Source organism: Triturus cristatus, chromosome 7 (genome assembly GCF_964204655.1).
Source record: "Triturus cristatus chromosome 7, aTriCri1.1, whole genome shotgun sequence".
In the NCBI taxonomy this organism is placed as follows: Eukaryota; Metazoa; Chordata; class Amphibia; order Caudata; family Salamandridae; genus Triturus; species Triturus cristatus.
Window position 1 is genome coordinate 837,891,532 of NC_140590.1, and position 288,358 is coordinate 838,179,889.

Genomic DNA, 288,358 nt, shown 5'->3' on the forward strand with positions numbered 1-288,358 from the left:
GGAACGCCCTGCCTGAGATCCTGATGTTGGGGCCACAGCACCAATCTCCTTACCACAGTTGATTTGACAGGTATGTGAGGCCTGGGACAGTGTAGTTAAGACCGTGCTCAAGAGGGCCCCATACGCACCAAATATGAACATCTGGGTTATACGTCAATTCAAAAATATAGAAAGTTCCATGTCCTAGCATAAATGGAGGGCTGGTGGCTGCGATATGCTTTACCGTAATAACAGGTCTATGACATTGACTGATGCTAAGGAGGTGTTTCAACTCGGAGTGGGCCAATTTTTACAGTTCTCCAAAATAGCGGCGACGGCTCGAGAAATCTGGCCTTTGTTCCCCGAAGCGCCACAGGTATACCAGACACTGGAAGCTCTATTGGCCTTGTCAGGGGCAAGAAACTGATCTCACATATATATAGGGCCCTGAGGGAGGATGTGCCTATGGCTGAACTCGCGGTGCAACAAAAATGGGAGGCAAACTCAGAGACGCCCATAATGGCGAAAAACGGGGAAATCATTCACGAAGGGGTTAAAACAGTCTCTACTAATGTGGGACTGAAGCTGATGCAATATAATTTGATTCATCAGGTGTATCTTACCTCCAGTTGTTTACTCGCTATAAATCCAAAAAAGATCGGCAGACTTACCCCCGCTGTGTGGGACGGGCGACTGATGTCCTGCACATGCTCTTGAGTTGTCCCAAGATTGATGATTACTGGTGTTCGATTGTAGAAAAACTGGGCACCACCACAGGATCATAGGTCAGTGCCTGTTGGGGCTGGTTCCCTTCAGGAAAAAGAAAAAACTGAGCAGAAGGTTCCTAGTTCTGGGACTGAAACTTGCAAGATGTAGGATTGTGATAGGAAAGCTGTCTCCCAGACCACCAAATGTTGAAGACAGGCTGAACGATATGGTGCCACATGAGAAAGACACGTATAGATGCAAAAATAGAGGGCAACATGAGGCCTGGGCGGCAATGCTATACGAGGTACTGACTCCTCCAGATGAGCTACCCCAGTGGATCCTGATTTAGAGAGGGCAACAAACCAGCAGGGGGTAATTGGAGGAGGGACACCTGAGGCCAATATGCTCATCTAAATAATGATGTTAATGAAGATTGTCTGCTCCACTGTTATGCACCAATGGTGAACTGTAGTACTGTTTTTGACTATGCATATGCTGTGACTGAACCTTTGCAGGGTTGGTGTTGTATTTTGAAAATGCCAATAAAATACTATACTTTAAAAAAACAACTATGACCATTTACAATGACTATTTTACTATTATTTGTCAATCATCACCTAGTTGCTATTGACCTAATAAATAATTACACAACAACGAATAGCTTTGTAGCTTGCTTTTCTTTGTATCTCACATACATATGAGTGGTTCAAACCTAAAACATGCATAAACACTGCATAGTTTTGGCAGTGATGTCCTTTGCCCCATTGCAAGCAATCGGTTACTGTGGAGTGCTCGCTAATAAATATGGATCATACTGTCTCTGTCTGGGGTTACTTCATGAGTATATTTCAAAGAAGTCTGACTGTCTCAAAGTAAACTGGCACCCTAGACGACCTTCAGCTTTGCTACCCATCTCATATTATTTGCATCAATGTTCAATAGGTTCCTGAGTGATGCTCTCAGAAGGTGGTGCAACAGGAGGCTGCATATCTGGATGAAGACTAGAAAGAGGAAGCGTTGCATGAGTAGAGCAGCTACGCCGTGGCATCGGAGAGTAACCACTGCTTTGAGGATATGGTTACAAAAGTACTCATATGCACTTGTACATGAGATACCACATCCTGGCCTGAGATTCAAGATCCTTGGCCTTAATAACTGGATTTGTTTCTAGGTCAGAGGCTGTTCTTTAAATCATGAATAGGTACTGCAATGTTAGACTTGTTTTTGCATGTATGTAAGAAACCCACTGGTTACAGCTCATCAAGGAAGTGGGAATGGTAGGCAACTATGTAATTTGTTACAGCTCTAGGAGGACACTCTTGTAGCACAAGTAATCCTTGAGCAAATTTACCAAGGGAGGTGAGGATTTCAATGTGAAGAATGGGGATGGGGTGTTCAAAAGGAGGCTTCCCTGAGAAGCTGGTGGGGGCTGCCTCAGCACCACTTCTTCATTTTTTGAAGGGAAAAGACATGCAATAGATACCCATCCAAACTGATCTTTCAGAACAAAAGGGCATGTTGGGAAAATGTGGCTAAGATAACAAATCACCCGACTATCATGCCACCATTCAATAGAAAGTGCGAAGCCATGCAGGAAAGCACACTAGCACTGCTGAGAGAGCTAGGGGGTTATGAATGAAAGGTATAAGTTATACACAAGCTGATAACAGAAAATTCAGGAAAGGTGCCATCTCTCACCTTCCATCAGTACATTGAATGTAGGCTTGTGGAGGGGGCATGAGGGAGATGGCAGACTTTTCCATCAGCACTTAGCGGCATGCGTGGTTCTCCTTCCTGCTTGGATACGCTCCTCTTGTTGTCGGTTCTCGTCCAGTGTCAATTAATCTAGCGTGGAAGATGAAGCTAATGCAGAGTTATTAGAAACCTCCATTAGGGCGCTCAGAAGCATCCATTAGAGATGCAATCCTGACAGCGAGAGGCTCTCTGCTCCCTGGGCAGGGCACTGCCTGCTGCCTTTTATCATTATAGCCAGCAACAGAATGTGAGTATTTGTGAGTGAGTGAGAAAGTGTGTGTGCATGTGTATGGGGGAGTTGTGTGTAAGCATTCCTGCGTGCATGGGTCTTTACGTCTGTATTTATGATAGAAAATATATCTGTGGCATTACCATGATGGAACTTCCACTTGACCAAGTTCAAATGAGTTCTCCTGGTCCAGTTGCAGCATGTTGGTGTTAGGACATTTAAATGACTCCTCTGCTGGCTCGGCTGAATCCAATTGTGTCTTGGAACACTCTATTGTTCTCCACTGGCATCTATAGTTTCATTTGACATTTTTATTCATACTGTAGGATTTTGTCATTTCTTCTACCTTACATATGTCGCTCAGTGTCAAATGATACACAGGCCTCACTTTTGGAAGACCCCCACACAAAGCTTGTAGCGCATATTGGCAGCAAATGGTGAGGAGAGAAGACATTTCTCAATTTGCATCTGTAATTTGCACCAGTGCATTTCAAAATGATGGGCAAATGATAGTTTGGTGTTTACAAAATGACGGTCAGCTCACCCTATTTAATTTCGGAACAAGAATCACCGTTCCGTTGGTGGAGCTATGTAGATGTAAAGCTTCCACCAATGGCCCGGCGTAGTAGGGTCTGTCGGAGGAGATATATTACAGCCCCAGCCCTGATCAGGGTAGACAGCCTGATACCCTTTCTTCTGTCCCCTACATTCTGTTAAATCCTGGTGTTGGGGGGTTTAGAGGGGGGGCAGAAAGGAACACTCCCGTACCCAGGGAAAAATTCCCTGGGGTGAGACTCATTAGTGTTTGTTTTTAATACCAAACTCCCTCTTTGGGATTTTGTTTTTGAAAAACTAAATATTTGTTAAAGTTTGGTGGAAAGCTGTCGAAACAGACAGTGGCTGTCCACCAAACCTTTTGTACCTTATCAAGACACAGAGATCACCACTGGGGTAGCGGTGACTTCTAAATTTGGTGGCTGAAAGTGGACGTAATGTCCTCTGCTACCAGGAAAGCCAGATCACACTCCACTGAACTCTGAATCTGCCCCTCAGACTTTCCAGCCAAAGCAGCAGTTGGAATGTTCTCAAAATTATGATCTGCTTGGAAAGCTTTCTTGTCATATGGTATTTCCTAATTTTTGTGGGATTGTATTCTTCCTCATGATACTGTTTATCCCTGCTGAATATTTTTCATTTACATTGCAAGTTAATTCCTTTTTAGGTCTCGCACCTAGTGATGCATGGCGCGGCTCTGCTCGTGCAGCGAGAGTCCTTTTGTCCGGGCTTTAGAAACGGACCCTGGAATCGCACACACTAGTGCATGTGCTTTTCTTATTGTGGCCCGCTATTGGCCTTTGCGTGCGTCTTTTTTTAAAAGACTGCATGCAATTGGCCAAAAGCGGGAGCATTGCTCCGCCCACGGCCTATTGGTGTCTATTACGCGCTTTGTGCGCGTAATAGACACCAATAGGCCATGTGGTTTCAATTATCGTGCCCAGACACGGGCGCGATAATTGAAACCATGGCTCGTTTTCTGTTTTCACTAGGTTCAGACTCAACGGAGGGCCTCACATGGTAGTCGTTGAGGTAAAGAGGAGCCGGTGTACCTTGCGAGATTTTTTTACCGGAACTGTTCTCGACTACAACCTGACTGTATTGGATTTAAGCGTCACACGCCGTGATGTCACGCTGCTGTTGCTTAGGAGATCGCTATAATTTCAGTGCGGAAGTTATGAAACCTGAACAACCAAGATATGGTACGGTTCGTCCGTAATGGCAGTAGAAAATGAAGAAAGACTCCAACAGTTCATGAAGGGGTGGGGAAAGAAAGACTACTGTATCAAGGAAACAGTGTCTGCGAGTTGCAAACTGATGTCGTAATTCATTTATTTCGCTTATCTGATCAGCAATGGATGACACTCTGCTGCAGGGCACCTTGAAATCCCTTTGGTAAGTAGCCCCTCGTAAAAGAGATTTTCCTATCAAACTATGCAAACCGTTTTTAGCCAGCAGCCCTCAGCCCCAAAAGTGCTACACTAGAAGTCAATCCTTTCTATTTTATTTGGAAACTCCGTACCCACTACTAGAGACCGTGGAACAAACTGTCCCTTTACGGTTTCCCTGTCCTTTTGCTCTGGGCCCCTGCCTAGCTGTTTTGAATTCTACTCTTTGGCGAGCCTGCCGCTTGTTTACTATGTTGAGAGGTTTGTTCAGTCATGTGTCATTTCCAATCTGGTTTGTATCATAGATAAGGGTTTTTCTTTTTTTCTGTGTTTGAAACGGCCTAGTTTCTGTGACTTAGCATAAGGACAGCATGCTGCCTTCGGGCTGTTTCACTCTACGATGAGGCGCAGTAAACTTGAACTGCAAAAACTGTAAGAGACTCAGCGCAACAACCCGAGTGCGCAAATGCATTCCAGGATGTGCCTACCATCCTTGCAGTCGAGGATGGCAAAACGGCATTTTGGCATTTGGCGTTTTGTCGCCATGGAAGTTCCGTGCCTCTTCACACCATGAGGTGATTCTCAGCCTCACACTCTGTGGAAAATAGGCCTCAGCTAGGCCTACCAGTGCAAGGGGTTCGCCCTTCTCTGCACAGAGTCCTCAGACTATTAGAAAGAAGTTGGCACAGAAACTGAAATAGAAAATACATAGTTTATTAAACCTCAGGAGGTGGAACCACATTCACCCAGCACCCTGTGGTGCTGAATGAAGGTAGCACACAGAGTAGAAGAACCATGGGTCTTTTATACCCACACAGGGGCTCAGGAAAAAGGCGGTGCAAGCATACATGAGAAGAGTTACATACATAGATGGTCATACAGAAATGCACCGTCAACAGTAAAGGAGGAGCTAGCAGTTGCTGACTCTGGTAGAAACAACCTGATAGTTACAGACTAAAAACAGATGCATGGACAGTTAGATATTCCTGCGCATGTGCAGGGTAGCAGAGTCTAAGTATAGCCAGTCCTTTAAACAGAGCACAAGGGAAGACAAAATGGCTGCCTGAAATACAAAATGGATTCCACAAAATGTACAGGATAGCCTCTAAATACCAGATGGATTCTGCTAACGCTAATTTAATCGCAGCCAATTTACGACAGACGACCCTTTTAGCGTTAGCTGAAGACATCTCCCATAATCCAGTAGGAAAAATGAAAAATATGCATATTAATTTTTAATAATTATTAATTTTTTTCATAAATATCCTAATTCATTGCTAGGTGGGCATTTGTCATTCTAAATATTGTTAAGCGGGTATGTATGAGGTATAAACAGAAGTACAAAGGGAACAGAGAATTGGGTCATACAGATAGCAGGAGAGAGTAATTACTATTATCAGAAACAGAATTATTAGCTTTCTAGTCCTAAGCAAATCCTAGAACCATCCAGTAAAAACATTTTCAAGGCTCCTATGCATTTCAGTTACCATCAATTTCAACTTCAAAAACATTTTCGCTAGACTTTTCCAGTGTTTCCTTTATGAGGGCTAGAGTATCTATCATTATACCCAATACAAACATTAAAGCAGTCAGACATATTATTTACAAAAATGATCCTGGATCCAGAGGACCAGGAGAACTACACAGGACCATGAGAATTAGGACGAAGAGCTGCAAAGGGTTGCTCCTCCTCAAAAATGGGACGATCAATGGGGTACATTTTCAACAAAAAGAAAAAGAAGTCCTCGGGAAATTAAAGCCGCTGTACAACCAACCAGAGGGGAGTCTTCTCCCTGTGTCCGTTTGAGCCTCACAGGCAGGCTCTTGTTGTTCCCATGGTGGAGCTGCACAACTCGCAACTCAGGAATCATGGCCTAGTTTCAAGGGAAAAGTTTCTTCTTTCAGGATAGGGCAATCACCCACCAGGGCAAATGCGCTCAGCGATCCTGTCCAGTGTCTCAGGCAGTGCACCAGTTTTCTTCATTTCAATCTAACAGGCACCAGAGACACAGCACCTGTACCCTGAACTCAAGTCCTTCCCTAACTCCTGTATTGCTCTGCTGGCACACTGCTCTTTCGTTGGGGCCATAGATCTTGGCCAACAAAGGTGAAAACTTTACAGCCACTTTAGGACCAGGATTCAGAGGCCTGATGCTAGGATCTCTGAAGCAACCCTTGTTTCAAAGGGGGTTACCTCAAGCAAAAACTTTCTCGCCTTCCTGGTCGGTCTGTGACTCTCGGCTGGGCATCAAAAGCTTGATCCACGATTTCTCCTTTCTGATTTGTGACTCCGTCTTTCGCCCAAGATAGTAGCAGGGGTACTCTCATCACAATGCTTCCGGCCTTCTACCTTCACTGAGGTCCTGGTTGCCAGTAATGCCTGTGCTGGTTACCTTCACTTTGACTTCAAGCTGGACTGGTGCTGACTCCTCAAGCTGGATCTGATGTCCGCGCCCCTCTGGCAATGGTTGTAAAGCAGCAAATATCTATTGGTGGACAGAACAAAAGGTCTTTAGACAAGGCACAGAAATAATCTATCAACAGAGAGGATAGTCTCAGAATACTTCCTAGTCTAAGGACGCCCCATATATTAACAAGGCACCTTGGAACCACTTTCATATATGTGAGAGTAAATAAAACAACAGCCTGAACCTATTGGCAAGTATAAAAGGAACTCTTTAGTGAACTGACAAGAGTAATACGTCACCCAATGCCAAGCAGTCAAGGAAGTCTGTGTTCATTTCTAAAGACCCTCAAGAAAAAGGAAATGTTATACACGTTTACTCCTAAACATTGCATTATTTGTACAGGACTGCAGACACTTCTAAAATGATTTTTCTTAATTAAAGCACCTACATTGTATACTCAGGACCATGCCTCATGTTATAGGAGCAACAGGAAAATCTAACACTGCTAATTTAACAAAGATTCTTATTACATAAAGAACTAAAAACTTCAACATAATGGGTACACGTTCTCCAGTGGAACATCTTGTGACTAACAGACTCCTATAAAACAATATTTTCCTCAAAAATGTTTGCTAAGGATCACATAGACCTCTTCCCTGCATTCTACATTTTCACAATCCAAACTATGCAACATTAGTTCTAGTAAAGACTGTCGGTTTATTTACACAGACTAGCTAATAAAACTAGCAATGCCCTTGCAAAACTGTATGTAGCATGAGAATAACAAACAATAGTGGTGTTGTCACCTGAGAATTTTCAAACAAAAACTACCCACAGCTAGTTCCCCTTAAAGATCAAATAAGGAAGCAGCAATCAAGACTACTCATCCTCTCATAATTCCATCAGAGAGGACGGGTAGTAACATAGCAAAATATATTTATTCGTTTTATTAATGCTAATAATGTTTAAAACAGTATTACTGAATAGCCAATTAAATTCTCCATGGCACAATCCTAACAGAATACCTAAGGACTAATACAGCCCCAAGGGGCCTACTAGTAACCAACGCTCCACGTATCTTTCTGGAGGATGCCACCTTCAGAAAAGACTGGGCTATGATAGCATGGCATTGCACTCGAGACTGGTTAGTCTTAATCATAAAAACAGCCGTCCGACTGTCCGAGGCAATTATGATTGAGATTACCCAGACAGAGACTCAATTTAAAACCACACTCACGGGTTTTAAAAAGCGACTTGATGAACTTAACAAGGACATCAACGAATATAAAGAAAATCTCACACAGAGCAAGGTGAATCAATTTCAGAAAGATCTGAAGAAATTTGAATTTAATAAAATCTATCCCTATGCTGACCCCGCTTTTGTGGCCATACGTAGAACTGAAGCCAACTCCTATGGCACAGATGATGACTCCTCTAACAGCAGTGGTTCTAGTAACAACAGTTTCAGACAAACCAGAAGAGGCAAGCAAAGAGGGAGAACACGCCCCCCTTCTAATCAAGCACCTTGGGCAAACTTTCCCCCACAACAAGGAGTTATGGGCCCACACCCCATGCAATTCCAATATCCATTTAACCCACATCTGGGTTGGAACCCTGGATATGCGTCTCCAATGTACCCTCCTAATCCCTTTATACAGAACCCTTTTTTAGAAAGGGGCCAAAGGGGAAAAGGCCGGCGGAGAGGGTCCAACCAAAGAGTACACTGGGTACAAGACGACCCAGTGGGCAACCACACCCGGAGCAAACAAGCTCAGGAACATTTGGCCGCGGGACCGAGCACCTCGACAGCTTGATCGTCAATCTGTCAAACAAAACACTGACAGATCAAGAGAGATCCATACTGGAAAAGGGACTGGGTTTTGTTCCATCAGCCCGCCCCGATAAATTCCGCCTTCACTGCGAACTTGCAGCTTTCTTCAGGAAGCTGAAACTAAAAGCTTTCTTCGAGGGTCGGACCACAGACGAAGCTGACTTGGACGTAGGGGACACCCCCCTACGCCCACCATCCACCTTTAACCCCCCTCCACATACCATCCCTGTGGAAATCACAACCTTTGAACAAGCTGTGTTTGCTGAAATCGAACATTTAGACATCTCCACTACCTTTAAAAACCTGAGGGCAGATGAATATAGAGCCATTACCTCTCTCCGAGCGGACCCGAATCTCACCATAAAACCTGCAGATAAGGGTGGCGCAGTTGTATTACTGAACACCACCGACTACAACCAAGAGTGCCTCCGATTGTTAAACGATCGTCGGAATTACACACCACTCCTTACTGATCCCTCCGGTGAGCTAAAGGCTCAGATCTTAGGTATTGTTGAAGATGCACAGACACAAGGTGTCATCACTAGGGCTGAAGCACGATTTCTTACTGAAGGCCCGGGTATTATCCCTTATTTCTACACACTTCCAAAAATCCACAAAGAGAGATCCCCTCCCCCAGGACGTCCCATAGTCTCGGGGATCGGCTCTCTTTTGGAACCCCTATCACGCTTCTGTGACCACTTTTTGAAACCCTTGGTCCAAAAATCCACTACTTACCTCAAGGATACTAAGGACCTTCTAAAACTACTCAACAACATCACGTGCTCAGAAAATACCATACTGGTGACATTAGACATAGAAAGCCTATATACGAGCATTCCCCAGGACGAAACCATCAGGGTCCTGAAAGAATCACTTGACTCCACTCCCTGGGAGTATAGAACTACGAAGGAGTTCATAATCCAATGTGCTTCTTTGGCCTTGAAAAAGAACTTTTTCGAATACCAGGGACATCTGTATCTCCAATCCACAGGTACTTCTATGGGGAGTACCTTCGCTCCCAGTGTGGCTGGTTTGTACGTATATGCCTTTGAACAAGAGTTCATCCTCCCTACTTCAAATCCTTATCGTTCTTCCATAGGCTTATGGAAGCGTTACATAGACGATGTGCTATTGATCTGGCATGGTAATAGTAACACCCTCCAGTCTTTCCTCACGTGGATCAATACCCTGAATCCAAACCTGAATTTTACATACACCTTTGACGAGTCTGAAGTTGTATTTCTTGATGTAACGATCACCAAGACACAAGGGTCCTTTCAGACCAGGACCTATTACAAGCCTACTTCGAGGAACAATCTCCTCGAGTTCACTAGTTTGCACCCACGCACCTTGAGGGAGAATTTACCCTATGGACAATTTCTTCGCCTACGACGAAATTGCACCACCTTGAACGATTTCAAGGCCCAATCTCACGACCTAACAACTAAATTGAGAGCTAGAGGGTACCCTTCCCCTCTCCTCTCCAGAAGCTATAAACGTGCGAGAAACCAACCAAGGGATGTTCTCCTAACTGACTATGTAAAAGACACTGCACCTATTCCATTAACATGTGTTACCACCTACAGTACCCTTTCCAACCAATTGAAGAAAACTATCAACAAACATTGGGTTATAATTAACAGCATTAATCGGAACTGGGAAAAACCGCTCTTTTCGTTTAAACGCGCTCAGAGCCTGCGCAATAGTCTTGTACATACACGCCCTTTGATGTTCCCCGAGACCTCACAAAGAACCATAACTGAAGCATGGGGACTCCCCAAGATAACAGGACATTCTCCTTGCTCTGATTGCAGCATATGCCATCTGACCTCACACACTAAAACCCTCAACCTTGAACCCAACAAGGTCTGGACCCAAAGAGGTCATACGAACTGTAACACATCAAATGTGGTTTACCTGATCACATGCCCTTGCGGTCTACGATACGTAGGGATGACAACGAGGAAGGTTAAACTTCGGATATGCGAACACCGGAGCAACATCAGGTGTAAACGTGCTACCACAAAACTGAGTGAACACTTTCTATCCGTCAACCACACAACTAACGACTTAAAATGGACTGTGATCGAAGAGATATCAACAGGCAGAAACATTCCTAAAGCACTCTTTGAAAAGGAGCAGAGATGGGTCTATCGCCTGGGGACCAACCTCCATGGGTTAAATGATAATGTACCTTGGACCAATGTTCTGTAGTCTACCTACGATCAACAGGAGGTGTAGTGGCTACCTGTGATATCCCTATATACTCCTGCGACTAGGAGACTTTAGCTGCAATGACTGAATAATGTCATTTTGTAGAATCTACGTTCCCAGCCATCACGATGCACTACTATTAAATATGATATATCATATATTACATCTAAGACAGTTGGGGTTATATCACCAGCCCCATACCCCCTATGCATAGCTAGGCACCGCTTAAAAACGCGAGTCTGTCGACCGGCCATTTCAAGCATGACCAATATTAGCGCATGCATAACACTTTTCCCTCATCTATTTGGGGTCTGGTCCTAACATCAGGTTCTTTTGCACATTCCTCGTGTGGTCTGTGTTAGCTTGCTTTGTGTCCATTTTAAAACCTGTCAATAAAGCTTTGTGCCTCCTCTCTCTCTCTCTCCCCCTTTGTTTCTATTTTAACGCGTCGTTCAGCACGTTGAATGACTGCTTGTCATTTTCTTTTCCTCACTCCTATTGGATGTCCTCACATCCAATTAGCAACGGAGTTGGGTGAATCTACCCAATCACGTTCAAGCTCTCTTCGTGAGCTCAACCGGGGACTCTCCGACTGTCTTCTTATTCGCACCTCCGGTCCCGGATCTCCACCATCTGGACCCGGCAGCTAGAGGCTGTGTAGGTTGACCACGGGTGCTGAGCAACAAGGGCGTAAGTAATTCATACTGCTCCCCGCCCTAGAAGGTAAGCGGTACCGCTCTTCTCGTTTCGCGTCAATGACCCGGACTTCCTTTTGTCCTTGTTCTTTCCTTTCCACGATGCAGGGTGTGCCAATTTGCTCCCACCCCCCTCCTGGGATCCATGAGGCAATAAACGGATTGGCCTCTCTGTAAGATTTTAACCTAATTCATGCATATTGAGCATCGGGGACAGTTGAATCATTCCCTAGCCCTCCCCATTTCTTCGCATTTGAGTGGCACGCCGCATAGAGTTCACGTGCGTTCCGACATTTGACTATTAATCACAACCGATATGATATCGAGCCTTTGGCTTTACACCGATACTTGGATATACCTAGGTGCACATATCTTCACTTTTTTGCACCTGAGGTAGATCTAGTGGCACTCATTTGTCCTCTGAGCACGACTGTTCTTAACTCATGAGTTTTAGAGCACGATTTTGCGACAAACACTGATAATCCTTCTCATGTTTTGTCTTTCTGTTTGTTTGTCCTTTGTAATGTCAGAATAAACTCGTTCCTCTCCCCATAACAAATTAATATATTTTGGCGGATTTTTTCACTGTAATTAACAAATTTTCACACAAGTAGTCCACGGTAGGGTGAACCTTAGCGCGTTCATACCACCGGGGCTCCGCACATCCACTCTGGTCCTGAAGAATGCCCGACTAACACTCATAGAGGCAGAAACATGTTGACCGCCACGGAATGAACCAGGTCTTCTATTTTTTTGACCCTCATTCCCTTTTATTCTTTTCCAATTAGCAAAATTATTAAAGTTTTATTTTTTGACTCAATTGGAGATTTTAAAATTCACTATCCCCACACAAGAACCCCGCTCCGCAGTAACCTGGCGTTGCAGCACACTGGGATGACATTCGGTCATCCCAGTGGAGCCCGATGATGAAGCATGTCACCAACCAGGTTGGCGAGTGAGGGCTTTTAATACCAAATGGGTATTGCTTCACAGAGGTCTACTTTCTTTTCCTAAACATACCGGTTTGTCTGGAACCTGTGGACCAGTGCTCTTTCGACTAACAGTGCCCTTTCTATTGATTTATGTACACTGGCTTTGTTGATTTTGAATAAACTATTGAGGGGACTAGCCGTGTCAGATCCCTTCCTCTCTTGTTGATTTTTTGGTATTTCACAGACAGTTTAGACAGGCTCGAAAAAAATTAAGAAAAAGAGAGAGAACACATAAATTTGCCTACCCTTAATTTGTAGAGGAGCTAGCCCCCTCTCCCCAGTTTTGACAGTAAGAAACCTGTACCAGGTTTCATTCTGTCAACACTATCAACCCCAATTTGTAGCAACTGGGCATAAACAAACTCTGAGGAGCTAAATAGCACATTTAAGCTAGCCAAAGAATATATTCCTTTAGCAAATGTACTAGTGCAACATGAGGCCGCATGAATTCAAACTGAATCCCATTGCTTCCTGAATTCAACCCTAAAAACATTTATACTATATATATATGGCAGAGCCATTGTCTTTTAAAGAGAGGTCACATATACTATGTTCATTGAGTGCACACAAAAACTTGCTTTTACCAAAAAAAAGGTAAGCAAAAACCTCTTTCTTCCCCTGCCATTTCGTCTTTCAAATGTCAAAATGTCAAAGCACATGTGAAGCCGAGCCCTGCCAGGCTTCTAAATGTAGGAGTTCGGCCTCTAACCTATGCAGCTGTTCCAGCTTGTATGCAAGGTTGTCATGTGGTGCTCCGAAGTCAAAGTGACCCTAGAGACCGAAGGCAGAGCAGCAAAACCCACGCAATTTCAGAGGTAAGCTTAATAACTTCTGCCAGTTTTTGTACATAGGTATATTGAGAATCAGGGTGCTGAGTGCTTGAGCAATATAAATGTCAGCTATGAAGTTTTATGCGTACATATGTGCATTTACTGGAGTCTAAGGCAGTTTAAAAGCTGCTCTGACTGGAGAAATCTCATTTAAATAGTGAATTTTTACTCAATTTCGACTTTGATTTTTAGGGCACTTAAAAATTAATATCCTACAATGTTTTTGCATAATAGTCATCCCCAGAATGTCCTCTACATATCCCAGAGATGTGGCATCAGAAATGTATAATGTATGCCCTTATAAAAATGAGTTTTGTACGCCTGGATAAAGTGACATTTTCACATGTAATTGACCCCCTATTGAGGTATAGCACGGCTTAAATGCAATTTGGATGCTAGGAGGTCACAGTATCATTATTAGGCATTATAAATATTAAAAAACGAATGTAATGCACCTATTTGAAATCACAAAATAATAAAAATATATGTATATATATATATTTTTTTTTAAATAAATCTAATCATTTTGATGAGTCCACAAATGAAAAGCAAGCTGCATCCCTTTGCCTATCATATTGAAACACATTAATTCTTAGCCCTAAGCACAGAAGCTTATCTTGAAACATCTTAAGTCTGCGCCACTTTTAAATGAAGGACATTCATTATTATTTAACATCAAAAACCACTCTTATCCTTATTTTTAAAAAAGGCATTAAGAAAAGAAATCCCTACTGTCAATCTGCCCTCTGTTTATCAAAAATCATGAAACTATATTTCTAACTTTTAAAACAGCAGTCTGAAATGCCGCATTTTACAACGTGTTTGACTTTAACTGTTCTCTGTGGCCGGAGTCCACAGAGAATAGAAATAGTCTTGTTGACACAGCTGTTTGACACGTAAAGGCGTCGAATTCACACGCCTTTCAAGTCAACCTTTCAAGCCAACACAACTCTGTCGTTCTGTATAATGTGAATGCCTTTGAATACCCTATACAAAAGATAAATGCTGTGACATTTTGTATCTGAATTTAGTCTATTGTAAAACACACAATTTTGTTTTTCTCTTTACACAGGTCATCTTAATTTTAACTTTCTAAAGGTAAAACTCTTATCCGATAATCCATGTTAGCTTTGCGCCACAATTTCCACTGAGAAAATTAATTCTCAATTGGAAAATCGTTTTTATATAGGTATATAGCCCTTAAAATTTCAAGCAAGAGCATCATTTTTATTAATGAAACAGTTTTAAAAAAACACAAAAACAGTTTTCTATGGAAAGTCTAACTGGTCTTTGCACAAAATAGGTCCGAGGAAGGCTCCTTGAGTTTCTTTCCTCAGCTGCCCTGTCTCATCAGAGAAGCTAAAAATAGCCCCTCAGCGCAGAACCGGGCCACAGCGAGTGCTCCGGGCCCCCACCTCTCTCCAAGGCTGTCCTGCTGCAAGCATTACACATTTTCATGTCAGTGAAGCTTTCTAAGCAGTGATTTCACCTCCTGGTTCACTCCCCTATTTTTAGCCCCCACCTTACAGGCTGCAAGGTCAAAATCTGCCTTGCACAGCCCTGAAGCTGTCAAAGACAAAAAGCCTTCCTAATTTTATCTAAACTGCAATAATTTGCCCTATGGAAAAATTAATTTTAATATACAATTTCTTTTCAAGGGTCATAAATTTAGGTTCAATTCTCAGATTAGCAGGTTCAGCTTAAATTAGAACCTACAACCCTGTGGACCCAGCACATTGGCTCACTGAACCACCAAGAACACAAAGCTGCATAGGAACAATTTGCAAATTCGAAATACCCACAATTTTTTGCAAGCTAAACTTTTAACCGGTCCCTAATTACTCTTCATTAATACTTTTGTACATTAAGGGTGTCATCAAATCACAGGGGTTGCTCTTTCTATAGCTGCACCCCTCTCAATTTCCTTTTGCGACTTATTGATGGTGATGAGACCAAATTAAATTTACTCCTTAACAATTTCACTTCTCAGAATTCTTTCACAAATTCACAGTCATTCAATCACACGCTTTTTCCAGTGCTAGCAACATCCAAAACACAATATACCACACCATAACATGTAAACACACATTTAACCCACAGATCAACACTTAAGACAGAAACAAAAGACAGCCCAAAGACTGTACTTAAACCAAACCATATGTAAATACTAGTTGCAAGTCATATTCACCAGATTTGGCTGGCAGAACACCAAAAAACCGCTCTGCATCTCATCACTTATAAATGTTACTAAGTGCACAGACCAGGATCCTTTTATGTACATATTTAGTTCCTCGGGGTACTAGTCACCACTTACAAGTATTTTTATTCCATAATGCGCTGTACATTATAGAAGAAAGACCATACTTAATATACATATCCCTATTAGGCATCCCCTCCGGGGGGGCCAGTTGTGCTTCATCAAGATTCAAGGTACCATTCCAAAAGCAACACATCTTTTGAAGTGTGCTAAAGACAGGCATGCCAAAAATAGTGCAGAATATGCAATATTATAATCAAAGTAGCACTTAAGGTACCTTTAGTACGATGTGCCGTTCAAATCAATTCAGTTAGAGAAAATTCTCCTCATTACCTGCCTATGTGAATTGCAAGTCACATATATCAAAACAAACCAAGTTGGCCAACACAAAATATACCATACTCAAAGCCACAGTAAGTGTTACTAAACTACCTTACCAATCACAGGCATCAAAACCAACAGCAAGCGCCGCAGACACTTACCAATCACTTGGTGTCCAGATTCATCCTGCCAAGTTCTAAAATCGACCAAATGGTCACTGCACGGTGAATCAACAGAAGAGATCTCAGCCGAGGACCGGTGCCACCTGGATGGTCAGATCAGAAAGAAAGGAAAAGTCGCCGTGGATGCCAAGACTCTGGTCTTATCGGGCAGTGATCACGTCCAGAGCGAGATTCCAATCCTTCGTCGCGACCAATCCTTTGGGCATCCGAGTCACGGATGAGCCCCAAGTTGAGGCGCCAATTGTGGAAAATAGGCCTCAGCTCGGCCTACCAGTGCAAGGGGTTCGCCCTTCTCTGCACAGAGTCCTCAGACTATTAGAAAGAAGTTGGCACAGAAACTGAAATAGAAAATACATAGTTTATTAAACCTCAGCAGGTGGAACCACATTCACCCAGCACCCTGTGGTGCTGAATGAAGGTAGCACACAGAGTAGAAGAACCATGGGTCTTTTATACCCACACAGGGGCTCAGGAAAAGGGCCGTGCAAGCATACATGAGAAGAGTTACATACATAGATGGTCATACAGAAATGCACCGTCAACAGTAAAGGAGGAGCTAGCAGTTGCTGACTCTGGTAGAAACAACCTGATAGTTACAGACTAAAAACAGATGCATGGACAGTTAGATATTCCTGCGCATGTGCAGGGTAGCAGAGTCTAAGTATAGCCAGTCCTTTAAACAGAGCACAAGGGAAGACAAAATGGCTGCCAGAAATACAAAATGGATTCCACAAAATGTACAGGATAGCCTCTAAATACCAGATGGATTCTGCTAACGCTAATTTAATCGCAGCCAATTTACGACAACTCCACATAATAAATTGCTATTTTTTTTTACTCTGTGCCAGAGACCGATATTGATTAGCGTATTAAACTTTCAACCCACCCTCCTTCTACACAGTCAACACGTATTTTGTTCTAGTTTTCCCAGTGTCTGTTCTTCCCTCCCCCTCGCCACCACCTCCTCCTCCTGCTGCTGCTGCCGGCCTGTCCCCCTGCCTCCCGCCCCTCGCGCTGTGCAAGCCGCAGCTCCAGCGGAAGGCTGGTGCACGGGCAGCTCTGGCCCCTCCACCAAGGAGCTGCCGCCGCTGACCAATGGTGGACGCAGGGGCCTCCCCCTCGCGCCCTGGGCGCGCGCGACCCTGGGCTCACATATCACTTGCCTCCTCTCCCAGGAGCTCGAATATGCTAATTCGGGGCCGCCGCCACTGCTGCAGAGTGTGGTGGTGGCAGGCAGGCAGCAGCGGTGGCTTTACCGCCCTCCAAGTTGTTAGCTTAACCCTTAGGAGCCACCGAGGCACCTCGTTAAGAAGTGCCGGCTACTGTTGTTCCGAGCGTGCCTGGAGCCGCAGCCATCTCTTCTCAGCCCGGACGTTTTATAAAAGTGTGAAAAACACAAACGCTGGGGCAGCCGTGCTCTGTGTGGTAGCCGCCACAATCCTAAAGTGGGATAGTTAAAGGTCAGTTTTAAAGTGCTTGGAAGGATCCCACCAAAGGTACTGACGTTGTACTGACAGGTGGCACCATTGTCATGAAATGTACAGATACTCTACTGAAATGAGCCAGTGCTGCCCTTCCCATTGAAGGTAGGTAGGTACATGTCTGAGCTATCTTATTTTGCAGTGCAGCAGCTCTGGTATCACGTGCCAGTACTGCGTCATGCTTAGCAGGTTTGCGAGAGTCTTGCTAGTTTTTAAAGAACATCAGGTGCATGTACTGTATCACTGAAAGTATAGCTCCTCACAGAGAAGAGCCGAAGTTGGTCAGGTGCACGTACTGTACCACTGGAAGCAGAGCTCCTCAGCCGAGAAGTGCTAAAGATGGCCAGCTGTATGTACTGTACTACTGAAAGTATAGCTCCTCACAGAGAAGTGCCGAGGTTGACTAGGTGCATATTCTGTACCATTGGAAGTATAGCTCCTCGATGGAAAAGTGCCGAAGTTGGTCAGGTACATCTACTGTGGCAATGGAAGCATGGCTCCTCAGTCGAGAAGAGCAAAGGTGGCCAGGTGCATGTCCTGTACCAATTAAAGTATAGCTCCTCAACTGAGAAGTGCTAACTTGAGCATTACGTATGCAGTAACATCCTCGCTAAGAAGCAACATTCGTGTTACCCGTACAACATTGACGAGTATTGCCACTTAAAGTGTGTTTAAAATACACCATTTGTTGAGAAATACTACCGCCATCCCACCCACTGAAAGTACTTCAGCTGTGCTGCACAGCGCCAAGAAGAATGTAACTGCTTTCATAACAAGCATTTGCAATTCAATAGGTCTCGCATTTGCAAGAGTTTCAGCTATTGGCATTATAAATGACAATGTCTTTTATTTATGTCTTTATTTTTAAAACCAATAAATAAAAGGCATTGCTTTTTCCAATGCCAATAGCTTAAACTCTCGCAAATGTGAGACCAATTGCATTGCAATTGCTTGTTTATTATGGTAGTTCTTTATCTAACTGCTAATATTGAGCGACATAAATCATTTTTATCACGAAATTGTATCATAATTGAATTGTGACTCCGTTTTAAAAATATTTTTTGGTACTGTACTCCACTATCTTTAGGTCAGATGAAAGTATAGAAATGTGAAGAAAAAAATAACAGTTAGAAGGCTATGTACATGAAAACTGGGGCTACTAATAAAGGAAGTGAAAAGCATGCAGTATAATTATAGAGATGCCAACTGCGTTGCTTTAAATAGAATAGGCAAAATTTATTCCGGAACAGTGAAATTGAAATATTTGCATAAAAGCAAGGCAGTGTTACATAAAAATGGGAACTAGAAATCTAAACTCGATACAACTCAAATTCAAATTAGAACTTGACGGGTGTTTTCAAGGCGGAAACCATTGTGTGGCTTAGGATAAAACTCAAAGGGCCTGGTATGGGTGTATATTCATACATATTCTCAATTTGCATGCATGCAAACGTAGATCTATATACATAATTGCGGATAGTGTATAGTTGCAAACGTAAAAACGCCTTGGCACTAGTACATTTGCATTTTAATTTTTTTCCTTTTTTCTCCAACAGGAATATATTTTCTCCATTCTGCGCCCATAATAGTCTCACTCTGGAAATTGATTTTACTTCTTCCCTTGACAGGAGCAAATCCCAGACAATTTCCTTGGATCATGGAGAGGTTTGTGAATGCCCGCAAACTCATACGTTTGTAGGAGCCGCAAAACATTCAATGGCATCCCTTCAATTGGAAGAAGACTTACATATGTTAATTTACACTATGCTCGTGTAATATTCCACATGTGTAAATATGCTCAGAAGTCAATGCTGTGAATGCCAAGCCAAGTTGACCTTTAACTTAATAGTGAATCGACCCAAAGAGCAGAAGATAAAGATGACTCCGGGGAGCAATGACCAACAATGCTGAAAGAGAAGAGGCAGGAATCAACAGCAATCCGATAGATGATAAGTTCAGTTCAAGCCATAGAGTGATGATCCCCTCTATTGGGTGGGTCACGTGATTAACTAGGTCTGTATTCACTTTGTGTAACAATTTGTATCACTCTTGGTCATGTTTTGTTTAAAGAGACGTGAGGAATGTCAAGGACTTGGAAGGGAGTCTACTAAATGCTGAAACAAGGGTTATGCTCTAAATCGGGAGCTGAAAGAACAGAGGGCCTGATTTGGAAGGTGGTAGGACCACCACCGTCAGCCATCGGTGGCGGTCCCACCACGATCGGATGCTGCATTACCGCACGCCGCAATATAAAGGCGGGGGGATGGTTGGAGGTCGGAGAGACCGACGGCCACGGATTCGACATTCTAAAGGAGCCTTTTGGACGGAGTGGAATGCCTACAATGGTGGCGATGCCTGCTTAGGGACCGCCATAGGTATAACAATGTCAGTTTCTGCTGGTCCATTTCATGGTGGTTTACCCGCCATGAAAAGGCAGGCAGAAAGGGACTTTGGGGGCCGGTAGTGGGCCCCCTCTCTCCCACTGGCCCTCCAACATGGGCCCTGGGGGGCACCTATGGTGCCTCCTACATATCCCTGCGCCATGTGTGTACAGAGTGTACCTTTTGTACTGGGGTGTGTGCTGCAGCCTGCAGCACATGCTACAATACAAAAGATACACATAACGACCACCTACAAGGCGGTTGCATCGTGATATCAGTTGCAAGACTGCTGACAGCTAGTCTGGCGGTCCTGTTTCTGAAGGGATGGCGGTTGGACATAAGTCTGACCGCCATCCTAATCAGGCACAGAGAGTCTGAAGTGGCAGGTAGTGGGCGCTTGAAGCAGAAACTTGGATTCTGGCCCAAGAGAGAGGCAGGAGACAAGGGTTAGAATCTGAAATAATAGCAGTACAGATACTGGTGTAACTAAGAGGTGGGTGCTCGTAGATGCAGAGGGAATCATGAGAAAATAGGTCGTAGCAGGATTACTTAGTCCATTGGGTGATGGTAACAACTTCCTCTGGTTAAACATGTGTAAACCACTTCTTATAGATTGTGGCTTTTTAGAGCCGGAAAGGATATGTCACCAAAAAAGCAAGTTTTAAATATTATGCTTAAAAAATATTATTGACCAAAATTTCAACAAGTTAATTACACCTCATCTATGTATCTTGATGATAGATAAATGGTCAAGGTACTTAGATGTGGATTTGGAAATAGTTAATCTATACTCACTAATACACTCTTACATATACAGATATTTCAGTTGTCAGTATTGCTAATTTTCTGACAGTCATCCACTGGTAGTGATAGATTATCTCCATAAAGCAACAGGAGGTTGGGGTATAAAATTCTATACCTGGGGAAGCTGGGAAGGGTGATTTGCAGAAATTAGTGTGTTATACAAATAAACATAACTCTTTATCATCATATAATCTCATGGCACTTGCTGTAATCATCTCAAGCAGCATAGTAAAATGTGAGGGCTGGACTGCATGGATACTGCAGGTAGTATTGGCCCACAGCTGTACTCCTAATAGCAACCTATCTCATTAATTCATTCATTAACCTTTATTCCGGTTTAAAAAACCCCCATAAAAGATGCATAATAGCAATTCATACATATTGATTAGCAAAACACTGTTAAAAATACAAAACATTCCATTGGTGTCACCGTAGACAAATGCAGTTACTAAAATAATTACATTTGGAATAATAAAAAACTGGCGATCGATATATCAAATAAAATATGATTAAAATGCTAAGCTTGCCGACCACTTGAATCATTGAAGGGAATATAAAATCCAGATCAGCGACCTATCCCATTTCTTCACTGCCCACGATCAGGCCATGCATTTGCAGTTCTTTTCCTGGAGAGCCAAGCACTCAACAACACCTCTCTCTGTGGCTGTAACTTTGCAGCTTCTGCTGCCTCTGCCACGTGATCCTCTTAACAGCAGCTTCATTCAGGTCCAGCACCATGAAGCTCAGCTTCTTCATTCCCTCAGCCTCATCATCAGTACAAGGACTACAAGAAGAAGCATGCAAGCCACAGTTCACTGTATTTATTTATTCATTTATTTTTATAGTGTTTATATATAGCGTGGACTTGGCCTAAAGGCATTAGCTTAATTTACAAGGGAGCAGGAAGTAAGTTCTGATTAACAAACATCATAAAATGACATCTTAAACATCACTCAAAAAAATAATTAGCATCAGGAAAACAAGATACCAGTAAGGACATTACATGATAATAAACCATCGTAGTAAATCAGCAGCAAGTAACCGAGTGCAGAGAGAACAAAAATGTTATAACAGGAAACACAGGTAAAGTCGACATATAAGGCAATGATCTCCATTTTGACAAAGGTGTCTCTCAAATAGGAGGAGTGTGAGTTCCATTTTGACTGGAAACAGACAAGAGATTTTTCAAGGGGATTATAGGAAAGTGGGATATGCTTTCATGGTTACCCCCACGTTTTGCCTGGTATCAGTGTGTTTCGACTGTAGGCTGCTGGGATCCTGCTAATCAGGACCCTAGAAACTGTGCTCACCCCCTAAATGGCTCTAATAAGTATTTTGGTACATCCACAATTGACTACTTGTGTACCCTCATAAGTCCCCAGTATATAGTGCTGAGGTATCCAGGGCAGTGGTACTCGGGGGGTCTCGCATGGGCTGCAGCATGTATTGAGCCACCAATGGAAGCCCACTTAAATTCTGACTACAGACCTGCCATTGAAGCCTGTGTGAGATGGTGCTTGCACCCCCTCACAGCAGCTATAAGTTTCCTTATATCTGAGGTCACTGCACTTAAAACATATGTCACCCCTATGGTAGGCCCTTCAGTCCTGAGGGCAGGGTGCATGTTTCCAAGTGTGAGGGTGTCTCTGCATAAGCAGGATACACCTACAAACCCCCAGATTCTCCAGGCTTTGTAAGTGCAGTCAGATATTTTAAGGTATATAGCGTACAGCAGTCATTACGAGATGTCTAACTATATAGTGGCCACACCGAACCTGGTCATATTTGGTATCAAACAGGATGGAATCATACCCCAGCACTGAATCCAGTGCTGGAAGTATGATCCCATGTACTGGGGGGGCTCCTTATTGGACCCCCTTGTACTCCCGGTAACAGCATCTCAGGGTCTGCCAGCAAGCTAATGCTATTGACAACCACAGACATGGTTTTGCCCTCCTGCTGCTGAGCTGAGCATGAGCAGGGGAAGGTAGACCAATAGGTTTTACTGTCGCACGGATGTGTGACCACCCCCCAGACAGGACTTAGCATATTGGGCTGTGGTAGGGGTCCTTTCCAGCACCACCAGACAGCATTGAAAGGCACATTTGGTGCCCTCCTTGCATACTCCTTTTTGAGCCGGTTCAGGATCCCTTGATTCCCGCTCTGGCATGAAAATGGATAAAGGACAGGGGAGTATGTCCAGCCCCTACTCTGGGAGGGACCCCAGAGTCATTCCATCCCTTTTTCTAGGGTACTTAGATGCTCCCATGTGGGTGGGTCCTCAGATTTGATGTGGAACAAGACTCACCTCTGAAACCAAAACACTCTTCGACCATCTGCAGACTTGGACTGCACTGGACTTTGACGAGAACCGAGACTGCATGAAGGAAGACTCCTGCTGCTCCTGGCCTCACTGTTCTTCAAGTTTTCTGCCTTTTTCTGTGTCTGTGCTTCTCCCAGGTTCTCCAGAGGACTTGTAGGCATCAAGGACATCAGAAGAAATCGCCCCTGGAGTGAAGGAGTCACTAACCTGCATCTGCAGGCACCACAAAACAGCTTACTGTCCTACTGCTCCTGTCATCCAACAGACTTCCCCCAGCCCAGCTACTGTGCAGCTTCATGGAGGCCTGACCTGTCTTCTCTGCAATTTTGAGGACAGTATGCTTTGTCGGAGCCGCTGGGACCAAACCCCTGTGCACAGGGTCGACTTGCCGTTGGCAAGGCTTGTAGACTATGCACGCCAAAGATCTTTGGGCTACAAGAAGCCCCAGCCTTCAGCACCTTATCCCTTGAAGATCAGCATTCTCATTGCATCCCTTGCACCATGGTCCTCCATCTTTGGTGAGCTGCCGGAGGTCTTCCTGCGACTCCTGTGCCGTTGGCCTGTGAATTCTCTTAAGTGTCTTCCTTTGCTTCAGTGGGCTTGTGGGTTTGCTTGGGGCCTGCTCTGACTCTCCTGCACTTGGTGAGTCATTTGGACCTTGCTGGTTCCAACGTTTGCGTCTTTTCGCTTTTATATACCTGTTGAGGCAATAAAGGCTTGTTGGTGCTCCTGCCGGACACCAACCAGCTAGACCCCGACATCTGACATTGGACAGCTTGTACACAGCTCCTGCTCTTCCTCAGCATCACCTGGACCTCACAGCTGCAGCGACATTGTCAACGTCTTCACTGATGAACCTCCCACCAGCGATAGGCATCGTGCTTCCGTGCTTCCTGGTCACAACCGAGTGGCATATACTCTATCCCCTCTCCTTGCAGGTTCCCCGCTTCAAGAATCCACCATTGGATTCCACTGGACTGCTTCACAGGCTTCTCCAAAGGCATTTTCTCTAAGGTCTTGCATTGTTATCTATGGCAAGTTCTGGGATTACTTCACCCCATGCACCCAGCTTCCCTGTTGCAGGTGACCTGGTTCCCGAGGCATCCAGAGGTGGCTCCCCCATCTGCTTCCTTCAAAAGGGTTTCTTCGGGGTTCTCTGGGAAGGGGCTTTCTTCTTTTAAACTCCAGCTGCAACTTCTCTATTGTCTTCTATAGGGCACGAGGCTGTGTTTTCTCTCTGCACACAGCCTCCGTGGGGTTCCTGGTAATTACCTTGGGTGGTTCCTTTGTCCCCTAGCTCCTCTGAGGCTTCTGGTCCAAGTCCTGTTCTTTCTTGCAGTTCGCATTCCATTTTTATTAGTATATGGTTTGGTCTCCCCCTGGAGACCAGTGTATATTTGCACTACCTACATGATTGTTTTGAAGTATTCTTGTGTGTATTATTGATATCTCCGGGTAGGAGAAATACCAATGTGTTAGTGATTGTGCTGCATGATAAATAGAGGTATTGTTATACACACTGTGTGGTTCTTTTTCATCTAATCTACTCTGTCAATTAAATGTGGTAAAACAAGCTGTTTTACACTCCATCAGGGTAGGCCTGAAAGCTGTTCTCCACAGCTACCACTTTGAGAGCCTAAGGTTATCGATGACCACTAAAATCACCATAAGGGTTGCCTGGATTAGTGCAAGGTGCATCACTGCTTTAAGTGTGCACCATATACTAAGCCAACCTCCTACTGTCTTGATGGGAGGAAGTACATAAGCTGTGTTGTACTACAAGAGAATGCCTGTCTCATGCAGCATTCTTGCCTAAAAGTCAAACGTTCGAGCAGGAGGGACTCAGCATGTGTTGATACCCACTGAGCTCCAGAAACTTTCAGTTTTACTGCGAGGTAAGACAAAGTGTATTTGTGGAAATGCATGTAAGCTTAAATTGGGCTCTTGCATTGATGAGGAGCCATTGCTGAGTGTGAAGAGATGTGATCAAATGTCTTTGGTCTGCACAAAGTGGGAAGCTTTATGGAACACTGCTCTCAGGGCAACCAGGTGTGCTTTGGGGAGACCAGAGAGGAGTGAATTACCACAATTTAGTCTAGAAAGAGCCAGTGCCTTGACCACAGGTTTCCTGTTTTGCTCAGTAATTAACTGTCTGGGGCCCCAGAGCAGCCTTAGTTGGTGGTATGTGCTTCTGGTCATGGCTGAGATTTGCCTATTGAGGTCTAGACGCTGGTCAAGGATAAAGCTCAGTGATTTGGCATTCCCTACAATGACCGGATTGCAGTTCAGGGGGGAGATGTATTCCAGAAACTCTTGAATAAGGAGTTTGGATTTCTGGAGAAATTTGTAGAAAATCAGTGTTAGTAGGACTGAGTTTTTAATGGTTGCTGCTGATCCATTGTTGAAATGTGTTGAGGGTGGAGGAGAAAAAACAGATGTTTGTAGGGGACAATTTCTTCAGGTATTCCTGGGTTTCATCGAAATATTGATGATGAAGAATAACCGAGTTACTCAAAATCTTGACAAAATGAACCAGATATAGATTAAATAGAGCTGGGGAACATTTAGGACCATATTCACAAGGAGCTATCGCCGAGTTAACGGCACTCTATCGCAGCCAAAGTTGCGATAAATCGATCGCCCCATTCACAGGCTGGTGTTAACAGCCCACAGCACCAGTTTACCCGCGATAGCAGCTGCAAAAAACATCGCCACAGAAGACCCCCGCAACTATCGCTAATGAGATGCAGAGTAGGCGTTCCCGTGCCCAAAGCTGTGACAACACCACTCCAGAACATTCACAACGACCAGACAGAACTGTGATAAGAACACAAAACAGGCGACAAGGCGCGTTAGCAGCAGGAAAATTACACCTGCTCTGACCTGGTGCAACGTCGGACCACAGCCTGCACCACAAAAGGGAGACCAGCCCACAGCCACATCGGAAGGGCAACAGATGCCATGGAGCCACCGGTCATGCGGGCCGGACACCCAAGAGGGTCACAACACCCACCGCCACCACCCCAGTACCCCAAAACCCACCCACAACCCCCCCCCGTACACCACAGATGCAGTGCAGACAAAGACAGCGGACCCCCAGGGAATGCACCAGCCGCACAGACCCAACACCTGACAAATGTCATTGCCCACTACAGGCTCAAAAGGACAACCATCCTACGCATCCTGACCAACAACGCCCAACAGGCCGGCGGCACCAACACAGCAGACAACCAACATCCCACCCCATACAATGCTGCTGGCTGTGCTGCACCTGTTGGCCCCTGGTACCTCCCAACCAACACCCGCCACAGTCGGAGGAGTCACACAGCCAACCACATCCAAGTCCCTCACACCTGACCTGGACAATACCATCAGCCTGTCACCCCAGTCCCTATACGTCCAACACAATGAGCAGGATTCGCTGGACACCAAGCAAGGACCATACGCCATAGCTGGATGCACACACGTGTCAGGGACAATCCACAGCACACATGTCATACCTGTGCCTCCTGCCGACACAGCACACAATCACCGCAACAGAAAGCACACGTCTCACATCAATGTGCAGGAAACAACCGAACACCGTGGAACCTCCACCAATCTCGCATCCAAATACCCAGCCACTATGCACGATTCCTCCATCCTCCGATAGTTCATCAGCAAACCAGCGTCCCCAGGATGGCACCAAGGGAAATGCACAGCCCCTTGGCAAGTTCCAAATGAACACCCCACTCACCTCAACTCCACAACGATGCAACTCACAACTCTGGCAATGCACACGTCACAAAATCAAAACCAACATGCCAAACAACATGCCCATCAATGGCATGGCACCTCAGCCACACAATAGCCCAATGTGGGGAAAGGTGGCAACCAGGCATGTGTGAAGGAGGCAGGAGAAGCATGACTGGGAAAGCACACAATGCCAAGAGTGGCGGAGATGTGCTGGACGGACCGCAGTATGCGGAACACACCCATATCCATGGCGACATACACCTCTGGTGTATGGAGTGTAGTGGACAGTGGACGCAACCATGTCACCCCGGCCAGTGGGGGAGTTAGTGGAAATGTTGCCTGTTACGTCCCCCCCGTAAGCATGAGCGGAATGGGATGGCCCGGCGTACTCCAGGCCAGCATACGGGTGTGAATAAAAGGCACGTAGTCCTGGACGTGTTTCACTTCCGGAAAGCCCAGCGTCTCTGCCAGGGCGGCGCCTCTCACCACGCCACGAGACCGATGCCGTCCTCGTGATTGGAGTTGCCTGCCATCCTGTGCACCTGCCGTACCATGGCCCGCTGGACCCCGAACCCGCCAGGCCTGCACCTGCGCAGCCAGGCCACACTGATCACCTGCCGACACCGGCCTGTGTCAAGGAGGGTCCAAGACGTGCCGGTGCAAGCTCTAAGCACCAGTTCCGTGACCTCTGCAGCCTCCGCAGACCCTTGCTGGCCCCCCAAAGCTGGCCCACATTACTCCTTCCACATTCACGTACTACACCGGCATCCTCTTCGGCCCAGTAGGTCCCATATGTGAAACTGTGTCCTGAGTCCTGAATGGTGGAGACCCCAGAGCCAGGGCAGCGGCCACAGCACCAGACCCCCCTGATCAGTGGTGCCACTAACCCTGTTCAACACCAGCTGACGACACGTGGATGAGGGACCAGGATCACCCTGCGGACCAGTAGGTCCCACATCCAGCACCTAGTCGCGAATCACGAATGGCAGAGTCCACACCAGTGGTCGCATGGAGAGGAGTGAGAGGAAGATGTGGCTCAATCCGGACGAAAGCCGGGTCACAGTCACAGATGTGACCGAACACTATCAACAACTGACCTGGTGCCATCAACCCTGTTCATCGCAAGTCTGCATCCCGTGGTGCCACTGAACCTGAACTACGCAGGCCGGTAGGGCCATCCAACCTATGCAGGCGACACTCTGTAAATGGCCCGTGCTGACCGCTGTCTCAGGCCTACACTGCAGTCCATTAGATCACACATGTGGAACTGTGTTTTGGGTAAGATGTGGAGGAATCCACACCATTGGACACTCCTCATCACAGGCGGCATCCCCTAACTGCACTGGTGCAACTAACTCTGTGCGCAATGAGTCATGGGCACCATCTGGTTGGACCCTGGTGGCATCAGAGCCCATGGCCTGGTGGTTTTCTGCATCTTCTTCTGGCTGGACCGGACTTAGCATCCGACATGTGTCTGTTCCATTCATCTCCACCATAGTGACTGTACCAGCGCGGGTCTGTCCTCTGCATCCGGCCCTGGGGGTACACCTTCCACTGTCCATAGAGACACTCCGCGACAAGGCCCTTTGTCATCCCGTGAACCTGCTCTGCACACATGACCCTGCCCCAGTGCACCGCAAGTCAGCGGCCCGTGGTGGCAGGCCCATGCAGGACGATGTGCATCCAGGCCACTAACTCTGTGCAACACAAATCATGGGGCCTTTATGGTTGTATGGTTGTGTCCTTTACGATGTACACTGTTGTAGATTTCTGACTGCACCAGGCAGCCCTTGCCAGCTGGTGTGCACACATCTAACACAGGTGTCACTCGGTAAGTGTACCTGATAATAAATGTGGCCGTGCGCACGTGCCCGTAGCCATTCACACCATCTGAGCAAGTGTGTCCATGTGTTAATTGTGTCAGCTTGATGTGCACGGGCCTTGCAACATCACAGTGTGCTGTCTTCTACGGGCGAAAAAACTAATTACATTGCGCGCGCTGCATTGCCAAATGCGATGCAGCGCGCGTAATGAAATTCATTTTATTTGTTTATTTAGTTACTTAACTCTGTTCAACCGTGTGCCGTAGTTTACTATCCCCCACCTTGCCCCTCCCCATCCCACCCACCGCCCCGCAGCACTCCCTCCACGAGCCACTACTGGGTAGGGGTTAAAATGTTTCATGATATTGAAAAGTAGTTTTATGCAATTTTTAGCCGCATCAACAATGGATTTATTGTGGGTAGAATTAGCCTTGAAGATGTTGGATTGTAGTTTCTCCTGGAAACCCTGAGAATAGTAAGATTGAGTGCAAGATTGCTTGCCTCCGGATTTTATCAAGATGCCTCAGATTACTTGTTTTTAATACTGGTCAGCAATCAGAGTTTTGGGAAATTCCCTTAGAATCTTATGTTTGTAAATTTTTGTGACATATTTTAATAAATTTGGAGAATACATGATTTTAAGGGAATTGACTCCACTTTTAGAGAGGTGTTTTGGTGGGAGAGGGAGTCACAAAAGGGCATCATGATGGCTATCTGGAAGGATCAGAGAAGTAAATCAGGATGCTGTTGAATAGGTAGCCCAAAATTAATCCTAACAGGGTCCAGAAGGTTGAGATTGACTGCGTCGTGGGTCTCCTTAACGTACATTACCAGTGTACCTCTCTCTCAACATTCTTCCATTCTTTTTAGCGATATCCTATTCTTCGGTGGTGTTTCTTGTGTTGCACCCATGCCTCTTGCTCCTGAGTTTAGCTATATTAGATGTAGCAATATTGAACTTGCAGGTGCCACACCCTTACACAGATCATAATGAAACAGCTTTCATGCTAAAATGTATTATTGAATGTGGGGGCATTTGCGGGGTTTTGGGACAATCAAGAGTTTTACCTTTGGCACAGAACAACAATATGCCCATTAGGACAAGACAAAAAGCACTGGCTGTTGAAGCTTTCAATGATGTTCTTTGATCCGCGCCTTAACGATGAAGGGAAATATAAAGCAAATGTGGCGCATGGAAGAAGTTTTATCTCAGCAAGTACACAAGGTCACACTGAAACATGGGTCTTATTTGCATGTGCTCAAACCGCAGGGGCTTATATATTCATTTACAAAGCATTTCTTTAGTTCGAGAAGGTGGTGGATCATTAGGAAGTATGGTCTAAATGAGGGCCTGAGGTATGCCACATGTTTACAAAGTGTGAATACACTGTTAAGCATCAACATCCTCGAGTTTTGCGGTGCTGTACACATGTTTACCAACCATCGCCCGCTGGATTTCAATAGTGCAGCAGGTCCATGAATCGGTTGTATCACCCTCCTATCATTTTTTTGTGTGTTTTTTTTGTTGCATATTTATATAGCGCGAACTCGACCCGAAGGTATTGGAGCGCTTTACATAGCACCGTATTTACAATTACACATTCAGGCACGGGGAGATTAAGTGATTTGCCCAGAATCACATGATGTGGACGCGACCTCGAGGCTCGAACCCTGGTTTCCTGCACCAGAGGCGGCAGCGCAGCCGACGGACCACATGATAGGTCTGTGGTCTGTAGTGTTCCCTTCAAGGTGGGCGTGCGTCATTCTTGGCTTCAATATTCACAATATAGGTGTCCTAATTTCCACCCCCACCCTGGCTCTTCCCTTAACATGCAGCGCGTGTAGCACCCTTGTTTCCTGCTTGTGCCTTTTGTAGTAGAGTAGTCCGCCATTTAGCAGTCTCTGGGACCTCTGCTGCTTTCCATTGCATTGCTATTTTCTACTTAAAAAGAACAAACACAATGTCGATAAACCGATTGAGATGCTTAGCTCCAATGGTCTTAGGACAGAGACCAAGAAAGCAGGACTGGGCTGTGGGTGTCAGTGTATGACCTATTAGTTGTGCAGTGGTGGTCGTTATTTACACCCACATCAGTTGTAGCAGTGGATAGTCCCAAACCATGTGGTAGAAACCCGTGTCTGCAAGCTTGCATCTCAGGCATTCGTGTTCAGATGCAGGAAATATGCGCTTGATGCGCTGAGGGGAAAGATACGAATGATGTGTATAACTGAATTGCATAAAGCGGAATCTGGGATTTCTGGACACCTCCTATACGTGTTGAAGGGTCCTTGTCCAGGCCTTGTCATTGAGTGGTTGAGGAAGAACTCCTTTCCACTGGGCCAGTGCCAACCCCACATCCGCTGGTGCAATAATTGCCAGTGCCACATATAGTGTTAAAATGGCCCAGCATGATCCACCATGTGTGAGAAGGGCATGTGGGTTGGGCGATTGAGATGGTTCCATCTCTCCAGTGCCCCAAGTAGTTCTCTCTATGTGCTAAATGGCATGGCATGGCAAAGTAAAATGTGTCCCACACCCATGGTGTATGGTGTATGTGTCCATTATGTCCAAAAAGGGCATGAGGATTCCCTCATTAAAGATGTCACCCAGAGTTCAATCCCTGCTGTTTTCCATGGCGTCAGATCTTATCGGTTGATCAGCTCTCACTGACCCGGTAATTGGTCCAAATAGCTGCCCGTTCAGCACCCAGAGTCATGTCCAGTCAGTCCAGCACCAATTTGTGGTAAATATTTCATTACCGGTACTATTTTTTTATGCGGTAAAGTCTAGTAAGAATAACTCAGTAAATATAAGAGGCAGAATCCGTGGTATTAGAGGTTCTAAAAGGCTTTATTCCTCTACAAAGGAATTTACAGTTCGAACTGTAGGCTTCAAATTCCATCACCATGAAGGTTCAGGAAGGAAGGCAATACATTATTGACAAGTAATGATATTTATATGAAAAGTATTACATTAAGACAGATGCAAGAGGCGTAACAACTGATAGTACAGATAATGATACACATACGTAATGAAAAAAGGCGTAAACATAGGCGTAACTAAATACGTCATTAAACATGATGTCACAAGTGGGTGGATCCATAAGAGAATCCTGCAATGTCAGCAGAAAATATTTGGCGGAGATGCGCGCGCAGCCGCATGACGTGTGATTGACGTGCAACTAGAGGGTGAAAGGGGCTTGACATTTAGCTCTACATGTGGAGACAGAAGTCTGAGGGGTCATGTCAACCTAATCCCAAATCATATCTAATATCTTATGTTTAAAGAACTGTATTATCCAAAAGGAAAGGTTTCTCGGACAGAATCTATTCTATACTAACTGTTAGTGCGTGTACAAGCGTCTAAGTGTCTACATGAGATGTGAGGGGGCAGGAATCTTCCATGGTAACAGGGGCTATGAATTACTTGCATGAGGACAGTGAGGCCTGGCCCTTTGCACTGTAGCTGGAAGAATGTTTACCTAAACTACTAGACAGGAATGCATCGGATGAGGAGCGGAGCAGATAATCTTGAAGGTGAAATACAGTTTTTGGCAGGCAACAGGCTGGATCAGGCACCGTTAGCCGCGCAGGGAGTAGGACAAAGTTCATGGATACAGATGCAGGCTCGGACTGGAGCTTTCAGAGGCAGAAGGCAGGAAAAGGCTTGATGGCAGAATTCAGGGCCTACTCGCCTGAATCTGTAAAATGTGGAAAGTGAACCACATAAAGTCGGTGGCCTTTCATACTTAGGAATGGAATATCTGACCCATTCATGGCGGATCTGAAAGAGGACATGTTGACGGTGGACGCACATGTATTTGCGTCTTCATAACTGGAACTGGAGGGAACATACATGTACTTATAGCATGCACATGGAGCCGTTGGGGTCTACGATAGGGGACATAACTGATCACAAAATTCATATTTCCTCATTCCCTCCTTGTCCCCTACGGACCCTCAGGAGATATCGATCTTCATCAATCCATCGATCTGTTCATATAGCATCATTTGTTCTTCTTTCTTCTTCCGGGATCTTGAACGAAAACTTGGATGCGGGATACACGATGTGGCACACAGACCACAAATCGCTGGCCCACATTGTAGACATAAGCAGCAACTGAATAATATGAGAAAGCCAATACCTAGGAAGGATAGGATCCTCCATCCCCAGGCTGACAACACGCTCCAGAACCAACCGGACCAAGTCCAGGTGCCTGGACTCTGGTGTATCTGGCTTATAATCTTATGAAGGCGAGTTATGGCTTTATATACTGACGGCGAGTTTTCTGGTATGAAAACACAGCAACTTGATCCGATGACCCTACAAGCTCCGCCCCTATCGGCCAGGATGACGTCAAGGACAAGACGATTTTGAAGCACAACAATCCGCATAGCAGACTGCTCTTCTGTTAAATTGCCTAAGGCGGAAGTAGTCTCGTTCACTACTGTTTCAAGGGTTCTAGTTAATCTACGTATCAGCTTACTATTAGTGACTGTACCTATATAGGGAAAGAAACCTTTATTGAAATCTGTGTATTGCTCCCATGCCGTTTCAGTGTAATCGACAATCGGGAGATCTCTCTGCTGTCTATTGTGTACTAAATGGGTATTTCTGTGATAATCAGGAGGGGCTAGGAAAACAGGTGGCAGAAGGAATGCTATGTAACAGGTACCATCCCAATCTAGAGGTAGACGTATATATGCGGTCTAGGCCACATATGAAGTAAGAATGACGGGAAGCTCTAAATGTAGATTTGCCTTGATCACTGAATTTTATTACAGTGGTGCATTTACTATGGCCCATGTGTATGGAACCATTCTTTCTTACACATAATTCCCCTTTAACTGGGAATACTGACATAGCGGGCAAGATTGGTGTAGCTTCAGATTCAACATTCAGAATCATGAGGTTAAGTGTAAAATTACCTAATCCATATACTTCATTTTCTAGATCAGTTCCTGTTCCTTTGGGAAGTCCCTCCTTGTTAGGGTAGCAGACTTTAAGCAAAACTAGGTTCAGGTTTCCCCATACCCAGTTGTCTTGATAAACTACGGAATTTGAATCTAGGGAATTAATCAAACTAACCCATGCTCCACAGGAGCCATTGTGTGTGAACGGATACGGAAAGAGGGGCAAAACTCCCTTATAGTTCTGATAGGGAGGGAGTCGGCCACATATCCAACAATTTGTAGCATTGCTGGTCTGATGGGAATGATGTAACATACTAATAAAAGTGTTGTTGCGCAGCGCAAATCTATAAGACAACTCATGCGGAGGTAATTCGCTAAAAGAATGTTCAGCAGTAACATTGTAAGCATGCTTAGAAATAGGGTAATACATATTTAGTAATACACTAGAAATGATGATCAGAAGACTTAGAAAAAACAAAATTAATAATGTCACTGTGCAGTGACTACGAAACGATTTACAGTACGCATGTTTTTTAAGCTTTATCTGTCTATTTCTCTCTCTATTTCGGTCTAGAGGATACATGTCAGAGACAAATTCAACCGATTCACCTTGGAGAGGACTTAAACAATCAAATTGTCTGACTTGCTAGACCTTAATTTCAGTTTATAAAGTTCGGTTTTTGTCTGTTCAACCAAGGGGAGCTTTGAGTCTGTCTGTGAGGGAATGCAGGGCTGAGTGTTCACAATGGACGGTAGTCCATAAAATTTCTTGATATGACTCGAGTGCAACCACCCTTTACGTCCCTCGACCTTCACGGCTGTCCTTGTTGTCAGCAAGACGAGTTTGGGCGACTTCCACCTGGGCTCCAGCTGGGTCTTCCGGTCGAAGTTCCTCACAAGAACCAGATCACCTGGAACCACGTCATGGGGCTTCACCTCAGTGTTATCGGGAAAAGCTGCAGCTACCTGTGAACGACAAGATTGTAGTGCAGACATCAAGGAAGCCAGGTAATCTGTCAGCATATTACAGTCAACATCAGTGATTTTGCGAGGTATAGGCGTCCCCCACATATTTGGTGGTCTACCGAAGATCACCTCGTATGGGGATAGCCCTGTTCGAGAATGTGCTACCATTCTCATGTAAAAGAGCGCAACTGGTAAGGCTACTATCCAATCGACACCTTTTTCTCTACATATTTTGGACAATCTGATTTTCAGAGTCTGATTATGGCGCTCCACGAGACCTGCTGCCTCGGGATGTCGGACACAGTGGAATTTCCATTGGTAACCTAATAGAAGTGAAACGTGTTTCATTAGTTCAGATGAGAATGGCTGGCCGTTATCTGAGTATACAACACGTGGCAAACCGAATCGTGGGAAGAATTCTCGAACTAGCTGTTTGGCAGTAGTCGGGGCAGTGTAATCTGAAACCGGGTAGGCTTCTGTCCAACGGGAAAGAGCACAGACAACTACGAGAACATATTTGAATCCTCGACATCGTTCCATCTGGATATAATCCATCTGGAGGACTTCAAAAGCATGATCGGGAGGTTGAAATCCACCCTGCTCTACGGGGATGCTTTTACCTGGATTAAACTGACAACATATCATACAGGTACGTACTTTCTGTTTGGCTGCTGCTCGCAAGTGTTTGTTGAACCAAATGTGTTGAATACTGTCTAGCATAGCTTTTTCTCCTAGGTGCGCTGGACTATGTATTGTGTTAATGATGACTTGAACCATGGAGTCGGGAAGAAACCATATAGATTTTTCCTTCGTCATCCATCCTTGATCCGTTTGGATCCCTCCTAATTCAGTCCATTTCTTTATTTCTTCTGGTGTAGCATGTGTCTGTATGTCAATTACATCAAGGGCGGGATCCTTAACTGTCATGCAATGTGTTGGTGTCAGAACTATTGTCTTTGTCGTGTCAGTTGTGTGAGTCTGGTTCTGAGCAGTCTGTTTAGCTGTTCTGTCAGCTAAGTCGTTACCCTGAGAAATGATATCGGTAACTTTTGTATGGGCTTTGCATTTCATAATCGATATTGCAGTAGGTAAATGAATCGCGTCTAATAGGGCTTGAATGAGGGGTCCGTGTTGGATATGGGCGCCGTGAGAAGTTAAATAGCCTCTCTCTCGCCACAGTACGCCGAAGTCATGGACGACTCCGAATGCATAACGTGAATCTGTGTATATGTTGACTTTCTTATTTTTGGCTTGAATACAGGCTTGTGTCAGAGCGATGAGCTCTGCTGCTTGAGCTGACAAAGTGTTAATACAATTTGTTTCAATGACTTCAGTGTCTGTTGTGACTGCGTAAGCGGCCACTAACTCTCCTGTACTTGTTCTCATACATGAACCATCTACATACAATGTCAAGTCTGGATCTGATAAAGGGATATCTGTCAAGTCTTGTCTGGGTTTCGTCGTGATAGTAATGACTTCAATACAATCATGTGCTAATGGATCTGTTCCATTTACTGGCAAAAGTGTGGCAGGATTTAACGTATTACAACGTCTGATTTCTATGTGTGGCTGAAACAATGTTAATTCATAACCGGTGAGTCTCGCTATAGTCAAGTGTTGTGTTTGTGTGCGGTTCAAGAGAACCTCTACTGCGTGTGGTACTTGTACTGTCAATTGATGTCCTAACACTATGGCATCGCTTTGTCTGATTGCTAAAGCTGTTGCTGCCACTGATTTCAGGCACGCAGGAAGAGCCTGAGCTACTGGATCTAATGTACTAGAGAAATAAGCACATGGTTTGTGTGATCCTGCTTGTTCCTGAGTGTGTACTGACAAGGCAGTACCTTCGCGTTCTGTAACAAAGAGTGTAAAAGGCTTACTGTAACATGGTGTTGCTAAAACAGGTGCTTGACATAAAGCTTTCTTTAAGCTTTCAAAGGCATGTGTATGTTCTTGAGTCCAAGGGAGGACAGTCGATGTGGCTGCCTCCTGTGTTGTCAACTGGATGAGTGGTTTTGCTAGAAATGCATATTGAGGGATCCACTGCCTACAGTATGAAGTGAGACCTATAAAAGCCCGCACCTCCTTTTGTGTCTTGGGTGGTGACATGTTAGCAATTAACTGGATGCGGTCGGGTGTAAGCTGTCTTCCCTCCTTGGACAGCGAGTGCCCAAGGTAAACAACTTGCTGGACACAAAATTGCAGCTTAGAAGGGGACACCTTGTGCCCCTTGTCGGCCAGAAATTTCAAAACCGTCAGTGACGCTTCTTCACATTCAGGTTCGCTTCGGGCGGTGATCAGCAAATCATCAACATATTGAAGCAAGGCAGTGTTAACTGGCATGTGGATACTGTCAAGTTCTCATTTCAGTGCTTGGCTATAGATGCTGGGGCTTTCTGTAAATCCTTGAGGTGCGCGTGTGAATTTAAAACTTCGTCCATTTAAACTGAATCCGAACAGATATTGACTTTCCGGATCTATTGGGATGCTAAAGAAAGCATTATTGAGATCAATTACAGTGAAGAACTTTGCTTCTGAATCAATAGCTGTTAGTAATGAAGAGATATCTGGGACCACAGGATATTGTGGTACAATACATTTATTTAATTCGCGCAGATCAATAACTAATCGATATACTGGTGGTGCTTTTGGATCCGTTCTTTTGAGAATCGGTATTATCGGGGAATTACATACATTGGAGTCGGTTTCCACAACCACTCCTTGTGCAATGAGCTCGTCAATGATTTGCAGTAAAGCCACAACAGCATCTGATGGTAACTTGTATTGTCGCATTCGTGGTAGTACTACTCCTGTTTTTAGTGTGACTCGATATGGTGTAATGTTCATACAACCAACATCAGTTGGGCCTTGTGCCCATAGATGTGTAGGTAAATTCTGCAGCCGGTGATCCATGTCTCTGGACACGTAGTGACCTTTGAAGTCACGTAAAAATAATCGTACTCCTTCCGGAGAACAACATATTATAGCTCCTAGAGCTTTCAATGTTTTTATACCTAACAAGTTTTCTGGACATGATTTAGTAAGCAATAAATCTGTAGTTCGTGTCAATGGACCAACCGTAAGTGGAAGAGGTTGCGACACTTCATTAATGATAGGCTTTCCTGAGAATCCAAGGGAAATATTCTGTGAGCCTGAGAGGGGTGCCCCTGGAACTTCACTGCGTCGTATAGTTGTTCTGCTTGCCCCTGTATCAAGTAAAAACTTTCTGTCTTCCCCTAATAGTTCACTATGCACATAAGGTCCCTCTTGATCGACAGGAACCTCGATAAGGGGTAAGCCAACTTCCCTCTCTAGGCTATTTCATGTGTATCGCTGATAATCGGGATAGTCATTTTGTGCATACTGGTACATCTGTTGCGTTGTTGCTTGTGTGGCAGCAATAGGCTGCGCTTGTGGTGGTGCTACGTTCTGTTGTGGAGCTGCCTGTTGCGGAGCTAGTTGTTGCGGAGCTGACCTATGTTGTGCATGCTGAGGTATTTGTTGTTGATTCTGATCCTGTCTAGGTGGACGTGGTCTTTCCTGGGTTCTACCTGTGGCAATATTATGTTTCAGGACTGGACAATCGTGTATATAATGACCTTGTTGTTTACAATAGTTGCATGTCCCTTTCGTTGGACCTGCGGAATCACCCTTTTTATGACCATCGGCTGGAACTGACTGGGCAACAAGCATTTTCATTTTCGTATCTTTCATACGTCTTTGTTCATGTTCTTGTTCTTCTCTAATTCTATTGTGGTGATATTGTAACATCTGTAACATCTGTGACGGTGTGTTACCTTGCCAGGTACTCTCAAATTTCAATACTCTATTCTTAACTTGCGGCAGGGAATTTTCAACTAATTTTGTCACAAACAGATGTGGATATGACTCGCTACTTGCTTTTATGCCACTATTAATACCAAAACATTTTTCAAATCGGGAATAGAAATCACTAGTGTCTTCATCTTGCTTTTGTTTACAGGCTGAGATTGCACCCCAGTCCTCCTTTTTCGTAGTTAATAAACGTGGCAGTACCTGCACTAGTAATCCTGGTAGTGCTGTAGTCTTTTCCCCAAGCCCTGATCCTGCAGCTCGGGCCTTTTCTTCGTTTTCTAATGCTGTCCAATCTATCTTTTGGTCTCCCACCTCCCATTCCTTTTCTTTGAGTTTCTCGTAAACACCGGCAGGCATTAACACTTTCAATATTTTCATAATGTCGGGGTAAGTATACTCTCCCATGAGTAACATGTCCTTTATCTCACGGTGGAAACCTGCTGGATCCTTGTCATGGCTGGGTACTACTTTCTTCATTTCTAATAATTCAATTTTAGTTATAGGCGTGTACACAAACACGCGTGTAAAGTTATTATCTTCACCTCTGATTGGGTGTACTTCGCGTAACGGATTCTGTCTATCTATGTGATACATTTTTCTTCCCATAGTGGGAATTGGAACGTGTTCTGGGTATGCGAAAACTATATACTGGTTTCGAAATTCTAGAATTTCTTTAATTAAATCAGTACCTGACCCTCTCCATTTATTCGTGAGTAGTTCTGTCAATATGTCAGGTAAGGGTCCAGGATCGGAGTGTTGGCTTTTATATAATATAAGGAGGTGTTGAATCATGTATATACTAGCTAAACGCTGTTCGTCTGGGGCAAGATTCAGAAACGTGTGTGCTAGTGCATCATCACTGTATTTGCTGGGACTGTCAGCCCATTGTACTGCTGACCTGGCTAATTCTTGTTCGTCCATGGAATCGAGCATATGGTACCCCCTTCGATCTCGGAGTAATTTATCAGTGGCTTGGAATAGGTGTTCAGGGGACCTTGTATTTAACATAGGGGTTTGAAAATGTCTATTACATTCTGGACGTATCGGACGTATCGGATCATTAAAGCATCTAGTATTATTATGGGGTCTTCCTCTACCTACGTAAGCTATCGTATCTAATTGTTCTGATTCTTGCTCCTCCTCTCCCTCTGATTCAATTCTGTCTGCTTCTCGTCTTTCTTTATGTATTCGTTCTACTTCCTTGCGGATCTTTCGATACATGGCGATTATACACGCCTGTCTATCATGTTTCTCGTCTGATATGTTCTGACCCCATTTGGCAAGTTTTTGCATGGTATCATGATCTGCCTCAGGCCTGTCTTGGTTCCTGATCACGCAGTTTATGAAAAAACGTAGTAGTTGTCTTTGTACATCCACTTTCTGGTATTCCATAGCTTCGTTAATACTTTCTGGGCCTCGCCCTGTTTGGACAAAGTGATATATATTGTCTAGGTGTTCAACCATTCCTGGTATCGTCATTAAATACAATGTAGCTCGTCTTATACGTAGTGATGATAGTAGCAATCTGTCCTGTTTACCTGGCACTGGATCGTATCTACAATCCACAAGATGTTCTTTAAACATGTCGGATGTCGCTAGTTGGGGTGTACGTTGGAGTGCTAAATCTCTAAGGGTCTGTTTATTTCGCGGCGGTGTGGCCAACATGTCTGTCGTACCTCCTGTAGCACCATCTGAGGTGCTGGGCAGGAAAGGATTTGTTGGATGTAAGATAGAAATTGTAGATGCGGGAAAAACGGTAGAAACGGACGGACCTGTGGGAATGGGCGTAGGAGTTTGTTGTTGCGGGGATACAGACGGATGATCTTGGCGTTGAGCACCATCAGTGGGCGGTGCGTGTGACGGAGCATTAGCATATTCAGGAGCTACATCATCTAAATAGGAAGAAAGGAAAATATCTTTTGCTGTTTTGGGATGTGCTTTTATCGGGAGCAATGGGGGTGTCAAGTTTTTCGGGATTTCCGGGGTGGCCTGAGGTAACCCTTCGGCCAGAAGAGGATACATACCGTTCATAAGGGTATTTCTTTGTCTATCTACTTGTTCTGTTTTTACTCGGGTACCTTCCTCGATTAATAAATTTTCTCGGGTTTTATTCGAATTCTCCCTAACTTTCTCTTCCTGTCTGAGCGCTTTTTCTGTACGTCTATATGATTCTTTACGCCATAATTCAATGGCATCTTTCTGTGACTGTCTGGCTTTCTTTTTCCATAATTCTTCTTCTACTCTCATGATGCAATCTGCATCCCAGGTCCCCGCTGCGGGCCATCTCTGACTCTCTGGTAAATCCTTGGTGTAGTCCACCCATAAATCAAGAAATAATACGGCATCTAGGCCATGTTTATGATACATAAAGTACCCTGGAGTGTCCCTAGGTGGGATGGGAACAGCTTCTTCGAGTACACCTTTTCTGGTTTTGATCTGTCTTAATTTCGAAAAGAGCGGCATTTTTAGACCTTATTACTAGAACACACTTTATACAATAAACACAATAATGAACAATCATTCACACCACAATATGTAGAACGTATTAAAACAATTAACATTTAACAGTTTAACGAACGATAATAACTAATAGAAAACTAGTTACTGACATAATACTGACACTAGATAATACTGAATTATATGCAAGACATACTAGATATACTGCTAAACAGTACAGATACACTGCTAAAACAGTGCAGACCGGATTTGTGTACCCAAACCCGTCTTGACCGGCACAACTTATGTGCACGTTTAAATGCCTCCCCGGCAATGGTACTCACCGGGTAGAGCGGAACTGAAGGCCTCGGAACTGAACTGGACTGGACCGGACTGGACTTGACTCGACTGGATTCGGAACTTCGGAACCTGGTGGGCCTCTGTATACCTCGGATCTTGCTCTCTCAGCTAGGCTCTGGTCGGGATACTTCGCACTTCTCACCGCCTCGTCTGGGTGTTGATCGCAGCCTCAGTCACCCCCGCTCGGCCGGAGGGAGATACAGGAAATCCTGCAGGTACGCGTTTTTGTCCGTTCAGCTGTGGCAGGAGACCGGGCCTGCAACGCACCTCCGGCGCGTGAGATGAGAAAGTGTCCCTATTCGGGCGCCAATTTATGTGGTAAATATTTCATTACCGGTACTATTTTTTTATGCGGTAAAGTCTAGTAAGAATAACTCAGTAAATATAAGAGGCAGAATCCGTGGTATTAGAGGTTCTAAAAGGCTTTATTCCTCTACAAAGGAATTTACAGTTCGAACTGTAGGCTTCAAATTCCATCACCATGAAGGTTCAGGAAGGAAGGCAATACATTATTGACAAGTAATGATATTTATATGAAAAGTATTACATTAAGACAGATGCAAGAGGCGTAACAACTGATAGTACAGATAATGATACACATACGTAATAAAAAAGGCGTAAACATAGGCGTAACTAAATACGTCATTAAACATGATGTCACAAGTGGGTGGATCCATAAGAGAATCCTGCAATGTCAGCAGAAAATATTTGGCAGAGATGCGCGCGCAGCCGCATGACGTGTGATTGACGTGCAACTAGAGGGTGAAAGGGGCTTGACATTTAGCTCTACATGTGGAGACAGAAGTCTGAGGGGTCATGTCAACCTAATCCCAAATCATATCTAATATCTTATGTTTAAAGAACTGTATTATCCAAAAGGAAAGGTTTCTCGGACAGAATCTATTCTATACTAACTGTTAGTGCGTGTACAAGCGTCTAAGTGTCTACATGAGATGCGAGGGGGCAGGAATCTTCCATGGTAACAGGGGCTATGAATTACTTGCATGAGGACAGTGAGGCCTGGCCCTTTGCACTGTAGCTGGAAGAATGTTTACCTAAACTACTAGACAGGAATGCATCGGATGAGGAGCAGGGCAGATAATCTTGAAGGTGAAATACAGTTTTTGGCAGGCAACAGGCTGGATCAGGCACCGTTAGCCGCGCAGGGAGTAGGACAAAGTTCATGGATACAGATGCAGGCTCGGACTGGAGCTTTCAGAGGCAGAAGGCAGGAAAAGGCTTGATGGCAGAATTCAGGGCCTACTCGCCTGAATCTGTAAAATGTGGAAAGTGAACCACATAAAGTCGGTGGCCTTTCATACTTAGGAATGGAATATCTGACCCATTCATGGCGGATCTGAAAGAGGACATGTTGACGGTGGACGCACATGTATTTGCGTCTTCATAACTGGAACTGGAGGGAACATACATGTACTTATAGCATGCACATGGAGCCGTTGGGGTCTACGATAGGGGACATAACTGATCACAAAATTCATATTTCCTCAAATTGCAACTGTGCCACTGCGTAATTTAATTGCAAAGTAGTTGTGCCCATACCACTCATATCTCCTTCGAGTAGTGTTCACTGACATATGTCTAAGGACACACATCGGCAACCCACTCTCCATATAAAAGCCAAGAGGTGGACGTTCAGTTCCCAGAAAAAGCATTTAGGAAGCCAAATTTGCAGTGCAGCAAAGTAATACAACAATCTAGGAAGCACTAGCATCTTGCTATTGCTACTTGACCTAGCAGAGATAGAGGCAGAAAGCACTAGAAAGAGAGGGAGAAACGTACCAATCGCACTGGTCGGTCTACGTTGCCTTCTTTTAGGACCCTGCAGTGTGGTATAATTGGACACCCAAGTATTTAGATGTGTCATAACACCATTTGAGTCTGGGTTCTGGGACAGTGTCTCTGTGGGGCTCAGGAGTCAGAGAGAGATTGGGGTCAGTTTACTCTTAGGCTGCAAATAGTTCAGAAGTCATCCAACAGTCGCATCAAGTCTAGTAAAGAAGTCCTTCCATCGTGGAGAAAGATTAACATATTGTCCGTGTAAAGGGTCACAATGTGGTAGATGTTTATTTCTGGAATCTACAAGGCCTGCACCTGCAGCCAAAGGTGGCAGGCAAGTGACTCCATAGCAATCGCAATGTGCAATGGTGACATTTGACAGCCTTGTCTAGTTCCTCTCAATATTGGGAAGCTGTCCAATATCAATTGTCCCGTTCACGCTCTAGCTGTCCGTTTTGAGTACAATGTTTGAATCCACCCCATAAACCCTGGTCCAAAATCCATGTGTTGCAGTGTTTACAGTAGGAATTCCCAACTTGGCGTAATGAAGGCATTTTTTATGTCAAGAGACACTACAACCATGTTGTATGCCTCTGGAGGCATGTCATGAATGATCCGTAAAAGCCATTGTATATTAAGGAAAGTACAACATCCTGGTATAAATCCAGATTGATCGTCGTAGACCAATATATCTATCAATGGAAGCAATCTGTTTGTGGGTACTTTTGCCAGCATTTGCCGTTGTGGTTGAGTAGGGATAGGGGACGGTCCGATCGTACGCCTAACGGATTGCATCCTGGTTTGGGGGTGACCACTATGAGCGCCTCTTGTTGCGAGTCTGGGAGCTGAACACACGCTCTGGCCTCATGAAACACCTCTAGGGGAAGCTGGGTAAGCATAGAAGAGAATGCAGATGTCTCAAGAAGCAGTGGAGGAACAGCAAAACCACTGAAGACCAAACCACCTACTAGAACACCATGACAGAATACCACCAACTCATTAGATCCGCCAAAAGGACCTTCATCCAGAACAAAATCCTTGCTATCTCCAGGAACTCAAAAGAACTCTTCAGAATCATCCAGGAATTCACCAAACCCCCTTGCGAAGCCACAGACATCACACTCACCCAGGACCTCTGCAACAAGCTCGACTCCTAGTTCCATCTGAAAATAAAGTCCCTCTACGACAACTTCAGCGAACAGACTCCAGGAACCACCCCCTCCCCCAGCAACGACAGCCATCCAACCATTCCCGCCTGGATCCCGGTCTCCACCAAAGATACCATCACGACCATGAAGAGCACTCACTCAGGAGCCCCCATGGACCCCTGCTCGCCACACATCTTCCACAGAGCCCCCGCTATAGCGCCCAAGCTACGACACACCATCAACGCCACCTTCCAATCCGGCACATTCCCTGACAACTGGAAACTTGCAGAAGTCAAGCCCCTCCTCAAAAAATCCTCTGCAAACCCTACGGACCTGAAAAACAACTGATCCATCTCTCTCCTTCCCTTAGCGGCCAAAGTCACTGAGAAGATCGTCAATGCCCACCTGACTAACTTGATCGAGGAAAACGCCATCCTCGACCCTTCTCAATCCGTATTCCACAGCAACCACAGCAACAAGACTACCCTCTTCGCTGCCATAGACGACATCCACAAGCTCCTCGACCATGGCCACAACGCAGCCCTCATCCTGCTAGACCTCTCCGCAGCCTTCGACACCGCCTCCCACCGCACTCTCACAGCCAGACTTCACGACGTTGGCATACAAGGAACTGCCCTCGACGGGCTCAGCCCCTTCCTCACCTACAGAACTCAAAGGATAAGACTCTGGCCCTTCCTCCCCGAACCCACAGAGATAAACTGTGGAGTACCCCAAGGATTGCCGCTCAGTCCCACACTCTTCAACATCTACATGGCCCTCCTCGCCACCATCGTCAGACAGCATGCACTCAGGATAGTATCATACGCCAACGACACCCAGGTCATCCTCTCCCTCACGAAGGAACCCGACGCCATCAGCCTGAGCTTCCAGTAAGGAATGAAAGAAGTCACATCCTGGATGAGCAGCAGCTGTCTGAAGCTCAACTCGGAGAAGATGGAAGTCCTCACCCTCTGACCCACCCCCTCAGCCTGGGACAACACCTGGTGGCCCACTGCCCTCAGCAACCCACCCACCCAACAGACCACTCCCAGAACCTCAGCATCATACTCAACTCCTCCCTCACCATGACCCACCAAATCAAAGCCGTCACCTCCACCTGCTTCAACACCCTCTGCATCCTTCGCAAGAGCTTCAAATGGATCCCCCCGAATCCAGGAAGATCATCACCCACGCACTCATAACAAGCAGACTGGACTACGGAAACGCCCTCTACGCTGGAATCAACAAATCCCTGCTATGCAGACTCCAGACCATCCAGGACACTGCGGCCAGACTGGTCCTCTGCATTCCACAACATGAACAAATCAGGCAACACCTGCAAGACCTACACTGGCTCCCGTCGAGAAGAGAGTAACTTTGAAGCTACTCACCCATGCCTACAAATCCCTCCACAACACCGGACCCAAATACCTCAACGAAAGAGTCTCCTTCCACGTACCCAGGAGAGACCTCTGCTCCGCTGACCGTGCCCTCGCAGAAACCCCACACAGCTGCAGAACCAAAGCGGGTGGAAGAGCCTTTTCCTACATCGCAGCAAAGGCCTGGAACAAGCTACAGATCAACATTAGACGCTCCCCCACTCTGCAAACCTTCAGGAAGAGCCTCAAGACCTGGCTCTTCGGCTGACCTGGAGCTGCAATCCCCCCCAACCCCAGCATCTTGAGACCCTCAGGGGTTAGTAGCGTGGTTCACAATTCGCTAATTGATTGATTGAATGTGGCATAGTATTCAACTGGGAACCTATCCACGCCTGGAGTTTTATTTCTGGCTACTTGAGCTATGGCCACCCTTATCTCTTCCAATCGAATGGGGTCTTCCAGCTCTGCCCTCTGGAGTGCGGAAAGGCGGGATAATGGGGGTCCAGATATAAATCCATGCAATGGGTCAGGGGCATGGGCATTCACAGCTCAGTTCAGGGTGCTGTAGAAAACTCAAAACCCATCATTAACGTCAGCCTGCGTGGAGGCCATTGAGCCATCATCACGTCTGATGGCTCCAATTGGTGTGCGCTGTTGGTCTTCCTTGACCAACCTTGCTAGTAATCTGCCTGATTGGTCACCCTTGACGTGCAGCATGGTCAATCGATCTTTATAGTCGCGTTGACCCAACCTCATCTCTGCTTCCCTATACTGCCTATTTAAGTGTCGGAGGCACTCAATCCCTGTCTCCCGGGCGGCCACTACTCTCTCTAAGGGGTGTAGCTCCCTCTCTATTGTCATTAATTCATCATGAAGTACTCCCCGGATCCCCATGTGGCAGCCGTCCAATGACCATGAACCACAATTTTTTGCACTTCCATTCTATAGCCCTGAGGGAGGTGGATCCCTTGTTGAGGTGAAACTACTGAGTGATCCATGTAGAAAGGCCTTCACTGAAGGGGGAATCCGATAATGCTTCGCCCTGAAGGCCTGCCCCATTGCAAAACTACTTGTAGCAGACTTTGGTCCAAGAGCATACGGTCCGGGTACCCTGATTGGGTAATCCATGAGCCCAGTTGTTAGGTGAAAAGAATCAGATTAAGACTGGTGTGGAGATCGTGAACTGGGGTATAGAATGAGTATTCATGGGTGGTCAGTGTCCCAGCTGCCATTTATCGTGTAAGCGCATCTGCATTAACCAATTCCGGAAGTACTGCATCAACCGTGTACGTGCCGCACCCCACAAGGGAGAATTAGAGCAGTCCTCGATCACATCTGGCACACAGTTGAAGTTCCCACCCCAGAGGCCCGGCAAACGTGGATCGCGAAAGAGTGCAAAATTCTGTGTGATTGGAGTAGGTTGCATAGATCCCCACAAGTGTTAGCTGTGCTCCATCTAAATGTTCCTCCAATACCACATGTCTAACCCCTGCATCTGTGCTGTGATGACCCACCACATACGGGTCCCCTGGTGCGATCCATATCATTACACCACGTGCGAACGCCGAGGAGGTCATAAAGTATACCTCCCTCCGCCATTTGACACAGTCCTTATGATGTTCTGAGGCCGTGAGGTGCACTTCTTGCAGTATGGCGAAATGTGTGTGACGATGTTTACAGTATACGTGGATCCGATAGTGCTTAGCCGGGGTTGCCACGCACACTCCATGGTACTGCATTATACTGTTGGGTAAGGTTATCAGTACGTGTCCCCATGTTGTGTTTCGATAATGTGTGTGCCAACTGCAGGACGTGTGCCCAGGGTCACCTGTACCTCACATGTGTGATGACTCATGAGTAAGTAGCGCATCTCCCTCTCCCACTAGTTTGCTCCACCCAGAGATCGATATGTGTACAAAGGTTTCACAAAAACAAACCCAATAACAACAAACATAACACAGCAATTGTGACCACCCCAGGTCAGGTGGCCTTCATGTCCTCGGGCAAACACCCCTTGACAATAACCATAAAAGCAATAAACTATATGACGGGCAAAACATGTCCCCTTGGGAGTCTCTCTTTGTGGGAGTGCAAGTACCATGGTCCATCTTCCCCATGGCATAGTCCTGATATGCAGGAGGCAGGATCCAGTCCTTACTGGCTTGACAGATTACTCATGAGTGCCCAGTACTCATGAGGTAATTTGTCAAGCCAGTACAGAGTGCAAAAGTTTGCTCACACCGGAACCTTCAATACCTGTGTCACAAGTCATCTGCAGACCATGGGGTGACTTTCTGGGCTTGGAAGACACCAACTGCTGATGACATCAAGCCACTCAAGTCCAAACCAGACTCTGAGGGGCGCTCAGTATGTAACAGAGCAAAGGAGTTTATGCTGAGTTGCGATGTCTCTGACATCACCCGTGCCTACTCCACTGCCACCTGACCTTGGAATGGTTTCGTACTGATGGGCCTTCCCTTGCGTGTCTGGGTTTTTGGCACCAACCACTCCCCAGCGCTCGATTCTGCAGATGGGCCCTCTACCAGACCTTAGCGTGCAGCTAGGTCTACATTTCTTCCGGGGAGGGAAATATATGTTTTTTCTAACTGTCAATTACTCTATGTCTTGCTGGAAATAGAAGCAAGTATTTAAAGTTCAGTTTGAGGAGGCGCTGTGTGACTTTTGTGTAGGAGCTACGGAGTCGCTGAGCTGCCATCATGAAATCAGGGTATGTCATGGCCGCTGCATTTTCATTTTGCCAGAGACCCTTCATACAGAAGTTCTATAGCAATAAGTTACGGTCCGAATAATTAGGAAGTTGCACAATGATGAGACATGGAGGGGAGCCCAGAGGAGGTGGTTTGCCTGGGATTTGATGCACCCTTTCGATGGAAAAGAATTTCGGCACCTTGTCCAGAAGTACTGTCGCCATCAGCCAGTTTTTGAGAAAGAGCTCCGCACTTGGTCCCTCAGATCATTCGGGAAGTCCCAATATGTGGATATTGTTGCACCTAATGCACCCTTCTGAGTTTTCTGCTCTGTGGTGTAAACTGGCCACTTCATGCCCCATCATCTTCAACTGCACATGCACCTGCAACACCTGCACCGTGGATCTCAATGCAATAAGGGTAGATTCCTCTTCATCCACCCGGTCGTCCAGTTTGCAGGGGTTGGCCTGAAGCAAATTTACATCCAATGAGACGGTGTCAATCCGAGCCTCCGGAGAGGTTTTAGTGTCTAGGATGGCCTGTAACACCTTGTCAAACTGGGTAGAATGGTTGCGAAGGGTCGCTTTGAGATGGATCAAAGTGTGCAGGGTACAGTATGTGCGAGCAGAAGATTATGTTGATTCAGCGTTTCCGTGGGGTAGAAGTTTGGTGACCTTTAGCTTTACCATCATGATGACCTTGTAGTGTGACCCTAGAAATAAGGCGGAGAGAGCGGCAGACTTAGCTAGCCACCGGAAGTGTCTGTGACTTACGTTCGCAGGTCTGTGGGGTGAGAGCAGATGGTGGTGCTGCACTTTAGTTCGCCAATATGTATTTCTTGAATATCACCAGGTGTGGTCAAAACTAGCAGTCTCTCGTCTCACATCAGGAAACTCATGGCTTTGGGTAAGGAGTGCCGTGAGCAAGCCTTGAGAACAACACCAGGCACTAGGATCTACAATTCAGGTGCTGGCGAATGGGTCAAGCCAGCGGGGGCAAAGCAAGTATTTCCCCTTGTTCTGGCAGCGCAGTTCGGGTGCTATATAAGCAAAATCATAGTGCGTTGTGTGCCCCCATCATTGGAAATACGCAATCTGTGGATCAAGGCCAGATGTACGACCATAGCATTTTGCGACTTGCAAATTGCGTCAAATTGCGAGTCACAATTTGCGAGTCGCAAAATGCTATGTACAACAGTGTCTGAGACACTGTTTGCGATTCCCAATGGGGTCGCAAATTGCATGTCTCATGAATATTAATGAGCCTGTCACAATTTGCGACCCCATTGGGAATGGCTAGCACTCCCAGGGATGGTGGCCTGCTGGGGTCAGCAGACCAACATGTCTGGGACTGCTTTGCCAATAAAGCAGTTTTTTTTTAATGCAGCCCGTTTTCCTTAAAGGAAAACAAGATGTATCTAAAAAATAAAAATGAAAGTTTTCAGTTTCCTTTTATATGGGCAGGCAGTGGTCCCTGGGGTCACTATCTCTCCTTAAAAAATATTTGCGCATGCATTCCCAAAGGGGAAGGGGTCCTCTGGGGACCCCTTCCCGTTTGCGTGTGCCTTACCACCCTTCTGTGAAGGGTGGTAAACTGCGAGTGTTTTGTGACTGCAATTGCCATCCCAAAACATTCCTACATAGGTTTTGGAGTTGCTATTAGGAAGGGACGCCCTTGGAATGCCCCCTCCTATTAGCGAGTCGCTAACCCTATTTTGCGATTCGCTAATTGATTAGGGACTCACAAAATAGGGTTGATACATTGGCCACACGTTTTTGCGGTTGCAAACGTGCCTAAAACCCCCTAAGACCCTTTAGTTCAGTCGGGTCAGCATCTACTTTTTTTTAGAATGGGCTGTACTAATGTAGTTTTCCAGATTGAGTGATAGGTGCCTGTGTTTAAAGAGGTGTTCCAGATTTGGTTTAGTCATCGGCTGCATGGACTCACCCCAACGCCTCCTGTGGGATGCAGCAGTGATGCACGCAGTGTCCTCTCCTACCCTCGTGCCTGCCGAACACCAGGACTCCAGGCATGTGGTCGATGTTGGTGCCGCAGACCTGTCTAAATCCAGCTGCATTAATCCATCTACCTCACTGCAGTCAGTGCCTACTCGCAGGGCGCTAAGTGGGCCGGGTCTCACCAGTGCTGAGCACCGGCAGTTTTTTAAAAGGGGGCCTCGAAACAGGTCTCTATTGGGCTCTGTTTTGTGCCCTGGCACAGGCGGTTACTTTTTTTTCCGGACTGCAGTGACAGCAGGCACATCGTTGCGCGCGTGCTCCCGCTGCTCACTTCTCACTAGTGGAGAAGTTACAGCATGACGTTATGCTAGGTCAGCATTGTAGGGGAAGGAAAATCCTTTAAAGTGAGTCATTTTCTCTCTGGATTTCCCTTCTGTTTTGAAACTCAGGAGCAGCAACATTGTTGTGGTGTTACCGGGGATTTAAGTGGAAGCTTTGTCAATATTATATACAAGCCATAGTTGCTGCTTATTAATCTTATGCAACTAACAACCATTGACATAGCCAAAAGTCCTGACTTGTTGTAGGTATGATGTTACTTGTTGTATCACATATCTAGATGCAATGACAGAAACACCAAAATACAAGTCGAGCGGCACACTATGCGAAGCACAGATTTTTAGCTTATCTTTGTGTTTTTAAGCCACGCCCTTAATTACATTGGCCACGCCCCTTTGAGAGACCTCACAGTTTTTCCATCCCACTTAAAGCCCTGCCTATTCGGCACCCTCATGGCAAATGGGAAAACAGCAGCTCCTACCTGGGGGTGACTCTGGACTCCAAACTCAGCTGAAGAAACCAAACAGAGAAGACTTGCCAGAAAGCAACAACCAAACTGGTTGCATTGTACCCACTCCTGAGGACCAAGTCAATACCTATTCAGAGCAAGGTGTGGGCAATCACCGCAATAATTCGACCAACAATGACATATACTTCACCAGTTTGGAGTGGCTGCCGCCCGCAGTATCGGAAGGACCTACAGAGACTACAGAGTAAGGCCTTACGGGTTGCAGCAGGTGCTCCTATCTTCACAAGAACAGCAGACCTCCACAGAGACCTAGGCGTTGAGATGTTGGACGACCATCTCCGCAAACTCAACAAGACATTCTACAAAGGATTGGATCAAAAAGAAAACCCACTGATCAGGAAACTTGCTGACATCTCTGTTTACCCATTTGACCACTACCCGCGTCCCATCACAGCACTGACCATCTAAAACTCATCTCCGCCAGAAGGCATCTTGACAAAGACAAGAGTCTGGGATAAAACTTACTGACACTTCTGCAAACCCACTTGACCGCTACCCGCGGCTCATCACAGTGCAAACCTTGTGAATCAACTTCAACTGTGACAAAGTATCACACATCAATAAGAAAATCGAAACAGCGCCTAAAATACTCAAAATGAATGTGGAGTAATGAGACTGCTGCCTCAGTATCCAAAAACTCATCACTGTCAGAAGGCATCTGACAGACGAAGACAAGACTCGCGACACCCTTGGCAAAAGGAATGGAACGATTGATGATGAGACACGCCAGGAGCGCCCGATGACCAGAGCATATCCCAGCAGTGCCAATTAAGATGTAGTGCACCGTGAGTAGAGAGGGTGCTCGTCAAAGGGGTGGGATTGCATCAGTGGGCCTCCGCATCAGATTTCACAGGCGCACACCCTGGTACTCTCGCGTCTTCACTGTGGTTCGTTCCCTGGGAACAACATGGCAGTGCGAGGCCCTGTGATAACCGGGATGCAATAAACAACTGCACCCTCCGCCTGGAGACAACGAACAGTCCTCCTAGGGGGTACACAGGTGGCGGTGACAAAGGGGCCTCCCCTCCTACTCCAGTGGTGGTGACTCTGGGGACTTGTAATGGAAGGCCCTGTCTTCGGCCACACCTCTGATCTCCGTCATGGGCCTCTCAATCTTCCAGACTATGGTGGCGACCCCCCGCTAACCATGTAATCGGCAACCCCCACAGCTAGTACAAGCACAGTGGTCCTGGCCAGTTGAAAGAGGCAGGATGGGTAGGATAAAAGAAGGATTTTATTCGGGTCCGCTGCAGAGCTGACTAAGGTGCGGCCGCCATCTTGGCCACACCCATTCAGGTCTTACACATTTTATCAGTGTGGACTGTACAGGGGAGGGGAGATGTACATGGAGCTAGGATCATGAATTCAGGGTGTGAAAGCAATCTACTTAGAACCTCACACCGGGACAGATGAAACTAATACATGCCCTAGCCTCACATACCACCCAAACTACCAGTTACAAATCCATAGCTGAAGTCATTCACTCTCATTCTTCCAGCTCACACAGTCACCATCCAGTGGCGTAATGCCAAATGATGCGACCCCCTGATGAATGTGATGACGCAACCCCGAGTCTTCCATATCTCACAGATAGTCTTTGCTCTAGAGCTGAATGGGGCTCTCTTAGAAGAGGTTGTAGGGGCCCGTTTTCGCCCCTTTCACCACCTCTAGGACACACCTGTTGCCTGTTGGCTACTCACATCACCAGGGCTTGACGCACGGGTCCTGAGGCGTGCTATGTTTATTTCTGGCTCTCTTACTGGGCATACACAGAGTTCTGTTGGCTCCCTCTCGCTCACCCAGTATCACTCGCAGTCTATAAGGGCACTCTCTCATTTCCTCAGTGAGGGGCTCTAAACGCCGGTGAATAGGCTGTGCTGCCAGCACTGGCCAGGAATCTAATTTAATTCAAAACGTGTGTAATGGTGACAACGTGATCATCAAAACCGCGGCGAGCAGCCTGCCTCGAGCGCCTGCCACAGCGTGCCTCGGCGGCGCTTTCCAGCCTGCGAGGTACTGAATTATGCATCTTTTTGGAAGACTAAGATGTTTTTTTTACTTCTCGTTCACAATCTCTCTTCTCATAGAAATGTTTCCATTCCTAGCAATTTGCAGATCCGAATAGAACGAGGCGCTCTTCTCATAACGTCATGAATGCATTTTTTAAAGGCACGTGGAAGGCCACAAGATGGATGAAAGAGCGTTTTTCTGTTATTTATTTGGAGTTCTGGATGAATGCAAAGTCGCAGGAGGACATTAATAAAAAGATGGCGATCAGCCTAGACCAGCGGTTATTAACCTGTGGTCTGGGGACCCCTTGCGGTATGCGACGCCCACTCAGGGAGTCCGCAACTCCTTAGAAAGTTAAATAATATTAACTGATTAATAAAGTGTGTATAAATAAAGAAGCAAAATGTAAACATTTAATAAATAGGTGGTTTTACTTTCTACATGTACTATTTTATTATCCCTGTTAAGTCAACAGGCAATGATACTGATTGCTGGATGGTGAAATCCAGTTTTGCTAGAAATTTAGTTGGGATTCAGTACTCTTGGAATAAAAAATCCTCAAGTGAGAGAAAGGAGTGGCCTCATGCCAAGAGCTGAGCAATATTAATGTTTATCTTTAGAGGCTCCTGAACTGCACATAGAGGCAAAGTAAACTCTGTTGGTGGAGCTGGCCAGTTTGCCTCCTTGAGCAACACACATGTTCATGTTCCATATCTCACACTGTTACTTTTTTTGTTTTTACTGTATTATGCTAGTCACAACTTCTCAAGTTGACTTGGGCGGTTTTAGCAGACAACCATGCTTACTGTCAGAACTGGTGGCCCTGGAAGTGCATTTGGGGTAGGAAATTGTTGGAATGCCAATATGAGTGACGCTAGTTTGGATTAGGATTCTCAAAGATGTTTACTTTTCAGAATATTATGCTGTTTCTAGGGGACTTTTGGGATAATGATCTGATCTGATATGTTATCTATAAGACACACAGATACCCGAGGGTGTCCTGGTACTAGAGAAGAGGCATCTCTAGTGGGAATAGAACAAGTTTGAGAGTGAATTAATGAGTTCGAACCAATTTACAGAACTTCAATATGTTAGATTGAGAATATAATACAATAGGAAAACTTTTTCAGGTGGAGGCAGTGATGGTGGAAAAAGGTCCTACCACCCATATGAGATTTTTTAAGTTGGGGAACAAGAAAGGAGTGAGAGTGTGCCTGTGTTGACAGAATGTAAAAAACAGCAGACATATCATATATATGAGGGGAAAACAGGGCCTTATAGCTGAGGCATATTCCCTTGAAAGTGATGATCTTAGAAACATGAAGCCAATGTAAAAATTAAAGCAAAGGAGTCGCTCTAGAGAATTTTGTCACTTTAAGAATCAAACGTGCCGCAACATTTTGAATGAGTTTGAAAATATGTGGATGGAGGATATGGGAAGGCCAAAATATAAAGAGTTACAGTAGTCCAACCTGCCCATGATTACGGACTAGACTAAAATCTTCATGGTAGCAAAAAGTAGAAGGAGAGTTATTTTTCTTATAGTCTTGAGCAGGAAAAACATGATGATGTGAGTTTAGAGATGAGCGCCCTAAGTAAAAAGGGCTGTGTCGAAAATCACTTATAAATTACAAGCAGATTCTACTGGCATAGAACAGACACCAAAAGAGGTGGGACACTAACAGAAGGACCAGAGATTCAGGGGCCTATTAACAAGGCGGCGCTATAAAGTTATCGCCGCTTTTGCGGCCGTTTTCGGCCGAAAAGCGGCAATAATTTTATCACCTTATCAGCAAAGACACACTATCGCGTGTTTTCCTGACTTAGCGCCCGTTTCCAGCACGCCTACCTTTGCATTGCTAGTGAGATGCAAAGTAGGCGTGGCTGTGAAACCAACCAGGGAAAATATCGCGAAGGCAGCTTCGCGATATTATCAAGTAAGGGTAGCGATTATTTAAATCACGTTAAGTATGCCTTAACGCAGGAATTTAACGTCTGTTAAATTCCTGTCTAAGGCATACTTAACATGGGGGGTGGATTCTGTGGCTAAGACCACAGGCCCTATCATCTAGGATATCGCCGTTTTCCACCATGGAAATCGGCGATATCCACACTATCTCTGGAATTTTAATCGCCTCGGTGATGCGCGTTGTTGATAATGCATTAACCGGGCGATAAATTCCAGAGATAGCTGGCGATAAATATGCAAGCGCGCTTTGCGATATTTATCGCCGGCCCTTGTTAATATACCCCTCAGTTTGTAAAAATCAAGATCTCCATTTTGTCTGTTTAAACAGAAAGAGTTGGCTTTCATCCAATTTTGATATTTTGTCTGCTGAAGTTGTAGAGGGCCTTTGACTTTAAAGATGACTTGAGTGTTGTCAGAGCATGCAAAAAATGACAAGCCAAAAGACGCTGCAGTATCCGCAAGGGGGTGGCATAGAGATTAAATAGGGTAGAACTAAGGGACACGTCCTGTGGAACACCACAGAAAATAGATGTAAAAGAACAAAAGGAAGCCAAAGAAATGGCTTAAGCATGACTACTTAAAAAAGAAGAAAACTATTTTAGCACATTTCCTCCATACCAACCTTTCTCTTCCTTGTTAGCAAGATGTTATAGAGTTTGTATCAAAAGCAGCAGTGAGGTCAAAGAGAACATGAACAGGCACAGCAGTCCTCGTCCAAAGTGAACGAGTCGCACCTTAATTTTGCATCCTTTTGTACAAAACACATAGAGAATACACATGGAATGTAGGATGGTATCATTCTTTGTGTTCACTTTTGGGTTCAGATGCGTAAATAAGAAAGGCACAAACAATGCACTTCTCTAAAATTATACCCACTCCTGTAACCTGTGATATTCCTCACAGTTCATCCTTATGCCAGTCATCTCCAACATTTTCATATCCCTTCGGAGTTTTGCTGTTGACTAGGATGTCATCATACATGGCATAACACCCAGCACGACCTGAAGATATACCCACCATGATATCAATTATTTGAAGGACTACTTTGCCATGATTTAATTGTGGATGTCAAAGTTCCACCTCAGGTTCAATGCTACTAAGACAGAGGGCGGGCTTGTCGCCAGCAACAGAAATCAGTTTCAATTAAGAAATTGACTTTCAGCAATGGATTTTGAGAGCATCACCCAACAGCTAGCTAACAAGTTAAAATCCTTGGTTTCCAAACAGACATCTGCACCAGCATCAGGCCTTCAAATGTCCACATGAAGGAAAGTACGAAGCAGCGCTAATCTTTGTTCTGCAACATGAAATTCTTTTTCTCAAAACCAGAATTCGAATCTCTTATCCAAGCACGGGTTCCAGTATCTCAATGAAAACGACAACCTACTTGTTTGCGTCCATGAGACACGCACAATCCCTATGAAGCATGCCCTTCATGCTGCAGCCTGTCTTGTCAAAAATATTTAGCAGTGCAACAGAATGAAACACACATTCACAGATCTATAATTACTCCAAACTACCAGGTGACAACACATTTACGGCTGCTGCATCATCTACAAGGTGGGTAAATCCAGCACCATGCCACGCCTGACTATGATATCTGGGTGATGGAGGCATCCACGCAGAGTAACTACATCTCCAAATGTAAGACCAGAGGGGCATATTTACAAGGCGGTGACAAAAAAATACCGCCACTTTTGCCGCTGTTTTCGGCCGAAAAGAGGCGATAATTTTATCGCCTAATTAGCAAGGTCACGCTAACGCGTGAAAACTTGCTTTAGCGCACAAAATCTTAACGCCCAGCTTTGCCTCTCTAATGAGATGCAAAGTGGGCGTTCCTGACCTAACATGACAGGAGAAATGTCGCTAAGCGACATTTCTCCTATCTTCAAGCCCCACGCTATGAAGCACAGCGTCAGGAAAAGTAGCGATAACCCCTATTTTCGCTACTTTCCTTACGCCTGCTTCAGGACTGACTTAGCCATGATATCCTATGGAAGGTGGATATTATGGCTAAGTTTGTGAGTCCCTATCAACAACTTAACGTCACATTTCGTGAGTTTATCACTGGGTTTTCAGCGATAATCTCACGTTAGGCAGTTAGCGCTAGGATTTTTATCGCTTTTGAGATAAGCGTTGCTAATAGCACGCTATCTCAGCGATAAAAATCCACGCTAGCCGGCGATAATTATCCTAGCGCTAAGTGCGCTGAGCGATAATTATCGCCGGTTGTTGCTGATATGCCCCAGAATGTGCAGGAAGGAGAAGTCAAAATACCTGGCCTGGCCTTCGTCTGCTGTGCCCTAAGCACCAGGAACTGCATCTTAGTCTGACAGACTTTATTCCTCCTCAGCTTGTAAAAGGAGTGGAAGACCCATCTCTTCAAGCAACGCTTTTTTGCATTGTAACCACCTGGTCAATGATTTTGGCACAAAAACACTCCCTTTTCATGCACTATCTCCTCTCGTGTATTGTAGCCCCTCTTTCCTTCTTCTTATTCTCATCCGATGATTAGAATCCTTGCGGTACCTAACAGTGTGCCACTCTGCACCTCTTTTGCTCCTATCTTGTTGACAGGTTTGACTAGATCAAACTCATAACTATATAAACACAATAAATGCAAATAATTATCTTTCCACTCCCCATGAAATACATATGTTGAAATATAGTTAAGTCCCCTGGACTTGTAATTACAGGTATTTAACTTGCTAATGTTGGATTAAAAGTGGCTGTAGTTGAACGCCCACTATATGACAGCACTTGCGTGCCACTGGAAATCTCAAATTCACGTTTAGTATTGTTAAGATTATAATGAGTCAAAAGGATAGGAGCGACGGCTCACTGCTGAGTCGGACGCACAGCTTGACCTTTGACAATAACAAAGGTGTCACCAGTTATTTAATTCCAAAACAACTTTATTCACTGTATTCCATACTTTCTTTGCTATTAAATCCATCTTGTTTTGTCACATGGGAGACGCTGTGTATGTAAACGTTTCTAATGCGGCAGCATGCCGATCCGGGCTTTTATCTGCAGCACGAACATACATTAAAACATCCTCTGTAGTGGTCCTTCATATGCCCAATGCATTTCGGGCCTTTCATGGCCCTTCGTCAGGGGGTCACTACAAATTAAAAAAACATCCACATTAGTTAACACAATTAGGTTTCGGTGCTATAAAGTTGTTAAAAAATACATAATCTCATTTGCGCCTCTGTTTTTATAATATCACCATCGTTCACGTTTTCCCTCTAACCGCATAACCACGCGTATAAACACAGGGCCCGAAGAGGTTTCTCTCAACCCCCTCAACCCCCCTTGTGTTAACAACCACATCATTTAGTCACCCGCTATTTTCCCTCATCTCGTACTGAGCGTTACTGCAAATAAACCTCTATTTGAAAACCAAGCATTATTATACACGTGGTTATGCGGTTAGAGGGATAAACACTTTAGGGCAGGGAACTAAGTAATAGCCACTGCAACATTTCTGTTCTTGTTGCAGACAGCCTAACTGAGTGCTTGGCCCAAAAAAGACCCCTCACCAAATCAGAAGGCTTAGATTTTGAATTTCAGCCCAACTGTCAATATATCTACAAAATTTGAACCCTAATGTCTCCACAACTACAGAAAGGATTTACCCTAAATCACAAAGGCATGTTTTCTGTGTAACGATTTAGCTTTTTGCCAAATATGATGTTATTCTGTTTAGCCATTTTTACTGTAGTTCTATCTAACAATTGCCTGTGGAATTTGAATTGGAAATGTGTGTTTGTGGAGCCCTACTTTCTCTCTGCCTTCACTTGACGGATCAACAAGAAACTTTCCAAGAAGGATCTAAGGTGGATGATTCTTTTTTCCTTTGGAAAGTTTTGGAAACATTCATACAGTGCCAAAGTTAGTAGCGGAGCGAAAAAATGCTCTTCCTATGGATAATCTGGCCAAACTATAACTACACAGTGGGAAGCACCACTGTGCAATCTATCTATCTATCTATCTATCTATCTATCTATCTATCTATCTATCTATCTATCTATCTATCTATCTATCTATCTATCTATCTATCTATCTATCTATCTATCTATCTATCTATCTATCTATCTATCTATCTATCTATCTATCTATCTATCTATCTATCTATCTCTCTGTCTGTCTATCTATCTATCTATTTATAACTATTGACCTAGTTTACCAAATCTTAAATAAAAATGAAAATGTTAGTGAGGTTGGTCATTTGTTTTTAATTACTGGTTAAAAATTAATAATTATAAATGTCTTAAATATATTTAAATTATTTTATTATTTAATACACATTTATTTCAGTAGGAAATGAGCTAGAAAATTGTATTTTATTATTTCCAGGTTAACAAGATTTTATATAAATTATGATTTATATAATACATTAAAATATTTGTATTTATTTATTTAATTTTAAAGAATACATTTCATTTGACTTTTCTGTAGGGAGATCTTCATCTCTGTGACATACCTGCTAACTGGACAGATTGTAAATTATGGTGATAAAGCTGTTAGTGGTAACTTTGAAGTTGTAAAGACAATGATAGAGGACCCCACCCCACCCTTCTCATTTCGCTCAGAAATGGTGAATAACAAAAAATGGGATTAAATATACACAAGAAAATATTCACATATATATTAACTTTTGTGAATCTGACCTAAGGAGTCCAAAATTATGCAATGCGTCATCTTTTGCTTTAAAAGCACAGTCAAGTTTCAGTGGGAAGGTCAGAACTTTTCTGAGTTTTTGTTTCAGATTTTTGCTGGTTTTTGGCATTGTTGTGCTTAATAAGTACACAAACAAAGATATACATGCATAAGTTTCCACCCGCACTTTTTTCTTTGTGAATTGCCTCCAAACGGTTTAGCTGCTGCACTTAGAAATGCTTTGTGTATATGTTTTTGCACCAAACTGTTTACTCCGCTCCTTATGAAAGGCTGTAGCTCAATGTAAAATGGTGGGGCCCACCAGATGAATGTGAAGACGGCCCCCTTAGTCTTCTATGTCTCACAGATATTCATTGGTCTTGGGCTAAATGGGGCCCCCAGGAAGAGTTGAAGCGTCCCTGCAGGGTTGGGGCCCCTTGCATTATAGTGGTTGCATGGGGCCTTCATTACACCCCTGCCACAGTTTCAATGAGATCAGAGCTCTTGTCATCATGCCTAGATGGTGTACACCATTGGTGCCAGGGAGGAAGGCATTTTCCACTTGCATTGTGCCAAAATAAAAGATGAGGCTTGCTGTACTGTTTTGGAATCTGCATAGTATTCCCGCCATGTCATCTACAATTCTAATTTACAATTAAGACTGTTAATTAAAATTTCATTAGGATTTGTTCTCCTCATTGATTAATTTTCCTCGTCACTTACTGGTGCACTCAGTTTTGAATTAATAAAGTTAACTTCTGCATCCTTGTCATCTATGTTCTAACATTATATATTAAATAATATTCAGAAAATCAAAAATGCGGCAGTGGGGAACTACAGGGATAATACAGTATGCTCGAATCATGGGAAGAAGTAATTTGTGGATGACTGGATCTAGTGCTTCAGAGCACTTTGATTAATAAGCGTTTTACTTTTTTCTAAAGCATGTACTGGACTAAGAAACCCATGCTTGAGGAATTCTAAGCAGACTGACCAAAGGAAAGCAGGACTGTAAAAATAAACTAAAAAGTACAGACTAAATGGTGAAAAGGGTGAATGAGAAATTCAAGGAATTGCTATCGGGGTTCAGGGATAATGGAACGATTAACTTAAGCTGGGATATTGAATGTTCGTTCGCAAGGTCTTTCCCCATGCCAGACTTTCAGGACAGCCTCATGACATAAATGTACAGAAAAATGTACATACTATAAGTGTAGTACATCAGTCATATTGCTAATGAAGAGCATAGTAGCTATCTGGTTGGTGTGCAAAAACAGTGAATACTTTATACCAGCCATGTTTACATTACACCCCTATAATTTTGGATTCGAATCTGTTGATATATACTTCTAATTGCCTCAAAAAGCCATTAGTCTGTGAATACAGCAACAAATGTCTGCATTGGAAGCAGAAAAATTACTCAAGACAGATCAGCTGCAGACAATTTTGTGGAGCAGCCTGGCAGGGATGATCACGCTCCTATTGAGTCATTACTGATTATTGAGTCATTTTACTGCCCCTGACAGGGTGCACCACACTCAACCTATCTTTTCTGCCTAATCTGCAGATCAAAAAAATGTAGGTAAACAGCCAGTGCGAATGAAGTCCTCTCCCTATCACCAGACCTGACTACAAACAGAATTGGATCTTGAGATACATATCTGTCTCTGGAAAAATAGCAGAAATAATGAGGAGAAATCCCAAGTCGATTTACCAGGATTTCTTATTGACTAGTGCCAAGGCTCCCACACGAGTGGAGTGTGAGAGAGACTTGCGAGTTTCAGGGCTGAGATCTGTGAATTCCATCTCCCCTTGCTAGGTTTGGGAACTGTATCCGGGATGTCCTGCATTCTATGCTAAGGAACTGCCCTAAACTATATTGAAGGAAGGAGCCCACTGCCTTCTGATGAGGAGTATTAGAGGTAACCCTGCAAAAAAATATCAGCTTACAACAAGAGGGGGAAGCTCTGAAGAAGGAAATTGACATTGACCCTTTGTAGCCCACAATGGATATGCTCTTCATGCAACGCTGTTTGGTGAGATCTTGAGACTCTGATCCCCTTACACAGGGCCCGGAGTGAAGCAGTGTGCTTTCCGAATCATTGCCTGCATTTTTATATGACCAGAGAGAGCTGCACAAGGCGGCCCAAGAAGATGAAAGTGATGAAGAGGTACAGACAAGAAGAACTGCTTAAATGCATTGGTGCTAAGAAATTTGCAACCACATACGACAGTGTCCTATTAAACCTCAACCCGATCACAATTGGTGGGCTAGTTCATTTGTTTGGGTGGTGGGCTTGAGTCTTGGGCCTGAGAAAGATCCAAAGGTGAAGATTCTTTATCCTCTGGAAAGTAGAATGAGAGTGTTGCCTCTTCCTACTCGTGCCCACGCGGCTCCCTCTTCCAGGATCGGACAACTGCGTCTGTGCATGGGGTCAGATTCGTAGAACATTATTGAAGTGTGCAGGTCCAGGGAAGGGCCACTGCTGTCACTTTATGAGTCCCGAGGTCTAGCTCACACCCCAGAAGGAGTGGCATACCCCACCCCCAGCTAGTAAAGTGCAGCAGGAGAATCCCGCAGTCAGCTATTTAAAGGCTCAGTGTTCCATGTAGACATTGCGGGGACCACAATAACCTCGCCTTGCCAGTACTGTTGCTGTATCTACAGCCTTGAGGCAGTAAAAAGAGATCGTTTGCCAGTAGTCCCCTAGGCCAGCTCAACATATTTTGCGCTGACCTTTACAACACCTTACCCTTTCGTTCAAGAATCCTGGAGCAGCCTGAAGTTACTAATGTCTGACTCCCTAATATGACAACTATTTGCTTTTAAGGACATTGTTCCCTGTTGGCGGTGAAACAAAAATAGCGATCACCTGCTCAACATGGATAGGGATAGAGGAAAGAGTGTAGAGGGGGGAAGGAGGGTAGAGGGGAGATGAAAAGAGGCAGAGAGAAATTTCCCCTGGCTCTTTATTAAGGAGCGGTTTAGGAGGAGGAGCCCGTGTTCTCCCCTTATTGTGTGTATATACTTTTTCTCACCCGCCCCTCACCCTCCTCTGCTATCCGCGACACAGACCCGGATGTGGGTATCTAGTGTGTACTGTGCACCACACCCCAGGACACGACCTGCCCAGTTTTATCCGAACACGCCATTCCATCAATCAGTGGCTTAGACCCGGGGCACCATCAGGGCTCACGAATCCTTTTAAGTCACACTTGCGCAGACCACCTATGAGCAGGGCACCATGTGGAATCAGTTTCGCATGCGCACCGCGTCTATTTCCAGTTTTCAGTTTGCGCATGCGCACACCCCAGGACACATTCGCCCACGCATGCGCCAGTAACTACGCGCGCACACCTCACGGGCCCCGAGCAGGAAGTGGTTCACTCCCCTTTTACTATGCTTTAAATGGAAACCTGCGAGCTACCGGCACTATCTCCAGGCAGCCGCTGGCAGAGGGTAGGTGCTGATTGAGCTGGCCCCCGACGCAACTGTAAGTACTCTCAGGCAGGATCCTCTGGGGAGATGCTTGACAATCCTGTGTGCACAGCCCACCCTCACGTAGGGTCCCCTCCCTTAATCTACCTGTACTATGTTTGGTTCTTCCAGCAAATAGGGCGCTGGCAGCCTCGGCTAGACCTAGGAGGCCCCGTTCAAATACACGAGGGTAAGGATGAGGAAACCCTCTTTTCTGTAATACCGGCAGAATATGTGTTTGTATGTTTTTTCGCATGCCGATCCTCATTTACCATTTGATACATAAACAGAGTGTTCGCTTGTAAACAGATTTGTCAGGACCTTTCCTGACCCGTTTTCCCTCGAGTCCAGTGGGTCCGTAATTTTGCTCTGTGGGGTATTTGAACTGTTCGACCACTGTACTAAGATGTTGTGTTTAGACTTTAAATGTTCGTGTCTTGTTCACGCACTGCATACCGGTCATTCCGGCGTCACTCCTGCCTTTTCACCTATGTTCTCTACGATCCCAGCATGTATGTTGAGAGACATGAATATATTTGTCTAAAAATATGTGGTACTCGCCCTGCACTGCCCTTTAACCTAGGGGCAACACTCCATCATTGCACTAGTTCAGTATGTCTGACACCGATATTGGATGCCCGACACGTCACCTGTGTTTTGTTCGTGTTGACATGGTCACCGGGGTGACCTCACTATCACTATGCGAATGGTTCTCGGGGTCACAGACAGTCCCTCGCTGTGCACTCTCGTTATACTGTGACTGATTATATGTACCAGTACTATCTTAACCATTCATGTGTGTCTGTCACCCCTCCCTCCTCCCTCCTCCCCCTACTCCCCCCCTTTTCCTCATCCCTATCTCCCTCATCTCCTTCCTTTCCCCTCCCGTTTATTTCCCCTACAGGTTACATTAGCTTGGTACGCTCTTCCTTCCCTGCTGACTAGGTCACTGTACCCCGCAGCCCCGTACCTCTTTTAACCTCCTTTAAGACGTGGGTTACCCCTCCAATCTTCGGCACCCCCGTCTTCACCGTGCACAACCTTTCACTCTGCTTTGGTCCTGATGAAACGCCACTGACCCGTTCGGGCATTTCAGGCGTGAAACATGTCGACCTTCTACTGAAGTCACATTAGCACCTTGCGCTTATTAGTGACCTTGCGACCTTTTGGTCTTTTTATCTTGCCAGAGGCTCCATTATATTAAAATTCACTTTTTGGACACCCCTAGGCATTTTATTTTTCACACACCTCGCACGCACGCCATCACTTATCTCTCGGATCCTCCTTACTGTTTTTTGGCCCACATACCCGCATTCACCTTACGGCTTTTCTCTTTAAAAGACCTCCGAAAAAGAGACCCTTCGGGGGACCGTCGGGCATTGCAGCGCAGGCCCGACGAGGAGCAACAACAGCCCAATGATGAAGCAAGACATCCCTCGGGGTGTGTGAGGGCTAACTAGAGGCTACATAGAGTCCTCCCCTTCGGGATTGGATCCTTGAGACTGGGGAAATTTCTCTCTGCCTCTTTTCATCTCCCCTCTACCCTCCTTCCCCCCTCTACACTCTTTCCTCTATCCCTATCCATGTTGAGCAGGTGATCGCTATTTTTGTTTCACCGCCAACAGGGAACAATGTCCTTATTGATTTAACTGTCATGAGTGGAGCACGGACATTGGACCATAACCAGCTCCTGGTCCCCCTCTTCTTCTTTTGACTGAGTATTTGCACGGCGGCCCAGCCGAGGGACCCTTCTATCTACTATCTCCTGTCTCTCTTTCTCACACTTCCCCCCCTTCTCTAGGCCCCATATCACTTCACTGTGAACATGTCGACATCTAACACAGGGGACACCCTAGGTCTCGCGTTTGGCGAAGACATGGTCTCTGAAATCTTGAGGACACCATCTATACTCGACACAGACGGGAACATGGCCTGTTCCAGCTCCCAAGGAGACTGGAATTCGTTAACTACTCTTAAGAAAACACTGGTCAAAGTTACTCTCCACGGCCAAATAATGACCGAATATCTCAGGGCTAACGCGGCCCCCAATGGCCTCATTGTACGGACAGCTCCTCGCATCTTTCTAGACGATCCGGTATTCAAAAGGGAATGGAGCCAGATTGCTTGGAAATGCACACGAGACTGGCTAATTCTGATTATTAGCACAGCCAAACGCTTGTCAGAAGCCCTGATTATTAAGATCAAAATTTCTGAAGATGGGTTGAAAACAGGGATCAACATATCGTCGTACAAAACACGTCTCGCAGAGATTAATAGCGAGATGAACGAACATCGTGACTACCTGTTACAAAAAAAGATCACAAAACTCCAAAAAGATGTCAAAAAATTTGACAGGGAAAAAGTTTACCCGTATATCAGAGAGGACTACCAAACCACAGACAACGATGCCCTCTCGGAAGATGGCTCGACTTCATCGAATCTCTCGGGACAGTCGTCCTACAGTAACTCAAGTGATAGAAGCTGGGGAAGAGCCATAAAACAACAGGGACTCCTCCCACCGCCCCAACATATGCCACCCAACCCATATGGCTTTCATCATCCCCCTTATCCACCGCAAGGCCCAATGTGGTACCCTGCCTTCAACGGACCACAACCAGGCTATGTACAGCCCGGCTACCCCCAACCATTTTTTCCTAACCCACCACCTCCTTTTCAGTACAGAGGCAGGGGGCGAGGCAGAGGGAGAAGAAGAGGTCAGAAGCAGGTTCAGTGGCAAGACGCCGGACAACTCCAACACCAGCAACAGCAGAGACAAACCAGGAGCATGACAAATCAAAGACCCTGATTGTCAACCTCTCCAAGAGACAGCTGAATACAGAGGAAACCATGACTCTCGAACTAGGACTGGGTTTCGTTCCTACCCCAAAGGAAGACGACTTCAGGACGAACCAGGAACTACACCACTTATTCAGAAAAATTCGACTGCAGGCCTACTTCCGGGGAAAACCACCTCAGGACAAAGAAGACACCGGTCTTAGACCCCCATCAAAGTTTACACCGACCTCCTCCATGGTTCCACCAGAGGTCCTTACCTTCGAGAAGGCCGTATTAAAAGAGACGACTCAACTTATTAAAGGGCCAACGTATAACAACCTTCCTAACAAGAATCGACAGGCTTTGGAGTCACTCAGAAGAGATGAGACGATCATCATAAAGCCGGCAGACAAAGGGGGTGCGACAGTCCTCTTGGACATCACTGACTACGAAGCTGAATGTGAGAAACAACTCAGGAACACCAAATACTATCGCAGACTGAACAAAGACCCCACAGAGGATCTGTCTAAAAAGATCAAGATATTGGTCAACGAGGCGAGCACGGAGGGGTGGATCTCCCCCCAGGAAGCGGCATTTTTGATCAACGATGACCCCAGAACCCCATACTTCTACATCCTCCCCAAAATACACAAGGGGGTCATCCCGCCTCCTGGTAGACCCATCGTTTCAGGCATCAACTCCCTCCTGGAACCACTGAGCCAATTCAGCGACTTTTTTCTTCGTCCATTGGTGCAGAACACCACTGCGTACCTCAAGGACACACGAGACGTCCTTAATCTCATAGAGAAAATCAACCAAGAAAATATGGAACCCATTGACCTCCTCCTAACCATGGACGTAGAGGCGTTGTATACCAACATCCCTCAAGATGCCACCATCGAGGTTGTCAACGACCTACTCCAAAGGATGGAACCTCTTACCAACACACCAGTGGCCTTTATCATGGATCTAATCACACTAGCCTTGAAAGAGAATTTCTTTATGTACAAAACCTCAATCTTCCATCAGGTACAAGGTACCAGCATGGGGAGTACCTTCGCGCCGAGTCTGGCGGGTCTGTATATGGCCGCATTCGAGGATAACCACATCTTTCCAGACATGAACCCATACAAGCACAACATCATCACATGGAAGCGGTACATAGATGACATCTTGATCTTCTGGAAAGGTACCAGATCATCCTGCGAGACCTTCCTGGAGTGGGTGAATGGACTGAACCCACACCTTCGATTCACGGGGACTATGAGTGACACCTCTATCCCCTTCCTGGATCTCTTGATCATCCTAGAGGACGGCACCCTGAGGACCACACTACACAAGAAACCGACGGACTGTAACAGTCTCTTGGACTTTAACAGTCACCACCCCAAGGCCCTCCGGGAGAATCTCCCGTACGGACAATTCCTGCGTATACGACGGAATTGCTCAACCAATCAGGATTATGAGAACGAAGCAAATCACCTTGAGAAAAACCTCCTGGACAGACACTACCCCAAGAGGGTAGTCAGACACGCAAGAAAAAGAGCCCGCAATAACCACAGGGACACACTTTTGGAAACCAGAACAAAAACACCCAGTGAGTCCATCACATGCGTGACCACCTTTACACCCCAGTCCAACAAAATCAAACAAATCATAAAACGGAATTGGAAGATTTTGAATACCGACACACTGGATCTAGAACTACCACGTTTCGCATTTAAAAGAACAGCTAACCTACGTGACAGACTGGTCAACACACGACCACTACAACGTAGACAGGACCCACCCAACACCACATTGTGGAACCTGGCCCCTGTGTCAGGCCACTATCCATGTGGAAACTGCCACGCGTGTTCCACGACTGCGCACAGCAAGCAACTCACTCTGGAGAACTTTATATGGGAACAACGAGGACACTCTAATTGCAACACCAAGAACTGCGTCTACCTCATCACATGTCCTTGTGGTTTAAGGTATGTCGGCATGACCTCACGTCCCATTAAAGTACGCATTAGCGAACACAAGAGTACCATCCGTCGGGGACGGACAGCCACGAAGCTCACCAACCACTTTCTTGACCGTGGGCACAGCAGCGAACAACTAACATGGACAATATTAGAGTCCAGACCCTTCTGGAATGCCCAAGCCTTACTGCGCCAGGAACAACGTTGGGTGTTCCGTCTTCGCACTAACACGCAAGGACTCAACGATGAGATACCCTGGGTGGAACTGTAATCAACAACTGACACATACCATCGCTACGGTGGGCACATTCCTCTACACTCGAGTAAGAGATGAGATACCCTGGGTGGAACTATAATTAACAACTTTTACAGACTTTTGGCCCGCGTGGGCACATTTCCCAACACCTGTGTACCTATATGATCCCTCTGGCTCTTTATTAAGGAGCGGTTTAGGAGGAGGAGCCCGTGTTCTCCCCTTATTGTGTGTATATACTTTTTCTCACCCGCCCCTCACCCTCCTCTTCTATCCGCGACACAGACCCGGATGTGGGTATCTAGTGTGTACTGTGCACCACACCCCAGGACACGACCTGCCCAGTTTTATCCGAACACGCCATTCCATCAATCAGTGGCTTAGACCCGGGGCACCATCAGGGCTCACGAATCCTTTTAAGTCACACTTGCGCAGACCACCTATGAGCAGGGCACCATGTGGAATCAGTTTCGCATGCGCACCGCGTCTATTTCCAGTTTTCAGTTTGCGCATGCGCACACCCCAGGACACATTCGCCCACGCATGCGCCAGTAACTACGCGCGCACACCTCACGGGCCCCGAGCAGGAAGTGGTTCACTCCCCTTTTCCTATGCTTTAAATGGAAACCTGCGAGCTACCGGCACTATCTCCAGGCAGCCGCTGGCAGAGGGTAGGTGCTGATTGAGCTGGCCCCCGACGCAACCGTAAGTACTCTCAGGCAGGATCCTCTGGGGAGATGCTTGACAATCCTGTGTGCACAGCCCACCCTCACGTAGGGTCCCCTCCCTTAATCTACCTGTACTATGTTTGGTTCTTCCAGCAAATAGGGCGCTGGCAGCCTCGGCTAGACCTAGGAGGCCCCGTTCAAATACACGAGGGTAAGGATGAGGAAACCCTCTTTTCTGTAATACCGGCAGAATATGTGTTTGTATGTTTTTTCGCATGCCGATCCTCATTTACCATTTGATACATAAACAGAGTGTTCGCTTGTAAACAGATTTGTCAGGACCTTTCCTGACCCGTTTTCCCTCGAGTCCAGTGGGTCCGTAATTTTGCTCTGTGGGGTATTTGAACTGTTCGACCACTGTACTAAGATGTTGTGTTTAGACTTTAAATGTTCGTGTCTTGTTCACGCACTGCATACCGGTCATTCCGGCGTCACTCCTGCCTTTTCACCTATGTTCTCTACGATCCCAGCATGTATGTTGAGAGACATGAATATATTTGTCTAAAAATATGTGGTACTCGCCCTGCACTGCCCTTTAACCTAGGGGCAACACTCCATCATTGCACTAGTTCAGTATGTCTGACACCGATATTGGATGCCCGACACGTCACCTGTGTTTTGTTCGTGTTGACATGGCCACCGGGGTGACCTCACTATCACTATGCGAATGGTTCTCGGGGTCACAGACAGTCCCTCGCTGTGCACTCTCGTTATACTGTGACTGATTATACGTACCAGTACTATCTTAACCATTCATGTGTGTCTGTCACCCCTCCCTCCTCCCTCCTCCCCCTACTCCCCCCCTTTTCCTCATCCCTATCTCCCTCATCTCCTCCCTTTCCCCTCCCGTTTATTTCCCCTACAGGTTACATTAGCTTGGTACGCTCTTCCTTCCCTGCTGACTAGGTCACTGTACCCCGCAGCCCCGTACCTCTTTTAACCTCCTTTAAGACGTGGGTTACCCCTCCAATCTTCGGCACCCCCCGTCTTCACCGTGCACAACCTTTCACTCTGCTTTGGTCCTGATGAAACGCCACTGAGCCGTTCGGGCATTTCAGGCGTGAAACATGTCGACCTTCTACTGAAGTCACATTAGCACCTTGCGCTTATTAGTGACCTTGCGACCTTTTGGTCTTTTTATCTTGCCAGAGGCTCCATTATATTAAAATTCACTTTTTGGACACCCCTAGGCATTTTATTTTTCACACACCTCGCACGCACGCCATCACTTATCTCTCGGATCCTCCTTACTGTTTTTTGGCCCACATACCCGCATTCACCTTACGGCTTTTCTCTTTAAAAGACCTCCGAAAAAGAGACCCTTCGGGGGACCGTCGGGCATTGCAGCGCAGGCCCGACGAGGAGCAACAACAGCCCAATGATGAAGCAAGACATCCCTCGGGGTGTGTGAGGGCTAACTAGAGGCTACATAGAGTCCTCCCCTTCGGGATTGGATCCTTGAGACTGGGGAAATTTCTCTCTGCCTCTTTTCATCTCCCCTCTACCCTCCTTCCCCCCTCTACACTCTTTCCTCTATCCCTATCCATGTTGAGCAGGTGATCGCTATTTTTGTTTCACCGCCAACAGGGAACAATGTCCTTATTGATTTAACTGTCATGAGTGGAGCACGGACATTGGACCATAACCAGCTCCTGGTCCCCCTCTTCTTCTTTTGACTGAGTATTTGCACGGCGGCCCAGCCGAGGGACCCTTCTATCTACTATCTCCTGTCTCTCTTTCTCACACTTCCCCCCCTTCTCTAGGCCCCATATCACTTCACTGTGAACATGTCGACATCTAACACAGGGGACACCCTAGGTCTCGCGTTTGGCGAAGACATGGTCTCTGAAATCTTGAGGACACCATCTATACTCGACACAGACGGGAACATGGCCTGTTCCAGCTCCCAAGGAGACTGGAATTCGTTAACTACTCTTAAGAAAACACTGGTCAAAGTTACTCTCCACGGCCAAATAATGACCGAATATCTCAGGGCTAACGCGGCCCCCAATGGCCTCATTGTACGGACAGCTCCTCGCATCTTTCTAGACGATCCGGTATTCAAAAGGGAATGGAGCCAGATTGCTTGGAAATGCACACGAGACTGGCTAATTCTGATTATTAGCACAGCCAAACGCTTGTCAGAAGCCCTGATTATTAAGATCAAAATTTCTGAAGATGGGTTGAAAACAGGGATCAACATATCGTCGTACAAAACACGTCTCGCAGAGATTAATAGCGAGATGAACGAACATCGTGACTACCTGTTACAACAAAAGACCACAAAACTCCAAAAAGATGTCAAAAAATTTGACAGGGAAAAAGTTTACCCGTATATCAGAGAGGACTACCAAACCACAGACAACGATGCCCTCTCGGAAGATGGCTCGACTTCATCGAATCACTCGGGACAGTCGTCCTACAGTAACTCAAGTGATAGAAGCTGGGGAAGAGCCATAAAACAACAGGGACTCCTCCCACCGCCCCAACATATGCCACCCAACCCATATGGCTTTCATCATCCCCCTTATCCACCGCAAGGCCCAATGTGGTACCCTGCCTTCAACGGACCACAACCAGGCTATGTACAGCCCGGCTACCCCCAACCATTTTTCCCTAACCCACCACCTCCTTTTCAGTACAGAGGCAGGGGGCGAGGCAGAGGGAGAAGAAGAGGTCAGAAGCAGGTTCAGTGGCAAGACGCCGGACAACTCCAACACCAGCAACAGCAGAGACAAACCAGGAGCATGACAAATCAAAGACCCTGATTGTCAACCTCTCCAAGAGACAGCTGAATACAGAGGAAACCATGACTCTCGAACTAGGACTGGGTTTCGTTCCTACCCCAAAGGAAGACGACTTCAGGACGAACCAGGAACTACACCACTTATTCAGAAAAATTCGACTGCAGGCCTACTTCCGGGGAAAACCACCTCAGGACAAAGAAGACACCGGTCTTAGACCCCCATCAAAGTTTACACCTACCTCCTCCATGGTTCCACCAGAGGTCCTTACCTTCGAGAAGGCCGTATTAAAAGAGACGACTCAACTTATTAAAGGGCCAACGTATAACAACCTTCCTAACAAGAATCGACAGGCTTTGGAGTCACTCAGAAGAGATGAGACGATCATCATAAAGCCGGCAGACAAAGGGGGTGCGACAGTCCTCTTGGACATCACTGACTACGAAGCTGAATGTGAGAAACAACTCAGGAACACCAAATACTATCGCAGACTGAACAAAGACCCCACAGAGGATCTGTCTAAAAAGATCAAGATATTGGTCAACGAGGCGAGCACGGAGGGGTGGATCTCCCCCCAGGAAGCGGCATTTTTGATCAACGATGACCCCAGAACCCCATACTTCTACATCCTCCCCAAAATACACAAGGGGGTCATCCCGCCTCCTGGTAGACCCATCGTTTCAGGCATCAACTCCCTCCTGGAACCACTGAGCCAATTCAGCGACTTTTTTCTTCGTCCATTGGTGCAGAACACCACTGCGTACCTCAAGGACACACGAGACGTCCTTAATCTCATAGAGAAAATCAACCAAGAAAATATGGAACCCATTGACCTCCTCCTAACCATGGACGTAGAGGCGTTGTATACCAACATCCCTCAAGATGCCACCATCGAGGTTGTCAACGACCTACTCCAAAGGATGGAACCTCTTACCAACACACCAGTGGCCTTTATCATGGATCTAATCACACTAGCCTTGAAAGAGAATTTCTTTATGTACAAAACCTCAATCTTCCATCAGGTACAAGGTACCAGCATGGGGAGTACCTTCGCGCCGAGTCTGGCGGGTCTGTATATGGCCGCATTCGAGGATAACCACATCTTTCCAGACATGAACCCATACAAGCACAACATCATCACATGGAAGCGGTACATAGATGACATCTTGATCTTCTGGAAAGGTACCAGATCATCCTGCGAGACCTTCCTGGAGTGGGTGAATGGACTGAACCCACACCTTCGATTCACGGGGACTATGAGTGACACCTCTATCCCCTTCCTGGATCTCTTGATCATCCTAGAGGACGGCACCCTGAGGACCACACTACACAAGAAACCGACGGACTGTAACAGTCTCTTGGACTTTAACAGTCACCACCCCAAGGCCCTCCGGGAGAATCTCCCGTACGGACAATTCCTGCGTATACGACGGAATTGCTCAACCAATCAGGATTATGAGAACGAAGCAAATCACCTTGAGAAAAACCTCCTGGACAGACACTACCCCAAGAGGGTAGTCAGACACGCAAGAAAAAGAGCCCGCAATAACCACAGGGACACACTTTTGGAAACCAGAACAAAAACACCCAGTGAGTCCATCACATGCGTGACCACCTTTACACCCCAGTCCAACAAAATCAAACAAATCATAAAACGGAATTGGAAGATTTTGAATACCGACACACTGGATCTAGAACTACCACGTTTCGCATTTAAAAGAACAGCTAACCTACGTGACAGACTGGTCAACACACGACCACTACAACGTAGACAGGACCCACCCAACACCACATTGTGGAACCTGGCCCCTGTGTCAGGCCACTATCCATGTGGAAACTGCCACGCGTGTTCCACGACTGCGCACAGCAAGCAACTCACTCTGGAGAACTTTATATGGGAACAACGAGGACACTCTAATTGCAACACCAAGAACTGCGTCTACCTCATCACATGTCCTTGTGGTTTAAGGTATGTCGGCATGACCTCACGTCCCATTAAAGTACGCATTAGCGAACACAAGAGTACCATCCGTCGGGGACGGACAGCCACGAAGCTCACCAACCACTTTCTTGACCGTGGGCACAGCAGCGAACAACTAACATGGACAATATTAGAGTCCAGACCCTTCTGGAATGCCCAAGCCTTACTGCGCCAGGAACAACGTTGGGTGTTCCGTCTTCGCACTAACACGCAAGGACTCAACGATGAGATACCCTGGGTGGAACTGTAATCAACAACTGACACATACCATCGCTACGGTGGGCACATTCCTCTACACTCGAGTAAGAGATGAGATACCCTGGGTGGAACTATAATTAACAACTTTTACAGACTTTTGGCCCGCGTGGGCACATTTCCCAACACCTGTGTACCTATATGATCCCTCTGGCTCTTTATTAAGGAGCGGTTTAGGAGGAGGAGCCCGTGTTCTCCCCTTATTGTGTGTATATACTTTTTCTCACCCGCCCCTCACCCTCCTCTTCTATCCGCGACACAGACCCGGATGTGGGTATCTAGTGTGTACTGTGCACCACACCCCAGGACACGACCTGCCCAGTTTTATCCGAACACGCCATTCCATCAATCAGTGGCTTAGACCCGGGGCACCATCAGGGCTCACGAATCCTTTTAAGTCACACTTGCGCAGACCACCTATGAGCAGGGCACCATGTGGAATCAGTTTCGCATGCGCACCGCGTCTATTTCCAGTTTTCAGTTTGCGCATGCGCACACCCCAGGACACATTCGCCCACGCATGCGCCAGTAACTACGCGCGCACACCTCACGGGCCCCGAGCAGGAAGTGGTTCACTCCCCTTTTCCTATGCTTTAAATGGAAACCTGCGAGCTACCGGCACTATCTCCAGGCAGCCGCTGGCAGAGGGTAGGTGCTGATTGAGCTGGCCCCCGACGCAACCGTAAGTACTCTCAGGCAGGATCCTCTGGGGAGATGCTTGACAATCCTGTGTGCACAGCCCACCCTCACGTAGGGTCCCCTCCCTTAATCTACCTGTACTATGTTTGGTTCTTCCAGCAAATAGGGCGCTGGCAGCCTCGGCTAGACCTAGGAGGCCCCGTTCAAATACACGAGGGTAAGGATGAGGAAACCCTCTTTTCTGTAATACCGGCAGAATATGTGTTTGTATGTTTTTTCGCATGCCGATCCTCATTTACCATTTGATACATAAACAGAGTGTTCGCTTGTAAACAGATTTGTCAGGACCTTTCCTGACCCGTTTTCCCTCGAGTCCAGTGGGTCCGTAATTTTGCTCTGTGGGGTATTTGAACTGTTCGACCACTGTACTAAGATGTTGTGTTTAGACTTTAAATGTTCGTGTCTTGTTCACGCACTGCATACCGGTCATTCCGGCGTCACTTCTGCCTTTTCACCTATGTTCTCTACGATCCCAGCATGTATGTTGAGAGACATGAATATATTTGTCTAAAAATATGTGGTACTCGCCCTGCACTGCCCTTTAACCTAGGGGCAACACTCCATCATTGCACTAGTTCAGTATGTCTGACACCGATATTGGATGCCCGACACGTCACCTGTGTTTTGTTCGTGTTGACATGGTCACCGGGGTGACCTCACTATCACTATGCGAATGGTTCTCGGGGTCACAGACAGTCCCTCGCTGTGCACTCTCGTTATACTGTGACTGATTATACGTACCAGTACTATCTTAACCATTCATGTGTGTCTGTCACCCCTCCCTCCTCCCTCCTCCCCCTACTCCCCCCCTTTTCCTCATCCCTATCTCCCTCATCTCCTCCCTTTCCCCTCCCGTTTATTTCCCCTACAGGTTACATTAGCTTGGTACGCTCTTCCTTCCCTGCTGACTAGGTCACTGTACCCCGCAGCCCCGTACCTCTTTTAACCTCCTTTAAGACGTGGGTTACCCCTCCAATCTTCGGCACCCCCGTCTTCACCGTGCACAACCTTTCACTCTGCTTTGGTCCTGATGAAACGCCACTGACCCGTTCGGGCATTTCAGGCGTGAAACATGTCGACCTTCTACTGAAGTCACATTAGCACCTTGCGCTTATTAGTGACCTTGCGACCTTTTGGTCTTTTTATCTTGCCAGAGGCTCCATTATATTAAAATTCACTTTTTGGACACCCCTAGGCATTTTATTTTTCACACACCTCGCACGCACGCCATCACTTATCTCTCGGATCCTCCTTACTGTTTTATGGCCCACATACCCGCATTCACCTTACGGCTTTTCTCTTTAAAAGACCTCCGAAAAAGAGACCCTTCGGGGGACCGTCGGGCATTGCAGCGCCGGCCCGACGAGGAGCAACAACAGCCCAATGATGAAGCAAGACATCCCTCGGGGTGTGTGAGGGCTAACTAGAGGCTACATAGAGTCCTCCCCTTCGGGATTGGATCCTTGAGACTGGGGAAATTTCTCTCTGCCTCTTTTCATCTCCCCTCTACCCTCCTTCCCCCCTCTACACTCTTTCCTCTATCCCTATCCATGTTGAGCAGGTGATCGCTATTTTTGTTTCACCGCCAACAGGGAACAATGTCCTTATTGATTTAACTGTCATGAGTGGAGCACGGACATTGGACCATAACCAGCTCCTGGTCCCCCTCTTCTTCTTTTGACTAACTATTTGCTTTTCCCAGTGATTAAAGTACTCTTTCTTTTCAATTAAAAACACTGCATGTACAATAATCAAATATTGATTGCATACTCAAATGTGTTCTGAGTCTCCATCACAACCCCCACCACCCCTCCCCAGGTAAGCCTTGGTACACTCTTCTTAGCTACGCTAAGGTTCCAGGGTTCTATATTAGAACAATTTGAACATGGCGACGGGCAACAAACACATACCTCATGCACACAAAACGTAGTTGAGTGTTAAGAGGAAAGTAAATTAGATTCAATAATGTACCATGGTAAAGAGTATGCTTATAGTTCGGAAACACTTAAATACAATAATGCGAAGGCATTTGCTACCATTATTTTACTATATCAGTTACAAAGAGAAAGAGTGACAGTGCAGTGCCCTTGAGCCAAGGAAATTAAAAATGTAAACTGTAACAACAAAGAAGGATCGATTATGACAAGTGTGCATCGGACAGTATAGTTTCTCTTTCAGAGTGTCCTTTATGTGTAAGTTTTAGATGTTTGCTTGTCAGCTAAGTACCCGTGCACATCTCCCCCTCGACGTGCTGATTCTCTTCTGGTATTTTATAGGTGTGACTGACATTAGCATGCTCATAGTCGCATTGCACTGATGTGTACATAGGTTGGACTCTGCAATCTTCCAAATTCCCACAGCACTGGACATGTCTCTTGTATGACTGGGCAATTACTGCGAAATGCTAAAACTCTAAGGCCCCTCTGGAGATTTTCATTCTGTGTATGGCTGAGCATCTTTCTTTTGAGGCTTGCAGCTATGCAGTTGTGAGTGACTCTAAACTATTAGGGCATAACGGGGTGCAGCGGTCTGGACGTCGCTTGACAGCACTTTCTGCATGCACTCTGTGGGGAGGAGTGTGAAGCGCGCCCCACGCCTCTGTCCACGGATGCACAGCAGGCCCACTGCTACCATGACATGCAGAAATCAGCCCACTTCCTGCCCCTCTGTGCGACCTTTGCCCCTTAGATGCTCACATTGGTCCCTGCGCTGGGACATTAGAAGCACCCAGCACCCAGCCACTTTTTACCTTTTCATTTTAAATGGCGGCTCTAGAGGCTCCATCTTCAGCGCCTCACGCTTCGCGGCGCTCCTTATCCAACACAATTACAAATGGACTGATATTGCACATTTCATTTTTTTCCAGTGCTTAGATCCGTCGTTTTCACAGATTTGATGTGGCTCTTGAACAGGCTTCCAGAATTATCCAGGATTAATTACCGGCGATATCGTATTATCCTCTTAACCCACCCATCGTGTAAATCCCCGGCTCTCATAAACCGTCAGAGCTGAACCCCTCGCGAGAGCCGTGTCAGTATTTGTGACACACAACGGCTCGCCACTCTGCTGCCAGGGCTCGTGCCGCGTGATGTGGGGGTGCTATTTCCACGTGTCAGTTATTTTTCCATAATGGTGTTTTTGTGCTGCTTCTTGCTTATCAATTACCTTAATGACAACCGCAAGAAAACAAACCCAAAACATGCTCCAAATGTCTGCCACAGGTTTGGCAGCTGGAATGCATTTACGGCTCAAATGGGACACGGAATTACAAAGCCGAGCTTTGTTTGTAATGGGCGAGCGCGTTTATTTCCGAGGGTAAATTGCGAAAGATATTAGACTGCTTTAACAGCGGCTGGCACGAGCGCAGCGGTGTGTGAACGACGCATGGAACGTGCGACGTGGATTCCGCGACCTCTGTTGACCTGCGTGCCACATACATACAGCCTCGACCAATTTATGGTTAAAATAGCAGTATTGTGCATACTGATCCTAAGTGAACTTGTGTACCGCGCGAGATGCGTGCAACGTGCAGGTAATAGGTACAAGGTCCTTGTTACGCCTGACCAGTATTTCGTCCTCCAGAAGTCGAAAAAACAAGTACTACTGACACAAATAGGGAGAGGATGTGACCTTACGACCCGAGCTGCCGACTTTGAACCTGGGGAACCAGGTTCCAGCCTCGGATTCGACTCAGCCTCATGGCATTTTGCGCAAACCACCTTATCTCCCCGTGCCTACCAATAAAATGCATGTGTCCTCGTGTAAAGTAACTGGTGTTCATGTAAAGCGCTCCAATACCTTCGGATCGAGTTCCCGACTTCGCGCTATATAAATCCGCAAAAAAATGAAAATAGCAGATATTTACTGTGCTGTGAAGCAGAAATACTGCGGCCAAAACAATGCCAACAAAACATTAAATTAACATGGTCACCTCATACTCTGCGTTTTACTCAGACAGGAACCCCACTGTAAAAGGTGCTGGGACGGGGCATGCGGCCTATCACTATGGGTCAGGACAATACGGTAGGCGACCACACTTGGCTACACTCCGGCCGTAAGGTCACGTGAAACCTCGGCCCGTTTATTATATACCCCCGTGGCTGAGACCGGTCACGAGGGGTGCATGCTCACGTTTGGGTGCGTAGAGGCCGGGTGGCCCTCTACATCCCTCCAAAACCTTAGCCGGCCAAACAACCAACGGAACATCAATATGTAGAGCCAAATAGAGAGAGAGAGAGAAAGAGAGGGAGAGAGAGAGAGAGAGAGAGAGAGAGAGAGAGAGAGAGAGAGAGAGAGAGAGAAAGAGATGCGTAGCTATAGCATCAGTGTCCAATGTTCTCAGGGCGCCTCCGGCTCAGGCCGCCTTGGCATCCCCCTGCTGCCGTCCACTCGACAGGCGTAGTCCTTCAGCTTTTGGCTGGGAGCCGGGTTCGGTCTTAGCTGGTATCTTTGACTCCGAGACACTGATTCCGGTCAGTAGGTGTGGCGCCACCATGAGGCCCAGCGGGGCCGGACTCTTCCGGGACCACATTGTAGCTGGGGCTCCTAGGACTTTCGCCCTCTCATCCGGGCTGCGACGTTGCCTGGGTCTCCGGTCCTGTGATCCCCTCGGCCTGACTACGTGGAGGGTCGGATTCCCCACTGTCCTCACCGTCTTCCTGGTCGCCGGGAATCCTTGGCGGGTTGCTCGGTATCACCCTGAACCATGACACGTTCCTCACAACGGTGTACCGTCCCCTCTGCACTGTGATCATTGTCCCGTTCACCTGGCTTACTACCCAGCCTTCCGGCTCCTAGGGTGTTCGGAACTTCCAGCCGGGGTGTCTGTCCTTCAGGATAACTCTCGACCCCACCTGAATGTTCGGGATTCTGGCCCCTCGACGCACGGTGGCCTTATCGTTGGTCTTTTGGTGCCTTTGCTGTGTCCACACTGGGTCTCGGCCCGGCGGCGTCCAGGCAGCCGCCTCGGGGATGAGATCCTGTGGATGGCGTTTCAGAAGGAGTGTTGCTGGGGCACATCCGGTCGTTGCGTGTGGCGTTTGCAAACAGGAACTGATGAAGGCACGTTTCTAGGTCTTGATGTTGATCCACCCCTATGCGCATCGCCCTGTTGAGGGTCCTCATGAAACGCTCTACCTCCCCGTTGGCCTGAGGCCACTGGGGCGTGATTCTACGGTGCCTGACCCCTCTGCGCAGTAGAAAGTCCTGAAACTCCTGCCCTTGAAAAGGCGGGCCATTGTCCGACTTTATCTCCTCCGGCAGACCAAACATTGCAAACACCTTCTCCAGGGCGGGTTGCACCTGCGTGAACGCCGTGGAGGATACCAACTTGACCACCGGGAACTTGGTGCACGAGTCCATGATGACCATCGTGTGTCGTCCGTCCGGAAAACTGCCGAAATCGATGCTCACCTTCGTCCAGGGCGTGTCGCATGGCTCCTTGTTAATTATCGGTGCAGGAACAGGGTCTGCCCCAGTTATGGCGCACAAGTGGCATGTCCGCACTTCCTCATCAACTAGCCTATCCATGCCCAGGAACCATACTTTGGACCTGAGCCTTGCCTTCATCTTCCCGGCTCCTTGGTGGCCCTGATGCGCTATGGTTACCAAGCGCCTCTGGAGATCCTGTGAGATTACGATGTTCTGGCCTGTCAGTACCAGGCCTGACTCTCCCATGCTTAACTCATGCCGCACTTTCCAAAGTTGCCTTCTTGCGTTCTGCTCATCTTCGACCAGGCTGGCTACTCCGTCCAGGAACCTGTGCCAGCGACCCGTGGCAAGAGCGTCTTTGACTCGCTGAAGCGTGGTGTCTTGTTCCGTGGCTTCACACAGCTCCGCCTTGGTGATTGCCAACGGGCAAGCATCCTCCTCCACCATCTGCACGAACGCCTCCGTCCGTATGCTGTCATCTGAAGGGGCCCGCTCGTCCCCTGGTGGCGGGTGCCTTGACAGGAAGTCCGCCGGGTTGTTGGCCCCTGGGCGAAAGATTAGTTGGAACGAGTATGCCTGCAGCTGCACTAGAGGCTTGTGGTCCGTTATGACTTTGAACGGGTGACCGAACAGGTATAGATGAAAATGCTGACAGGCCCAGCGGATGGCCAGGGCCTCGCGTTCGATCTGTGCATACCGCGTTTCAGTTGGAGATAGTGCCCGACTGGCGTATGACACGGGTGCGTAGACTCCTGGTCTTGCTTCCTGCAGCAGCACTGTGCCGAGCCCCACCGGGCTGGCGTCCACCACCAACTCTGTGTTCCGCCCCGAGTGGAAATACGCCATAGTTGTTTGGTCTAGTAGCGCCGTCTTCACCTCTTGGAATGCAGCGTCCTCCCTTGGTGTCCAGGCCCATGGCGTCCCGGTCTTCGTTAACTGTCTCAGGGGCTCTGCCAGCGTGGCAAGATTCGGCAGAAAACGGCCGCAGTATGTTTCCATGCCAAGAAAGCTTCTTATCGCTGTAGGATTCTGTGGCACCGGAGCATTCCGGATGGCCGCCGCCTTCCAAGGGTCCACCTTGAGCCCCTCCCTGGAGAACACGTAGCCGAAGAAGTCGATCGAGCTTTGATAGAATGCACACTTCTTCTGGTGTAGCGTGAGGCCACAGTCCCCCAACCGCTGAAGCGTCGCCCGAAGTCTGGCGTGATGTTCTTCCAGGCTTTTGGAGCATATGAGAATTAGGGGTGGGCGGAATTTGCGTAATCGCGTTACGCAAATCTCCGCGAAATGGTAACAAATCTCCGCTAACACGCAGAAATTCCGTGAACACGCGGGATTGCTTGTTCGCGATGCTTTTTTTCCTGTTCACAATCGCTGTTTGCGTGCTCGGGGAGAAATATCTCGCGAACACGCATTTTGAGAACGCGAACAAGCAAAAATTTCGCGAAATCGCGGAAAGCGGAATTTTTGGCAATTTCGCATTCTCCGCGGAACGCGAAATTACCCAAATTCCGCAAATTCCGCGAACGGAACGGAATTTACCGCCCAGGCCTAATGAGAATATTGTCGCTCAGATTGATTACTCCGACAAGTCCCGACAGGGTTTCCTGAATCGCGTTCTGAAAAACCTCTGCCGCCGACGACACCCCAAAGCTGTACCCCACGTGTGTCGAGAAGGTGGTAATCTCCGGGGCTAACTCTAGTTGGTGATATCCCGAATTGAGGTCCAATTTCGAAAACCACTGTGCCCCGCATAAGTCCGCGACGATGTCGTCCATCGTCGGGGTCACATGCCGCTCCCGTCTGATGGCTTGATTGGGGAGTCGCATGTCCACACACAGGCGAATGGCGCCAGGTTGTTTCGGTTTGGGCGCCACCACAAGGGGCGACACCCATGGTGTGGGCCCCGACACCTTCTCAATGACTCCTAAGTCCTCGAGCGCTTGCAGCTCCTTCTCCACCAGCGGCCGGATGTGCAGGGGTATCCTTCGGTGTCGGACTGCTCTTGGTTGGACTCTCCTATCTATGTGCAGCTTTATCTGTAGGTTCTTTAACTTCCCTAGCCCCGTGAAGAGTTGGGGAAAGTCTTTCAAAATGTCCTCCGCATGGATGTCATGCACCTGCTTAGCAAAAAAACACTAACTCAAGGTCTTCCGCCGTAAGGCACCCTGACATGGAATGTCGCCGTCAGCGTGTGCGTGTCACTGGACACTTCCACCTCGATCATGCCCCGCAGAGGGAGTGGCTCTGTGCCCCCGTACCTGAAGATCCTGGTTTTGCTCGGGATGAGCTTCGGCTTCGATTGTAGCCGGTCGAACTGGTGCGAATCCATGACATTCACGGACGCTCCCGTGTCTATTAGGGCTTGTACAGGCGATCCATTGATCCGGATTTGGCACATGTGTGGTGGGCGTCTCTTCTTGCCCCCACGTCCTGTGAATGAGATGACAAAAACATCATCATCGTCCTCGTAGTACGCCGTTTCCGGAGCTGCATCTAGTGGCACACCAGACTCCCTGTCCTCTAGTGTGAGGTGCTTCAGGCATCCTTGGCGTCCTCGTGGAGCACCGCCACGTGCTCTGCCTCCTCGCCCCCGACATACGCTGGCATAGTGGTTGGCTTTCCCGCACTTCGCACATGCCTGCCCTCTCGCGGGGCACCTCTCCTGATTTCCGTGGTCGAAACCGCAGTAGCGGCACCTACTGTTGGGCCTTGGTCCGCTACCCCATCTAGGTGCACCCCTGGGGCGCCTCTGTATAGCCTCCACTACTTCTTCCTTGATCTGCACAGGTTTGGGTGCCACCGCCCCTGGCGTGTTCCGCAGCCTCACCGTCTCCATTTCTTCTGCCAGTTTGTCCGAGAGCTCGTGCGAGCGCGCTAGGATCAGAATCTCATCTAATGAGATACCTGGCTGTCGCAGGATCAGGCGCCTCAGTGACACTGCCTTGCATCCGGCGATTAACTGTGCCCTGATCTCGTCGTTGTGGTCTATGCCAGTGCAAGTGGCCGCCAGTTTCCGGAGCCTCGCATAGTACATGTCCATGGTTTCCGTCTCCCCTTGCCGAGCCTGCCGCAGCTGGAACCGTTCATAATCTGGATTCATTTGGGGATCAAAGTACTTATTCAAGGCGGCAATTGCAGCGTCATAATCGTCGTCCTGCCCAGTGTTGGGTAGCGACTCGAATAGCTCATAGAGCTCATTGCCTCCAAAGTGCATGAGGAGGGATCTCTTTACCTTGCCGTCGTGTTCTCGAGTCCCTGTGAAATAGTGGTTAAGGCGGCCCACCCAACGCTTCCACCGAGGCACCGCAGTTGCGGGGTCAGCCAACTGGCTGAATGGCGGTAGGGGCATCACAGAAGCATGTGAGTGAGGGGCGGGCGGGGCCGGGGCCGCCTGGTCTTCAGCCATGTCGCCGCGCTGCGCCCTGCTGACCAGCAAGGCCTGGTGACGTGTAGTGTTGCCCGGTGGGCCTTGGCGCACAGACAACCTCCTTGGGGTGTTATTTCCTTTCTTGCACAGGAGCTGACCCTTGTTTCCTAGCCAGGTGGTCTTCTTATGGCCCGGGTAGGTGAGGTGGCGATGTGTCCCTCTTCTGTGTTTCCCTTGTTGCAGTCACTGTCCCCCCTGCTGACCTTTACTTTCCTTTTCTCATTATTTTCTGTTAGTCTTTTTTTTTTCCTTCAGGGCCTGTAACAGCATTCACCCACCAGTGGGGACAGGAACACACCCCTGCAGCCAAGTCTCTTATTGGGGCTGATGTAACACCTCAAGCGCTGTTGGTTCCACAGGAAACCCCAGAAGAAAGGCTGCAGACTGCCTTGCAGCGCGCGCAGGAGGCCCTGGGGCGAGCCGACACCTCGTCGAAGGCCTACGCGCCGATACGCGCTGGGCCGGTGCCGCTCAATAGTGCGCGCCGCCTCACCGTTGGCCTTCACTGCCGCCAGAGAACAGCGCTGCTCCTCCCCTGCGCGGACTCCCGCCTGGGTCGCACTTCACCGCCGGGCCGTCGGGACACGCTGAGACGGCTCCGCAGGGGATCAGTGTCGGCTACGCTCCTCGATGCACGCCGCCTGGAGCGGGTGCGCGTGCCTTCACAACCGCGCCGGCAGCGAAGCAGGGGCACCGCAGCTGGATTCGCAAAGCACCTTCGTCGCCAGTGTAAAAGGTGCTGGGACGGGGCATGCGGCCTATCACTATGGGGCAGGACAATAAGGTAGGCAACCACACTTGGCTACACTCCGGCCGTACGGTTGAGGTTCTGTAGCGATCCGAACCCGTAAATTCGGTATCATAGTACTGACACGATTTTGCTACCAATGAACCGCAAACGATCCATTGTATATGTGACAGTGTTTTCGCTGCGCAACTAGCACGAATTCACTGGAAACTAGGGCATTCTCTCTAAAAGTCACGGCATCCATTTTAGTTACGGCATCCATCTTGTTTCTTGCCCTCACATAGTCAATGAACGGACGATGACCCCGGCAGAGTCACCTTGTTAAGGACACGTAAGCTCGAGCCCCGAGAAAGGCTGATGCTACATGACTAGGCAGAATCAAGCTGCCTCCCTTGCCTGAGGCCAGTCCTGCTATACTGGTTCTCGTGTCCGTTGTCCTGACTGAAAGGCCGAAGACGATTACCCTGCCCGTTTATGATCCATAAACACCTCTTATCCTACATTTCAATCCTTTGCACCTGGCTCTGCTCCTTTCTTTCTGGGCTTTTACAATGGGGAGGTTACGATTTTTATGACGGGGAGGATCAAGTAGAGAATGAAAAACTGTAGAGAGGACCTGATTGAATACCGAAAACCCACAACTAATCATTGTTTGATATTTATTTATTGTCTGTTTGGGATACCGGGTTAGGCATGAGAAATATTCTTGTAATGTTGCCCCAAGACATTTTTCTTGTATTTAAGAAGCAACCCACTTAATGCAATTTGAACAGTCTCGTAGATTCTGCCTCTGTGTGGTTCCTATGATTTCTGTATCCCTGCAGTAAATAAACCTTGGTCTTTGACGCCGCCATCGAGAAGCCCGTGTCTCTGTTATTTGTGCACCGAGACAGGAGGAACTCAGGGGTCTTCGGGTGTTGTTTCCCTGACACCTCTGGACTCTTAAAAGTCCAGAACCTCAAATTGGCGCCCAACGTGGGGCGACGTCATCCGGTACCGGTCCAAAGCCTGAAAAGTTCGAGAAGTTTCGTGTGAAGATTCCGAAGGGAGGTACCCCGCTTCATCGATCCCTGCATGTCGTAAAAGTGGCCCGACGATCTCTTCCACGAGGGTTCCCGTTCCCAGACGGCTACAGAGGACCGCTGCCTTGACTGTCGCCCTGTCTTGGACCCGAGGTGCAGACCTTAGTACGGCGAGACGAAGACGGGTTCTCCTTGGTGACGTCTTCCACATTTCAGTTAAGTATTAAGTGGGTTGTGCTCAGTTTGGTTATTTGGATACGTTTGTTTTGGATTTGTAGATTATCATTGGTTGCTCTTGGTAAGATAATCTTTGTATTTGGTATTGGTTCATTTTGGTAGGCCTAAGTTCTCTGCGCATTTTGGTTGGAATTTGTCCTTGTAGTCATGACTAAGGGTAACAATTGTTTTTTGTCCTGGTTACGTTGCAACGGGGATTCACGGTTGGAGGACTCGTGTTTGGTTCCTCCGATTGGGACTCCTACATATGAGCTCTATTGTAAACATGGTGTGGGTCCTATTACGTATAATGAAGTATGGGTCCGTTATACCAAGAAAGATGGTGTCCTTAGTTGGCCACCGCATGGTAGTTTCGAAACAAAAATTCTAGATAATTTAGAAACGAAGTTGTTTAAGAGAAAAGCCCGGCCGGCAATGTTTGATTCTTTTCGCGTATGGCGCAAAGAAGCCAAACAGAGAGAAATTAGGAAAACGAAGAAAGAACAGAAAGAGAAAGGGTTGACCTTGATGGAGTCTGCTAGGCAGCTGCATGTCAACGAGACCGAGAAAGCAATAGAGATAGAGAATAGAAAACACAATTTGGCGATTGATAAATGCTACCCTGCCTTGCCATCTTGTCCTGCTAAGCCGATAGAGGACCCTGAAAAGGATCCTCTGTTATCTTATCTGTTGAGTTCACCTCCACCGTATGCACAGGGTATTACAGCACCACAGTTACTACCTGTTGTACAGCCAGCTGCTGGTCAGCATGGGATAGGTGCTCCACTTCCTTTGAATCCAGCTCCTGTCTTTCCCGTGATCAATGATCCTACGGCGCCCCCTCTCCCTGGGTCGCCTATTCCGCCTTTGCCTATCGTTTCGCAAACTGCTTTACCTACTACTCCTACCCTTACTACTTCATCTGCTTCAGCTGCCCTGTCCCCGAGCCCTGTCATTCTGACTCCGCTTTCCGTTCGTCGGAAAATAACCGACTCTGTAACTAATATATTAACCCCTCTTTACAGGTCTTTAATTGGGACCCCCGTTTCTGACTCTATACAGAGACGTAGCCAGCTTCCTGGTCCCGAGGAACGAGACACGTTAGATTCGACAGCTCTTAGGTGGATGTCGAAAGCTGCGAAGTATGATGCACGAAGAGTGTTAGACACATTTATGCAATGGAATGAACCGACTCAACGTTATGTTTTTGACGTGATGTGTTCTCTTGTGCGTGAAGAATGGGAAGATGATGACTTAGATTCCGTCCCTTCTGATTTAATAAATATTCAGCAGAAATTCGCCGCAGGAATGTTGATAGGTTCAGAAGTAGGGAAAGCGATAGAATTAATTTTAGCTTATAGGGATGAGTCCCCTTTTCGGGCGACAAGAGACCCTGATGGTACACCGATAACTAGGAAAAGACGAGGTCAATATCCGATGAGGGAAGTTCCACCGATATGGCGTGATGCAGTTCAAGCTGATGCGGTTCAGGGTATTTTAGCTGCTCCAGCACAATTCCAGAGAGTGTGGATACACATTCCTTGGAAACGGGCTGAAGTACTAGCAGTAAAACAAGCATTACCAGATCCTCGTAAGAATCCTGCTGGTTCTTACAAAGAATTAACGCAGACAGTCCAAGCGTGTATCATGAATTTGGCAGACATTGAAATGCTATTTGGTAATGTAGTACCACAGCCTATATGGGCTAAGATTCGGCAAGAGAACCACCCAGTCGCCTTAGGAGGTGATTGGCCAGCTATCATAGCGGCAGACACACAGCAGGTTGGCGGAGCTAAACCCGAACCTCTGATTGCTGACTTACCTGGCAGAATAATTAATCTGATGAATACGCTGATGCCAGCGTTACGAGTAAATTGGGATAAACTATCAGCATGCAAGCAAAAGAAGGACGAAAGCGTCTCTGACTTCTTAACTAGATTTGAAGAGACTTTCGTAGACCACAGTGGGCAAGATATGAGTACCGAGGGAGGTCAGAGGTTGTTTGTTGACAAGTTCGTGTTTAATTTACTACCAGAGCTTAGTAACAAGTTAAAGGATTCTGAAAGTGCATGGGCAGTGTTGACGACAGCACAGATACTTGCAACTGCACAGTATTATGAGAATAGAGAGAAAGAAGAAAAGGAAAAGTCAGAAAAGAAAACGAAAGATTTAAAAACCAAAGTCCTTTTGCAACAGGCATATCCGCCTCGTTCAAATCAGTCAGATTCACAGCAGCGACCCCAGTTTCAACAGCAGCCACAATTCCAACAAGGGACGGCCCAGAGATTTAATTATAGTTTACCCCGACAACAGTTAGCATGGAATCAGTGTGCCTATTGTAAAAAGGAGGGTCATTATAAGAATGAGTGTCCAGTACTACACCCACAAACTAGTGGTGTCCCAGCTCAGAGAGGTCATGTTGGGTTTATGCAAGCTCCTAGAGGTAGAGGACGTGGTACAATGACACCACAGGCTGATCGCCAATCGAATTATTTCGACCAGCGAAATGTACAACCTACGCAGCCAGGTAGATCTCCGCAGTATCATGTTGAAGATTACTACGATCATAATGAAGAGATTCATAGAAGCGAGCAATAGGACAGCCACAGGCAGAGAGAGGGAGTAGTATCAGTTCCAGTTGATCAGAGTGGACCTTATGTCACAGTAGTTACCTCAGGCGTGGTCGAACCGTTTCTGTTGGATACTGGTGCGGCAAAAAGCTCAATCATGCATGCGAAACTCCCTGGCGCACCTTTGTCCGGCTTAACGAACACTTCAGTAGGTTTCTCAGGCGCCCCTGTTCACAATCCTGTGTCCAATCCTTTATCTATCTCTGTTGGGCCATGCAAGTTAGAAGCACCCCTTATCCTAACTACTGGTTGTAATGAGAATCTCCTTGGTTTAGACCTGTTGAAACGCCTGCATGCGACACTGTACTGTTCTCCTTCGGGAGTACAGCTCACATTAGGAAAAAGAGTAATCTCTCCGATGTACATGTCGATGGACAAGCTCCCACCGGAGCTACGTTCTCTCCCTGATACTCTTTGGGCGACTGGTCCAAACGATGTAGGCCTCTTGGAAATTCCCCCTTACGTGGTAAGTCTGAAAGCTAATGTTAAATTTCCACGAATCCCACAGTATCGGATTTCAAATGAAGGTGAACAAGCACTCTTGCTGATTGTGAAAGACTTGATACAGAAAGACGTGATTGAGGAAACTAGAGGAAACGTCTGCAATAGTCCTGTCCTGCCGATTTTGAAACGCACTGACCCTTCCAAACCTCCAATCTACAGATTTGTGATTGACCTCAGAGAGGTAAATAAAATTGTGATTCCACAGTTGCCAGTGGTACCAGATATCACCGCATTGTTAACGTTGATTCCTGCATCGGCATCATGGTTTACGGTGATCGACTTGAAAAATGCATTTTTCAGCATTCCGAAAGCGGAAGAAAGTAGAGACATTTTTGGTTTCTCCTTAGGAGGACGCAGTTTCAGATTCAAACGCGCTCCACAAGGTTAATGCGAAAGCCCTTCAATTTATAGCCAAGCATTAAAAAGTCAATTAGATGCTCTTGTACTTCCTCATGGTGTTGCTCTGATCCAATACGTAGACGATCTTTTATTAGCCGCTGACGACAAGGAAACTTGCAAAGCAGCTACAATTTCTTTATTGCGTCACTTGTCAGACCTACATCACAAGGTGTCACCTTCTAAACTACAATATTGTTGCCAAGAAGTGACCTACTTAGGTCATCTTTTGTCAAAGGAGGGAAGAAGGTTGACCCCAGAGAGAATCAAAGCAATTTCGCAGATGACTGTACCAAGCACACAAAGAGAAGTGCGTGCGTTTTTGGGTATTACGTCATACTGTAGGCAATGGATCCCAAATTTTTCTCTCATGGCGAAACCATTGGTAGCCCTGACTGGAAAAGGTGTCCCAAGCCCTTTGCCATGGTCTGATGAATGTCAACAGAGCTTCTCCGACTTGCGTAATGCGCTGTGTTCAGCTCCTGTGTTGGGAACTCCTGACTACAGTAAGCCGTTTACTCTATATGTCCACGAAAGAGAAGGTTGTGCATTGAGCGTATTAACGCAACAATTTGGCGACAAACAGCGGCCTTGTGCATATTTTTCATCCACGTTAGATCCGGTAGCCAGAGCATTGCCAAGTTGTTTAAGAGCCACGGCAGCAGCCGCAGTGTCTATTCGACAGTCTGCCGGATTAGTCATGAACAACATGCTAGTAGTCATGGTTCCACATGCTGTGGATACACTCATGAATTGAACAAAAACTCAGCACCTCACTAGTGCTAGATTATCAGGCTACGAGCTGACACTATTGGCAAGTCATATTCAGATCAAGCGATGCAACATATTGAATCCAGCAACACTGTTGCCGACTACTCAGGAGTCGAGTGATTCAGAGCCCCATGATTGTTGTTTCAGAACTGAAGAAGAGACAAAAGGTAGAATTGATTTAAAGGATACTCCATTATCAGACCCAGACGGCACGTTGTATGTCGATGGGTCCTGCTTTAAACTCCAGAATGGTGATGTGACGGCCGCGTATGAAGTTACGACTTTGAGTACGATTGTTGAGGCTGCAAGAGTGAGTCAGAATTCTGCCCAAGCAGCAGAATTAATTGCATTGACAAGAGTGTGTGTTTTAGCTGAGGGAAAGAGAGTGAATGTGTTTACTGACAGCCAGTACGCCTTCGGCGTTGCACATAGTTTTGGGCGTCTCTGGAAAGAAAGAGGTTTTCTCACGTCTCATGGAACTAAGATCCAACATGGACAGCTAGTCAGCGATCTATTGGAATCCCTGACCCTACCGAATGAAGTTGCGATTGTGAAGTGCAGTGCTCATCGAAAGATTACGGATAATGTTGGCCGAGGGAATGCATTTGCCGATGAGGTTGCCAAAGAGACGGCCAAGAACATGACGAGCCGAATGTATGTTGCAACGTCTGCAAGATGGATTGCTGAATCAGGAATGTGTGAGAATACGATTGACAGTGTGAAAGCAATCCAAAATGAGGCAACTGAAAATGAGAAGAATGAATGGAAGGAGAAAACGGGTAAAATGGATCCAAGTGGATGTTGGATTGATCTGTCTGAGCAGCAACGTTGGATGTTACCTGACGCGTATGTACTTGCGGTAGTCACGATGGCACATGGAGCGGCGCACATCAGTTCGAAAGGGATCTGTAAAATGTTAACTCCAGTATGGAAGAACGATGGAATTACTAAGTGTGCGGAAAGAGTGGTGAAAAACTGCATGGTATGCCTGATGCATAATCCTGGCAAGGGAACCCCAACCCCAACTGGTCATTTTGCTCCCCCTTCTTGTCCCTTTGAAGTGATTCAATTGGACTATATCCACATGGACAGGTGTAACAATCTTAAGTATGTCCTAGTGGTAGTATGTGCCTTTTCAAGATGGATTGAGGCATACCCACTAAAGGATAACACTGCCATGTCCACTGCCAAAATCCTCCTCAAAGAATACTTCCCTAGGTATGGTATGCCACGGATTGTTTGGTCAGACAACGGAAGTGAGTTTGTAGGGAAAGTTATGAAGAGTGTGTGTGCAGGTCTAGGAATTGTACAAAAATTCCACAGTGCGAATCATCCACAGTCAGCAGGTTTGGTGGAAGGGTACAATGGTACCCTGAAACTGAAACTTGCGAAAATTCAAGCTTCCACTGGTCTCTCTCGGCCAGACGCACTGCCTTTAGCTTTACTGTCCACCAGAGCTACTGTACACTCTCGAGTAGGGCTTAGCCCATATGAGATTGTGTTCGGTCGTCCTGCTAATGTTTGGGGAGTCCCTAGGCCAAAGGAATTCAAACAGATCGAATACCCAATGTTGATTGATTACCTTTATGACTTGACTGCTAAACTGAGCCTTATTCATCAACAGGTATTCGAATCCTTGCCTAAACTGCCGGAGAGTCCAGGTCATACGTTGAAACCCGGCGACCAGGTGGTAGTGCGCAACTTTGAACGCACTCGAAACCTTCAGCCAAGATTCGTGGGCCCGTTTCAGGTCCTCCTCGTAACCAGAACTGCAGTACGGCTAGCTGGAAGAAAGAATTGGGTGCACGCCAGCCACACAAAGCGTGTCCCTCTTCCACTCCCCTATGACAACTGGGTTAGACGAGGAATTGGTGTGTCCGAAACAGAACCTGTTCCTAGGCACATCCCTTTCAGTGATGCGGAGTACCTAACGGACCATCCACGAACCGAAACGCAGAACTTTGGCACCTCAGCAGAAACCACTCCTTTGAATCCTGAACCAAGTATTGCACAAAGTGAACACTTGTCTCCTGTGGAGTTGAACATTTCTGCACCTGTGGACCAGCTATTTCAAGACCAAACAAGACCCGGAAAGTACAGATATAATCTACGTTCTCATGTTATGAACTAATGACATTGCGTTATTGCCCTTCTGGTTAAAGACTGTAAAACTGTTTTGATCATACTGCATTCCAGTCAATCAGGAAGTTTGCTAGAATTTTTATTTTTTTATTCTTGTTTCTTTCACCTTGCCATCTGGGTTACCGTAGGGTCGTAACGTGTGCCTTGTTTTAATTTACAGGGAATCAGACATTAGGTCGGTTTCTTCTGTTTGTCTTGGGAACTCCCAGGATAAACAGAGGTAAGTTTTTTAACAGGTACAAACCATCCGTTGCGAACGGTTGTAGAAGATGGAGCTTCCTGAATTACGACGGGTTAAAGTCATAAATGTGCACAAGACAAAATTATATGACATATTGTATAGTAAATGTTTCCTAATGCAATGTGCCCTAACACTTCTGATTGTTTTTATAACTCTAGTGGGCGGAATTATTTTTGGTATTCAATTGATCTTTGCACCTGTTACGTCCACAGTATCTCCCCATATTTCTGTTTCCCCAACTATTGGTACTATTCACTCTTTCCACCCTTTTCCTGCTCACGAGCAAGCTCGACGCTCTGAGTTTATAAATAACACTTTCATTCAGCTCTTGCACCAACATCAACTAGTGGTTAACACAACAAACTGCTGGGTATATGGCCTGATACCACATACCATGGACAAGGGCATCCCTTATTTGGTTCTGCCTTTCAGTTATAATGGATCATTCTGGGCATTTCAGACCATGTTCGCCTATTCTCTAGAGACCTACCCTCCACGACCTCCGCGTTCCACCCGGTATAACTCTGCTAATAGAGCCTTGGTAAAAGGAATCACTGATATGGTGAGAGATGTCACTAATACTCCGTACATTCCCAAGGATGAGTTGCGAGTTTACATGGGGTGGAACATTACAGAATATGGCATTACTCTGGGTGAGAACAAACGTAAGAGCTCAACTCCGATCTGGGTCGTACCCCACCAAGGTCAGGTCTGTTTGCAAGGGAATGGGAGGAATCCGAAGGCTCGACTGGGGAAGAGTGACTGCATTGAAACATACGTGTTCCCGTCACAATCTTCCCCTGCATTCTTAGCCGCTAAGGGTACCTATTTTGTTTGTCAAGACAGAGCATATACATGGCTGCCCGCTGACTTCTCAGGCTCATGTTATATCGCTCAACTGTTACCTCCGACATACACTGCTGCACCGGATTATCACAAAACGAGAGTTGTGAGAGGTGTATTCAGTAAAGAGGATACTGCTGGCCAAGAAGCAGGAGACTTTTTCAAAGGTTTCCTCCCGTTCTGGGGGCCTATGGTCAACAGTAGAAACCTGCGTCAACTAACACGAGTAGTTGAATCCACCATTATTGAAACTACAGGTGCCCTTAGTAACCTGACAGCTGAGCTTCAAGCGGATCGCCTCATGACGTTACAGAACCGTATGGTTCTTGACGTATTACTTGCAGATCGAGGTGGGGTATGCAAAATGATCCAATCAAGTTGCTGCGTTTTTATCCCAGATAATGCGCCAACAGTATACAAGGCCATCTCTAAGTTACACAAAATCTCCGACTCCATTCACGTAGAGGAAGGTGACTGGTCACTAATGGGATGGTTCTGGAACCTGTTATCTGCATGGGGGTGGAAGGTTCTAATGGTCATTGGTGTTACGTTAGTATTTTTATTCTCGTGCTGTCTCATTATTCAGTGTGGCCCTGCCTTATGTAGCGTTTGTGGTTCATCATGCGTAAGAAGACCACCTGTTTTCAGAGATACGCCACAGGATAGAGTAATGCTACAACAACATATCAGTGACCTGATGAATATAGAACTGGACTCTGACATAGAGTGAGTTGTTGCCTATGTAAGGGCAAAAGGACGGTCTGAGGTTCTGTAGCGATCCGAACCCGTAAATTCGGTATCATAGTACTGACACGATTTTGGTACCAATGAACCGCAAACGATCCATTGTATACGTGACAGTGTTTTCGCTGCGCAACTAGCACGAATTCACTGGAAACTAGGGCATTCTCTCTAAAAGTCACGGCATCCATTTTAGTTACGGCATCCATCTTGTTTCTTGCCCTCACATAGTCAATGAACGGACGATGACCCCGGCAGAGTCACCTTGTTAAGGACACGTAAGCTCGAGCCCCGAGAAAGGCTGACGCTACATGACTAGGCAGAATCAAGCTGCCTCCCTTGCCTGAGGCCAGTCCTGCTATACTGGTTCTCGTGTCCGTTGTCCTGACTGAAAGGCCGAAGACGATTGCCCTGCCCGTTTATGATCCATAAACACCTCTTATCCTACATTTCAATCCTTTGCACCTGGCTCTGCTCCTTTCTTTCTGGGCTTTTACAATGGGGAGGTTACGATTTTTATGATGGGGAGGATCAAGTAGAGAATGAAAAACTGTCGAGAGGACCTGATTGAATACCGAAAACCCACAACTAATCATTGTTTGATATTTATTTATTGTCTGTTTGGGATACCGGGTTAGGCATGAGAAATATTCTTGTAATGTTGCCCCAAGACATTTTTCTTGTATTTAAGAAGCAACCCACTTAATGCAATTTGAACAGTCTCGTAGATTCTGCCTCTGTGTGGTTCCTATGATTTCTGTATCCCTGCAGTAAATAAACCTTGGTCTTTGACGCCGCCATCGAGAAGCCCGTGTCTCTGTTATTTGTGCACCGAGACAGGAGGAACTCAGGGGTCTTCGGGTGTTGTTTCCCTGACACCTCTGGACTCTTAAAAGTCCAGAACCTCAAGGTCACGTGCGACCTCGGCCCGTTTATTATATACCCCCATGGCCGAGCCCGGTCACGAGGGGTGCGTGCTCACGTTTGGGCGCGTAGAGGCCGGGTGGCCCTCTACACCCACCACAAGCGAGAGCACCAAAAACGCACAAAGAAAGAAAAAGTTTAGAGCTCTCCACAAACAGGAAATGGACCCTCTGCTGGCAACCACATTACGGGCCTCATTTACAAATCCCTTATGCCGCCGCTGCATTATTTTTTTGACGCAGTGGCAACTCAATCAGTAGCCATACTTTGGCATATCAACAAACTGGCGCATTGGGTCAAATCTGTCAGTTTGTAGAGCCTGTATCACATTATTCCTGTGCAGGAATAATGTATGCAGGGTGGGCGTTCCCATGCAAAAAAGCCACGTAGAACTGGCACAGTAAAATTTACATTTCACTGCGTCACTCTATGACTTCACTGCACCAAAGACCTTACACCAGCACAGACCTAGCATAAGGTACGATGCAGGGCTTTTACAATTGGACTTGCCTATATGTTCTGACACACTGCTGGAGTTTTATGACCTTCTTCATCAATTCGTCACCTTTGCTCTAGCAGATGTGTCTGATTTCCTGACGCATCTGTTAATCCTTATGTCATGGTGCCCTGTATTGTAAATACAGCACATCCATGGTGTTGTAAGGTCATTTGGTGCAGGCGCATGGAAACTGATGCATCAATGCCGATGCGTCAGTTTCTTGTAAATGAAGCCCTAACTTTCCAACCTTGAATGTGACCAGTGCATTTTTTTTTCATGTGTGGAAGTATCCAGAAACGGCCAACAGGTACACAAAAGAAAAGAACAAAGAGGTTTACTGAAAGACTTCCCTCAAAGCAGAGCTAATTTAAAAAATAAATGGGACAGGCTTGACTGGCTCAAGTCTGGCTGTTAAGTGTTTTAGGGCTATCCTTAGTGCCACTTGTGCCATGTCTTCACTCTTCGATTGCTTTCTGAGCTGGTCTTACCTGAAGTGATTAGACTGTCCAAATCACTACACCTAATGGTCGCTCGTGAGGCACCTCTACCCTAACACATTTTTCTGGTGGAAAACCACCAGTATACTGGATGCACTGCTGACAATACTGTATAGAAGTTACACTTTGAACTACAAAAAAGAATTACAATTTATTTGTTGTATTGAAACAATATTTTTTCAATGATGTACTAATAATGAATCAGATATTTTGCATTATTCTAAACAACAACTGTCTGAAGTATAAATCACTGCTTCATAACTTCATTTATAAATAACACAAATTCTGATGCTTAATGATAAACACAAATATCTAATTAACAATTGAAGAATGCTTCAAGGTTGCCCAGCTATGCCCAATGCATTTCGGGATAGACAAAATCCCTTCTTCAGGGGCCACTGAAAACATTAAAGAAAAAACATAAGAAATTCATTGTGAGGTTTGTCCACTGAACAAATAAACATTTTTTAGATACATCGTCTGTCAATGTACAATGATGGTAACAAGGTCCCACTATACAAGTTACCTAAGGCAATGCCGAGAATATAAAGTGCAAAAGATTGTCAAAACTCCTAATGAAATTCTGAAAATTAAGATAAATTGGGCACGTGCTTTCAACACCCTCATACCATTTGCAAGACCAACCCGAAATTTGTGAATCAACCGTAACGCCTAGTAGTATAGATCACCAACCTATGCCGACTCAATATTATACTCACTGAAGAGCTATGAGAACCAGCAAGCCTTGCTTGCGAATTCCAAAAATAGAGAGCTGCGCTGTGAAATGAAATAACAAATCTATGAATCCGAGTACCTCATGTTTAACTGTCACCAATCTCATAAGTATGCTTAAAAAAGTTACCTCGTCATAAACTTCCCGTTTGTTGCTATAGTTGGTTCCTCTATCAACTATTAGGGGGTGTTTTTCTCAGAGACGCCTGTCTTCTTGCAAAGGGTTTCCGGAAGCGAATGTGAAATGAGTGCACTGTGGACGGGAGTGACGAAGTCATGAATCTGAATGCCTGACGTTTTGTTGCCACATAGTTTAAAACATTTATTTAAATAAGTTACCTTGCCGTAAGCATCACATAAATGAATGCGTGTCTCTGTCAGCCGAATCCGTCTAATGTTGTGAATGATTCACGAGATGCCTTTCCTCTTAAAGCGTTCTATGTGCGAAAGTTGTATAATGCTCAAATTCTGTGCCGCTTTTCCCTATAAACATAAGAATGTAGTCTTATTTTCTCATAACCGTGTGGCAATATATATTTAAAATTCCTTCTTCCTGAACTGTATAGAATTATGCCCACACACTTGACTCACCGCCACAAAGTAGAAGCCAACCGTTCTCATAACGTTTACACACCGCGTTTCATTATTGTTAATCTGCAGAGTTGCCGAATGAAATAGACGCGTTGTTGCGAACTACCGCGAGATTTGAAGTGGAAACTAAAGAAGGACTCTAAAGCTTCTCAAGCTAGCGCCATCTTGAAATGTAAATTTATATTGTGTAATAACCATTGTGGTTAACCGTAATTAATGTAAAAAAAGATTTGTGTTGCTACTGAAAAATCTCGCCTGGATTAAAAAAGGTGCCATTGCTGACATGATATCAATGAAATGTTGTGTAAATGAAATATGGAAGAAACCCTTGAAAATAATTGAAGTGAAATATAAGTGTGCTGGTGTATAACTCGCCGGTTATGGGTGGTGCTAAATAATTATAAATTTGTCAATAATAATGACCGAGAAGAAAATGGAATATACACAAGAAATGACCTCCATTCGAAACAGTGTGAATCCGAGATTGCCGTGAATAAAACGTGTGTTAGCATAAAACTCGCTGATTTGTAAAGGTGCTAAGTAATTATCTGTGTATCAATGGTGATACCCAAAAAGAAAATAGAACGTGCTCTGCTTATATATTAAACATACGTGTCCTCCATCAAAGACAATGTGAATCTGAGATTGCCATAAGTAAAGTGTATTCACAATCTAAACAGAGTACATGATGAATCTTATAGCATTATCAATTGTTTTATAAGAAACATTGCATTTCAATTTTATCATTGAGGCCACTTGGCATTAATGTCTACAAACATTTTTGTCCACCACACTTCTCTTTGGGCTAGAAATCTGGCATTATCTGCACCTAATTTGAATACTGGTATTTCTAGAATCATGTATCTCAATTGTGCATTTGTATGTTGATGTTCTGTCCAATGTGACACGAAATGTGATTTGATACTTTTTGTGCGTATAGTACTCTTATGTTCTGTAATTCATACCTTGACTTTGCGTGTAGTTTTCCCCACATAAAGGAGTCCACAAGGACATTTTATGGTATATACTACATTACTAGAGTTACAGTCTCCGTTGTACCTCAATGTAATAGGTTTCCCTGAGTGTGGGTGATTAATGCTATTGCCTGTTATAACATTATTGCAATTAACTCAGTTAAAACATTTACGCATCCCTGTATACCTTGCGTGTTCTGAGACTTTGGATTCTGATAACATTTCCTTGATGTTTTTACTGCGTGTTAATGCAAACAAAGGCTCTTCACGGAATAATCCATTGAAATCTGGCTCATGTTTCAGTAATTCCCATCTTGAACTTATGATTTTTCTAATGGTGTATGATTTAGTTGAGAATTTGGACACAAAAACATGTCGACTTTGATTCGTTTTTGATTTAGTCCGTCTTAAGACTGTCTTAAGTCTGTCTTAAGTTTGTCTTAAGACAAATTTAAGACAAAATCCTAACTTCTGTGAATACCAAAAGTAGTAAGTTTAGGATTTTGTCTTAAGTTAGTTCTGTGAATCGGGCCCGTCGACTTTGATTCGTTTTTGATTTAGTAGCTAATAGTTCTTTACGTTCCTGTAATTGTGTCTTGGTCAATGCTGTATCCAATGTGTTTTGAGGATATCCACGCTGTTTGAATTTAACACATTGTTCACCCAGTGCAGAATCTAGCTTTGCCTTGTCAGATACTATTCTCTTGATTCTGAGCATCTGTGAATATAGAAGATTTTGTAGTAAAGAAGGACAATGAAAACTGGAGAAAAACAAAAGGTTATTGCGATCCGTTGGTTTATTTTACACTGATGTTTGGAATCCATTATGTTTCTTGGTTATTAAAACATCCAGAAATGGTAAACTATCTTCGCTAATGTTATAAGTAAATTTGTTCCGTACATTTTTGGTATTTAACTCCATAATTTGTGATTCCAAAGAATCGTTCGTGTTGTTCCAAATGAGAAATATGCGTGGTGTCTTTGACGTAGCTTCTCCATGTTTGCACAAATTTCTTCAGAAAAAAGTCCACAAATTGACCAGCTGGTGTAAAAATAGAATCACAGCCTGAAACTATCGGACGAAATGGAAGGATGATTTCTTTCTACAAACTAGCGGTACCTCTATGGGTTTTCCAGGGGCTCCATCGTACACGAATACGTTCATGTCCAAGTTTGAATTTGATTACATTTTTTCTGAAGAATTATGGAGTACCAATCTGGTGTTTTACGTCAGATTCATAGACGACATATTTCTCATTTGGAACAACACGAAAGATTCTTTGGAATCACAAATTATGGAGTTAAATACCAAAAATGTACGGATCAAATTTACTTATAACATTAGCGAAGATAGTTTACCATTTCTGGATGTTTTAATAACCAAGAAACCTAATGGATTCCAAACATCAGTGTACACTTAACCAACGGATCGCAATAACCTTTTGTTATTCTCCAGTTTTCATTGTCCTTCTTTACTACAAAATCTTCCATATTCACAGATGCTCAGAATCAAGAGAATAGTATCTGACAAGGCAAAGCTAGATTCTGCACTGGGTGAACAATGTGTCAAATTCAAACAGCGTGGATATCCTCAAAACACATTGGATACAGCATTGGCCAAGACACAATTGCAGGAACGTAAAGAACTATTAGCTACTAAATCAAAAACGAATCAAAGTCGACGGGCCCGATTCACAGAACTAACTTAAGACAAAATCCTAAACTTACTACTTTTGGTATTCACAGAAGTTAGGATTTTGTCTTAAGTTTGTCTTAAGACAAATTTAAGACAGACTTAAGACAGTCTTAAGACGGACTTAAGGCAGTCTTAAGACAGACTTAAGACAAACTTAAGACAGACTTAAGACAGACTTAAGACAGACTTTGTCTTAAGTTTGTCTTAAGTCTGTCTTAAGTCTGTCTTAAGTCTGTCTTAAGTTTGTCTTAAGTTTGTCTTAAGTCTGTCTTAAGACTGTCTTAAGTCTGTCTTAAGACTGTCTTAAGTTTGTCTTAAGACAAACTTAAGACAAAATCCTAACTTCTGTGAATACCAAAAGTAGTAAGTTTAGGATTTTGTCTTAAGTTAGTTCTGTGAATCGGCCCGACATGATTTTGTGTCCAAATTCTCAACTAAATCATACACCATTAGAAAAATCATAAGGTCAAGATGGGAATTACTGAAACATGAGCCAGATTTCAATGGATTATTCCTTGAAGAGCCTTTGTTTGCATACACACGCAGTAAAAACGTCAAGGAAATGTTATCAGAATCCAAAGTCTCGGAACATGCAAGGTATACAGGGATGCGTAAATGTTTTAACTACGTTAATTGCAATAATGTTATAACAGGCAATAGCATTAATCACCCACACTCAGGGAAACCTAATACATTGAGGTACAACGGAGATTGTAACTCTAGTAATGTAATATATACCATAAAATGTCCTTGTGGACTCCTTTATGTGGGGAAAACTACACGCAAAGTCAAGGTACGAATTACAGAACATAAGAGTACTATATGCACAAAAAGTATCAAATCACATTTCGTGTCACATTGGACAGAGCATCAACATACAAATGCAAAATTGAGATACATGACTCTAGAAATAACAGTATTCAAATTAGGTGCAGATGATGCCAGATTTCTAGCCCAAAGAGAAGTGTGGTGGACAACATTTTTGCAGACATTAATGCCAAGTGGCCTCAATGATAAAATTGAAATGCAATGTTTCTTATAAAACAATTGATAACGCTATAAGACTCATCATGTACTCTGTTTAGATTGTGAATACGCTTTACTTATGGCAATCTCCGATTCACATTGTCTTTGATGGAGGACACGTATGTTTACTATATAAGCGGAGCACGTTCTGTTTTCTTTTTGGTTATCACCATTGATACACATATAATTACTTAGCACCTTTACAAATCGGCGAGTTTTATACTAGCACACGTTTTATTCACGGCAATCTCGGATTCACACTGTTTCAAATGGAGGTCATTTCTTGTGTATATTCCATTTTCTTCTCGGTCATTATTATTGACAAATTTATAATTATTTAGCACCACCCATAACCGGCGAGTTATACCCCAGCACACTTATATTTCACTTCTATTATTTTCAAGGGCTTCTTCCATATTTCATTTGCACAACATTTTATTGATATCATGTCAGCAATGGCACCTTTTTTAATCCAGGCAAGCTTTTTCAGTAGCAACACAAATCTATTTTCACATTAATTACGGTTAACCACAATGGTTATTATACGATATAAATTTACATTTCAAGATGGCACTAGCATGAGAAGCTGTAGAGTCCTTCTTTAGTTGCCACTTCAAATCTCGAGGTAGTTCGCAACAACGCGTGTATTTCATTCCGGTAACTCTGCAGATTAACAATAATGAAACGCGGTGTGTAAACGTTATGAGAACGGGTGGCTCCTACTTTGTGTAGGTGAGTCAAATGTGTGGGCATAATTCTATACAGTTCAGAAAGAAGGAATTTAAAATATATATTGCCACACGGTTATGAGAAAATAAGACTACGTTCTTATGTTTATAGGGAAAAGCGGCACAGAATTTGAGCGTTATACAACTTTCGCGCATAGAACGTTTTAAGAGGAAAGGCATCTTGTGAATCATTCACAACATTAGACGGATTCGGCTGACAGAGACACGCATTCATTTATGTGATGCTTACGGCAAGGTAACTTATTTAAATAAATGTTTTAAACTATGTGACAACAAAACGTCAGGCATTCTGATTCATGACTTTGTCACTCCCGTCCACAGTGCACTCGTTTCACATTCGCTTCTGGAAACCCTTTGCAAGAAGACAGGCGTCTCTGAGAAAAACACCCCCTAATAGTTGATAGAGGAACCAACTATAGCAACAAACGGGAAGTTTATGACGAGGTAACTTTTTTAAGCATACTTATGAGATTTGTGACAGTTAAAAATGAGGTACTCGGATTCATAGATTTGTTATTTCATTTCACAGCGCAATTGTTCTTCTCTCTATTTTTGGAATTCGCAAGCAAGGCTTGCTGGTTGTCATAGCTCTTCAGTGAGTATAATATTGAGTCAGCATAGGTTGGTGATCTAGTCTACTAGGCGTTACGGTTAATTCACAAATTCCGGGTTGGTCTTGCACATGGTATGAGGGTGTTGAAAGCACGTGCACAATTTATCTTAATTTTCAGAATTTCATTAGGAGTTTTGACAATCTTTTGCACTTTATATTCTCGGCATTGCCTTAGGTAACTTGTATAGTGGGACCTTGTTATCATCATTGTACATTGACAGACGATGTATCTAAAAAATGTTTATTTGTTCAGTGGACAAATCTCACAATGAATTTCTTATGTTTTTTCTTTAATGTTTTCAGTGGCCCCTGAAGAAGGGATTTTGTCTATCCCGAAATGCATTGGGCATAGCTGGGCAACCTTGAAGCATTTTTCAATTGTTAATTAGATATTTGTGTTTATCATTAAGCATCAGAATTTGTGTTATTTATAAATGAAGTTATGAAGTAGTGATTTATACTTCAGACAATTGTTGTTTAGAATAATGTAAAATATCTGATCCATTATTAGTACATCATAGAAAAAAATAATGTTTCAATACAATGAATACATTGTAATTCTTTTTTGCAGTTCAAAGTGTAACTTATATACAGTATTGTCAGCAGTGCATCCAGTATACTGGTGGTTTTCCACCAGAAAACTTTGTTCTAGTTATTAGGTTGGCTACCTTTTCACTGGGTTGCACGCATTCTCGAGTGAATTGTATCATTTAGTGATTAGTGTGTGAAAAATTCAGGAGTGCGCAGACTTCTATATTTAGAACCTCTACTCTAACCATATTATTTTAAATTTAAGCTGGTTATGGGGTGGTCAGTCCTCAGTGTCACCAGGTCAGTAAGCATCGCCACTGGAATGGACATAACAGTCCAAACCAGAACGTCACTGAGGAGCAGATTTATAAATATTTCATGCAACACACCTTGCTGCGGTGCGCTACATGAAAAGGAGAGTACATGATCTCCTTGCACTGGCACCCCTTTGGCTGCCCACAGGCAATGCAGGCACCCTTGCGTCATGGTGCTGTGTTGCAGCAGGATTGTTTTTGTGCAGGAGCAGACACTTTGCTGCACAAAAACAAACCTCTGAGGCTTTTACACTTTCTGCATGTGCCGAAGAATGTAGCACATGTAGATAGAGGAAAAACGAGGAGAAATAGATATTTTTCCTTGTTACACCTCCTCTGGGAGGGCATAGCATTTTGGCACATTCCCAGGTCTACCACTCATGGTAAATCTTGTAATGTGCCAAACTCCATGGGTAGATGCATGGGAATATCCACGCTCCACTCATGAAAAGCCTTTGTGGGGCAGAGTGACACAAGGCACCAGCTTGCACTGCCTTGCTTTATTCCAGATTTAACAAACTGTTAGTGCGTGCACAACCTGTGGTTATACCTATGTTTTAATGGGGTGTCCCGTGCCTCCTGGGATTCACTCTCTGAACATGAGTGAAATCATATGACTTGAAGTAGCACCCCCACGGAGGTGGGGTGTGTCCCCAGGGCACTAGTGTTGTGGCCTCGAATAGAGGTTAATATGTAGTACCATTGTTTTTTCCGAATATCAAAATAACAACACTTGTTTCTCAAATTGATTATTCATTGATCGTTTATATGATTTCTTCATATCATTATTACAGATGATTCACTGAATTGTCCAATATATCCTTATAACATCCTTTTAGTAATCCCAATGCATTTCGCGGCTGTGCAGGCCTTCATCGGGGGATTATCTGTAAAGCGATAGTAACAGTTGTTGTTCACTATACATGAAGATAGACACAAATATATACATGTTGTATTGTGCTTAAAGGTGTGGTTAGATACAAAAATCAAAAGGTGTAAAGTTGTAACGTTGTAACGTAACGAATCAAACAGGCTGAGTGAAGGGTTTGTGAGGGTGAATGTGGGAGTGGTCCTACATCCTACATTGTGGTTGATTAAAGCTGTTGTGCCTAAAGTGTATGTCAAAGTGCTCGATGTGCAACTTGTAGAGCTAAAAGGACTTTATAGCCTCTTATTCGATAGTGCTCAAGAGTAATGTCCTGTAGTTTTAAATGCGCCGTGCCTAATGCTTGGAAAGCGCGGTTACAATTATCAATATATTCTGTTGGTGCCGAGAGAAACATGCTGTTGGTGCCGAGAAGAACATGCTACCTGGCCGAGTGCAGTGAGGGTGGTTTATTAGGTAAGGGTTGCTGAGGGGATTAACGGATGTACTTACTGGCTGTTACGTGTTGACGCTTTCAAACGAAGCGGCGTTCAAATCCGTCTTACTCGCTTGTTGCGGTTTTCTTACAAGTGCAATAGAAATGAAAAACGGACTGTGCGTCCTGAATGTCGAACTACCAGTGAACGTGAACTACTATGGACATGAATGACAGACTAATGATGATTCGTCTGCGAAAGTGCAAAAGTGCCAAAAAGTGTGCAAAGTGTAAAAAATGGTTATAGTGATTACATTGTGATGGGAGGTAAATCAGAGATGCATACCATACATGAGCTTCAGAGATTAAGGAATTGAAAAAGGAGCAAGAGAAAGAAAAGATGGGATGAGAAAGAGAAATTTCATCCATACATCCACCCTTTCACCATTCCATCCATATACCCTCTCATCATTACAGTCGTGCATATATCCTTCTAATCACACATCCAACCATACCATCATACTTTTACCCGTTCATCCATCCATTTGTTTTCAACCCTCCTTTTATCAATCTAACAATTCATCCTTTCACCCTTCCATCCAGCCCTCTATTCATCCAGCCGCCCATTCATTCATCCTTTTATCACTACAGACACTTTCTTTCACCCACCCATGTAAATCTTGTTTTCCCCTTCCATCCATCAGTTCTTTTATCCTTGCATTGATCCTTTCATCCAGAGTTCCTTCCTTATTTGTATATGTCCTTCCTTCCAAACCACTCTCCGACTCTTTCATTACGTCTCTTTATCTCATAATTTCTTTTCTGTGGGTAACTCCTGATCACTGTGCAACTTCTGATCACTGTATTTATGGTTTTCCTTCTGATTTTTTAATAGCTTTTGCCTGCAGAGCTGCAGCCAGGACAGGGACATAAATATCTATAATTGCCAACACCACCCCGCTTAAGCTGTGAAAGCGGTAAGGGGGTTCACAATGCCACTGCTCTAGCCTCTTGGTGACCCATAAGGACAGATGTGCCCAGATCCCAACTAAGGTAGCCTGCTTACTGGTTGAATATTTTCTCCTTAGACTATAGAGTTAAAAAAAGTTCCAGGAGGCAGAGGTCGCTGAACCTGCCCGAATGGAACCAGCAGATCAGTGGCAAGTGAACATTTCTTTTTAAAGCAAGTCCATATAAAGAGTGTGGCTGCGCATAACCATGAAATAAAGTGCAGATACCTCTTAGTAAATTTTAATGCTCTCAAGGAAAAGGGGAAACGGCCACCCACGTTTCAAAGAATTTTGAGGACAAAGGTCCCAAAATATAAACAGTAAGAAAAAGTCTTTATCCTGAGCAAAGCATAATAATGTCCAAGAGTACAAAAAATCTTCTTCTTTAATTGTAATTGTTCACTTCATGAAAATCACATCCAATTATATATTCGTTACAGTTGGAGTTGGTACATTGGTTAGTACATTCACAACCAGATGATAACCATAGCCAACACGTGTTTTGTCATTGGGTCATTGGGTCATCATCACCCACCGACTTCCTCAGGGCAATACTGATGTACAGACGGTCAATTATCATTCCCAAGAACCGGGTTCGTCCTGAATTTTTCAAACCTCTATCTTTAAGTAGTCAAAAAAGAGTATATTTTAGGAAATCTGTAACTCTCGGGTTACAGCAGAGAGTACTCCATATAAAAGTCAGTGTCAGAGACATCAGAGACCAATGTAAAATGTTTGTATCTCCGGGCCCAAGCATGTTAGCAGTTTATGGGAGGGGTGATGACATCACTATGTATTGCAATGGGAATAAAGTACTTCCTGTGATACAGTAAAAGGATAATGCAAGTCACGTCAGAGGTCCATTAATTTATAAAGGAACACAACCTAGGGCCTACTTCCTGTATATGGTCACAGAGCTCCTCTGTGACTTCCAATATCCTTATAATATATGGCAGGAGGTACTTTATCCCATACATAATGATGTGAGAGTAATTCTACACATTTAAAATGTGAAGTTAAGAAAATAAACTTCAGAAAATGGTAGGCATCATGTGAGCAAAACATCATTTCTAAATGTGGGCTCAGCCCACCCTCTTCATCACTTATATGACACCAATGGCCAGCATCACCAAAACCTATGGACTCGACATCAAATCTTACGCCGATGGCACATAACTCATCCACCAACACAAAGACCAACTGCCACAACTGCATAGCAGACGTTGCCAGTTGGATGAAGAACTGCTGCCTGAAGCTCAACACAGACAAGACAGAGGTACTGATTTTCAGAAACAATAGCTCCTAATGGGCTGTATCCTGTTGGCCTTCAGAACTTTGACCTACTCCTACCGCCACTGACCACGCTAGGAACCTAGGCATCATTATGGACAACAAGCGAACCATGGTGAGTCAGGCCAACTTTGTCTCCTCCTCCTGCTTCTTCATCTTCCACATGCTTCATAAGATATTCAAATAGCTACCTCAAAGCTCAAGACGTGCCATCACTGAGGCCCTCATCGCCAGCCGACTGAACTACGGCACCACACTCTCTGCAGGGATGGCAGCTCACCTCCTCTGACATCTACAGACCATACAAAATGGTGTAGCCAGACTCGTGCTGAATCTCCCTAGATGAACCCACATCACCCCTTACATCAGTGAAATCCACTGTCTCCCTATAGAGAAAAGATGCAAGTACAAGCTTCTGACCCATGCATACAATACTGTACACAAATGTGAACCCACATACTTAAAGTACCGACTAAACTGCCATGATTCCGCCAGGCACCTCCACTCCATGTCCCTTTCTCTAAGCCTCATCCCCCCACATCTGATGTAGCACCTACGGAAGTAGCTTATTTTCCTACCTAGCAGCAAATTTATGAAACATGCCACCCTTTCATCTATGGACCTTCCTACCTCTTACACAGTTCTGAAAGTCCCTGAAGACCTGGGAATTTGGCTGATCTACTGGATCATGCCAGCACCTGGATACCCTCAAGAGTGTATACTCAGAAAAAGGAGTTTAAGAGGGAAAAATCAACCAGGCCACCCTCCACTCAGTCAATAATACACACTACAAGACCTGGAGATATCAAGCACTATTTCAGAATGAATGGGATTGTGGATAGGGTAATATAAACAATTATTATACCCTCAACAGTAGTTCATATCATGAACTATCAGTACCATCCCTAGTGCCTCAAAATTTGACATTTAAAACAACCCAACATGTGCAAAACATTCCACCTAAAGCATAAACCAGAAAAAATGTGGAGAATGAGAAAGCATCTCACGTGCGCAACACCAGAGGAGCTGCTGGCTGGTTCTCGCCAGTGTGCTCACGAGTTTCTCATCATCGATGTCTTTCTCATGAAAATAATGTGAAAAAGAGATGTGTAAAAGATTATATGAAAAAAGTAAGCCAGGGAAGATATAATTAGGCAGCCCAAAAACCAACAAAAAGAAAAAAGTTCTTGAAAGAAAGACCCGTGTGGTCTTACAGATAAGATTAGGTATGACCCACGTCTATATTTCAACCTGTTTTATTCCACTCTGTGAGTCATCCCAAAGTTAAAAACACGGTCATGTTCAATAACCACATTTATGAATGGCCAACATGTTTCATTGCCTACTTATCTTTGCGGCAAATTCATCAGGGCGTCATGGAACTGCGATCACTTCCCTGGGTTAAATCTGTTTTGAGACAGAAATCGCTGCATGTATGCAGAGAACATAAAAACACATGTGAGGTTGACAGAAACATGAAGGAACCACACTGTACCCCACTTACAAGCCAAAAGACACACCCTTTCACAGGGGACATTACCTAGTGAAAGCCAAGGGCCCATGTACCAGCTCTCACGTAGTCAATGTTTTAAAAGAGCACTGTCAGTTGCTCTAGTAGTCCTAATGCACAAACACATCCGTTGTTTTGTGGTGCTTAGACCGTCATCTGTCGAGACAAATCGGATACTTTAGGAGGTGCCCACATATCAAAAGTTCTACAAGCTCGCTCATATCATTCACAGGCCACTAAGAGGGGATGTTATCTCAGATTAAAACCTGTCACTGCCCAAAAGTATGCTCACACAGGGTAGTTGGCAGGAGTCTATTTCACCAGGTTCACCCTGGTTATCCCAGTTAGCTCTTGATAATAGTGCTCTCTCGCTATATTTACATATTGTTACCTCGCATGATCTCGATCTCAATATTTCCCCGTGGCGCCTCTACTGTAAAAACGGATCAGCCAGGGCTCACCGAGCGGTTGAGGAGCTCTATTTCACCAAGTTCACCCTGGTTATCCCAGTTAGCTTTTGATAATAATGCTCTCTCGCTATATTTACATATTGTCACCTCGCATAATCTCGATCTCAATATTTCCCCGTGGCGCCTCTACTGTTACAACGGATCAGCCCGAACTCACCGTGCGGTTGAGGAGCTCACGCCGTAACTCATTCCCGGAACAACCCGGGGGAATGCGGGGCCAGGATTTAAGCCGGCGGCGCATCACTAGCACTTCCGGGTCGGGACTGCTGGAACGAAACTGATAACCCGGGTCACTACGTGAGTGGCAATAGCGAGTCTTCCATGGCGGCCATCTTATAATGGCCAGGTTAGAACTGATTGCATACCCAGTGCATTAGTCTTTCAACCAAGCTGAAGTATATTTATGGAGACCAATAATCAAAAAGGAAATTTAAAATTATTCTCAAATGCATAGAACAATTACCATTAACAAGAGTCGAATGTGGAGACTAGAAATTTTTTAATAAACATTATTCACTAATGAACAACACAGTCCAAAAGGCCCAGTTAAGATCCTCACATAGAGTATATCAAACCACACAGGGACAGGTATTTTAAGGGAGCGGGCAATCAATTCATACACTGTGTGTGTCCACCAAATACCAGGACCTGCAGAGGTATCTAACCAATGTTTTCATCGTCTGGAAATCTTATTCCACTCAATTTGATCATTCAGGCCAATCTGATCGACCTTTTCGGAATAAATCCAGCGAGCTTCCTTCACTGCAAGTGTATTCTCGATCTGATTCACATTACCCATCACTCTTTCCAACACCAACCATTTTACAGCTTTGTAGTTGTGCTGGTGGTCCTTATAATGTTGAACCAATTTAGTAGTTAATTTGCCATTCTTGATGGTACTGAGATGCTCTTGTATCCTCACCTTGATTTTTCTTGTGGTGAGGCCAATGTATCCCATTCATTCTGAAATAGTGCTTGATATCTCCAGGTCTTGTAGTGTGTATTATTGACTGAGTGGAGGGTGGCCTGGTTGATTTTTCCCTCTTAAACTCCTTTTTCTGAGTATAAACAGAGTACGGCGGCTCAGCCGTGAGAGTTTTTAAACTACATAGTTCTATAGCAGATAATTGAAGGTTCCACTAAAATCCCCTGTCTCATATATCTGAGGCTTGCCTACGTTAATATAGACACTTCCAGTGCGCTCGACTTTGCATCTGTTGAGACAAATTATCAGACCCCTCTTCTTTTTCCTTCCTTGAGATGGACAGGAATTGTCTAGCCTTTACGGATGATCAGATCGCTGCGATCCTTTCAGGCCCCTCACTTCTTCCAGATTCCGGTCTTTCCAATACGGGCTCTGTGCGTGAAGAATGGGAGAAATTGAGTTTTACTAAAAAGAAGCAAGTGAGAGTTGCTTTGCATGGGGCGTTGATGACTGAATATTACCGAGCTGGTGCAGCCCCCTCTAGTCTGCTGGTGAGGATTGAACCTAGGATCTTTCTAGAGGATAAACAATTCAGGATCGACTGGAGTTTCATCGCGAATAAATGCACCAGAGATTGGCTGATTCTGATTATTCAGACAGCCAAACGATTGAGCGAGGAACTCCTAAAAGAGATCCTAGAATTAGAGGAGAGTATAAAATCAGACTCTAGTATTACAGACGCTAAGGAACAGCTGCAGAGAATTCAAGAGGATCTCAGCGAATATAAAAACTACATGATCAATCAGAAGATCAAGGGGCTGAAGAGAAATCTAGAAAGATATTCACACGAGTGGGCATTTCCATACACGGAGGATAAGTACTATCAGCAGGATAGTGAACGGGCACAACAGAATAGGTTTCAGAGGGGAGGCCGAGTACAAGCTAGGCGCACTCCCCAAAACTGGACATTCGATAACACCTCTAGTGAGGAGGAAGAGGGGACATCAGCCCCGGAACCAGGGAGAGTGAGATTTAACCCACAGGTTCAATCCAATCAGGACTTGGGTGGTCTATTACGCTCTTTTTTAGTTCAGAGCCAGAGAGGAAACAGAGGGGGAGGATCGAGGGGTCGAGGTCGAGGACGTCAGAATCAGTCCCAGACATGGCAGTCATTCTCCCCCCGCGTAACCAGGAGCAGGGGCAGAATGCCCACATAAACAACATCGTAGTTAATTTGTCAGACTACCAGCTTTCCACTGATGAACTGAGAGTGCTCAATAAGGGTTTGGGTTATGTTCCAACTCCTCGGCATGATGCTTTCAAATGCAGAATGGAAGTACAGGAGGCAATGAGGAAGATCAAATTAAAAAAGTTTTTCGCACTGAAGGACTCGGAACCTCCATCACTGTTCACTACTAACTTACACCGACCCTCTCATTTTTGTCCCCCCAGCCATACAGTAGGCCCTGAAGTTCTTGCTTTCGAAAGAAAGGTTCTTGATGACATTAGGTTGCTTGAAGAAACAGAACAAAGAAATGCATTCAGCAACATGACAAAGAACGACTGGCATGCTTTGACATCTTTGCAAAAAAACTCATCCCTCACGATAAAATCGGCCGATAAGGGTGGGGCTATCGTCCTCATGAATACCGTGGACTACGAGAGAGAGGTCCGTAGGCTCCTGGATGATAGAAAGAACTATCAACCCTTGACTAGGGACCCTACCACTGAATTATTGAATACCATCACCATTATGGTAGGACATGCTAGAGAAAGAAACTGGATCACCAGCAAGGAAGCTGACTTCTTAGTTAACACCAAACCCAGGATTCCGGCATTTTACATCTTGCCGAAAATCCATAAGACACAACGGCCCCCCCCAGGACGCCCGATAGTGTCGGGGATCTCCTCTGTACTGGAACCATTGTCTCAATTTGCTGACTTCTTCCTTAGAGAGTCGGTACTCAAACAACTGTCATATGTCCAGGACACCACGGACATCTTGAATACCATCCAAGATTTAAAGTTTGATGGATTGCAACAGATACTTGTAACTATCGATATTGAATCGTTATATACAAGTATCCCCCAAGACGCAACGCTGGTGGCAGCAGCACGCGCTCTTGACGGTCAGGATTGGTTTTATGACACCCCCCAAACCTTTGTTATGCAATGCATAGAGGTAGCACTCACTCGCAATTACTTTGCCTACAAGGATGACATGTTCCTACAAACATCTGGGACTTCTATGGGTGCTACCTTCGCACCCAGTCTGGCCTGCATCTATGTGGGCCAGTTCGAAGAGCATCATCTATACCATCCATCTAATCCCTTCCAGGGGCACATCAGCCTCTGGAAGCGGTATATTGATGATGTCCTGTGTATATGGACTGGTACTCGTAGCCATCTGTGTGAGTTCTTGGAATGGCTCAATAATCGTGACAAATGTCTGAAGTTCACATGGAGCATGAGCACCGAGAAGGTAACATACTTGGATTTGGACATCACTGTGACTGATGACAAGTTAACTTCGACTGTTCATCAGAAACCTACAAACAAAAATTCCCTCCTACATTACCAATCTTTCCATCCTAGAGCACTGAGGGACAATCTCCCAGTGGGACAGTTTCTGCGTTACCGCAGAAACTGTTCCTCGACTGCTGACTTTCTGAAACAGTCTGAGGCCCTCACTGAGAAACTGGTGCAAAGGGCCTATCCAAGAAAAATTGTCAACAGAGCTCGCAAGAGGGCGCATAACACCCCACGTGAAGCGCTGTTGGAAAGGAATTCGAGGGAGACTTCTGATTGTCTACCCATAGTGCTTACTTTTGACCCCCTTGCGACGAAAATTCGCCAGGCCATTAGAAAGCATTGGTCGTTGTTATCCACCAGCGATTACAAAATGCCCGCACCCCGGTTTGCGTTCAGAAGAGCTCAGAACCTTAAAGACAGGCTCGTCCATACAAGGCCTCAATCACAAGTGACCAACACATCCATTCCCCCTGGGCATTACCCGTGTGGCGGCTGCTCTCTCTGTGAATTAACTGAAAAGACAACTAGTGTACAGTTGCAGGATGGACGAACTTGGTACTTAAACAAGTTCAGCAATTGCAACTCATCTAACACGATTTACAGGCTTACTTGCCCATGTGGGCTTCACTACATTGGCCTCACCACAAGAAAAATCAAGGTGAGGATACAAGAGCATCTCAGTACCATCAAGAATGGCAAATTAACTACGAAATTGGTTCAACATTATAAGGACCACCAGCACAACTACAAAGCTGTAAAATGGTTGGTGTTGGAAAGAGTGATGGGTAATGTGAATCAGATCGAGAATACACTTGCAGTGAAGGAAGCTCGCTGGATTTATTCCGAAAAGGTCGATCAGATTGGCCTGAATGATCAAATTGAGTGGAATAAGATTTCCAGACGATGAAAACATTGGTTAGATACCTCTGCAGGTCCTGGTATTTGGTGGACACACACAGTGTATGAATTGATTGCCCGCTCCCTTAAAATACCTGTCCCTGTGTGGTTTGATATACTCTATGTGAGGATCTTAACTGGGCCTTTTGGACTGTGTTGTTCATTAGTGAATAATGTTTATTAAAAAATTTCTAGTCTCCACATTCGACTCTTGTTAATGGTAATTGTTCTATGCATTTGAGAATAATTTTAAATTTCCTTTTTGATTATTGGTCTCCATAAATATACTTCAGCTTGGTTGAAAGACTAATGCACTGGGTATGCAATCAGTTCTAACCTGGCCATTATAAGATGGCCGCCATGGAAGACTCGCTATTGCCACTCACGTAGTGACCCGGGTTATCAGTTTCGTTCCAGCAGTCCCGACCCGGAAGTGCTAGTGATGCGCCGCCGGCTTAAATCCCGGCCCCGCATTCCCCCGGGTTGTTCCGGGAATGAGTTACGGCGTGAGCTCCTCAACCGCACGGTGAGTTCGGGCTGATCCGTTGTAACAGTAGAGGCGCCACGGGGAAATATTGAGATCGAGATTATGCGAGGTGACAATATGTAAATATAGCGAGAGAGCATTATTATCAAAAGCTAACTGGGATAACCAGGGTGAACTTGGTGAAATAGAGCTCCTCAACCGCTCGGTGAGCCCTGGCTGATCCGTTTTTACAGAAGAGGCGCCACGGGGAAATATTGAGATCAAGATCATGCGAGGTAACAATATGTAAATATAGCGAGAGAGCACTATTATCAAGAGCTAACTGGGATAACCAGGGTGAACCTGGTGAAATAGACTCCTGCCAACTACCCTGTGTGAGCATACTTTTGGGCAGTGACAGGTTTTAATCTGAGATAACATCCCCTCTTAGTGGCCTGTGAATGATATGAGCGAGCTTGTAGAACTTTTGATATGTGGGCACCTCCTAAAGTATCCGATTTGTCTCGACAGATGACGGTCTAAGCACCACAAAACAACGGATGTGTTTGTGCATTAGGACTACTAGAGCAACTGACAGTGCTCTTTTAAAACATTGACTACGTGAGAGCTGGTACATGGGCCCTTGGCTTTCACTAGGTAATGTCCCCTGTGAAAGGGTGTGTCTTTTGGCTTGTAAGTGGGGTACAGTGTGGTTCCTTCATGTTTCTGTCAACCTCACATGTGTTTTTATGTTCTCTGCATACATGCAGCGATTTCTGTCTCAAAACAGATTTAACCCAGGGAAGTGATCGCAGTTCCATGATGCCCTGATGAATTTGCCGCAAAGATAAGTAGGCAATGAAACATGTTGGCCATTCATAAATGTGGTTATTGAACATGACCGTGTTTTTAACTTTGGGATGACTCACAGAGTGGAATAAAACAGGTTGAAATATAGACGTGGGTCATACCTAATCTTATCTGTAAGACCACACGGGTCATTCTTTCAAGAACTTTTTTCTTTTTGTTGGTTTTTGGGCTGCCTAATTATATCTTCCCTGGCTTACTTTTTTCATATAATCTTTTACACATCTCTTTTTCACATTATTTTCATGAGAAAGACATCGATGATGAGAAACTCGTGAGCACACTGGCGAGAACCAGCCAGCAGCTCCTCTGGTGTTGCGCACGTGAGATGCTTTCTCATTCTCCACATTTTTTCTGGTTTATGCTTTAGGTGGAATGTTTTGCACATGTTGGGTTGTTTTAAATGTCAAATTTTGAGGCACTAGGGATGGTACTGATAGTTCATGATATGAACTACTGTTGAGGGTATAATAATTGTTTATATTACCCTATCCACAATCCCATTCATTCTGAAATAGTGCTTGATATCTCCAGGTCTTGTAGTGTGTATTACCCTCAAGAGTGACCAGAAGTGCTCAACAAATCTACTGATTGATTGACTGAAAGGTTAAAACGAAGTGGTAACTTTGAGGTTAAGGGTCCAGTGGCCTCATGTGAGAGCATAATGACATAACTGTGCCTGCGCTCTAGCAGACCTCTTAAGCTGTCAAAAAGTCCCATACTCCCTATACTGCTTCTGCTGACTCTCCTTCTCCATGTACCCCTTCTTCAGATCACCTGCTGTTCCTTCCCCTCAAGTAGGTGTATTAAGATTCCATTTTCTGTACTGAGCCATCGCAAAAGAAGTTTGAAGGCTGCTTTTTGCCTTCTTGTGTGCATACCTTAATGCAAAATCTCTCCGAGTTAAGGCATGTTTTGCTGTCAGCTGAGCTTGTAAACACAAAGACATAATTACTCCCCTGTATTTATTAGCTCTGCTGCAAGCAACACATGCCTTTACTTGGGGACATCTCAAGTTAATCTATGAGCTTAAGATGCCCAAAAGAAGCCTTGAGACCTCTTCTGTGCTGGTGCAGCCCAGAAAACAGCGCCAGGATACAGCACGTGATATTCCATTTTAATCCATTCTAGCAGTGCCTGCTTTCAGGTATAGCCTAACTTTAAACATGTTGCAATTAGTGTAATGACATTGAGGAAGATCATTTTCCACAGTGCTAAATTTGTAAAAGTATAAGTCCCAGGGAACAAAGTTTTGCTAATGAGCCGCAGCCCATACTATCGAGTGTTAGGGGCACGGATACCAAGGCTCTGTACTGTTCATTTCACTTCATGTCTGTTTGATCCACCACCAGACACTCCTGGACCCTTTAGCTCACTTTTCAAGGCCTTTTTTTGTTATTCTTGCTTTCTTCCTTTGTCACTGTTTTTCCTTCTTTACTTCTTCCCTCTTCCCCCCCCTTTTTTTAGGTCTCGCCTGACCCAGCGCATGCGCTGGTCTAGCGAGACTTATTGAGAGGGCTCCAAAAAGTGCTACCAGGCCAGCCTATAGCTACAGTGCATGTGCGCAGGCGCGCGCGCCGCGCTTTACCGCGATTACTTTAACTTTCGGGGCCGCGTGGCCGCTTTGATGTTTGATCGCGAACGCGATCACTTTCACAGCCGCTTTGCATAGCCAATAGGTCTCGCTTTTGGGACCTTATAAGTATTTAGTTATGCAACTGTTGCGTGGCTAAACACTTATAAGGTCCCAAAGGCGAGACCTATTGGCTATGCCAATGCTTGTTCTCTTTTGCTCTGAGTGAAAAGTTTGATGAGGAAATGAATAAGTGCTACTCCTGAAAAATGAGTGCATGTATGTCGCACCTGCAACCACTGGCTCAAATTAAGCACTGGGATTCAGCCACTTAATTAATAAGTTGCTAATAACATTAAAATCTCGTTGAATAAGACATTGTTTTTCAAGTGTCTCAGGAAAGCATCTGGAGTATGGTGTACATAAACATACATAGGTGCAGCGAGTTGGCCTTTAAAAACATTTGAGCGCCACTTTGAACTTCTGCTTGCAAAGAAACAGATGCAATTTGTAAGGATGAGTTGGCAAATGAGCAGGTAGCTTGCGGTGGAAGTAGCCAAAAGTAACATATTAACATGTAATTTCTTATGAATTTTGGCATTGTGGTGCTTCTGCTCCTCTCTCAAATGTAACTTCAAACATACAATTTACAGTCTCAGACTCATTCAGTTGACAGTAGCAAAGTATTCCAACTTACAACTAGTAGCGGCTGGTATCAGGGCTGACTGGCGGGATGGGATGGGAGTGGCAGCAGCGGGGACTGAAGGAGTGAGGCATGGTGGCAGACGGGGACAGACTTGAAATAATAATAAGATCTTACCTTACCTTGCCTTAATATTAGAACTTACCTTACCTTCAGCCAGTCGCATTACACTGTTCTGCTCCTCTGCAGACAGGCTCCCAGAATCCCCTGCAGCCAATCCTGATGCTGCTCTCACAGCATGACAGAAGTATCAGGAATGGCCGGAGCGCTCTCGATTTGCACTCCCAGAGACACTAAGAGCCTCTGCCTGCGTTCTCCAACCCGGCTAAGCTTCTCAGGTTGGAGACAACTTCAGTGTGCATGTGGGTTTGGCTGTCCTGAGACTGCCGGTCAAACCCACATGTGCACTGAAGGCAGAGCACCTACCCTTCCCCCTCAATGCCTGTAATCCCCTTCCCCCACCCCCAAAGCTCAAGTCCACACACTTACAAGAAAAAGAAAACGATAATAAAATGGGTTTAAAAGCCATTTTTGAATCTCTTTATTTTTCATGTCTTTGAGTCTGCTGGCTGCGGGGCGATGCTCCTCCGCCATAGTGGAGGAGCCGCCGCTTCCTACAACGTTTTTCAATAAAACGCTGTGAGCTTTATGAAGCAGCTTTAGTCGTCCTTTGCAGCATTAGGAAACAGTTTGCACTGTCGTGAAGGGTGCTAGGGGCAGTGGGCAGGATGGTGCCACGTGAGCGCCCCTAGCCTCAGCCGTGCTGTGCAAAATTACCCCCACACCATCAAGCCAGGTTCTTGTCCATGAGCCTGAACTCTCACCCCAGCCCACCACCCGGGAGCTTGGGGTCCTCGCCCACTGCCATACCTTTTGGTGTGCAGCTGATTTCCAGCCCCACCTTTCGTGTGCAGTCCAGGTGTGTGGAAGGCGGGTGTGAAACCATTGCATCATGACAGCATGGCGAGGTTGTGAAGCTATGCCTGGCTTCAATGAAGAATGTTTTCCAATTCAAAAAAACGTGGTGGAGACTCAAACTGTCTGAGCACATCGAAAACCTCGATGCCCCCTTTTAGCGGTGAGGGGCGAATGCAGCAAAATAATATGAGAGTCCACAGAGCTGACTTGTGCAAATGTTTTGCATTAGAGGCTGACTCCAATGTGAGAATGCACTGACTTCCCGGATGAAGCAGTTATCCCCGTGAAGAACCCAACAGATTTCTAAAGGAACCAAATGAAAATGACCCTAATTCTACCAGTCAATCTTCAACATCATCACGATCTTTATTTCTGCATGTCACTGATGTCAGCCATAAAAGAACAGTTTAAAATATCCAATTGCCAAACACTTCGAGGTAAAAGGGTTGAGCACATAATAAAAACCATCCTTTAAAACAATTAAACAATGATCGTGATCAGTAGTAACAAATATAAATACGAATAATGCTAAAATGTATAAAACATTTGTACCGTTCAAGCAAGTAAAATTCAAGCTATACATTTGACTAGACGAGAGAATGAAAAGGATGAAGCAGTTCTAGCATATTACCTAATAAATCGATCAGGTTAGCTAATTATTAATTCAGGCATTTTGGGTCAAAAACCTGGTCCGCCATTTGCAATGTAAAAATCTAGAAACAGCAACGACTGTAGGTCTACTGGTGCCAGTTTGCAGAATCCTAAAAGCTTCCCAATGCTGCCTAGACACCATATTGAGGCATATTGGAATCAACCATTTAGCCCTTGCCGACTTATACACTGGGCAGGGAACAAATCTTGTACCACAGTCTCTGGAAAATGTTCACATGACAGGCTTGTCAACTTAGTGTTACTTATAGAACCAGCTCAGCCAGCAATAACTACATTTACTGGTAGGGTCCCATTACTGAAATTGTATGTACAGCTTCCTCGCCTGTGCGGGCTGAACTCATCAAGGTACCCCTCAGCCCTGTAATCATCCTTCTATTGCAGAAAAACATAAGACAAAGAACCCAGTGAAGTCCTAGGTAACAAGGTACTCAGGGGCACATTATCAAGGACGGCGTTAAAATTACCGCCGGTTTAGCGGCAGAAAACTGCCGCTAAAGCGGCGATAACGGACTTGATAATATGCCCTGGAGAATTCCAATAGAAGCCCAGGTTCTGGTGTGAACATGGGCTTCTATGGGAATTCACAAGGGCATATTATCAAGCCCATTATCGCTGCTTTAGCGGCAGTTTTCTAATATGCCCCTCAGTTTGTCCTGCATGAAGTTTCTCTTAAGGACTGCTATTGGGGTGGATGCCGAAACCTCCCATGGGTCATCCCACAGACTAACATTACCCATGGTCCTCAAGGTAAGTGCCACATATTTTAGGCAGGGTATATTTCTTGACCCCGGTCGAATAAATATTCCCTCCAACCCCAGTTGATAGGGCTCCAATTCAGGGGTGGCCCAGATCGCAATTTGTTGTAACCAAATCGTATAAATGGAGCTGTTACCTATGGTTTTAATTGGACTTGTATGCTACCTCAGTGTATGTTTTTGCTATTTTTATATCTACTCATGTGACCCTTGTAAAGCGCTCTGATACCCTTGGGTCCAGCCAGCGCTATATAAAACCTTTAAAATAAAATAAATAAAAATACTTCTCCAATATAGGAGCGGTCTAATACCAATACCATCGGAGATTGACCTGAGCCCCATGTCCAGCTTAAGGGGAAGTGGGGGAGTACTGACCGGGAGACCCAACAATTGGCGCAGACAACAATTTTCTGCAACCTCAAGGGCTTTCAGGTCCTTGTGGCCCCAAAGCTCTGCCCCATACAGGGCTGGTAATTGTAAACTTGAATTGCCGGCAAATCATTCTGCCAGCTCTTGGTATTTGTGGTCTTCGATTGCTAGGACATAGAGAATGTACAGATTGTGTTTTCTGAGCTTGGCCAGAACCACAGTCCATCTTCCCTTGAGTACTTATGACTGATGGGTTAGCTCGCCTGTATGTGTTACATTCTCTTATAAACGGAGTGAAATGAGACACAGCCTTCATCCCTTAGATGACAAGATTGAGAACACCTATTTCCATGTGAGACACCGGCCTGACCTTGTGGCATCATGCCACCATTCAACACAATTTACCATCTCCTGTTTGCAGGCTGATGGTGCGCAAGCTACCTTGCGGTCAAGGTGTGACTCAAAGTTCAGAATCATTTCCTTTGTCCTTGCTGGCCCTTTGATTCTACCCAGATAGTCATGTCCTATCCAGATGTAAATCGAATGTTGTTGGGTGTGTGGTATATTGAGACACTTGTCTGTTAACAGGAACATGGATATCTCGGATGACGTGGCCAGGGTTTCTTCTAAATTTGGTTTCTTTTAGAGTAGATTGAAAAGTATGATAGGTTCTTACTGTAACAAGAGCCGGCTTTTGAAGTTTCGCGTTTTGCACTTTTTAACACTCTAATTTGCATGTTGCTAAACTAGTATTTATTATATGAAGCATTTTTGAGAGGAAGGTAAAGGCAAATTTTCTCAACACTACAGGAAAACAGAATGTGATATCCACATCCAACTGCCCCATGTGTCCAAAGAACTCTGCAAAATTGAAGTCCCTGGGAATAAGGAGGCAATTGGAGCTTTTGAAAAATGTCTCTAAGGGGCATATTATCAAGAAACGGCATTAAAATTATCGCTGCTTTAGCGTCAGAAAACTGCCGCTAAAGCGGCGATAATGGGCTTGATAATATGCCCTTGTGAATTCCCATAGAAGCCCATGTTCTGGTGTCAACATGGGCTTCTATTGGCATTCTCTGAGTCATATTATCAAGCCCATTATCGCCGCTTTAGCGGCAGTTTTCTGCCACTAAAGCAGCGATTATTTTAACGCCGTGCTTGATAATATGTCCCTAAGCTCTTCTACTAGCTAAAGAGGACTCATCAAAAAAACGAATCCATATGATTCCTGTTTGCCAACCCTTTTTGCGCGTGCATAGCATATACATTTGTCAGTGTATGGAGGTGGTCCTTGGCGTCTCGCACAAACGGAGCTTCTGAACTCTGCTTAACGACTGTTACTGTTGTCCATTACAGTGATGGTCTGTTAACTGATTTGATAAATGACCGGCTCAGATCACCGTTTAGACTGTCAAACCTGTACATGCGTCAGTTAGCATGCAACTCACTGAGCTATCTTGCCTGAAAGCATTAATATTTGCAACTTCAACAGCCGGGAGGCAGAGGTTCATTGGTATGTTTTTTTTTAGCAGCTTTGTTTACATATTCAACCCCCAAATCATTGTATTAAATGTCACTGGTTCACACTAGCTACCTGCTTCCTTGTGTTTCAGGCAATTGTACAAATCTAACTTGTATGAATCCGACGCAGCTGAATGGTGTCTGTCTTCAACAACCAGTGGCTCTCATACATTGCGATATCTTAACTGTTATTGATCGTTCTTTCCGGTATATTAAATTGGTCAATGGAAGCCTGTATTTTTACTGGCATCGTTTAGATTCCCACTACTTATTTTGTACAGCCACATAACTGCCAGACAGCTTTGTACATGCTTTGTCTTAAATGTCGGTCTGTAAGCTTGTTTCCTCATCTGCAGTTATCTACATGTGGTTTGCTTACGACTCTGTTGAAGGGGGAAAAAAACTGGGCAAAACCTATTTCCTCTATTACCTGCACTGCCCAAAATCGATGATACATACACTTTAAAAAAAAACTATTTTATTGTGATGGTTTCTTTTTAATACAAGTCTAATAATTAGTCTTGGGATTACTCCAGATCTCCTCTGTAAAATGGTTTGAGAAGGATACATAATCCTTTAGTTTTAGGGAGCTTTTGCGATTTGCCTGAATCTCTAAATATTCTTCGCCGTAAATTATATTTTCATAACCTTTTGGTGTCAAATTGAGCTTTTTCTTTCTTTTTTTTCCTTTATACCCCCTTTTTAGGTCGATCCTAGTGCAGCGTGCATGCCCTGCTCTAGGAAATCGGCCTCTTGGAATCACATCAGCTTTTCTACAAGCTTGTGCGTGTGGTGCTCACACGCTATTGGCCTTTGCGTCTGGCTTTAGCACGCAATTGGCCAAAGGCGTGTGGATGTCCCAGCTTTCCGGGAAATGTTTACTCCCAGAGTGTTTTGATCTCGGGAGCCAGGTTTCCTTGCCGCTTTCATTAGACGGTGCATCCCCTCCACCCCGGGCAAGGGACACACCCCACCTCCACAAGCGTGCACTTTCGCGGACGCGCTTGTATTAACTTGCCCACTCTACTCAACCAAGAAGCATCAAGAGGCAAGGGTGTCGCATTGGGCAGTAAAATAATAATTATGTTGCGTTAGAGGCTGCTTTATTTATGTGGCGTTACGGAATGCAGCAGGTGCACTTTGATTTGAAAGGCTTCATTAGCACAGCCTTTGTACATTGAATCGCCCTGGATAAGCATGTAGCTTTCAAGAACACAGGATGTGCAGGTGCACCATGGCGCCACACTTTTGCGGCACAGTTTTCACGCTGTGTCAAGAAGTCACAAAGAATGTGTGCCCTTTGGTGGGTGTTTAGATATCCTGCAGTCAGTGGGCACCAGAGACTATGAGCTCTCAGCAATCCCGAGGGTGACACGCTGTGTGTAGGTCTGATGGATATGGTAAACTAGAAACTTGCCCGTGTCAAGAATGGCACTCTGCCAACCCTGGTCTTAGCTCAACAGCAATCGCCACCCTGTGACACATAGTCCTACACCTGTAATTGAAAAGGTAAACCTGAAACCTGTTAGTCCCACAACGCTAAGAACGGTTGTATGGAAAGCCAGGACTGGATTTAAATGACAAACGCCAGGACTGGATGTGAGCACAAGACACGATTTTGACCACTTGGCAGCTAAGTAAAATGTATGCGGTACACTAGGGTTTATTTACAAGCCCGTTGCGCGACCGACGCATCACTTTTGTTTTGTTCAAACTCTTTTTATTTTAGAAGAGAAGGAGTGGTACCATGAGTACAGCAATACGCCTACAACCCTGGAGTGGGCCGGCTGCATGATTTGGCTAGCGTTCAATATGCATAATGAAGGCATCATTTGACATTGCAGTTATGTTGGATTACACAGCAAGTCGCCTACAACCCACACTGGGGCCGGCCGCGTAACATGACAGCTGTAACAAGTCATGGCTATGATAGGACTTCTGACGTTTTTTTGAGGTGAGCCTGCACACCAGTATAACGTTTGTGTACTAACACTAAAATTTTTGACAAAACTTGAATGAAAACTTGTTTGTGTGCTTGCATGTGTGGGATTATGTGTTTGAAGTAGGGGTCAGGGAAACCCTGGCCTGCGTGCCGCACAACTCGAGGACACTAAGGTCTCTTTGAATTTAAAACCTAATACATCACACTATAACCAATTTCTTAAAAAATGGTAAAGACAGAAGAGGATACAATCTATAAATGCAAAATAATCTGCTTTTCTTTAATCAAATCATGTATTCTTATTGACTTCAAGCTGAATAAAGAAATATGTTATACAATCACATATTTGTTTTAAGCAATGTACATGAATTTCATCAAAATGCAATTCAATATAAACAAAAATAACTCCCAATGCATTTCGGGTTCAATAACAACCCTTCTTCAGGGGTAATGGGTACAATCTGTGATTTTAATGCTTGTTATGGTTTCTTTAACGTCGTCTTCTAGATCTACAAACAACAATCAAAAAAGCTCATGAGTATCAAATGAAAGGAGGCGTTGGCTGTTTTATGATAGGACTTCGGCATGTACGCAGAGCAGGGATAATCAAACCAACTCTGGTGCATCACTTTTAACGGGGGAAAAATGACGTAACGGTTGCACAACGGGCTTGTAAATAAGCCCCACAGTTTTTAAAGAACTTCCCTAATTTCACATTGCGCGTCTTTTGTATTGCATCCTGCCATGACCACGTAGGCGCCAATCAAACAACACAAGATCACACAATTCAGGTTCAGTTAACGGGGAAGCGCCGTGCTTCACGTGTTTCTCGTGCGTGCTATTGCAGCGTTAAGCCTCTCATGCCGAGGCCTCTTTATCTGATGTGTGTCTTGGCGGACATGCGCAGACAGGCATGACAATGGTGTGCAGTAGGAGTGCAAGTGATGCAAGCGCGCAGCGCACACCAGTAAATAGGCTCAAGGAGAGGGAGGAGCAGCTGTGAGGCTACGTAATACACATTGATTCTGCACATTTGCCAGAAGCAATACATGGTAAACATGAATCCCACAGTCGCACAAATCACACACCACAAAACTTGTAAGTCCGCCAACACAGCATGCAGAACCACCAATTTACACTACTCTCACTTACCTCTCACAGGTGATCAGGGATATGCACTCTGCCCATGGATAATGACACCCCTCCGAGCCTGAACACCCCGGCCCAGAGGCAGTACAATGTAGCCCACAAACGCACCAGGGCATTGTTGAGCGCACATTTGGCGTGTTAAAGTCACGTTTCAGGTGCCTGGACATCACAGGTGGAAGACTCCTGTACAGCCCAGAAATAGTGTGCAAGATGATCATTGCATGTTGTGTATTGCACAACATATGTGTACGCACCAATGCCCCATGGATCCGAGTGCCAGATGCACCGGACGATGATGAGGAAGATGAGGCAGGTGCACCACACCCCACTGCAGCAGGAATAGCCCGAAGGAACATAATCATTAACAATTTCTTCGCATGAGCACGTCACATCTACGTCTACCATCGTGTTTTGCCTGACAGCATTTTAGCTGGCGTACGCTGTGTACTTTTAAATTGCGCTTTACTATATCGCGCTGCTGCTGCTCTTGCGATATTTGTTATTTCATCTAACATCTGTGGGGACAGCAAGCGGGGGTTTTAGATTAGGCTCACCTGCACCTTAAATTGTGCCTTCACCCGCATTTTGCGGGACTCAGTCAGTGGGGTCGGGGTGCTTCGTGCTTCGTCCGCCATCTTGGGTAGGGCTGAGGCTTGGACATTTGCAGCGCCATTTTGGGTGGGGCTAGAGGCTCTAGCAGCCGGAAGCCCGCGCATTGGAGAGCTTATTTAAATCGCTCTCTTTCAACTCTCCTTAGACTTCTACCATCGTGTTTTGCCTGACAGCATTTTAGCTGGCGTACGCTGTGTACTTTTAAATTGCGCTTTACTATATCGCGCTGCTGCTGCTCTTGCGATATTTGTTATTTCATCTAACATCTGTGGGGACAGCAAGCGGGGGTTTTAGATTAGGCTCACCTGCACCTTAAATTGTGCCTTCACCTGCATTTTGCGGGACTCAGTCAGTGGGGTCGGGGTGCTTCGTGCTTCGTCCGCCATCTTGGGTAGGGCTGAGGCTTGGACATTTGCAGCGCCATTTTGGGTGGGGCTAGAGGCTCTAGCAGCCGGAAGCCCGCGCATTGGAGAGCTTATTTAAATCGCTCTCTTTCAACTCTCCTTAGACTTCTACCATCGTGTTTTGCCTGACAGCATTTTAGCTGGCGTACGCTGTGTACTTTTAAATTGCGCTTTACTATATCGCGCTGCTGCTGCTCTTGCGATATTTGTTATTTCATCTAACATCTGTGGGGACAGCAAGCGGGGGTTTTAGATTAGGCTCACCTGCACCTTAAATTGTGCCTTCACCCGCATTTTGCGGGACTCAGTCAGTGGGGTCGGGGTGCTTCGTGCTTCGTCCGCCATCTTGGGTAGGGCTGAGGCTTGGACATTTGCAGCGCCATTTTGGGTGGGGCTAGAGGCTCTAGCAGCCGGAAGCCCGCGCGGCGTAATACTATTAATAGGTATGGGAAAGCAGGCGCGCAGCGGATGCGCGCAGCGGTCGCGCCGTAGTTGCGCCGGAGGTGCGCCAGAGGTAAGCCCGTTTGCGCCCGTTCGCGTCCCGGGCGCGTTAGGGGCGCCTCTGGCCACTCAGCTGGTCGACAACCATGAGGATGTCAACAATTTATTGTACCGCACGGGGGACGTGGCTCAACATCGACCGTGTCCTTCTGCGGCCAAAAATCTTTCCTGCGGTCTATTGAACGTTCGCTCTCTTGTGAAGCACCATGCCGAGATAGCCCTGCTATTGGAGTCCTTACAATTGGACATTTTATTCGTAACGGAAACATGGGCCACGGCGGACAGTGGATTGGAACTCGGTTGGGCTTGCCCACCGGGCTATCTGATCAGACATGTACCTCGTACCTCTGGTAGGGGAGGTGGAGTAGGCTACATCTTTAAAGACTCGATCTCCCTGGTGGAGCTAGCGGTTAGGGAAGTAATGGGGCTTGAGCTTATGGGCTTTTCCATTATGTCCCAGGGTGGCTCGTTGATCACAGGGTTGCTATGCTATAGGCCTCCCTCCTCGACCACAACCTCTCTTCAGCCATTGGTTGATTTAATCTACGATCTTTCAAACTCCCATGCTAAAGTTTTAATACTGGGAGACTTTAACCTCTGGCCGTCCGGCCCTCAAGACCTGGCCTATAGAGAGCTCTGCCAATCGTGCGGTAATATTCAACTTACACAGCTGATTTTATCACCTACGCACGTTAAGGGACACGTGTTAGATCTGATCTTTGCTGAGCCGGAGGTGGTGGTGGTGAAAGAGATCTTGGAGCAGGATTGGACAGATCACTTTCTGATCACTATGTCCATTGGTCTACCCGGGCCGTTAAAATCAACTACTACAAGTGGCTTTAAATTTAAGCGCCAATGGGCCCGACTGCTTAGAGAGCCAACTCGCCCTACTCTACTGCCTAGGGGTTTTCAGGTGGAGGACAGTGTAGATAAGAGCTACGCTGCACTCTGTCAGCAAATCTCGACATCCCTAGACGAATTGGCTCCTCTGCGGAGGGTGAGGGAGAGACCTAGAGCGACTAATGCCTGGTTTAACGACGATCTGAGACAGCATAAGATCCGCTGCAAACAGGCTGAGCGTACCTGGAGGAAAGGATACAAGGAGTTGGACAGGGTAGCGTACAGAGTGGCCTTACAGGTATATAAGAACCAGCTGAGAAGCGCTAAGGCAAAGTTCTTAGAAGATACCTTGGATAGGGCCACAAATAAATCGCAAACCCTGTTCAAGCTGGTCAACAATTTATCTAATCCGTCCTGTACAGCTCCCGCTATTCCGGCCTCTCAGGACCTGTGCGATTCTTTGGCCGCTGCATTTGAGGAGAAAATAAGAACAATCTTGAATGGACTCTCAGTGCCCGGACAACTGGGGTCACCGCTACCTCCTTCACTGGAACCTCTTCGCTATTCGGTATCGCTCCGGGATAACAACAAGGCGGATACTTTTTGTTTACCTTGCTTTCTCATTCCTACATCTGAGGAGTTTGATTCATTGGCCAATGGAGTGTCCTCGGGCTCACCACTGGATCCAATGCCTCATAAGATCTGGAAGGCATTCCAGGATGAGCTGTTCCCTCCACTTCACTCTATCTGCTGTCAGTCACTGATGACGGCGACAGTTCCAGCTAGCTGGAAAGTGGCAATAGTAACTCCACTATTAAAAAAGGCTTCCTTAGATCCATCTTGTCCAGCTAATTATAGGCCCATCTCGCTTCTACCTTTTGTAATAAAGGTCCTTGAGAGATGGGTCACAAAAGCCTTGTCCAACTATCTGGAATTAAACTCCTGCCTGGATATAGCTCAGTATGGCTTTAGGCCGGCACATGGCACTGAGACCGCATTGGTCACCGTGTTAGATGATCTGCGAACGCGTGTCGACAGGGGCAGGTCAGTCTTCCTGGTACTGCTGGACATGTCGGCCGCGTTTGACACGGTTGACCATGCGGTTCTCTTGGAGCGTCTCCATAGTGCGGGTGTAACCAGTCTAGCTTTAGATTGGTTAGCGTCCTATCTCAGCGACAGACAGCAAGCAGTGGCTTTACCACCTTTTCAATCAGCCACTCGACAGGTGAAGCAGGGAGTTCCTCAAGGGTCGGCGATTAGCCCGATCCTGTTTAATTTATATCTTCGACCCCTTATAGCACTGATTAAGTCATTCGGCATATCAGTCATCAATTATGCCGATGACACTCAACTGATTTTTTCATTTGAGGGTAGTGAGTCGGTTTCGAAAGATACCTTTCATCGCTGCATGTCGGCCACAGCTGAATGGCTGCGAACCAACTCACTCCAGTTTAATGGGGCCAAAACAGAGGTTCTCCATTGCTCTCCTGATCGCCTCCCCCGGGCGCTGCCTGATGATTTTTGGCCACCTTCCATTCCTGGCTCTGTGGCAGGAGCTAAATCGGCCCGTAATTTAGGAGTGGTATTCGAACCGGACCTACAGTTGGATGGTTCAGTTAATAAGACCGCAGCGACTTGTATGGGCCTGCTCCGTGCCCTACGCAAAATTTTGCCTATTCTCCCCCAAGGTTTTAGAGCAGAGGTGGTGCGGAGTATTATACTCAGTAGATTAGACTACTGCAACGCATTGCTCCTAGGAGCTCCTAAAAAATTGATCCTTAGGTTGCAGAGGATTCAGAACATGGCGGCAAAATTGGCTTTATCGCGCCCACGCTCTGCTTCCTCCTCTGCAGCTCTAGCTGATCTACATTGGCTGCCGATACAACAGAGGATCGCGTTTAAGGCGGCATGTCTTGTATTTAAGGCGCTGCATGGACTTGGACCAATCCCACTCCAGGGCCTGTTTTCCTGGTACCAAGCTGCCCGGCCTTTGAGATCCTCATCGGCGTTTCTGGTGCGGATCCCAAGGATCACTAGAGTCAGGATAGGTGGCCGAGCTTTTAGCCACACAGCCGCCTCATTATGGAATTCCCTTCCGCTAGTGCTGAGGGGTAAGCAAGATCTGACTTCCTTCAAAAGGGACCTTAAGACCTATCTGTTCCCTAGGGCAATGTAAACATTCTTCCGATGGTTTAAATGGGGTCTCAGCGCCAGGATACCCTTGGGGTGACAGATGCGCTTAATAAGAACTAAATACATACATACATTATAAATGTCATTAGCAATCATGGAACAGTACAAAATGATCACATGAACAGCATATGCAAATAAATTAATTGCAACACACATTCCCTGTGTGCATGTCAGTCCTCTGCATTAGCACATCACTCTGACAAGTGTAAGTGCAACATTAAGTGCTAACAATCTCACAAATAGCAAATAGATGGTGGGTATGTCACCTCGGTACAGAGAGGCTGTTTAGGGTATCACGTATTCGAAATGCCATTCCAGGGTGTCAAATGTAGTACGTAATTCCACTCATCAGCATATCACATGTGTACAAAAACATGAAATGAAGGCCGTCATTGCTCTTCATTAAAAGACAACAGGGTGTCATTTTGGGTCAAATATGACATTTTGGGTGTCATTTGGGGTCAAATATGAAATTGCAGGTGTCATTTGGGGTCAAATATGAACCACCCTGATGCAGAGATGCACCCTGTGACTCAAGTCCCACAACATGAGCAACATGGACGTAAGGGGGATGGAGGCACAGTGAACAGCCCAGCAACATGGGAAATGCACACCAGCCAAGAAGCCAGCAGGAATACATTGCGTAGAACACACCAAGGTGTCCCCTGGACATATGTGCCATGTACAGATCACATGTCTACACGGTATTTGTGGGGTTATGGTTGGCCTCTGTAGTTGCTCCAGCTTCCTCCATGGTGCTTCTCAGTTGTTTGGGTTTTGTTTTTGTTTTTTTCCAGCTTTTATGGTGATTTTTCCCACCTAACGTGGGAACTGCAAGCCTGGCGCTGCTTAGCGCTGATATTTTTAGCGCTGTTGGGCCCATTGCCATGCTTTTCACGTTCGGGTTTCCTTTTTTATCAGCGTCCCGGTAATTTTAACGTGGACATTTGACACGTTATCAGTAATCTATCGCCTGTTGCCGGCATGTTGAGAATACGCCGTTGACACGGCGTTAGTTTCCCGCGATAGACACCGTTATGTAAAATGCGTTAACCTATTCTTGAGAATATCCCCCAGTGTCATTTACAATGCCAGTAGCTCTAACACTTGCGATTGTGAGACCTATTGTATTGTAAATGCATATTGTTTTTTTTGTCATGGGGAGATCAAATCCCAGCGTTGGCTCAACATCTTTCTCTCAACCTCCCCACGCCATAAAACAGAAAAGTATGCTCTCATGTAAAACATTTGCTTCGCATGTATTCATTGTGAAAAAAATTGCTTCTAATGTAAAGCTCTTTAATGTCCAAGGGATAAGTGCACGCTATATAAAGCTGCAAAAATGTACAAGCCATGGCTTGCACATATGAACCGGACTTGGCCAAAGGGCACTAGGGCGCTTTACATGGAAGAAGAACGTGCCCATGTCTTAAATGTCTGCTTCGCAGCCACATCCCCAGATGCGCCCCTACCAGACCCTCAAGACCCACTCTAATCAATTTGGTGAGTACCGTAACGTCTCTTTTTCCATTTAAAGCACTGGTTATAAGCACAGGCCTACAAGTTCAAGCACGTTTAGCAGTGTTAGCGAAGATTTGGCCTAAAGGCCACAGTTGCACAGCTGCCACTTTGGAACTGGGGAGCCAGGTGCGTCTCGCTGCCCAGTCAACATCCTGAGAATCTGGGCAAATCACTGAAACTCCCGGTTCCCCTAAAAAAATATATATATAAAAAGTGAGTATGACCCTGTGTAATGTGACTGGTACTCATGTAAAGTACTCCAATCCCTTCAGGCCGAGCTCGCACTGTATAAAAAAAGATGTTACCTTAAACAGGATTGGCTGAAAATTATGCACATGCAGCGCCAGACTATGAAACAAAAGCAGCCCTGGAAAAATGTTCAAGCAGCCTCGGTCCCTTATTCCTAACTTTCGCTCTCCTTTTTAGGTCTCTGCTGGCGATAGCAGCGCGCATGCACTGCTCTCGGCATTCGAGAGCTTCTTGAAATCAATACGCTTGAGGAAGGGGACATGAAGCCCCGCCCCCTCTTCCCATTGGCTCGTGTCATAGCGTAGGCTAAACGCTTGCATTCTATTGTAAAGGAGGATCCTTAGTCCCTCCTAGTTACCACCCTGTCTACTTTTGGCCCCGCCCACCGGGATTGGAGCATTTACTGGCGGCGTGACACTCTCTCCTTCATTAGTCGGCGCAAACTTTTTTCTTCTCATCCGGCTTTGGCAAACTCAGCCGCGTGTTTATTTTCGCATCGCGCTTTTTGCGAAAATAAACACGCCACTGCCTTTGCAGTACCACGCTTGTTTTTGCTGTCTCTCTCGCGTGTGTGACTGTGCTTTCATCACAAATGTGGAATACGCTGTTAGAAATGGCATAGAATACGCAGGTCGCGTGTTTTTATGTTAAGCGCATTTTGTGCTTCCGAATCACTGTTCAAATACTTCAAGCTTGGCAACTATGCCAGTGGGTGTACACAGCAGCAGCCCCCCCCACCCCCGGTAGAAATACAAGAGGATAGAGAATGTCACGGGGTGGGGGGCCATCAGATGTGCATTAACAGGATGCTATGGCGCGGGACCTGCACAGAAAGTTGAAAAACGTGGCGTTTTTAAACAAAGTTGGGGGCACGTGGCTCTAACAAACAAGCATTAGAAATGCAATAGGTCTCGCCTTTCATTAAGCTAAAGCCATTTGCTTTGCTATACAATACCATTAGCAAAGCAAATGGCTTGAACTTAAACAAAGGCGAGAACTATTGCATTTTCAATGCTTGTTATGTTTCTTTCCCCTCTGTCCTTGTCTGTTCCATCCTATCTCTTTCATACACCCCTGTCACTCTTTCCTTAAGCTTCCACTTTGCCTTCTGAAATTAATTAAATGACAGAGACGCGATAGGAGCCCTGGGACTTCAAACAACAGTTTCAAGTGCTAAATGAATGGTCAGTCCAGCCATGTTCCCTTGATGTACAGCCAGTCGAAAGCTATGTGTCAGCCACCCCCAGTGCCTTCGGAACAGGAGTGGGGGCCCTGCGTGCCTAAGTAAGGATTTTTGACACTTTGCAAACAAATCTACACCTACTTAGAAACAACATGGGGATCTCTTCCTAAACAAATCATTCACTTCTCCTCTAATTGTATTTAAAAGCCACAATATTATAACTGAAATTAGGTGTTACTTTCCGCCCATACATTTCTAAATGTGTTTTTGTACTAATGCCTGTTGGGAACTCCGCAGGGATGATGACTCAAAGATCGCTATTAAAGAACATCATATATGTGTGCTGGCCCTACAAATAACCATTTTAACGCTAAAATTACTTTACATCACCCCAAGAACCGGCATGTGCAAACGCCCAATGTGCTCTGAAAGCACTTTACAGGCGTTCTGGGGCGGCTCTCGCCGCAGCGTCAGCGCACAGGGGTCACGGCCGTATCGAGGTTGTGTCAGACTGTCAGTGTGTCCCTGGAAGCAGTTCAGAAGGCCCGCCCTGCTTCCTCGCAGAGGACTTTGATTTGTCGAATGCCGAACTTAATTTGTAAAAATAAAAGTCCCGGGGCCCTGTTCAGGAGGCCACTTCTTCAGCATGCACCGCCCATTGCTGCTGTCAGCGCTGCCAATAACAGGAAGAACACAACTGCTAACCATTACACACCTCCAAGTGGGACAATTCTGATTATTCCAGACCCACAAAGCTATAAGAATGACTTTGGCGGCAAGTATTACATTTATAAAGTGCACTGAAGTAATATACAAGGTTGTTATGCTCGTCTCTAAATGAGACAAAGAGCACCACCATGCAGCAGACTGTCATAAGTGCTGGTGCTGAGCACCAGAAACCCCTGGCCCAAATTAAGCACTGGTCATGTGTGCAATGAAGTGTACAGATGCACGTAGCATTACCAGTATTCATCTCTATAGATCAGCTGCGCTAGAAACCGCAGGCGAATACCAGCTGGGTCCTTGACCGCAGCCGCTTTCTAAGTGCGCTTCTAGCGGAATTGCATTTCTGAGATGCGTGCTGGGATATGGACGGCCACCGTCATGCACTCGATTACTTTTCACTAGCACACAATGAATTATCTAATGAAGAGTAAAGGCTTTGTGTGCATCCAAACAGCAGGTACTGATTTATCTTGGTTACATATATACGACCACGAACATACACACAACAAGCATTAGCAAAGCCAATAGGCTTAGCCTCTGCCAGAACTTTTGGCTTAGTCAATGTTTTTTTCCCATTTTGCAGAGCAGGGCGAGGTGGTGTGCTACATGACTTAAAGTAAAAAAAAAAAACTAAAAAAAAACACTATGATGCGGTTGATCCAATAATCAGGGATCAATAATTTTTTCACAAACAAAGGCCCATTTACACTACCCAACTAATCCCTTCACGCTGTGGTTCAGTGTGATGCAACTTTATACGCAACTTACCAAAATACACAATGGAACCTGCATTTCTCCTTATAGTATGTATATATTTTTGGCGTCGAACCTTGAGAAGTTGAATAGTTGATTGCAATAATATATACCTATCAATACTACTAAATAACAACAGACTCAGTGTATAATTTATGTTTATCGTCAATAATTTTAAATAAATGCTCATTAAGTACTGTCATACAATGCAAATCATAGATATCACGGGAAAAAAGTATTAGCAATGTACAGAATCAAACTCATGTCAAATAAACAATGAATTGAAGGAGTGGATAGGCGAAGAGAGAAAAGTTTCAGAGAAAACATACATTTGCAAATGATTGTGCAAATCCAGAATATTATCTATACTAACCCAAGTAAGAATCCGGGAAATCTAGCCTCTGGCCAAAGGGCAGTAAGGCCCCTCAAGAAAAGTCGAGCGGCAAAGATTAAGTCAGGAGTCAGGAAACATGTAGGCCTCTATCTAGAAACAGCAAACCGACAACAGGGACGATCTCCCGCTAGCTGACCAACACCTACACAACCCCCGCCCACCGGTGCACCTCAATTATACCCTAAAACCCAAATGTCCAACCCCCATTTGTTTCAATATGAGAATAAACTCCGTCTCTTATTGGCTAAGGATGGGGGTGTACTGTCTAACCACTCTCCGCATGACCATTTTATTCAATGTCCTTTTATTTTAAACTTTCAGCATTATGACAGATTCTTCCCAAGAAACAACTTTGAACACAATCTTAGTACATATTTCCTGCAGTGTATTTTATGTATCAAGCCCTTGTGTTTCTTTTGTTTGCCTTGGTCATCTCGTGAAGAAAGTTGTCCTCTTCCACTGATATCATATTTTCTTTTCCTTAGCTTGCCAGTCATACAATACACTACGAAGATCACGTTCATTCCTTTGCTTTCTCTCTTCTCATTCAAAACCCTCTTTTGGTCATTTTAATTTCTCTACCAAATATTAATCCCAGACTGGCATGCAGAAGAATGGGCCCATGCTTGCTTTTTTATAGAAAACAAGCACATAGGGGCCGATTCCGATCCGGGTCGGAAGGGCACCGAATGCGATCCGGCCGGAAAAACTACGGGCTGTACGCATGTTTTCCACCCGACTCATACAGTTGTACGAGCGAGCAAGTACGATACAAGCTATGTGAAATTCACCGACCGAGTCGTTTCCAGGTCCGATCTGCTCCGTACGTCTCGGTCGGAAGCTAACCGTGGCGTGCAATGGATGCGATTTACGACCAGTACGATGATCGCGTCAGACAGCCTGTGCGTGCCGGAGTGTCCGGCTCGCAAAACGTCCAGGTGGTTGCCTTTTGGCGTCCGTGGCAGACCCCCTGTCACCCGCAGCCCTATTACTCGGACACAGGGGGAGACCCAAGGGTCCCCCCAATACAGGCATGTACGGTGCGGATGGCACCGATGCGTACCCACTGTAGGGGGTGCCCTTGCGCGAGACGTACCCATTCAGTCAATGGGAGCCCATGTACGCGTCGTACGACTGGCTCCCATTGACTTCTATGGGAGTCCGACCGAACCGAGTCTGGCAGCATACGACCGCATCGTACTCGCTCGGTCGGACAGCAGGACTCCGGCTCGGTCGGAAAACACTCCAGATCCGGCACGGTCGGAGTGCTTTCCGACCCGGATCGGGATCGGCACCCTAATATTATTTTTTTCATGAAATGTAATTTTATTGCACACCATCCCAGCATTGCACTAACCCATGCACAACCCGTATTATTTTACGAGCAATCATTATTAACGTGCACAAAAGCAGCATTAGTCTTTTATTTTTCTTAAAGCCAAAAAGCAATTGCGGCCTTGTTCCCTGCATTAGTACACGGATGCGCAAAAGCATTTCCCCTTATTTTAGCGTTCATTAATAAAAAAAATCACAGCACACTGTTAATGAATGTTACTAAGGGTTCAATCTGAGCAGGTTTTATTTTCCCAAAACCCTGCTCCATCACGGTCAACGATGGTTGTATCATAGCATTTTTTTTTACTCTAAACCATGTTGCAAACCAGCTTGCGCTGCTTTGCAGCATGCAAACCTATGAAACGTTTCTAGGTGTCCTAAACAGAGCAGTGGAGGTGCCTTCTCTAAAACAACAATTAATAAAACACGCATTTTCAATCCAATAGGTCTCGCTTTTGCGAGCGTTTAAGCGCTTGGCATTGTAAATTACAAATCCTTTTATTTATGTGTTTTAAACCCAACACATATATAAAAGGCACTGTTATTTTAAATGCCAATAGCTCAAACTCTCACAAATGAGCCAGCAGTTTAATGTTTGCTGCGCCCCTTTCTTTAGACGCCGCTCAGCGTTTCAGGTTACAGTGAGCAGCGTCTAAACAAAGGGGCACGGACAATATTAAAGTGAAAGAGCATATGGTGCGCTTTGACACAATGCAAAAATAAAATCATTTAGAAACGTTCCAGGCGGCCGCTGAAGTGAAAGCGGCCCATGCTATTAATTAATAAAATAAATAAGCACAGCCACTAATGTGAAAGCGGCAGGCTGTAAAATAAATAATAAAAGAAGATCGGCCGCTAAAGTGAAAGTGGCCCGCGCAGTAAATAAAACAATTGAAAAAGCGTGGCCGCTATAGTTAAAGTGGACTGCATAATAATTTAAATAAATATAGTAGTCAAAGCCTGGGACATGCTGCGATGTCGTGGATGAAATGGAGTAAGAGCATTAAAGAAAATAGTGCTCACCAACTTATATTGCAGACCATGTAACAACACCAGTAAATGGTCCAGTCGTTGTGGGAGGCAACAAATGCACATAAGGCGGTACCAAGGAGGGACTAGCAAGCCTACTAACGACTGGGAAGCAAGCGTTTATGAAGGACAATGGTACAAGCCAGTTAAAAATATGGTCGGAGAGTGGGCGGGGCTTCAAAGCCATATTCCACTACTGCATGCCTCGCAGCAGCGCATGCGCTGCCTAGGCTCGACCTAAAAACAGCACAGTGGTGTGTGGAGAGGCAACATAGCATGGGAGGAGGGCAGGGTGGGGGAGTTGGTGAAACAACAGCGAGTGGGCTGGTGAAAGCAACAATGGGGACAGGGGTGTGGTCCAAGCACCGACGTGAAGGAGGGAGTGGATGCTAGCAACAACACAGAAGGGGTGAGAGGGTGGCAGGACTGGACTGGGAACCAAAACCGGCCCTACAAACTGCACAGGGATGAGGGTGGAGAGGGGGTGGCGGGTTGTGGCCAAGCTGTTTGCTATGACTGGTTTTGGCCGCTTTTGTTACAGGGAGCCAATATTGCTGGCCCCAGTAACAAAAACAGCCCCCAGGGGCCCAAAACCGGCTCTCCACCCTTGTGGACCACCTGGGAAATGGCCGGTGCCCGCTACGGCCAGTCCGACCCTGCAGGGAGGAGGAGAGATGGACAGAAAACACGTGCAGTCTTATAGGGTGCTAGAACTCAAGTAAAAAAACTTACCCCACTAAGCACGCTGCCAGTGGAAGGACACTGTTTGCTAATAGGACACTGTACTTGGTCCATGCTCCAGTGAACATACGAACACCAGTAAGAGGAAGTGAAAGATGATGCTGCTGGCCAATGAGAAGCAAGAGAATGAAAGTGACCTCGAAGCTAACCAAGAAGAGGAAGCGAAACGTGATGCTTCTCACTAAAGAGAAGCAAGAAAATTAGAGTGACCTTAAAGCAAACCAATTGTAAATAATGGGTGGGCTGTAAGCCCCTTTTAATATATATTATTTTCATTTACAAGAGACTTAGCAAGCACAGCACAAGCGCTGTGCAGGCAAAACCTAAAAAAGTCCTTAACATTTTTCATTGTAGGTTCCTCACTATCAATAGGTTCTCAGCAGCAAGTAGCATCTGAAGAATTAATAGTGGTGGGACAGCGGGTGTCATGTGATGAGGAGTCCTTACACGTGACTGACTCTCTTTGCTAGTTGTATTTACGTATTATTTGCATCAGCTTTCAAGAACATTCCCAAAAGAATAGCCTATGTCTGCTGGGGTGAGTGAGACAGTTTTTCATTTTTTTGGGGCTTGCTCGGCTCTTAAACCAAACAAGCATTTGCAATGACATAGGTCTCGCATTTGCGAAGGTTTCAGCTATTGTCATTGTACATGACAATGTGCCATATGTAGTAAGCTCTTTTGCGATTGCAAACACTGCGAATCGCAAAAACCAGGGTGTTTGCGATCGCAAAACAGACCGTTCCTATGTAGGAAAGGTTTCCGCTGCCAAAAAATGAGAATCGCTAATTTAGCGATTACCATTTTTGCGTAATACAGATTCTGCGAATTATTTTGCGTAGTCGCAGTCTGCATCACAGCAACTGCGAAATTTGCTATTACCGATCTCGCACATTGCGAATTCGCAAAATTAGATGTTGGAAAAATTCGCAATTGGAGATTCCACGAAAATCGCGAATTTGCACTTCTCAATTACCACCAACTCTGAGCAGGTGGTATCCATGTGCAACCTATTTAAACAGGCCCACAATGCCACTGGGACTTCCCTCCATGGCTGGCCTGTATGTGATAGCCAGGAGGCTGCGAATCAGAAATGCCACACAGAGAAGGAAACACCAGGAAAGGATCTACAGAGCACGCATCACCCTCTTCCAACTGACTGAGGAGGAGATCCATGTGAACTACAGGCTGCACCCAGACAGCATCCTGGATTTAATAGAGGAGCTGACACCCATACTTGAACACCCCACATGCAGGGCACACACCATTCCCATCCATGTTCAGGTCCTGTGCTCACTGCACCTCCTGGCATCAGGGAGTTTTCAGGGGGTGATTGCCACAGCAGGAGGTGTCTCTCAAAGTGCACTTTCGCGCTTCTTCCACGATTTCCTTGATGCAATGGTACAGAGGCTGCATCACCACATACAATTTCCAAGCACACAACAGGCACTAGATCAGACCAAGCAGGAATTCTACCAAATTGCCCAATTCCCCCACGTCATTGGCTGCGTAGATGGGACCCATGTCGCAATCTCACCCCCATCACAGAATGAGTATGTGTTCAGGAACAGAAAGTCATATCATTCCCTGAACATCCAGGTAGTGTGCAATGCCCAACATATAATCACTGATGTTGTGTCCAAATACCCAGGAAGCACACACGACTCATTCATGTTTCGCCACTGTGCATTACATCGCAGACTCACAAATGGCGAATTCGGAGAGGGCTACCTACTAGGTAAATGCATGCCATACAGACACAGAACCAGTAGAGTTATGTAGTGGCAGGACAGTATTGAGCATGAATCTACTTATACCCTGCAGGTGACAGTGCGTATGCTGTACGCGACTACATCCTCACACCGTACCTGAATCCAGCAACTGCAGGTGAGAGGAGGTACAACAGCGCACACAGAGCTACACGCTGTGCCATTTAGAGGACCTTCGTAATCCTAAAGAGCCGTTTCCGATGCCTCCATAAGAGTGGAGGTGCGCTACAGTACAGCCCTGAGACATGTTGCAAAATTGTGGTTGCCTGTGCAATGCTACACAACATCGCTACCAAGAAAGGCACCCCAGTGGATCTGACAGACTCTTAATCATCATATGAGGAGGGGCCAGCTCCACATCGCGGACCAGCAGGTGGGGCCGGTGCGACTGCCGGGCGCATGAGATGAGATGAGATCACACAGAACTACTTCTAAGTGAGTAATGAGGACACAATGCAACTGACTGAATGGTGTTTAACAGTGATGTTTATTTCCTTAATTGCAGGAATACATCTATCACACAGCGTGACTTTAATGTTAGTGCTTGCACATGTTTGTGCCACAGTGCAAGAATTGCCATCAGCCACTGAGTCGATATGGAATGGTTTGCTTCACACATGGCCATTAGTCCCTGGTGTCCCTTCACCTCCTACGTGCATGCCCTGTTGCCCTTCGTCTGTCTGTCCACTGCCCTCCCTGGAGTCAGCATCCACTCTCCCCTGGTGTGCACTCCGGCATCTGTCCGGTGGAATTGGGGGAGTGATGCTGCTCCTGCTGGACTGTTCGTCCGTATCCATTGCACTAAGTGGGCCTATGCCACCTGTGGCAGCTGCGCGCATCTGGTCCACCGCATGTGTTACCTGCACCAGGACACTGCCCACGTCCTGGCAGCAATGGGCCATCTCACGCTGCATACTGACACATCTTCTGGCCAGCAGGGATGTGGCGGTTGACTGGCGGTTGACTGCTCTAGTGTACAAGTCCAGCCGTGTGTGAAGGCGATGTCTCTCCCTGCGCCGGGCTGCCTCCTGATCTCCCTGCACAGTCCCTCCAAGGCACCAGTCATGGCCATTACACCAGCCCGCAACTCGGTCATGTTGTGATTGTGTGCAGCCAGTTGCCGCTGTATTGACCATATCCCCTTCACTTGCAGGCACTGTTGTTTCAGCATGCTGCCCTCAAGGCCCGAGAACACTGTGTCCTCTTCAGCAGGAGCAGTGCTGGTGGACAGGCGTGCCCTGCGTCTGAACCCTCTCCCTTCTCTGGAGTGTTCAGGGGACTGTGTTGGCTGCTGTCCTGCGCACTGCCTGTGCACTGGCTGTGGCTCTCCTGCTCTGTCTGGTGCCTGTGCCTCCAACAGTGGCAGTGGTGACACTATGTTGCGCCGCCTACATGGTGCAGAGTCTGATGTTCTTACTTCACCCTGCTCCTCCTGCCCTGCCTCGTCTTCCATTTCTGCTGTTTCCTCCCCTTCAGGCACGATTTCCTGTGTTGGTGGTGCTGCTGTGAATTTAAAGACACACATTAATTCTGTGTCCTGTCTCGCATTTGTAATGCATTACAGTTTACAAAAGAAAATTAACATGGGTACTATCTGTCTGTTTCCCTATTTTCATGACGGACTCCTCCTTATTCCACCTGGCTGTGTCTCACTGGCCCAGTAATCACTGCATGTGACTACATCTCCCATAATGCAATTCTGGGTGTGCTGGTGGACATGTACTGGAGTTGCAATCAGGTTGCCTTTCGGGGTGTGTGAGAGGGTTGGGTATGTATCAAGGGGTTTTGGCATACATCTTACCTTGTCTGGTGTCTGTGTGTTCGGAGCTGTCCAAGTCAGCCACGCCACTCACACTCTCAGGCTGAAGTGTGCCCTCCACCAGCTCCTCCAGGGGCGTTGGGTCTGGTGCTGTAGATGGACCACCACCGGTCTTTTTGGCCTCGGCCAATCTTGTAGCCACCCTCTCCTTTGACCTTTGCCGCATGTCGTACCACCTTTTTCTGAGGTCTTCAACTGAGCGGTGTGTCACGCCAATGGAATTAACTTTTTCCTGGATGTCACTCCATATTTTTCTTTTTCGTGCCTCTGGCACACGTAGGGAACTTTTGCCAAACAGGAGGTCATGGCTGCTGACTGTTTCCTGACTGAGGACCTCCAGCTCTCTTTCGCTGAATTTTTGTTTTCTCTTTCCTGGTGGTTCTTCCTGCTGCTTCTCTGACCCCTGGGACTCCATTTGGATTGCTTTCAGTAGCTGAGCACAACTCTCTAACTCTCCACACAGGCTGTCACTCAGCTGCTGGCAATCAGGTGCAGCATGGGCAGTCACACTTCCTGGTTGTGATGTCATCATTCTGCACCTGAATTGCAGATTCCCAGTATTGCGATTCCTTAATTGCGTTCTCGCAATTAAGTAATCGCAATTTTGGTAATCGCAAAATAATATGCGATTTTTGGGGGAATCGCTAATAATTTGCGAAAAATTACCTACATCGGAATTTGCGATTCTCAAAATGTAATTCGCGAACATCACAATTTCAGAATTGCAAATTCTTTTTTACCTGCATATGGCCCAATGCCTTTTATTTATGTGATGACTTTTAAAACCGATCAATAAAAGGCATTGTCATTTACAATGCCAATAGCTTAAACTCTTGCAAATGCAAGACCTATTGCGTTGCTCCTATACAGTTCCCAACAGTGCTGTCTGTCATTCACCCCCTGGTTTCCCCTTTAAACAACCCTGTGAACCTATCTAGAATCACAGGCTCCGTCTGTCATTCAAACTTTAAGGTTCCCTCCCCAGCCTCCTGAGCACATCGCAACAGCAATGTGTTGGGTTCTAAACAAGCAAATGGCTTCTGCTGAAGCACAAAAGTGGGCAAAGGTCACCCAGGCGACGAAGAAGGTGAGGGATGCCTTCAAAGAAAGGGAAGTGAATGGAGAGAGGGGGAGCCCGAGAGGAGAGGAGCACAGCCAGGAGAAAGGGTGAGCCCGAGGGGATAGGAGAACAGACAGGAGTGGGGTTGGAAAGGGGGCACTGGGGGGGTGCTGCATAAAACCTTTTGAGCTGCACTCAGCGAGTTTGGGCTTTGCCCAGACAGTTAGACAGTAATCTGAATTGCTACCAATTTTAGGCAGAATTCTGCTTGGCGCAGAGGTTGTATATTATGTAAATAGGAAGACTGTTACTGAGTACTTTTATAGTTGTAAACAAATACTTAGAGTTCTGTATTTGGAGATTGTCACGTGAAAGTCTCTGCTCCCACCCCACCGGACTAGAACAGAGTGGTTGACTTTATAACCGCTTGGAGTAGGGTGAATGTAACCAAAGCACGTCGTGCAGGGGGAGAAACTCAATAAAGAAAATAGTGCTCAGAGACTTAAGAACACATACTGTGTAACATCCAAAGTAAAAGAGCCAGTAGCCATGGGAGGTTACAGATGAAGACAAGGCGGTACTAAGGAGGGACTAACAAGCCTATTTACAAATCAGAAGCCAGCATTTATGAAGGACAATGATACAAGCCAATGAGAAATATGGGCAGGGAGTGGAAGGGGCTTCTATTCCATACTCCAAGACAACAAATCTTGCAGAGCAGCGCATGCTCGCTGACTCTAGGGTCGACCTACATAGGTCTTATTGATATTGCATTTTTTTTTTTAAGTGTATACTGTGGTCAACCAAAGTGCCCACTGTCTTTCACAAAGTAGTTCTCCCTTGCACGCCTGTGCAAATGTAGTTCCACAAATCAACAATCTTTCCAAGCAACAATGATAATGATGCAATCTCATTTATATCTGCAGAGGAAAGCACATCTCACAAGCTGTTTTATGCCAGGCTGGACCTGATTTTATTTCTTCCATTCTGGTACATTGAGTTTTATTTTTATAAATGTAGAAATACAAGTCCCACATGACAAATAAAATGCATTGACTTAGACAAATGTTTTGTCTTCTTATAAGGTTTTTCAAAGCTTCATAAAAACACAAACAAGACATTCAAGAAGTGGTGTGCAAATAAACACTCAGAAGAACAGGACAGCATGAGTAGCAGTAGTTCAAGAAGTAGGTACAGACGGGCCCTGTTTCTAGCGGAACGAGGAATCACCCGAAAATGGAAGGCAGTGCACCCACCCATCGTTTCTGCATAGGTACTCTATGTTAGCGTGGGCCTGAACTGAGAGCACACTGTGGCACAGAGAAGGGGTTAAGGGTCTCCCTAAATATCCCCTTGTGGAGCTCTGGGATACACTCTTAGCGAAATTCCGTGAAGGACCTCTAGGTACTCAACATACTTCTTGTTCACCCATACAGGTAGCACTCTCTCCTCCCTCTCCCCCACTGCCTTCCATAATGCATAATGTTTGATCCACTAATACCTATTGACTCCCCCTGCCTCAGTGGCACGTGTTGCAGCATCTTCCACGGTGAACAAGTGCATCCCCTAGCTCCTTTTTTCAGCTTTTATTAGTAAGGTTCTTATAGCAATGATTCCTAAAACATTTTTCTCCCCCTATCTGCTTGTTGGCATCTTGACCTTATGTTGTGTCAATTTATCTTGAAAATGGTTTGTACAGATGACAACTGTTCATCCTAATGTTGATATTATTGGACTTTCTACACCACAGATGCTATGTAGGGCACCATCTATTGCATGTTACAACGCTCCAGCAGCCCTGAATTTTTGTTTGTTTACTTTGCATGCCATTGCTTTGCATGCAAACAATATTGTGATATGTTGTCTGACCTATATTGTATATGTACTCATCACAACAAATGCCACTAAAAAACAGTTGATAAAAAAAAGAAGACGGTACAGACGATGCAGTAACTGTGCATGCTTCCCTCACATATATAGGAGAAGTACAGCAAAGGCTACTGCAGTACAAACCTCCCTCACACACATCTACAAATTCTACATACAGCAGGTGAAACACAACCAGCAGCAGTGCAGCTTCCCTCGCATGGACAGGACAGTTGCAACACATGCTTCAGTAATGCACACTTCCATTGTCGCTGATTATCTTAACGTCTCTTATCAAATTACCTCCAAACAGGTGCGGAATATGACATGGGGAACATAAGGTGAATGCTTTATTGTGCAGGGAGAGATCCATCCTAGGAAAAGGTAGACCGTGTTGTGACTACACAGTGTCCCTGACACCAGTACGGCCATATCTTCACAGTTGTATCATGTTCTACAGACCTCATCATTGTGTCAAGTTTGGAAGCCATGTCTGGAGTATTGTGTCTAGATTTTCATGATCACCCGATCATATAACTTTAGCCACAATGCCAGTGGGTTCATTAGTCTGTCTCTGTTTGCTCATATCTCAGGAGTAAGATGAGAGACAGAAGGCGGGAAGGTGCAACAGATACATGATGTGAGAGGAGCACATGTTCCCTTCATTATGGCACAAAAATGTGTGTTGAAAGGATAATAACAAACAATGGATTACAGCCTCACATAATGAACTGTACAAGGTGGCTCTGAGAAGGTACTGACCCTCAAGCCATGGTCTTGAGACATGGCAGCCACACTACTCCTGGTCAAGTCTGGATTTGAACACAACATGACTCATTCGCCTTGCTTCCTGCACTGGTAACACTGAGCACTCTTTCGTTAAAGGAAGGATAGGTGCTGGATTCAGCACCTTCTGCTGCAAAGTCAATTTCTTGAACTACACCACCCCAATAATTTCGATTAGTGGTACCATAATGCCGTTACCCGAAACCCTAAGAAACAGGACAAAGGGAGACTTGAGAAGACCTGACGGATGCCAGTTTCTGCCGTGGGAAGAGAGACTACCCAGGGGCTTGTTTGCAAGCTGCTCAGGTCTCTGACTGCATTCCATCTCTGGCGAGGAACCTGACAAGGATCTACTGGTACATGATGAAGTATGCGCTGCTGCTCTGCCAATCATCAGGCCTGAACTGACTGTGGACTGACTGTGGACTCTACCTAAGGGCAGCTAATCCTCCACTGCTACTACTGCTGTTGACTACTAGTCTTCTGTGTGCTGCAGCTTTGAAGACTACAGTGCCCAAGCTCCCGCTGCTGCTCTGCTTCCATAGCTGAAAAGGCCAAAGCGAGCAGGGGTTCTTCAGCAGGATACAGTTTTATGTCCTTTACTACCCAGGTAACTGCAGTTACACACGCATATATTTACTACTTACTCAGACTACTAATATATGTAGTTGCTTTCAACCATAAAGTTTTTCAAAGTTTTCGATTTAATTCCTTCATCTAGTTTGCAGAGATTTAGGTTTTTCCTTTGCTTCCTCAAAGTTTTTTTTCACCACATAGTAAGCTAATTTCCAATAATAGGCTAATACTTCCTAGCTAAGTCAAACAAAACTTAGGGAGTGCAGGGCCAGACTGGCCGTAGCTGGCACTGGAGGTTTCCCCGGTGGGCCGCCAGGATGGGTGGGGGGCATTTTTGGGCCCCTGGGGAACCGTTGTTGTTACCGGGCGCAAGCAATATTGGCCACCTCTAACAAAATTGGCTGAAACTGGCCCTTGCAAACAGCTCTGCCGGAACCCCACCCCCCTCCCCGGGGGCTTACCAAGCAGTTTTCCAGGGCCGGTTCAGGTTCCCAGTCTGGCCATGATGGAATGCAACGCAAGCTACTTGTATTAGCTTCATAATTCCATGCTAGAAAATGTATGCAGAATTTCCCCAGACGATCTTGTCCATGAACAATGACAATGAAGGTGAAAAGGATGCTATACACCATTACAAAGAGTGCGGGAATGCCGTGGTTTCACATGGATACCTACTTGCGGCGCCGGCAGAGACCAAATGGGTAGGACACAGCTCACCTTGATGAAAGTGTGACTATAGGGAGCTGTCCTCGCTCCCCTGCTAGTTCAAGTCTAGATTTTAAATGAACTCGGTTCTGCGTCAAGAGCAAGGGGCTCTCCCACATTTAACCTGAGCAGTTACTCAGAGGGGTGACTGTCCTACACCCCTGGATCATAAGGAGGAAGGGTTAGCACCCAGGGGATCATATTTATGTGAGTCTTGATGAAAGCCGGGGTAGTGGTCAGCTGAAACATGTCGACGGTTTTGCAGAGTGGAAGGACTGGCGTCTCAGTATAAGCTCCCCAGTCCATCATCCACTGGTCCTGTTGTGACCATGTTCTTCTCTGGACAGGGTACCCAGGATTAAAATTATAATAGGAACTCCCTGGAACCAGTTTTAATCACGTTTTCTGCACATATTTTCACCTGTGATCCCACATCATTGTCAATTGTGTGTTGTATTGTCTTCCCCCTCCCTATTGCTCCTCCTCCAGCGTTGGTCTGCGCGGAGGTATGTTAACAGCCCTATGATGAATCATTACACAGCTTGCTGTGTGTGAGGGCAGTTTTAATACACATGTGTGTTTCCCCCACATGTACTGACAGCTATCAGAAAATTTCAAGTCCCTCTCCTAGGTTGTGTTTCAGATACTTGTGTAGGAGGTCGTATTGGTACTATTTCCTCTTACCCCTCAGTCCGTTTGTGTATTTAGATTATTTTACTGCCAGTCACATCTCTCCTGCTGAATTTGTGCTCATCTGCCTACACATCTCTAAACTACAAAATGGGGAGGAAGAGGATGTTTAAGGGAATTCTATCCATCTATCAAAACATACTTTTCTATAGAGAGAAGGCATACCAAATTATATGACTTTAGTGAATATTTGCTATCTCAAATTGATGCACAAATTATCACTTTTTTGCACAACAATGTAAACAGTTTAAAGGGTGTAAAATAACTATGGCCAGTTAGCAAGGCAAGATTCAATGGTGTGTCTCCTGCAAAAAACAAAAATCTGCCTAAAAACAGCAACACCCAATCACAAAACCCCTTCAGCATTATTTACATCTCTTCTTTACCAACCAAAACCACACTGAGGTAAGCAGAGAGGGCTCGATAGTAAAATATTGCTTTAAGCATGGCTTTAAAATGTGCAGTGTCAGTATTTATTGCCACTGAAATGTGTGTTTCGAACTCCACATGCTTTATTACCACACACTTCACTGAATGTAGAGACAAAACTATACACCTGTTTGTTTTGATGGCTTGGATCCGTTAGAATGATCTTAAAGATTATTCTACACACAGTTTTTAGCTTAGAAAGATGTTGTTTCCTGCAAAAGCTCCAAATGCCAAACTTGCACACATTTATATGCATATTTATGTCATTCGCGCATACATACGTGGCTCTTCGGTGCTTGGTAAATTTCAAGTGGTGCAAGGCAGCACAAGTCACTGCCTTGCGTTACTCTGCACGAAGAAGGTGCTACATGGGTGGAGAATGGGTGTTCCAATGCACCCACCCATTTATTTTGGCGTATTCACAGACTTACTAAGTATAGTAAACCTGAGAATGTGTCAAAATTGTACGCCTTCCTGACAGTTGCAACAAGGAGAAATGTATTTATCTCTCCTTGTTGTTTCCTCTAAGTGTACTATCGAGCCTCTAAGGATTGTTTTTGTGCAGGAAGGTGTCAATGTTGCCTGCAATGTAGGCATCCTTGCTCCATTGCACAGAGATACCTGCATTGTCACTAGGCTGCACATAGGGCTCAAGCGCATTAAGAGAGCAGGAACGTGTCATATCATAATAAATAGGACGCCTTCCTGCACTCTCCATTTGAAGCAGCTCAGCTAGTTGTCTTGCTAAGATGCCCTGCATCAAATATTGATAAATCTGGCCCCTAGTATTTAGATGAGCTTTTGGCACTTCTGTATTATAAATATTTTATAATCAAGTCTTTGTAAATTAGTTTTTAGAATTTCAAGGTGATCATTTTATTATAACCAAGTAAGACGAGTATTTTAACTATATGCAGTTTTATAAGTTTTCATGTTATATCTGTGTGTGCATCTCAGTGATCGTTGTAAAGAGTAAGCCTGGGCGTTGAACTACGCTCCGTTCGCGGAGCTTGCGAAGTTTAGGCAACTTCGCGATTCGCACAGAGCGCGAAGTTGCAAATTGCTACGCAATCTAGCGCGTAGCATAGTGGTTAAGCTTCCTCGCGCGCTCAATATTCATTCTCGCGCGCGCGGTAACGTCTTACCATGATTCTGCGATCGCCAACTTGCTTTTCTGTCCGTTTGCGAACGCCACGAGATTTGTAATATGGCTGCCCAAGCCCGCGAGACTGTGCGAACGTGAACACGTCATTCGGGCGCGCGAGCTGACTTCCGGCGGCTGTCTTGGTAAGATCGCGATCCCGAACATGCAAAAACTACAATCTGGCGAAGAATATCTCGCGATCTTCATAAAACCTTTTCTAAAATGATCATTTTGCTCAGAAAAACTCCTCAGATTGTGATTTTGCTGTAGTCTTTTGTGTAAGGAGGAGTCCTTTAATTTTTTTAACTCTTTTTTTCAAGAGGAAGGAAGTGCCCCTGAGTCTACAACTTCCTGTTCCTGTTCAGCAGGCTCCTCACAGTGCTTTTTGCATGTGCTGTTCACTTTCATTTGGATTTGGAGCTGGAAGGATCACTTTTTGTGTCTGTCTGCTGCATCATACCATTGGATTGGATTTATTTGAGGATTTTTTGATTTGAGATTTAATTTACTACAAGTAAGTAGGAGAATTGGTGTGTTTGTTTCATTGGGGCTTGTATTACTTACATTTTTCTGGGTTTTTCATTGTTTTTTAAAATTATTGTTGTGGCGGGTGGCCTGTACTTTCAATAGGGGCCTAGTTGTTTTTCTCTGCAATTTCAGCCAGTAGGGTACCCATGGGTCCATGTTTCGTGGTGTCTGTAGAATTTTCAACATCATGTAGGGCATGGATGGCATAGGATCATTTGAAATGCTAAATGTGGCTGTGGTGTATTTGTAAATGTAAATGTAAATGTGGGTGTACTTGTAAAGCGCACTGTGACTCCATGGAGTATCCTGGCGCTGAAGACCGCTGGGGAACCCGTCCTGGTTTTCCCTGTGAGATGGTCCCTTTCTGGGTATCTCCAAGGTGAAAGCAGGCATCCCTGGTGTCTGTGGGGGGCCGTTGTAGAGATGAGGCAAGCTTAATGCCCAGAGTTGCCGAGTGTGTTCCTGATTAGAGTAGGTACCGAGGGGAGAATTATCGAGTCCGTTTTGACGCTGGTCCACAACCCTGCCGCGTCTGGAATTGAACCCTGGTCCCTGGCCGATTCTCTGCTTACGGGTCTGCCGCTTCTAACCAGTGAGCCACAGCTCTCCACTATTTCACTGTTGGGGTGTGTGTGTGTGTGTGAAATACCTTTGTTGGATGTGTGTGCTTGATGTGTAACTTCTTTCCAATCCTTTCGTAGCCCTGTTGATTTTCATTTTTGTATTAAAGCTGTGTTGTTTAGCAGGCCTCCTTTGTCCGGTAATATATTATAGGCCTGCTTCAGTTCATTGTTTTCCATGGCCTGTTGTGACTGTGAGTGCCCATGTGGATTGTGGCAATTTTGTGGTGGTAGTTTAGTAGTCTGTGCTTCTTTTTCCATAAAGGCCTGCATTTCTTTTCTTTGTTCCCCTTGGCTTATGCTTGTTGTTGTTGTGTCCTCCTGGCCATGTGTGTGGTGGCCATTTTGTGAAGGCAGGCATTGTGCTTTTGCGATAGGCTTACATTGACTGTTCCAAGCTTGTGGCCTAGTCTGCCAGTAGGCCCAGAGGTAGTCATCCTCAAATCTTTGGTGCGTTATTTAAATTTACAGTTTGTGTTGTCTGTTGATTTCTTTTTTTTACACCATGGATGGCTTTGGATTTTATTGCAAGAGGTGTTTTTTTGGGGTGGAATAGCATTTTTTGGGTGTGTGTTAAATAAATAGGGCTTTTTAGCCAGTAGGTAACCCTAGGGATTCAGCTCGCGTACTTTTGGTAACTCTGCACAGCGCGACAACGCGGACTTACAGTTTTCGTCATGTTCGCGCTCTCAATATGCGTGTTCGCGCTCGCGATAAAGCCTTTTTGTACAGTTCGCGATCCCGAACACGCAGCATTTGCAATCTGGCAAACAATATCTCGCGCGCAACATAAATCCTTCTCGAAAACGCTTTTTTGTGCATTTTGCTAAAAAAACTCCTCAGGTTGTCATTCAGCTGTAGGTTTGGAGCACGGAGAAGCTTTTATGTTTTTTGAAAATATTTTTATGAGAGGAAGTAAGTTCCACAAACACTACAACATCCTGTTCCTGTCCTTTGTAATCACTTTTTGGTTATTTGTGGTGGGTGGCCTGAGCATGTGTGTGGCGGCCATTTTAGGAAGGCAGGCATTGTGCTTTTGCCATAGGCGTACATTGACTGTCTTCCATTTCTTGTTGTGGGTGTGTGGCGGCCATTTTGTGGAGCCATCCAAGCAGTGTGCTTGCTTTTGCCATTCTTCTATTCCAAGCTTGTGGCCTAGTCTGCCAGTAGGCCCAGAGGTAGTCATCCTCAAATCTTTGGTGTGTTATTTAAATTTACAGTTTGTGTTGTCTGTTGATTTTTTTTTTTACACCATGGATGGCTTTGGATTTTATTGCAAACTGTGTTTTTTGGGGTGGAATAGCATTTTTTGGGTGTGTGTTAAATAAATAGGGCTTTTTAGCCAGTAGGTAACCCTAGGGATTCAGCTCGCGTACTTTTGGTAACTCTGCACAGCGCGACAACGCGGACTTACAGTTTTTGTTATTTTCGCGCTCTCAATATGCATGTTTGCGCACGCGATAGAGCCTTTTTGAACAGTTCGCGATCTCGAACACGCAGCATTTGCAATCTCGCAAACAATAACTCGTGAGCAACATAAATCCTTCTCGAAAACGCTTTTTTTGTGCATTTTGCTAAAAAAACTCCCCAGGTTGTCATTCAGCTGTAGGTTTGGAGCACGGAGAAGCTTTTTTTAATTTTAAAATATTTTTGAGAGAGGAAGTAAGTCCCACAGAGACTACAACTTCCTGTTCCTGTACTTTGTAATCACTTTTTGGTTATTTGTGGTGGGTGGCCTGAGCATGTGTGGCGGCCATTTTGTGGAGGCAGGCATTGTGCTTTTTTCATAGACCTCCAAGCTTGTGGCCTAGTCGTACAGTAGGCCCAGGGGTACTACTCATCAATCATCACGGGTGCATGGAATTTAAACAACTGTTTTTGTTTTGTGCGTTAAATTTCAACATCATGTATGGCTTTGGATTGAATTGTAAAATGTGGCCTTTACTTTTTTACGGGGGTAGATTTCACTTTTTGGGTGTTGTAAATAAATGCCTTTAGTTTTTGTGTATATGTTCGTTGTTGTTGCTCCCTGATGCTGCATCCATCCCATAAGATGCACAAATTTTTATTTAGGGCAAACAGGCTAGACTACATTTATGTTTTTGTTCTTTGCTATTCTTCTTCCTGAGTGTACACAGTACAAATACAACAGGATCCCTGGCCTTGTCTTTCTCTTAATGGCTGGCTATACTGTTGTTGTTCACTGACTTCATAAAATGTATTAATTGTGACCACCCACCAGACACTAATAAGTTATATATTATATTATGGATCTTTTGACTGATGTTCTTCTGGCTCTTTTGCTTTTAGGTGCGCAAAAGACAGAGGAGGTGTGTCATCATCATCCACCGTTGTGGTGCCAGACCGACGTCCTGCTGCTGTACACAACGTGACGTGTGAGTGACCTGACCAGGCATCTCTGCAACTTGTGCAACTGAGTGCTGTTTTGACATCTGTTGAAGATGCCCCCAAAGAAAGCAGGTAGCAGGTCCTCCGGTACCAAGAAAGTTGCCATGGAGAAGAAGGAACAGAAGAAGAAGGAAGTGTTACTTAAGTCTGGTGTGCCTCCCAAAACCTTTTTTGGTACACCAAAAATGACGCCTGCAGCAGCGGTGTCGGGGGGCCAAGCTGGGGGCAGCACCTCCACATCAGTGGGCCCAACCCACCAACCCAGGCCCAAGCAGATGAGTGTGGAAGAGGTAGCCAGCCTTATGGTGGAAAGCAGGGATGCTGAGCCTGAACTAAACTTATCGCTATCTCAAAGTAGTACACAATCAACGCAGGAGGGAACACAGCAGATAAGTGGTCAACAGCCGCAGCCACCGCCCGCAATAGTAGCTGTTGTTCCTCCCGAAGTAGGGGCAGTTCAGGAAATTGAGCCTCATGCAGAGGAAGAAGAAGAAGCCACTCCTTTAGAAGTTCCATTGGCTTCCAAATCCCCAGCAAGGAAAAGGAGGGTTAGTACATCAAGTTCTTCACCAAGCCCCCCTTCTGATGAACTAGATGCCACTTGGAAGCCACAAACTGAGTCTGAGAGGGAAACACATCACAAGAGCAGGAATGGGAAAAGGAAGGTTCCAGAAAGCCTTACACTTATGGATGTTGATGTAGAAGAGCAGGATGATGATGATGATGATGAGCCAGTCATCACAAACATCACTCCCGGGCCTGAGGAGATGGAGACCAACATTTTTACACTATCCAAAATGGCTGAGAGGGATGTAGCTCGCATACCTCCAACACAGGTAACACCACCACGACCTCCAGCTTCCATATTTACATTAGCAAAGGGCCGGCAGCGTCCTACGTCCAGCACAAGCACCACCTCAGCAAAAGTAGGTAGTGGTACTGCACAGAGTCAAATTCAACACACACCCTCCAGTTCATCCGGCATTGGAAATGGGAGTGGCACCTCCAGCAGGAGACAAAAGTTAAGCTCCCCAGTGTGGGACTTCTTTACGGTTAGCGGAAAGGAGGAGAACATTGCTATATGCTCCGTTTTTCATACCTCTGTTAGTCGTGGTAAGCTTGGTACAAACTATGGTACCGGAGGCCAAATGACCCATCTGAAAAAACACCACGCAATCCAGTGGGAGGAGCACCTTCGTCTCATCAAAACTGGAACCATTACTGTTGGGCATAAACGAGTAGAAAATCTGCTCACGGTGGAACAGGAAGAAGAGGGAGACATTCTCTGTGGTAGTGGTGCACAAAGTAGCCCTGTCCCCAGCACTGCAGTGGTAACGCCCACATCCTCAGCCACATCTCATTGGCACAAGAGTAAGAGTCAGCCTGGGACACCAAGGAGTACTGCTGGCCCAAAAAGTGCGACGTTGACCACAGGAAGGAATACCATGCAGCCTACCATTCTTAGCATGTTTAGTAGGCCGGAGGGGCAGTACGAACGCAACCACCCAATAGCACGTTTGTACAATGCAAAGCTGGCTAAAATGTTAGCACTGGACCTTCTCCCTTTTTCTTTTGTTGAAGGGGTGGGTTTTCTTGAATTTGTGACCACCATCTGCCCAAAATGGAAAGTTCCCAGCCGCTACTACTTCGCAAGAGTTGCTGTTCCAGCACTACATCACGATGTGCTGGAATTGCTTGGACAAGCCTTATAACAGAGTGCTGTTCAGAGTATACACCTGACAACAGATATGTGGACCAGTTGCCAAGCCACTGATTACATGTGCATCACTGCACACTGGGTCTCTTTTTCGGGTGTTAAAGATAAGATATCTGACGGTTTTGTTGACACCGCTGAGATTTTTAAAGACACTCGCAAACATGCAACTGTAGCCATATTTGCTATGGAGAAATCTCATACTGCTGCAAACATTTTGGATGAGTTAACAGCAAGGTGTTTGAGTGGCTGCGACCAAGAGGGCATACCATTGGTTTTGTTGCCACAGACAATGGCAGTAATGTAGTTAGGGCCATGAAAGATGGAGGCTATTTCAGGGTGCCATGTTTGGCACACTGCATTAACATTGTTGTTCAGGACTTTCTGAAAAATGAAAGCAAAGTCAGCAGCTTACTGACCACCTGCAGACGAATATGCACACATTTCAACCATTCTTTTAAAGCCCGGAAGCAGCTGAGGGTCATTCAACGTGAGCATAAAATGCCAGTCAAAGCACTCATCCAGGAGGTGCCAACACGTTGGAACTCAACGTATTACATGCTTGAGCGTCTGTTTGAGCAGTACATACCACTTAATGCGTATGTCATGAAAGGTCAGGGGATCCTACTGTGAAAGGCATGACAGTTGAGATGGCCCAATGGGACCTCGTCAAATGCCTGACAGAGATGCTACTTCCTTTTGAGGTCTTCACACGTGAAGTGAGCAGGGAGGACTGTACTATGGGCCAAGCTATCCCATTGTTGTACATGCTAGAGCAAGAGCTGAAGGAGGTGTTAGAAATGTACGCAGGTGTGGATGACAAAGTAGACGCATATTATTTGGCAGACACCTTAGTCGCTCGCTTATCTGACAATGCAAGGATTCAAAATGACATTGTGTCACATCCACATTACATTACTGCCTCAATTTTGGATCCACGTTACAAATTATTGCTGCGCAGTAATGAAGTAATTCCTTTTTCAGAAGTGGATGTTGCCCAGTACAAAACTTTGATAGCTGAGGAAGCCACTGACTTTGAAAATGAAAGGATCTTAATTAGAGGCCCTCCCCCCCCAGGGCAGAAAAAAGTACTGCAGGGCACCCAGAGTCAAGTTCTACTTCAGAGGCCAAGAGCAGTGCGTTTGCCTCCCAGCAGTCAACAAAAATGCCAGCAATAACATCAACAGCACCAACAGGATCATCAGGCACATTTAAAAAAACGGCAGGTGATTGGTTTCTACGGAAAGGGTATTGTACGTCCATGACTGATGCAAAGGCAAAAGAGGCCCAGGAAATCGGAGCACCCTTGAACATTGAGCGGATGGTTCAGGCCTATCTAGATGACACAACAGAGGTCTTCATGGAGCAAAGCCCATTGGTGTATTGGTATGGGAAAAGAAGCCAATGGCCAGTGCTCAGCAGGCTGGCGATAAAGTATGTGGCTTGCCCTGTTGCAAGTGTCTCTTCAGAGCGTGTTTTCAGTGCTGCTGGTGCCATTGTTACTGTCAAAAGGACCAGTCTCTCGCCCAAAAGCGTTGAGAGGTTAACCATGATCAAAATGAATCAACACTTTATACCACCGGAGTACAAAATACGTGAATCACAGCAGGAAGAGGAGAGCGAATTCGATGACATAAGTAGTGGGTTGTTAGACGTACTTCTGTCCGAACCACCAGAGTTTGAGGATGAGCTCCTCTTCCCTGACAACTAGGCTTTCAAATTGTTCTCCCTTCCTTTATTTGTGTGTGACTGTGTATCTGTTTTTCTGGTTCAAAATCTAATCACAACAAATCCATCAACAGTCTCCTCTTTTTATTTCCCTATTGGAGTTGCACGTCTGTGCATAACTGTCCACTCCACTCCTCAGGGTCCTGCTCCATCTTCCTTACTCCCCCTAAGTACATTTCAAGCAAGTCAGACATTGGATGGAGATGGAGAATAGTACAATACATGTTGCCTCTAACAGTCCCTCCATAAGAAGTGAAACATGACTCCAGCTATATTCCATTTTGTTTCCAAGCCGAAAGAAACTCATCACTGACTGCCAGAAGGCTAGGCAGGCATCAGATCAGACAGCCAAAGAGAACACCAAGACAGGTAATGAGTGATTATTGTGAATGATGGTGGCATGCATTGCAGTGGATGCTGGCTGACTACGAATAATTGTGCATGAAGTAGAACTATACTAGTTTATCGACAAAGTAAAAGTGACTCAGGTGTGGTGACAGTTAATGTTTCCTTGTTGTTTAATAATAACCACATTGTACTCCTACCACTGCAGGTGCCGGCCAATATCCGTTGCAATTTTTTAATATGGAATACATTATAAACTTAATCAGTCACTACAGACTGAGTTGGTGTTGGAGAATACGTACCACACGGTCATCATCATGATGCTGCTGAGCATACTATCTTTGCACACAGTCAGTTGGATCAGAGAAAATTGATGGAATAACTGCGTTATATGGGCTGACTTAAAAGGTAAACAGTTTGAACAAGAACCACAGCAGACCTAGGCTAGATGTCCGTGTAGTGGTGTGGACTGGAGTAGAGTGTAGTGGTATGAGGGACAGTGGCGCATTGATTTAGTCACTTCATTTGGAAAATGCTAGGTTGCTGCAGTGCATATGACATTTCTCTGGCTCAGTCAAAATGTAAGTAAGGGGTAGGGTGCCTGGCCTGTGCCGCGGTTCTCCTGTTCTGTGGCTGTGCTGGCTCCTGAATCCTGTCCCGTTGTTGTTGCACCTTAATGCTGTAGAGTAGACACTATGTAGCCTATCCAAGCTGCCTCAGTCTGAAAGTGTTCTCTCCAGAGTGTTGTCTTCTCGTCTTGCACTCCACTGTAATTGAGTTTATTGTTTTAAATGCAGTAATTTTTCAATACCCCGTTTGTGTTTCCATCTACACTTACAGGCCGGCCTTTAACCTGTGCTATAGTGGGAGAAACGGCTCACACTTACCTTACCAATCCGCATCAGGCAGGCAGTGGTACCCAAGATTGATGTGCGGAGTGTCCATGGAAGGGAGGACCAAGAGGAATGACGAGAATGATTCAACTCCACATTTGGACCAGGATAATACAGTAACTTTAGTATCATCATTCGTCTTTAAATTTATTTGTTTGCTTTTTTCTCTTCAATCATTACGACTGTGTGTTGTGGTTTGTTTGGTAATTGATCCCTACAACTATTTTTTAATTTCCTTAGCTAGCTTGAAAAATAAAAGTAAGCCCGGTACAGCATGTAATTGGGTTCGGTCTGAGCTCTGAGGGCGGCAGACAGGCAAGGCAAATTTCAATTTCTTCCCTGACTGTACTGTCACATTGGGTAATAGTAGTTATAGTAAGTACAACTCATTATCATTAACAATCAAGTTATCTTCCTCAGCATGCATGCATTTGCTTTTTCTCACTTCATACTTTGATTTCTTTGATAATGGATCATGGTCGTCTTACAAGATTGTGTTTTACTTTTGTTGTGTCCATGCATACTGTCTGTTTTTCTTTCTCAAACCTTTCCCAAAACCCCACTTCCCATCCATTCATCAATCCCTAACCCTCTTCCCCCGGGCTGTGTGATTTATATTGAGGTGTGATGTGATGACTACATTAAATGTACACCAATTGATCACACGCTTGCTGGGGCAGATGTGGTGAAAGCAACACTAATTGAATTTCAACTAAGGCAGGGCAAGGATCTTCTTCTGCTTGCCCACCCATGCTGTAGTTTACTTTGTGTTCTGTTCTACTACTCCTCCCACAGTCTCTCAGTCAAGTGACTTTCTCTTTCTTTTTTCAAATGCTATTGCCAGTGTCTACTACTACCACCCCAATAATGACATCTTCTCCGTCAATTTGGGAAACCAACCATGCAGCCATCAGTGTGCCGAACTTCATCATCAATCACAGGTAAGATAAGTTTGGTGGGAGGTATGGACTAGGAGGAGAGACTGACAGTACTATTATGACAATTAAAAATAACTCATTGAGGGGTACTGCATCTATTGGTTTGTGTGTTACAAAATCGGCAGATCTTTTAAATCAAACACTGGCTGTGGGCATGCAGCAATACGGAAACAAAGTAACAAACCATGTAACTTAGATTGAATTCTGAAAACTGTAACCCACCACAAAACATTAACATCATATAAGTAAATAGAATAACATTTAATATCCCCTAACAAAAATAAACTATCCCACTCTGACCTAACCCACCCCCCTCCCTAACCCCAACCAATGTCCAAAAAGAAATGAAAGTTGAAGAGTCCCAATGTCCGAAAGAATCCCCAACGCCCAAAAACCCACCCACCAACAAAAGGAATTAAAAAAGGGGCAAACGACGAAGTGCTATATTGTCGGCGGGCCTTAAGGTGTTTGTGCACCAGGATCTTTACCCGTTCCCCCATGTTCTCCTCTAAGCGGGCCATCCGGCGGAGCAGCTGGTGGCGAAATGCCCTACAGTTACATGCAGGGTGGGGGGCAGCAAGGCTGGAAATAGAGGCGCGGAGGCGGGCGGATGCCGGACCACGGCGCTGTGAAAGTGGAGGCAGGGCCTGACTGGGGCCCGGGGCATTGGAGGAGGCTGCAGCTGCGCCACCTCCTCCTCCGCCTGAGCCACTAGCCGGTGATAATGTTCGCAGATGGCCTCCAGTTTCCGGCGCCGGGCCCTAGCGGCCAACTCCTTCCTTGATGGTTTAGTGGGTGTGGAAGGTGTATCTATATCAAGAAAGATAAAGAACATGTTGTAGCCAATACTCTTAGCAAAACAGAAACACTAAAATCATTCAACACATAGTGTCACAGTCTCACTAGCAAGCACAGTTCATAACATTTGTGATTTTGTGGTAAGTATCTCTAATCCTACTTCCTTGGACTCTAACATTTGTGAGAGTTTCCGACATTATAAATATAATCGTACTATGTACTCCGGTACACCAGTCGTGTTGTTCTTATCTGTAGTTTAGCCCAATTACATAACCTTGTTGTAGCCGGCATGCCAGCTCCGTCAGCTAAGCTTGCACCCAAGAGAAACAGATATGAGCCACATGATGCAGACTCACATTAGTTTTATTTACTACTACTGTCTGCAGGTGGGGAAGCTCATATTTTTGTATGATGCCTTACGGCCGTTGGCACTGTTCATACTCTGTTACATGAGGGCAAATGGCATGCACCATTTCACTTACACCCTGCCATGGGTACTACAAAAAGGCTGAATATTTATCGGATCCAATGATCATTGCTTATATTCATATTATAGATGCTAATACGATACGACATCAGGTCGGTAGCGGTCGGTGGTGGGAGTGCTGCCGGGTGGTGAGTCGGTGACGTGGGAAGGTGCAGGGTGGGGATAGTAAACTATGGATTAAGGACAATCACAGGTAATTAAACAATACATTAAAAAAAAACAAATTGTTGCTCGCACTGCATCGCATTCGGCGGTGCAGTGCGCACCTTGAAAATAATTTTATTTATTTTTATGTTGATTACCTGTATTTGGCCGTAATACACAGTTTACTTGCCAGTGCCACCCACCCGTCCCCTCCCCATGTCACCGCCCGCCAACACTCCCACCACCAACCGCTACTGCAGAGGGTACTTTGCTTTCATTGATTGTGTAACCAATAACCATAAACAACAGATAGGCCACCCTTTGCAGGCTGGGTGCCCCAATCGAAAATACATTAATAATATTAGGTAGGGAGGGGTCCCCAGAGTGGGAGGAAGGGGTTTCAGCTTGATAATATAGATATATATAAATATATATGACGTGCTTGCAAACTACTGCAAGTGTACTGTATTCTGATAATACTACCTATATTCCCCTAGGCTTTGCTACTGTCGCGCAGTTTCTTTTACATTTTCTTCAAAGTAAGAATCTCCAGTGACACTTTCCACCTATACTGTCTCTTGATGATAGTACATCCAGGCATACATCCATTAAAGTAAACGTTTTCCTTCTTTTTTATATCTCTCATACTTAGTTGGTTTCACCAACAACCACCCATGCTTTCGCTCCTTCCTTGCTTGCCTTGGCTTTGAATTTGAACCAAACAACGCTGATTTTTGCTATCTAGCACTATCCACTCATACTGTTTCGCCCACCCAGGCAGGCATTCTTTCACCTTCCACCCATCCTTCAACAACCCATGCATCTGATCTGATTACTATCAGCCACCTATGCATGCTTCCAACAACATATCCTTCTCTGCCAGTAAGTCATATTATTTATCTCGCCCGTCCTTCCACCCTTAGTTATTTCCCTCTTTGTACAACACATCCATCAAGGTCATCTGATCTGAGTTTGTCTTCTCCATAAAACATTCACAGCTGATTTTGGAGTCAAATAGAAGAGGCCATTGGTTACTCTACTCACGCTGCTAATGCTAAGTAAGTAAAGGGTGTCTTCTTCAACCGTTGTATAATAATAAGTCGCACAGTACAGTGAAATAGTGAACACACTTCCATCTAGCTGTAATGTCAAGAAGTAATGAATATAACTTACCGTCGCCGGCCACTGCTGCTGGATCCCCCCCTGTCTCTCCTGCAGGTGCCGCCAGTTCGCCTGCCCCCTCCGGAATGGCCGCATCGCTGGCCCCGACGGCACTAGTGGATGGTAGTGTGCCTAGAAAAAAACATCACACATTTTTTAGATGCCTGGAAACCTCCCCCTATTTTCAGTGTTCACTTGGAACATTGAAAAAAAAGTTAATGCAACATACATCAGCACTAGACAGTAAGTACAGACAGTAGACAGACACTAGTAGTGATATGCTTCCACTTCCTAGGGTCATCTAGTCCTACTCTACTCTTTTGAAAGTTAGCCTGAGCCATGTGTAACCCTTTTAGAGTCATCATGTCGACTACTACTCTTTTGGTGCATATTTAATTATACCTGCCAGCTTATTGACATGTGCAGTAGATGCCTTTGAGGCCACTTGACTGTTGCGTACAAGTGAAGAGGTCGAAAAAAAACCAACTTATTGAGTTTGTTTAGTTTATATTGCTTAGCCATCACATACATGTTACACTTTTTGCCATGACTGCAAAATGCTAGCATTCACCAGTATACTATCTAACGGGTAACTCGCAGCATTTTTCTCATATATAATAGGCGGAAGATTCCCTTCTACAAACCAGAGATTTACAGAGCATATTGGATGCAAGATGATGTAACCAGTATTTCTACGTTCTACGGTGAGGGGTCTTCCAGAATTCAAAAGATCTTGGCTCTTGTTCTTGTTGTCATGCACTTGTAAATGTTTACTGTTTTAATGTTAGGCTTTTTGCTGGCTTATTGACTATGGCTGTAGTAAATTAAATTTCATATTAACGATGTACAGAGTTTGATACTTGTTTCACCTTTTGAACTTACACATAGACTCTGTGGTATTTGGTGTGGTGGGGTGGACTTACACAAGTGAGTGAGCAAAATCGTGTTATTATGTTCTGGGTTGTCTGTCTCAGTCATCATCAACATTGTGTATCTTCTTCGTGGGGGGGTCGGGAGTGGGACCCTAATGTGAGACACTATAGCTAGTTGGTCAGGAGGTCCTGGGTTCTTCGGACTGAGGTGTGATCAGTAAGGTCCAACCTCCCATCAGCAACATCCTATTTTGTTGTGCATAGTTCTGTATGTGGCTCTGCAGAATCACTAGACAATAGTAGTATCATGTACTATCCGATCAAAAATACTAGTCAAATATCTGGTTGGCCATTTTGTTTGTGGTAATTGTCAAAGCCTCAACATTGAGAAGATTTGAAGAGGACAACCCAAAGGACAGGACACAGTGGCTAGAGCTATTGGTCAATCAGAGTTTTATTACTTCAAAGAAAACCTTCTATAAAGAGTGGGCAACTGTGCAAGCTTCGCTACACACAGAGTAATAATAGTAATAGTAGTAGAAGTAGTAGTAGTAGTACAGAGAGTCATAGCAGAGGCAGTTAGAAGCAACTTAGTTAGAGGCAGGGATGAACAGAATTTGGAAACAGATAGTCAAGGTCAAAGAAGTAAGCTTTTGTAAAAAATAGATTTAGAAAGTGGAACCATAATTTATAGTTCGGAAAAAAAAGATGCAGTAAAATTTAGGTAAATATAAATGTCAATATAACCACTGGAGGACTTACTGGGGCCAGCAGCAGGAGCCTCGGTAGAGGAGCGGTCCTGTGGTTCCCCCGCCGACTCCGACCCCATCTTCTTGCCCCTGGGTGGTGCTGATGATCATGTAAAATATAATAAAGAAAGAGACAAACATTAAGGAGTGCTGTGAAACAAATAATAATAAATCATTTGGAAAAATAAGTCAAACAACATTTTAGGAAACAACAATTGCAATAAAATTGACCTATCTAATCAGATGGATCGACTACTGGCTGTTTCCTGCATTTACGGATCGTCTACTTATTTATGAACACTCAAGTGTTCCATAATCATTCTGATTACAAATACTAACAAAGCCTAGTAAGTACCACCTGACCTACACCACCTATTCCAGATGGGCCAATTGTTCACTAAGTCTGCATTTCCATTTTTTTCAGCCATCAAATGCATAGATGAGATGGAGGACACATGCATACATTAGTGCATACATACATACAACAAATTGTGGGTTGGTTGCATGATTCTGATCTAGTTCTGCTACTGACTGACCATGCTAAGCCTATCATTCACTAAACAAAGTACAAAAGGTTCAACGGAGGACTGGGCTAAGCAGCACTCAGTGACAGAGGAGGCGTCACGCAGACCGCATAAAACAATTATTAACTACTACTAACAAACTAAACCTAGTATCCAATATCCATCCACCACTATTTCACAGTAGGACAATGGAAGGACTAGAGTCTCTCTAGCAAATCGCATTACCTAACTTCAGTTCTGTAAAATAAACTCTTACATAATCAGCATCAGCACAAGCTAGCGCAAACTAAGTTGCAAACAAGTAAGAGTACCACCGTGCACCTGGGTCCTTAAATCAAAGAACATTTTGCTTTTTGGAACGTAATGTACCAGCAACGCTTGGCACGCAGCAGTAATCTTGTTGTTCATCAAATTTAATATACACAATCAGTTACTCACCAAGCCCGACGACCTCGACACCGAGCAGGTCCAACAGGTCCTGCTCCCGGTCCAGGATGTCGGACCACCGGTGGGCTAGCTGGTTGTGGGTGTGCCGGATCACGGCCCGGCGCACCTTCGCCCACCGACGGTGCCGCTCCTGGGTAGCGTACCCGGAGCCGGGCCTGCCGCCTGCTGCCAATGTCAAGGGGAGGAGGCGCTGGATGAAGAAAAAAAGGGCCGCCACCTCCTCCTCCCCAAACAGTTGCCGGGCCTGCACCCCTGCAGGACGCATTCTGCCGCAATGCAGGCGGCCCTTCTCTGCTCCTGCAGGTCCCTTGCACTTGGCACTCAGTGTGCCCTTGGCCATGGTTCTGGGGTGGGTGGGAGGCGGAAAAAAAAAGTTAGAAGGGGAAAAAAAAGTTAGGGGGAAGAAGATAGAAAGAACTTTATAAAAGTAACAAAAACACAGTAAAAGTAGAAATAAAATGCAAAATATAAACTTAGGCAAAGAGAGAGATAGATAATAACTAAAAAAAGTCAGAAAAAATGCTTTAAAGACAAAGGATTGCAAAGATAAAGGGAGGATACAAAAGTAGGCCCAGAACCATAGCATAGAGTGAAAAGCAAGATGGCCGCGCCCATTCGCGACCGCGTGGTTAAGTTCGCGCGATATTTCTCGCGAACATGTACTATTCATCGCGAACAAGTAAAACGCGCTCCCGAACAAGTCAATGCACATCGCGAACACGCTATCCGCGACCCGGAACAGGAAATAAGGCATCGCGAGCGGGCAGGACAATTGAAAAACAAGATGGCCGCGCCCGTTGGCGACCGCATGGGTAAGTTCGCGAGATATATCACCCGAGAATGCAAACAGCTCCCCGAACACGCTCACCGCGCTCCCGAACAAGAAAAAGCCATCGTGAACGGGCGCGTAGTGCAAGAACATCTTCGCGAAGCGCGGCTACGCGAACTACGCCCAGGGTTAGTAAAGAGTTTAAATAATTGTACAATAAACTCAAACTCACTCTATATTCCTATTTGTTCTAGCTGTCTCGCATTTCCATTTTGGCATATGACTCTTTCCCTGTTTTGTTGGAATATGCTTCCTAATCGAAGAGAAGTCTTAAATTCTATTTCTTGAGTTCCTCAGACATGACGAATGCCCATACAAAAGTGCAGAAGCCCCCTCTAAAGGGGGCATTTGCCCTATTACCTGAAAGTGTGACTGCAGTGTCACTGTGTTTTTGACTGTGTCCTTTAGGACCACCCTGTGTGTGTAAAATGTAGATGTACAATAACTTAGTCAGCCCTATTCTTTCTTCCTTTGTCCTACTCCCAGGGACAGAGGTGATAGGATCCACTGATAGGATCAACAAGTTTTCTTGCCCAAGCAGTTTGCCTACAGAGAAGTCATCAAAGTCTCGAGGAAGTATGCACCCGTCACAGCATGCATAGCACCTTGGAAATAGAAGAATACTCCAGCTGAAATCTTCTGCTCATGAGGCATCTGAATTGTGAATCCAAAAACAAATCTGGCCTCTTGGGATGAGAAATAGTCCACAAAGATCTAGCTAGCTCAATTGATTGGATTGGAACCAAATTTATAAATGCTATCATTAGCAGGATTGGTAGTGACTTTCTATGCCAACTCCCAAGAACAGAGGATATAATCTGAACTTCATCTTCAGCTTTTCATACAAGTATAGTGAATTGGGCGTATGTGGGCACTTACTGGGAATTGGACCAGGAGCTACATGCTACCTGTTCCATTAAGCCTGAAACCAAACCTGAAGTTGCTTCCATCGCACTGGTGTTGTCTACTCACTTGCTGAAAGGCAGTGTGCCTCAAAGGATATCTGCAGCCAACGTAGTGGTCTCCCAACCCTCCTGGCTTGTGCAGATATCCAGGAACCAGCCAGCTCTTGTATCATGGATCGTAAGCTTGGAAACACAGGCCAGAATGTCCATTTGGTGAGCACTCGCCCACCAAAGCTTGAATTATGCATTTACATTTTTAATACTGGAACCAGTTCAAAACCTGCTGTGTTCTAGAGGGACTACCTTATGAGCCTGGGACAGTTTACACCATATGGTTAGCACCAATGGGCAAGGGTTATCCAAACCCAAAGTCTGGGTGATTCAGTTCTCAGAGAGATATAGATACGGCACCATAAGGCACGCTGCCATTCAGTTTGTAGAACATATATAGTTGTTAGTTATTAAGGTTTATTTTCTTTAGTTTTGCACTTATCCCTAACAGACGGATAGCCTAGTACCTGGGGTCATAGGAAGGTTATGGTTATGACAAGAGTGTCCAAGGGTATTGATCAACCGCTTACAATGAATCATGACCATCTTTGAGGTAAAATGAGACCCTAATTTGTGTGGGGAGCCATAACATTTGACTCTGTCTAGTAGAAACCACAATAACTAGACTTTATAACATCTTCTGTTAACTTCTATTTGCTAATATGTGAGCTCAGTATACTTTATAAGACATTTTACAGTGGCCAATTAGAGAATCCCCAAAGATATGTTTTGTATGTGAAACCTGTGTCTTCCTTCCACTTATGCACCACTGTAGACATTAATAGTAAAGACTTTCCACAGCATGGAGAGCTTCAGAGCCTTTAATGGGCTCACCCATTACTCATTGTTGTTTTATAAGAGGTGTTCTGATGAAATGGTAGCTGTCACCAAAAGAGGTCCACAAGCCTGGAAATAGACACTTATGCTTTGAGTTTAAATTTACAATATTCTCTTGACTATGAAGACTAGGGACATATGACTACAACTACTGGTCTATACTTTTACCTTGTTATAATCTGAAGATGTTAATTTAAATATTTAACCCCGATTGATCATGACGTCACTGATCCATCATCCACAGAACCACTCATACACCCAGTTATAACCCAATATAACATCTCATACACCCACTCCCATACACCCCTCTGACATACTCATTTACAGACCCATACACAAACTCACACACCTACTCACTGATTCAGAGTCACTCACACATCAACACACCCATACAGCACCTAACACAACCACTAATTCACATATACAGCCACTCATGCACCTACTCACTCACCAAAGCAGCCATTCACACATCAAGTCATACAAACATATAGAGACTTTCACACCCACTCATACAACCACTCACACATTATTTTATTTATTTTATTTTGAAGGTTTTATATAGTGCTGGCTAGACCCAGAGGTATCAGAGCGCTTTACAAGATAAGGATAGTATAAAGCACGTAGAGTATAAAAGCATATGAAAGGAAGCGCAACAAAAAAATTTAATATACAAAGTACAAACAACATTAGCATTATACAAATCAAGATAAATAAAACAGGAGCAGGATCTATACATTTAAGTAATTAGGTAAATGGGAGAACAGGGTATATATTACTGAACAAATATAGTATGATTGAATAAGAAATCAGGAGTAGGACACAGGTTAGGAACCCCAATAATAATTGAGGATGTGGGTTTTGAGGTCTTTTTTAAAACTAGAATAGGAGAGATTACAGCGCAGGTTTTTTGGGAGGGCATTCCAGATAATAGGGACATTGCCAGAGAAGGAGCGAGATTGTGTGGCTTTCTTTTTATGCAGAGGTGGGATTAGGAGTAGGGTGTTGGTGCTTCTCAGAGGTCGAGTGGAGCCCGCAATGTGGAGTTTCTTTGAGAGGTACTGCGGAGTGTTTTGGTGGAGGACTTTATGAGTAATGCAGGAGGTTTTGTAGGCAGATCTGCCTTCGATAGGGAGCCACTTAAGAGATTTGAGAGCCGGGGATATATGATCGAAGCGTTTGCAGTCCGTGATGAGCCTGGCAGCAAGGTTGAGTACAGCTTTCATTGGAGCAAGGTGTACCTTGGGGATCCCATTAAGGATGGCATTACCATAATCAATACGTGACAGAACAAGAGACTGAACTACGAGTTTGAAATCATCGGTGGGTATGAATGGTTTGATTTTCTTGAGGTGACGGAGAGTGAAGAGGGCTCCTTTGAGTTTTTGATGTGAACATTAAGGGTTAGAGTGTTGTCGATAGTGATGCCATGAGATTTGACGTAGTTGGACAGGGTGAGTGAGCAATTGAGTGCATTGAGGTCAGAGATCCAAGATTGAACGGGTTGAGGGTTGTTTTTGGGGGAGAAGAGAATGATTTTGGTTTTGTTAGGGTTGAGTTTGAGATGATTGGAATGGAACCAGGTTTGGATCTTGGTAAGGGTGTTGTTCAGTTGTTAGATGTCAGCATGAGTTTTAATCTTGTAATAGATTTGGGTGTCATCGGCGTAGAGGTGGTAATTTATGCCTGCTTGGTTAATAATGAGGGTGAGGGGTTCCATAAAGACGTTAAAGAGGGAGGTAGAGAGAATAGATCCTTGGGGGACTCCAAGAGAGACAGGAGTGGGGGTAGAGAGACAGTTTTGAATTTTGATTTACTGAGTACGGTGTTGTAGATAAGAGATGAACCATTTGTAGGCGGTGCCATTAAGGCCGAAACGGGTCCTAAGCATATTAAGTAGGGCTGAATGGTTGACTGTATTGAATGCTGCGGAGAGATCAAGAAGGATAAGGAGGCAGGTCTCGCCATTGTCAAGTGATTGATGGATGTCATCTATGACATTGAGCATTGCCGTTTTGGTGCAGCAGCCTTTTCTGAAGCCAGATTGAAAGGGGTCGAGAAGGTTGAAATTTTCTATGTGTTTGTCTAGTTGTAGTAGAACACATTTTTCAAGTACCTTTGAGAGAAGGGGGAGGTTAGTGATGGGGCGGAGATTATTTACGTCATTGAGGTCAGCATTGGGGTTTTTGATTATGGGCGAGATTTGACCGAGCTGAAGGGAGGATGGGACACAGCCCGTGGAGAGAGAGGTGTTGATGATTTTGGTCCAGAATGGGGTGATGATGTGCTTAAGGGCAGGGACAAGGTTGGAGGGTATTGGGTCTTTTGTGTGGGAGGATGGTTTTAGATTGCCAATTATAGTGAGGCCTTCAAGCTCAGTGACGGGGAGAAAGTTGAGCAAGGAGGCATTGTTCTTAAGTTGAGATTTAGGGGAGTTGGTTACTGGAGATGTGGAAGGTGAGAGGCCTGTGGAATGGTGGGAGGGTATGGAAATGGGTGGGTGAGGAGGCTCGCTGGGAAGCGGTAGGATAGAGGACAGAGGAGAGAAAGTGTCGTCTGGAAGGGGGGATGTGGAGTAGGCATTAGAGGTGAGGACAAGATTGGATTGGGAGTTGGAGGATAGTTGTGTGGGAAGGAAGGATTGATCAATTTTGGCAATGTTTTCAGAGAAAAAGTGGGCAATATCTTCACATCTGTCTGATGAGGCTGTCATATTTGGAGGTGCGGGGAAAGTTTAGTTTCGGATGATTTTGAAGAGTTCCCTGGGTCTGTTTTTGGCACGATCAAGTTGAGTGCGGAAGAAGGATGCCTTTTCCTTGAGGATGTGTTTTATGTAAGTGGATCTAGCACGTCTGAGAAGTGCAAGATGGAAGGGTGAGGGATGGTGTCTCCAGGTTCTTTCCGACAGTCTGATTGCCCGTCTTTCATTATTTATCTCTGTATTAAACCAAGAGTTTGAGGGGGTGTTTCTTTGGTTTTTGAGTTTAGGTGGGGCCAGTTGGTCAAGAATATCTGTAACAGTATTGTTAAATAGTTCAGTGAGCTCATTCACATTTTGTGAGGGGGAATGAGAAGAAGTTGAGCTTGGAGTTTCGATTGTAGAACACCTGGGGGGATGCCTTTTAGGTTTCTGGTCAATTTCTTAGGTCTGGTAGTTTTAGGGGCGGGGAGGTTTGCTGAGGTAGCAATGGTGAACAGTATAAGGCACAGTTCTTCAAACTGTGGGGCGCGCCCCCCTGGGGGGGTGTGGATGGGTTCCCAGGGGGGCGCGAAGGCCTCTGCAAGGACATGTAAATGAAGATGCCTGAAAGTGCAGCGATGTTTATTTCCTGCATTTGCAGGCTGTCTTCATTTACTTCGAAGCCCTCAGAGTGTCGTGGGGCCAGAGGTTAGTGAGTGTGCTGCTCGGGGCTCTGCTGGGCAGTGTCTGGAGTCTTATTAAGACTCCAGCAGGCCCCGGTTTTTCACAGGTCTTTAAAGACCATTTGCATACTTTTGGAAACTGGTTATGGAGGCTGTTTTTTTTCTTCTTTTTCCAGTACCCCCTGGGCCCCCGACTCTGCCTATTCCTCCTTACATTTGTATTTTCCACATACTGCTGTAGTGTGAAAATGCATTTCATGAAAATGAATATAAAAAAGGGTTGCCAATAGAAAAAAGGCCAGCCATGTATGTTTAAAGAGCCTGCAAAGACCTTGCTTTGACACTAAATAGGGTCTTAAATAAAAAAGTATGTATTCATTTGTAATTTGACTTTCTGTCTGTTCCTTTTATTTTCAGTCATGAAACATTCAGGCAGCCCTAGAACACATTTAAAAGTGCTTTATATTTGCTTTTCGAAGTATGCACAGATAAGTGCTGAAAATAGGGCTTTAGGTGACTGTTTATTTTTGTACCGTCTGCAACATCAAAATAATGAGCTGGCAACCCTAATCATAAGACTGGAAGTTTGTTGCAGGATCAGCACATTATTTATTTTCTTCACCCTCGATTCCCTGATTTAATTCCATAGTAGCAATAGTTTAACTCATATCTGAAACCCTACGCCCGTCAATATCATGCTGATAAACTTAAAGTGTTTGGGAATTCGCCCCGCATTCAAACAACTCACTCCTCATTCTCACCCTGCACTCACAGCGCATAGTTATGGTTTTCCTGCATTTGCCACACAATCCATCATCTGCTGTATAATTTGCAGATTGAAAAATGCAGCAACACATGTTACCTCACAGAGGAAGGCCCTTTCTAAATGTTGACTGGTCACCTTTCTGTTGCTTACTGCTATATGTGGGTGTTAATGTGGTACTTATGAGGGGCAATAAAGGGCAGGACAATGTTAACAAGTGTAAAAATAGCAAAATAGTGCAGTAATGCTATCACAAAATATGCAGCATAATTTGCCTTTGCTTGCTGCAGAATTTAGTCAACCATGCTGCATAATTTGGTCTTCTCCTGCCGCATAATTCCAATGGCCCTGTATATAGTGCTATGAGGTCCCAGCCTGTGGCAGAAAGCACTGTGAATATGCAAGTCATTATTTTAAAACAGTGTTTACATACTCTAAGCTAGGCAGCGGCAACATGATGCAGTGATTGAGATAAAGCAAGTTCTTACAAAACATACTTTTTAGTAATAAGTATCAAACTGTATCAAATGCAGACATTTTTGTAAGTGTCTCCACTAATCAAGATCCCAGCTGATTACTCCTTTACATTACATCTTAAAAAGAATAGATCTTTGCCACCATAAAGCTTTAAGCAGATCCACTGGAATTATTCAGCAGAAGAGGACAACATTATGCGGCAGGTTTGACTAAATTATGCAGCAAAAAAGGTAAATTATGCGGCACAATGTGCCACATTTTGTGGTTAGCATTACTTCATTATTTTGTCATTGTAACTCACGGTAACACTGTCAGGGGAAATATTTCACCTCATTAGTACCAGTGTAGCACCCAAATACAGCAGCAAGCAACCACAAGATTACCAGTCAATCTTTGCAAAGGGCCTTCCACTGCTCCGGAACACTTTGTCACGCTTTAAGTAACTTTTGTTCCGTTTGAGCTAGAATCAATTTTTTGTTGTTGAAATCTGCAGATTATGTAGCAAATGCAATACACTGATAATTATGTGGAAAACGCTGCTGCAGAAACTCATAATTCCATGGTTTCTTTTTTAACTTTCTGCACTACCACCCGCACTTCAATTTCAGGCAGAGGCATCTCAAAGTCAGTATTAACCATTCAGGGGCAGTTTTTTTGTGAAAGCTGAGTCCATGGGGTAGCAGGTAGAAGGTCAGCAGGGTTGCAATCAGATGCAGAGCCCTAATCCTCTCGACCCCTGGGGCCTCACAGTACTGGTCTAGGAGACAGAGGAAAGGAGTGAGATTCATAGATATTGTCAAAGAGAAGGCCCAGAAAAGGGAGCACTGTATGCAGACTCTTTTTTATGTTTACAAATGGTCTGAGACAGCTTCTTCAGCGAGATACCCCAAAGAAGGGGACAATATAAGTGTTTTTGTTTTTTTAAAAGGGACAATCATTAGTGAAGCTGGTACTGCTGCCAAGTGTGTAAGTGGCCACTGCTGGTTATCATAAAGGAGCAGATGCAGCAGGACTGTGGCCCAGGGATTTTTGGGGCCCACTGCATCACAATTATGACTGTTTACCGTTAAAAAAAAGGGGCATCAGAGCTTATTGTCCTTTCAAGCATTAGACCAGAGGTGATGATCCATCATGGAGGGGAAGAGGTAAAAGAGGTAAAGGAGATAGCCTGCTACCCAGGACTGCAGTTATTATTAGTGCAGCAGGTATAGTTGCATTGGGGGCAAAGAGTGTGAGAGGCTCACAACACCCCAATTATGGGGAGCAGTTTGTTTGGGATATATGTTTTTGTTTGATGCATTTGCTGTTTTATAAGTCTCATATTTGGTGCAGTTCATAAGCTATATAAAAAGTATTCCTGAAAGTATCTCATAAGCCCCGCTCCCTGCACGCAGCCATGTCCCTCCCCCTCCCCCAATCCTTGTCATAAAGTTTTGGAGGGGGGGCCTGACCTCAAAACATTTTGCTTAGGGGGGGCTCAGAGTAAAAAAGTTTGAAGACCTCTGGTATAAGGTGATGGTCGGAGCAGTCAATGGGGATGATATTGGTAACGGAGGTCAGATCTTCGTTGGACAGAATGACGTCAAGTATGGATCCTTTAGTGTGAGTTGGAGATTGGCATAGTTGTTTGAGTTCGTTGATTTCAAGAAGTGTAGTGAGGAGGGAGATGGTGGGGTCATTGGTATCATTCCAATGGAGGTTAAGATCCCCAAGAAAGAGATTTTTTGAGTTGGATAATGCTGATTGCGCCAGTAGATCCGATAAGTCCTCAATGAAGGGCTATGGTGGTCCCGGGGGGCGAAAGATGTTGTGTAGATGAATTGGGAGGGAGTTTTGAGTTAACAGTTCTGTTTCCAGGTATTCGCATGAGGAGTAGCCTGGGTTACTGACAAGGGAAATCTGAAGTTCCTTTTTGAAGATAATGGCTAGCCCTCCCCCAACTCTGTTAGGTCTGTCTTTTGTAAGAATAGAGTATCCCGGGGGGAGAGTAGGTCAAGTATGCTCGTTGAGTGGTCATTTAGCCAGGTTTCAGTGAGGAATGCAATATCAATGGATTCACTCAGGATGGTTTCCGAGATTTCCGTGGCGTGTAGGACCGCGGAGCGACAGTTAACTAGCATGCACTTCAGTGGCGTGGGGTTGGGTATGGAAGGTGGGCAAGAGTGGATCAGCGTAAGTTGGGGTGGTGGTCAGGGGGAAGTGGGGGAGGAGGGGGTTCTATTTGTCCCTATGATAACAGGGATGGGGGCATAGGGGAGTAGAGGGTTGGTGGTTGGCAGATTAGGAAGGTAGGAGTTACATAGGTTGGCGAGGTCGGACGGGGAGAGATGATTCGAGGTGCGGAGAGGTCTATACTTACGGCATCAGAGAGGGAGGGATCTCCAAGGGTTGTGTTTGTTATTGGGGATGTTTGAGGGAGGGAGGATGGTGGTTTTATGGTGAGGGAGGGTTCTGGTGCTGTGGAAGAAAAAATATTTTCTGAGTCGGGCAAATTCCGTAGTTAAATTAGATAGGTCACATTCAATGTTGTGTAGGATCTGGGCAATTGAGGAGAGGGGAGGTATTGGGAGTGCGTGGTCTGTGTTATTTGCAGAGGGTGGACTAATGTGTGAGGGGGGAGATGTGGTAGATGATATGGGGTGAGGGGTGAAGGGGCTGGGAGGAGTAAGGTGTTCAGTAGTTAAAGTAGGTAGGTCGAGTACAATGTTGTGTAGGCTCGGGGTATTCTGGGAACAGGGAAGGAATTAAGGGGCGTAGGAGGTGGGAGGAGAATGGTCTGGGGATAGGGAGGGGTCGTGATTAGTTGCGGGTGGAAGCCTGCTGTGTGAGGGGGGAGATAGGGTAGTAGGTATGGAGTGATGGGTGGCGGAGCTGTTAAGTGTGAGTGGAGGGGTTAGGTTATACAGGGGGCATAAATCTTCAGGTGATGTGGTCAGAGAGGATAAAAGGGCATGAAGCGAGTGAGAAACGAATATATTGGTGTGATGGGGATGTGTGATTATTGGGGGTTGAGGTGAGGGGTTGGGGGGTTGGGTAGGTAGAGCCTGAGGGGGAGGGTAGAGAGGATGGGGAGGAGCAGAGGGTGTATGGGATTGGTAGGAGTAGGGGGGTGAGGAGTTGTGATAGGTGATTAAGGGGAAAAGACGGTGGAGTAAGTGAGTGGTTGGGTCAGGAGGGGGGAGGTTTGGGGGACAGGGGGAGGGCGGGTCATGGGAGGGGAATGATAAGCAGGTGACAGGAGTTTGGGGCTACCGTTATTCAAGAAGGGGTCCGAGGAGTAAGGGTTAAGGGGGTTAGGGGGAGAGAGGGAGATAAGTGGGGGATGAGAAGTAGGTAATTGGGGATGGGGGTAGTTATTATCAATAGGGGGTCCAGGGAGGGAGATGGTGAGGTCAATTTTTGGAGGTTGTGAGTGGAGGTAGAGTGGGGGGTGAGGAAGAGGTTTGAGGAGTTCTATTTGTTTGGGGAGGAGGAGTGTTAGGCACTGAGTGGTTAAGGAGGAGAGACATAGTGCTAAAGTGGTGTTCAAAGATAGAGAGGTGGGATGGCAAGGCTTGTATGAGGATGTTACCTGTTTTGAAGATGGAGATATCAATATCACCATGAAAGGCTGGGGAGGGAGTGGTGGATATTTTAAATCCATATGGTATTTTGGTTGATTTAGAGATAGGGAGGTGTCGAAGGAAGATGCTCTTCCATTTGGAAGGGCGTTTGGAGTAGAAGATGTAGTTGATAATAATGGGGGAGGTGAGGCTGAGGTAGTTATCAACAATGAGTGTTTCAGGGTTGCGAATGAGGAGTTTATGTTTGAAATTTTTCCTTGCGTGTTTGGAGAGATTTGGGGGGTAGAGAATGGTCCAGGAGTTGGGGCCGTGTTTAGAGAGGGTATGGTCCTGAGGGTAATGGTCAGTGCTGTGAAGGGGCATGTTGGGTGGACGTGTGAGGGAGACAGAGTGAAGAGAGGGAAGTTAAAGGAGATGGGGGTAGAGGAGGAGAGGAGGATTGGGAGCCAAGTGGGGGACGCTGGGAGAGTGTGGGGTCAAAAAATAGGGGGCAAGATAAGGAGGTAGGGTTAAGCAAGAGAGGAATAAAATCAGGAGCAGATTCGATAGCAAAACAAATGACATCACTGATGTTCAGTGGGTTAGAAAAGGTAAAACAAGCACAGTAGATATGATGAATCAAGCAAGGGGGCAAACAAGCGAGGAAATACAGTCAGGCGCAGATAAGATAGTAAAAGCAGATTCCAGTGCTGCTAATATGGATCACATTAAGTAGGTAAACAAACACGATAAAATAAGGGAGTAGGATAAACAAGGGAGGAATTAAAATCAAGAGCAGATTAGATATCAAAACAGATTACATTGTACAATTGGAGCAAATTAAATAGGTAAACAAACACAAATAACTAGGATGATTACTCAGAGATGATGAGTCAGGTCAGGGGTTGATCCTATAACTCATTCCATGTATTTTACTCTTTGGTTGTCAAATGTCCCTAGTCATAGGCAGAGTGGGGTGAGAGCGTAGTCCTCTGTCTCTTTCTATGTATCTGTGTCATTAGTATTGGTCCTTCTTCTGTTTCTGGGTAAGTGGGTTAGACCTGCCGTTTTGAAAAAAAAAGGGGGACAGAGGATGGGCCTCAAAATGGGGTTTCAGTGCTGAATTTAACCTCGAAAAGCAAAAGATAAAAAAAAAAAACAATAGTCTGTGGGGGAGCAATTATATTATATTAATATTATAATATCATATTTTAGCAATATGAAGCAAGTAGCTTGGTTTGATAGGCTCGATTTCCAGGGTTTACTCGGGATTTTTGCCAATGGCGATCCCAGACCTCCGGGGCCCACAGAAAGAGCTCAGTCTACATCGGCCATCTTTTAGATGGCCATGCAATGCACCCAGCGCTTACAACAGGCTGCAGCCCCCAGACAGCACCTCGTCCGGTGGTGACTTGTTCCAGCCACTTTCCTTTAATGTCCGCTGTGTCAGTAGGCGCTCCTCCGCAATCAGCCCTCAGGCCCCGCTCCCCCTATAGTATAGCGCGCCGGGCCCCATGCCGTCCTTCGCCGGCACTCGGCGATTGTGTTTGCAGCGGACCCACTGGGCAGCGGTCTCGAGGTAGTGTCTCATCCCGTGTGTGTATGCGCCTGGAATGGACACAGGCTCTCCCCAGCGCAAGAGGGGCACGGGAGTCACCAGGTCGCTCACCTTGAGCTCCGCGGCCACAATCTTCACTCGCTGTATCAGTAGCTTCACAGTCCGGGGCTGCCCATACGACACCGGGCAGGCCGCCCCCGGAATCACCGGCACATCTGTTCCGTCGCTGCTGGTCTCGGGATGGGTGTCTGCTGAACTGCCCCAGGGAGAACGAGGCACTGGCAGGCTTCCGGACTCCTCAGGCGCCCCGCAAAGGCATCTCCAACACGTCAGGAACTGAGCCTTGTGTGGTCACTCCAGGAAACATATGGCCAATGGACTCTAGCTTTACCATGCCTCTGTGGGTGTTTATAACTATATGGGGGGTCATGCCCCTGACGAGCACCGTATCTCCCCTGGATGTAGGGGGCTGTCAGTCCACCAGCCTCAATCCCCAAAAAGGCAGCCCACTCCAGGGAGCGGAGGGTAAAGGCCGTCGTCCCACCAGGCCACACAGTCACCAGGGCCTTCCACGGGAATCCCAGCGATCTCACCGAGGAGCTTTGCTCCCAGGGCAAACCCCTCCTCCGGGGTAAAATGCAGCCTGGGGACAGCCAACACTGCAGCAGTACAGCGCCCCCGAGTCTGAGGGGGTGGGGGTGAGTCCACGACCAGGCCACTCCCCGGGCCTACCTCTGGCTTCGGAGCTCCTCATGGGCCGTCGATCACCTGGTCACCAAGGCAGGGTGGGGGGAGACTTCCACGGTCCCCGCTGGGAACACTACGACCTCGCAGCTCACTCGTCTGCTTCAAGTTCGAGTGCCAGCTGGGCCCACTCTCGCGGCCCTAGCAACTCGCTATGCAGGTCGCAGCCGCACTTGTGGCGTCTTTCCGGCCACCGCCAATTTCTGCAGTCGGGACTGTCCGCCACGATCTGAACCAGGTACCGACTGTCCGTCACCCCCTCAACAGCCATAAAATGCACTTTTTAGGCGCGGGGCTCCAAACTGTCAGGATCTCTTAAGGAAATTAGAGCAGGCAGGCGCGGAGCTCCTCTAGGCAGTGTCCGCTCCCGTTGCCATTTTGTCCGCACCAGGTCACTCACATTAAATCAGTCACTCCTACAGCCACTCACTCACCCATACAGTTATTCACACACCCACTTACTTACTCATACATATACTAACACATGTACTCACCTAGCTATACAGTCACTGGTGCAAGCTCATAATCTCTCATAGAACTTCTTTCACACTCACCAATACAGGCATTCACACACCCCATCACTCACCCATATAGCCACTCACACAGCCACTCACTCACCCATTCATGCACCCACTCATGCACCCACTCACTCATCCATACAGAAACTGATAATGTACCTGCCAAGTCCCCCATACAGCAACTTATGCACCCTCTCATTCACCATTTACAGCTACTGACACACCCACACACTCACCCATGTAGCCACTCATTCATCCTCATTCACCATTACACCCACTTACATAGCCACTCACTGCTCTCTACAGATACTTACACAGCCACTCACTAACTCATATATGCACTGACACACCCACTCGCTCACCCATACAAAAACTCACACAGACACTCACTCATATACACAGTCTCTCACATACTCACTTACTCTTCTATACACCACTTACACACCCATTCACTCAACAATACAAGCACTCCCACAGTCACTTACCTTAGTATATATATTTAACACTCAGTAACTTTTAGAAAACACTCACAATCACTGGATGATGATGTCAATGATGTCATTTGAGATTTCATGAGTGATGTCTTCAGTGATGCCATTTGAGATGTCATTGGTGATGTCATGAGTGATGTCACTAACCATGTTATGAGTGATTTAATATATGTGGTCAAAAGCAGTGCATTGCGGGAGTGTAGATTATAATTAGCCCAGCTAACTATGTGGAAATGAGCCTTTTTAGGGGCTCACTGGTGCAGCGGTTCACCCTTATCTGTCCACTGGCTCTTAAACCAACAAAGAAGAGATTGGCATGGAAGCTGTAATATCAAATAAATGAGTTAATTAACCTCTCATGAGTGTGACTACGTCAATACAGTACCCTCAGGCCATTGTTGGAGGTAGTCCATAGAATACAGAAACCAAGTGTCTTTTATACCCTATTTGTTACATAGTCAGCATGGAGACTCAAAGGGGAGGTACAGGCATACACAAGAATAGTTATTGACTAACATGGGCTTACAGACATTGCTTGCTCAACAAAGTGGGAAGGTAGACATTTCTGCTAACATCAGTTAAAACAGCCTGACAGTTACAGTGTAAGACAGGTGCATTCTAGCAGCTACAGTTCTTTCTGAGCATGCACAGTGCTCTGGCTCAGTACTGAAAGAGTTAACTATAGTTGATGACTCAAGCAGAATAGAAAAGCAGGCAACAGTGAGGACAGAAGAAGCACATGGCTAACACATGGCTCACTAAAATGGATGCCACAAACAAAATAGCTTCAGCTTATGCTAACGGTAATTTCTACGATTTCCACAACTATAACTGCTGAATTTCTCTGGTTTCATATGAGTAAAATCTGAGTCTAACTATAACATTCCTGTAAACTTTGTTTTACAGAGAATGTCTAAGGTTTTGTTTTTTAAATCTATTTCTTAACTATAACATTCCTGTAACCTTTATTTTTTTCAGGGAATATATATGTGTGTGTGTGTGTGTGTGTCTATGAAGTTAATATGAATATATATTCACATTAACTTCACAGACACCTAGTCTGCACCAGAAACATACCATGGCTTAGTCATCTATTAATAAATATATAAAAACACTCATACTATCAGTTACAAATCATCTCAATTTTTTAATACTTTTAAATATATTTGATTCTTTTATTTCAATTTCACATTGTTACATATCATGTTATTTTTTTTACTTAAAAAGAAATGTAGTCAACATACCAGAAGTTTGAACTTTTTGATAAAATTGCTTTTTTCTCTTATTAGATAGATACAATGCTCTCAGTTTTTATAAAAACTTAGCACAAGAATGGCACAACACTTACATACATAGCAACCATACTCGCACCCTTCTGAACTTTCCACTGTCTGATGCAAAATGGATGTCTATTTCAGTATAATCGTGACTCCATCACGATGATCGCAATGAATCAACAAAAATAACATGGGAGATGAAAAACATATTTACCTTCAATGTTTTATCACTGTCATAGTACTCTGAAGTTTTTACCAAATGCTCACTAGGAAATCAAACCATTTTTATACAATTATACATCTAAAAACATCATATTTTAAAGAAATGTGACCTGTGTCTTTAACACTCTTCCCCCAATACGCTCTTAGCAAAGTATCCAAACCAACCCACTTGAACCAGTAGGTCACAAGTTCATGACACATTCTAAAAGGACTATACGTGTTACAAATTCAGCTGCAGCAGGTGCGGTTTACTAAACACATTATCAGTGTCTGTATTACACATTTTTATTTATTACAACCATATCAGTGTCTGTATCTGTATTGCACAATTCTATTTATTAGAACCAATCACAGATGTAGTCTCAAATCCTCTCCACACCCTACCTAATTTTATCTACCTGCATCTTGACAACATCTAATCAAATATGTGCTTTATTTTAAACCAGGAGAACACCTCAATTTTAACTGCCTTTCCTTTGGAAAACTGCCCCATTCAGCTCCATTTTTCTCTTTTCTGCTACTGCTGCTTCACTTTAAAATGGGTAGAGTATGGATTGTGGGCCACAGCTATGTCTTCTGTGTGAGTGAAACTGCTAGAAAGAGTTCTATTGACAGAGACTTGGGTTTGCCTAATGTGGACATTAAATGCATTGGCTAGAGAGGGTTAAAATATCATCAATTGCTGCCTTCGGTTAAACGCATTGTGGATTCCCATCCCCCTGACCTCATGATTGTGCACTGTGGTGGCAATGACCTAGGCACACTAACTGGGGTAGGATTTGAAATCCTAATGAAGCATATCTTTGGTCAATTAATGCTACTTTTCCCTCACATTGACTTGGTGTACTCTATCATGTGCCAAAGGCAGAAATTGAAGTGGTCAAATCAATTGTGCCCACAAATTGACAAAGCCAAAAAACTGTTAATAAAGCTGTTTCTGCATTCATCATAGACCATAACATGGGGTCTATCTACAACAACAACCTGCGTTTTGATAAGCAAGGAATCTATAAAAGTGATGGAGTGCACTTTACAGACAAAGGCAACAGGGTGTTTTCAAGCAACCTGAAACTCTGCATATGGTATTATGTGTAGCAGCCATATACTCATAATCAACACAAAGGCTCTTGTAAGCGCCACCCTAGAGCCAAAAATATTGATTATTTTATTTGATCAATTAACTGTGTCTCCCCCCCAATTTTTGAGAACCTTTGCAGTGACATCATGATGATCGCGATTACATCGCAAACTTGCAAATCAAAAGCAGACATTCAATGTTCAACAGCACAATCATAATATTTTTAACTAAAAACATTCATTCTAATCATCACACTACATATATTAGTATGTAGATCAGTCTATGAAAAACATGTTTAAAGTCATGTTTTTCTACTGAGTTGTTGTAAAAAACATCTTTAAAACCTGTTTTCAGTTTTCGCAGTGACGCCGATAGTCACAGTTATGTCAGTAACCGCGATGATCGCGCCTTTTTTAAACAGTGTGAAACACATATATACTCACTTTTTCCAACATTTTGCACAGTAGAGGTTTATTAGTATACTGTGGAAACTCATGTTTTTTACTCAGTTTCTATAAAAAAATAGTCTTTAAAACCTATTTTTAGGTCTCGGCTGCGAAGGCTGCGCTTACGCAGTCTAGCTCCGAGATTTAATGACTTGGAGAAGAGGGGCTTGAACCCGCCCCTCTTCTCCCCTGTTCTCCATTGGCTGGCCTCTTGAATGCTGGCCAGCCATTGGAGAAGAGGTCAGTCATTCAGATTAGGCCCCGTCCTTTTCGGATCGGGGGGCGTGTTTTTTGCAAGAAGTCTCAAGGAGGAGATAACAGCAAAACACGCCCCCGAATCCGAAAATGCCGCTGCCTTTCTCCGAGGCATTTCTGCTCTGCCTCGGAGAAAGGCAGTCGTGTGCTCGTCCGCTCCCCCTGCGTCCGGCTGCTGCTCTGGTCTCCTCACCTCTCCAAGGGTCTTCTTGTCCATAAGTTTATAAACTCAAGACACATGAGTCAAAGGCCACTAATCAGCACTTCTCTGGTGTCTGATCATATCGGGGTTAATCATCTCACTAAGATGGCCGCCCGGTATGCGATGACATATTCGTGCATGGTCTATGTGATGTCATCATCAACTCCACAAGGACTGCAAGGCTAGACTAATGCACTCCACTAAGACCCCCCTCTTTCACGCAGCTCGAAGCAACTCAGTAGTGCCTTGCGCTGTAGAATGTACCGCGGACCACCAACCGTTAGTTCGAGTCGGCTCAGTGATAATCTGCACTTAAAGTACAGGTACAAATGTGAGAAACTATTTGTGTTCCCTTTACCAAGGACTAGGTGCATTTCCTAACAGAATTTACTGCCGATGAGTAACTCAATATGGAACATAACTTTAGAACTTCCAGGTCGCGCAGTCACACAGCTCCCAGACTCTGAGTCTGCTAAAGTGTAAGGATGCCTTCACCCTATCACGGTGCGTCGGCTAGTATCCCGAGTACTGATTTGCCGTGAAGCCTGCACGTGTCTCCGCTCCGATCCGCCCCCGACAGTCGATGGCTACCGCCCACTTTGGAACGGTGCGTTTATGCTAGTCTGGGACTGAAGTATTCCAAGGAGAGTTAGTCAAACTGTTCGGGGAACTACGCTGTTCTGTCTGGGAATGTTGCGGCTGCCTGCCCTGAATGAGATGGAGGGACTGAAAAGTGGGACAACCAGAAGTCCCAGATCAGCCTGGGCATTTCTTTTTTCAATTAAGAACTGTCCCCATTTCGTGACACATTCTAATACATTGAGGAGGGTCGGGTTGTGCTCGCTCACGTTTTGCAGCTGTCTCATTAAACCAGTGACGCCCCTTCAAAGTTGCAATAACTGTTGCCTTCTGCGATGCATTGCATCCTCCACGCAGACGTTTTGATGGGGAGTGAATAGTCTTCGGATGATCCCATCGAGTGGGAGCATTTTTAGTGCCCGCCCCAAACTTGACGTTTCATGTCACCACGCTAGCCATTCGATGTTGACCAGTCGATGCTCACCAAGTTGCCAGGCAATGGCGCGCGTCCCTGGTAACAGTGAATTTGGGGAGATGGTACACTTGCAGCCACACAAGCGACAAGTGTTCATCTGGCTGTAGGACGCGTCCCTTATCACCACGTGCAATTAACAGCAGACGAATCCTGTGTGCGGAACATCACCCTAAGCATGAAGCGCAAATGTATCTGCGAGATCTGCACCTGCGGGTAAGAGGCGGTCAGGAACGACGGCAAGCAACAGGATAGATGCACTCTTACTTATCTCCGACTTACTCTCGATTTCCTACTAGCCAGCACCTTGCAAGTCGCTATTTGCCAAAGTTTAGGCAGTGTGAGGCTCCCGCGTGAAAATACCGGCGCCCAACCCACCGCCCACCTTAACAAGCATTTACAATGCAACGGTCTCGGCATTGTTAAAGTTAGAGCTATTGGCATTGCTCATGACAATGCCGTTTCTTTAAATGTTTTAAAAACAAAAACATAAACAAAAATAATGTCATGAGCAATGCCAATAGCTCTAACTTTACCAATGCCGAGGCCATTGCATTGTAAATGCTTGTTAATTTTTGAGGTGATGCTGGGAGTCGCGGTTATGTTGGTAACTGGGAAGATTGAGAATACGCCGCAAAATCACAAATCAAAAGCAAACATTCAATAACCGCCAGCACGCTCAACATTTTCAACTATACAATTGATCCTAACTATTACACTACATACATCATTATATATCTAACTCAATAAAAACATGTATCAGTCTCTGGATGTCTCTCTGACAGCGTGTGTGAGTGTTTAAGTGGTTTCTGTAACTGGGTGCATGAGTGTCAATAAGTTTATGACTGGGTGTATGAAGGTTTAAGTGGGTCTGTGAGTGGATGCACAAGTATCTGAGTGGGTCTATGGGTGAGTGTATCAGACTTCCACTGGGTCTTTGAGCGGTTGCATGAGGGCCTGAGTAGGAACTGTGAGTGGATATATAAGTTTGTGACTAGGTTTGTCAGTGGGTATATTAGTCTCTGAGTGAGTCTATGAGTGGCTGCATTAGTCTCTTATTAGCCCTATCATTAGGCACATCTGTCTTTCAATGGGTGTGTCAATTGGTGCATACGTCTCTGAGTGGGCTTATGAGTGGGAGCATCAGTGTCCCTGTGTCAGTGGGTGTCTCAGTCTCTGATAGGGTCTGTGAATGCACACATGAGTTCCTTAGTATGCCTCTTAGTGGGTGTATCAGTATATGAGTGGGTGTGTGAGTAACTGTGTGACAATAACAATGGGTATGTTAGTGAGTGCATAAGTATCTGTATTAATCTCTCTGTAAGTGCATGAAAATATGACTGGGTGTATGAGTGAGTGCATAAGACTCTGAGTGAATCTGCGAGTGGATGAATCAGTCTCTCAATAGGCCTGAGAACGGGTGTGTGAATGTCTGAGTGGCTCTGTGAGTGGCTCCATGACTGTCTGACTAGGTCTACAACTGGATGCATGACTCTCTGAGTGGGCCTGGTACTGGGTGTGTGACTCTACTAGTAAGTCTGTCAGTGAGTGTGTCTGTCTCTGAGTAAGGGTTTCACTGGGTACATGACTCTCTGAGTGGGCTGGTGAGTTAGTGCATCCGTGTCTGAGTGGGTCTGTGAATGGGTGTCTCAGTCTCTGACATGGTCTGTAATTGGGTGCTTGTGTCTGACTGGGTCAGTGAGTAGGTGCATAACAATTTCACTGGGTGTGTGAGTGTGTACATGAGTGTCTCAGTGGGTCTGATAATGGATGCATGAGTGTTTGAGTGCACCTATGAGTGGTGGGTAAGTATCTGGATGGGTCTGTGAGTGGGAGCATGATCCTCTGAGTGGGACAGAGACTTGGTGCAAAAGTGTATGAGTGGGTCTGTTTCTGACTGCATGAGCACTTGAGTGGGTGATTGAGTGGTTTCATAGCTGTCTCAGAGTGTCTGTGAGTATCTGACAGTCTGAGAGGATCTGTGAGTGTATGAATGAGTGTCTGACTGGCTCTGTGAGTGGGTGCATGAGTCCATGAGTTGTTCTCTGAGAGAGTGCAGGAGTGTCTCAGTGGGTCTGTGAGAAGGTGCATGACTGTCTAAGTGGGCCTGTGACTGGGTGCACAAGTGTCTCAGTGGGTCTGTGACTTGGTGCATCAGTGTCTTAGGGGTCTGTGAGTGAGTGCATCAGTCTCTCAGTTGACCTTTGAGTCAGGGCATCAGTGTCTCAGTGGGTCACAGAGTGGACGCGTCAGTGTTTGAGTCAGTCTACAAGTGGGTGTCTCAGTGTCTTAGTTAGTCTGTGAGTGGGTGCATCAGTGTTTGAGTGGGTGTGTCAGTGTATGAGTGAGTCTGTGAGTTGCTGCATTAGTGTCAGAGTGCATCTCTGAGTTAGTGTCTAATTCTCTGAGTGGGTCTCTAAGTTGGTGCATCAGTCTCTCAGTGGGCCTCTAATTACCTTCATGAGTATCTGAGTGTGTCTCTCAGTGGGTATATCTGTCTCTTAAAGTATGTATGAGTCTTCATGAGTATCTGAGTGGGTCTCTTAATGGGTGTGTCTGTCTCACAAAGTATATATGAGTGATGCATCAGTCTGTGTCTATTTCCTATGAAGTTACGCACTGTTGCACATGAAAATCTGCCCGGGCGGACATTCCTCAATCAGGGAAAAATGGGATGAGAAAATGGGTGAAGAGATTGTTTTCTCATTTTTGGATCCATTCTTTTTTGTTACCTTCCTGCTTTCTCCCTCCTCCCACTCTCCCTCCAAGTTGATCAGTAAGTGAGTCATCCAAGAAACCTTGGGGACTGCACAGGATGTCATTTAACTAGGTAACTCATAATATTTGCCTTCCTGGTGGCATGTGAAAGTTTAAAGTTCAGTAGAGGAGGAGTCTTAAGCTATTGAGACTTGTCTGGGGTATGGACCCATGAAATCAGTGAAGAGTGAAACGAGGAACAAACATTGGCAAAGCCAACAGGTCTTGCCTGCGTGCGAGCTATTTGCTTTGGCAATGTCTTTTAGCCATGTTGTACATCAGTGTGACTGCTATTCAGCATGGGTAAATGTTAGTGGCATGGTGTGAGGTGTGGTAGAATGGTGTAGAGTGGAGTGTGGTAGATTGGTTTCATGTGAAGTGGGTAGATTGAGGTAGAGTGGAGTGGGGTAGAATGGGGTAGATTGCAGTGGGGTATATTGGGGTGGAGTGAGATAGACTGGAGTGGGGAATAGTAAGGTAGATTAGAGTGGAGCAGAGAGGGATAGATTGGAGTGGAGTGGAATGACTTGGATTGGATTTGAGTGTGTTAGATTGGAGTGGAGTGGGGTGAGGTGGGTGTGGTAGATTGGAGGGGTAATGGGGTAGATTGAAGTGGGGTAGATTGCAGTGGGGTGGAGTGGGGTAGATTGGAGTGGTGTGGGGTAGACTGGAGTGAAGGGGTATTTTGGGGTAGTTTGGAGTGGAGTGGGGAGGACTGGTATAGATTGGAATGGGATAGACTGGGGTAGACTGGAGTGAGGTATATTGAGGTAGATTGTAGTGGAGTGGAGTGAGATTGATTGGTGAAGAGTGGAGTGGGTGGTACTGGTTAGATTGAAGTAGAGTAGGGTGGAGTAGAGTGGGTAGATTCAAGTAGAATAGAGTAGAGTAGGATATAATGGAGTGGGATAGATTGGAATGGGGTACTTTGAAGTCAGGTAGATTGGAGTGGACTGGTGTAGATCGGAGTGGAGTAGATTGTTGTACATTGGATTGGGATGGATTGGGCTATTGTAGATTGGAGATGGGTAGATTGGGGTGGAATGGGGTGGGTCAAATACAAGTGGGTGGATTGGGTTTGAGTGGGTTAGATTGAAGTGGGGTAGAGTTGAGTGGAGTGTGGTAGATTGGAGTGTGGTAGATTGGAGTGTGGTAGATTGGAGTGTGGTAGATTGGAGTGGGGTAAATTGGGATAAGGCGGAGTGTGGTAGCTTGGTGTAAAGTGGAGTGGAGTGGTCTGAATGAAAGTGGAGTGGACCAATGTAGATTAGGTGGGTTGGGGTGGGGTAGATTGAAGTGGGTGGGGTAGGTAGGGGAGGAGTGGAGTGGGGTAGTTTCTGGTAGATTTGAGTGAGGTAGAGTGTGGTAGAATGGAGTGGGGTAGATTAGTGTGGAGTGGGGTAGAATGGAGTGGAGTGAATCTAGATAGACTGGAATGGAGATTAGACTGGAGTGGGATAGATTAGAGAAAAGTGAAATGGGGTGGATTTGGGAGATTGGAGTGGAGTGTGGTACATTGAAATGGAGTGGGATAGATTGGATTGGAGTGGAATGGGTACATTAAGGTGGAGAGGATTTCATTGGAGTGAGGTACATTGGGTGAATTAGAGTGGAGTAGAATGGAGTGGGGGAAAGTGTAGTGGTGTAGAATGGAGTGAAGTGGGGTAGATTGGGGTAGCATGGTGATGGGTATATTGGAGTGGAATGGGGTATAATGGGATAGAGCAGTGGAGTGTGGTAGATTGGAGTATAGTAGATTAGGGTGGAGTGAGATAGAGTGAGGTAGATTGGGTGGAGTAGAGTATGGAAGATTGGATAGAGTTGAGTGGAGTGTATTGGAGAGGAGTGGGGTAGAGTGGAGTAGATTGGAGTAGATTTTAGTAAAGTTGAGTGGGGTAGATTGGAGTGGAGTGGATTTGGGTAGATTGGAGTGGACGGGGTAGATTGGATTGGAGTGAACCACCTACATACCCTATTGGGTGATTAGCCACACTTTATAAATTCTGGTTGATTGATTAATTGATTGAATGGAGTGCTGTAAGTGGTGTGGTTAGGCATAGAATAGAGGAGAGTAGAGTGAAGTGGAGCGGCTTAGAGTGGTGATGAGTTGCATGACATGTCTAAGAATTGGCTCAAAGTGGAGGGGTGCAGAGTGGAGTGGCATGTCATAGAGTGGAGTGGGGTGTCTTAGAATGGAGTGGCATTGCGTAGAGTGGGTGGGCATAGAATGCAGCAGAGATTTGTAGAGTGGAGTGGTTGTACAGTTTTGTAGAATTACGTATGCATGGTGTGACAGTGCACTGCCATTACAGACAACACATTTTGAAGTGAAATGACCGTTACTTTTGCACAGACATACATTTTAACTGTGCATAAGCAGTAATGTTTGAAAATATCATCTCTCGGTGTATTGACATGTTTTGATAGTTTTAAAATATTTGTTTCCACCACACTTCTGAATTACAAAAAAAGTGTTTCATTACTACTTTCCAAATTCTGATGTATTCTGAAATATCAGTAGAATTCATTTTTGTTGTGTGCTAGAAAAAATAACATCCTACAACCTGTCCTCTGCCATCGGTACTCAGCAGGATGGATTGTCACATAAATTCTCTCACTTTTAAGTCAGTGAAAGTAAAGCTAACGCCAACCTCCCTCGGAATACAGAGCCTGGCATTTGACCTCTGTCTTTGAATGCACAGCAAATGTGAGAGGATAAGAACAAGATTTAAAGGCCTGTTTGCGGAGAGTGAGTACTCTGAAGAATACAGTAAGCAAGTGATGCTCAAGGAGGGACTAACTCAAGCTGGACAGCCTAAAACAAATAAAGCCAGCAAACAGAAAGTAAGCAAATGTGATTTACAAACCAAAAAGCCAATTGTGAGCAAAGGGTGAAATGCGTTCCCAGGGAAGCTTTCAGAATGCCCACAAGGATTCGTACGCAAACCAGACTGTTGCCCTGTCTGGTGGGTTCGACCTAAAAACGTACTGAGAGTAGTGGAATTACTGATAAGTAATTAAAACAATACACATGGCCTTGTGGATTGGAAAGACTGAATGGAGCATGCAGCGTGATAAGCAGTGACTGATACATGCTTCAGGTCCATGCCCTCATAGTCTGCAATGCTAGATAAATGATGTTCATAGCCACCATAGCTCAGTGGTCATTGCGCCTTTCTTACTTTCAACGTTGTTTAAATTGAAACGTTTTAGGTTTTAATCTTAACATCTTTTAAGCACCAAGGGACAATATGGTGTGTACCATAAGCTGTATGAAAGGTCCGTCTAACTTTCTCGTAGTATTTTGCATGTGGAAACAGATTCCAGCATTGAATTTAACAGACCTGACCAGAAACCGCACACGGCTGTTGTTAAATTCTTCCCATAAAGCTGTCAACACACAAAATAAACTCCCTTCATACATGACACGGGAAATAAAAATCTCATTCCGCGCAAGCTGAAATTCATTTTCAACAAACTAATTTTCACTTGTTCCGACCCCAAACAAAAGGAAGAAAAAAAACCTTGTTGCAGTCGATGTCGAAAGACGAGCATTCCCACATGAGGCCTGAGATGTAATCATAACGTCTGCCTTTTTCAGACTTCTCAGCCACTTCCTTCACCTGGTTCTGCCTCTCTGTGTAAGTAATGTTTGTGCTCGCCCTTTAAAATTAGAAAGGACTTGCCCCCGTTGAGCCCAAGACTGCCCTACCCCCACACACCCACACTCTGTGGCACAACGCAACGCTCCGAGAATGAGGGCACAGGTCGCAGCAGGGCAATGGGATTGAAAACAATGTTTCAGACAAGTTCAGGCAGAGGCCTGGCTCAGGCCCTAACATCCCTTGAGGCGCAGGGGACTCCCCACCCTTTGGGGGCCCCCTATTCAGTTTAATGCTATAGATATCTGTGTGCTATAGGAGTCTTGGTGGCTCCTCGTCACAATCTGAACTGGGGCACTATGATTTTGGATTACACCACTTAGTTTAAGTGTGTGGGTTGTGCATTGTGCGGTTTGAAAGAGGACACGCTGCTGACGTCACAGTCATGGATAACATGCAACAATGTCTCTAAGGGTGTTAATTAAAGGTCAATTTCAAGCAGCACAATTAATTGCTGGGAGCAGAAGGAGAAAAGGAAAAACCAGGGAGACAACGTTTTTTGCAACATAGAATGTACTTTAGTAATTGCATATATTTGTCATATTTAGCTTCATATATTCAAACATATGGAAGGGTGACACTGTGTTACATTGAATGGCATGTAACCTGTGGGATACTGTGCACAAGCGCTCGTAAAAATTGTGACGGCGCAAGTGACACGTGAGGAAGTATCTACAGCGACAGGAAGGGGCGCAACAAAGTACAAGTGAGAGTGAGATTTTTACATAGTTGGAATACTCAAACAATAAATGATAATTTATACAAAAAGAGTCAAGAAGGGTATCCTTGAGGAAATAGCGCCGAAATTTTTGCTGAAAAAGTCGATGACATTTCGGCCTGTAGAAGTGTTTAGGCCATCATCAGGACCAGGTTACTGTTATTTCTATGACAGTGGCGACGTATCGCAACTGACAACAAATCATGGTGGGGGAGGGTCTCGGAGCAGTACGAGTTTGACCTGGGACGCCTCTGCTGGAAGGGACAGTCGGAGGTCCCAGGAGTAGTCCAGAAGGGTTCAAGAATGATAGCTCTGAGTTGCGATAAACCAAAAGCTGCTGGGCAGGTTACTTGAGAGAGAGAAGTCAGCTAGAGGAATGACGAGGCACATCAAAAGCCAGCATTTGTCAGGGTCTGGGCCCAGAGCCTGACTAATGCTGGCTTCTAATGCCGGCTTCTGATGCACTATATCCTCAAGGATACCCTTCTTCACTCCTTTTGTATATATTATCATTTATTGTTTTGGGTATCCCAACTATGTAAAAATTTCGCTCTCACTTGTTTTTTGTTGTGCCCCTTCCTGTCGCTGCACAATTTTTCACGAGCACTTGTGCACAGTATCCCACAGGTTACATGCCAGTCAATGTAACGCAGTGTCACCCTTCCATAGTTTTGGATAGATGAAGCTAAATATGACAGATATATGCAATTACTAAAGTACACTCTATGTTGCAAAAATGTTGTCATTTTCTCCTTCCGCTCCCAGCAATAAATTGTGCAGCCTGAAACTGACCTTTAATTAAAACCCTTAGAGACATTGTTGCATGTTACATATGTTCGCCGTAGTGTCTTTAGGGTTTATGGGCTGCCTCCTGTAGTCTGATACTGCTGACGTCACAGTCAAGCATGCCTCTCCAGTGTTTAGCTACCCTCAAAAATGCACTAGCCAAAATAGAGTATCACACCTGAAACATAACAACATTTCTCCAGCATTATGAATGATACTGATTTAGTATTAAAGCATACCCAAATTAAATTAAATTCTAAGGGCTTGCTCCCTGGCTCTTTCTCTCTCTTTCACCTGTTCTCTCCCACGCCACGATCAAACGGTGGATGGCAATTGCTAATGATGATAAACCATTCCATAAAACCTAAGAGGCGCTCTTATTGGTTACATATAAAGAGATAGTGACCACTTATAAACTACTGTCATTGCACGACCCATTATATCCGTCTACAGAATGGCATAGCTTGTTGGTAGACCTAAAAAAGTTTGTCCTGAAACTTCACCAAAACATGCCTCCAACACTGCTGCCGTGGCAATAGAACCCTTTGCTTGTTAAAAATATGCTGGGAGCGGTCTTGCTCTGAACAGAGCACATTTCAGGAGCTCAAGTTTGACTGTGCAGACCTGATGTCACCGTGAAAGCACTACTAGGTCTGGGCCAAAAAGCATGACCGAGTCTCTGTAACAGAATGTTTCCAAACGTAGTTGTTGTTCTACAGGTGATAACACAAATGTGTGCCCTGTGGTTCTGGTAGACCAGCAACCACTACTACAGTGTGAATCAAGGGCGATGCAGCGCCATCCACTGGTATGATAGTTTGAACTATTGAATGTATTGGAGAAAAGGTTCTTCTCAAAGAATCCAACCTCCCTATCTGGCTAACCATGGACTCTCTTTCTCCTGGCAGTTTAGTATTTGTTCATGACAGATTAGCACATTTCTTTCCATGCGTGTGAGTTTCAAACAGGTTTGCGGTCTCATTTTCTGTGTTGATCGCGTTCTTTCAAGTGGAAATGTTCCAGTTCTCTTTCTATCCATTGACTGCCAGGGGCTTATCTGTCTTTGTTACAGGTTTCCCATTTGTACTTTAAAGAGACACCGTGAGGTGCCTTTCATGATGGGGCCTCTCCGTCCCATAGCAGTTTCTCTTGGTATATGCACATGATACTCTGGTTATGGTCAGAGAGGTGAGATTGGGGGTTGACTTAGTCAGTGACTGCATAAGCTAATACGCAGTTGTCTAATTGGGAGGGGCTTCTAAAATGCCCCGACGGTTCCCCTCTCGAACGGCACCAAGATTCAAAGGTCCTGGTGGTTTACCAACTCGTGGCAGCTTTTTGGAGTGGCTGTTTCAGAGCCAGACCTGAATCTTGCTTTACATTCCGTGCTCGGAGGCAGTGCTGGTGTGGTTTCTGGTGTGGTTATTTCTGCATTTTGTCTGTGTGCCTTTTCATTCTTTCCGTGGCTGCCTTTTAAGGACTGGAAACAGAGGCTCTCGATAGTCTTGTTGTGCTTGAGGAATCAGCAGACAGGATGCACCAAGGTAGGTGTACAATAGGTATTTTAAACCATTTATGGTTCTGGTATTCTTAACTGTGTTTCCTTTCTAGCCAGATTCACTGTGAACCACATTTTTATGCTACCTAATTGTTTTTTCTTAGTTGTTTTTAAAGACTTTTATATTTCATTGAACCTGCGTATTTCCCTGCAGTAGTTGTTGATGACATGTCTCAGATAGACGATGACTTGACGGTTATGTGCCTGTTTAATTAGCTCTTCCATTGTGTTTGCGGTCCTTGTGCATTCAAGTTACTGACACTGGCGCTAAATCTTTTGCTGAGCACTCGTCTTTGTCGCGCAACAGCTGGTGGCAGCAATTAAAGGCCTCTTAATTATGAGGCGTCACGTTTTGTTGTTTCTCAACACACGCCGCTGGCCCGCACCCTGGGTGTCGCCTCCCTCCGAGTGAATGGCAGGGACGGCTGCCACAGCCCCTTCCCTTCTCATCCCGTTTGTTGGTGGTTGTTTCTGTTTTTTGTCATCTTTCCCTTGCAAGTCAGACAGAAAAGAAAATCACTGGAGCAGTCAAACTACAAAGAGGGAACAGACTGGCGCTGTCATCTTCACATCGAAGAGTGGCTCGGCGAGGCTGACGTACTGAGAGGAAAAGCACCAGGGAGGCGGGATTTACTCCTGTTTACGGCAAACAAACAACACCCTCGCGCTCAGGCAAACCGAGCAAAGAGCGCCACCCATCTGGACGGGTGTCACTTTAAGTGTGGGGCCTGTGGGCGGTCCTTCCCGGCTAGACATGGCTACCAGATGACTCTTTCTAACCATGGGCAACATGTTTGATCCTCGACTTGTTGTTTAACAATCCATCTCATGTTGAGAGTTATTATCTTTAAGCTAGGACCAGCAGGACTGCTTATTTTAAAGACAAGCTCACAATCTCTGGTGGATCTCAGCACAGGCAAAGGCAGCCATGACACCATCAGAGTGCAGATAAAGACGTGCAAAATAAAAAAAACACAAGAGATCAGCCCTTTCCCATCTATGCACCCAGGATCAGAAACAATCAGTCAGGATCGTCCCAACACCGCTGTATTCAGAAAAGAGTTGAAGACTCATCTCTTTAAACAATGCCTCATCACAATGCATTAGTCCTCCACAACCCAGCTTTCTCCCACTCGTTTAACCTCGTGCTTGCCTTTGATCATGTAAAACACTCAACTGCCTTTGGCTGTGTTATATGTGTAAAATATATAAAAATGAAAATGTAGTTATTAAAAATAATAAAAAATAAAAAAGTTAATCTAAATTAAATTAAAGGGTAAAAATGTAATTTAATATAAATAAAAGTAATGGAACTAATTCACTTTCAAGTAAACATTAAAGAGATATATATATATTCAAAAATAAGATTCTCCTCTTTTCAGGAAATAATCGTCCAGCACTCCAGATGGGTTAGGTCACTCGGTTCTTTTATTTCAAATGACAAAACATCTATGCGTTTCAGCAGTCTCAGCTGCCTTGTTCACGATGTTGGAGCGCCATCATTTCTTCTTTAAAATACTCTACCACAGAGTAAGAACAATGAGGAAGAACTACCAGGATTCCAACACATTAGCCTGCTCGCTCTTTTTTTGTTAAAAGTGGCGGCCATATTTGAATGTATAAGGTGCATACATAAATAACAAATCACAAGGATAGTTCCATTTTATACAATCTATTCTGTAAAAATGAAAATGCAGAATATTCCTTATTCATGGATGTTCATGCCATATTTCAACTTTGTTCTCCTGGATTTATATAACTAGCAGAGATATTTAACCCCTTGCATTTCTAATCCAGATTACCTGGCAATTTTTTTTTTATTTCTGGCTCTATTGAGCATCCAATTATAACAGAATCACATTTGTATATCTGCAACCTATGAATTCTACAATGTATGTGTTTCTTTATATATTTCCACAGTAAAAAAAAGGGGGGTTTAACGGGGAAATAACAATGGTATCATTTTTCGATCATGTATATCATTAAAAGATCACAACTTTGATCAAAAGTGCTAGTGCTTTGTAAAAATAAAGCCTTGAAAGTGCCAGTGCTTCGAAATATATTCTCGTACACATTTCATAGACTTATTAAAAAACACCTTATCAAAAAAATATATAATTAAACTATCATTACATATTCCAAAATGTGAAGTTTTTTATATATACATATGCCACTGCAGCGTGGAAGAGCAGGTTTAAATCTGCTAGCTTGACTTTGCCATTTAAACTTGTGGCAAAGCCCAAACTGCCTTAATCACATATATAAGTCACCCCTAAGGAAGACCTATTGAGCCCTAAGGCAGGGTGCTGTATATTATTAAGTAGGACATATGCTTTCTTATGTCCTAACAGTAAAATCCCAAATTGTTGTTTTTACTGTGAAAGAGCTAGTAGCCTCATTGGCAAGTACAGAGTTACAAGCTGACATCTCGGCTCTGCTAGCTTCTGAATGAGACTACTAAAGTTGGTATGTCAAGGTATCAAATGATGCCCAAGTCAGATTTAATTACACTTCTAAGGAAAAGCAACTTGTAGAAAGTTGCCTCGCTGTTACCCATTTGTTCCAATGGCCATTCACAGATGCTGGCCACAAGACAGCCTTCTTCCTTTCCATGAAGGAGTGTGAATGACGTCCAAGCACAGGAACAGTGGAGGCCTGCCGCAGAGGGAGGAAGCCACACAGGGTGTTGGCCCAAAAGGTGAGCTTCAAAGTAAAAGTCACCTTTGATGGACAAATGGTAATCACAATTAAGAGGGGCTGCTCCTTTGTTCAAGTAGCTGGGCTGGTGGCAGGAACAGAGAGGGGAAACTAGTTGCTGGACTTCTGCTGGACCAAAAAGGAATTCGAAAGACATCGACCCTTGTAGCCAAAGTCATCCCATCTGGACCGTGGACCAAGGAACCATCGCAGGATGACCCCTGCCAAGTGCACAGCACCCAAAGCATCTTTCAGCATCCTGTATCCTCAGCATCAGGACCACCCCATCGAAGCCTATGGTTGTCCTTGCCTAAAGTGTGGAACTGGACTTTAGACTGCTTTGGCGGCCAGATAACTGTCCACATACTCCCTATTGCTCCCTTCGCCCGACCTTCTCCCTTTCGGAATTGGTTGCTCTGTCCAGGCTTGAGTAGTCAAACACAACTCTTTAAAACTTTAAGAAAGTTTCCAAACTTTACACTTACCAGTGCTTGTTTGCACTTTGGGCTAAAACGCTGAGATTTATATTTTACGTAAAAATCTATATCGGTGGAATCCTCTGGTGGGTTGTTCTCCTCTGGTGGATTTTTGTCCTCTTGGTGTCTAATGTTGTATAAAAATATAATCTATTTTTAGAAATTAGTGTTGGATTTCTTTTGTGTTGTGTGACTTTCTAATTCTATTGTTTAGTGACTCTAAATGCTTTACACTAGTTTCTTTGTTTGAGCCTTGCTGTGCAAAGCCACAGCTACCCAGAGTTTAGCTAGTGGTTTTACAAATGAGCCTAACTGGATTCAAGATGGTTTTGTGAGTGTATTACACAGTGGCGGCTGGCCTGACTCATGGGTGGATAGGCGGGCGCGTGGGGGGCTGGGTGGGGCACAAGTATGAAATGGCGCAATAAAATTATTTGTGATTGGTAGGCACCCAGGCTTCCCTGTGTTGTGTTTGGTTTTGATCATCCTGGTTCGACGCTCAATCAGGAAATGGGGGCCTGGGCTTGTTCGCCATCCAGGCTGCCTGCATGGAGAACGAGGAAAGTGCACATGACTGGTTTGGGCGGCCAGAGAGGGCTGACCAGTCATTGCGCACTTGGAATGGTCACACCACTCTTCTCCTGCCCTGCTCCGAGAGCAGAATAGCCCAGCCCACCCGCCTGCCGGCAAAGGAAGGAAACATAAAATGATAATAACTAAAAGTTATTAGCATTTTAGATTTCCTTTCCTTTACACTGCACAAAGCAGTGGGGCGATGCTCCTCCGCCATAGCGGAGGTGGCACCACTGGTATTACATAGTGAAGTCACACAACCACACCATATAGTAGTACACAACAATCCCCATGTGTTGTAATAGCCTCACACTCATGATTGGTTGAGTGTACCCGGAGGAGGCAAGTGTTCTTATTTTTGTGTTCACAAAGTCACTAAAATATGAAATATATGACATTTTGTGAAATAATCTTATATTGGAAGCAACAATTTACTATTTTTACAGAAGTTTATTGTGGCTCATTCACCATGTGGAAGATTTTTAAAAATAATTTGGGGGCATATTATCAAGGACGGCATTAAAATTATCGCCGGTTTAGCGGCAGAAAACTGCCTCTAAAGCGGCGATAATGGGCTTGATAATATGCCCTGGAGAATTCCAATAGAAGTCCATGTTCACACAGGAACATGGACTTCTATTGGAATTCTGAAGGGCATATTATCAAGCCCATTATCACCGCTTTGCCGCTAAAGCGACGATAATTTTTAAGGCCGTTCTTGATAATATGCCCCGTAGTTGCCAGCAAAGGCATTGTTTTTTTTAAAAGAAGTTGCTTGTAATGAGCACCGATGAGCAGGCAATACGCGCCTGTGTATATCCATTCAAATTACTTACTAATTAGCGTCTGGGGAGGGATCTCTTTGCAATTTGGAAACATTATTTGATTCACCCTGGCCCTATACACCCTTTGCTTGCATTCAAAAAATCTGCCATGGATCCAACCACCCTGGGCCTATGATGGGCAGGACAAAAGTCTGGTAATGTGATTCAAGTGCAAAGAAAGTTCTCCTCATTGTTAGCCATACACAGGGCTTTAAGACAATTTGGCCACTGCCATCTTGCTTTAGTAGCCAAAACTTTCCATGTCAATAGAGTTGAGGGAATTGTTGTAGGCAGAAGTGATGCAGCAAGCAACACTCGGGTGAATTATGCATGCTACTTCTCTGTCACCACCATGAAAGTATGTCCCTGGTGTCATCAGAGAAGGCACGTGCTGGGCGCGTTTGCAGCCTCCCATTGAAACAAAACACCTACATCCATCCTCACATCTAGTCATTCTCTGTTCATCCACGTACCACTCACCCATCCAAAAATCCAACCATTTACCAACCATGGTTGTCTGTTTGCGTGAGCCCATCTCTGTGTTGTCTGACGGTATGAGTTTTGTGTGTGTGTTTACGCTTTTAGTTATTTTTTTTGAGTGCGCGTGGGAGTCTGTATATGCAATATCTGTTCACGCATCCAAGCACATCACACTACACCATAAGCCATTGCAACATAATAGAACAAATTAGTTAGACAGCTAACATAATCCATGCCTGTTGGCTTTGACAATGCTTGTGCTTTATAACGTTATTCGCTTCACTGCGCCAGGGAGACATAATCACATTCACACGTAGTTAAAGTGCCTGCTCATCATTCAGTGTAACTCCTCAGGGAAACAAACGTGGGAAAGCAGAAAATATTGCACAGGAAGGAGGCCGAGCAAACAAGTGTTAACAAATATTTAGCAAGAAGGTGTCCCAGATTTCAGAGGGAGCCTGACCCCATTTGGGAGGAAGGAGCCAGCCTTTATCTGAGACAAGCAGGCAGGAATGGGCTCGGTGGGGGGTGACAGCCCACCTACCAGGCTCTGCTGGGCTTTATTTGTACGCAAAAGATGTCAAGGAAGAATGCCGCCGCAACATGAAAGAGTTGGCAAAAGCCCATCTGCTGTGTTGAAACGGCGGAAAACAAATCTGTGTGCAGAGAGCATGATGGGACTTCGAGGTTAGCACAATTTCGTGGTGGGCTAAAAATATATTTAGAAAATCTCAGCGAGACAGCATAGCACGCACCGACAAACTCGAGAGTTTTTACTTTTTTCATAGTGAATAGACCATTTAAGCTGATCCGGTTTTCTTTCGTTCATTTTGGGCTTTTCTTTAAATGACATTTTCTATTATTTGTTTACTTTGAGGGAGTGCCTCGAGCGGCAGCAATGCACTACCATTAGAAGAAGGGCGATGCGACCGCCATACCAGCAGGGTGATGGAGGGGACAGGGGAATGAATGGAGGAGCTGCGGGGTTCAGTCCTCTGAGGCGGATGTAGAAAGCGCTCCTGAGATGTGCTCTAAGGTCGGTTCTAAGGTACTTTAGGAAGGACTGGCCGCACCTTAGGTGTAGGGGATGTCATTTCACAATCTTGCAGCATAGGCGGCGAAGGCTTGTGTCCATGAGTGCTTGCTTTACGTCGGGATTTTGGATTAGAAGACTCACTCATTGTTGCACAATGGTCTGGTTCACTCACAAGAAAGGCTTCCTAGTGTGCATCTGAGCTCACTCAAAAGGCTTTGAAGTGGATACATGCTAGGAAAGGGAACACGTGCAAATGTTTCAAGGCAGGAGGTAAATATTCAAGTGTGCCTTGGTTGGTGGATAGACGGCTTGCTGGGTGCAGAGCAGACGTTGGTGGTGTTACCGTGGTGTGGGTGAGGCCGGTTAGGAGGGCAGTGAGACTTTCGGAGGGCCTGAGCCGTAGAGTTGGTGCTGTGTAGTGGAAGGAGTGCTTGCTTTGTGCAGTATACTGCTCTCCATCTATTATCAAATGTTATTCACAGGTCAATTTTGAAGTCTCTGCACAGATATGTAACTCTGTGCATGTCTCTTATAAGTGCCTCTTCGAAAAATTGTGAGTGTGAGAAAAACCTTGAGTGTTTGTGCTCCTAATATACACGCTCCATTACCAGGCCTCAACAGGCCGAAACCGGCCCTGGCAAACTGCTCGGCCGGACCCCCTTGGGGTGCAGGGTGGGGCAGCCGAACGTTCTGCTAGGGCTGATTTACTGATTTTGTTGCAGGGGGGCAATTTTTCCGACCCCCAGTAACAAAAACGGCCCCCAGTGGACCAAAACCGGCCCCCACCCTGGCGTCGCACCGGGGAAACGCCCGGTGCCTGCTATGGCCAGTCCGGCCCTGGGCCTCAGGTCCTATAAAAAAGGAGTGGGGGGGACGCATCAAGTTAGGCAGAATGGGTGTGACATCACTGCTTGTGACATCAGAGGAAGTGACATTACAGTGTGTTGCATAACAGAAAGTGGCATCACAACCCATGACCACACAGGAAGTGACATCAGATTTAAGACCTCACATATGTTAGCAGGTCTATCATGAGTACATTTAAGCGCATTACAATATTTAACAAATTAGATTTTGCATTGGGGTTGTGCCAAAATATTGATGCAACCCGACACAATATCTGGGCCTCAACATAAACATTTTTTTAAAAAACTCTGCCACAAAGAAATTGGCAACAAGGAGAACCATGGCAGTAAAACTGTTATTCTTAATAGGTTGCATTGTCTGTAATTTAAAATATCTTATGGGGTTAAGGCATCTGCAGCTAAATCTCAGGGAATAATAATATTAGTAAGAAAACTGTTGACCATAATGTATTTGCTGGAAAGATATGTGTTTTGTCTAGTCCTAGTTTCGAATCAAAGTAGCATAGAGGGTGAATATGTCACCTGTGAAGCACATTATGTAACACATAGATGACAGATTTTTATTATTTTATGTAAATGGGTAAGTGAGTTACTGCTTTTAACACAGATATCCTTTTGTTACTTGCAATGTAATCCTTCCAATACAGCACAGTGAGGTTGCAGGACTTTGGGCCCCTTACACCTTGTAACCCTCACTATCTTATGTAACACATCTTTTATATTGATGTACACAAATATGATGTATTGTCCATGCATAGTCTGTATGTGTGATGTTGAGCGCTCTGACAACTTGCATTGGGATGAGCTGTGGCATTACTCATCCCAATGCAGGGTGTCAGAGCGCTTTAAATCACAAGTGCACACATAACAATTTAAATACCACTATTTGGCTATATTTCTTTATAGCGCTTTGGCACTACTGCAGCGCTAAAGTGCCATAAAAGAAATAAAAGAAAATAGTGGTATTTAAATTGGTATTTGTGTAAATACTGGAGCGACCAACCCATCTGACATGCTTAGAGTGCAGGCATATATCTCTTACATACCGGGACTGAACAGAGTCAAAAACATTTCTCTCTTAAGTACCTGCGAAATGATAAGATGTGAGACTTTGTTTCCACCAAAAAGAAGCCTAATGGCCCCTCATCCCTGGCTTAAACTATGGGTGAAGCTGCAATCTGATAAGCTCCTTCCCTGCCTGCATGTTGCTGCTCAGAACAAAAGCAGACAACCTGCAGGCGCTTCTGAAAGTGTCCTTGTGTCAGAAATTTACATGGGACGAATTTAGCATAGTTCAGTGAACTTGAAAGCGGGCAGCTTTGCAGCAGGGTAGATAGCGTCTACCCTCTAAAACTAGTGGGTAGAGGCCCTCTACCCGCGTCTGCCCTCCACTCGAGAACTGTCCATTACTGTTTAGCTGAACACAGGGCTGTGTACATTAGATTGGAGCTCTGACCACCCTGTCTCTACACATGTCCTGCAAGTCTCCTGACCATTGTTTACAGATCTGTGGGCGTTATGTAGATGTGCTGGGTGGTTTATAAACATGCTGCTTTCTTTGGTGTGTTTGCTGAGTGCAGTGGCGATGTTTGGAATCCTGTACATTTACTGAGTACTGCACAGTGTCTGCCACTTGTCCACAAACTAGGCCTAGGTATGTTTAATAACCGCAGAACAATAGGAGCAATTTCAGCAATTCTGCATTACTCTTTGACTTGGAATTACCAATAATACCACGATTATGCCCGCTTGCATAATCTGGGGTTAAAACCACATTCAGCAGAGCACTATTTTTTTTTTGGTGCATATTATACAGCGCGAGCTCGACCCGAAGGTATTGGAGCGCTTTACATAGCACCGTATTTACATTACACATTCAGGCACGGGGAGATTAAGTGATTTGCCCATAATCACAGGATGTGGACGCGACCTCGAGGCTCGAACACCGGGTTTCCTGCACCAGAGGCGGCAGCGCAGCCGAAGGACCACATCCTCTCCCACTTATTGATTGCTAGCACCCACTCATGCTGCTGTTTATGTTCTGTTGAATTTTTGCTATTTTCTTAGCACAAAATGCGTCTTCGTATCTATTTTGGCACCTTTTAATTTGATGGAAGACACCAGTCGCCAAGCACAAATACCACCAAATGAAAAATGGATGGAACGATGGATGGTTGGATGGATGCAGGAATGTCTAGATGCTAGATGGATGGATGAAGAAATTGATAAATGGAAGGGTGGAATGATGAAAGGAAAGATGGAAGGAAGGATAAAGAGAAGAATGGATGGATGACCAAATTCTAAATTGAGATGTGAATGGCAATATTTAGACAATTTATTTTCATAAGTCCCCTTGGAAAGCAACCTATCGAGTGCTGTGCTTATTTACCTCATTTGCACACTCCTTGCCAATCAGGATATGGTTGAAAGTGTGGGCAGTTTACTTTTCTGGCAGCTCTCTTGCTATTTGTGAAGGATGTTGGGGTTCTATTGTGAGTGGCCATAGAGATGCTCTTATATTGTTGAGAAGCCAAGGACATATGCAGATAAGCTGCATGCTAAATTGTTTTTTTATGTGGTGCTCTGTGGATGTGTTGGATACACTATAGATGTGCTGGGAGTGGAAAGATACACCAAGGGTTTACGAGTGTGCTGTTTGTGCTGTGGATGTACTGGATGTTTCTTAGGTGAGCTGAGAGCTACAAAAGTACCCATCATCTGATTGTGTTCTGGGTGCAATGTGGATGTGCTGCATGTCGAACATACTAGCTGCTGTTTTATTTGTGTGCTGTGGCAGGTAGAGGTGTGCAAGCCAACAAATTAACAGGGAGAGCTGAGCCAAAACGGAGCTGAGGGTTTAGCTGGGCCCTAAGAGGCCATGCACGAGCTGAGTCCTGTAAACGTTTGGCAGGTAAACTGTGCAACAGACACCACATACAAATATGATGAAGGTTCTTCAAAATTAAAAAAAACATATTTCTTTCACGTACATAAGTGTTTCAACTTAGTACTTCAGATGATATCACTGTATTGAGAGAAATTTATTAAAAATTATGGGGCATATTATCAAGAAACCACGTTAAAATTATCGCCGCTTTAGCGGCAGAAAACTGCTGCTAAAGCGGCGATAATGGGCTTGATAATATGCCCTTGAGAATTCCCATAGAAGCCCATGTTCTGGTGTCAACATGGGCTTCTAATGGAATTCTCTGCGGCATATTATCAAGCCCATTGCCCACTGCTTTAGAGGCAGTTTTCTGCTGCTAAAGCGGCGATAATTTTAACTCCGTGCTTGATAATATGCCCCAGACCTTTTAAATATGAACTTAGGAAATATGCATGCCCCACTTACTCCTCACTATTGCAAATATGCTATTAATGAATTGAAATGAAAGTCAGTTGTTATACGCACCCTATGAGTGGCCTATGTTCTTACCTGGAGCAGTATTATAGTCTACTTAAATCAGAGACCAGAGAGGTGCTTCTATAGTACACACCCTGCACTGACATATTTCAAATGAAGCCCAGTGAAATAAAATATTTGCCTAGGATCACACAATTTGGTCAAGCAGGGATGCAGGGAATAAAACCAGGTTTGCACAATGTGCCCTCATACTGTAGATGGGTATCTCTTTCCCCCTCCTGTTTTAGATAAAAGGGTAACATGTGTTCTTTAAATCTGGGCGCATTAGGCTCGATTGCCAGTGGGCAGTAGACGCCCCATAAGAGCTCGGTTAGTTTTGGGCTCGAGGGTCCAAGAAGGCCTTGAGCTAAGGCACAGCCAGGCATCTGATCAAGCCTATCTCGAGCTTTCAGTGCCTCATCCACCTCTAATGGAATATGTCACTAGGATGCTGCATAGAAGGGCTGTGTTTTTTATTTTTGGTACTGCACTGGGTGCTGTGGGGATGTATTGGGTAGTCAGTAAGCTTACTAGATGATTTCAGGTCAAAAAGGGCACTATTAAACAGTTTTAGACTTTCCTTTTGCATTAGGGGGCAGATTTACAAGCCCCTTGCGCAACTTTTGTGTGTGACTTTTAACATGGGAAAAGTGACGCAGAAGTGGCGCAAGGGGCTAGTAAATCTGCCCCTAGATCGTTAAATGGCAGTTTAAGGCAGGAACTTTGCGTCTCTACTGAGACTGTGGGGGTCATTTAGAGTTTGAGGTAATGGGAGCACAACCATAAAGGGGTGGAATTCCAGGCCTGCTAACTTGTGGCTTCCTTGATCTCATCAGAGCTGGGGAAGCCCTGGGCTGACACAGCGCAGCCACAGTTGGCTCTGCCAGTGGAAACCCTTGGGTCCATCCACCATATCCCCAAAGGTCAGAGTGGTGCTTGCCTCTTCCTTTTTAGGTCAGGACAACCATTGCTCATATTTTCCCACCTGGGTCAACCATGTCTTGCCTGCCAGTTATGGGCAATGACGGAACATGTGCAATGTGCAATGGTCCAACTGCGCAGGAATAGAGGGCCCTGCCCAATCGGCTCTTTTCTATTTTGCTTTCTGAAAACAAACTCCCACTTTCGAAGGAGTCTTTTTTCTCTTGAAGATGCAAGCTAGCTCCATGGAAAATGAATCTTACTTGTTAAGCGCTCCCACTCCTCTGCAGTCGATTCAGGAAGAAGGGTCAAGGGCCGAAAGAGTCCCACTGGATGATGTTAGGGTTCAAAAGGGGAGCAGAATAGGGTGGATTCCAGAGTCCCTCTGAACTTCATATTGTCTTCTTCCAATTTGAGGTGAACATGGAGTGGTGGATTCCAGAGGCGTAACCCTTGGTAGTGGAGGGAAAATGTCTCAGCGAGATCCAATGGGTAGTTGTGCTGTGTGAATTGCTACTTAGTTTTCGCATCATGTGATAGCCTTAAATGGCGCTCCCAGTGTATTTGGTTGTGGCTTCATCAGTAGCTTTTTTGATAAAAGGCAGAGGGTCTTAAGTTTGATATGCTGCTTCATGAGGACTCCGTTTAGATTATTCAGTGCAGGTGTCCTGGTGCCCTCGTACTTAAGGTTCAAATGAGGCCATCAGTTCCATCACAGACACAAGTCTGAATATTCCTGTGATGATATGTGCACAGGGTTATCACCCATGGAAATGTGTGTGGTGAGAATCTCTCAGTGTTTAATTTGTGAAAGAAAGAGTGCCGGTGCCCAAAGCCCTGCTTAGAAGTCAACAGCAGGCGCTATTAATACCCAGGCTGGTATTCTTTGATCCATGGCCAGACTCTCCCTGGCCCTTTTTTTCCTCACTCTTGCAGGTGCCTGCTTTCTCACTTTGTGACGCTTTTTACCGTCTTTCCGATCTCTGCTTTTGCAGTCAGTAAATGTCTGATATGGGGAAATGAGTGCCAGTCCCCAGAATAAGTGGCGGTGCCCCCCACCGGCAACCCCTGACTCACATTAAGCACTGTCTCCACTGTAAGCTTAATGACTTGGGTAATGAATATTGAAAATGGGGTGCTCTTGGTTAGTTTGAAGTGATTTTTAATCCATTGAGCTGTGAGCGGAAAGGAGTGAATGCGATGTGCATGAAAAACAGAATTACCCATGTTGATGGCTGTTTAAGAGGTTTTATGATTGTGTGGCTACGTAGGTGGAGTGAAGCATAATTGAAATGGTGATTGCATAATTGCACTATATGTGGGATAGTTGTTATTTTGTGAAACTATGTGTGCTTGAGGACATGATCGATTGATGTGCTGTTATGCACCCGATGTGTTAGTGCATAATGGCATATGAGTATATGTCATTGTACTTTGAGTATTTTTCTCTGTTATTACTGTGTTTTATACACGAAAATATGGATTGCACTGTTGTTTGATTATTGTAAATGTAATTACTGACATGATATTTTTCGTAACATGGTGTGATATGTGTTTAAACATGTTTGATGTTGAAAGAGTGCATGTCAGGGTGGGACTTAAATTTAAGTGAGTATGGTGAGGGTGGGTGATTATTCAAAAGTAGTACCTTAACTTGTGATTTTGATGTCTTTTAGATGTTGTTCTGTATCCAACCTTAAGTTAAATGTGACCTTTTTTCAAAGACTGCCATAGTTTTATAGAAGTATAGCTCTTACAGTGGCTGATTTGGACATCATTTAAGTAATTTGTTTATGCTTATGCTGATACACGTGAGTAATGTATGGCATTTTATGGCTACCATTTTTGTTACCATGTGTAGTGTTCATGTACATAATTTTATTTTAAGGTAGACATCTTTTAAAAAGCTTTGGTTAATTGAAGTTGTCCAAAAATTGATAAAGCATTTGGTTTGTTGATGCATTTTGTTTGATGTTTATATACAATGAAGTAGGTTTCATTCAAAAGAGGACATTAACTATGTCCTGTACATTTACATACTAACTCAGACTGTTGGGCCTGCCAGGCCAATGGTTTGACTTACAAGGATTTTATTGATGCTTTGAGTTTGATGCTCGTGAACATTAGAGTAGGTCTGATTTTTGCACCCAAAATTGAATGAATCCCATTAACCTAAAAGGTCGGTGTGAAAGTCAGACCCTCATGGTGGGGCAACAACACACTGACGGGCATATTTGCATGAAAATGGAGTGGCGCAACAAGCGATATTTCTGCACCGAGCTGCGTCATTTTCAAAATGCAGGGATGTGCCATATTAACAAGAATGGTGCTCACTCCTGCGCTGGCACTAAAAAAAGCTGCCTAGCAGCTACAGAGGTACGCTTGCACCATGGTACAAGTGTGCCTGCATTGCAGGGATGATTGTGTTTGTGCAGAAAAAGGATACCTTCCTGCACAAAAACAATAATTAAAGGTGTTTTGCTCCATCGTTGTGTGCTGCAAAATGCAGCATACATAGAGCAAAAAACAAGGAGACATAAAAGAAAGTCACATGGTCAGACCACCTTTTGCTGGCTTTGCAACATAAAACATCACAAAGCAACACATCTAAAATTACCTTACATGCATCCACCTATGATCGTGGAACAAACTCAATTCTGAACGCTTAGAAACACTACAAACATCCAGTACAGATTTAGGCACAATGAATTCTGTTAAAAAACGATCTGAGTGGCTACAGGAAGCTTTTGATATCATATTGCCACTAAAACAACAGAACAAAAGAAAACAGGCACCTTGTAGAAATGCAGAGCTAAAAGAAATAAAACTGCAAATTAGAAAGCTGCAATGCACCTGGCTCAAAACAAACATCAATCAAGACAAACTTCACCTACAGAAACTTAACGGATTATACAAGTCATCAATCAAAAAACCTAAAAAAGAATACTATTTAGATAGAATTCATACAGCAGACATGTTGGTATCCTATTTAAAACAAAGAAAAACCACCATCACTGACCCTTTACTAAAAAACCTCTCCAAGAGTAGGATAACCCTGTCTCTGCATTCCTTCCTCCAGTCGTGGCTTGCACAGGTAAATGCTGTGGGGCGGGGCAGGGTGGGGGGGTAGGGGAATCGGACATATGACGGCAATGTAAAAACGAACAAACTAAATAAATAAAAGCACTTACCTTGCACTTGCCGCATCGCTGAAGTCTGCGATGCTGCGAGCCCAAGGTGAGTGCTTTTACCTGTGCGAGCCGCGGCTGCCTTCCACCAAATATAACACAATTAATTTATGGACCTGTTCAAAGCAAGCAGGCCTGCCCACAGCCCCACTGACCCATGTCCACCACAAACTTTCAAGAAAATTCTTCTAACAACCTCTGCTGTCACACCAGTAAGAAGAATCATCAACAATTCCTTAACTACGGGAATATTTCAAGAAAGAAACCAAACTTGGACCCGCTTAACCCTGGCAACTACAGACTGATTACAAATGGACCTTTCCTGGGAAAACTGCTAGAAAGAGCAGCATTCGACCACATGTCACAATTCATTGAAAATAATTCCATACTTTCAGACTTCCAAACTGATTTCCGTCTCCAGAAAGAGGCACAGAATCTGCCATCATTACTATCTGGGAAGACCTGAAGAACACATTTTATCATAATGGGGTTGCTGCACTACTTCTCTTGGACCTCTCATCTGCCTTTGACACAGTTATACATGATACTCTGATTACAAAGACTCTACGAAGCCGGCATAGAGGGGACTACTCTTGGCTGGATCACATCCTACCTTCAAAACAGAACTAATTTCATCCATACCCCCCCTTTCTCATCCAAGCCATGCTTCATAAATGCAGGGGTCCCTCAAGGCTCTATCATCTCACTCATGCTTTTCAACATTTCACCTCACAGGCTATAACTATGCAGATGACACACAAATACTCCTTAAAGTTGAAAGCTCCAAAGACATTGATAATTCACAAATTTTCAGTTGTCTCAAAGTCGTTGATCAATGGATGTCATGGACCCATCTCAAATTGAATGCTTCCAAAATGGAAATACTCACATGTGGTGATTAGAAAATTATGCCGCCTGGACTGATGATCTGGGAACACCTCCTAAAGTATCTAAGGAAGTAAGAATCCTCGGAATTACTATGAATGCCAAGCTATCAATGAATTCCCATGTGGACAAACTAGCAAGATGAAGCTTAATAACTATAAAAACTCTCCTACACCTCTTCCCCCAGCTCGGATTTCCACACGGTCCAGGCTACTACCTCTCTTGTTCTGTCTAAACTGGATTATGCCAATAGCCTCTACTATGGATCATCTTCAACAACTATGAAAAGACTACAACGGATTCAGAACTCTGCTGCCAGACTAATCTTGCATATAAAGCCACAAGCCCACATTTCCCCTGCCTTGAAGGCCCTGCATCGGTTACCATTTGCTAGAAGATCTACATTGAAGCTGCTTTGTATCACCCACAAATCTATATATGTAACAGGGCCACTCTTCATCAGGAAAAATATCACCAAATACATTCAACAAAGGAACCTCTGCTCTAGATTGGAACCTTGCCTCAAAATCCCACCATACAAGAAAAAAAACATAAGTGGCACATCCGTCTCTGTTCAAGCAGAACCCTTTACCCCAAACATAAAATCCACGGATAACTACCTTATCTTCTGAAGACTACTCAAGAGTTGGGTCTTCCCCACATATCCACCATACTCAAACATAAATATACAGTATATCCCTGTGTATATTAGCATTTATTTTGACTATATACGTGTAGCTGGATATGTGCATTTCTTTGCATAGATTTGATTAATATTTATATTTATAAATATATCTATTTTCATTAGTTCTGCTTAATGAATGTAAATAGTACTCATGGTTACATTATCCTATGTTTAACATGTATATAGGTCATTCTATAAATAAGTACATTTTTATCATAGCTACTTATCTACAATTGCATTACTATTGAATAACAAAAAAATATATAAAAACAAAAAAAGAGCTTAAAGTATCGCAGTGCTTGAAAGTTTGAGTTTAATAAATGCAACTTAAATCTACATATATTACCTTTCTAATAAATATATACCAACCATGTACTTATGTATCTTTATATTTTTACTTTACTTCTAATTTAGGCTTTCCAATGCACTAACATATACCTCACCCTTTACTTCTCTCAATATCTCCTTTACCTCCGCTTTCTGGCTCATCATAAACCCCATTCTACTACTATGTCCCCGAAATAACCCTTTCTAGACTCTTCCCTCATCCACGCCTCCTTGCATCTTCTAAAACCTCTTTTACCATTCAGATCTCCCAAACAAGCTTTTCTAAACCCTTCCTTCCGACTCTTCACCCTACACCTCCCCATTACTCATCCCAAACCTCCTCCTACTGTTATGAGCTCCACAAAAAACTTTGTAGATTGTTCCCCCTTCTATCCCTCCACTATCCTTTCAATCCAACAAACATACTCACATGTCAACTGCTCAAATGAATTTTATATCTCGCTATGCTAATTCACCACTAATCCTTTTTGGGTTCTGGAGTAGTGTGCTACTCACCGAAAAGCACTTCAACGTCTGGTCAGGGGTAGTAAGTGCTATATAGTATAAATACAATTTCTCTTTGTCGCGCTACATTAACGCCTCCTTTTGAAAGGTGCTAGATTTTGTAAATCTGAGGCAGTGTCAAAAAGCAGAAGGTGTTGCTGGGAATGCCCACAGCAACACCCATTGCATGCCCTTTTGACACAGAAAACTGGCAGAGGGCCATATTTACAAGGCTGTGTTAAGCTACGCAGAGTTTCTTAGCTGGCCTTCTAAATATGGGCTTCTGTGAATCACCACTGGAGCGTAAAAAAAGTGATGAAGTGATCGTCCGGTGGCGCTAGAAGCTTGTAAACATGCCCATTAATGTTTTTTTAATAATGCTAAAGAGGATGAACAATATTTGATCAAACTATGAAAGGGCACCAAATTATAAAAAGTCACACAGCCTGCTAAATTTCATTGTCTCTTGTTCAGAATTTTTTTATTGCTCACAAAGAAAGTCACCAATCACAAATCAGTTCCTATTTTGGTAAGTGGCATGCTATGTGTTAGACCTGACACCTTGGCGTGGGTCTCCCTTCCATTTTTTAGCTGTTGCCTCATGTATTTTTGCTGGTGTTATATGCTTTGGCCACTGTGCCACTGTGCCACAGCTGTCCAGTGCCACAGTGCAAGTGCTCCCTATTGTACATTGATGTGTGGATCAGTGATTCCATGATTGGCTGGTTTGGTTTCCCTGACAGACCCTAGTACAGTGCACCAGGAGTGCCCAAGGCTGGTAATCCAAATGCTGCTGGTGGGCTTGCAGCACTGGTTGTGCCACCCACAGAAGCAGCCTGTAAAAGTGTGTCTCAGGTCTGCCATTGCAGAGCCTGTGTGCAGTCTGGTACTGCCATGCTGACTGGGCAAGTGCACCCACTTGCCAGTCCCTAAACCTTCCCTTTTTTTCATATCAGACACCCCTATGGTAGGCCCAAGGGCAGGGTGAATTGTAAGTATAAGGTAGGACATGCCCTGGTGTGTGGGGCATGTCCTGATAGTGAATTACAGCCATTTTCGTTTTTCACTAGTGCAAGGCTACCTGTTCCCCATAGTCCAGAATGGGCAGTTTGATTATTACAGCTTATAATGCTAACTGACCCAGGGAACATGGTAGAATTTCGAGTTTAGTATGCCTGAACTCAGAATGATAGAATACATCTTTTAGTGAAGTTGGTTTTAACATTTTGTGTTTAAAAATACCACTTTTAGAAAGTAGGTATTTTCTTGTTTAACCATCCAAACCTGCCTCTGCTAGGTTGTGTATTCCTTGTCTGGAGTTTGAGTGACAGGGGCTGGGGGATTCCAGGATACAGGGCGAGTCAGCACAGGGCTGAATAGGAAGATCTGCATCTAGATGGGTGGGAGGAGTTGCACCGAGGACCTGAATATGGCTGTGTCTTCCCTCCACAATGCCGGCTCCACCTCCAGTGGTCTGTCTGATGTCTCTGCCCTGCACGCTGAAAGGAAAGAAGGAGTCTTGTCAACAAAGTGCTCCAGGACTGACCAGAACTGGTTTGGACTAGGCAAAGGCCTCTCTGCCTTCAGAGAACAAAGAGAAACTGGGTATATATATTGGGACACAAACCCAGGAACTTTCGATCACTTTGGGAAACAAGAAGAAACCTTTGCTGAGGAGAGGAACCAGAGAGACTGATGAGAGACTATCCCTAAGCTGAAGTGCTGCTTGGGGGAATGGCCTGCAGTGGTTGCCTGACTGCCAAAGAGAGGAGAAAAGGAACTTTGTGTACTTTATTCAACTTGTAAAGGATCTCCAAGGGCTTGAGAAAAAAGCCTGCCTCCTGCTGAAGTCTCAGGGACAACAGACTTTAACCACCAGCTCCCCAAGAGTTCTTTGGAAGTGCCTGCAGCTGTATTGGGGCCTTCTGAGGGACTGGGTGTCGCAAGGAGCTGTAAGCGCGACTCACGAAGAAGAAGAGTGTCGCCACCGCAGCCGCCGCATCTCTGAACAAGGGTGTCGCCACTGTAGCTGTCGCATCGAGCCGAAATGTCTCGCAACACCGGAGAAGTGTGCCACTGCCGCAGCCGCTGTCGTCGCATCACCGAACAGGGGGGTCGCCGCTGCAGCTGTCGCATCGAGCTGAAGCGTCTCACATCACTGGAGAAGTGTGCCACCACCGTACCCGCTGTCGTCGCATCACTCAACAGGGTGTCGCCGCTGCAGCTGTCGCATCATAAGAAGCATCTCGCAACATCGAAGAATCGTGTTGCCGCCACAGCCGCTGTCGTCACATCTCTGAACAAGGGTGTTGCCGCTGCAGCTGTCGCATTGAGCTGAAGCGTCTTGCATCATCGAGGAAGAGTGTCGCCACCATAGCCGCTGTCGTCGCATCACTGAACAAGGGTGTCACCGCTGCCGCTGTCGCAGTGAGTAGAGACGTCTCGCATCATTGGAGAAGAGTGATGCAGGGCCTGTCACGGCTCAGAGGAATCATTGAGTCGCCGCACGGCTGTCGGGTGTGCACGCATCGTGTCACAACAAGAAGAAGACGCCATCTTTGTTTCATTGCACCGGATCTTCATCGCATCACGGCGCTGCGGGCCGCATCACTACGGAAGCGCACTAATTAACCGATGCATCACCGTTCCTGCGTGTAAGGAACCGACACATCACCTTTCCTGCAACACTTTTGTTGTACAGCGTTACGCATCCAAAGGTATATTGACTCAAAGTGTCGCATTTTAACATCTCAAAGAGAACTAAGCTAATTCTACCATTTTAAGTACAGTATTGTGGATTTTTTGTCGTTTGTGGTCTTGTGTTAAGTCTATATAAAGAATACTTGTTTTTGATATAAAACCTGTGTGGTGTCCATCTGTAGTGTTGTCACTTGATTACTGTATGTGTTCACAAATGCTTTACACACTGCCTCTGAGAAAAGCCTGTCTGCTCGTGCCAAGCTACCAAGGTGGTGAGCAGGGGTTATTTTAGGAGTGTACCCCCTTACCCTGACTAGACGCAAGGGTCCCTATTTGTCAAAGGTACCTACCTCTGCCAACTAGAGACCCCCAAATCTAACACTATGGACTTCTATATAACATCTTGGCTTGCACTACATGTACGGCACACTGCTGAATGTTTGCACCACAGTGAATCTTTAGCTGGTTTTGTGTCCTAATACAGTAAATGTGCTTTCCTCAGCATCCACAAACCTGGGCTACCCTAGGATAAACACATCACTGATTATCTGTTTGAAGCTGTCTATTCACCTTCCACTGTGCAGGCTGTAGACTATCATGCGTTTCAAATGAAGATAGGTGGGTGAAGCAAGTGAGTGCCTCCACCCCCAAGGAGATGCATGGGTTCCGTGGTACCCTCTTTTCCCCTGCCAAGTGGCAACCTCGGGGGATAGAGTGCACTGTGTACCATCTCTGTGTGGCAGAAAGTCAGTGCCCATAGCACCATTTCACCTGAGCTCACTTCTGTAACATGACACAGGTGATAAAGCAAAGTGTTTCCCTATTTGCTGGGGCCACGCCCCATTCACCTGATGGTAGCGCAGGTGCAAAATGTGCATTGGTGCAATCAATATTACGGCAGGGGCTGCACAAGAATCTGTGGCCCATTCTACAATACCAACGTGCCCTGGGGCTCAAGAAGTAGGCACAAATGCTCTTTGGGCCCCGGGCCATTTACTTTAATGCAGAACCCTGATCCGTTTGACCACTCTGCACTAAATTTAGTAAGTTTAATGATTTAATTTTGAAGGCTATTTCTCCCAAATTCAGTGAGAATTTGCAAAGAGTTTTTATGGGACAATAATTGAAACTCCTATGGAGTGAAGTGAATCTGCATCAAGTGTTTCATTGTATGACTAAATGTAGGAGGCCTTGTTGGTATGTGCTATTGTGACTAACAAGAATCCAGGCTCTAAAGCACATGTGTGCTGCACTGGGGCACATGAAGTGTTCAATTTAATATGTTCGCCCTTAAGAACTAACAAGTCAATGTAGATTGCATTGCAAATGTTAAATTTAGATATGACCACTGTGGGACGTGACTATCACCATTAAGCATGATAGCCAACATCCCCAAAAATATTATAGGTAACTATAGCACTGTTTTTTCGAATTTGCACCATGATATGGAATACAAAGAGACATGTAGCATTATGACTGCAACACTCCCACTTAAATTATATTTTCCAATGTGTGATGGACATAAGCAGTCAAAAGTTATCAACTTAGAACACATCTTCTACCTCTCCAGGAATAAGATGTGGCTTAGTGGTGAAACTACTGATTTTCTATCCTGTTAGTAGATTAGATTCTCTTTGTTCCTTGGTTAATTGTATTTTCGTCCCGTGCAAAAGTTTAGTACTCTACAAAAACTCGAACACCAGCAATAAGTTCAATATATGCATATATTAAAAAAATAATTTCTTTAGCTTGCAACATGAAAGCGCTTAGAGTTCTCAGTTCCATGTGTAGAACTTCTGAAATATTCCGGCATCCTACAGAAAGAAAATAGCATGCTAAATTATGTTGATTAAAAAATGTTCCTCTGAAATTCATTGATTTTTTTGGAAAGCAGATTATGATTATTTTTTATGCTTACAGGTTATTTAAGTTTCCCCAGACTCCATGGCATTTTCACAGCCTGTCTGTTAGGTAAGATGTTTTTTTCATAATTAATTTGCATAGTGTATTTCTAAGGTAAGCAGTTCTGTCAAGCTTTACTTATTAGACAACTGCTTGACACCTGTGCAGTGTTTTTACTCTGGGCACTTTCTCACACCAGGTTTTGCATTTAAACACATTATTATCTCTGTTATTTGTGCTTCAAGTATTCTGTAGATAGTTCCCAAATTTGTCCGCTTCATTGGCTTCCCAGGTTCCTTCTTTTGTCTTCAAATTCTAAAATTCCCTTTTTTTTAGGAAGCATACAAAAATACTTCTCTTCCTTGGGGAATTGAGGACATCCCTCCACGTTGTTCGAATGGACAAATAGAGCCTGTGCAAACAAAGAACTAAAAGAAGTTGGTCATCATCTCATTACAGTCAGAAGGTTGCTGACTTCTCACAGAGAAGAGGGACACATTTTTCACCTCATGTTGGTGCAGTTTAGCAGTGGTGTTTGCACCAACCAGTGTTTATGTATTTATTGTTTTGGCTGACAGCCTTACAATAATTTAAAACCATGCAATATAAGAACAACTCACTAACAACGTGAGCACAGCAATCTGTCAATACATTCATTGAAGAAAAATTAAGATACATTAAAATGCTAGAAAAGTGCCTTTTCAATGAAGACATACAACCTGAGAAAAAGAGCATGTTTAAATTCTTCAGATACAGTAAAGTGTGAGTGCAATTGGAAAGGTACACATTGCCATCAGACGCAACCTCCTGAATAAGAAAAAAAACATATGCCTCACTATTGATTAAAAAACATAAGAACATTTAGGAATTGTCTTCTTTTCAGATGTATACAGTTTGTCAACCCACCTAGAGAGCAAAAGTGCAGTGCATAAAAGTATTGCAAAATTGTGCAACTTATGCATAAAGTAACAGTGTGTTCCATAATGGGAAACAACCAGGTTCTTAGAGTTCTAGAGTGGAGGAGAACTCGCTCAGGCAGGGCCACCTAAACCCATAAATATGCTACTACAAAGTTAACCACATTCATATCATCTGGTTTAATACATAGAGCCATTGCTGTTTTTATTTTTTATTAAACTGTTTATCGGCATTTTTCAGTACAACAACACCACAATTACAAAGTGCAGTAGACATTACATTAGCAGTCCATGAATACAGCCGCACAGTACATTGATTGAGTTTAAATATACAGGGCCCAGCATATAGCAGTCGTTATAGGCATGAGTGGTGGACGAAATATCACTGCAGTCGCATTAGTAGTCAACCTCCTGACCTTTTGGCCTATCGTTCTCAGTTTGGTGGGCGGTTTGCGATGGTGCAGCCCCATCTTCTGTGTCTGTTGCAACTACTCTGAGCAGATAACTAGTGAGCGGTTCCCAGACATCACAGGGTCGTGAGCAGGGGGGGGAAGGCTAGCAACTCAGCGTAAATATTGTTTTGCTCCTGGCATTAAGTAAGGTCATTCAACCATTCCTTAAATTGTGGTGCTCTGCCCCTCCCCCATCTGCAGGCGAGTCTGCGTTTGGCCACAAGTAAACCTATCACCAGAAATCTTTTAACGCGACCTTTGTGTCATGGAAGGTATCCCAGGAGACCCATTTTTGGTGCAAGAGCAAGCAGCACCTCTATCATGTCTCCCAAGGCTTTCCCCACTTCAGTCCGAAATTGTGCTATGGTCCTACATTCCCACACCAACTGTAGAAAACCCGCTCCCTCCTGCCTACAGCGGTCGCATCTGTCGCTTTCTCGTAGTTGGAGTTTGTGTAGCCTTACCGGGGTATAATACATTCTATGGAGGAATTTAAAATGAATAATTCTAACCCTGCAGCTAGCAGTGATGCATTCAGTTTGTTGACAGCTGTACACCCAGGCCTCTTCCGTGATCGGATGTCCCAATTCCACTTCCCAACCCTGTTTTGCCCTCAGAGTATTGTGTGTCCCCGCCCCTACAGAGGCCTTATATATGCGGGACACGGCGTGTGACGCACCTGCCTGTAGCCTTTGGTGCAATGGGAGCAATGTGGGAGGTTCCTCTGGAAACGCGGGGGTAGCAGCTTTGACAGCTTGTTGCAAGCGGATATATAAAAAACGGTCCATGGTGGTCGTGATGTGTCACCTAAAAATTCGGCCGCAGTTTCGAACTGCCCCTGAGGGTACATGTCTCCCCAAGTATGTATGCCTAGTATGAGAAGCATGCGCTTACAAATCCCTTCCTGTGTAACCGGCAGGTTATATTGGTCGAGTAGAGGGAGTAACAGGGAATATAGCATGGGAACTCAGGACTTTTTGGTGATGGCGCGCCACGCATTATTTGTACAAGCCACGGTGAACCTCCTTCCACCGGCTATTTTGTCATTCACACCCAGGAACCCCACCAGAGGTAATGGCGCCATAAGCCCCTGTTCTACGGCCAAATGTGTCATAAAAGGCAGAGGGGTGAGCCAATATGCGGCGAACTGTGCCTGAGCACTGAGATAGTAGATTTCAGGATCTGGCGCTTCAAACCCACCCTGAGCGAACGGCAACGTGAGGGTACACCATTTGATCCGAGGTTGTTTCCCGCCTCATGCAAGGTTGATGAGTTGACTCTTCAGTCGAGTGAAGAAAGGGCGCCCCGGAGAGAAAAAGATATTTGTGAATAGGTATAAAAATTTGGGCATGATGACCATCTTCATTAATGCTATCCGACCAGCCAGAGAGACCAGGAGGGCGATCCACCTATTGATCAGGTCCTCCACCCTAGCTAGAGCCACCTCGTAGTTGGCTCGCAGTAGTTCTTCCCTGTCTCTGGTGACAGTGATTCCCAGATATCGGACCTCATCATCGCTCCACAACAGCAGATAATCCATTTGAAATGGAGTGGTACAGATCGTGAGCGGCATGATTTGGGATTTACCCCAGTTGATGGTAATGCCCGAGAAGGCCCCAAAGTTTATTATTTTTCGTATCATGGCGTTTAATCCATCTGCAGGATTTCGCACATATAGCGTGATATTGTCTGCGTAGAGCGATATTAAAATGGGCCTCGTGGGGTAGTCTAGCGCATTTGGCTTGTGGTGCTGCCGTAGCATGGCTGCCAACGGTTCCATAGCTATCGCGGATAGCAGGGGTGAGAGGGGGCACCCCTGCCGCGTGCCTCTGGTGATGCAAAAGGCTGGGGACCGTTCTCCATTCAGTAGCAAGGAGGCGCAGGGCCAGTAGTACAACAATTTAATCCACATGAGAAATCCCGGAGGAAATCCCATGTGTGTCAAGACTGCGAGAAGGTACCCCCATCCCAGGGAGTCAAACGCTTTGGTGGAATCTAGGAAGACTGCCACCGCCTGTTCCTCCTGGTCGATATCATGCAGGATGGAGAAGAGGGTCCACAGGTTATGTGAGGTTGATCTACCGGGTATGAAACCCGCTTGGTCAGGTCGAATTAGTCTATCCATCAAAAGTGTAAACCAATTGGCCAGAACTTTTGCCAAAATCTTGACGTCGCAGTTTATCAGTGAAAGTGGTCTATCCGAGTCTGTGGATTCGGGGGGCTTTCCGGGCTTCAGTAGTGAGACCAACATTTCTTCCCGCATGGTAGGCGGGAGTGTCTCCGTTTTGGCAGCCTCCTCATAAACTGCCTTCAGGAGGGGAGCCAGTGTGTCTATGTAGTTTTATCGAATTATATACCACGGCCGTCTGGTCCCTGCACCTTGCCGGTACTTATTTGCATTATGGCTTCCCGTATTTCGTCTAATCTCAAGTCAGCCGCTAAGAATTCTCTCTGCCAGTTGCTAAGCTAAGCCAATTCAATCTGCTGCAGGTATTGCGGGGTCTCATCCTTTCGCGCCCCACACCACGTATATGTGCGGTAGTGTGCGGTAAAAACCCCCATTATGGCCGCCGTGTCTCTATGTGCCACCCCTTCCCTATCTCGGATAACCAGGACATGATTTGCCGTTCTGGATGGCCGCATGGTCTCGGCTAGTGTTTTGCCAGGGCGCTCTCCCTCACCATATCTACGCGCCGTGTGATATTTTCCTCGGAAGAGACATTCCCTTTCTGCTTTGGCCTGGTATTCTGTTAGGGTCTCCCGTATCTTGGCGTGTGTGGGGCATGCAGTTGTCTCCAGTTGCTTAATATGCCGTTCCAGGCATGCTATCGTTGTGCAAATATCTCCAAGGATTCCCCCCGCCTTGGCTATGCAGTGGCCTCGTACAGTGACTTTCAGCGCTTCCCATACTGTGGGCAGCGACGGCACTGAGTCTATATTAATTCTCAGATATTCTTCTAGTGTTTTCCCTAGTTCAGACTGAAACACCGCATCCAGGAGCGCCGCAGGATGCAGACTCCACTGTCTAGTTTGGGGTGACATCCCTGGGGGTGTCATGGACATAATCCCCGGGGAGTGGTCTGAATAAGCACGTGCTAAATGGCGAGAGGTGAGAGCACGTAGTGCAATGTCTTGTGCTATGACCCACATGTCTAACCTGGACCAGGTATTGTGTACTGCAGAGTGAAATGTGCCCTCGCGCTGGGCCGGGTGATGGTGGTACCAGACGTCCACTAGCAGATTGTCTGTGACTATTTTCTGGAGTTTGCGCTGCGCTTTGGAGTAGTGATGTGGCAGTGGATGGGAGCGGTCTTCTGTGGGGTGTAGTGTTAGGTTGAAGTCTCCCCCCCATATGATGTGGGTCAAACCTCTACTGACTACGCTTGCCCATAAGGTAATGTAATAATCTTCGTCGTCCACATTGGGTCCATTGCTGCACACCATCATGATGGAAGCCGATGCAAGCCTCCCCATGTCATGCAAAACCTCCCCTGTGGGTCCAGTGTGGAGCCCTCCGAGATGTATGACACCGTTTTTTTTACAAGAATTGTCGCCCCCCCCGTAAAAGGCAGAGTACGAGGAGAAGTATCTATGCGAGGCCAATCTTGTGCCAAACTGCGGCTGTTTGTGGGAGAGTGTATGTGTTTCCTGCAGCATTGCTTTGCTGACATGGTGTCTGTCCAAGTAGGCCAGAATGTGTTGTTTCTTTCTGGGGTCTCCCAGCCATCTAACATTCCAAGTGAGGATGTTTCATTCCGGTGATGGTGTTGGTCTTCTGCCCCTCACCAGTCATCTCCCAGTCTCCAATACATGCATGGGTGTGTCCATTCTGCACTGATGGCTGCATGTGAGCGATATCTACTCATTCTGAGTAGTAGAACTATCACAAGAAATGCCAATTTGCTAATGTCTACCTAACATACCCCCCACAACAGCGACCCTGCGCCCTCCCTCCGAACCCCTCCTGATCCCTCCCAAAACAGTTGAACCATTTGTGTCACCATTCCCCTGAGTAAGCATTGCACTGGCCATGTAATGATGTAATGGGGCTGAATGTCATTCGTAGCATAGGGTGATCCCAAGAAAAGAACATGCTTACGCAGTGCAGTAGCAGATTCAATAACAAACAAGTCTTAGAGTCAGTAGTGGTCCATGGTGACACTGTCCCTCTAGCAGAACAACAACGTCAAACGCCTAAGAAAAAATGCGTTGTTTGAGGGAAAGGGGTGCTCCCTTAAAGACGTGTGTCTCAGGCGGCGTGGCGGCTCCTCCTACACCATGGTGGCGTGTAGAAGGGGGCCCTGGAGTGCTAGCACAGTATCCGACAGGGTCCTCACCATCCATAGAAAAACTAAGGAAAAGGCAGGATACAATACATTGATCACATTTAATGTAACCTGTGTGTTGGAGCAAATGTCTATGCCAACAGAGTCAGCATGGCTACCTGTCGTCAGCTATGTGTTTGGTTGCAGTCGGTTCTCTCAGTCCTCTTCTTGATGCGCCGGGCCATCTCCGCCGCTCGACGGGGACCACCCCGCTCTCTTGGCTGCCAGCACAGTTTTTTTAAAGAAGTCCGCCACTTGCTGTTGGGTGGTTCAGATGTGCTGCTGACCGTCGTTGGTGATCCGTAGGCGAGCAGCATAGAGCATTGCGTACTCCACTCCTTCCTGCTGGAGCTTCTTCTTGATGGGGACGAATTTCTTTAGCGCTTCCTGAACAGTTAAAGTGAAATCAGGATAGAATGAAATGGCATTGTTCTCGAAGACAACGTTATTAAGTTCTCTTGCCTTATGCAGGGCTGTATCACGGTCGCGATAGTTGAGCAGTCTCGCGACTGTGGGTTGAGGTGGTGCACCCGGCGGGGGCCTAGGAGCCAGCGTGAGGTGTGCCCTCTCCACAATGAGCATCCTGGAGAATGCCTTCTGACCAAAGCAGGTGGTGAGTAGCCTCTCCACATACTCTTCGAGCCTTCCCGTGTTAGTGGTTTCGGGCACGCTAGTTATGCGTATGTTATTCCGCCTCGAGCGAACTTCAATGTCCTCATTTTTAGCTGCAATCCCCTTTAGCAGCTTGTCCATGTCTGTGAGTTGCCCCACCGCCTGCGTATGGTCGTCCTCTAGGGTTGAGATGCGTGTTTCAGCCTCCTTGATCCTCCCGGCTTGTTTTTCAATTTTTTGGGTGATGTGGTCCATTCTGGCGCACATGGAATCCATCTTCCCCTCTATGGAGGCGAAGCTTGCCTTCATTTTGTGGAGTAGTGTCTTCATGTCCACTTCATCTGTGCTTTCTGCCTCTTGACTTGCGCTGTCCTGTTCTGGGTCGGGCGGTTGCCCTCTGGTCGTTTTGCGGGTGTCAAATTTGATTTTGGGCTGTTTGCCATCCGGTTTCCCCATTGTCGCGGCCAACTAGGCGGACGGGAGACACCGCCACCACCACAGAGTCGGTCTTCTGGGCGCTCGCCCCAGGCGGTGCAAGGGATTATGATGAATGCATGAACCAGGCGGCGGGGGCAGCGTCTCTGACCGCCGGGCAGCGGAGGGGGGGCAGTGCCTCGGTGCCTGTGGCACCCAGTCTCTGAAGGGCTGTAGGTTTTGTGGGTCCAATGTGGGTGCCAGCCCAGCGTGGGGGGACTGGGTCCAAGTCCTGGGCCAGGCAGAGTCCCGGGAGTGTGTCCGTGTACCCCCTATCCAAGGGGTATACGCCAGAGCCGTTCAAACCTGGGTGACCATATAATAGAGCGGGGGGTGTGGGTCACTCCTCACCTGATGGTGTCTATGTGATTCCTTCAGACGCCCAATCTCCTCTCCGGGTGGGCCGTGTGGCGCAGGGGGCGATTAGTGCAGTTCAGTCCTTCTCCACTAGTGCCAAGCACACGAGGTATGTAGCGGGTGCAGCTCCTTATGTGGTAAATGAGGGTCACTCTCCAGTAGCGGGCCAGGGCAATGTCAGGCAGAATAACCCACCAAAACGCTGCAGATGTGTCAGAGGCTGTCGGGTCAATTATGCGGGAGTGTGCAAAATGGGAGCAGGGGACAGCCGGCGCCGTGGAGCAGAATGTCTCTGGTGTCGGGCTCCTGTGAAGCCCTCCGAGCAGGACACACTCCCTCCGTCAATGTCCTCTATGGGCCGGTGGTCGGGGCGAATGCAGCCCACAGGTCAACTGGCCCCTAGCAGACCCAATTACGGAATTGCAGGCTGTGTAGGCGATCACGTTCGTATCTCGTGTCCGAGATCGCAAGGCAATGGCTGTGCACGCAGGGTAGGCCTCAGCTCTCAGCTCCCCACGCTATCTTACACAAAGCGGAGAGGTGGGAGCGCCCGATGGCGATGATGTTATGCCCCACGTTAGTTGCTCCCTTGCCTCTTTCCCCTCAGAGGACCACCAGTACAGTGTCAGGGGGGTGCACCAATTAATGACGGAACAACGGGGTCAGTGCTCAGATGCAGGCCTCACTCATGTTAAGCAGGCCGTGATCCTCAGCCTTGCATAGACAAGGTCCCCGCTGGGGTAGCTCAGCGATCGCAGCGAAAGCATGGCCGCTTGTCCTTTCTTCTCCCACACTGCTCCGACCACCCCGCCAGGCAACCGCCGCTCCAGTTACACAGTCTCGGCTGGCAGTGGTTGTTGGCCTGTTTTAGCAGTGGGACTCCAGGCTCAGTCGGCAGCGGATCGGCCTCGTCATTCGCCGCCCAGTTGGCCGCTGCGCGTCTCACCGGTCCCAACTGGAATCAGCCCTCTACAGGGCCATCTCAGCTCCTGGCATTCCGCAGATGGATCCCTCCACCTCCGACTGTTTCTCCGATCCAGATGGTGCTAGTGATGGCGAGGATCACCCTCGGATTCAGGATAATTGGTGAATAATGCGTCCAGGGCTGACGGAGCCTCACTAAGATTCGGCCATCTTGTCAGCCCGCACCCTAGCATCCTCCATTGCTGGTTTAACACATCTGACCCTATAGTATTTAAAAAAGGGGAAGGAGCCCCCTCCGTTGGGCAGCTACATATCTTTTACAAAACAGCATAAAATGGGTTAGATTATCTTGACCTCCAACGCTACAATGACACCAATCAGATTGGCCATCAAACATATGTATACATATAAGAAAATCCCTGGTTGGGAGGATACCTAGCCAGAATCTTAAGTACAATGTTCGCTTTAATACAGGGTATAGCATGTCCAGATATTCAGAACACAAAAGGCCCTAGGTGTTACTGAAATAATTGCTCATAAGAGATCCCGGCTTTAACTCCCAGCATTCTTGTATCGGCACATATTCATGATACCGTTCTTTAATTAAAGCTGCAGTAACCTGTCTAACACTGCCAGTAGCTTTCCACAAAGATATCAACTGTAGTTCCTTTAACAATTTTTGTACATGTGACGACCATGTGTGGCCTCAACAGGAGCACCTAGATGTGACTTCCTCAAGGGTTTCTAAATAAATTGTGGTCTTAGGGTTTCTTACCTGTCTTATCCAGTAAAGAATTGGCCTGAGAGCAATAGTTTCTGATATAGGAATACATTTAAGCTCTGATTACAGTGCCGCTAGAGGGGTACCTGGCCCAAGCCCCAGCAAATTTTGGAGGAAATTATTTGCGACTACTTGGAGCAGGCGGACATTTCCGAACCCCCCATAGTTTCACACCATACAGTGCGGCCGCCACTGCCCTTTGCTTATATATATTTATAAAATACCACTAATACTTCTGGCACCAGTCTGATGTCTAAACTTTAAAACTGCTCCAGCCAATTGTCTAAAACTAGTGTGGCCTTCTGAATTCGGCTGCCCCATCTCAAATTCTCTGTAAATCAAATTCCCAAATAGTCAAACTGCCTGACAATATCCAAAGGAATTCCTTCAACCAAAGGCTTTCGCTTAAAACAAGGGGAGGGCCTCATTACCATACACTTTGTTTTGCTACCATTGATGGTTAAATACTTCTTGTCACAATACTCCACAAAACGTGTTAGTAGCCTATGGGTGGCATTTTCTGTTCATGCCCAATACCGCGTCGTCCGCGTATAATAATATTAGCACCCGCTTGTCAGCTACAACTGGAATATCTATGGGGTCTTGTATCAAATAGTGAGCTGCATCATTTAAAAAAAGGCTAAATAGCAAGGGTGCCAACATGCACCCTTGCTGGACACCTTTTTCAACAAAAAAAGGTGCAGCACACTCCCCGCCCGGCCCATGCTGTACTTTGCCCGTGTTATTAGTATGTAGAACCTGTACAGCCATTACTGGCGAGTCAATACCCACATCCATCAGCGATCTCCACAGCTTTTCTCAGTCTACTAAATCAAAGGCTGCTTTCAAGTCCACAAATATTAGGTACAGTGATGTCTTCCTCATTACCTTAAACTTATAGGAGATCATATATAACCAAGGTTTGGTCAATGGTCCCAATTCAAGGCCTAAATCCAGCTTGCACTTAAGTCAAAATGTTGTGAGTATCGACCCTCCCCGGGAGGCGGTTGAGCAGGACTTTCCCCAGAATTTTTCCTGCACCATCCATAAGAGAGATTGGATGGTAGTTGGATGGGTTGGATCGATTGCCTTTCTTATGGATTGGCACAATGATGGCCGAACACCATGAAGGGGTACAGCATTTCCAGCAAGTGCCGAATTGAACACTTTAATAAGGATGCTGCCCCACAAGTACAAAAACAACAGTTTATGGACAGAATGCAGAACAATGTCATACATTGTCCCAGGTACAGAGATCTGGGCCTAAATCCATCGTTTTGTTGCTCACCATGCCACTGGAATCAAGCTATCCTGGCTGAAGAGGGGTGGAACCCCAAAACCGGTCCTAGGAGGCTTGTTTCCAGTCTAGGGAGGACCTGGCTTGGCAGTTCGGTCTGGACTGTTCCCATAAGGCACAGGGTCAAGACTGATTTGCATATGGCTGGGTACAAACTGGAATGGCATGGTCAGCAAAAAAACGATGGATTTAGGCCCAGATCTCTGTACTGGGGTGAATGTATGACATTGTTCTGCATTCTGTCCATCAACTGTTGTTTTTGCATTTGTCACCATGAGTGGGACGGGTATGCTCAGACGTGAGTCCCGTGCTCTCCATGCCACTGGAATCAAGCTATCCTGGCTGATGAGGGGTGAAACCCCGAAACTGGTCCTAGGATGCTTGGTTCCAGATCTCTGTACTGGGGTGAATGTATGACATTGTTCTGCATTGTTCTTTTTGCATTTGTCGCCCCACAAGTACGACTCTTCACAATGCATATCAATAGGCACCATATCAGGTCCTGGGGCTTAGTGTTTCTTTGCATCAGTTGGAGCTCTCACCACCTCTGGTACTATGATATCAATAACACAAAGCCTGGTGCAGATGTTCTCTCAGGGTGACAGGGGGATTATGTGGTTGACGCTATATAAATTACTAAAGTGACTAGCTTAGACAGATGGCCCAATAGAAGTTTCTATATTGTGCACTGAAACCCTCTCCACCTGTGATAACAATACCCAGACTTTTTAGGAGTTTGGTTCCTGTGCAGCCTCCTTCAGTTCCTCCCAGAGAGTCAGTTGATGCAGCATTTTCTTGGGTCTCAGAAAGCATTTATAATCGACCCTACACTCTCTAAATAGTAATTTGCTTTGTGGGCTACGGTGTCATTTTACTAGGGCGGATGCTACAACTACCTTCATTCTATAGCATTTCTCATCATACCAAGTAACCTGTGTGCTCCATTTCCCACCAACCAACAAGGAGTCTGCAGGCCCAATGAGCTTGGACCACAGGGCCTTCAGCTCCTCTATCATCTTTTTGTAGGCTGTTAGGATTACTTCATTGACATCGCAAGGACAGTTCAAAATCACAGACCCAACCAGTGAAACATGCCCTTCAAATGCCAATAGGTATCACTTATGTAATGCTGGTGGAGAGCCAGAGGTGTAGAACTCTTTTCACCCGATGCCCAGGACATGTTATTGAGGGTCAAGTACTAAAAATCTTCACATTTATGTTTTGCACCGGACAAGTAAACACAATACTTTGCACCACAAAACGTTTGGCCTCCAGTTTATAGTATCACAGTATGGATCTGAAATAATATTGCTGCTACTAAGACAAGATGTGTATCCAAATGTATGAGTTTAATCAAACCTGTATATATGATTTATTATTACACAAATCTTTACTATTAAGGTGAGTGCTGTAAGAACGTGCAGTGAGTTGTGAAATCTTTAGCATCACTGACAGTGGTTCTGGTATAAAAGCGTGTACATTTTACACAGTTTGTAACATGTTTTGCAGCCAAAATTAGGCCTTAAGGGTTCTGGGAGTGAAACGCAGAAGCAGAGGAACTGGATCTTCCTTTTTGCATTGTGTCTGTAGTTTTATTTGTGTATAAAATGTCTTCAACCAGTATTTTGTATATTATACTGCAATTACATTTATATTGATATTACCTGTAACACTAACTTTAGCTTTAAAGATTCAGATATGAATGTCATGAGTGCCTTGCTCCAAAGATTGTTTCCTCTTGTGCAATTTGCTATATGTGTGTCTTTCTGCTTTACATTTTTAGCTCCAGCATTGTAGTGCAACTTTCTCCAGTAACTATTGTTGAGAATATGCAAAGAGTCGAATTTGGACCCTCTCAGAGATGTATTTCCCACTTACCCATGCCATTGCCTGTGTGGTGCATCAGTCAATCTTCTATGAAATGCTTCCTTTGGTTTTTCTTAGGGGCTATTTTACATTTGAAAAAAGTACAATCACCGCTGTGGTACAATCAATTCTTTATCTGTTCTCTGAATCTGATACAGAAAACTATAATGTTTCCTAATTCTTTCCCTATTATTGACAAACCTAATAAGTCTGACTTTAATTTGGTAATAGCATTACAGCGAGAAACAGCATTTGTGCATGTGGAAAAAGTCACTAATTCAGTGCACTATGTGTGCCCAGGGCTTGTAAGTCAAACGCTAATAGTGGTCCTACAACACTGAATGTGCCACCCACATGAGTAGGTCTTCAGCCCTGTCTCAGGCCTGCCACAGCAGAGCCTATTTGTGCAGTTTTACACTGCCATTTCGACCTGGCAATTTCACCAACTTGCCAGGTCTAAACCTTCCCTTTTATTACCTGTAAGGCACCTCTAATGTAGGCCCTAGGTTGGCCCATCAGCAGGGTGCAGTGTATTTGAAGGTAGGACATGTACTTATGAGTTTTACATGTCCTGGTAGTGAAAAACTGCTAAATTAGTTTTTCACTACAGCAAGGCATATCTCTCCCATACGTTAGCATTGGAGCTGCCTTGTAACATCTTACAAGTGTATCTTCCAATTGGCAACAGATACAAAATTGGAGTTTGGTTTCACTGGCCTCACAATTAAAAAACATATCCTTTAGTAAAGTTGTTTTTTAATTGAAGATCTGAAAATGGCACTTTTAGAAAGTTAATATTTTCTTTCTCAACCATTCTGTGCCTCCGCCTGTCCCTACACATTTGGGTTGGATGACAGTTGGGTTTTCTGAATTCACTCTAGATAGTCACACACAAAGGGAGCTGAGGTGTGCCCTGCATATCATGATAGCCCATCACCCGGCTGATGAGACTTTCTGAGCTAGAGTGGTGACACTTGTACCTGAATAGGGATGTGCCTGTCCCCACACAAACAGCTGCATAACCCCTTTTAGTGTGACTGGGGCCAGGGCAAGGAATGGCAGGGTCTTGTGCACCATAAAGACCTTTCTTTGAAGTCTCCCTACTTCAAAGTCTAAAATGGGTATAATTACCGGACCTCTGACACCATATACTAAGAACACTTCTGGATTGAGGACATTCTGCTTGCTTTGCTGTGTTGGCCTGCTGCATCTAGCCTGGGACTGATAGGACTGGACTTTCTCTCTACATCCTGCTTTCTACAGATTCTCCAAGAGCCTGACTGAGCTTGCCTCCTGTTGCTGAAGTTTCAGTGACAGCAAAGACTTCACATGCATCTTTCTACCAGCACCTGGGCTTCTCTGCTGTGAGTCTTGCTCGGCCAAGTAGTGCTAAATCAAACCCTGGGCCCTTGGAAGTGAGTTTTGTACTGCAGTCAAGAAACCAGTGCATGGACTCCAAGCATCAGGTCGGAGCCGGCACATCCATGCGAAATTGATGCATCGCCTCTGCCTGCATCAAAGCCATGGTCCTCGCTTGCCGAGTGCATGGAACATCAACCCCAATTTTCAACGCAGCCCGATTTTGCTGCAGCGCCTTCGAACACCTCCTCACTGAAGTCTGTGATGCACCATTCGGATTCTGACGCAGTCCTGGCCCTGCATGGCTTCCAACCAAAGCAGCACCTGCAGCCCAGCAGTTCGACATCAATGCTGAACAATCAACGCAACAGTCTCTCGATATTGACACATCATTGACACCGCATCGCCTTCACAAACTAACGTCACACACCAGCAACTGACTCATAACCTCCTCTGTGCACTGCAAACTCCCCGAGCATTAAAGTCTCAAAGACTCTGCACCACCTGGAGGAACTGACACATCACCTGCATCCACAATGCCTCATCTCCTTTGCGCTACACATCATCTCTGATTTTGATGCATCCAAGGTACTGTTACCGGGATCTGTTTGACTCCTGTATTCGGCCCATGTTCCATCGCGGCCCGTCTGAACTTTTAGATCTGTCCCAGTCAAGCGCGACCAGATAGCCCCAATTGGAGCTATTGTTATCTAAGCACTGCATTTTGATTTAGTCTTTAAAAATTCATGTCTTGACGTTTGTATGTTGGATTTTTGTCTTTTTTGTCTTGTTTTTCTCAGAAAAATATTTGCTATTTTTCTAAACGGGTGTGGAGTACTTCTGTGGTGTCTTCATTGTGTTACTGTGTGTGTGTAAGTGTGTGCGTGTAAATACTTTACACATGGCCTCTTTATATTAGCCTGACTGCTCTATGACAAGCTACCTGAGGGTGAGCACAGGTAAACATTTAGTGTGTACTACACTTACCCTGACTAGAGTGTGGGTCCTTACTTGGACAAAGTGTATACCTCTGCCAACTAGAGACCCCATTTCTAAGGATGGGTTTGGGGGTTGCGCACACAGTGCATGCTGACTTTGTTCAAAGAGAGGCTGATGGCCCTGGGCTGATTATTAGTGTTCGAAGGTGGTTGTTCAAGCTTGCTGTGACTTACCTACTCTCCCATCTTTTTCTGATTGTGGGTGAAGGTGAGATTTTGCTGCTTGGGTGGCTTGGTGCTTGAAGAATTGTTTGAGGCCGGTGCGTTAGAGCTGCACAATCACAACCAGTCTGACGCAGAGCCATTGAGGTCGGCGCTGCTGGACTACGGGAGGGTGGCAGCCAACTCTAGGATTGACTGGTAAAGAAGTGGATGCAGCCACAGCGGTCGTCAGTAGCAGAAGGTTGATGAGTGTACAGCATGCGGTTATTGCCTTTTTTCAAGACCGCCCACATCACAGTTTGTCTCCCGGCTAGAATTGCCACCTGCCTGTTTTTTTCCTGGCCTGACCTTTATTTTTAAGCAGCGAAATCCAGTATTTTTTGCTTTCTGAAACATAAACCTAAAAGAGCAAACAGATAATAATACATCAGCCAAAACGTATTTGACAGCTGTCTAGAGAATTTTAGAATCATTACAAGAGCAAAACAGGGATAATTACCATGTGACAAAAGAATCCTGATAATTTTACACACATTATTTTTCACCTCCAGCTCTCGGCTGTTCCATAATAGCAAAACCTTAACAAATGGCTTTAATTTTTCTAAAAACAGAAAAAGATGACAACTATACCCCCTGCCAAACGTAAGAATAATAAACCAGAAATGTGAAAAGAAAGTTTTCATTTATTTGACTAATTTTAAATCACAATTCACGTTTTAAGAAATACTTGGCTTTATACATGACTCAGCAGTGTGAATGCTCTGATATGAGTGAGATATGGCCTGTAAGTGCCTTCTTCTCCAGGCTTATTACCCTTTTAAGAAAAATAGTAATTCTCCTATAAAGCGGATGCGTGACAACACATGTTGGAGATGAAAGGGTGGGCTTCTGTAGCTGTCCTGTTCCCTTCACCTCATACTACAGCTCTGCTTCCTCCATTAGGCTTGCCCATGTCCGATCAGACAAACTATGCAAAAGATCCTAGACAATCCCTTGGATTTATAACATAAATTATTGCTGAGGTCCAGGCCCCTACTAGCTAACATCAGACATTGCCACAAAGATGGTCAGAAATGACTGTGGAGCCAAATCACAAAAAAGTAATATTACGTGCTATAGTCTCAAACGTTCTCCTTTCTTTGGATTGCAAAATCATCAAAACTAAACTCTAACTCTGCAAAAATCCTAGATTTTTGTGCAGAGGCCCAGCCCTGTTCTGACACAACGGTAACTGCCAGAAAAGCCTCTAGTACTCACAAGGATTTCATATGTAATTTTTCTTCCTTTTTTTTTTCATCACCTGGAAACTGTTTTTCTAGTTAGTGAAATGACTTCCTCTTGTGCCACATAAAATGCGATATTATATTTGGTATTTTGATAGTATTGTTAGTATTTGGTCGTTTTTCACACCTATGTATGATAAACCATAGGAAGGTTTGACTAAGACTACAAAGTTATTGCTTTTTGGTTGTTACCCACCTTCCTAAAACGCCAACCTTGTCCGTCCCCTTAAACACTCATATCCCCACTCCTATCTCTAACATTATGACTGTGGAAAATACATGATATTTGTTGATTATCCCCTGGGCTCAAATGGAAAGCATTACCTGAAACATCTGTAAATTTGTGCCTAAGTTTCAGATTTTTTAGGTCTCGTCTGGCGTTGCAGCACATATGCGTTGCTCGCTTTGCAAGGGCTTCTTGGAATCAATATTCTGAGTTGAGTTTCGACTCCGGCCTAATTCCCATTGGTGTGCATCATTTTACGTCATTGGTTATGCTAAACGCGGTGTTATGATTGTAACTGAGCTTTTTAGTCCCACCTGGTTACCACCCTGTCCTCTTTAGGCCCCGCTCACCTGGAATGGATCTTTTACTGGCGGCGTGACACGGTGGGTTTTATAATTACTGTTGGAACTTTTTTATACCATTACTTGCGTGTGGGCTGTGCGTTTACTATTCGGTTACGTTAACTAATAATGTTTTTTAATTAAACACGCAAGCGTTAGGAGGCAGAGAGCATTTGGAGCTGGAACGTGGTAGAAGCACTCTTGAAGTCCCGCCCGGGCCGCGATTGTTTATTTATTTAATTATTTTGGAGTCGGCTTCCCCGGACATGCAGGCCTTAACGGACCGACCTGCATAACATGTGTCAGACATAACTGGCACCATCCCAGGCGCACTGCAATGTCTGTGGATGCATCTCGGGTGTTGACAGTGTGCATCTCTCCTCCGTTGACTGTGAATACACCTCGTCTGCAGTTCACTTGGGTGCGCTTCCTATATGTGCACTCTTTAGTGTAGTCTAATCCTACGTACTTCATGGCCTCCTGATGTGCGAGGGCAGCTTCTGCGCAGTGCCTGTGCGTGGAGCTACCATAGCTTGTGTGAGCGCCAGCCTTCAACATGTTGCGGATGGGGACATCGAAGTAGTGCCTCCCCTCATTGTGACATTCCGGCGGAGCAGCTACTTTCATGTGCCCTGCTGGGTTCTTTTATTTCTGAGGCTTGGCCTTCTTTCACTCTGTTCACTGGGCTGTTAGTTTGTGCTCGGCAGGTTAGGTTCCATTTTTCTATGTAGAGGCGTAGAGTACTGCATGCATTCAGTGTAGTGACAACACTTAGGGGGTCAACTAGATCATTGTTTCGCACACACACTGGTTTGAAGAGCACTTTGCATTACTTTTGGATGTGCGCACTAAATGCAGAAAAAGGAATTGCACTAGCAGTTAAGAATTCATATCTCGTTATGTGCACTGATGATATTAATTATGTCTTGGCATTAAATATATTGTATAGATATACTTGTATTTATCAAGCCGTTTCAGGTTCTTGAAGTGCGTTTAGTCATTTGATGCAAAATCTTGACTTTGTATCTCCTTATTAATCCAAATGCTTGAAAAACTGTTCTGAGGTCTTAGCTTCTACACAGTCTGAGAGACTTGTTAGCTTATAGTGGGTTTAGAGCCTGCCCATTCCTTAAAGTCGGTTGTCTACATTGTCCTTCTTATTTGCCTGCTTCTTATGAGCTAAAGTGTATGGGCTATCTTTATTCTTCTGTTTGTTCCTCCCCTGGTGCGTGAGCAAGCTATGTCCTTACACTGCCTGGTTTTTCAGGAGCTACTTTTTTCTTTTTGGTTTAAGCACTCAATGAGTTTATGTGTTTTTCACCTATCCCCCTATATTGTGCTTCTCGTTCCCGTTTGTGCTGCTGTCACCTGTGCGCTTCACCCATGCCCCCTCCGTGATGCCCTCGCCCTCCCCAATCCACGCTGCTTTCTCGTTCCTGTGCTCCTAATGCTATGCTTTAAACTACTACACAGCTAACAAATACAATTCTAACAACATACAACCACAACATATCACATACATACACTAAATAATACATAGCTATAACACAATACCATTAGCAATGCAAATGGCTTTAACTTAAGCAAAGGCGAGACCTATTGCAATGCTTGTTGATTTTGGCCATCAAATTCAGCTTTTTGCCCACTATATTTTGTCACTTAGTTACAACGCCTTGTGTTGGACTGATCAGTGTGATGTAGTTGGTACTGGTGTTTATATGCACAATCCGTTCAAGGGTGCACACACCACACTCACGCGCACACACACTCACACACACACACACACACACACACATAAGCTTGCTTTCTGTCTAAACACAGATCCTTGATTTCACATTCTACAAATTTGCAACTAACCAAAGAATCAAGCTGACACCAAGAGACAAAATGCAGTCCATGGACCTTGTGCGGCCATTAGGAAGTTATCTGTGACTTCCTTGTATTCCATAAATCCCCATCACACTGGAGTGAGGGCACTATGTACAGCCCATTGCTTTCAGACAGTAAACCACTGAATGCCTACAGCAGTTTCAGCATTTCTCAACGCAGAGCTGATCCAATGATTTTCTATATCTTATTCTTAAGAATGGATGCCTCAATTAATCCTGATAATGTGGAACGCACTGTCTTTGACTTTAGTGAGTCTTCATGCTATATCATTGATCATATACAGTCATGTCAGTAAATGATTGTTCTAGATTAAAAACCACAGCCATCACTGAACCTTTGACACTCACATGGCCACACCAACTGAAGCTCTCAACATCTCTTCAAATTATGCTAAGACGGTTACCATAATGCTGTTACCTATTTATGAAAATGCAGCGACCAATGTAAATCAAAGTACTTGACACGTCCTGCCAATACACCATCTCGTCTCTTGAATGCCTTCCCACAGGTATTGGATCTCCTCAACACATCGCACTGCCATCTGAGCACTTGACATTTACCTAATCTTTGCCAACCCTTAGCGCTACAGCTATTATCTGTTATTAGAACTGGATCACCAGGAAATAGCAGTGGGGTTTCCAAAAATATTTTGGTTCAATACTTGGTGGCTGCAATTGCCCATGAAGTTCACAATTTTCTTTGCAGAACATTAAGGGTCTAATTTAGACTTTGGCGGATGGGATTTACTTTGTCATGGCAACGGAGTAAAGTACTCCACTGTTCTGACTGAGTACCCACCTAACAAATGTAGAGGTGTCCCCTGGCCCAGCAGACATCTCTTGCATTGGCAGGAAATTCTGTGGTGATGTTTCCTGTCATTGAATTCAAAGTTTGATGGATGGCTCTGCCAACACGACAGAGACATACAGAAAACTTTCAATGTTTTTATTTTATTTTCAAAAACAAAATCCCAAAGCAGGGTTTTATTTCTGTAAATAAAAAAAATCAATGACCAATCTTTGTCATCATTGACATATGATAACGTTTAGGCACTATTTTTTTGTATCCAGGGCTACAATGAGATATGATTGTTGGGGTATCTTGGGTCTTTCACGAGTAAACTCATTTAGAAATGTATCTCACAGCCATCTTTATCCAGTGATACAGAAAATAAATCTATCAGTGAACCTCCAAATGGACACACAAATTCTGCCAGTGCTTAAAAAGGAACCATCACAAAAAAATGTCCCCAGTGTACCATGGCCTTTGGTTTTGAGTTGCGTGCTAGCTGTAGGTTCAGTTGTGGGGAGTATCTACGAGTTGTCTGTTAATGGCATGCATTGGGAATCTGGAATTTGAAGGCCTGAATATTTTGCTAAAAAGTGTCATGCAACAGTGCATTTGACTGAGTTAATCTCTTGGGATGAACTTGGGTCAACAGAACTTTGCATGTTAGGGTATAGGGGCAGCTATATTTGTCTCCACTACCACATGCTGTGGGTGGAGTGCATGGCGGTACCAGTAATACGCAAATTGTGCTTGCGCACGGTTGTAATGGAGAAGTGAGAATACCAAAATGTTTAACTGAAGTTAAGGACCACTCTGATGGATATGTTAGTGTGCATTTTTGGGTGTTTTCGGCCAGGAAAAATATGGTAAATTTGCATTCAATTTATATTTAGCTGGGAATAGCACCGAATCTTATGAACACCGTAATTGTTGATGACAGGTTCCTTAGCAAGGAGGGCAACATTGTCTGCATATAGTGATACCACTATATGGTGGGCCCGAAAGCTCAGTCCTCTATTTTATTTGCAGTTTTCATAGCGCAAACTCGAATTGAAGGTATTGGAGTATTTTGCATAAGCACCGGTTTCTTTGCACAAGGACACATTCATTTTTGGTAGGCACGGGGAGATTAAGGGATTTGCCGAGAATCACAGGATGTTGAGTTGACGGCGAGACTCGAACCTGGTTTCCCAGCTCCAAATTCAGCAGCACTGGTCATTACACCACATCCTCTACCCCATTTGAGTAATATTGTTATACCATGCAAGCTTTAAGCTCCATTCTGATAGTGAACAGCAACTGTCTTGTATCGCGCTGCATATAAATACGTGTGAATAGCATGGTATAAACTCACAAAACTGCTGTTGGCAGGGTGTATAGTAATTTTATCCACTTTAAAAACAGGGCTCAGACCTATTCTATCTGGAACATGGCACATGTATGACCACTACAAGGAGTCAAACACTTTGGCAGCATCTAAAAGTAATGTTACTTTAAACATCTAGGGATATTTCTGATGTAGGAGGGCAAAGATTGTATGAAACGTGTGGGATGTTGATCTTCATGGATCAAAGCACGACTGCTCAAGCATCACAATAGTGGGCTTAAAGGGAAGCAACCTTTTTTTATTATTATGGCTCTCCTTAGAATAGGAGGTTAAAAAACTATGATTGCTCCAATGAGAGGCAAGCACATGGTTCGTCTCAGGGTTCAAATGTGTCTCCTGAAATAGGCCAGCATCTATATTGTGCCAGTCCAAGTATGCCTTCACTTTCCCGGCTTTACAAGCATTATTGTACCCCCGGACATACCATGTTGGAAAATTAATCTGTAGTGAAGGGGTCTGTCTACTGTGTGCCTTTTTATAAAGTTTTCACGCTGTGATGTCCTACATGTTTGGTGTGATATGCTGGTGCTTGCAAGAACAATAGTAATGTCTCTGTTGGCATGTCTATGAATGTAAAGAACAACTTGAAATCTCTTGCCATCCCTTTCCCCAACAACACCAACCCCCAATCAATCGATGACCTATCCCTTACCACCCCATGAAACTTTCTGAATACCCAACAGGCTCTCAAGCGTGGAGGTGCCATGGAAGCACAGTGCACCTACTCTCCCACAGTTCTAGAGTCGTAGTATAAGCATTGAGGTTAGATGGTTATCAAATACACCTTATAATGGCGAAAACAACATACTACCCCTTTATCAAGGGGCATAACTACATGTACTTGTGCTTAATCCAATGTAATTTCCTGGCTTTCAGACAGATTTCTCAGTGTCATAACGTCATTCTGGATAGGATCTTGACATTGTGAAAGCCATCAATGGATGCCTTTTTCCAAGCCAATTTATAATTTTTTCAGCTTATTGCAAGTTGTTAAAGATGTGAGGTTTGTCATTCACAACAAAGCATAGTACTGTATGGTACTGCATGACATACAGAATATTGATTTGTTCCAGTGTCTACTTGATAGGGACAAAAGCCTGCTCACTGTCTGCATCGATTGAGTGAAGTTGGGGAACAAGGCATGTTTGGTCTTTTTCCTCATGGGCTAGATACATTGCCAAGCCTCTGTTGTGATAGTCTAATATCCTCGCAAATATCAGGTAAGGGGGGGATACCTGAAGGTGTCTCTGTGTCAATGCCATGTGATCATGTTCTACTATGAATACATCTAAAATACAGATCTGGGAACAGGTCAGCTAGTAGTGCCTCAACGTATGTTACCATCTTGCTTGTGCAGTTTGGTTCACCAAATCCCATTATACAAAGGTTATTTCTCTGTGAGTTAACTTCTAAATCTTCATTTTTGGCTCTAATCTCCAACAATAAATATTCAGCTTGGTCAGAAGAGTTTCAAATGATGCCACTATGTTCTCCGTGTCAGAGATCCTACTCTCTGCCATGTCTATTCTTTCTGTTTTTCTGCCCATTCTTTCCTTCAGTTGATCAATACGCACTGTTAGAGGGTACATTTTCCATTGATTCCAGTAAAACTTTACTTTACCTCAAGGAGTAGTGTCTTGATGTCTTGTGTATTTGCCCTCGTAGAATACATTATCTCACCGTGCTATTTCTGCTCTTACTCTGATGCATTTCTATGTTTCTGTAATTCATATGTCAGTTTGAATTGTTGCTAGTCGTTTTTTTCCCACCACTGTTGTTGCGTTGCACCTTGCCTCACAAATACTAGCAGTGTGACTGTTAATGTACTGACATTCTGTTGCAGACAATATACCGTGCTCAGAACCCCTCCACCACAGCAGGACACATCCTCATACATACATTTCATCAAAGGTCTCTGATAAAGTTGCTTTAACCACTGCTGAAACCTGAATCTTTAAAAGGGCTTTTTCTTTGCCTGTGACTGCTTAAATTTACCAGTTGGTTTGTGAGATTTGTAGTTTAAAATCTGCAGTTTTACCAGCCCATGACTGTTTACATTTACATGTTAGTTTGTGGGCTTTGTTGCCTAAAATGTGGTGTTTTACCTGCCCGTGACTGCTTACATTTCCCTCCTAGTTTTCTCCTGTGGTACGACCTGTGTGAAAGCAATTTACTCCCAGCTTCCTTTTGGTCCTGGCAAAGGAAAAAAGTCAAGAGGCTAAGCAGAGTGCGATTTCAGACTGCGGAAATCTGCTATTTGGTTTCAGCTGTGTTTGGAAAGTATATATAGCACTTATTTTTGGCTAGGAGAGTGATTTGTTTAATTGTGGGAAAAGCAGTATTGTTAGTGACTTAGATTTGGTCCTTCCTGCAGAGATTGGAACAGGAAATACAGGGTGTGGATTGAGCCTGTCTGTCCCCAAGGAGATTCTGAATTGAGGAGCAGCTCCCAGCCCCCCCTCGCAAGTAACCTGAGCTTAAGGTCACATTACCCTTATATAAGTTCCCTATTGGGTTGTTACATCTGTGCTCTGATTGATTCCTGGAGCTAGGGTTTCTATAGGACTTAGAGCTTAGGGTTAGTATCAGTGTTCTGATTAGATCATAGGTCAGGGGTTTTGATTTGTTCCTGGGGCTAGGGTTTTGATTGGACTTGGGGTTTAAGGTTTGGTGTCTGATTGACTTCTAGGATCAGGGCTTTGACTGGCTGGAAGGGCCTGGTCTCCTATTGGTCCTAGGGTTGAGGGCTAGTATTGTGACTGGCCAAGGGTAGGTCTAGGTTTCCATTGGCTGAAGGGGGTCACCTGACTTAGGGCTATTTAAGCTTAGGGCATCTCAGCCTGGGCGTCACGCTAAAGGCAGAGAGGACAAGGGCAGATGGGTGTTTGGGTTTGTTCAGGACTGATCAGGCCTACGGCCTGATATGCTGTCCTTTCTTTCATTCACCAGCTCCCACCTTAACCCATCCACAAAAATATTAACACATTTACAGCAAATGCACTCCACACATTTACTACAAACAAACCCTACACACATCGCAGTGTTTCAACACCCACTAAAAAAACCACAATCCACACCTCTACACCCTTCTACCCCAACTACCACACAATAGCACCAACACTCACTCACAAACCACCATATCCTATACCACTAACCCATCCACTCATCACCAACACAACCCAAATCCACACCATATGTAACGATATTCCATCTAGACACACCATCCCTGCTCATACAAAGCATCAGCTCTACCCTCTAAGTACTCCAAACAAACCCCTTTCTGTCACAACCAAACCTATACTTAACCTTCCTTCTTTTCATCCACCAACACCCTCCTCTTTTGCCAAAAGACATAACCACACAACCCTTACATTCCACTGCACCACACATATTACCTCTTCCAGCAGTCAAATCTAACACAAACACTACTAACTCTTGTCCAGCACCCTCTCACACACCATATACACTCTATTCCAAAAGACAGTACCACGCCTTTATTCCTTGCAGATTCCACTTGCCAACAATATTTTTCATACAAATACTTCTCAGAAAATAAATACATCAGCATCTCCTCTCACTACTCCTCAAAAACAAGATATAGCACACACACCAGCACAACAGAATCTCACACATACACCACCTCATAATACTTTCTGTCACAAACCAGAAACATACATCCACTCCCACCCTTCTGATTACACAAATATTACACGCCCTAACTCAACTCAACTGCCAAGCTTTCTCTCTTCCTCCACATCTAACACATATACAGCAACACAACAACTCTCTTTTAACCGCCTTTCATCGATTGGACAATTTGAACTTTACAACATGATCCACATGCTGCACCACCATCCCTAACTCACACACCTTCCACCGTAAACAGACGCAAACAAAATAAATAACATGTCACTCTTCACAACTTCACATCTCCATGTCTACCGCACAAGGCTACTCTACAAAAACAACACAGATCACCAACTCACTCACAACAACCATCTCCACCACCTACATATGCAGACCCAGCAAAATGCCTTCTTAGCCTGCTGGACAAGGAATACAATACTGAACAACTACACTATTGCTATCCTCATACAGATAATACCAGCACTAAGGACACACCTGATATAAGTCGCACAAAATACTGCTCTCTCTCTTCTACAAAACAAAGTCACACAATCACCAAAACACATTCTCTAAACTGCCTACTAATAAATGCTTGATCACTTTAAAAAACAAGCATCACATCTACAACCTTCTCACTGACTCACAACCTAACTTATTCTTCATAACTGAATCATGGTTGGGAGATAACACGGCTCCAGTGTTGCATAAAGCCATTACTCTAGGCTATCAAACTATTGGACACAATTGTATAGGCCAAAGATGTGGTAGCTTAGCTGTTGTGTTGAAGCAAACATGAAACATCACTAAACACACAAGGTTGTGAAGTCCTTTTCACCAGATGCAACCCTACACCATCTTCCCCCTGTAACTTCCTACTCCTTCATGGACCTCAACCTAGCAATGCAACATTCCCAGACGAAAGGCTAGACACAGTTTCAAACCTGATAACACTACACTCCAACCTATGCATTCTTGGTGACCTAAACATTTGGTTTGACAAACAAAATATGCCCTATTCAAAAACAATTGTCACTGGCCTAGACGCATTGAACCTACATCACACCATCCCCAAACCCACACACATCGCTGGACACATCCTAGATGTAATGTTTCCAAATCCAGAAATAATTACCTTTCAAATATTTGCTCCAGTCACATGGTCAGACCACCATTTGCTTGTTTTCCAATGTAAAACACCACAAAGCAACACACCTAAAACCATCTTGCATGCAATCCCCTATTACTTTGAAACACAGCTAACATCCAATACAGATCTAGACACAATAAATTCTGTTAAAAAAACTAAATGAGTGGCTATAGGAAGCTTTTGCTATCGTATTACTACCAAGAACAACAGAACAAAAGAAAACAGGCACCTTGAAGAAATATAGAGTTAAAAGAGATAAAACAGTAAATTAGAAAGCTGCAACACATCTGGCTCAAAACTAACACCAATCAAGACAAACTTCACCTTCAGAAACTTAACAGATTCTACAATCAAAAAAGCTAAGAAAAGATACTACCCACACAGAATTCAAAATGCTAAATGTGGAAATAAAGAATCCTCAAAAATTCTCACTGAATTTTGTAAACCGAATTGCCTAGAAGGAGCTCATCACATTACTCAAAACTTTAGAGACAAACTGGCAAATCCTTAACCAACCAAAACATACACGCTGGCCTCCTTTTTAAACAAAGAAAAACCACCAGCACTAACCCTTTCCACAAAACCCCACTAAGTGTAGGCTAACCCAGTCTCTGCATATCTTCCAACAAATATCACACAATGAATTTATGTACCTGGTCAAAGCAAGCAGACCTGCCCTCAGCCCTCCTGAACCATGTCCACCACAAATCTTCAAGAACATTGTTCTAACTACCTCTGCTGCCTCACCAGTAAGAAGAATCATCAACAATTCCTTAACTACGGGAATATTTCCAGAAGACCTAAAAACCCATACATAGGCCCATTAATAAAGAAAACAAACCTCGACCCACTTAACCCAGACAACTACAGATCAATTACGAATGGACATTTCCTGGGCGAACTGATAAAATGAGCAGTATTTGCCCAGATGTCACAATTCATTGAAAATTATTCCATACTCTCAGACTTCCAAACTGGATTCTGTCTCCGTAAAGAGGCACAGAATCTGCCAGCATTGCCATCTGGGATGACCTTAAGAACACAGTTCAATAGAGGGGGGTTGCTGCACTACTTCTCATGGACCTCTCAGCTGCGTTTGACACAGTTAACCCTGACACTCTAATAAAAATACTCTACAAAGCTGGCATAGAGGGGACTGCCCTCGACTAGATCACATCTTACCTTCAAAACAGAACTAATGTCATCCATACCCCTACCTTTCCCATCCAAAGCATACTTCACAAAAGCAGATGTCCCTCAAGGCTTTTGGCTTTATATGAGGTAGGGGCTATTGGCGTAGTTGAGTTTAGACAGAACAGACGTCCCTCAGGACTCTATCATCCCACCCATGCTTTTCAACACCTATATGAAGTCATTACCAACACTGATCAAAAAATGTCACCTCAAATGCTATAACTATGCAGATGACACACAAATACTCCTTAAACTGGAAAGCCCCAAAGACATTGGAAACTAATGTTTTTTGAGTTGCCTCAGAGCCATTGATCAGTGGATGACATGGAGCTATCTCAAATTGAATGCTTCCAAAATGGAAATACTCACATGTGGCGATTGGAAAAATTATGACCCATTTGCCACATGGCCTGACGATCTGGAAACACCACCTTAAATATCAAAGGAAGTAAGAAACCTTGGAATTACCATGGACTCCAAGCTATTAATGAATGCCCAAGTGCACAAACTAGCAAGTTCTAGCTTCATTACAATAAAAACTCTGTAACACAACTTCCCCCACGTGGCATTTCCACACAAGGTCCAGACTACTACCTCTCTTGTACTGTCTAAACTCAATTACGCCAATAGCCTCTACCACGGATCACCTTTAACAACTATGAAGGGGCCTATTATCAAGCACGGCGATAATGGGCTTGATAATATGCCTGTGAGAATTCCAATAGAAGCTCATGTTGACACCAGAACATGGGCTTCTATTGGAATTCTCAAAGGCATATTATCAAGCCCATTATCGCCGCTTTAGCGGCAGTTTTCTGCCACTAAAGTGGCGATAATTTTAACGCCGTTTCTTGATAATATGCCCCGAAATTACTTCAATGGATTCAGAACTCTGCTGCAAGACTACTCTTACATATAAAGCCAGAAGCCCACATTTCCCCTGTCTTGAAGGTCCTACAATGGTTACCTGTTGCTTGAAGCCACATTGAAGCTGCTTTGTATCAACCACAAAGCAATACATGGAACAGGACCGCTCTTCATCACGAGAAAAATCAACAACTACATTCAACAAAGACACTTTGTATAAATGTGCATAATAATCATGTTTGAAATTATATTGTAAGATAAAAAATATATATATTTGTTAGTTCTGCTTAACAATTGTACATATTTCTAACGGTTATATTATTCTATGATAAACATGTATATAGATCACTGCATAACCAAGTACATTTTCATCATAACTATTCATCTACAATTGCTTCACTATAAAATACAATGTTTTATAAAAACAAATAAATTAAGTTAAAGTACAGCACTACCTTAAAGTCAGAGGTTATTAACTACGACTTAAATCTACATATATTACATTATTTATGCATTTACACCTTCCATCTACATATGTATCTTCATATTTATTACTTTACTCCTAACTAAGCTTCGACAATGTGAAACCCTATAACTCACCCAATACTACTCTCATTATATCCTCTACCTCCACTCTCTGACTCATCCCAACCTCCATTCTACTACTATGATCCCCAAAATAACCCTTGCTAGACTCTTCCCTCCTCTACCCCTCCTTGCATCATCTAAAACCGCTTTTGCTATTCAGATTTCACAAACAAGCTTTTCTAAACCCTTCTCCCTGAGTCTTCCCCCTCCCCTCTACTCATCCCAAACTCCCTAACCTCCTCCTACTGCTACGATCTCCAAATAAACACTTTCTAGACCCTTCCTTCTTCTAATCCTCCACTATCTTTTCAATTCAACTAACAGACTCACATGTCCACCACTCAAATTAATTTCATATTTCCCCAAATTAATTCATCACTAATCCTGCTTAGCTTCCAGAGTAGCGTGCTACTCGACAAAAAGTGCTTTGATGTCTCATCATGGATGCCAAGTGCTATATAAATGCAAACCTTTCTAAATTACAGACTCACTTGTTCACCACTCAAATGATTTATTTATTTGAAAAGTTTTATATATCACAAACATGACCTGTAAGCGTATCAGAGCGCTGTGCAAAGAAACAGATACTATAAGCAGGTAAAGGCGTAAATACCACACATATAAGAAGTTAACATGCACAAATACTAAAAAAGAGCAACCAATCATGTGGCACATGTAAAGTACCAAAAATTGCATCGCTGAATGAGAGACCAATAATGTCTACAAGAAATAAAAGTTAGTTATGAAGGCTTCAGGTCTATTGCTGTAAGTGATTATTCAGGCGGAACCATTTGACTTGTTTTTTAATATATAATATGTGTATATTGAAGTCTCATTGATAAGTATGAGACACGGTTTGTTGCAAAGGAACACTGGAAACGGGACAACTTCTTCCGAGTAATCTCGATGTTGGCGCACCTTGCATTAGCCGATTACAATAGTGTGAATCTTTTCTAAGTGTGAATGGGGGAAGGCATGCCTGATAGTGGCTCATTTACAGCAAACTCAGAGGGGGCTACATTTAGATTTTAGGGCAACTAGATTTTGAAAATAGGCAACATTACAGACTAGGGATGCCTCATATGTGTATGGAAATATACAACGAATAGTCTAACGTGGGGGACATAATGAGACATGTAGTTAAATATCACACCAATTTAGATTTGCAGTAACATCCACAGAGGGTCTTTAACCTCATTCTCAACTTGTTTTGATTCATTCCTATTCAGACTGACTTATTGCAGTAATACAAACGGGAATTGTGAGTGCATCACAGTCAAAAACTGAGGTTGCAGGTATGCCGACATGGGGCAACTGAATGGTAATTAGATCACACATGATATGCGAAATTTCCCAGAGAGATTACTTTATTTGATGTGGCTTGTGGAGAGAGCTGATGTTATGTGATGTGTTGTCTCTTTTAGATATAACAAATGGAGACATGAGGTCGAGTGAGGACACTGACCCTAACCCTGATGAAATTGCCATGAAGTTTGTAAGTCAATTAAACATTATGGTTTTAATTTGAGCAGACACACAGCAAGGAATAAATCAGTATAGCCAGTGTATCTAGCTCGTTTTTAACATTAAGGCACACCGGGTTTCTAAGCCAGATCCCGGTTTTTCCTTAAGGGTCACCCAGAACACATTTTTCATAATTTTTTGGTTCCTTATTCCTCACTACCCCAATAATTTTAAGTGGGCATATGAGAACCTGAGGACACAGGCGAATACCAGCCTGTGACCTCCCTTGGTGTTACTCCCGTGAGGCACTGCCTACTTTTTCCTCACATTTGTTTACAATTTCTTTTTATTTTTTTTACAATTTCTTTCTTAATCCTGGTTCTCCTTCTCTGTTTATCCGCATATTGGTGGGAGACTATGTAGAAGTAGACAGCACATACTATATTTGGAATTAGTGATTTTGATCACAGGAGGGCAGAAGGGAGATTTGGTTCCTCTGCTTTGATAACACAAAGTTGGGTGTTGTCTATTTAATCATATGGTGAACTTTGATAGTTGCACATATAAACAGAGAGAACAGGTCTATTGTTGAGGCACAGTTATTAAGTGGGGGGCGACCTGTTCTCCTTTACCCCTTTAGCTCCCATTTTTTGAATAATAGTTAGAATGGCAGCTTAGCCGTGAGAGCTTTTTATATGAAAGATATTTAGGGATAGTATGATGCTTTCCCTTTGCTCTCTCCACAGTATCTAGGCCTCATCATCTTTCTTTCTACATCTCATTGTCTGGGTGAATTTCAATATCAGTGTGATATAGGGCGTCTGATATGGCCAACTTTTGACTGGCTTTCACTGACAAACATATTGCATCCATATTGTCAGGACCATCACTCCTCCCAGATACACCACTAGCTAGGACTGGTTCCGCCCGGGATGAATGGGAGAAGTTGTCCACTTTAACCCCTTGTATGCGCACGACGGCTCCCGGACATCGTGCATTACAGTGGGCGTGTGCGCACGACGGCCGGGAGACGTCGTGATCGCGAACGCCGTTTATTTCTCCCGCACAGCGGGAGAAATAAACCCGCACGCAAGGGGTTAAGAAAACGCCAAATTAGAATAGCGCTCCATGGAGCGTTAATTACAGAATATCTCCAAGCAGGATGAGCACCAGCAAGTCTCTTGGTTCGATTGGAGCCTAAGATCTTTTTGGAGGATAAGAGGTTCCGGGTGGACTGGAGCTACATAGCAAATAAGTGCACACGGGACTGGCTTATCCTCATTATTAATACAGCCAAGAGACTTAGTGAGGAACTACTAAGAGAGATATTAGATCTTGAAACGACCACTAAGGCCGACACCACCATCCAGGACACAAAAGAACAATTGGCCAAAATTCAAAGTGACCTGAGTGATTACCAAACATACATGGTGAATCAAAAAATTAAAGGGCTCAAAAGAAATTTAGAGAGATTTAGCCATGAATGGGCTTTCCCATATGTAGAAGATCATTATTACCAAAAATCTTCAGAACAAGCCCCAGTATCACAACACTCCAGGGGTCCGCGACGCCAAGGGAAAAGAACACCATATAACTGGACATTTGAGAATACCAGTAGCGAAGACGACGAACGACCAGCACAACAACCTACTGCTAATTCACGGGTTAGATTTAACCCTCTAGATAGTTCTGATCAAGATCTAGGAGGCCTTTTCCAGGCTTTTTTAGGACAACACCCTACAGAACAGAGTGGGACCAACTACAGAGGCAGGGGAAGGGGCCGAGTTTGGCAAAATTCAACATGGCAGTCCTTCTCATCAAGGATAACTCGCAGCCGGGGCAGAACACCCCTGTAGATCCCAATAAAAATATAGTGGTCAATTTATCGGACTACGTGTTAACAGAAGATGAGAACAGGGTATTGAATAAGGGCCTTGGCTATGTTCCAACGCCTAAACATGACAGTTTTAAATTCAGAGGAGAATTCAATGAAGTTATGAAGAAGATCAACCTCAACTTGTTTTAATTCATTCCTATTCTCCTGTTTCAGACTGACTTATTGCAGTAATACAAACGGGAATTGTGAATGCATCACAGTCAAAAACTGAGGTTGCAGGTATGCCGACGTGGGGCAACTGAATGGTAATTAGATCACACATGATATGTGAAATTTCCCAGAGAGATTATTTTATTTGATGTGGCTTGTGGAGAGAGCTGATGTTATATGATGTGTTGTCCCTTTTAGATATAACAAATGGAGACATGAGGTGCAGTGAGGACGCTGACCCTAACCCTGATGAAATTGCCATGAATCAATCAATCAATCAATCAATCATGGAATTTATATCGCGCACTACTCACCCGGGGGGAACAACCTTTACAACGCAACTTTTACAACGCACTACACTTACAACGCATTTTTTACAACGCACAATCCATTACAACGCATGACATTACAACGCAGGACACTACAACGCATTTTTAAAAACTACCTTTACAACGCATTCCATTACAACGCATACTACCATTACAACGCATACCATTACAACGCATAATATAGTAATTTTTACCCCTATACTATCCAACACTTACCCTACTGTTGCACTCCCTGGAGTTAGAATAGTAATTTTTACCCCTATACTATCCAACACTTACCCTACTGTTGCACCCCCTGGAGTTAGAATAGTAATTTTTACCCCTATACTATCCAACACTTACCCTACTGTTGCACTCCCTGGAGTTAGAATAGTAATTTTTACCCCTATACTATCCAACACTTACCCTACTGTTGCACCCCCTGGAGTTAGAATAGTAATTTTTACCCCTATACTATCCAACACTTACCCTACTGTTGCACCCCCTGGAGTTAGAATAGTAATTGTTACCCCTATACTATCCAACACTTACCCTACTGTTGCACCCCCCTGGAGTTAGAATAGTAATTTTTACCCCTATACTATCCAACACTTACCCTACTGTTGCACCCCCTGGAGTTAGAATAGTAATTTTTACCCCTATACTATCCAACACTTACCCTACTGTTGCACCCCCTGGAGTTAGAATAGTAATTTTTACCCCTATACTATCCAACACTTACCCTACTGTTGCACCCCCTGGAGTTAGAATAGTAATTTTTACCCCTATACTATCCAACACTTTCCCTACTGTTGCACCCCCTGGAGTTAGAATAGTAATTTTTACCCCTATACTATCCAACATTTACCCTACTATTGCACCCCCTGGAGTTAGAATAGTAATTTTTAACCCTATACTATCCAACACTTACCCTACTGTTGCACCCCCTGGAGTTAGAATAGTAATTTTTACCCCTATACTATCTAATACTTACCTTAAATGCAATTTAATATTATGCGTTGTAATGGTATGCGTTGTAATGGAAATGCGTTGTAAAGGTAGTTTTTAAAAATGCGTTGTAGTGTCCTGCGTTGTAATGTCATGCGTTGTAATGGATTGTGCGTTGTAAAAAATGCGTTGTAAGTGCATGCGTTGTAAAAGTGTGCGTTGTAACGACATACATCCCTCACCCGGAAGGGTCTCAAGGCGCTTGGGGGAGGGGGTCTGCTACTGCTCGAACAGCCAGGTCTTGAGCTGTTTCCTGAAGGCGAGGTGGTCCTGGGTCAGCCGCAGGTGGACGGGCAGGGAGTTCCATGTCTTAGCCGCCAGGTAGGAGAAGGATCTTCCTCCGGCGATGGCTCTCTGGATGCGAGGGACGACGGCGAGGGCGAGGTTCGCGGATCGTAGCTGTCGGGTGGGCGTGTAGAAGGTCAGGCGGTCGTTGAGGTACCTTGGGCCCAGGTCGTGGAGGGATTTGTGTGCGTGGGTGAGGAGTCTGAACGTGAGCCTCTTGTTGACAGGGAGCCAGTGCAGGTCTCTCAGGTGGCTCGAGATGTGGCTGCGTCGGGGGGCGTCCAGGATGAGACGGGCGGAGGCGTTCTGGATATGCTAAAGTCTTTTCTGAAGCTTGGCTGTTGTACCGGCGTAGAGGGTGTTTCCGTAGTCTAGTCTGCTGGTGACGAGGGCCTGGGTGACAGTCTTCCTGGTCTCGGTCGGGATCCATCGGAAGATCTTGCGGAGCATGCGGAGGTTGTGGAAGCAAGATGAGGAGACGGCGTTGACTTGTCTGGTCATCGATAGGGAGGAGTCCAGGATGACGCCCAAGTTGCGTGCGTGGTCCGTTGGCTTGGGTGCGGTGCCCAGGGCCGGGGGCCACCAGGAGTCGTCCCATGCGGAGGGCGACGGTCCCAGGATGAGGACTTCTGTCTTGTCCGTGTTCAACTTCAGGCGGCTGATGTTCATCCATTCGGCGACGTCTTTCATCCCTTCGTGTAGGCCGGCTTTGGCGGTGTCGGGGTCTCTGGTGAGGGAGAGAATCAGCTGGGTGTCATCGGCGTAGGAAATGATGTTGAGGTTGTGTTGGCGTGCGATGGCAGCGAGGGGTTTCATGTAGATGTTGAAGAGAGTAGGGCTGAGCGACGATCCTTGCGGGACGCCGCAGATGACTTCGGTGGCCTCAGAGCGGAACGGAGGGAGGCGTACTCTCTGGGTTCTGCCGGAGAGGTATGAGATGATCCATTCCAGAGCATTCCCCTGGATGCCGGTGTCGTTGAGGCGTTGGACTAGGGTGCGGTGGCAGACAGTGTCAAATGCTGCGGAGAGGTCAAGGAGGATGAGTGCCGCTGTTTCACCTTTGTCGAGCAGGGCTCGGATGTCGTCGGTGGCTGCGATGAGGGCGGTCTCGGTGCTGTGGTTGGCTCTGAATCCGGATTGCGATGGGTCGAGGGATCCGTTCGTCTCGAGGAAGGCGGCCAGCTGCTTGTTGACGACCTTCTCGATGACTTTGGCAGGGAAGGGAAGGAGCGAGATGGGGCGGAAGTTCTTGAGGTCGCTCGGGTCCGCTGTTGGTTTCTTCAGTAGTGCGCTGAGCTCGGCGTGCTTCCAGCTCTCCGGGAAGGTGGCTGTGTCGAAGGAGGCGTTGATGATGTCTCGGAGGTGGGGTGCGATGGTAGAGGCGGCCTTGTTGGAGACATGGTGGGGGCATGGGTCGGTCGGAGATCCGGAGTGGATGGTGTTCATCATGCGTGTCGTGTCTTCGGGGGTCACTTCGGTCCATGTCTGGAGGATAGCGGCGGGGTGCGTAGGTTCGGTCAATGGGTGCGGGGGTGGAACGCCGAAGCTGTTGTGGATGACGGCGATCTTGCGGTGGAAGTACGAGGCGAGGGAGTCGCAGAGGTCCTGCGAGGGAGTGATGTCGTTGTTGCTGGTGCTGGGGTTGGAGAACTCCTTGACGATGTTGAAGAGCTCCTTGCTGTCATGGGCGTTCTTGTCCAGTCGTTCCTTCAAGAAGTTTGTAAGGCAATGAAACATGTTGGTTTTAATTTGAGCAGACACACAGCAAGGAATAAATCAGTATAGCCAGTGTATCTAGCTCGTTTTTAACATTAAGGCACACCGGGTTTCTACGCCAGATCCCGGTTTTTCCTTAAGGGTCACCCAGAACACATTTTTCATTATTTTTTGGTTCCTTATTCCTCATTACCCCATTAATTTTAAGTGGGCAGATGCTAATGATGAGAACCTAAGGACACAGGTGAGTACCATCCTGTAACCTCCCTTGGTGTTACTCCTGTGAGGCACTGTCTACTTTTTCCTCACTTTTTTTTTTACAATTTCTTTCTTAATCCTGGCTCTCCTTCTCTGTTTATCCGCATATTGATGGGAGACTATGTAGAAGTAGACAGCACACACTATATTTGGAATTAGTGATTTTGATCACAGGAGGGCAGAAGGGAGATTTGGTTCCTCTGCTTTGATAACACAAAGTTGTGTGTTGTCTATTTAATCATATGGTGAACTTTGATGGTTGCACACATAAACACAGAGAACAGGTCTATAGTTGAGGCACAGTTGTTGAGTGGGGGGTGACCTGTTCTCCTTTACCCCCTTAGCTCCCATTTTTTTAATAAAAGGAGATAGGGAGAGACTTGAATGATAGGGTACAGACCTGTGCTATGAATGTCTGTTGGATACGCTTCTGGTGTACTGATCGAGGCACTGGACTGAACACGCTGAGAGCCTTGAACATTTGTTTGCTCTGTTCAGAAAGAAAGACTGAATTTCATGTTCAAAAGGGGCCCAGGTTGTGTTTTCTCCAAGGGTTGAGTGAGAACAGAACTCCAACGTGAGGAGTTTTTTTTGGTATTATCTGTGAAGAACAATAGGAGCCTGCCTGTGAGGCTCTAAACGGACACAGGAAAGAAGCACCCTCTGGCAGGTTGGACTGTTTATTGTTAGACTTTTAGTTAGCATGTATCCCTTTGCTCGTTTTGTTCCTAAGGAGGGACGTCCTTTTGTACCACGTTATTTTCCTACATATATGCCTGTTTTTTCTAGTTGGACCAATGGTGTTAAAATTGCATTTATAGCTAATGTAGCAATATTGCTAATTATATTACTGGGAGTATTCATATATTTAGAATTTAGCCACCCTATACATACTGTTTTAGGAACAACAACCCCACCTCCGGAACATGTGTTTCATACTTTGGCCCCTCATAAGGAAAGGCACCGTCAGACCTATGTGAGAAACGCATTCATTGAAATGCTTCATCAAGCACACAGTGCCATCAATATTACAAATTGTTGGGTTTGTGGTCTTTTACCATCTGTTATGCACAAGCACGACTTATTTATATCCCTACCTTTGTCTCATCTGGGAAGTTGCGAGGCTTGGTTCAAATTGCTTTCTATGATGTATATGCATTACACTGTGGATGCTCGAAGGTTTTCAGAGAGAGATTATGAAATGATTTTAGCATATATTGAGGTTCATCAAGGATTCAACCCCGATGGGAATAATGGAGAAGGAACCTTAGATCCGAATGCCTGTATGAATATGTATATAACGCATGAAAATACCACTTGGTTGAAAAATGAAATTTTGGACTTTGTTGAATTCAATTTCACTCAATATTATCGACACTTTCAGGACCGTAATGTTACAGTGCCTGTTTTAAACAGTACCTCTACGTTTTGTGTTCAAGGAGCAGGGTACATCACAGTAGGAGAAAGCCGATGTAATTACACTTATCAGTTGCGTACCTTTAGCAGCCCCCCGTTGTTAACCCCTCCTAATGTATATTTTGTCTGTAGAGAAAGTGCCTGTACTTGACTTCCTGTAGTATATTGATGTAAAATATTACTATGTCACTGGTGGAATGTTCATTGTAGAATGATATGATGTCACATAATATGGTATAAGTGTGAGCTATGGAATGTTGGAGGCTCATTCCAGATGTGACGTTGTTGAGGATGCCAGCACCGTTTTACATGTACGCTATGTACTTCAAATAAAGAAGAATTAATCCTACGTCATCGTGATTACTACAATTTTGGCGACGATCTGGCGAGTACTTTCCACGTGTGCAAGTAAGGCTACATCAGCGGACGCATCATTGTGTGTAGCCGTGGAGAGACGACGTGAAGGCGCGCTACGTAACCGTTGTGGAGAAGTGTTTTCTATGGAAGAACGCCAAGCGCAAATTGTTGTGGACTTCGGAAGCTAAAAAGTCGTGAGTGAAGTGGTGTTCGTCTGTACTCACAGTTGGAGCAACCGTTTCCTGCGCGCTCAGCCATTCCGGGAATATTTCGAATCCCGCAACCTTCAGTTCAGCCGAACGCCATCTTTGGGTATTCGAAGCGCGTGACATCAACGCGGCATCCTGACATTTCTCTAGTCACGTTGTGAACGTCAGGGCACGCAAAGTCACATGCAGCGGCCATTATCGTTACCATAGTAACGCGTGCAGCATCGGAGCAGCGTTTTCAAGCGCGGAACTACGATAGCTCGCAAAGGTATTTATTTTCATTGATTTAAGGCGGTTTATTCAATTAAGTACTATAGGGTGCTGTTTAGTGATAAAGTGAATACAGTCATCGTTTTTACATAAGGAACAAGCATACAGTCTTTGTTCCCATCGGTGTTGTAACACAACATCAATAAATGCCTACCACGACGAGTTCCACCGCTAATGTGTCCTCTGGAGATACTACTGGGTATCCTATACAGATCAAATCTCCTAGAGAGTTTCTACCAGTTCCTGGTGAGCCTACAGTAGCATGGAGTGATTGGAAAGATTACTTTATTAATTCCATTGCGAACCTAGAGGATGTCAGTGGTACTTTCTCACCTGAGAGAAAAAAAAGGATCCTTATGTTATGTCTTGGTCCTGAAGGACTTCAAGTATACAACCAGTTACAGAAACAAGACAGAATTGGTGGCGATGTAGATGTATTAAAAGCGGCTGTTCTTGATCTGAGTGACCATTTTTCGCCTATTGTATGCATAGCAGTTACTAGACATTCATTTTTTCAGCGGAAGCAAGAAAAACATGAAAGTATTGAAGACTACGTTGCGGAATTAAAAAATCTCGCTATAAAATGTAGATTTGCTCAACTCCATGACGAATTTATATGCGATCAAATTGTCATGTACGCAAAGAACAAAAGCATACAAGATAAGTTATGGGTTGAGGGTGAAAGTTCATTGAAAGATATTATTACAATGGTCAAAAAGGCAGAACTTTCGGAGCGTTGTTCTAAAGCTACATTGGTTAATAAAAAAAAGAAACTGAAGTTGTTGGTAACATTTCGGATGGCAAAATCACCCACAAATCATTCAAAGATGTTAAAGTTAGTAATAATAAGAAAGAGAGCTTAGAGAATAAGAAAGAAAATAATCTAATTTGTTATAGATGTGGAAGCCAATTTCATTCGGCCAATTATCAGAAGTGTCCAGCAAGATCAACAAAATGTGTAGTATGTGGTATAATTGGTCATTTTGCTAAAGTATGCCGAAAAAAAATATATATGAAATCAAAAGGGAAGGTTTCCTGTATTCAAGAGCCTGATCTTGATTTTGACTCAACTTCTAGTGAAGAAGATTTATATTTGCACATTAACAAAAAGAAAAATGTTGTTCTTAACATATCTGATAAGTCTTCCTCAAAACCATTGTGTCAAATGTCGTTCGGCTGTTGATTCTGGTTCTCCCTATACGATCGTTGCTCAACGGGTATGGGAGGAACAGTTTGTTTCACAAATTGGTAGCTGGCTTGAACCACCAGACATCACTCCAGAGAGTTATACGGGAGAAAGAATTGATATTCAAGGTTCCAGACTACTGGTTTTTAGATTTAAAGGCAGGCATGCAACAGGTAAATTATATGTTGCCAAAGAAGGACCGTCCGTCCTAGGATGGAAAGACCAGAAAAGCTTGAATATCATTCTCGACCCCAATAGCGAAGAGCATGTGATGGTGAAGACACTAAAAAATGGGTTCTAAAGGAGTTTCAGTCTGATTTCTCAGGACAGATGGGAAAACTTAAGGGTTTTACCCATAAAATTAGACTCAAGGAGAGTGCCGTTCCAAAAATACACAAAGCACGAAACATACCCTTGACCATACGAGATGAAGTTAAAACTGAACTTGATAAGTTATTGAGTTCTAATGTAATTGAAACAGTTGAAGCTGCAGAGTGGGTTTCTCCATTGGTCGTTGCCCGCAAGGCCAATGGGAAGACCCGCTTATGTGTGGATTTAAGATACTTGAACAATCATATACTGGTTGATCAATATCCACTTCCCAGAATTGACGAAATGTTGTCATTAACACGAAAAGCAAAGTGGTTTTCCACTTTGGACTTATCAGCTGCTTACCATCAAGTAGTCTTAGACCATGAAAGTAGACATTTGACAACATTTTGCACACCGTTTGGGTGTTTCAGATGTAAGCAAATGCCGTTTGGCTTAGCTTCAGCGGCTGCGGTATTCCAAAGGCTAATGTCTAAACTGTTTGGTCATATGTCTGAAGTTATATTTTTTCAGGATGACATTCTGATCATGGGTGAGAGCAAATCACATCATGATGATGTTCTCAGGAAAGTATTAGAAATTCTAGAAAGGAATGGTTTGGTTGCTGAATTAAGCAAGTGTAAGTTTGCGGAAAAATCAGTTACGTATTTAGGACATGAAATTTGCAATGAAGGAATCAAACCAAAAGCAAAATTGGTGGATGCTATTGTCAATGCTCCGGCACCAAAATCTAAAGATGAATTTAGATCCTTTTTAGGATTGGCAGAATTTTATTCCAAGTTTGTCAACCAATTTTCACAGAAGACATATGAAATGCGTTTATTAATGAAAAACAAGAGTTCATTTGTATTGAGTGATGGGTGTCAGAAGGCCTTTATGGAAATAAAAGAAGCTGTTACAAATGCACCCACTTTACAAGGTTTTGACCCATTAGCTGATACGTTTCTCACCACTGATGCAAGTGGCACTGGGTTAGGAGCTGTTCTTTCCCAAGTGTCTTCTCAAGGTTTGGAGGTGGTGATAGCTTTTGCCTCACGTTCACTATCTCCGTGTGAGGAGAAATATTCGGTGATTGAACGTGAGACTCTAGCATGCATATGGGCTATGGAGCATTTTCGAAAGTTTATCTGGGGAAAAAAGTTTATTCTCAGATCAGATCATAAGCCTTTAACAAAACTTCTAACAACTGAAGGATTATGTAGAGCTTCCGCAAGAATAGCAAGGTTGTCCATGAGATTGCAGGATTATATTTACGAAGTTGAATATGTTCCTGGAGTTAAGAATGTAATTGCTGATTTCTTAAGCAGATTGTCATTACCTCTCAGAGAGATTGATCATAGCTCATGGAATGATTGTTGCTGGAATATTCTCAGATACAGATGGCTTATCCATGGATGAATGGGAGCGAGAGTTTTCTAAAGATGATGTTCTTGAAAGTGTTTTAGATAAAGTTAACAACGGTTGGTCTTCAGAAGCTAAACTCAATCCACAAATCAGACCATTTTGGGAAGTCAGAGATGAGTTGAGTTTTGATGGAAAGTTTTTGTGTCGGGGTAAAAAACCCATTCCTCCTAAAGTTGAACGTCAAAAAATAATTGACATTGGACATGAAGGTCACCCTGGGATTTCTAGGACAAAAATAAATGTTAAAGCTTTATACTGGTGGCCTGGAATTGACATAGAAATAGAAAGATGTATCCGTGATTGTGTAAGTTGTGAGTGTGCTGACAAAAGTCAAAAAACATTTAATCCACCTACGTCTTCAATAGCGTGCCCCAAGTTACCATTGGAAGAGGTAGCCTCAGACATTATGGGACCGGTTATGTGGCAAGATGGTTTATATAAGCACATTTTAGTTTTAGTTGATTTGTTCTCAAGATGGATTGAGGTAAAGGTAGTCGAACGTATTGACACTGACATAGTCACAACATTTTTTGATGAGTGTTTCTTAAGAGAAGGAGTACCTGGTTCTATCCTAACAGATAATGGGGTACAATTCAAGTCAGAGACAATGAAAACGTTCATGAATTCTACTGGTATTAAGCACAGATTTTCAGCTTTGTATCATCCCAGGGGGAATTCGGTAGTGGAAAGAGTCAACAGGGTTATAAAAGGAACTTTGCAACTTGCTAACAAATGTAAAAAAAATTGGAATACGGAACTAGACAAAATGATATGGTCTTACAAGATAACTGTGCATGATACCTGTGGGGAGTGTCCATTTGGATTAATGAGAGGAAGATTTCCGTATTGTAAATTTAATCCCATATGGATGGGTAGGTCAAAAGAATACAAGTGGGACAGCACTATGGTCAGAGAAAACATATGTAACTCGCAAAGAAAGAACAAGTTATATTTTGATGAGAAACATGGTACTAAAAACGTATCTTTAAATGTTGGCCAAGTGGTAAGGATTAAAACAGCTAAAAAAGTTGGTAAATTACAACCTCGTTTTTCAGAACCTAAGACTATCGTCAAGGTAATGCGCAATACTGTGATGTTAGATGATGGTGGTGTGCATCACATGAGTCGCGTTGCTCTGTCTAGATTGTCTGGAATTAATCAAATATCCAAAGAGGGAGGAGTGGGTCTTGATTACTGGTGGTTGAGCCCCACTACAAGTTCCGATTCTATTACTGAGACTAGCCAAGATGCCACTATAAGCAGTGACATTGAAAGAAGGTCCAGTCATGGTGAATTGGATTTTGGAGTGGCACAGGACTCTAGTGTTCAAGATACTTCTTCTCCATCTCTTTCTGTTCCTACTATGAATTCTTTTCTCAGCAAAGATAGTAATCATGTGTCTACCAAGTGTGGAAGACATGTGGTTACACCTAAATTCTTACAAGATTTTCTGTGTGATTAAAATGCTCATTGTCTTGTGTTAGTATTTCGATTATTAGTATTTTGTTATTATTATTAGAAAGGGGGATGTGTAGTATATTGATGTAAAATATTTCTATGTCACTGGTGGAATGTTCATTGTAGAATGATATGATGTCACATAATATGGTATAAGTGTGAGCTATGGAATGTTGGAGGCTCATTCCAGATGTGCCGTTGTTGAGGATGCCATCACCCTTTTACATGTACGCTATGTACTTCAAATAAAGAAGAATTAACTAATCCTACGTCATCGTGATTACTACACTTCCCCGAGGTTGGACTGGACGTTGCTACCTGTCCTTCCTGTACCCTCCAGTCTATTTTGCCCCTTCTAATTATCACAAGGATCACTGACTAGATAAACGTAGCGTGCCTATTAGGAGAAATAAAAGGGTGATAGATACCACCGATATAGATCAGACCGATACTCCCCTGCAGCATTTCACTGACATTATGAAGGGAGTGTTACCCTTTTGGGGGCCTATGATTACTAGCCAAGAAGTACGACGTTTGTCTAGAGTAGTTGAAGGGGTAATTAACACTACTGCAGGAATACTGACCTATATAACAGTAGAGCTACAGGCGACCAGACTTGTTTCGCTTCAAAACCGTATGGTTTTGGACGTTATCTTGGCAGATCGAGGAGGAGCATGCCGTGTGATCGGCAGCTCTTGCTGTGTTTATATTCCTGACTCCGCCCCCTCCGTTCATTTGGCTATACAGAAGCTACATCGTTTAGCTTCCTAGATACATGTCGAAACTGGTAAGTGGTCTCTCTCTGGTTGGTTCTGGGGTTTGCTGTCTACATGGGGATGGAAAATTTTGATGGTGCTGGCATGTATAGCCGGTATCATATTCACGTGTTGTGTTTGTGTACAATGTGGACCTGCATGTTGCTCTTATTGCGGGACAAAACTCACTTCCTCTGTGTCTGGTCCATCCCCAAAAGCGGTAAAATCTCAGCTAGTTCAGCAGGAGCTTAAAGACCTAATGAGATTGATGAGGGAATATTTGAAGATTGAACCGTTTTAGTTAGCTACATCATGCTAAAAGGGCAGTTCTGAGGGATAAAAAAGTAGATTTCCCGTATATAAGGAGTATCGGACCTATATTATGTTAGCATGATGCATCTATACCTACGCTCCCTGTTTGATATATATGCTTTTGCTTGGAGGAAACTCGTTTATTTCCTACCTGTATATCTATTGCTAAAAGAGTAGGCCGAGAACCGTACAGACGCCATCTTCTGATCATATGCTCGAGCACGGGCCGTGATCACGTGTTGATCACGTGCAGTTGTCAGGCCCCAGTTCATCTGAGTTACTGGTAGCAGCTGAAGGTAGGCTGTTCACTTGACTGTTCTAAGACTCAAGGTCGCATCTGGCTTTGGGGGTGATAAGCGCATTCCTGGACGCGCCGTGTCTATACTCCCAGGCACCAAGACGAAAGGGAGTCACCCTTCCTGACCTCATCAGTAATAGATAGTCAAGCCTTTGTACTGGTCTGATGTGGGCCATATATGGTCCTTTCCTGGAGCTCGAGGGCCAACTGGTGTCTTTCCTTTTACAGTGATTGTATGTGTTGAACCGAAAAGTATATAATCTCATGTTTGAATACGAGCCAACAGTCTTCTCGGCGCACCTGATGGGTGAGGTTCGGAGAGTATTTTGTTTAAATAAACAATTGAATCTTCTTCACTGCCAACTGACTGATTATTTGGTAATGGTATTGGGACTATTGGTAGGTATAGTCCTTTAGTTTATTTTTATGGTACATCAATGCTACTAGCCGAGAAGCGATTTGACGACTTGGTTGCAATAGTAATTGCTATAAAAGGCGAGGAGAGATGTGGTTCAGCAGCCAGAGCGACTGACTCCGGAGCACGGGGCTCAAGGTTTGATCCCCAGTGCCAGCGGCAGCTCAGCTCAGCACTCTGTGACTCTGAGCAATAGCTCACTTAATCTCCCCGATGGCCCCCACCATCTTGAGACACCTAGGGGTGATTAGTTTGCACTTTACAAACACCCCATTACATACATACATACGATATAAATGCAATTTAACAATCTTGCACACGGGGAAAGCTTGATGTCAGTGACTGGATTGTATGACTAGTGCTGTTATTCTATATTGGATGATGTTAGTGGCCTATGCAGCACGTGTGCCACAGAGCAGTTCTAACATCTTGCAGTGCACTGCTCCACAACTCCCTTTTTAAGTTTTGCAAAATTGCGGTTTGATTTTTGGCTGGGCTTATCACTTCCACCTTTGGCCGACCATGCTGTGCTTTGTTCAGTATTCAGTTGCCGAGCACACAGCGTGGTGTGTACAAGGCTGACTGGCAAAATTCAGAATGTGACTCCAGGGTCCACTTTGGCCGACCCAACAATCTCCAGATCCCGTTGGACTCCACGCTCTCCCTGCAGAGCCCTGTGGTAACCAGTGTCACTTGGCACATGTTCAGGGAGGACCTCAAGACCTGGCTCTTCGACTGATCTGAAGCTGTCCCCCCCCCCCCCCCCCAGGCGCCCTAGGACCCTCATGGGTGAGTAGTGTGCTGTACAATCCCCTGATTGGTTGATTGGTGTCTGTGATTGCTTGTTAGCTGAGCCCAACACAAGCTCACTATGTGGACCACCCCCAGTGTGTCCTCTCCAGTGACTCCTCTCCAGTGACTCCACTTATTCTGTTCCTCTGGCAGCTCTTGGGTCACTCTGTGTTCCCAGCGCAAGCCTGTCTTCCCTTCGTTAGAATTCGTGAGGCAGAACCAGCACTCTGCCGCATTATACAAGCTATCTGCCCTGGATGGCATGGCCCATTCACGGCTGCAGACTCTAAGCCTGAGTAGGCCACTTTAAGGCGTTAAATTGCAGTGGGTTTCGCTCTCAGTGATCACTGTCAAGAGCTGCGAGTCAGCATCCCCTTGTCCGCAATAGCTGTATAGTTTTTGCAACACTGTAACTACTGATTTATAATTGCACATTGTCCCGAATTAGGTCGGATTTTTGACTCTGACTGCAGGAACTCAAAACTCTGTGGTCATCTTGGGCAGTTGCTCTTTATTACCCCTGACACTCACAAGACATTACAGTGCCTTATGTGTGTTTACTATTGAACCCTAATTTCTGTAAAGCGCTCTGCTACCCCTTGGTGTAAAAAAGCACCATACAAAATGAGTAAATAAATAAATAATATGTTGTGTCCTTCCCCTCTGCATGGAATCCTCACTTGCCGACTTCAAGAAACAGCTTAAAACTTGGCTTTGTAATTGTTTTGTGTTGTCCTGTTCCATCAGTTGAGTTGATTTTGTTCACAAAGTGCCACAAACCCTCTGCATATAGGCACTTATACATTTAACATAACATTTGGTAGAGAGAGCAAGCAGTCCATATAATAGAACAGGCAAATCCAACAGGAAAGGGGATTCTGTGTAACCACTGTGCACATCACGACTACGCGTAATGGTGTCCGCATATGGTGCTCACACCAGGGTACTAATTTATGGACATTATATACTGAATATTGTGACCTCTTTTGAAGTCCTCATAAAATAAAAACAGATTTGGGGCAGTGCAGAGTCAGAAACAAAATGTGTGCTGAGAATCCTTTAAGGGAAAGTGTGACAAAGGGAGGGACAGGATGCAGCCCTTTCAATTTCCAAACAAAATTGCCGCTGAGGAAAAGGAAACTTTCTATTAGAAGAAAACGAATCAAGAATAGGTTATGAAATAATTTTGAAGGGAGAGAACTCTCTTGAGATTAGTATTCAAAAGTATTTCTTTCGTGGAATCAAATCCTGGCAAAAATGCTGGATAATCATAACATACCAGTCCAGAATCAGGCCTAACCACAGTACAGGAAGAGTACTAATCAATGCAACACATGACATCTACATGATCCTTGACAGAGCAGACACATTAGTGCTCATTCTCCTAGACCTCTTTGTAGCATTTGATATTGTCCCACACCCCATCGTCATCAGACGCCTGAACCAGATTGGCATCCAAGGACCCCTTCTTTGATATATCTGCTCCTTCTTAGTGGATAGAAACCAGCTGTCATCCTGGCTCCTTACTTCTTGGATCCTGGCAAACCCATCTGCAAAGTGCCTCATTGTTCATCGCTCAGCCCCCTCCCTCTTCAATGCATGCATGATCCATCTGACCAATGTCTTTCATGCACACAACAGCAACATCCTCCCCAACACCAATGACATGCAAATCATACTCTCCCTCTCACACAAGACGCCCAACACTAGAAACAAGTTTACCACCTGCATGATCAAAGTCACTAACTAGATGAAAGCTAACTGTCTCAAGCTTACCAACAGGACAGAAGAAGTGATCTTCTGCAAGTACACCTCACTATGGGACACCAACTAGTGGATGGTCGATTTTTTCCTATCTAGGACTCACACCCAGCATCCACACCAGGAACCAAAGAATCATCATCAACTTGACATGACCGCACAAGTTAACACCATCACTGCATCCAGCTTCAACACTCTGAAGATGATGAGGAAAATCTTCAAATGGCTCCCAAGCAACACCAGAATAACAATGACTCACTGTAGTGAACAGCAAGTTAAACTAAGGGAACATCTTCTAGACCGGGATCACCAAGCAACTCAGCAGAATACTACTAACAATCTGACCCCTTCAGCCTGACTCACCCTCAACCTCTCATACAGACCACACTTCCAGGTGCTCCATGTGCTCCCAAAGCACAAACACAGTCAACATATTCTCCTCACAGACATATTCAAGGCTCTCCACAGCTTAGACCCCACCTACCTGAACAGTCACATCTCCTTCCACCAACCATCCCGACACCTTCACTTCACAGGACTCCTACTCACACAAATGTCACCCATACACAGAGCCAGATCAGGAGTTTGGTAGTTCTCCTATATCACTCCTAAAGGTTATAACAACCTCCATCTCCACATCAGAGCCTCATCTTCTCTTCTTGAATTCTGTTAGAAGCTGGGGACCCGGCTTTTAAGTTAGTCAACCTACCCTAGGAACGGCAAGGCACACACATCTGCTCAGCACCAGGATACCCTAACATAAATGATTTTGAAAAGTTATACCTTGGGGCAAGAGCAGGTAAGAAATACCAATGCAAAAAGCAAGGACAAAGGGCCTGATTCACAGAACTAACTTAAGACAAAATCCTAAACTTACTACCATTTTGGTATTCACAGAAGGCACTTACTCATTTCGGTATTCACAGAAGTTAGGAGTCCTAACTTTAGGACTCCTAAATGCCTTCTGTGAATACCGAAAGCCTTAAAATTAGGATTTTTCTCAGTTTAGTAGTAGTATAGTTAGGACTCCTAACTTTAGGACTCCTACATGCCTTCTGTGAATACCGAAAGTCTTAATATTAGGATTTTTCTCAATTTAGCAGTCGTAAAGTTAGGACTCCTAACTTTATGACTCCTAAATGCCTTCTGTGAATACCGAAAGCCTTAAAATTAGGATTTTTCTCAGTTTGGTAGTAGTAAAGTTAGGAGTCCTAACTTTAGTACTCCTAAACTGGAAAAATCCTAATTTTAAGACTATCGGTATTCACAGAAGGCATTAAGGAGTCCTAAAGTTAGGATTCCTAACTTCTGTGAATACCGAAGTGAGTAAGTGTCTTCTGTGAATACCAAAATGAGTAAGTGCCTTCTGTGAATACGAAAATGGTAGTAAGTTTAGGATTTTGTCTTAAGTTAGTTTTGTGAATCGGGCCCAAAGTCTAAGGGTTTGTGTGCTGATTAGCTTGGGAAAGGGGTGGACTGAATGAGTCAGGAGATTGCTTTCGGTCAGTAAATTCCCATGTAGAGTGCTTAAGACAGAATAACATGGCTCTAGCAGTGATAGACTGTTTGATCCAGGCTAGATCATTGCACTGCCACAGTGCTTATGTGCTACTATCTGAGAGGGTGTCATTGTGGTGGGATCCCCGCATGAAGTGACACAGCTAACTGTAACAATAAAATCATGCTGAGCAGAGGTCTATCAGGGCCATGAATAGCAGGCATGTGTTAAATAGCCTCAGAGGTTCCTACACTCCAGAGATTCAATTTCACGCATATAAAAGATAGGAAGTGGGTCAATTAAACACACAGATGCTGAGCACGGATCCAGTTGGGGATTCCTAGTAAGATTCTATCATTTTTTACCCCTGTTTAAAATGAGTTTTTAAATACTGCTCATCCCCCGTGGTCTTCCTGGATTGGTCTTTCCCGAGGCGCTGGAGTCCAGATGGGGCTGTCACAGCTGTCTGCAGTGTGGAGAGACTCCCACTGTGCATTTGGAGTGGAAGGGACCATGTGCATGCATACAAGAGTGGGGGTGCTTAGGTGAAAGCCCATTGTGTTAGTAAATCCCTGATAAATGCTATAATTCCCATTGACATACTACAGAAATATGCAGCGTTAGTCACGCCTCTGTGCATCACTCCTTTCAACAGGCATGTTATGTCAAAGATTGGTTGTACAAAATTGTAAAGTTTTGTCTTGCTCCTTTCATACAAATCCGTGGGAACCTTTCCAAATTTTGGAACATCATGATTTTTTCAATATTTCATGTTGTTTTATGTTAAGCACTGAAAAGTGATTTTGAATAAGATATTCTTTACAGAAAACAGTGTTCTTCTGCAAAAACTAGTCACTGTAAAATTCAGCAAAATGTAAAATTACAGAGAAAAATTCCCCACATGTTTTCCAACTTGATTGTGTTTGATTACAGCGAAAATTATCTTGCTATATATACATTTTTGAAAATGTGCTGAAATTTCAGTAAGATTTTTTAAGCACTCAGTGCTATCAGCCACATTTTTAGGTCTCATCAGAGACAGCTCATGCTCTGTAAATGGCGAGACATTTTGTTAGCTTAAAGTGGGCTTAGAGCCCACCCATTGCTTACCATTGTTTGGCTTCATTGTCACTCATGTTTTCTGGCTCCTGTTTGGTCATCCCATGCCAAATTTACTTCCAATTCCTGTGTTTCTTCCTTCCCTGGAGCATCCAATTAGCACCCAGTGTCCTTGCGCTGCTTGTGCTTTCTTTCAAGTAAATTTATTTTAATTTAACAACAGCACTCCTCAAGGGTGCATGTGTTTGCAGGCTGTCTCTCCTACCTCCGACTTGCACTGTGGCATTGTTGCCCCATCATTATTGCCCTGTGATTGTTGCACCATTCCTGTTGATTTCTCCTTTATTGATTTTTGCCCTGTTGTTGTTTGTCCAATCATGATTTACCTGCCTGGTTGTTATTGCTTGCCTGTTGTTGCTTGCAGCCTTTTGTGTTGGTGCTTGAACCTGCCTACCTACCTTCAGTTTTGCTTGTTCCCTCCATCCCACCTCTGCAGTTCTTGCTTGTTCCCTCTCTCCCACCTCACTTAGTGGTTGTGTGCTTCCTTTCTCCCTGCTTCCTTTGCTGTTGCTTGTCCTCCTCGCTCCTGCTAGGAAAAAAGTGGTATGACACTGCTAGTCCCGGCCGCATCATAGTGCATTTAAACTAAGTTTTAGCCATGCTTACCATGGTTTAAAAACATTGGCAAATGCAGGAGCTACTGGCTTTGCCGATGCTTGTTCACTCTGCCAGAAACTCAAACACTTACATTAACTGAGGCAATTCTGGTAAACATGTTAATCCCAATAAGAGTCTACTAATGTAACTGCCCAAGAGCACACTGTGCATAAAATCGTGTCCCTTGTGGCTAGCAGGCATGCTCCTCTAAGTCCCTCTTTTACCTTTAGAGTTGGATGACTTCATGCAAGAGTAGTATTAATTGTGTGCTGAGAATTCTACTGCATATTTTACAGTTTTTCCGGATTTAAAGTGATGTTGTAATAGTGCATTGCTAATACTCCCATGCTGCTAATGTGTTGTGGTAACACCACATTATAGAGAGGAGATGATAAGTAGTTTGGGCATAACTCATATAATTCCATGTAGCCAGCGGTGGCTCCTCCGCTAATGCAGAGGAGCATCGCCCCACTGCTTTTCAGCAGGTCAAAAAAGGGGAAAAGAAAATGACAATAACACAATGTTATTATCATTTGATTTTTCCGTAGTGGCTCAATTCTAGGTCCGGGGTGGGCCTGGGCAGTCGAGAGCAGGGGGAGGAGTGGTGAGCACTCTCAAAGTGGGTGATGGTTTGGCCGCCCATCTGGGGCCTGCCAAACAGTCATGCGCACTTAACATGTTCTCGACCCGGCTGTATTGCACAACCTGGGTGGAGAACATACACAGGCTCCAACTCCCTGCCTGTGCAGTGAACCACGGCACAAGGACCAATCACGACTCTGCTGTCATGCTGGTGACAGCAGCGTTGTGATTGGCTTAGGGGAGCCTGTGTGCTTCCTGCTTCCGGGACTCGTCGAGAAGAGAAGAAGAGAGACAATGGAGGAGAGACGGTGGCCGTGAAGAGGTAAGTGCAATTTATTTTTCACCTCCCCGCCTTACCACACCTGATTCGTGCCAGCTGCTACTGTATGTACCGTAAACATGTAGAATTGCTCGAAAATGTGTTATCTGTGCACAGCTCACGGTCAAGCTGTTTCTGCATGGTATTTCCCGTTTAATGATAAAATTGTGATGAAAATGACAACTACAAGTTCGGTAATACTATTACTATTACTAATACTACCAGTTCATGATAGTACTTCAGATCCTTGAAATACTCAATATGAAGGTGTGAGGGTTATCTGTTTTTTTTGTTTTCCTGTGACTTAATGCCCCGGTTACTTACCGGTAATCTTCATTACTCAGCCTTTCATCCTCCTATGATTTCACAAGTACTAATGGACTCGTAAGTCTTCCTTGCCACATGATCAACGAAGTGAGCTTCAGCTCCACACCAGAACCCTCCAAAGCAAATGTTATCCTCCCATGCCTCCCATCCCTTCCCAACATGGCCGACCCCTATCACCCCTGACCTCTATAAGAGGCGGGCCGGCCCAACCCTTCAGCCTGAAACTATGTGAGAGAGAGAGCCCAGAGAGAGCGACTACTCTTCCCTTCCCACTACAAGGGCCAGAATCCCTCAGGGCAGGGATGACGTTTTACAGAGGTCAACATACGCGATCCAGCAACTCGGACAGAAAAGCACCTACTTTTCCTGTTTCCTCACAGACCAGCCCCCGTCCTGGAGATCTCGTACGGCGACACCAAACAGCGGAGAAGAGGGGAGGAGCTGACCCCGGAAGTGAAGCGCCCGGGGAGGTGAAAACACGGCCCGCCCAGGAAGGGTCGTCGTCGTTGAGAGAAAGCGGAGCCCGAATAGAGAAGACGTGCGTGGAGGAGTTGCGAAGTAGCCGAGAGGAGAAGGAGCACGCTGACGGCGACCAGAGCGGAAGCGAGGACAACGAAGCAGACGACCGCTGGACGGAGGAGTGGTGGAGTCCTCCGGAGGATGCTGAGGAGCAGCCGCAACTCCGGGGGAGAGTTGCGGCGGGGCCGGTGAGTACCGCTGTGCAAGGGAACGTCGGGGAAGCTGTCACTCCGTGAGGCGGGAGGGGGGCGTTTACCGAAGTCACCGGAGGAGAGAGGCATTCGTAGTTATAGAAGCCAGGGTGACATCTAGTATGTAGAGTCCAGACCCAAGTTATTAACACCCCGTTTTCCAGACCATAGTGAAACTGTACCTGGCAGCGTAGCAATCCTGGAAAGCACACTTCCCTAGTGTCTAACTCACCGTTAACACATTCTCCAACCCCCTCACTATTCCCGCGACCCCTCACTATCCCCGATTGTGCACAGAAAACTACCGAAACACCGGGTGTTGGTGACGGCAGCGCCTAAAGCCATTTTTTTCACACAAGAACTCACAAACGGCCACTATTGTTTTTTTTTTCTTTCCTCTGAGCCTCCGGTCACAACACCACGACGGACGGAGCGAAGGAACTCTATCAGGCCACCGGCCATACAGGCGAAGAGACCCAGACCACCACCCCGCCTTCTCCCGTCGAGGACCCCAACAGGACAGAGGAAGCAATCCCTGATACTTTGTGCATCCCGTTTGTGCCACCTGAAAATAAAGCCACTCCTGTCAGACACTATATAAAGCCTCCGCGTCTGTATTTCCGACCCCGTCTCCCACAGGTGGTGTCAGAAGTGGGATCCGGCGGAGACATGGAGGCCGCATTGGTGAAAATAGCGGAAAATCAAGAACATTTGGGTAAAATGATGGAGAGGTTTCTTAACGTCGTTGAAGAGGATCGGGACAAGATGCAGAAGGTATTGGTGGGGCAAGGACAGGCCCATGGAACTGCCATGGACAAACTCACCGAAGCCCTAGGCCATCAACGAGGTCCCACCTCCCTCCCGTCCATGGTCCTACAGAAATATGTTAGTGGAGAAGACCCGGATTTTTTTTTCAACAACTTTGAACGGATCGCTACAGCTGCGGCCTGGCCAGCCGATAAATGGGGACAATATTTGGGACCCCTGTTATCAGGCGACCTGCAAACAGCCTATCAAGCGGCTACTGTACAAGGAACGGTTCCGTACTCAGAGATCAAACGCTGCATTTTAGAGAGGCTTGGGATAGATGATGATTCCTACCGGATAAAACTCCGACAAACCAAAGAAGGGCCCCAAGAGACTCCCAGGGCCTTATATTACAGGGTGAAGGACATGACCGATAGGTGGTTGAAACCGGCCACATCGGACAAGGATGATATCATGTCAAAGATTTACCTGGAACAGTATTTAACTTCCCTACACCCTCCCATACAGAGATGGGTGAGACAACAAGCCCACCTGACCCTGGAAACCGCTGTAGAAATAGCCAGCGCATATAGTCGGGCCCAAGACATACAGAAAGGAAAAGACGACTCGTCATGGAAAGGAGCCCTTTCTGGATCACATCGACCTCGGGTCCCCCTGATCAAGAAGACCGAACCAGTGACCATCGTTCCCGGACCTCCGGGAATGCCCGTGGGCAGACCTCCAACCCCGGGACCTCAATGTTATCAGTGTGGGGGCATGGGACACATTGCCCGCTTTTGTACCCAGAAAGAAGAACCCATGGAAATTGGGATGGTCCGCAATTATTATTGTTCCACGAGTGAGAAAAGACTGCCCCCATATCATTGTAAAGTGACTGTAAATGGACAACCCACCATGGCTCTGGCCGACACCGGATGTCGACAAAGTGTCATCAGACCACGAGATATAGAACCATGGATTGGTCCGGTGGACGGGGTGGTAGCAATTCGTTGCGTCCATGGTGATACCAAACAATATCCTACCACTAAGGTCCAAATACAACATCCACATGACCCCGGTACCTCCTTAACAGTGGGGCTCATCCCCAATTTACCGGAACCAGTCATTCTGGGAAACGACTACCCGAACCTGCCACAATTGCTCAATCAAACGACCAAGGAAGAAGAGGATTGGTGGACCACGGCCCCCTTTTCCGGCGAGGAACACAAAGAGTGGCCGGAATCTAAGCCGCGTAAAAGTAGAAGACAGCGAAGAGCAGAAAAACACAGGACCCCTGTAGTTCTGCCGGTCATACCAGACGAAAACCCTTGGGATACTGATAGAAGCTTCCGCGCTGCCCAAAGAGAGGATGCAGCTCTACAAGAAGCCTGGAATGTTGCCCTTGATCAAGAAGATCCAGTCCATGTAGGTCCATATTTCTTCATTAGAAACGGGTTACTGTATAGGAAGGGTACCTCCACCCAGACACCCCAGTTATTGGTCCCTACTCCCTTTAGAGAAAAGGTGTTATTCTTAGCTTACAGCCATCTATTAGGGGGTCATTTTGGAACAGAGAAGACGGAAAAACAGATAACGGAAAATTACTATTGGCCGGGAATCTACCAACAAGTAAAAAGATACTGTCAGGAATGTCCAGTATGTCAGACCCATAGCAGGTATAGACCCCCGCCTGTGCCTCTACGTCCTCTTCCCATTATAGAAGAACCCTTTAGTAGAATAGGGATGGACATTATAGGACCCCTCCTTCCCTCCCGAAGCGGATGCAGATATGTCTTAGTCCTAGTGGACTACGCTACTAGGTTCCCAGAAGCCATAGCCTTACGTCGTCCGGATACCACCAACATTGCCAAAGCCATGATATCGGTATTTTCCAGGGTAGGATTCCCAAAAGAGATCTTAACAGATCAAGGGACCCCTTTTATCTCGAAGGTTATGAAGCAGGTGTGCGCCCAGTTGGGAATTCATCAAATTCGCACTGCTGCTTACCACCCCCAAACTGATGGGCTGGTGGAGCGGTACAACGCCACACTAAAAAGCACCCTCAAGAAGCTTCTAGCTTTGGAATCCCGAAAATGGGAAGACATGTTACCTCTGGCGCTGTTCGCCACACGATGTAAGGTACAGAAAAGTACAGGTTTCTCCCCATTTGAGTTGTTATTCGGGCGTCAGCCAAGGACACTCCTAGAGATGGCCCGGGAAAAGTGGGAAACTGAGCCCGATAATACCAAACCCTTAGTCGAGTATGTATCCAACCTGAAAACCCACTTAGGACAAATAAGGGCCATCGTACGTGCTAATTTAGAAGAAGCACAAACGGCTCAAAAAGTGCAATATGACAAAAAGACCAAAGAAAGAACTTTGGAGGTGGGTGACCCTGTACTCCTCATGATGACATCATCGGAACACAAATTGTTGGGACAGTGGCAAGGCCCTTACATTGTGTCGGAAAAGATAACACCTGTCACCTACCGAATCGTAACGGATCCAACTAGAGGTACGTCCCAGATATATCATATACATTTATTAAAAAAATGGGAAGGACCTTTGCCGGCCCTTGTAGCCATGATGGAAACTGCGGTACCTCTGTTTACGCAGTGTTTAGACCCAACCCTTTCTCCCGGTTTAAAAAAACAACTGACAGACGTCCTTATGCCTCTGGGTGATGTCTTCTCTGTAACGCCGGGCCTGACATCCCTGACACACCATACCATAAGAACAATCCCGGGGAAAAGGGTTCGTCTCAAACCCTATAGAATACCTGAAGCCCGTCGAAAAACCATCCGAGAGGAAGTAGAAAAGATGCTACAAATGAATATCATAGAGCCTTCCAATAGTGAGTGGAATTCACCGATAGTTCTTGTGCCGAAGCCGGATGGGTCGGTACGATTTTGCATCGACTTCCGTGAAGTCAATAAAATATCAGAATTCGATACCTACCCTCTTCCGAGAGTAGATGAAATGGTGGAAAGAATAGGGAAAGCCAAATATATCAGCACCCTCGACCTTTGCAAAGGGTATTGGCAAATTCCTCAGAGAGAACAAGACAAAGAGAAAACCGCCTTTTCCACCCCTGATGGGCTGTACCACTTCAAAGTCTTACCCTTCGGGCTGCACGGGGCTCCGGCTACGTTTCAAAGGGCCATGAATCAGATCTTAAAACCCCATGAAAACTATGCCGGAGCATACATTGATGACATTGTCATTTACAGCGAGGATTGGAGCCAACACTTATCCCATCTATCCGTAGTGATAAAAACCCTAGGACACCACGGACTTAAAATTAACTCAGCTAAGAGCCATCTGGCGGCCCAAACAGTACATTACCTAGGTTACTTGTTAGGTGAAGGAGTCATTCGTCCACAACAATCCAAAATAACCGCCATTTCCCAAATCCCGTTTCCAAAAACAAAAAAAGACCTTCGAGCCTTTTTAGGGTTACTCGGTTACTACCGGAGGTTCATACCCAATTTTTCCCAAACCGCGGCTCCTCTTACCGATCTATTGCAAAAATCGGTAAACACGGAAACGAGATTGAGACACCCTACGCAGGACATTACACAGGCCTTTGATACCCTCAAAAAGACCCTAACATCTGAATCAGTACTAGTCAGTCCCGACTTTTCACTGCCCTTGGTACTCCAAACCGATGCCTCAGCCCACGGATTAGGGGCTGTATTATCCCAAGTAACCAAACAAGGAGAGGAGAAACCGGTTTTGTATATTAGTAGGAAATTATTTCCTAGAGAGCAAAACTATGCAGTAATCGAGAAGGAAGCATCAGCAATCAAATGGGCCATAGAAACCTTGAGATATTATCTAGAAGGTAGGGAATTCACTCTTTATACTGATCACGCTCCTCTAGAATGGATGGCCCGAAACAAGGGAAATAATGAGCGAGTATTAAGGTGGTTTCTGGCCCTGCAGCCGTATTGATTCCATACCCGTCACAGAAAAGGGTCTGAGCAAGTAAATGTGGACTTCCTATCGAGGTACCCCCAAGACAATAGCCCTAGTAGCAGGACAGCAAGGGAAAGGGGATGTCAGAGAGAGAGCCCAGAGAGAGCGACTACTCTTCCTTTCCCACTACAAGGGCCAGAATCCCTCAGGGCAGGGATGACGTTTTACAGAGGTCAACATACGTGATCCAGCAACTCGGACAGAAAAGCACCTACTTTTCCTGTTTCCTCACAGACCAGCCCCCGTCCTGGAGATCTCGTACGGCAACACCAAACAGCGGAGAAGAGGGGAGGAGCTGACCCCGGAAGTGAAGCGCCCGGGGAGGTGAAAACACGGCCCGCCCAGGAAGGGTCGTCGTCGTTGAGAGAAAGCGGAGCCCGAATAGAGAAGACGTGCGCGGAGGAGTTGCGAAGTAGCAGAGAGGAGAAGGAGCACGCTGACGGCGACCAGAGCGGAAGCGAGGACAACGAAGCAGACGACCGCTGGACGGAGGAGTGGTGGAGTCCTCCGGAGGATGCTGAGGAGCGGCCACAACTCCGGGGGAGAGTTGCGGTGGGGCCGGTGAGTACCGCTGTGCAAGGGAACGTTGGGGAAGCTGTCACTCCGGGAGGCGGGAGGGGGGCGTGTACCAAAGTCACCGGAGGAGAGAGGCATTCGTAGTTATAGAAGCCAGGGTGACATCTAGTATGTAGAGTCCAGACCCAAGTTATTAACACCCCGTTTTCCAGACCATAGTGAAACTGTACCTGGCAGCGTAGCAATCCTGGAAAGCACACTTCCCTAGTGTCTAACTCACCGTTAACACATTCTCCAACCCCCTCACTATTCCCGTGACCCCTCACTATCCCCGATTGTGCACAGAAAACTACCGAAACACCGGGTGTTGGTGACGGCAGCGCCTAAAGCCATTTTTTTCACACAAGAACTCACAAACGGCCACTATTGTTTTTTTTTTTCTTTCCTCTGAGTCTCCGGTCACAACACCACGACGGACGGAGCGAAGGAACTCTATCAGGCCACCGGCCATACAGGCGCAGAGACCCAGACCACCACCCCGCCTTCTCCCGTCGAGGACCCCAACAGGACAGAGGAAGCAATCCCTGATACTTTGTGCATCCCGTTTGTGCCACCTGAAAATCAAGCCACTCCTGTCAGACACTATATAAAGCCTCCGCGTCTGTATTTCCGAACCCGTCTCCCACAAACTACTAAGCATAAACATGAAGCCGATAGCCAGACAGGGAGGGAGGGATGGGAACTCAAGTGGTGAGGACGATTACGGAGTCATGAAGATTACTGGTAAGTAACTGGGACCTTCCCTCCTCGTAAGTCTTCCTCGCCACTTGATCAACAAAGTGAGCACATACCAAAGCCAAGCGGCTTCATGGAAACTCACAAGAAACCAACGGACCAGAATGGGAAAGCCAACAAAGCAGGCAAAACCAAAAGACCCGATGAGTGGAAGAACCACCCAAGAAAGAGGCAACCACGAGCAGGAAGAACCAGCCCGGGACACGGAGACACTGGGAGGGCCAAAAACCCAGACTCCCGACACTCATAGAGCCGCCAGAAAATCTGCCCGAACCAATGACCAAAGGAGGACAGAGAAGGCACGGAACCAGACCGTCCAGAGCCAAAAGCAACAACAAACAGGCCCCAGAACAGAAAGCAGTAAGCCGGACCAAACACACCAAGACCGCCCAATGGACAGTCAAAAGCGAGAGGGGAGCAAAAAGCCCAGACTGCGGAATTAAAGAAACAGAGGGGAACCCCACCACAGCGACCCAACAAAAAGCCACAGAAGAAAAGAGACCCAGTCCGACCGAAACACAGCAACACCGCGCTGTGGACCACCAACCGCAAGAGAGCCAAAACCACCAGAGGACTGAAGCAGCGGAACCAGACACAATCAAAACAGGCTGGCAGGAGCAAGAACGGATAGCGGTGCAGAAAGGAACCCAGTACACCAACCGAACAACCAAAAAAACGAAGGTCACCAAAACCCCACCTGCAAGGAGATAAACATGTGGGACACGGACCCCAGTCGCACAAAGGACCCCCCGGAAGGTAGCGCGACACCAAGGAGCTAACCCAGGCAGCCACAAGGCAAAACTGACCCAGGAAGCCGCAGTAAACGACCCCAAAGAGACCCGGCCACCAAGGGAACTCAACCGGCCAACAGCGGAAAGCTCAAAAGGCCGCCCACAAAGCCCGAAGAGTGGAAGGGACCAGGCCCAAGGCCAAGCCACCAGAAAGGAAGCAGATGCCCACCAGAGGCCACCATGCACAAGAAAGCATATAGAACCCAGTAGGGAGGGGAACGCAGCACGAAGGAGCGAGACCGCCCCTCTCAGGGACCAAGCAAACCCCAGGGGTGTGGAATTCATTAAAACATCTACTTGTCCATGGGGCAGGTTGCTTTATAAATATACTTGTCCTGTAACAAAATCCACTTGTCCCTTTGTGCCATGTTGTGCGGCGACAAATTATGGCAGCAATCTCATTATATAAGAGCTCTTATATAGCCTCTCTGATTATGCCAGGGTTCATACCACAGTAGTGTTTGAATACTAGCAATCCCTTTATGTAGCTACGTTTCTGCAGATCTACATACTGGGACTGAAGGTAGTGGTAAACAATAGTTCCAGGGTTGGAATGTCCTTCTGAGTCTGTGCAAACCTACTAACTTGCATGTTTTAAGGGTTTTCAACAACTCTTCTCTAATCTTTTCCAATACTGAGAAATGTTGGAAATTTACTCCTGACAATGGCAGAAGTAATCTTTCTTCCAGAGTTGGGAAAAAATGGTTGGAGGGAAAATAAACTTACAAACACTCAGGTTTTCGCATGAGCAAATCTACATATGCATATTTGCTCTTGCTAAAACGCAGTTCACAAATATATTCTAGGAGTACTATCTCTTGCCCTACTGCTGTAAATTCGTATGAATTCACAAAAGCCATATTGCTGCCCTTAATGCAAGGACATCAGTGGCAGCTGGTGTTAAGGGGCGAAAGGGGCTTTGCCCCACTAGCTTCGGGACTAGGATCCGACAGGGGAGGAGATAAGAGAATGTGTACACAATGGAGCAGCTCCCTTCCTAGAAAAAAAAATGGAATTTGTATTCAACACGATGCAGTGAGCACTTCATTTGATTCAAATGAAGTGCTCACTGCTTCGTGTGAATACAAATTCCAGTTTTTTTTAGGAAGGGAGGAGGTCACGTCAGAGACCTCCTGCACATGTGCTGGCCTGGGTGAGGACTATTGCTCGCCCTCGATGCACAATCTAGAAGTGATGTCCGCATGAAGGGAGTGGCCAGAAAAAGCAGAAAATGGTTGGTTTTCAATAGGGCGCATATACTGTCGCCCAGGCGATATTAGCGCGCTATTTAAATGAATGGTAAGGGGCAGGGCTAGTGGGTGAGTGAGCGAGTAGTGGGTGGCAATAGTTGGAGTACCCATTGCCTTCGCGGTACTTTTAGGCCTCCTGGTTGGATAATGGAAGCTGGGGGCGTGGGCTGTGGAAGAGTTGACTGCGCAGCTCTGATTCAGGCATAATCGGCATGCAGGCATCAGGTGTGCTGTTTTCCTGTTGGCTGTGCTTGATCAGGACGGACTTGCTGTGAACACGACTGGCGATCCGGTAAGTACAACATTTGAGATAAAATCATGTTATGAAGATCGTGATATATATGACGGATGGGGCCTTATTTGCATGCATATGAATATAGAAGCAAAACCCTGTAAATATGGTGTGGTGTACAGTTTGTGTCTCCTAAACATAAACTGCGCGATGGCTGTAACACGACGTAAGCTTTTATGCTCCAAGCCTCCCCCTTTAAAAAAAATCACATTGCTACCTCTGTTGAGTTAGACATGATCTGAAAGAATTCTGAACTTGCTTTTAACTAGGGCTTCCTATTACATATTATAAAGTTCTCAAGGGCACAGCAGCTGCAAGATTTCTGCGGATAAGTCACACAATTCTGATAGCGTTAAAAGTCCGGCAGTATGTGTGAAGGGCATTGGTGCACATGCACGGCCTCTTGGTGCTGTGTAATATATCTCTGGCTAATTCATTTTCAGTGCTGAATTCAAATTCGGGACGAGAACAATCCGTGCATAGTGTGTATGTTGCTCAGATTTTCAGCAGGAAAAGATAGGTAAACGGCCACAGGTACGGGGTAATGAGAGGTCGGGACCAGTGCAAGGTGCAGCAGAGAGGTACTGAGAAGCAACAGGTACAAAGAGAAAGCGGCAGGGACAGTGACACATACGGAAAAAGAGAGACACAAGGCTGGATGAGACAGACGTACAAGCAAGGACACTAGCTCTGTTCTTGCAACTTTGCATGCCTTCACTTCCCTGCATGAGATCCATGTCTTCTATTTTCCTGCATGGCTGCCCTTCCCACTCACAAACCTCAACAGCCGCCCCTGAAGGACATATACCAAGGGTGCACTTTTGAGACTTTCTTTAATAATTGGGCCCCTAATTTGGTGTGGCGTTAACATGACCTTTTGTGTTTATTAAAATTCTCTCTCTCTCTCTCTCTCTCTGTATCGGCTGGCTTCACGGTGAGTGACAGCATTCTGCTCTTTCACAAGGAGAATATCGGCACACAAATTAGTTTTGTTCAGTGCCAGTAACTAATGAGGCAGTGTGTGCTTTTTTGAGACCAAAAACTATTTTTGCTTTAGCCAATGTTTGTTATAATGGTGAGGGTCCACCAGCTCTCACATCAATAAGGTTTTACAAAAACCATGCCAAAACAAGTCACGCATTGCCAAAACTAAAAAGCTGACCACCATTTCAGACCTATTGGCTTTGCCAATGCTTGTTTATTTTTATGTTTCCCAAAATCTTATTGAAACTGGTTACACTGATTTTCTAATATGAATATTTTGTGGAAATACTAGCATGCATCAACACATTTTACTAAATGATGCTGCAAAGAAATGGTACCTGTAATTTTACAGTAGTTTAGCAAAACAAAATATTTCCTACTTTCTTTTTTTAGTAACATTTTATATTGAAAGCAAAAAATCATTATTCTTGCTTTCAAGCTTCTGAAAATATTTGCATCTAATCAGAGAGCATTCTGGGAGCATTATGCATAGCCTCATATTGCTAAACTTTGAAACCATTTGTACACATTTTTATACTGGAACCACTGTCAGTAGTGCAGTCAGAACTTACGTTTACTGAGAATGCTCACCCTAATAATAAAGGCTTTTAATTAATGAACCATAAATACAAGTTTGAACAGCATTAACATATGCACACAAAAATTAACTTAACTGCAGGTAGTGCCCTTCTTTGATAGTTAATGGGGTACTGCAAACTGGCAGCTGAAGGGTTCATGCTGCTGGGGGTTGGGTCTGCTTGTCCCAAGGACAAAATGCACATTAAAACTTGTTGCCCTTGACCCCAAACAATATGTCCTGGGCGTCGGGCTATAGGAATTCCACATCCCCTGCCGTCCAGGTGGCCACACAGTCAACAACGTGGCCCGACCCAGCCAAACAACGAAGAGCCGTCAGGAACAGGAGCGCACAGGGAGGAAAAGCCACAGGCAGAAACACACCATAGGTGAGAAGGACAGAAGAGTTTGGTGAAACAGGCACAAGCAACATCAACACCTCCAGGGAGCAAACCCGAGCCAGCAGGACCCAGCACCCCAAAACCAGGGACAAAGAAGAAGAGGACGCAAATTCCGCACAGGAAGCGCAGGGCCCCTCCCGGGGAAGGAGAACCGGGAAATCCCAGCATCCCCGGAGAACCAAAAGCACAGTCCGAACATATACCACCATGGGAAAATTTGAAAGCAGTGGTGGGATACAAACTCCTGGCCTGTGCAAGCCTGTGCCCCCAGAAGCACAATACTCACCACCGAGCCACAGCTCCATGGTCCAACACCCGCACCAGCAGAAACCAAGGGAGAACCACCCAGGTGAGCACCACTAACAGGTCAAATGCCTCGGCCAGGACAGGCAAGCCCAGACCCCCGTAAGCAAAAGGGACCAAAGGAAAGCGCAAAGCCGGAATCCCAGACGAGAAGGAAGATAGAGCCCCCACCGGGGACTCTAGCCGGAACAAGAGACCCAGTCAAAGACAGCACAACTGTGCCAAAAAAAACAAAGGGGCAAACAAAAGACAACAGCACCTGGCATTCCCAGGCGGCCTCCCATTCAGGTACACAACAGGCCTGACCCTGCATAACGTCTGAGACAGACGAGAACAAATGCTGACATGGTGCTATGGCTGTCGGCCCAGCTACCCCTGGAGGACGAGGCAGGTGAAAAAATGGACCAGAAAAGCAACAAGAAGACAGAAGGGGAAACACGCCATCAGGTGTACCAACCGACCCAATACAGACCGGGAACCCAAGCACGCCCCACAGGACGGCAAAGGCGGTCAACACCCGGGAAGGGAATACCAGTACAGAAAAACCGCTGGCTGCACCACCAGACAGGGCGGGAAGGGAGTCACCGGGGCAAGAGAAGGGACACCCACAGTAACTGGCGAAGCCCGGAATGAACCCGAACCCAGGAAAGCCCTGAAGCATTGAGACCAACCGGACGGGGAGGACCCACAAGGGACAGAACCGGGGAAGCACCTCCTGTCAACAAGGCACAAAGGCACTCAAAACACTCCCCGTGGAAGGCCCCTACCAAGGCCGAGAACCCCAACATGAACAGCCGAGAGGCCACACAAAACCAGCCGAAGGGTGACAGGCACCAGGAGAAAGGCAACCAAAAACCGGAAAACCAGAAACAGGATGGGAAAAACATCAATACCCCACCGATAAACTGGAACCGGAGGAACAGGACCTGCCGGAGAAGGACCAGCGATACAGCCAATAAGTGACCCCGCATGAACAGGCCAAAACGCACACCCCAGCAGAGGTGTGCGCCGAACCTCTGGCCCGACCAAGCAGTCACCACCCAACGGTAGGAGACCAACCAAAGAGCCACAGCACGTCGGACATGAACAGGGGTGCCCGGTGAGCAGGACCCATGGAACCGAGGCGCCACCCAGGTAGCAGGAGGAGGAGAGGGCGCCGAGACCCCGGACAAGAAAGAGCAAGCCCTCCAGGAGCAAAAGCAGAAGAAAAATACCACAGGGTGACCACCAAAGCAGCCCAGAGAAGGATGGACCAGCGCTAACAGCAGCCCGCCCCCATCAGACATGCAGCAGCCCACAGCCCCCGGAATCCCCTGGTTAACGCCCAACACAGGGACCAACCAGGACAGACCCCGCACAACAATGGAGAGCAGGCGGGAACAGGAGTATACAGGATGGAAGGACCGCAGGCCCAAAGCCCGGAAGGGAAGAAGGAGCCTGGGACAAACAGCAAACAAAACAAAGCTGTGGCCCGCGACACCCCAAACTCCAGTAACACACCAGGAGAGGAACACACACCACATAGGAAAAAAGGCGCAGAATGCGCCTCCACTAGTGCATATTACCACCCAATGGAAACCCTCCTGGCAACCGCAAAGTAAAGAGAGAATGAGAGGGCCCAAAGCCATGTCATGAAATGCACGATACAGTGTACGTACGGCTCCTCGGCGGCGCTGACCAAAACACCAACATGCACAACCAAAATAGACATAAACGACCAGCAGGGAAGAACAGCAACAAAAGCAGTACGTAGAGGCCCGACAAACAGAAAGCACAAACACGTAATCTGTCAGGACCAATTACACTAGGGCAGAATGGGGGAAACCAAGACAAACAGCACCCAGAAGAGGTACCACTACCAACCAATGAAAGCTGCTAAGCAAATACCGTAGCAACTGGTGTCTGAAACCCCTCCAGGAATGCAAAAATATGCATAGAAATATAAAGAACACTCACCCAGAAGACGCAGGTTCCGTGGCACAGCACAACTAGTCGGCAGAGTCGAAAAGTGACAGGCAGCAGAAGAGCCGAGATCACTAAACAACACCTGCACACACACACAGCCGTAAGACATGTTCACCGTGTCAACAGCGTGAGAAGAACGTAGCGCGCATGCGTGCATGCAAGACACGGCAAACAAACTATATGCCCAGAAATCGACATGTGTAAAAGTGACCACAACCCACTATGACCTGAAACGAGACAGAAAGAATCCCATAAGGACATGTGCCACTCAAAGTACACAATTAATGTACAAGCCGCACGCCCTCAGACTGAGGAACGGGCGAGCGTGCAGCATCTTTGAGACCAGGATCGCCAGAGGCAATGGCAGAAGTGCACGGCTCCTGGGAGTGCGCGTGAGCCCACCCGGCCCGGGAGAGCTACATGGAACCAAACCCTGCCCGCAGAGACTACGCCCAGCAGGCAGAATATCGAGGCAAGGCCCAACGAGACCGGGGCCCCTCTAGGAGCTTCACAAGGAAAAAGCGAAACGGGCCAACAGAAGCCAGACCAAACCGCCCAACCGATACATGCCAGGAAAACAGAGCCCTGCAGCAGCCAGCGCCGGCCCCAAAGGAAGCAGCAGTGACTGCAGGTCAGTAAGCAGCAGTGGAACCAGCAATTCAGGTGGTGTGGCTTCTGGGGTAGGAAAGGCGAAGCGAAAAACAAAACAACAAAGCGGAGGCGCGCCCGGGGACTGCAGAACGGACCGCTGGGCGCCCCTACCCCCCCACTACACACCCAAGCCCCCAAGCCGACCCAGCGAATGACCCACAGGCATAACGGGAAAACTGGAGCAACACCAACTGAAGGAGCGACACTGGGGGGGGGGGAATGGCGGGGGCTATGAGTAAAACAACCAAATACTCTGCCCACATGGACGAGGGGACAGGACAACGGCTGCCTGGCCTCCTGTAAACCCTGCAAAGCCTAACCGGCCCAGACCTGATACCGGGGTAGGAAGGAGGATGGTCCCAGAGTCCTAGGGCCCGCTAGAGCAGGGCCACCAACCAGGGACCCCAGTTCCAGCTACAGCCAGAACCACTTACCTGAAACATGCTCTGGAAAATCTGCAGCGCAGAATCAAAAAAACAGGCTGAAGGGTTGAGCCGGCCCTTCTCTTATAGAGGTCCGGGGTGATAGGGGTCGGCCATGTTGGGAAGTGGTGGGAGGCATGGGAGGCTAACTTTTGCTTTGGAGGGTTCTGGTGTGGAGCTGAAGCTCACTTCGTTGATCACGTGGCGAGGAAGACTTACGAGTCCATTAGTACTTGTGAAATCATAGGAGGATGAAAGGCTGACTGCCATTGTATATAGTGCTCAACTGTAACTAAAACCACGTGCAGATGGGGCTGTGCGGGTACTTTATGTGTGCTGATAGCTTAGGCATTGTTAGATTGTTTGGTAGCTGTTGTGTGCGCGCTGCAGAAAGCTCTGTGTATTATGAGGATGGCAGTTTTGAGTCCTATCAATGACAACTCATCCATTCATCCTTCTGACTTTTAGCAAGTGGCTACCATAGGAAAGAGTTGGGGTAACGCTTATTATTGAAAGACTACATCCAGTGAAAACAGGGAAAAGCACCCCATTCCTGCTTCACTGAGATAAAACATCACCAAGGTCTAATTGCTTGATTTGTTGTTGTTTTTCAACCTTTTTTTTAGCATGTGAAAACAAAGACTACAAAAATACTAAAGCACGGACTACCAAAATCGCCACCCTACACCTTCCTGTAAGAATTACAACTACCAAGTTGTTGTCCCCAAATATGTCAGGAGTCGAGTTAGAATAGTGAAATTGCCCACTCTAACGTATGCGGATGTAGTGTGATTAGAAATTAAAAAGAAATCGGCATTGAGGTAGGAAAGTATTTATGTAGGTTCGAGATTTTGGCAGTCTGTTTTTTTGGTGTCTGTAAAACATGTTTCAAATGCAGCTGTAAAGCTTAGTTTTGAGACATTTGATACATGATATACTACATGGTCCCTTTAAGTGCTGCTATACATTGGCTAGAGCAGCCCCTGTCACTGTGATTGGGGTACCGTTCGTATGAATGTGACAGTTGACTGATGTGGTGATGTAAGTACAGTCAGGTGGCTCTAAGCTTCATCAGAGCTTTTAAAAAACCCAAAATAAAATGAATAAAATCCTAAATAATAAATATATGTTTTTACTGTGTATCACGTTAGAGCATGTCTGACAAAGCCCATAGCTTTCCGGATCCAATAGGTTTCTGGGTCCTTATGATACTACAGTCACTATGCCTACTCTCTGTGGTTAATAGCAAAGTGAGTTTTTTAAGCATTTTTTCATACAGTGCACGTTCAACAATTACTGCACCTCTTGGCATATTTCAATAGAGACTATATATAAGTATATCCATATGTGTCATATTTTTCACACCAGGCACACCTGCGGCCACACTTTTTTCAGCCTGTAGAACCTCACCAGGTCCTGCAGCTTTCAATGAACACCATGCTGGACGCATCACAGCACTTTCTTTTTTACTTTCGCTGTGCAACAAGGCTAAACACATTGACAAAGTTAATTGGTCACGTAAGGGTGAACTTTTGTCATTGCCAATGCTTATTTTGTTATGGTATTATTCAATCCGAAGGCTTTTTTGGGCAAAATGTTTGGCAAATAGTGCTTTTTAAGCCTTTTGACTTAAAATACATGTTAGTTAAAATCTAAATCTAAAGGAGGATACAAGTTTTCACCAAATGAGGTTGTCAAAAATTGCTGCAAATGATGAATCTCAAAGCATTTGTCAAAAGCTGACAGAGCTTAAATACCACTATAGAGTGCATATGGAGAGTCTTCCAAGGGGAGGTTTTTTTAGAACCTGCTTATAAATGGAGAAAAACATGCTGAACATTGGAATGGATCAAAAGATAGTTGTATCAGTTGGGGCTCTTTTCCTAGGAATATGTGGGCAAAATATATGGCGAGTGGCACATTGTGGTAAAAGTAAACCATTGGAAAATAGATTTCCACATCAATTCAATAGAAGATGTAACCTCTGACAAAAACGTAGGTACTCAGGACATGTCAATATCACATCCTCAATTTGGGACCCATAACATGTGCTCTAGTGTGTGCAGTTAGGTTACTGGCAGAGTTCCAGGGAAATGCCGGAGTGTGGGTAGACAGTCATGAAAAGCAGGAGGCAGTGACAAAGCCATGCCAAAGAAGGAGAGTATTGGCAAACAAAAGGCTTTGTCACAACTGCAAGCATGCTGAGAGATCATGATGTCTACTCTGAAGATCATTTCATCAAAAGCTGATTGTGTCAATATTGCTGCTATTCACGTCTCAAGAATATAAAACACTACCAGAACATAATGTCAATAGATCACTTTGACTCAGATCAAAGGGTACCCTGGGACCATAAACGATGTCCAGATTCCCAGAGTGCTACGAGACCATCTGCATGATAGTATGTGGTACACAAATGCGCACAATATAATATAACCCCTTGGCACAAAGCTGGTGGAGCTATTACTTTAATGCCTTGAGGGCAGAAATTCTACTGCTGCATCATAGACCTGTCTCCCTGTGACCACAGGGATGAGGGCATACCAAAATGCTAAAACATTGCCCCGCATTGGATATAACAAGAGAACGAAGAAGGTAATCTTGTAGAGGGCAGTAGACACTGCAGGTGTTTGAAATAAACACATGGCAGATGGATTCTCAATTATCTCAAGAAGGACATTCAAGGGTTCAATACTTTCAAGGATAAAACATGCTTGTTTCATTGAGCGTTCTCTCCAAAGTGGCCACTTAGAGCTAGAATCTTCTCCAGAAAATGGCAGCTGGTCAAGCGCGACCATGCATTGAACGAGGCCCATGTTCACATAGTTAAAGATGGTTGCCGCAGGGAACTAGAACAGCTAGACTGGAGTGGCCTCGAGGGAATTAATGAAAAAGAAAACTTCAACCAGTGTGGTGACTGCAGCTCCAGGGTTCCAGAATTACACATGGCATAGTCATATGGCACTGTAACAAAGGGCATGAGATATAGATCACATTTTGACAAGTATCCCGTCTTCCAAATCAGGGCTGCAGCCATGATGGGGGGGGCTCCCAATGTATATTTTGGCTTCTCTCCCTGCCAAAATCTTATAATGAAGTTTATTTCTTTCGGTTCTAATGATGGGTTGATGGGTTATGGCTGTGGAGCCCTAAGAAGTGTCACTGATTATCGTTTGGTCTAAAGCATTCAGAATGCTCACCCAAACCTAAGATGAGAGGGCGTTGCTTAAAGACCTTTTATATTGTGTGCTTAAAAGTCTGCTCCCGGTACCTGTTTGTGCAGGGAGCTAATCAGGAGAGAGTTTATGGCCACTATGAGTGAAAGCTCGACCTGTGTGCGTGCCGGATGTCCGTATTGGTTACAATAAACAAAGTAAGGGAACTATGATGCTGTACACAAGGGGGGCGGAGCGAGTAAGCGTGTAGGTGGGGTCAAAGGGGTGGAATTTTTTTTTAGTATATATTCAGTAACTTTTTTCAGTTTGTCATCTTCAGGTATGTACATATAAAATAACACACAGCTTACATGTAAAATAAATGCAAGTTAAGCTATCGTGAAACGTCTATTGGTTAATGCATTGCAGAGGTATGTGTCTGTAACCAGAGAGCCACGAAGCTGAATCCTGATTGGAGCAGTGGAGAATAGTTAGGAGCATAGCACGGGCCCCAGCAGCCCCTTTGCCACAGGGACATGTGTTACATCTCTTTAAAATGCACACACTTCACAGATCAGCTGGTAACTCCTTTCCAATACCACTCAAAAAGAATAAATCTGTCTCATAAGGAAGCGTCAAGTGATTCCATGAATTAAAGCCAAAACCGCCTTCCGAGCTCCCTATATATTTGCAGATTGACTCGTTTCACACATTTACATGTATTTCAGGTAAGCAGGCTCCTTGGCAAGAAGGAGTGTTTAGCTGTCTGCCCGCCTTTGGTTTCACAGGAGACTCCCACACCACAGCTGAAGCATTTCAGCTCTTGGAATTAACCTTTCATTGATGGTTATCTTTTCACAGAAAGTAGGGAACTGTTTTCCTTAAATTAAAAAAGTACATTGTGTCCCTCCAATCCCGCCTACTTCGACCATTGATTGGTTGTAACCTTAGTACATCTTACCACTGGTACACTACTCTGTTTGCTGGGATGCACATGAGGCTGTCTCAAGTGCACCCAGCGGCTGCCCATGGGTCTGCTGATGTTAAACTAGAACTGTTGGACATTCTGGGAAATCATGCCCAGGTACCTTATCAGGAGAGAGGAAGATGCTACTAGTACCAGAGTCTAGTCCCAGATAGCACTGTTGTGAAAGCGACAGTGCTCTTTATGTGAATTGATACAGTAGGTACCTGGAAATGAAGAGTATCCCTGGAATGGTAAGTGAAGTATTAATACTCCTGGATCTGGGCTGCTCCAGAAGCGCTGTTTGCATCTTCTGATGGTAGGACTTCTCTGTCGCTTCTTGTGTTAGCCTTGGAGCCCCCCCACCACAGCTGCAGCCCGTGCAGGTAAGAGCAGTGGGGCTGGGTTGAGGGGGATTCAACAGATGACCACAACGGAAAATTACATAAATAATTGATTTTCCCTCGTCGCCGTCTGTTACAATCCCCCCCAGACCCTGCCCCACTGCCCGCCGCTCTTACCTGCACAGGCAATGACTGCCCCACCACCCCCACCTTCGTGACTGAGAAGATTACAACCTGTCAGTGGTGCATGCCATAAAAGCAGAAGAGCTCATTGTGGACTAATGCTATCTGAACATACTTTGACTGTGGGAAACATTTTGAAAGCTGAGAGCACTGCAGAAAAGAGCTGTCAATAAGCCGTGATACATGTACCACCTGCCAAACCATACCCTCTCCTTCCCTGTCCCTGAGAGTAAATCTGAAACAGACAGGTCATCAATGACGCGCCTGATAGCTCTGAGAACTGGCAACAGTGTTGTGCAGAGGTAGTATATTTCTTACAAATCAATACAATCTAACATGGCCACCTGTGCAAAGTGAGGCCTTCCCCCAATAAAAGTTGATTTCTTTTAACCAAGAAGATTAATAGCATTTTACATTTTGGATAATAGCAGCTCTAGACTTGTGTACCAAAACGTGTGCCTTTTTTAGGAAAGTTTTTGTTTCTTTTGCATTTAACAAAGACATCAACATTTGTTTCACTCCTAGGTTGACTATAATTGTAGTTGTAATTGCATTTTTATCACTCTTACTACCCCTGACGAGACATAGAAGCGCTTTGTTGGTGAGTAGCACTCTACTCCAGAACCCAAAGAGGATTAGTGGTGAATTATAATAGGGAGATATGAAATTATTTTGAGCGTTAGACAAGTGAGTTTCTTATTTGGGCTGAAAAAGGATATTGGAGTGATAGAAAAGAGAAGGATTTGCATTTATATAGCGCTTGCTACCTCTGATGAGGTGTTGAAGCACTTTTTGGCAGGTAGCACGCTACTTCGAAACCCAAACAGGGTTAGTGGAGAATTAGTATTAGGAAATATGAAATTATTTTGAGGGTGGACATGTTAGTCGGTTAGTTGGACTGAAAAGGATAGTGGAGGGATAGAAAAGGTTTTTTTTGGAGCTCATAGCAGTAGGAGGAAGTATGGATGAGTAAAGGGGAGGTGGATGGGAGTCAGAAGGAAGGTGTTAAAAAGGCTTGTTTGGGAGATCTTAATAGTAAAAGAGGTATGATATGATACAAGGAGGGATGGAGTAGGGAGGAGTCTAGAAAGGGTTATTTTGGGGATCATAGTAGTAGAATGGGGTTTGGGATGAGTCAGAGAGTGGAGGTAGAGGATATATTGAGAGAGGTAGAGGGTGAGAATAGGTTAGTGCATTGGAGATGCTGAATTAGAAGAAAAGTAATAAATATAAATAAAAAAGATACACAAGTAGATGGAACACACATATGTAATAGCAAGGTAATATGTGTAGATTTAGATTGTATTTAATAAACTCAGATTTTCAAGTGTTGCTGTACTTTAAGTTAATTTATCATGTTTTTGCATATATAGTCCAAATAATAGCTTATATACACAGGGATATGCTGTATATTTATGTTTGAGTATGGTAGTTATGTGGGTATGAGTCAACACTTGAGTAGTCTTCTGAAGATAAGGTATTTATCTTATGTTTGAGGGTAAAGAGTTCCATAGTTTGGCTGCTTGAAGAGAGAAGGATGTGCCACCTAAGGTTTTTTCTTGCATGGTGGGATTTTGAGGTGAATTGCCAATCTAGAGAGGAGGTTCCTTTATTGAATGTATTTGGTGATTTTATTCCTGATGAAGAGCGGTCCTGTTCCATGTATCGCTTTGTGGGTGATACAAAGCTGCTTGAATGTGGATCTTCTGGCAAATGCTAACCAATGTAGGGCCTCAAGGCAGGGAATATGTGGGCTTGTGGCTTTATATGTAAGAGTAATCTGATAGCAGAGTTCTGAATCAGTTGTTTTCATAGTTGTTAAAAATGATCTGTGGCAGAGGTTATTGGTGTATTCGGATTTAGACAAAACAAGAGAGAGAGTAGCCTGGACCTTGTGTGGAAATCCCAAGTAGGGGAAGATGCGTTGCAGAGTATTTATAATAATGAAGCTTGATCTTGCTAGTTTGTCCACTTGGCCATTCATTGATAGCCTGGAGTCCATGGTAATTCTAAGGTTTCTTATTTCCTTTGATACTTTAGGTGACGTTTTCCCAGATCATCAGGGCATTAAGGTCATCATTTTTCCAACAACCACATGTGAGTATTTCCGTTTTGGAAGCATTCAATTTGAGATGGCTCCATGCCATCCACTGATCAACAGCTCTGACGCAACAGAAATATTGGGAGTTTCCAATGTCTTTGGGGTTTTCCAGCATAAGGAGTATTTGTGTGTCATCTGCATAGTTATTGTATGTGAGGTGAAATTGATTGATCAGTGCCCATAATGACTTTAAGTAGATGTTCAAAAACATGGGTAAGATGATAAAGCCTTGAAGGACCCCTGCTTTTGTGAAGTATGGTTTGGATGAGAAAGGGGGTGGTATGAATGACATTAGTTCTGTTTTGAAGGCAGGATGTGAGCAGTCTCCTCTATGCCTGCTTCGTATAGTCTTTGTGTTAGAGTGTCATGGTTACCCTGTTAAAGGCAGCTGAGTGGTCCAAGTGAAGATGTGCAGCAACCCCGTTCCAGTCAACTTTGTTCTTAAAGTCATTCCAGATGGCAATGAGGGCAGATTCTGTGCCTCGTCATGTAATGATTTGCCAGTTTGTCTGTGAGTTTTTGAGTAATGGGATAAGCTCCTTCTAGGCAATTTGGCTTACGAAATTGTGTGTGAGTTTTATAGAATTCTTTTATTTGCACATTTTTGTATTTTTAATTGTATCTGAATAGTATTTTTTCTTAGCTTTTTTCTATTGCTGACTTGTTAATCTGTTAAGTTTCTAAAACTGAAGTTTGTCTTGATTGGTGTTTGTTTTGAACCTGTGGTAAATTTAAATTACCTAGACTTAATTTATGCGGTAAAATACAATACGAATAACTCAGTAAAAATAAGAGGCAGAATCCGTGGTATTCGAGGGTATAATAGGGAATTTATTCCTTACAAAGGAATGATGGTTCGAACCAGGCAATCGAGTTCCGTCACCACGAAGGTTCAGGAAGGGTTCAGCAATACATTATTGACAGGTTATAGCATATATAGTAATGCATTACAGTAAAGACAGATGCAGGAGGCGTAACAGCTGATAAGAATACACATACGTAATAGAAAAGGCGTTACAATAGGCGTGCATAGAGGCGTATACTAAAAACGTCATTATGATGATGACACATGTGGGTGGATCCATAAGAGAATCCTGCAAAGTCAGCAGAAATACATGGCAGAGATGCTCGCGCAGCCGCATGACGTGTGATTGACGTGTAACTAGAGGGTGAAGGGAACTTGACATTTAGCCCTACATGAGGAGACAGAAGTCTGGGGTGTCAGGACAACCTAGTCCTAAATCATATCTAATATCTTGTGTTTAAGGAACTATATTATCTGGAAGGAAAGGTCTTCTTGGACAGATCCTATTCTATACTGACTGCTAGTGCGTGTACAAGCGTCTAAGTGTCTACATGAGATGCGAGGGGGCATGGGCCTACCATGGTAACGAGAGTCATGAATTACTTGCACGGAGGCAGTAAGGCCGGGCCCTTTGCTCTGCAGCTAGAGGGATGTTTACCTAAGCTACTAGACAGGAATGCATTTCTTGAGGAGCGGAACAGATAACTTGAAGGCTGAATACAGTTTTGGCAGGCAACAGGCCGGGCTAGGCACCGTTAGCCGCGCAGGAAGTAAGACAAAGTTCATGGATACAGATGCAGGTCCAGGCTGGAGCATTCAGAGGCAGAAGCAGGAAAAAGCTCGATGGCAGGATTCAGGGCCTACCTTGCCAGAGCTGGAAAACGTGAAAAGTATACCATATAAAGACGGTGGCAAGGCATACTTAGGAACGGAATATCTGGCCCATTCATGGCAAATATGAAAGAGTACATATTAACGTTGGACACAATTGTATTTGCGTCATCATACCTTGAAGTGGAGGGAACATACATGTACTTGTAGCATGTACATGGAGCCGTTGGGGTCTAGATAGGGGACACAATTGACCATAAAAATTCATATTTCCTCATTCCCTCCTTGTCCCCTACGGACCCTCATGAAATGTCGATCTTCAGGAATCCGTCAATCTGTTCATGTAACATCATTTGCTCTTCTTTCTTCTTCCGGGATCTTGAATGGAAACTTGAACGTGGAATACACGATGTGGCACACAGGCCGCAAATCGCTGGTCCACATTGTAGACATAAGCAGCAACTGAATACTATGAGAAGGCCAATACCTAGGAAGGATAGGACTTTCCATCCCCAGGCTGACAACACGCTCCAGAACCAACCGGACCATGTCCAGGTGCCTGCATTCTGATGTATCTGGTTTGCAATCTTGTGAAGACGAGTTATGGCTTTATATACGAATGGCGCGTTTTCTGGGATGAAAACACAGCAACTTGATCCGATGACCCTACAAGCTCCGCCCCTATCTGCTAGGATGACGTCAAGGACAAGACGATTTTGGAGAACAACAATCCGCATCGCAGATTGCTCCTCTGTTAAGTTGCCTAGGGCAGAGGTAGTTTCATTCACTACTGCTTCAAGGGTTCTAGTTAATCTACGTATCAGTTTACTGTTTGAGACAACACCTATGTAAGGAAAGAGACCTTTATTGAAGTCTGTATATTGTTCCCATGCTGTTTCGGTGTAGTCAACAATCGGGATATCTCTCTGGGGTCTATGGTGTACTAGATTGGTATTTCTATGATAATCAGGAGGAGCTAGAAGAACAGGTGGCAGAAGGAATGCAATGTAACAGGTACCATCCCAATCTAGGGGTAGGCGTATATATGCGGTGTGACCACAGATGAAGTAGGAGTGACGGGAAGCTCTAAATGTAGACTTGCCTTTATCACTGAATTCGATCACAGTAGTACATTTACTATGACCCAGATGTACTGAACCATTCTTTCTTACACATAATTCACCTTTGACTGGTAATACGGACATAGCAGGCAAGACTAGTGTAGCTTCAGATTCAACATTTAGAATCATGAGGTTAAGTGTAAAATTACCTAATCCATATACTTCATTTTCTAGGTCAGTTCCTGTTCTTTTGGGAAGTCCCTCCTTGTTAGGATAACAGGCTTTAAGCAAAACTAAGTTCAGGTTTCCCCATACCCAGTTGCTCTGGTAAACTACGGTGTTTGAGTCTAAAGAGTTAATCAAACTAAACCATGCTCCACAGGAACCATTGTGTGTAAATGGGTACGGAAAGAGAGGCAGAACTCCTTTGTATTTCTGATAGGGAGGGAGTCGGCCACATATCCAACAATTTGTAGCATTGCTGGTCTGATGGGAATGATGTAACATACTAATGAATGTGTTGTTGCGCAGCGCAAATCTATAGGACAACTCATGTGGAGGTAGTTCACTAAAAGAATGTTCGGCAGTAACATTGTAAGTACGCTTGAAAATAGGATAGTACATGTGTAACAGTATACTTGCAGCAATAATAAAAAGACTTAGAAAAAACATAATCAACAATGTCACTATACAGTGACTATGAAGTGATTTACAGTATGCATGTTTCTTGAGCTGTTTCTGTCTATTTCTCTCTCTCATTCGGTCTAGAGGATACATGTCAAAGACTTAATTCAACCGATTCACCTTGGAGAGGACTTAAACAATCAAATTGTCTGACTTGCTAGACCTTAGTTTCAGTTTATAGTTTTGAGATTCGGTCTTTTCAACCAGGGGGAGTTTTGAATCAGTCTCTGGAAGGGGGCAGGGCTGAGAGTTCAGATCGGATGGTAGTCCATGAAATTTCTTGATATGACTCGAGTGTAACCAACCCTTGCGACCCTCGACCTTCACTGCTGTCCTCGTCGTTAGAAGAACCAGCTTTGGTTGTTGCCAACGAGGCTCCAACGGGCTCCTCCTGTCGAAGTTTCTGACGAAAACTAGGTCCCCCGGAACCACTTCATGGGGCTTTACCTCGGTGTTGTCGGGAAAGGCTGCAGATACCTGTGAACGGCAAGATTGTAGTGCAGACATCAAGGAAGCAAGGTAATCTGTCAGCATATTACAATCAACATCAGTTATTTTACGAGGTATAGGCGTTCCCCACATATTTGGTGGCCTACCGAAGACCACCTCGTACGGGGATAGCCCTGTGCGAGAATGTGCTACCATTCTCATGTAAAATAGTGCAACCGCTAAGGCTACTATCCAGTCGACACCTTTCTCTCTACAGATTTTAGAAAGTCGTATTTTCAGGGTCTGATTATGACGTTCCACGAGACCTGCTGCCTCGGGATGTCGGACACAGTGGAATTTCCATTGATAGCCTAACAAGAGTGAAATGTGTTTCATTAGCTCGGATGAGAACGGCTGGCCATTATCTGAGTACACGATACGGGGCAAACCATACCGTGGGAAGAATTCACGAACTAATTGTTTGGCAGTAGTCGGGGCAGTGTAATCTGAGACGGGATACGCCTCTGTCCAACGGGAAAGAGCGCATACAACTACGAGGACATATTTGAATCCTCGACATCGTTCCATCTGGATATAATCCATCTGGAGGACTTCAAAAGGGTGATCGGGAGGTTGAAATCCACCCTGCTCTACAGGTACGCCTTTACCTGGATTGAACTGACAACAAATCATACAAGTTCGGACTTTCTGTTTGGCTGCAGCTCGTAAGTGTTTGTTGAACCAAATGTGTTGAATACTGTCTAACATAGCTTTCTCTCCTAGATGTGCTGGACTATGTATTGTGTTAATGATAACTTGAACCATTGAGTCGGGGAGAAACCATATAGATTTTCCCTTCGTCATCCATCCCTGATCGGTTGGGATCCCTCCTAATTCAGTCCATTTCTTTATTTCCTCTGGTGTAGCATGTGTCTGTATGTCAATTACATCAAGGGCGGAATCCTTAACTGTCATGCAGTGTGTCGGTGTCGGAACTATTGTCTTTGTCAAGTCAGTTGCATGAGTCAGATTCTGTGCTGTTTGCTTAGCTGTTCGGTCTGCTAGGTCGTTACCCTGGGAAATAATATCGGTGACTTTTGTATGAGCTTTACACTTCATGATAGATATTGAAGTAGGTAGATGTATTGCATCTAACAGAGCTTGAATGAGGGGGCCGTGTTGAATGTTGGCACCGTGAGAAGTCAAATAACCTCTCTCTCGCCAAAGGACTCCGAAGTCGTGTACAACTCCGAAAGCATAACGTGAATCTGTGTATATGTTAACTTTTCTATTCTTGGCTTGAATACAGGCTTGTGTCAGAGCAATAAGCTCTGCTGCTTGAGCTGATAATGTGTCGATACAATTTGTTTCAATGACTTCGGTGTCTGTCGTGACTGCATAAGCGGCCACTAACTTTCCTGTACTTGTTCTCATACATGAACCATCTACATAAAGTGTCAGGTCTGGGTCTGGTAATGGGACATCTGTCAAGTCTTGTCTGGGTTTCGTCGTAATAGTAATGATATCAATACAATCATGTGCCAGTGGGTCTGTTCCACTTAGTGGCAAAAGTGTGGCAGGATTTAATGTACTACAACGTCTGATTTCTATGTGTGGCTGAAACAATGTGAGTTCGTAACCTGTCAGTCGTGCTATAGTCAAGTGTTGTGTCTGTGTCCGGTTCAAGAGAACTTCTACTGCGTGTGGTACCTGTACTGTCAATTGATGTCCTAATACTATGGAATCGCTTTGTCTGATCGCTAGAGCTGTCGCTGCAACTGATTTCAGACACGCAGGAAGAGCTTGAGCTACGGGATCTAATGTGCTAGAAAAGTAAGCACATGGCTTGTGTGATCCTGCTTGTTCCTGAGTGAGTACTGACAAAGCAGTACCTTCACGTTCTGTAAAAAAGAGTGT

General features: G+C 45.1%; 1 long non-coding RNA gene across 1 annotated transcript; it reads right to left on the minus strand.

Moving 5' to 3' along the window:
• Positions 1-58,303: 58,303 nt before the first annotated feature.
• LOC146810691 (uncharacterized) lies at positions 58,304-186,609 on the minus strand. The gene is made up of 4 exons (XR_014965717.1): positions 186,483-186,609; positions 160,638-160,724; positions 159,016-159,135; positions 58,304-58,362 (listed from the first exon to the last, which is right to left on the minus strand). It is a non-coding gene; the product is annotated as an uncharacterized LOC146810691 (long non-coding RNA).
• Positions 186,610-288,358: the final 101,749 nt, after the last annotated feature.